This window comes from Sceloporus occidentalis, unplaced genomic scaffold, assembly GCF_023333645.1.
Source record: "Sceloporus occidentalis isolate IW3139 unplaced genomic scaffold, rSceOcc1.0.p SCAF_10, whole genome shotgun sequence".
NCBI lineage: Eukaryota > Metazoa > Chordata > Lepidosauria > Squamata > Phrynosomatidae > Sceloporus > Sceloporus occidentalis.
Window position 1 is genome coordinate 18344007 of NW_028316990.1, and position 288358 is coordinate 18632364.

General features: G+C 40.7%; 11 protein-coding genes and 4 long non-coding RNA genes across 32 annotated transcripts in view; 9 read left to right on the forward strand and 6 right to left on the reverse strand.

The window, feature by feature from the left end:
- Positions 1-12177: 12177 nt before the first annotated feature.
- Positions 12178-17065, forward strand: LOC149305994 (dynein light chain roadblock-type 2). Its single transcript, XM_089540368.1, has 4 exons — positions 12178-12282; positions 14299-14374; positions 15879-16046; positions 16670-17065. Exons 1-4 carry the CDS (start codon positions 12280-12282, stop codon positions 16711-16713), a joined length of 291 nt encoding a protein of 96 aa, XP_089396494.1. The 5' UTR covers positions 12178-12279; the 3' UTR covers positions 16714-17065.
- Positions 17066-80818: 63753 nt separating this feature from the next.
- On the forward strand, positions 80819-118833 carry CDYL2 (chromodomain Y like 2). The gene is made up of 7 exons (XM_089540002.1): positions 80819-80966; positions 101754-102348; positions 111629-111846; positions 112499-112671; positions 115225-115435; positions 115923-116066; positions 118247-118833. Exons 1-7 carry the CDS (start codon positions 80943-80945, stop codon positions 118403-118405), a joined length of 1524 nt encoding a protein of 507 aa, XP_089396128.1. The 5' UTR covers positions 80819-80942; the 3' UTR covers positions 118406-118833.
- LOC149305996 (uncharacterized) lies at positions 117733-128200 on the reverse strand. The gene is made up of 3 exons (XR_016282461.1): positions 128113-128200; positions 125712-125861; positions 117733-118378 (listed from the first exon to the last, which is right to left on the reverse strand). It is a non-coding gene; the product is annotated as an uncharacterized LOC149305996 (long non-coding RNA).
- A 1122-nt stretch (positions 128201-129322) lies between these two features.
- LOC149305997 (COX assembly mitochondrial protein 2 homolog) lies at positions 129323-147537 on the reverse strand. 8 transcript variants are annotated; one of them, XR_016282511.1, is made up of 7 exons: positions 147429-147537; positions 143793-143832; positions 142567-142610; positions 141418-141488; positions 135133-135204; positions 134082-134327; positions 129323-129394 (listed from the first exon to the last, which is right to left on the reverse strand). XR_016282511.1 is itself a non-coding variant. In XM_089540696.1 (6 exons), the coding sequence occupies exons 3-6, from the start codon at positions 142601-142603 to the stop codon at positions 134250-134252; spliced, it is 258 nt and encodes an 85-aa protein (XP_089396822.1). In that variant the 5' UTR covers positions 142604-142610; positions 143793-143832; positions 147429-147537; the 3' UTR covers positions 134050-134249. The 8 variants fall into 8 exon arrangements, 7 of the variants coding, with proteins under 7 accessions (XP_089396822.1, XP_089396823.1, XP_089396824.1 ...); XM_089540696.1 differs by lacking the exon at positions 129323-129394 and having other exon boundaries at positions 134050-134327; XM_089540697.1 differs by lacking the exon at positions 129323-129394 and having other exon boundaries at positions 134050-134327; positions 142567-142618.
- A 135-nt stretch (positions 147538-147672) lies between these two features.
- CENPN (centromere protein N) lies at positions 147673-158939 on the forward strand. Its single transcript, XM_089540355.1, has 11 exons — positions 147673-147805; positions 150521-150701; positions 152117-152162; positions 152425-152484; positions 153416-153492; positions 153789-153965; positions 154213-154314; positions 154972-155029; positions 155290-155402; positions 156967-157090; positions 158295-158939. The coding sequence occupies exons 1-11, from the start codon at positions 147753-147755 to the stop codon at positions 158408-158410; spliced, it is 1107 nt and encodes a 368-aa protein (XP_089396481.1). The 5' UTR covers positions 147673-147752; the 3' UTR covers positions 158411-158939.
- Positions 158940-161457: 2518 nt separating this feature from the next.
- On the forward strand, positions 161458-167501 carry ATMIN (ATM interactor). Its single transcript, XM_089476908.1, has 4 exons — positions 161458-161781; positions 162411-162536; positions 163363-163562; positions 164312-167501. Exons 1-4 carry the CDS (start codon positions 161479-161481, stop codon positions 166122-166124), a joined length of 2442 nt encoding a protein of 813 aa, XP_089333034.1. The 5' UTR covers positions 161458-161478; the 3' UTR covers positions 166125-167501.
- A 2023-nt stretch (positions 167502-169524) lies between these two features.
- LOC149306000 (uncharacterized protein C16orf46 homolog) lies at positions 169525-183745 on the reverse strand. Of its 6 annotated transcripts, none has more exons than XR_016271718.1 (3): positions 175655-177165; positions 172757-174249; positions 169525-170180 (listed from the first exon to the last, which is right to left on the reverse strand). XR_016271718.1 is itself a non-coding variant. In XM_089476916.1 (3 exons), exons 1-3 carry the CDS (start codon positions 175862-175864, stop codon positions 170107-170109), a joined length of 918 nt encoding a protein of 305 aa, XP_089333042.1. In that variant the 5' UTR covers positions 175865-177165; the 3' UTR covers positions 169525-170106. The 6 variants fall into 6 exon arrangements, 5 of the variants coding, with proteins under 5 accessions (XP_089333042.1, XP_089333041.1, XP_089333038.1 ...); XM_089476916.1 differs by having other exon boundaries at positions 173616-174249; XM_089476915.1 differs by lacking the exon at positions 169525-170180 and adding an exon at positions 183702-183745 and having other exon boundaries at positions 171993-174249; positions 175655-175900.
- Positions 179069-192716, forward strand: LOC149306001 (uncharacterized). The gene is made up of 3 exons (XR_016271721.1): positions 179069-179233; positions 179533-179678; positions 192608-192716. It is a non-coding gene; the product is annotated as an uncharacterized LOC149306001 (long non-coding RNA).
- On the forward strand, positions 182114-190885 carry LOC149306002 (protein phosphatase 1 regulatory subunit 3E-like). Its single transcript, XM_089476917.1, has one exon. It carries the CDS (start codon positions 182154-182156, stop codon positions 183177-183179), a length of 1026 nt encoding a protein of 341 aa, XP_089333043.1. The 5' UTR covers positions 182114-182153; the 3' UTR covers positions 183180-190885.
- Positions 192717-200529: 7813 nt separating the features above from the next.
- Positions 200530-207693, reverse strand: LOC149306003 (glycine cleavage system H protein, mitochondrial-like). The gene is made up of 5 exons (XM_089540816.1): positions 207279-207693; positions 203228-203307; positions 202269-202332; positions 201505-201636; positions 200530-201287 (listed from the first exon to the last, which is right to left on the reverse strand). Exons 1-5 carry the CDS (start codon positions 207691-207693, stop codon positions 201190-201192), a joined length of 789 nt encoding a protein of 262 aa, XP_089396942.1. The 3' UTR covers positions 200530-201189.
- Positions 207694-208016: 323 nt separating this feature from the next.
- On the forward strand, positions 208017-213085 carry LOC149306004 (uncharacterized). The gene is made up of 3 exons (XR_016271719.1): positions 208017-208384; positions 211405-211493; positions 213046-213085. It is a non-coding gene; the product is annotated as an uncharacterized LOC149306004 (long non-coding RNA).
- On the reverse strand, positions 208536-257548 carry LOC149306005 (polycystin-1-like protein 2). Of its 5 annotated transcripts, none has more exons than XM_089476905.1 (44): positions 257523-257548; positions 255953-256078; positions 244979-245143; positions 244471-244656; positions 243946-244056; positions 242808-242955; positions 241366-241595; positions 240190-240594; positions 239387-239485; positions 237940-237983; positions 237302-237419; positions 236939-237146; positions 236212-236332; positions 235271-235412; positions 234579-234779; positions 233306-233451; positions 232471-232665; positions 230559-230684; positions 230262-230444; positions 229987-230111; positions 228766-228892; positions 227836-227967; positions 227196-227421; positions 226908-227101; positions 226505-226735; positions 226044-226145; positions 225130-225308; positions 223587-223733; positions 222541-222740; positions 221145-221365; positions 220374-220590; positions 219260-219488; positions 217934-218165; positions 217549-217645; positions 216631-216771; positions 215503-215688; positions 214724-215051; positions 213579-213712; positions 213056-213183; positions 212665-212825; positions 212008-212218; positions 211345-211446; positions 209757-209888; positions 208536-209036 (listed from the first exon to the last, which is right to left on the reverse strand). In XM_089476905.1, exons 3-44 carry the CDS (start codon positions 245136-245138, stop codon positions 208911-208913), a joined length of 7131 nt encoding a protein of 2376 aa, XP_089333031.1. In that variant the 5' UTR covers positions 245139-245143; positions 255953-256078; positions 257523-257548; the 3' UTR covers positions 208536-208910. The 5 variants fall into 5 exon arrangements, with proteins under 5 accessions (XP_089333031.1, XP_089333030.1, XP_089333032.1 ...); XM_089476904.1 differs by lacking the exon at positions 257523-257548 and adding an exon at positions 256988-257254; XM_089476906.1 differs by lacking the exon at positions 257523-257548 and adding an exon at positions 256227-256268.
- Positions 256379-279368, forward strand: LOC149306006 (beta,beta-carotene 15,15'-dioxygenase-like). Of its 2 annotated transcripts, none has more exons than XM_089476910.1 (11): positions 256379-256585; positions 262145-262273; positions 264920-265049; positions 265928-266075; positions 266303-266450; positions 266782-267008; positions 267798-268055; positions 272185-272290; positions 272883-272977; positions 274176-274287; positions 277283-279367. In XM_089476910.1, the coding sequence occupies exons 2-11, from the start codon at positions 262162-262164 to the stop codon at positions 277477-277479; spliced, it is 1533 nt and encodes a 510-aa protein (XP_089333036.1). In that variant the 5' UTR covers positions 256379-256585; positions 262145-262161; the 3' UTR covers positions 277480-279367. The 2 variants fall into 2 exon arrangements, with proteins under 2 accessions (XP_089333036.1, XP_089333035.1); XM_089476909.1 differs by lacking the exon at positions 256379-256585 and adding an exon at positions 257075-257315 and having other exon boundaries at positions 277283-279368.
- Positions 279369-281288: 1920 nt separating this feature from the next.
- LOC149306007 (uncharacterized) lies at positions 281289-283213 on the reverse strand. Its single transcript, XR_016271720.1, has 3 exons — positions 283023-283213; positions 282546-282644; positions 281289-281919 (listed from the first exon to the last, which is right to left on the reverse strand). It is a non-coding gene; the product is annotated as an uncharacterized LOC149306007 (long non-coding RNA).
- Positions 283214-287367: 4154 nt separating this feature from the next.
- Positions 287368-288358, forward strand: part of LOC149306008 (gigaxonin) — a 29662-nt gene continuing 28671 nt past the window's right edge. The window contains exon 1 of the mRNA XM_089539868.1: positions 287368-287640. Coding sequence (XP_089395994.1) covers positions 287447-287640 — 194 coding nt within the window. The 5' untranslated portion in view covers positions 287368-287446. The remainder of the gene's footprint in view (positions 287641-288358) is intronic.

Here is a 288358-nt window from a genome sequence, read left to right on the forward strand (position 1 = left end):
ATTATTAGCTATGCAGTATGAGCGATATAACCAGACAACATCTAGAAGGACAGACGTTCTTAATTCTGACATATTGGGTGTTCAGGGAGGTCTCAAGCATGTTTTAAACAATATATGGTTTAAGATTCTAGATTCAATTCCTGCCATTCCTGATGAAAGAACCTTCTGCAACATGACTGGGAGTGCTGCAAAAGTTGAAGTAAAGGTTTGCATTGTCTTTGACTTTAGTGTTTTTTAACTTGGGCCATGGGAAATCACAAAGACCGTCATTTGTATTGCTATAAATAAATAAAAAAGGAGTGGGCTTTAGTCTGACAAATCATGGCACAAGGTCGTAAAGTCTTTCCAATTTGTTAAATAGGACCAATCAATAGCCAATGAGTTGTGTGCAATAGCAATGACACTCAGAAGGTCAGCGATCGATAATCAGGACAGATGCAAAGTTCCTTCTGCAAGAGGATAAGACACAAAGTACAGCGAGGAACATTATAGATGTAAACCACCGAGGAGAGATCTGCAGCCCAGAAAGACATATCTCTGAAAGAGAAGGAAGAGAAAGATATGTTCATGATGGGAGTTTAGGTAAATCATTTTCTTTTACACTTAATCCTAAATTGCAGTTCGGGGGAGAATGGGTATATCTACACTGACAGGAAAACCTAAGTAGCATGTATATTTTGGATTTTGTTATTTGCCATCAAGTGATTGTTGAATTATGGTGACCTTATGAGTCTTGCAGACTCAGAATCGCATTTTATTAATTGAATCAACCCACTGGTAGTATGGCCTATTTCTTTCCCAGCTTACCATGAATTAGTGTCTTTTCCAGTGAGTTGTGTCATTTCATGATATGTTCAAAGTGTGACAACCTGAATTTAGTCATCTTCACTTCTAGTGGGAATTCAGGTATGATTTGCTCAGAAACCCATTCATTTGTCTTTTTAGCAGTTCCTGGTATTCATAGTACTCTCCTCCAACATCACATTTCAAATGAGTAGATTCTCTTCCTCTCAGCTTTCCTCACTCTCCAGTTTTCACATCCATACATAGGAACTGGAAATAATATGTCATAGACTACCCTGACTTTCAGTGGGCTGTAAAGAAAGTGTTGCCTATATGTGAATTTTGGACACAGCTACCTTTATTTTCATTCTAAAATGGTTTTCTTAGCAGCTCACGTTTCAGATGCGTAGTTGCTCTGGCTTGGATAATACTATAGAGAGAAGCACACCTTCTCTATGTGCCGTTTCCCTTCTTGCCTCCACGGCTTAGACGTGATATATATATATATATATATATATATATATATATATATATATTTCCCCTTCTCCATTATTGTTTTATCAATACTCTCATAAAGAGGCCCAGCAATATCTATCCATTTTATGGCCTTGTTCTGCTTGTGCACCATCCCTACATCACGAATATGGTGATGGCATACAGATGTACCCATAACTACTGCAGCGTCCCAGAGGGCTTTGCATGGTTAGTTGGTTCAGAGAGCTTTTAAATATTACATGCATATTGCATGCATAGATGCAGGCATGCAGCCATAACAGACATCCTATTATGTTCCAGTTAGATGTGTTAGGATTTCATGAGAGACAACCCTGATATTTATTACCTGGCAGGAGTGGCTGCATTTGCATGCAACTCCTGTGTGTGATGAACCACTGAACTGGAGATGGCAGTTGTATCACTGCAGTACTTTCAGACATGGAGATGAATTAATCCATCCAAGATTTCCATTGGATTATTGTGGGAAGGAGAAAAAGATGGCTTCCTGTAGCAGCCAATCCTTGCTTTAGCAATATGGTCTTCCTGAACTCTGGTATTTTGTTCTTCCACCCTAACCTCTGGCTTGCATCCTTGCTCATCCCTCCTAGTTCATCCTTAACATGGTCTTTGATCCAAGCTTCTGCCTTGCTCCTCAGTCCTACTTACGTTGTTTGTCATGAGGTCGGAACTTCTGGTTTCCTTCTCAAACCAGTTTCTTGGCTTGACTCTCACTAATGCATCCCAACTTAATCTGGTTCCCAGCCCTAGCTATTGTTTGCAGAATGAGAGAGCAGAAATTTGCACAAAAGTGTGTATCACCTGTAATTATTGAGCAAACAGAGAACCTTGTCCCAAAAAAAGCCCGTCAATGAAATCAAGATACAAGCAATTCTGTTTTAAAAAGAATTACAACTAGTGTGGCATAACTTCTTTTCATGAAACCCATGTCTCTTGAAAATCACAGCAATTATTGTCTATATACTTTCAGAGTGGTTGTTTAATAATCCATTCTCTTAGTTTTCTTGGACACCTAATACATACAGTACCTATCTGACCACTTAGTAGTTGCTTTAAACAAAAAGATTGAAGATGAGGACTGTGCCCAAATTTAGTTTATATCAGTAGGAAGCATGAACCTTAGGAAGAGATGGAGGAGTATTGTGTTTGCATTTCAGTGCAAACCTACCTAATTTGTAATTCCCAAACTAAAACATGAACTGAGATGCAAACTGTTATCTGTTAGTATTCTCACTTAAGACTTGTGAAAGAAGAAGCTGGGGGAAACCAAAGCTGACAAACTTTTTCATCCCTAATCATAAACTCTTCTACTGACACCGAAGTCCAGGTGTCTGTACAAATGTTAAATGATGACAGATGGAAACCAAATTTCTGAGAAGATAGCTTTCCTTGTAGATTTGGCATTATGAGATACACCCCACAGAGGAGGGGATGACAAAAGTCTTACGATGCATAAGCTAAGGTCTGGTGAATAAATCAGATTTCCGAAGCATCATTACAAAGTACAAAGTTAGTTCACATTGACAACATTATAAAAAGTGGAGATTAAGGAAAGCAAACAGGAGGACAACCAAAACCATTCAGCCTTTTAAGGAGATATATGGGTTATTAATCAAAATTAGTGGTAGTATATTGGCCTCCGCTGCTCAAGTAAGAAACAGAGTATTTGAAAGAGAAGGAGGGAGGGGAAAAGATGTGCTTTAGAGTTGTAGAAAGGCAAGTGATAGAGATGGATGTAAATGATGCGCTTTAGAGTTGCTGCTTCAAAACAAAGGAGCGATCAAAGAAGCCTCACAGGACCAAAGACAACACAAACAAGCCAAGTTTACATTTTACAAAAAGCAAGGTGGAAATATATGACAAAGAATGCCATATTCAGCATAAGAGGTGAGTGGCATAAATCAGCACAAGAAAAGCAAATGGACACCTCGGATCTGTTGCTCCTCTCACCTGGACCGATGTAAATCAACAGTGCCGGCAATGAAATTGCAAGAGGCGAGAGCAGAATTCAACATGTAAGAGGATGCAAGATATGAAGCCAGCAGGACAAGCGATCCAAAGGAACGATGCTAAGGCGGGAGTGGTAGGCGTCTTGATGGTATAAATCACCTGTAAGTGTGAGAGTTGGTTCTTATTTCTTTCCCGAAGCAGAGCAACTCCTTCGAAAGGCTGCCAGAGTTCCCTATGGGTGCTTGGAGACTACTTTGATTTAGTGGCGGCAGCGAAGAAGGCTCGCAAGAGCCCACATGTTTTCTCGACGGCAACGTAGCATGTGCAAATTCGTTCATGCTGATTGTTGTTACAGATTCCCCAAAAAACTGGAAGCAACACTGTGGCATTTTCCAGTCTGCAGAGCCAAGCCTGAGCCAAGAGTCATGTAAGGGAAGCAGTCAATTTGTTGAAGGTGTAATAACAGTACCATATGTTCGTAGCAGCCTTGATCTCAATTCCAATTGACTTCCTAAGGGTTCTCTCCAAGCAGGCAACGTGTTACTATATTGTCTGATGAAATGGGCTCGAGGCCACAAAAGCTTAAGTCACAATAAATCTTTTAAATCTTTGGGACGCTGTAAGACAAAATGGTTCCTGGTGTAGAATACCAGCACATCTCCACCTCTGTAATTTCCTACTGCATATATATATATATATATATATATATATATATAAACAGTCTACTAGTTCCACACTCCCAGAAGAACTAGCATCCCAAAGTAGAGCAACAGTGGAAAGAAACAAGGAGCAAGCCAATTCCATTCATGGTTTGAAGATGTCCCTAGCTGAAGTTTTGCTACAACAGAGATATTCCCTGGATGAGCTCAAGACCAAAGATGACATTACAATGCAATGCCTTGTCCAACAATTGTACATGTCCCATTATTATACATGTAATGGCTCCTTGTAACATTAGCCTGATATCTGCTTCTGCACACCCGAAGAGAGCAGTTTCCAACAGCGAAGAGGATAGATGGGGATTTTCAAGCTGTTATATGCATATGTTATATACAGTTCTGTCCCTGAAACCAACACCAGAGTTTATCTCACAAGTTTATATCATAATGGGACAGGTCCGGGCAGAACACAGGTTGCATCTACACAGCAGAATTAATGCAGTTTGATACCACTTTAACTGCCATGGCTCAATGCTATGAAATTCTCAGACTTGCAGTTTTACAAAGTCTTTAGCCTTCACAAAACTGCAAATCCCAGGATTTTGTAGGATGGAGCCATGGCAGTTAAGGTAGTTTCAAACTGCATTATTTCTAGTGTGTAGACCCTTATGGCACAAACGTCTTTCTCTCAGTTAGTCTCAAAGGTGCTCCAAGATCCCTTTGCGTAATGATCCAGACTAACACAGCTATGTCTTTGAATTCTGCACTTTCTATGTTGTCCTGTCTTTTTTCTAAAAAGCTGCCCTTGATTTGGTCGTTGTATAAAAATTAAAATACAAGGATTGCAATAAAACCCATTTTGAAACCTTCTTTGATTTCTATTTATTCTGCAAGACGACATCAGGAAAGCGGCTGCTGGATTTTAATTTTTCAGTTTTTTTAAAAAATGGTTTTGCTTCTGTTGATGTTTGCCTTATTGTTTGCATTCAGCCAGCTGCGCTGCCATCTTTATTATGCCAAGATGAATTATTTTGATTATTGGCAATAGGCGCCTTTCTTATAAATCTAAGTTCTTCTTTCAGGAATCATTTCTGCTCCCACCTCATCTACATGAATGCAAATGCAAAACACTTTTTTCGCCAATAGCCTTCATGCCAGCAGGTGCTGCGGGAGACAAATAGCAGCAGAGAAACTCAATGACAATTTGATGTTCAAACCGTTATCCCCATTTGGGTAACTAACTATGCAGAATGCTTCTATTTGTGAAAATTCTCCCTTTTTTATGTCTGGAAATATCTCTTGGTGTCGGTGCAACTTGGCAGCATCCATTTTATTCTTTTAGGAGCAGGCACCAATCCTGGTGTAAAGGAGCTGTAGGGAGCAGTTAGGACTTAACACATGCCTTCATTGCATCCCAGTTGGACTGTTGTAATGGACTCTATATGGGAAACATATTCAGGAGGTAGATGTATTGGTCATATAGCAAAGTACAATAACTTTTTGCACTTTGTGGGGTTGTCACAAAGGATGGAGAGACCTCATTGTCCCATATACCCCATAAGTGTGTCCCTTCCTTCTACAGGAAGAGATACTCACAGCCCAGCTCCAACCCTTTCCTATGGGAATGCAGGGCTAGAGCAAATGTTCTTGCCCTCTGTAAAACCACAGAACAAAAAAGCTGGAAAGCACATATCCAAAATAGAAGCATGGTCAATGCGTTTACACCTTAGGATGAAATTGTTGTGGCATCTTCTGATCATATACGAGAACAAGAGAAGCAAGGATGAACATGCTTGCAAAGAATGAAACATCGGAGCGTTGGCTTCCGAAAGGGGGATTCAAACCGGAGTTAGCAGAGTGCTACCAGAGTACTTCTGCGATTTCCTCGCCATCTTCAGTAGTAAACTTAAACTAAATTACACAGATAGTTTTAATTAAAATTTGAATTGGCTGGGGGTTTGGCACCACTTTAAAGGCCACTTGAGACACTTGGGCTGCACTTACAAATGTAGTGTTGTAATTAGCGAGTTCTGCATTTATTATCATGGTAACTGCGCTTTAATGAATTTATTTAGTATTAAACAAAGCTAGTCGGAAGAGTCCTGAATGCAGGAGGCTGTTAACTTCCATTGTGTGTTTATTTGTTCCCTTAATTCTGTATCTCTCTTGATTTTAGCTTCTTCTATTGGAACTGGGCTATTATAAGAGTAACACACACCTATGAAGACTCCTATAACACACACTTATAGCTGGGTAACTAGAAGAGGGGTTAGATATCAAATTTTCGGTTAAAGAAACAATGCCTATCTTACAGGTATACCTGTAATCCCATGTCCCAAACTCCTCATGAGATTGGCTTAATAAAATACAGTATATGGAGCAGGAAAAAGAGACCTGGGATTACATGAGTGAAACCAAACCTCACAAGAATAAGGAAGAATAAGATTTGAGAATAAGGTCCTGATCAGAAGGAAACTGGTAAAGCGGGCAAAGATGCATGAAAAGCTGGTGTTGATGGATAGCCCCATGAATGCTTTCCAGAAGTCCCATCTCCCTTTAGCAGACAGCTGCTGCTGCTCTCTGCATCATGGATCATTGGGCTATTGACAATGCATCCAGGAATCCATTTGAAATTCTGTGGAGAACCTCATGAATCATGCTTCCAGCAAACAGAGTTTGGAGAGACGCACATTCTTATTTACATTTCTGTTACTTAGAAACCAAGATGCCAATGGCATTTTTATCTGTGGAGGTCTTTCGCCAGCTCAAAACCAGGCAAGCGGGGGCTTTCTTCTCTGCACCGTCTTGATTTCTCAAAAGACAGCACCCCAGATGGGTTCCTGGCTCCTCTTGGATGTGTAGTGAAGGTGTACGTTATTTATTAAGTTGCTTTTCTAGCCCAGCTCTCGGAGTGCCAGATCCATCAAAGGGATGCTATTCTGACATCACGTCCAGAGATTTCCACGTAGATTTAGCCCTGTCTGTTGTTTTCTTTGCAGTCCACAGGCTGCAAGAGGGATTGGACTGAATAATGCATTTGGTTAGCAAGCTGTCAGAGAGTCAGAGAAGGTAGCCAAAGCATTTAGAGGTTCACTAAGTTGCAATGGCATATGAAGGAGGAATTTAACCGGTGAGGCTGTTCTATATCATTACGGGACAGTTCCATCCAGAACTGTCCTGGGAAGTTGTATGTTGACTATGATAATAACCAGAACAACTTGAAGACGGGTTATCTGAAGGGCTGTTTTCCTATAAACCTGCCTGGGTCTGAAGATATAGCCATGTTAGTCTGTGGAATCAGTATGTAGAGAGATCTTGTAGCACCTTTGAGACTAACTGAAAGAAAGAAGTTGGCAGCATGAGCTTTCATAGATTTCAGTGTGTGTCTAATGTCTACAGTCTAATGCATCTGTGGAAGTAGACTGAAGTCTATGAAAGCTGGGGATACTGTAGACAGCCAAAAATACCAACAAATGGGTCCTAGAACAGGTCAAGTCAAGTACACTTATTGTCCCCAAAGAATAAAGAGGGACTGTGCCCTTTCTGCTTTACAGGTGAGCCGAGGCTATTAACAGTTTGCTCTTGATATATAACAAAGGGATTTCCATGGACTTGCATCTGCTCTTGGGAGGAAAACAAAATGGTCCATAAAGTCCCATTAGCGCATCACAGCAGAAACATCTTATTGCCTGAATCAGAATCATTAGCAAAGACTAGGATCCCCTCTGCCCTTGTCAGCACTCCAGATCCAGACGGTCTGCAGAGAAAACTGTGGGGAAGACATTCAAGGACAGGTGAAGAACATGCCCAAAGAAGCACCTCCTACGAGTAAATGATTCCTCAGTCTGCATTATTTACATATATCCTTTTTCTTTTCTTTTTTTAAATTGAAAGTGCAAGGGAAAGAAAGCAGAATGCAGTGCTCCATCAAGACATGAAAGATGCCTTGGCTTTTCCTCTTACCAAGTGAAACATGGATTCAAGTCACTCCTAAGTGTAACGTCTTTGTAACATTACAGTAGCACCATCTAGAGGAAAAGTAGCAGCTGTTCAGACCAATTTCTTCCACAATCCCTTCTGAAGACTAGAAAAACCCATGACTTGTTCCTTTCTCTGGTCATTTTTTTTTTTTTTTAAGCTTCCAGTTTTGTCCCATAATGTCCCGTAATGTTGAAGTCCAGCATGGAAAGAATCATATGGCATCTCCTTTCCATTAAACTCTTAAAAATGAGGACATGTTCAAGAAAAGAAAGACAGAAGGCAACCTTTATGCATGGCTAACATGGTTGAATATAAAGGATTCAAAGCTGGACTTTTAAGAGTGGTGCACACAAAGCCCTGGACCTACAGAGATGAATTTAACAATTTGGGGCTTTATTTCCCCTTTTTAAAAAGCCCTGAACTCTGTTTTTGCTAAATTTGAAGAAACATTTGAATTTCTATGTACTTATTTGTAAACAGACCTGTTTCTTGTTTTTGTTTTTTAAGTCTGTTATTTTCATAACTCTTAAAAAGACATTAAAAGGGATGCCAGGGGATCCCTGCAGAGGAAATTCCTTGATCAACTAAGGTGGGCTTTTCTAGACCCACCAAGAGCAGACCGCAAAATACAGTCAGCCATCCTTATCCATGGATTTTTTTAATCCACTGATTCAAGCATCCGCGGTTTGAAAATACTGAAAAATGTATAAATTCCAAATAGCAAACCTTGATTTTCCATTTTATATAAGGAACATCATTTTGCTATGCCATTGTATTTAATGGGACTTGAGCATCCACTGATTTTAGAATCCATTGGGGGATCCTGGAACCAAACCCCAGCGGATAACAAGGGCCCACTGTATTATGATGGAGACTTTGGAGATTATCGCACTGTGTTCTGAGAACGTTCCTATCATCACGTGATGAGAATGTTCCTGGAACAGATATTACTGCATTAGTAAACTAGAACGTGATCAGAACGTGATCAGAACTGCATTGTACCGCACAGCGAAACCGTTCTCAGAACGGTTTGCTGTATTACGTTTTGTGGGCTGTGTTCTGATGACGTCGCCACTCAGAGGTTGGACGGCTCGGGAGAGGCGCTGCTCCCAGGAAAGAGGAAAAAGGGAGGCTTGGCTTACTGAAATCCCTCACCTCCCTTCCCCATAGGAATCAATCCAAAAACGGAGGTTAAAAAAGAGCAGTGAGCCCTATGGGTCTTCATCTGAGGAGGCAGAGCTTGCTTGGCTATGGGGATGTCCTGCCATCTCTCCCTCTCCCCTCTTTCCCCATAGAAATCAATCCAAAAACGGAGTTTAAAATCTCTCCCAGATGCAGACCCAAAGGGCTTGCCTCTGCTCCTTTTAAACTCAGTTTTTGGATTGATTTCTATGGGGAAGGGAGGTGGGGGATTTCAGTAAGCCTAGGGACTCTGGCCGGGAGAGTGCTTCTCAGCCTCACTGAGAAGTCTTCCCTCCGAAGATTCTCTTGGGAGGAAAGGAAGGCAAGCATCCCCCCCTCCCAGCTTGTCTTCCCTCCGAAGGGAGTCCGAGGATTCTCTTGGGAGGGAAGGAAGGCAAGCCCCTATAAAACGCTGGGGCTTCATATGCTGGCATATGTTTGAAGAAAATAGGATAAAACTTATGTAACTTGATGGGCCAAGGGCAGAGTCCCCTCCTTGGCAGCCTGGGCTTTAAGGGAGCTCCACGGAGGTCCCTTCAAGCGGAGGGAAAGGGAGGGGACTGGACCAAGGGCAGAGCCCCGGCAGCCATTGCAGCTCTTTAAACCGGTTAGAAAAGAAGAGTCCTCTGCTGTCATCCCATTTCCTCCTGTGTGTGTGCATGTAATGTGTGCCTTCAGGTTGTGAGCTTCCCTCCCCGCTTTAACTCTTGTCTGGCTCTTTGCTATGGAATTCTGGGAGTTGTTTGCTTGCTTTTGTGTGGTGCTCCAAACAGAGGAGCTTTTGTGGGTTCCCTCCTGGAGGGAAGGAGGAGAAGGTCCTGTGCATCCCTGCCTCCTGCATTGAGACAGCACAGGAGCCCCACTGGACATGACACTAGAGGCCCCCACAGAAGCAGCCAGACCCTCTCCCTCTTGCTCTCTGCTCTGGCCCCCCTGTTTCCCTCTCTCTTTCTCTCTCTTTCCCTGCTTTCCTCTTCTCTCACTTGTCCCAACTTTCCTCCCTTCCCTCCCTCCTTCTTTCCCCCCTCACACACACACACACACACACACCTTCCCTCACTGCAGTCGCTCGCCTGCCTGCCTCCCTCCCTGCCTGTCATTCTTTCAGCCAATCAGGAGACGGAGGAATGAGAGAACGGATTTGAGAACAGATAAGAATATCGCACACACCTCTGTTGAAACGTTCTCATCACGTTTCAGCTCTCTGGGAACACATTCATATCTGTACCCTCCTGGAACACATTTGGAACACATTTAAGCGTTCTGAGAACCCAATTGGAACACATACGTGCGGTATACTCAAATGCGTTCCGTTCTCATCACGGGATGAGAACGTTCTCAGAACCCAGTGCGATAATCTCCTTTAAGTGTAAACAGGAAAAAATATTAGTAGATCTATGGTGAGCATACTTTAGGGGTCTGGAGAGTATCCTCAAATTCACTAACTACACAAAAGTTGATAAGAGATAAGCTTTTTTAAACAAATCTAAGCCTAGTCTTTCCACTCCAATAATTAAATTCACTTTTGTTTGCAAGCTGCAGGCAACATATGCTAGCAAATCTCTTGCAAATCGCATGCTCTCCACTATAGATTCCTCTACTGTCCATCTCTATGTTTATCACACTGGGCATTAAAGAGAGATTAAAGTGCATTTAAAGCATTCAACAAACAAAGCGAAAAGTGGCAAATAATTGTGCGAATGATCAAGTTATAATGGAAACGCATTGTTGCTGAAATCTGAAAAGTAAAAAGACGTGAGCTAATGCTTCTTTGCGACCGCTTTAATGGCGGGTTTTGTGCGACGTTGTGTGAAATCGTGAAATTTTTACAGGATATTCATGGGATAAACCTCCATTCTCCTTCGTGTGATAAACATCTACAAACACAAAAGAAGAGCCATAGCATTATGTGGAACAAAAAAAAAAGACTTATTTGTCTCCCTAACAATTGCAGGAAGCCCCTCTTGGGTCTCTTCGACATAAATCACAGATCTATCCAACATAAATATTCATCTCATTGATTTCTTTTTCCCTATCCTTCCTTTTTGGCAGAAGCCTGATCCACTGCGTACTTCCACATTAAACGCTGATGGCGAGCATTCAAAGCCAAGTACAGTTCAAAATGGGACTAATTTGATAAGTTCCAGAAATCAGATTTTGAGCCAGATTCATTTGTGGATTAAAAATTTGCCCAGAGGTGTTGCTGGCATCTCCGAGAGTCAGCATTTTACTCCATAATAAAGACATGTTTAGCAGTTGCTCGCTTGCGGTGGGTTTATCAAAACCAAAATGCGCAAAATACACGACACAAGCTTTCAAAGGTCCACTGGCTTCTTCGTCAAGCCTATTAAAAATCACACAGAAGAGGGGGCAAAAATTAAAATGTGATGATGTTATTCACAGGACTCTTCTCACAGAAAAAGGCTAAATGCCTCACAAAACTACAGTTCCCAGAGTTCCGTAGCCCTGAGCCAGGACAGTTAAAGCGGTCTCAAACTGGATTATTTCTGCAGTGTGTTTGGGACCTATGAAAAGAAACCAGAATTTATTTATTTATTTATTTATTTATTTGGATATCCTTCTCTGTCAGAGAGAGCTCTGGGGCCACAATAAACTACAACTCCCAGGATTCCCTAGCATTGAACCAGGGCAGTTAAAGCGGTCTCAAACTGGATTATTTCTCCAGTGTGTTTTCGACCTATGAAAATGTATTTATTTCTTTATTTCTGTGAATATCCTTCTCTGTCAGAGAACGCTCTGGCGCCACAATAAACTACATTTCCCAGGATTCCCTCGCATTGACCCAGGGCAGTTAAAGCGGTCTCAAACTGGATTATTTCTCCAGTGTGTGTTGGATTTATGACAAGAAACTAACATTGATGTATTCATTTATTTATTTGTATATCTTTCTCTGTCAGAGACAGCCCTGGGGCCACAATAAACTACATTTCCCAGGATTCCTTCGCATTGAGCCAGGGCACTCAAAGCAGTCTCAAAACTGGATTGTTTATCTGCAGTGTAACTGTGTTTTGGAGTGAAGGGCAAAGAAAGGGCGGAAGAGTAGCCCTCACAGAGACGTCACAGACGTCACTTCCGGGCGCTGCGCCAGCTTTTCCACCTTAGCCCCGCCCACCACTTCCGGGTTGGGCTCCATAGCAACCGAGGCCTAGTCAAGCGACGCGGTGGTTGAAGCCTTCTCTCGATTACGACGATGGTAAAAAAGGGGGGACGAAATGGGGGCTGTTTCTCTATATTGTGCCTTATTTCGTGGCTGTTGTTCCAAGCGGGAAATGGTTGCCTTGTTGTTGCTTTACGACTTAATGGGATTTTCTTGGCAAGGTTCGTTCAGAGATGGAGGGGAGGTTGCCATTGCTTTCCTCTGAGGCTGGAGAGTGTGGCTTCCCCACAAGGTCTTGGATTCGAACCCTGATCTCCTGAGTCTGTCTAGGGCAGAGGATTCCCAAACTTTAGTTCTCCAAATGTTTTGCACTTCAACTCCCAGAATTCCTGGCTGTTATGGGGGGAGGGGGCTTCTGGGAGTTGAAGTTCCAAAAGCCATGGAGGACTATATTATTATTAATTTATTATTAATATATTATTAATAAATAAATAAATAAATATATTATTTATATTGTCTAATTAACAATTTGTAAGCTGCTCTATGGCCTTTTGGCTGAAGAGCAGGGTATAAATTATTATTATTATTATTATTATTATTATTATATAATATGTATGCCATATATAATATTATATATTATTAATAAATGAATATAGTTGATATAATATATTACATTTTTATATATATTATTAATTAATAAATATGTATGCAATATATAATATTATATATTATTAATAAATAAATATTGTTGATATAATATATTATTTTATTAATAAATAAATATTGTTGATATAATATATTATTTTATTATATATATTATTAATTAATTAATATATTATGTATGCAATATATAATATTATATATTATTAATAAATAAATATTGTTGATATAATATATTATTTTATTATATATATTATTAATTAATATATTATGTATACAATATATTATTATATATTATTAATAAATAAATATTGTTGATATAATATATTATATTATTATATATATTATTAATTAATAAATATATTATGTATGCAATATATTATATATTATTAAATAAATATTGTTGATATAATATATTATATTATTATATATATTATTAATTAATTAATATATTATGTATGCAATATATTATTATATATTATTAATAAATAAATATTGTTGATATAATATATTATATTATTATATATTATTAATTAATTAATATATTATGTATGCAATATATTGTTATATATTATTAATAAATAAATATTGTTGATATAATATATTTATTAATAAATAAATATTATTTATATAATATATACTATTATTATACATTAATAATATATTATTGATATAATATATAATATTATATACAGTATGCTATTTATATATTATATAAAATTATGTATTATTAATAAATAAATAATATATTATTTATATTGTCTAATTAACAATTTGGTTTTTTATTTTTTATTAAAGTTTATTTCACATTACATAATACATCATCCATCATAAATATTGTCTAATTAACAATTTGTAAGCTGCTCTATGGCCTTTTGGCTGAAGAGCAGTATATAAATAAATTATTTTTTAATTTTTAATTTTATTATTTATTCTTTATTAATTTATTATTATTATTAGATAAATAATATGTATGCAATATATAATGTTATATATTATTAAGAAATAAATATTGTTGATATAATATATATTATATATATATATTAAGTATGCAATATATAATATATATTATTTATATAATATATATTATATATTATTAATTAATAAATAATATATAATTTATATAATATATTATATATTATTATATATTATTCATAAATAAATAGTATGTTATTTATATAGTGTATAATATTATGTATTGTTAATAAATAAATAATCTATTATGGTGCACTCCTTTTCCAGTCATTTCTACAGGTTCAGATGCTGCTGTGCAGCAAGACCCAAACCATTACTTTTCCCTTTGAAATGCTGCTTGCTGCTGTTCACTACCAGCTTCCACTTTCTATAGGGCTATAGAGCAAAGCCGGAAAGGAGATTGTTACAAATGTATGAGTTGTTCCATATAGGCTTGTGTTTGTGTGTGGTACTTCATTGATTATGTTTCTTTTACAGGCAGAGGTGGAGGAAACGCTAAAGAGGATTCAGTCGCATAAAGGAGTGATTGGAACTATTGTTGTGAATGCGGAAGGTAAATATTTAGCTTTTTAAGCTTCCAGAAAAGAATAAAAGGCATAGGGAAATATGTAGTATATGAACAAGGACTTGCTGTACACATTGATGTAAGTTGATCATAATTCCAAACAAGCATTTTCTGAAAATTGACATCTATAAAATTTGTGACTAAGATGATGAGGCATTTAGCTACATTAACTCATAGATAAAGCATCATAATCCTCTGACCATTGAACAGTGGATGGCCTTTTGGCTACAGAAAAAGCATATAGGAGCCAACAACACTGACCCTCAATTAAGTTCCTCATCCCATAAATATGGTTTAAAAGGACATCTTCATCTAGAAATACCAAAGATTTTTCTATTAATACCCCGTCCAATCAAAAAGGAGCAATAATTGAACATGCTGCTGTCATACGCCACACAGAAGCGTTATCTGCATTATATTACAGATGCAATTAGTTGAAGCATACCATTTCTTTCCAGAAAGGCATAATGGTCCCCAGTACACCCAAAGAATCATATTCTTATTTCTGGACTAAACATAGTTAGTCCTATCAAAAGTACTTAAAAAGGTAAAACAAATTCCTGAGGCAATTGTGCGATAGTGAGGTCTTGAGCTGAAATAGCTTGCAGTTGAGTTAATTTTAGCAAAGGATGTGGTCTGTTGCACATGGCAGGCTCCGATGTTTAAGCTGAAGGGCTGCCCAGAATGATGTTGTCCTTTACCCCTGCAGAGTTTCTGCTTTAAAGCAAAGTGACTTCTTGCTTCTAATTTTACAGTTTGAGCTCTAAAATGAGGATCAGTTTCTTTTAATCTGCAGAGGTTGCTAGTATGAACAGATTATTTTTAGGTCTGATTGTTCAGATATCTCTCATTCCTGTAACAAAAGGCTGAATGTATGAGTCCTCAGCCTTCAGGTGCTCAAATGCAACAGTCTAAAGATGTCTGTCCTTCTGAATTCAGTGGCAAAGTTCCCATTCACTTAACAAAAACAGGCCCTTCAGCCATTATGTTGTCGCTGTAATGAGCTGTAACGGCCAAGTGCTTGAGTCTCTTTCTCCTTTTAGGAGCTACTTTCCCAGTTGTCCAAAGTTTTAGAATTTGATGAGGCACAGGCTATGAAAAAGGATTCTCTTCCTTACCCCAATGATATGTTTTACCTGCTTTTGTTTAACTATCTGATGCAGGCATCTGTAGACTGAAAATCAAGTAGGATGGATAAATGCTAATCTCTCTGGGAAACTTGACTCAATGAATTTTTAATTTCATTTAGAGAATCTAGAACTGCTACCTTGTCAGTCTGTTTAAATTATACAGAAATGCATCAGGTTTAAGAAAGCTAAAATTGCAATCCCTACGTATAATATGCTGCAATACATCAAGTGGAAGTGTCCACACGCACAAGAAGATGGGTCATGCCCATTGTGCAGTCTTTATTTTTTTTTTCTTTTACGTACTTCAAAATCCTTAACACATAATTTTCATTTGATTTTGTACCAAACTACTTCATTTTCAGGCATCCCGATCAGAACAACTCTAGACAACTCCACTACAGTGCAGTATGCAGGCCTCCTTCATCAGCTCACAATGAAAGCAAAGAGTACAGTGAGAGACATCGATCCCCAGAATGACCTGACCTTTCTGAGAATTAGATCCAAGAAACATGAAATCATGGTTGCCCCAGGTAATAACACCCCACCCAAAAAACCAAAATCCTAGTGCTGCTTCTGTGGGTATGAAGATGGTTTTTGAGATCCCTTTCATTTTTTCAAAACTGCTGCAAAAACATATACTTGAAATTGTTTTAATTAACAAAGACACAAACACAAAATATGTACTCACCATTAGATCCTGCAGTTGCTTAGGTACAGAGGACTTTTGTCTGCCACATTGTGGATCAGGACAAAAGTATAGCTGAGTATTGTTCTTAGCTAGATGAAGATCCATTGGAAGGCAAATTCCAGTTTGGATGGAGTAGCCATTGGTTTCAAGCTGGATTTGCCCAATTAGCACAAATAGTGCCCAAGGAAATGAATATTTCCAAAATGAAATGCCCTCTTGTTGTCTTGGACTCCCATTTGCAGCAGTCTCAGCCAAGCTAGGCCTATAGTCTGGGATGATGGGTGTTATCCACATAATTTGGAGGATGCCACATTATATAACACAATAGTTGATTGCAAACATGAAAACTGATCATAAAGGATTTTCAAATGCAATTAGAGGGTACACTAGAAATAAGGAAAAATGGAAATTGAATTGGTTGTCAACATTTGTCACAACTTCCTTTGTTATTACTTTTTCTCACAGATAAGGAGTACCTTCTCATTGTGATCCAGAATCCATGTGAATAGACCAACCACATCAATTAACTGGAACAGCACTACAGTTATTAAAATGACTTTCGTTTGCTACAAAGATAAAAAGGTCACAACATTCCAGTAAGAAAATTGGCTAGTGGTAGGTAACTTGTCAGAACTCAGAGCCTTCGAAAGCGGCAACCTTTTCTGTGTGTGAAGTTAATGTACTTGCATCTGGATTAACAACAATATTTGTCTTAAGTTTGTAAAGGACAAATAAACTTAAATGTTTAACGCATGTGTTACTTTGATTGGAACATATGTGGTAATACTAAAGATTTATTTTGAAATGTCTAAGCACCCATCTAAGAATGCAACTGAAAATCTAATAAAAAGATAACTCTCAGAGCTATGAACTGCAATAAGTCAGCAATGCAGAATTAGTGATGTTTACAAGCTGAAGTTAAATAGGATTAAGTCCCTTTGATTTCATTGGGGTTGCTGCTTCAGATGGATCATTCTCACATTAATAAAGTGGTCTTCTTAGGACAGAATAGCATCCAAAGGCATGTTCTGATTAAAAGCAGTTTAGACAACTTTAAAAGAAAAATGCCTTGGGGGAAAATTATTAATATACCATAAGTATCCGGCGTAGAAACTTGCCCTGCATACTTTCCTCTCAACCACTAACCTTAACACTCTCTTTCCTCGAGAATTCCACTAACTCAAGAATTACATTCCTTTCTCTCAGCACCCACTTGAGCTTAGTTCACTCCCTCCACCTATTTTCCCCTTCTCACTAGCCTTTCCCTCCATCCCAATAGTCAGTCATCATTTCCCTCTTGCTTACCCCATTTTCCTATTATCAGGTAGAACGTCTTCTCCCCCTTACGGCTTTGAAGATAGGAGCCCTGCAGTTAGGTTAACACTTGACACCAGCATGTTGTTTTACATACTGTGTCTACAGCCCATGTGCAACTGCCTAGAAGACTACTGAAGAAATTAATATGCCAGGTCTGGCTCCAGCTTCTTGTCTGCCTAGGGAAGCCTGCCATTTCTTCCATGCTATGGAATTCTGGGAATTGTAGTGTGTTACGGCACCAGAACTCTCTGACAAAGAAAGCTAAATGTCTCACAAAATTGCAGTTCTGAAAGTTCAAACCACATTTTGGTTTCTAAACTGCATTTCATGCAACCCATGTTTCAGTGAGATGTCTGAATTGAATCTAATTGAGTTTTGTTCGGCATTTTGCCACAGCAAATACCAGTGTAGCACCAGCATTGCCCCATCAATAATACTTATCAAATGTAGCGTGAAGTAGCTGAAGACTAAAACCGAACCCAGTGTTGTACACTGCTCAGCACAACGGGGCCTACAGCAAACTAGACTATAACATTTTTGACATACCCACCGCTGATTACAGATGTTTACATGTTACTGTTTTACAATTTGCTCTTTATTTGTTCTGCTTCTGAGGATTTCTTTTGTGAATACCCTTCAGGGAAATGCATATTAATGTGTTTCACTTCATTAATAACTGTAATAGGTGGAGACTATTTTTTTTTTGGTAAGGACTCTTGGTAACAAGAGCTTGAATGTGTTAAACCACCAAGAAAGTGAATCAGCAAACGTGTCGCAATGCGAATGCCGGCTAATAAATAAAAGACTTGTGTTGCTGTTATATATAGAAAAGGACAAATATGAATCTCAAGTGGAGGGAATTGTTAATATTCTATCATACAGGAAATCTGAGTGAATAGCTGGGGATGCATTATTCATGAGATACAATCCTTGAACAATGATTCAGAGTTCCCATGACTACAGCATAATGCTAACTAATGCCTGGAGTCTGGGAACATGTCTGTAACCTCCTATGGGCTCTTGCAAGCCTTCTCATAACAGGAGAAGTGTACAAGTTTTGTCATTTCACAATACAAATGGAGCAAATAGCTTAACTCTATGGGAATCACAGACTCAGTATCTTCCTAAGTCAACATCTTCCTGATTGGCCCAAAAAGATGCAGCCAGACTGACTACATGGAACACACAACTCCTTTCTAGTAACAACTCCACTGGCTGTCAGTCTGTTTCCAGCCAGGCACAAATGAAACTTTAGTGCTATATGGCTTTATAAATCCTAAGAAGATCCTAAAGAGCAAAGATATACAACAGAGCATGAACGTTAGACTCGTACAGCCATTGCTTTCCCCATCACCATCTATGGATGCGCGACATGGTCAGTTAAGAAAGCGGATAAGAAGAAAATCAATTCATTTGATACATGGTGCAGGAGAACCATGGTAGGAAAATGGCATCCATGCAGATTTTTGATTCACAAAATACACTAGCTGATTCTATAGAAATCCTCATCTCTTCGTTTTTAGTTAAACGCATTCTTTCAAAATATAAAAAAATGAATCCTTTACTTCAGACCAGAAATTTTAAATAGAGTTCTCCTCCTGTGTTAGTGAATCATCTCACCGACTTAATAGCAGGGAAAGCTTTGATTTCTTTTTCCAATTGAAGAGTGTCATCACAGTGTCTTCCCAAGATGATAGCTCCATGCAATTTATGATGTAAATAGGCAAATTGTAGTAAGCAGCCTTCAAAAAACAGCTGTCAGAAAACACAACAACTACTCTATCTAATAAGGTTTTCGGAAGTTTGCTTTTCATTTTATTTACAATATTGGGAGAAGACGTGGAGGCTTTGTGTTTGGCTGACATTTCTTTCCTCCACTGGCAGGATCAGCAGTTGTTGCTCTATATCATAATATAAATGAGCTGCTGTTATATTTCCTTATGGCTGGTGTATCAAAGTATATGCAAAATTAGTCAGCCTTCCTTATCCATGGATTCAACCCTCCACGGTTTGAAAATACTAATAAATATAAATTCCAAAAAGCATACCTTGATTTTACCATTTGATAGAAAAGACACCATTTTACTGTGCCACTGTGTTTAATAGAACTTGAGCATCCAGAAATTTTGGTCCTGGAACCAAATCCCAGAGGATACTAAAGACCCACTGTATTAACTATTGTAAGCTTCTCGGGACAGCTGCTTTGTAAATGTACAACACAAAATTATAGTTTTTACTCCTGTCTCTTAATGGTTAAGCACACCTTTGGCTGGCTTTTGCTACAGGTAGTTTTTGCAAGGAGCTCCTTGGATTTCAATGAAGTTCTGCTGCTTGACTGCCTGCCCTTCATTTATTCCTTCCCCAATCCATTTTGCCTGCTGTCCTCCCCTTCGCGGCATCAAGATCTGCAAGTTTTATAGCATGCAAAGCAGGACGTAGTGACCTACCTCTGACTCAGTTACATAACCCTTGGAAAGCAGACTTAGTGTAAATTGACCCTAATCTGATGTTAAGTTGTGGCATATTGTTAGGCCAAAAATAGACGGCATTTCAACTTGCTCAGCACAATTTGATTTGTGTTTGGGGAAAGAATGGTGAATCCAAGTCTATTCAGGACTTCTTTTTAACTGATCATTATACCGTCTGGCTGGGCAAGGCTCTATACAATGCAGCACTTGGTTCCACAATCTGTTTTCTCATCACAGAAATTAAAGCAATTTAAATTGACTCACCCAAGAGCCTCCAACCATCTCGACGTTTTTAGGACCTAGGGACTGAGCTCCAATGGCTTATTTAAATTATAGGCCCCTAAATTAAGGGTGAATCAGATGAATCTGACCATTAGGAGTACATACTATACATCAGTGATCACTCAAACTTTGGTCCTCCAGGTGTTTTGGACTCCAGTTCCCAGAAGCCCCAGCCAGCTTGACCCACTGTCAAGGATTCTGGGCAAAACTGAGCAAGGAATATGTATATATCAAAGGTTTGCTCACTTGTCTTCATCCATTTATCTGCTCAGTTTCTTCTTGTATTCTGAACAGGTGAACCTAAATCAAGCATGTAGTTAACCTAAGCCCACCTTTTCTATATGTCCTTTTGGCTTCCATTCCTATGTAACCTGCCCAGCATTCTAGTCTTTCCTGGGATTCTAGAAATCCAGTTAGCTACCCATGTTTTTGTCTGTTGTGGAGTTGGTGGTCTACTTCCAAACCAGGTGTTTAGTGTTAAATTTTCATATTTTGTTTGTTCGCTTTTTATGGAATGTATATCATGAACCAACCAGTATCCTTCTATGCTTCCTCCATCCATCTCTCTTTCTTCTGCATACACTCCCAGGCTTGAAAAGAAAAAAGACGGACGTATTTTCAGCGCTGCACTACACTGACCTAGTATTCGTCTGCTGATGTATTTAAGAGCGGTTTCACAAATGTGTTTTCTTTGGCCTCCAACGGAAAGGTTTTTAGTCACTCTTCTGCTCTTGCAGTTTAAGTTTTGGATTTGGCCCGTTTACATTGGTTCTCTCGCATTTCTCCAAAAGTTATTTATCATTTTATGAAGTCATTATATTGCTATTAAGCTGTAGCTTTTATAATAGAGGTCACGTTTTCATTTGGAAGACCGCACTTAGCAGGTGGCTAGGAAATGAATAAATAAGTAAACGGAAGGCCTTGCTTCTCCTTGGCTCCTTTATTGTTCTGCATAGACTTTCTATAGAAAGATTGTAGCAGCTGCCCAGGACATACAGTCAGCCCTCCTTATCCACAGACTTTTTATCCTTAGATTTAAGCATCCATAGCTTGAAAACACTTATATATAAAAAGTATAAATTCCAAATAGCAAACTTTGATTTTCCATTTTATATAAAGGATACCATTTTGTTATGCCATTGTATTTAATGGGACCCGAGCATCCATGGATTTTGTTATCCGCTGTGAGTCTTGGAACCAAACCCCAGCAGATAACAAGGATCCACTGTATATTTTAAATGCAAGGGAAGCGGCATCCCAGATTTCTATCACCACAGTCTGTGGTTGCTTTATTCCTCCCACAATTGCCTCATTTTAATGAGGGTTCATTTTAGATTAATTTTAATACTCTGATTGTATTTGATGCTGTTTCGTGTTTTTTTAATTGGGGTTAGGGTTTCTTGTTAATTACGTTATTATGGTTTTTATGATTGTTACCCACCTCGATCCTTCAGGGAGAGGCGGGCTATAAATAAATTATTATTATTGTTGTTGTTGTTGTTGTTGTTGTTGTTATGAGGCAGGCTGGGGGACTTTGGGCTGGTTATCATGGTTTTTAAAACATAAATTGAGAAATAATTGAGAATGAGGATATTGGGGTCAACAGGGAGGGGGTTGGGAAGCATGGCGAGGAGCATATGTGGACTGTAAACCACATTTTCCACATGCCTATCCTATAGCGTATAGTTGGAAATGCCACTTTCTGAAGCTACTTTGTGCACTTCGGTGGAAACACTCCAGTAACTGAACCGATGCAACCCAACATCACATCTAGATGGGCCCTTACTCAATGGGGAGGATGGAGAAAAAGACAAAGAGAGAAGAAAGAGGAGTAACACTCCTCTCTGAATCATGGTGTTGTCTATATAACCTAATAAATAGAGAGTTGGCATCTCAACAACATGGCACAGTCTGCCAAAAAATGGCTGTATCGTTGTACAACTGTATTTGGCATGGTTTCCATTTCAGTTTGCTGACTGTGACCTTTTCTTGAATATATCCATTATTATTACAACCGCTAACGTATAATGATTTATAGACCGACATTAGAGTAGAATGGGCCTGGGTAGCTTCCAAAAGACCAATTTAATTCCTTTCTGTACTGTCTTCTCCATTTCCATCTGGATATCAGCAAAGCCCTCTTCAGGATCTGGGTGCGAGGGAAAAATTGCTAGGAAACTGATCTTCTTATCGCCATTATCTAAAAGAAGTACACACCGTGATAGTAAAGCATCAGTGATTAATGCAGGAGTAAGAAAAGACTCAAAGTAGTCAAACAGTACATTTTGGTTTTTAAATGGTACGGTCCCTGAAAGATGTGGATCCACCCCACTTACAGGCCCAGTAAAGACTGCCAGGTTTATCCAGTAATATGATCTATATAAAGCTAATGGGAGATTCAGAACTGGAGAAGTAATTTGACTACAGTTGAGGAAGAAATGGCATCAGGAAGACAGCTGCAGCTAATCTGTGATGGAAGAAACTGATTTCTAAAATTGCTCAAACATATCAGTAATGTTGCTGATGATTACCAGCCTGGAAATGTAAAAAGGATGCTTGCCATAATTCATCCTCTCTCTCTCTCTCTCTCTCTCTCTCTCATACACACACATACACACTTCCCAATTTAAGACTGAACTTTGCATGACTACAGAATCCAGATTGCATACCAATGTCAATAACTAACAGTGCAATCCTATGCATATCTATTTAGAAGTAAATCCACTGAGTTCTCTAGCTGAAAGCTGAAGCATTACACATATCTAAAAGCATGGGTTCAGAGGGAGGAGAGTGGTTAATAAAGGCAAAGTCTTTTTGCCATAATGAGCCTGCTATTACTGTCTCTTTACCGTAGTCACAAACATGGATTCGTCATATGCTTTGTGAGCCGAATAGATGCAATCCACCGTAAGACATATAAATCTTCCTTGAATAATATGATATTTTGTTATTATGAGGCAGCTGTGTTTTTATGACTCATTCTATCAGAAACAACACATTACTAGCAGTAAAGGGATTGCCAGCCGCACTCTTATTTTCGGTAGGATCCCACCTCGCTGCAGTTTCCTTGCTTGATCAGGAAATACTCTTTTCTACTTTAGGAACGCAAAGCATAGTCCTACCCCTGAGTCTGTAGTAGATCAAGTTTATGACAGCTTATGATGCTACAAGATCTCTCTCCTTGAGACTGTTGCTTATAAGGACTGCCACGATGAGGGCCTTCGCTTCAAAATTTGCCACTGCCTCAATGACAGCGATTAAAAAATAAGCTTTGGGGATTTACTTGGAGTGGTACTTAAAGAGTAAAGCTGATTCCTCACATTTAGTTAAAAAGCAGAGGACTTTTTGCTGGTCGTCTTTCACACTTAATGCCAAAAACATTAATGAAAACCTGTTGTGAAGAGGCTGGTGGGAAAGATCAAGAAACCAAGACGCAATGATATGGAGAGTCAGCATCACATCAAGTTGGCATGTGTTCACCAGACACTCAAAAGAAAGGAAAACAAACAGTGCCAAGAAACTATTGATCAACTGTCCAGATGATATTTGGGAAGAACGTATTTTTAATTAGAGTGGATTGTGAACCTTACCCTTTGGCAGATCAAGAGCTCTTATCAAACTATGAATTATCCTGGCAGTCCCCAAAAAATAGAAAAGCAGCCAATAACTCTAAGTTCAAAGAGTGCCAGGAATTGCCACCCACTCAAACTCAGATCATTTTGTTTCCTTACAGTTCGATGACCCATTCATCATCTGAGGCAAGAATCATTTGCAGGGCTCTTAGCTGTAAGAGAGGTCTCATGTTCAGTGTGCTAGGTGAAATGCGCATGGGAGTTTTCATGGCTTGGTGGGAATTTAAACCTGGATCTCCATTGCCCCAGTCTGATTATTATACCTCAAGGGCTCAGTGAGTTCCAAACAGAAATTAGAATAGACATGCCATCCATGTTCTTCCACACATCTTTTCCTCAAAGAGAAAAGTACAGTGTGCTCTTCCCATTCATCAGTATTTGGTCCAGGTCCCCCATAGAAAAAGCATTAATGCATGAGCCCCATCATAATCAATGGGGCAGTGACATGCATATGGCCATGTCAGCATGGCCATGTGCACAGTGGCATCACTAGGTTGGCATCATGCGGTGTGGTAACCCATGGTATCATCTCCCCATTGACCTCCCAAACGACACCATGTAGAATCACTTAGGTCAAAAACACACTGCAGAAATAACCCAGTTTGAGACCACTTTAACTGCCCTGGTTCAATGCTAGGAAATTCTGGGAAGTGTAGTTTAGTGAGACATTTAGCCTTCTCTGTCAGAGACAGCTCTGGTACCATAATAAACTCCAATTCCCACTGAGCCAGGGCAGTAAACCTCTGCAAGCAACACTGTTCCTGGCAAAGCCCTGCAGCATACTCAAATGCAATTGAACTACATCAGAAGAAACACTGACATGCGCTAACCAGTCTGTGGAAAACCCATTGCAATAGGAGGGGATGTGTGGGGTCGTCTTTTTCTTGGTTTATTTGCTATTTCCCTGTGCTGAGGATGCAATGATATTCTTGGTAACCAGCAAATTGCATCTGTGCAGTAAACCAATGTCCTACAGAGGAGCATCAAGGTCTTTCATTTTAACTCCCTAACCCTATTTATAACAGTAACAGACCATTAAATGGAATCAAAGGAGAAAACAGTTAAAAATCAATAACAGGAGGACAGGGAAAGAATACATTGTAAACGCTGCAGAATTAGAGAATTAAATAGTAGGATTCCTGGATGAATGGCATCCTAGAGGCCAATTTTTATAAGAGCTCGGACACTTAGGTGAATAATGAGAATATCCAGAAAGACTTAATAAACAACCATCTCCTACTGCCTTGGCACTTATGGCTTGTTATTTTTTTTCATATCGGTTTTATTTATGACTTGTCAGTTCTGCATACTCCTACACATAATTCTTCGTTCCAATTTCTAGTCCTTGCCTGCAAAATATTCTCTGGCTAACCTCTTAGCTTCTGGGCCCTATCCACTGTGCTTTTAATGCCCTTTCCAACCTGGTTCTCAGGAAGGAGTTATCCCCAAATAATCCTACAGATACACACACAGCTCTACTATTAGGCAAAACAAGGCAACTAACCAAAGCAGTAGATGCAGTAAGATATGGGAATTTCTGCTTAGGGGCTCTACATTTTCTGCTACTGATATATAGAGTTGCATTTGAGTAGGGATGGAGTCACATAGGCAGCATCACCAATGTGGGATGGACCAGCAGAGCCAATGTGATGTCAGCCTGGCTGGCCCATGCGCACAACAACACAATGTTGCACCAGATTCATCCTGGTACATGTGGTTACTATCATGGTCAATCTGGGACCAGTCCAGCGCATATTAAGTGAAATGACTTAATCTTGCTTTCAGGGCTAAAATACATGGAGATTTGTTTTATTATTTATTATTTATTATTTTATTGATAAATGCCATTTTGTTTTGTTTTGTTGTTTTAAAGAGTTTTAAATTTTAAATTTTAATAATGTAATTTTTTAAAATTGTTTGTATCGATTAATTGCTTTTTAAACTTGTATTTTGCATATTTAGAATGTTTCAACTTGGAATGTTTTATTATAAGCCGCCTTGAGTCCCTGTACTGGGATAAAGACAGGGTATAAATAAACATAATAATAATAATAATAATAATAATAATAATAATAATAATCCTCACCCTGCAATATTCCAAATAAAGTGTCTTTCCAGCACATGGGGAGATTGGAGGTCAAAATGGCACCAAAATATCTCCTTAGTGCCATTTGGATGTCAATTTCTCCCCCACATTATCTTTCCAGTTAATAGGATAAATAGTGATAATAGGATGCAGAATTTCATTTGGCTATTTTTCCTTGCGATTCAGTGCGGTGGACTGGTTAGAGCACTGGACTAGGACTCTGGATGACCAGGGTTCAAATCTTCACTCAGATATGGAAACACACTGAATGACACTGGGCACATCAGACGCTCTTAGCTGTAGAGGAAGACAATACTAAACCTCCTCTGAATAAATCCTGCCAAAAAACCCCTATAATAGGATCAGCCCGAGTCAGAATCATCTTGAAGTCCTAGGACAACAACATTTTTCCCTGCGCCTTCCCACTGTAGGGAGGAGAAGAGCATGCGCAAGATGTTTCTATTGAAAGATTAATCTTTAGTGTGAGTAAAGATGAGTGTTCTATCCCTCAAATGCTTCCTCCAGGTGTCAAAATCTATTTCCCAGCCAGATATCCGGCCAAGAAAAAACCCGGTGGGTAGTGGCCCCTTAGGCTCTGACCTGCAACATTTATAATCAGTCTACCTGCGGAGGCACTAATAGCTTCATTTTCATCCAACATCCTCACTAGAGAGGACCGGGAAACGCATCAGTCATAACAGAATCAAACATTCGTTTTGTTCATGCTGGAATGGAATGCAACATTCTGCTCAAACATCCATCATCAGGAAACTCCTGGCATTCTTCAGCGGGTTCAGCAGCCAGATTTGTTATTCAGTAGCTGTCTGATCCTACCCTGCGTAAGCCAGGCCCTTAGTTCATGGCTTGGAGTTGCGGGAAGGACCTGCTAAGCTCTCCGACAGACATTATTTGGAACTCCGCTTCCCAAGGGAGCCAGAAAGCCTGCTTGAATGCTGGGTGTGTCAGTGTGTGTATTCCTGTGTCTCTGTGTGTTTATAACTAACCATGGCCTCTTTTCTATTTTTAATCCAGCCTTCATTTTCTTTACCCACACTCCTGCTGAGAAATACAAATGCACGTTTTTGATACGCATAATATTTGGCACTGTCTGGATTGGAGGATGTGTGTGTGAAAGTTAGCCCCAAGATTGGTTTACTGTCATCATCTACAGAGTCATCTGCAATCCATCACAGATGTTTTGCTGGTATCGTCTTCCAGGGAAGCATGTCATAATCTGTAAGAATTTGGACACATCTCCTTCCCGTTGAGATCAATGGGACTTAAAGCTGAACTGCGCCATTATGGCTGAGTTCAGGCGCCATAGAAGTTTGTCAGAAAACCATAAATGTGTATGCCGCAATTCAGGATGCTTCTCACAATGTGCAGAAAGACACACAGAGTCAAGAAATTTCCAGAGCCTTATCAACATGTCTTCAGTATTCATCCAGCAATGCCTAAAGAGGAACCTTAACATCCGCCTTTTCTTTCGCAGTGGGCAAAATGTCAGCGCAGCTCCAGAATCATGCTTAAGTTTATGATTGCCTCATCTCTCAGCTTGCCAGCTCAGGTTTACAGTGTCAGCACAAGAACTGCCTTTGCCTGCCATGAGATTGGCCTAAAAGTAGGTCAGGGGATGACAAGCTGTTCTCTCAGTAGCCTACTGTTTCTCCCTCTGCTAGTCTAAATTTCTCCCATGGAAAATGAAAGTGTGCTAGATCCATCAATGGGGAGAGTATCCTCTGCAACAACGCTCTTCCACAACCTCCCCTCCATGCAAACACCTTGTGATCAAATGGGACTTACAAATATTTCAATAAACACATTGCAAAACTAGACAATTCTCTCAGACAGTATATGTCATATATGGTCAGCCCTCCAAAACCATGGATTTTTTTTTTATCCAAGCATCCTTAGCTTGAAAATATTTTAAATATGTATAAATTTCAAAAAGCAAACCTTAATTTTGCCACTTGATATAAGGGAGACCATTGTACTCTGCCATTGTATTTAATGGGACCTGAGCATGTTGGTGGATCCTGGAACCAAACCCCAGTGGATACCAAAGGCCCACTGTATAATGGCACAAATTTGTGTCATGTATTTGGTGCATTTTGGTTGGTCCAATAAAAGCATTACCATTTTGTGGACTTAGGATATGGAAGTATTAGGAATTAAAATTTCCTACTCTATATTACCTGATACCTGTCCCCAGCAGAATATTAAGAGCTTGTTGCCAAAATTTTGAACGCTACCAGTCTTATTGTACTTGACCTCCTGTGGAAGCTACCCTATGTTTGCCCCCATCTGTTTACAGTGTTCTTTGAAAAGACATTTCCTTTCATGATTTGTTTAGCATCTTAAACAAAAACCAAAGGAAAGCAGAAGACAAAAATCTGATGTGGGGATATGTATTTTTCTTTAGTATCAAAGAGCCATCTGCTAATTTGCAAAATGCAAACCAAGTTACTGGATGAACCCCTGCGGCGAAGGCAGGAGCAAACGGGAATTGTCTTACATCAAGGATTGCATTTTTGTTTGTTTGTCTGTTTTGGAATCCATTTTAAAAATTGGTAGTATTTATCTTTGATCTTCCTTCCTCCCTTCCACTCTTCTACTTCGTTGATTTATGTTAAATCCGACTCCTTTATTCTCAAGGGGCAAGAAACTCAACAATAGGGACACATTCTGACTCATCCATGCAGCATTTGCTGTGTCCTGTAAAAATCTTTAGTTGACCCTTCCTATTAATGATTTGTTAGCATTAATACTGTGGATGGGAATATTTGTAACACTTCAGGGTTAATGAATCGAGTCTGATAGCAGATAATCTCATTGGTTTATTTAATGACAAAGGTCCATGTGTGCTTTGGGTTTACATAGTCCAGGATTCCACCCTAAATATGCAACTAAACCAGCTTTAGATAGAATTCTTAGAAAAACATGAAATGGCATGAATTGAGCAACAATATCCCTGGATTGACCTCTCAGGATCAGATCCCCCCCCCCCAGTCCCCCAACCAATCCAAGGCCAAAGAGGTCAACATTCAAAGGAGAAGATCAAACCTTGGATTCGTCATCCCATCCGAACATTGAAAGATGTGGCAAGGTGGCAGATCAGAGGTAATTCATGGCTAGATTAAGACACACACTAGATGTGTAGAATCTGTTTTGCTCACCCTCCAACATTTCACAGGTAAAAACTGGAACACATGTGGCCAAGCAACATGAGAATGTGGTCAGGAGGAGAAAAGGTGCTCATGAAGAAGAACATCAAAACTAGGAGAGGCTGCAGGACTTTGCTTTTGCTTGAGCTTGCTGGAAAGGGCAAGACTCATCCCCTTCTGCTCCTCTTCTTTCCTCTCCTCTCCACTGAGTTAATGAAGTGCAAGGGTTTTACATTTTGAATTCAATTTGCAGCAATCAAACTAAGCTGAAGATGAAGAGGGAAAGCGGGAGGAAGAAAGAGAAACTGGAACATTTTAACACCGGAGTATTAATTCGGGCTGTCCCTTTAAAACTGAGATAGTTGGAAGGTATGGATTTGGACTGTGATGGATTGCTTGTTTGTGAAGCACTAGCGGTGCCCATGAAGCCAAAGGTTAGCATCTGTCCATTTAACACACTGAATCCATTTTTAATGCCTCTCCCTTTCTCTCTCCTTTAATCCTCCTGTCACATCGGCGACTGTTGTATTAGTTAGAAAATAAGCCAGTATTATTTCAGGCTACCTTGAGTTATATGTTTATCTCACCAAGCACCTGCCAAGAGTTATGTTTATGGCGGAGTTCGTACTGATCATAGTAAAAAAAAACAACACTAGACAAGGTTTATTTATCCTCACGAATTACATCCAGTCATATTAATGGGGTAATATAATTTCACCTTGCCTCCCATTCATTTCCCATTTCCCATTAAGCAAGAAGAGAAGTAAACATTTTTCAAAAACTGCTTCCTTTTTTGAAAAGATAATGCAAATGAAAATTTAATAGATGGCTAAACTTTTTCGGTTATTTAAAACAACCACCTAGGACTCCTTCACCATGAAAAACATTTGTAATTCACTATGATTTCTTTAATTGGATGGCAGGACTCATCCAATATAACTATCTCACTATATACTTATTATTGTTATTATTAAGCTTTATCTATATAGCACTGTAAATTTAACCAGTGCTATACATACAATCTTTTTAATTAGACAGTATACTTTGGATTTAATCTTCAAACTGGGCTATTTCTTTGCCCAGGGACCATATCCCAAATTGAGAAGTGTATCAAGACACATTCCAGCAGTGGCCAAAGCAAAATAATCAGAAGCTGATGCAACTCTTATCTAATGGGACCTTCTCCTATGAAACATCCAAACCACAGCTAAGTTCTAGATATGTCTACCTAAGAGTAAGCACTAGAGGAATCACTTTCTGGTGTGCAAAGTGCAACGCAATGCTATGATTTGCTAAACTATGATTACTCAAGTATGCAAGCCATAACACCACCACAGCTTCCTGCTTTCCAGACCACTTCCTCCAAACACTTTCCCAGGCTTGAATTTGTTGTTTGTCTCTTTTCTGTGATCACTCACTAGTCAAAGAACGAGGTCAGAGGAGATTATCACACAAAGGAGGCAAGCGTCCTTCTCCTATCATTAAACTGTGTTAATTGCGCAATCGGGGGGAAGATTATCACACCCGGCACACTTATCCCATTCTTCTCCAGTCCATAAACATTAATGGACCCGTCATTTGGTATTACCAGGAGTTTTTGTTATTACCAAATTAAGGGTCCATTACTGTTTACAGACGGGAGAAGAATGGGATAAGCATGTGGGGTGTGTGATAATCTTCCCCCCGATCACACAATTAATACGATTTAATGACAGGAGAAGGACACTTGCCTTCCATGTAATACTCTCCAGAGACTACTACTGACCACACCGTGTGCCTCCAAGGGCTTGTCTTCACTGGTTGGCAATAGACTGATGGATGGATGGATGGATGGATAGATAGATAGATAGATAGCTAGATAGATAGATAGATAGAGACAGACAGACAGACAGACAGACAGACAGACAGACAGACAGATCTAAATGAAGAACATCTGAGTAACATCTTACCTTACCTGCAGGTTCTCCTGGTGGTTTACAAATGTGGAAAAGTGAAGTAAGGAGATGAAGAATTCGAAATGTATGGGTAGCCATCCGATGGAAGCATGGATAGAAGAAACCTTGGTTTGTGGTTGCTCTGTTGGAACGAAAAGAAAAATGATGGTTTATTGTAAGGGACTTCCGACAGCCATTTGTTGCACTACTTAAATAAAATCTAGCAATAACTATTAAAATATCATACATATTTTCAGGGCTGGCCTAGGTATAGCGAGGCAATCACTTCAAATGAGAGATGAAGGTATGTGGCAACAAAATAGAGATGTAGATATGATTCTGTCCTCACTGTGGAAGAGTCTATAGTCCATTCAGATTTTTTATGCCAATGAAGAGGAATGTTCTTTCATTCCACACTTCAGCCGCCAAAAATGTCTTGGACTAGATCTGTACATTAAAAAAAAACCAACCACAATGTAGACATCAGACATTTAAAATGAGAACCATTCTCAGCCCCAAAGTCCTCTTTTTGTAGATACTAGAAGCACTGCATGGTGTGACATTATAAATATTTCATCATGTTGTAAGGAAGCAAAACGTAGTGAAAGCAAGTTAAATGCTTGCACACTTTGATGTTCAGACTTAATTAAACTTAGCGAGTACACTTTTAATTTTCGTTCTAGTTCCCCAGCCACAAAAAACCCACAGAATTAAGCACAAACACATACACACACATATAATAATTTAACATGGCAAACAGACTTTCTGAGAAATGAATCATAATAAGTTGAACTTTAATTGCTCTTAGAGACCATCAGCAAGATGTGAAAATTTAGCAATGTGACGAAGAACACTGCAAAGTACAAATGAGGTATAATTGAGATGGGAGAAAATATCATGGCTAAATGAGATGCTTTTTTGAGGAAAGTGCCATTTACATGCTGATCTGGAGGTTTGCATTTTGAAGGCAACCATCTGATTATAACCATGTTGTTTAATTTCCTCCATGTTCCCTCTGCAGAGCTAGGGAAAGTTACTTTTTTTGGACTACAAAACCATGAATTTCCCAACCAGCATGGAATCCAAAAAGGTAACTTTTGCATGGCCTGCCCCCCAGCAATGCTTTCATTTCCTATTTCTCTAAATACCTGGAGTCATTTCTGAGATATTTGTAATTGCAAGATACAAAATTCCATGCAAAGAGTCTTCAAGCTCCCTAGAGATTTGACTACCAAATTGAATGGTTTAATTAAAAGAAAGCCTTTGCAATCTCTTTTTGGTATATCCTATGTACAGCTCTACCAAGAAGATGGCAGTGCAGCAATAAAGAAAGAGGATCTGACTTAGTAGTAACTTAGTAGTAATTGCTCTTTGTTTTCCCAGGGCTCAGAACTAGTTGGGTTGTGAAGGCTTGGATGTGTGCATTGCTAGAAAATGAAGCATCTTTCTATATTTCAGAACTAGGGAATACGTTTAGAAATATTCACTATATCAGGTATGATTTCATTCTGTAAATATAACTTTCTGACGTAGTGACGTATACGAATGCTGTTCCCATCATCGAGTACAAATTGGTTGCATGAATCACTCCGATTTCTTTGCATGAATCACTCCAGTCCAGAGTCAATGGGTCACATGTGGCGCCTTGAGCATTACTGGGCTCTACCTCCCTAAAGTCCAAACGACTCTAGTTTAATAATTATGGATCCCAGTCCCTGAGCTATAAATAAATAAATATACCAAGCCAAAGCAAAAGGAAGGGTGAGGAGTTATGTTCGGGGCCTGTACGCATGGCTCAGGTTGCTAAGAAACAGATTTCTGTTTCAATACATGTCTGGAGCAGCTGTTGTGGTGCATCCTGAGAGAGACCCCTGTCAATTTCCCCAAATCACTGACCCAAATCCTTTCCCTGAAACCATCGTCCAAGGCAATATAACCACTTGCATGGATTCATGCTACTACACCAAGATGCATTTTTGGTCAATCCTACAGATTGTCCTCTTCTTTGCCTTCTCACACCTTATTACCTCTCTGCATTGCTCTCTCTTTCTCTCAGTCCTTTCCCTCTGGGTAGACATGGGGCCAAAGTAGTGTAGTGGTCTGACTTTGGACTATGACCCTGGAGACCAGGATTTGATTCCTTGCCCAGCCATTTTGTGCATCTGCCTTTATGACTCACAAGCAGACTACAAATCAGTATTAAAGAACAGTGATAAAGAATTAGGCAGTTAAATAAATGAGAAGGAGAGTGGATTATGTAAGGTTCTATCTAGATGATGCACCTGATCTGTATGTAGGACTGTTCCATCAACTTTGCACTACTATTATTAAAAGGTAGAATTCAAAGACATAGCCATATTAGTCTGTTGAATCAGTATGTAGAGATCTTGTAAACTGGCAGCATGAGCTTTTGTAGACTTCAGTCTACGTCTTCAGATGCAGATCAGATGCATTGAAACCAGTTAGTCTCAAAGGTGCTACAAGAGCTCTCTGATTATAAAGAGGGAATTGTATGTATCTATTATAATTACTGTTTTTATGCTGCTTTACTGTATCTCATACATTTTATGTATCTTATGATAAAACTGATTTATAAGCTGGTCTATGGCCGCAATAAATTATTGAATTGAATTGCCCAGCCATGGAAACTCACTGGGTCACCTTGGGTGAGTCACACATTCACAGCCCCAGAAAACCACATGATAGGGTTGCCTTAGGGTTGCAATACATTGAAAATTTCTTCAAGGCACACAACAGAGAAGGACTGGATCATGATGACAGTCTGATTCCTGAATCATCATACTGAAACAATACCTTTGAGTGTCACAAACCCCCATCTACCTTGCATCTGATGAACTAGGCTGAAGTCCATGGAAGTGTATGCCAGATTTGCTAAACTCTAAGAAGCCATAATATTCTTGGCTGGTTTTGCCACAGCAAGTTGCCATAGTTCCCCCTTCTTTGGAAATCCCTGGTTTTAAAACCCCCAGATCTTTTATTCCACATGGCCATTGCCTTCAGTCTTTTATAGAGCAGAGAAACTTGTACAGACACATCAGTTTAAAATATACTGGGTGCGTTACACCCTGGATACGTGGTTTGTATCCACTACATATTCTGTAGTAAAACTAGGTCAACAGTAGCTGTCAGTGTCAGACAGCATATAAACCAGAGAGTTTGGGGAATCGACTCAGTTCCAAAAGACTTCAAAGCCAACTCCAAAGATTCATCTGAGGACAAGTCTACGAACGCTCATGCTCCCAACGTCTTTCTTTCAGTTAGTCTCAAAGGTGCTACAAGGTTCCTTCGCATACTAAGAGACTTCACGGTTGAACTTGTGAGTCACCACAATTAAAAGAAGCATATTCGGATGGTAAGCAAAGTCCTCAGTAGATGAAATCCATCGGTGGTCATTGATACTACATATCAATGCTTAAGTGTTATCACTGGTAGTACTGATGACCATAGATGGACCATAGACCATAGGCAAAAGTCTTTGGGATAAAGCAATGCTTATCACAAAGGTCTAACAATGTGCAAAACAGAATGAGTCAGGAGTGAACAGCAACTAAAAATGTTGCCTCTCCTGACTTAACCTTTCCCTGAAGAAACGCCATTAGATCCCTTTGGAATGAAAAAATGGCACACTATCCCTTTGGCATCTGAAGTGGATTTACTGGGTTAAGTGGGAAAATATCTTCTACAGTAGATTCCCATCCTGTGCCTAATTCATGTTACTTCTCTGCAATACAAATTCATAGGTAAGTTTCTGTTCCTCTTCCAGAGAACACTGATGTACTGTATATATTCATGTATAAGTCTATAAATTTAGGTCAAAAAATTAACCCAAAAAATTTAAGTACTATATCTTAACTCTTATTTAAAAGAAAGATTCATCCTCTGGTGAAAAGCAAGAATATAATCTGTCCTGGAAGCACTGACCTCCTCTACTCTCTCATCCATCCATACTTAAGAGTAAGCACAAAGAGTTATGTCTGCTGGAATTTTGTAAGTTCTTTGGCATTGTTTTGCTTTGCTTCATTCTTTAGATCCTTTGCAATGTGCCTCTAAATTTTACCCTCGACATATCCACGCGTCATAGCAAAATCCATAATTTTGGCCCAAAAATTTGCCCTCAACTTATACATGAGGTCGGTTTATAGTCAAGTATATATGGTAGTTTTAAAGGTTATATCCCCTGTAAAAATCCTGGCAGTCCAACCAAGCTGTTTCAGATGTCTCTTGTATCATAATTGAGCCACTTTGTTGGTCATTTTTGCAGACATTATATAAAGTGAACAAATTCATCCCGTCCCAATGCTGTTTCCATTGACTCAGATGAGGTATAACATGATAGATGGTTTCTCCTCTTGAAAACATGGTATCTTTTTCCATCGGCTGCTATAACACTTCGGTGGGAAAGTCCTGCTGGGTTTCTCAGCCGCAAGGCTCCCCAAGGACAATGTGGAGGTGTTTAAAGTGCCAAAGAGAAACAGTTCAGACAGGGATTGTGAACCTGAAACAATACACCAAAGAGACCAGTGGAGCAGGAAGCTGGCAGAAAAAGTGAAAGACAAACTTCCCAAGGTAAAATAACAATAAGAAGAAAGGTCTCTTCCTTCCTATGATATAAATTGTCTTACAGCCACAAAGCCAGCAGGGTTGGACGGAACATATAGTAGAAATTCTAGGGGCCTCAATGAAGGATGTGATTAGTCTGAAATCCTGCATAACTCAAATCAAAGAAAAGAATTTTAAGAGTGCATTCAGGAACTGCAAGTTTTCCACTACAAAAAATTGAAGTCAGCTGAGTATATGGTTTCAAATTGGAGGAAACACACCCCCCAAGCAAAATTAAGATGTGAAACAAGCTCTATTGCAGCATAGCTTTCATTCATTTCAAGCAATGCATAAATTGCATTGCTGCGCAATCAAATTGAATTCAGAAAGCAAGCATGGGTTCAATCCATGCAGTATATAAACAGTGTGAAATGACACATAGTTCTCCAGCATGGTGGCTGAAACATCTGATCAAAGGCAAGTAACCACTTTCTAGAGAAGAAGCTAAGGGGAAGAAGAATCAAAACCAAGTATGCTTGCCAGTGCAAAGGCATAAGCCATCTCAGAGTGTTTTGCATTAAAACAGAAATGGCTCATAACAGCATATTGTCCCAGCTACTGTCAAGATGAGATAGAACAGGGATGTCTGATGGAATTATGTATATCCTCATCATCTCAGCCTACTGTTTAGAACGGTGGTTCCCAAATTTTAGTCCTCCCCCAAATGTTTTGAACTTCAGTGCCCCAAATTCCTGACTGTTGGCTAAGCTGGCTGGTGCTTCTGGGAATTGGAGTCCAAAGGACCCAGAGGACAAATGTTTGGGAACCACTGGTTTAGACTCCATGAGCATTGGCTCCTCTGCATCACTGTAAATGCCTCCTAGGCTTTGGCCCCCATCCATGTAGTATCAGAAGTGGATTCCCTGGGCCTTGATTCTTTGGTCTATTTGATGGTCCTTTTCCATCAGGAAAAAAAAAGGCAAAATCTTTTCCAGGCTGAACAAAGACACTCTATGCATGATCGCTTGGCTCACTATTACTTCAACAGAGTCTTGACAATAACAGGATTTCAGCCAACTCTCAACAGATTTTTTTTTTAAGAAGAAGCTCTGTTCAAGTTTGAGTTTAATGCATTATAAACTGGGGGATGGGGGTGGGAAACACATCGAATTGGCTCAGTTCCTAGACTTGAATATGCTGCTGCTGACTAGACTATCATTGATTATACTGTTTGGCTTCCATTCCATTTGGAGTGTCCATGGATACAATCCTGTATCCTTTGCCAGCACACCTCCTCTAAACCTGGCTTCTTTCCCACAGTAGAGCATAGTATTAGCATTGGTGTTGTTGTGCAAGACTTAGGCTACATCTGAACTGCAGAGATAATGGATTCTGGGATTCCATAGGATTCCATAGGATGGAGTCAGGGCAGTTAAAGTGGTGTCAATTTGCACTATTTCTGTTAGCATGCTTGATGCAGCTCGTGTTATATTTAAGGCTTCCATGTTTTCATATCTGGAGCCAAGCATGTTCTTAAGGAATCATGATGAACTTTGGGATGCCAAAAGACTTTCACATTGGAAGGACATACAGACCCAAAGATCCAGATAACATCCCTTAGGTGGGTCTTGATCCTTGTGTAAACCTCCTGTAAACCTCAAAGCTCCTTCCGCTCGCATCGGGAGCATGCGTCCTCTGCATATCATGCCTCCAAAACAGCTGGAAGCTGTTTTATTTGGCCCATCTTTTTTATGTCTATGACTTTGTCCTCCAAAGCAACCTGGAGCAGTCTACTGAAGCCTCTCCTAATCTTAATGCCAGTGATCCTACACTAAAACATAATGCCTGAACAGATGTTGCCAATTCCACAAGAATCAAAGGTCCACAGACTGCTGTCTCTTCCCATGGATGGAGCCATGGGTCATCTGTGACAGTGAGCATCCTGTTTTTCCAACATAGCCACCTGGCTTCTCACTTTTGGCTGTTCAATGCGGAGTGTCCTGTGATGTAGATGCTCCAGATGGCTAAATCGCTTTCATCTTCCCAATTGCTGTTGACAGATGCCTTGGCAGAAAAAGAGTCACTAATCCCACCAAAATCTGTATCCTGGTTTAAGTGCTTATAGCCTATTCGGTTCTTATAAAACATCTAAAAGATGCATAATTAAGATAGCGCCATTATACAGGAGGTTGTGGGTCTTGATCCTTGTGTAAACCTCCTGTAAAGGAGCACTTAAGATAGCAACTTAAGACGATGGGAAAGTTAGTGGAAAATAGTGACTGTAGCAATGACTCTTCTGAGAAGATGAATATAATTCCTTCCTTGAGGAATTGGCTGTTATTCAGTCAGTCGAAGCGTGCATTTCAAAATATTACTCATGCTACAAGAAACCATTTCCAGAGCTGAAATGTGTTCTTGAGGTTCTACATTTACATCATAGCATTGCTCATGGAATATATATCCCTTGTACATCTGTGTTTGCATGCACACATATAAACAAATGATCTCAGCTTTGACCAAATCAGTTGAAATGGAGACAGCAAACTGCTGTTCCTCTTTCCCAAAATATCAAATGTTGCAAAATTGCTCTTAGACTGACCTTATTAGATAAGATGTAAGCTTGGAGCAGAAGGTCAAATACACACTGGATCTATTATGTAGGGAAATAAGTAGTTTTACCATCACTTAGGATGCAATTGTGGAAAGCTGGAGTGGTATTGGTAGTGTCTTCATCCATGCTTAAAGACAAACTTGATTTTTGCATTGACAATGCACTACTTCATTGCCAATTCATTTATTAGGGCTAGACCTCAATGTGTGCATTGATAGGTAATAATCAAAACCAATTCATTTCCCAATTGTTAGAAATTGTCCAACAAAAAGGTTTAAATTAAATTTAGTTTAACTTATCTGAGTGACTTAAGTTGAATTCTAGTATTAATTTAATTCTGGGATGAAGTTATTAATCTACTGAATTAATTGAATGAGAGATTATGCTAAAAAGCCAACAAATTTTACACTTCCTAGCTGATTTTTAACAAATGCAAATAGGTGTAGAAATGTTTGTTTACTTTTGTTCATTACTAGAATGTGAGTTAGGTTAGGTAGTTCCACAGTTTAAAAATTTTGAACAAAATAGTAGCTAAGGTCACTTTTGAGGCTGATCTCCTTTGTATACAGGCAGTCCTTCTGTTTTCTCCACTGGACATTGCATAGAGACCTCTCTTCTGTCCCAGAAAACTGAATTTCAAAGCACTTGACCATTGGACTCTTGCTGAAGTCCATGCAGCAAAAAGTAAGCTAAAGAAAGGAGGAGGTTAAGGAAATTATATGATAAGGAAGGGGAAAGAAGTAAGAGAAGTATCACATCCAGCTTTTTATTTATATTATATTACAGTACCCAAATTTAGGAGAGCTTTGTCATTAGCTCGGCTTGATGTCCTTCCAACAGTAGAATTAGAAGGGAGATATAGAAAAATACCTTATGAATCTCGACTTTGTTCTTGCGATACTGGAGCTATAGAAACCATTGCTCATGTTCTTCTGTACTGTCAATTCTATAAGGACATTCATCACCAACTGATTACTTTTTATTTACGTTATTTGCTGGATAATCAGTACCCAAGTGATTTACTTAAGGTAGCAAAATTTTGTTACATACCATGTGTAAAATACGTCCCCAACTGGCTGATAGCGATTGATGATATTGGTGAAGTTTGATCGGATTTTGCCTTTTGCCCTTCTGACTACTGTTCCATTAATTGTACTGTTTTGATCATATTATTATCTCAGTATTTATATATTTTAATCATATTTTATACTGGTTAGCGACCAAATAAACTATTGATTGAAAGTAAGAGAAGTATTTATGGTAAGCTGGATGAGAAACGGGTTTTTCAAAAATGATGAAGCTATTTCCAAAATTATGATATTTGAGAGGGAGGGAGCCATCAAGAAGCCTGTCTCAGATACAGCTGTGATTGTTAAGATTGTTAAGTTTGGGCAGTGTAACATGGGTAGACACGGGCGCAGACTCTATATAGGTTATAAGATCTTTGTTGTAACACCACACCAAAAACAGGCGAATAGTTGGAGGAACAGTTTAGGACACTTAATGGGTCATGGCTACAAATCCACCAAATTGTCTCCTTCACAACCATCTCCCCAAATAAAAATATTAGCAATGCAATCCCTATGGGGCTATGAGGAAATATTAGTACCAGCGGTAAACTCCAGAAACTGCTAGGCCACTGAGCTCTATTTTTTTTATTTATTGACATATTGTACAGCAATGTAGTGGTTGCTAAATATGCATGCAGAAATGACAAGGAGGTGGAGATCAGTGAAGGTGTCTAGTGCACATTATGGTCTAAATCTCTTCTCAGATCTAATTCTTCTGCAGTCTGGGAGCATTCCTTCAGTGTCATCCAGAAATGAAACCGTCCTCCAGTTCATTTGAAACATTTTAATGAAACTCTGCCAATGCTGGAGAGGGTGAAAGGCTTCTAGTACCTATGTGCATTTCTGGTGCTCACAGACAGTCTCCCAGACCTTTTGGTCAACCGTTTTCTCTGAAATCAGTGCCTTCATTAACCGAACTTGAGACTTGAGGATCATCTATTGTCATTATTCTGTGATGACAAGAGACTCTTGCAATATAAAGACCTTATTGCCTTTTAATGTGCCGCAATTCATTTCGTACTGGGGACGAGTTGGAAATATTCCCATGAATTATCTTTAAATACGTAGAGACCCAGCCTATGGGGAACCAGGTGCTTTTGGAGAAGCTGAGTATTGAAAAATATAAGTACAATTGACAACTTTTTTTGGTACCTGGCTACATTTTATTGAATATATCGAAAATAAAATAGATCCTGAGGTCACACACAAACCTGTGGAATGCCATTCTTTCCATCATTTTAGTACAACAATATCCAAAATCCACAAAACAGTAATATTTCTATTTTTTTTTTCATTTTAATCTTTATTTATTTTCCATTAAAACATTTCATTACATCAAAACATTCATTTGCCATTTTATAGGCTTTCTTGACTTCTAAAATTTTACATCCTCATATTTGATTTTATCCCCAAAATATAAACAGACATGTAAACCGATAGAGCAGAATAAATCAAAACAGTCCTACATCCATATTTTACATTAAATATACTTTGAACATGCCTTTTTCTTCCTTCGTCCCTACACATCTGATCTTAACTCCCATTTATTATTTAGACACTTACTCATAGGTTCCCATTCCTTTTCCCAATAGTCTGTTGATCTTTTATTATCCCATATGGTTATTTTATCCAGTTCTTTTAATTCTAAAACCTTCCCTATCCATTCTTCTATTGTAGGTGTATATATTTTTGGATTTCCAGTACTTGGCCAATATAATTCTGGCAGCAGTTACTAAATACAGAATCATTCTCCAATGTATTCTCTCCAAAAACAGTGATACTTCTAGTAGGGCAACCAAAGTGCCGGAACAGAGAAGGCCCTTTCCAACACAGTTAAGATTTGAATCAGGGTCTTCCAGGTTAACAGCTCCTTGTCATACCCACCAAACTGCAATATCTGGCTTCTTTGCAACCAGTTGAGGTGCTTCCCATCTTTCATTACTGTTTCTTTAGTTCTTCCCATGTCTTTTTACTTGTCCCCATTATCCACTACCCACCTACATCTTTATCACTATAGGCAGAAGTGCATTTTTTTTAAAAAGGTTAATATTTTAAGATGCAATCCCTTTATAGTTCTTGCTCATTCCCATTCTCTGCCATCATTATTGCTCAGGATGTGCAAGAGTGCAGTGTGGCAAATTAACACTTGCACAACGATACTTTACAAGCCTCCTTCAATTGCCAAGGTATGGCTTCCTATAGCAGAGGCAGTGATCCAATATTCTGGAAAATGAAGAGTGAAATGGAGTTGAGAAATCCCTTCTGTAGCAGCAGTCAGGATTGCCAGACAAGTTGCTGAGTAAAATAAAGAGCTCGCATGTCTCTGGGGAGCTTACTACCAACTGGATGATACACGATTAAGTAAAATTGCTTCTCTTATTGATTGCTCGGGGCCAATTATTCTCCAGTGACAAAAGGAGATTTGTTATTGTATCTATTCTGTTGGCTTTCGTTGCTTTGATTGCTCCTGGCTGGGGATGCTCAAGGATTTTGTTCAGTCCCCATTTCAAAGTGAACCAATCTGATCTCAACCTGAACTAATACGCGGATTGGAATTCAGTTATCCTTTGGATGTTTCATTTCTCCAAATGTCATTTCGAGAGAGGGGAAGAGTGAAGGGCCAAAAAGGATGTGTTTTAAAAAGGCATATTTTAGACGAAAAATAAATACTTTAATAGAAAATGAGGCTGGAATCCTATTAGTCAGTTACAATATTCTACGTTCAACTTATAACCTTGTAACAGTCAGTTCACATTTACAATTGGGGTATCGTTGCCATAATCATAAATATGTGCAAAACCCAACTTAAAATCCAACCAACCATAATGAAGGATAGAGTTTTATGCTGCTGGTAAGCGGAGTACTGAAGGATGACATGTCCAGTCCCCTCCTACCCTCAAATGTTGATTTGACATCAGACACAATGGACCATTGCAAGATCCTCTCACAGCTCCTTAGACTCCCTCAGTGTAATGGGTTGGATTTTAGATGGGCATCAGGGCTCAGATCAGGAGAGAGATCGTATCCACAACATCCACAACATCATGGCCCTACATCTGATGCAAGACTTTAACCCAGTGATGACGAACCTATGGCACACGTGCCAGAGGTGGCACTCAGAGCCCTCTCTGTGGGCACATGTGCCGTCGCCCCAGCACAGAGTTTGCCAGAGTTTGTTACAAGAAAGCCAGAGGGACATGGCACTTTGCAATTAATAAGTGGGTTTTGGGTTGCAGTTTGGGCACTCAGCCTCTAAAAAGTTCACCATGACTGCTTTAGCCTATATTTATAAAGGTGCACTATTCTCAGGAATTACATCTAAACTATGTATGTGTAACGGGGGAGGGTGTTGCAGATTAATGCAAAAGCAAGCTAGAATGAACCTACCAAAAATACATGCAAAATCTTCTAAAATGACAATACAGTTGGCCCTCCATTCTCATGGAGGATCCATTCCAGACACACACACGCACACACCGCAAAAACCAGGTTCACACTTATTCAAGCCCCATAGGTTTGAATGGAGCACACTCCTGTGAGCACTGCACAGGTGTGGGCACCATTGCAATTAGTGGGGGTCGCCCCTCTGCACATATCCAAGAACGCAGATCTCAGATCTGTGCATTAGGAGGGGCAACTGTACATAGATCCAGCTAGCCTTACACTTGACATGAATTCTTTCTTTCTTCTTCTCCTTTTAAATACAATGGGCCCTTGGTACCCATTGTAGTTTGCTTCCAGGACCCCACCCCACCCCATAGATATCAACATCCATGAATGCCTATGTCCCATTAAATACAATGGCATAGTAAAATATTTAAAACATATGCCTTATATAAAATCAAAATCAAGGTTTGCTTTGGGGTGTGTGTGTGTGTGTGTGTGTGTGTGTGTGTGTGTGTGTGTGCTGGACACCTTAAGGTATCTTGGACTACAACTCCCATCACTCCAGGTAGTGGTCATATTGAATGACCATCCAATGCTTCTGGTGTAACCCGGGTTGGAAAAGGATAGTTTGGGTTAATGGAGGCAAAATGGCAGCTCTCCAGAATGGGAGTAAGGAGGCAAAGCATTGCAAGGGAAAATCCATTTCGTAGAGTAGGATCCCAAGAGTCTGCTTTAACTTTTGCAAATTCATGAATAAAACATAGGAAATGAGACCATGACTAAGAAAATTCTTGTTTAAATTATTCATTTATTCTTTAAAAAATAAACGCGAAGGCCCTAAATCTGTGACTCCTGCTGGATGCCCAGAGGAAGGCGAAAAACCTCCAGGATCTCTGGCCAATTTGTCCTGGAGGAAAATTCCTTCCCGACCCCAAAAGTGGCGGTCAGTGCAACCCTGGGCATGTCAGAAAGAGCCATATGCAAGCGGTTCACTAGCTAATGATGCTCTCGCCTTCTCCTTCAAAGGTTTTGGGTGGCGACAGCAGTCTGGCCTAGAAAAGGAACTGCAAAAGAATTCAGTTACTGAAATGCTTAATCTTGATCATCTGCAAGTCTTGGGAGGTTTCAAGACAGGTAGCAGCCATTGGACCTTATCACTCGAGCGACATCCTGTTCAGAAACGGGATTTAAACTAGATTTAATGAATTGGGGGGAAAAGCACCCACAAATGCGTGAAGTCTGTCACACGACATTCCTGCAAACCTGAAATAACACGAAAATAAACTGAAGGTAAAACGGAGAAAACAGCAGCTTTTTCCTTTCGGGAAGAAATTGAATTAATGACCTGGGTACAGTTTCAGCTAAAAATGGTGCAGTACTTTTAAGCATTTAGAACAATGAGCATTTAGGAAACTTTTCAAGTCACTTGACTTGGGTTCCTTACCTGTGTTTTCCAGGTGCATTTGGTCAAAGCTGGAATAAAATGCAATGTCAAAATAAAATCACATAAAAATACCTACCTCTCTTTCTTGAGAATCAGGGTCTATCAAGAACTGCATAGATAAAATACATTACCTGATTCATTCCAAACTTTTAAAGTCCCTTGACTTGGTTTCTTACCTGTGTTTTCCAGGTGCATTTGGACAAAGTTGGAAAAAAGAGCGCTGTAAACTAAAATAAAGTAAGATAAAAAATACCTACCTCTCTTTCTGGAGAATCAGGGTCTATCAAGAACTGCATAGATAAAATACATTACCTGATTCATTCCAAACTTTTAAAGTCCCTTGACTTGGTTTCTTACCTGTGTTTTCCAGGTGCATTTGGACAAAGTTGGAAAAAAGAGCGCTGTAAAATAAAATAAAGTAAGATAAAAAATACCTACCTCTCTTTCTGGAGAATCAGGGTCTATCAAGAACTGCATAGATAAAATACATTACCTGATTCATTCCAAACTTTTAAAGTCCCTTGACTTGGTTTCTTACCTGTGTTTTCCAGGTGCATTTGGACAAAGTTGGAAAAAAGAGCGCTGTAAAATAAAATAAAATAAGATAAAAAATACCTACCTCTCTTTCTTGAGAATCAGGGTCTATCAAGAACTGCATAGGTAAAATACATTACCTGATGAATTCCAAACTTTTCACGTCGCTTGACCTGGGTTTCTTACCTGTTCTTTCCAGGTGCATTTGGCCTAGAAAAGGAATTGCAAAAGAATTTAGTTACTGAAATGCTTAATCTTGATCATCTGCAAGAGTTGAGAGGTTTCAAGACAAGTAGCAGTAAATGGACCTTATCACACGAGCGAGATCCTGTTCAGAAATGGGATTTAAACTAGATTTAATGAATTGGGGAAAAAAGGACCCACAAATGCGTGAAGTCTGTCACACGACATTCCTGCAAACGTGAAAAACACGAAAAGCTGAAGGTAAAACTGAGAAAAACAGCAGCTTTTTCCTTTTGGGAAGAAATTGAATTAATGACCTGGGTACAGTTTCAGCTAAAAATGGTGCAGTACTTTTAAGCATTTAGAACAATGAGCATTTAGGAAACCTTTCCAGTCACTTGACTTGGTTCCTTACCTGTGTTTTCCAGGTGCATTTGGTCAAAGCTGGAATAAAATGCAATGTCAAAATAAAATCACATAAAAATACTTACCTCTCTTTCTTGAGAATCAGGGTCTATCAAGAACTGCATAGATAAAATACATTACCTGATTCATTCCAAACTTTTAAAGTCCCTTGACTTGGTTTCTTACCTGTGATTTCCAGGTGCATTTGGTCAAAGCTGGAATAAAATGCAATGTCAAAATAAAATCACATAAAAATACCTACCTCTCTTTCTTGAGAATCAGGGTCTATCAAGAACTGCATAGATAAAATACATTACCTGATTCATTATAAACTTTTAAAGTCACTTGACCTGGGTTCCTTACCTGTGTTTTCCAGGTGCATTTGGTCAAAGTTGGAAAAAAGTGCGCTGTAAAATAAAATAAATAAAAATATAAATCCTTACCTCTCTTACTTGAGAATCAGGGTCTATCATGTACTGCAAAGATAAAATACATTACCTGATGAATTCCAAACTTTTAAAGTCCCTTGACTTGGTTTCTTACCTGTGATTTCCAGGTGCATTTGGACAAAGTTGGAAAAAAGTGCGCTGTAAAATAAAATAAAATAAGATAAAAAATACCTACCTCTCTTTCTTGAGAATCAGGGTTTATCAAGAACTGCATAGGTAAAATACATTACCTGATGAATTCCAAACGTTTCAAGTCCCTTGACCTGGGTTTCTTACCTGTATTTTCCAGGTGCATTTGGACAAAAATGGAAAAAAGAGCGCTGTAAAATAAAATAAAATGAAATGAAAATACCTACCTCTCTTTCTTGAGAATCAGGGTCTATCAAGAACTGCATAGATAAAATACATTACCTGATTAATTGCAAACTTTTCACGCCCCTTGACTTGGTTTCTTACCTATGTTTTCCAGGTGCATTTTGGCAAATTTGAAAAAAAGTGCGCTGTAAAATAAAATAAAATAAGATAAAAAATACCTACCTCTCTTTCTTGAGAATCAGGGTCTATCAAGAACTGCATAGATAAAATACATTACCTGATTAATTCCAAACGTTTCAAGTCCCTTGACTTGGTTTCTTACCTATGTTTTCCAGGTGCATTTGGACAAAGTTGGAAAAAAGAGCGCTGTAAAGTAAAATAAAATAAGATAAAAAATACCTACCTCTCTTTCTTGAGAATCAGGGTCTATCAAGAACTGCATAGATAAAATACATTACCTGATTAATTGCAAACTGTTCACGCTCCTTGACCTGGGTTTCTTACCTGTTCTTTCCAGGTGCATTTGGCCTAGAAAAGGAATTGCAAAAGAATTTAGTTACTGAAATGCTTAATCTTGATCATCTGCAAGAGTTGGGAGGTTTCAAGACAAGTAGCAGTAAATGGACCTTATCACACGAGCGAGATCCTGTTCAGAAATGGGATTTAAACTAGATTTAATGAATTGGGGGGAAAAGCACCCACAAATGCGTGAAGTCTGTCACACGACATTCCTGCAAACCTGAAATAACACGAAAATAAACTGAAGGTAAAACGGAGAAAACAGCAGCTTTTTCCTTTCGGGAAGAAATTGAATTAATGACCTGGGTACAGTTTCAGCTAAAAATGGTGCAGTACTTTTAAGCATTTAGAACAATGAGCATTTAGGAAACCTTTCCAGTCACTTGACTTGGTTCCTTACCTGTGTTTTCCAGGTGCATTTGGTCAAAGCTGGAATAAAATGCAATGTCAAAATAAAATCACATAAAAATACCTACCTCTCTTTCTTGAGAATCAGGGTCTATCAAGAACTGCATAGATAAAATACATTACCTGATTCATTATAAACTTTTAAAGTCACTTGACCTGGGTTCCTTACCTGTGTTTTCCAGGTGCATTTGGTCAAAGTTGGAAAAAAGTGCGCTGTAAAATAAAATAAATAAAAATATAAATCCTTACCTCTCTTACTTGAGAATCAGGGTCTATCATGTACTGCAAAGATAAAATACATTACCTGATGAATTCCAAACTTTTAAAGTCCCTTGACTTGGTTTCTTACCTGTGATTTCCAGGTGCATTTGGACAAAGTTGGAAAAAAGTGCGCTGTAAAATAAAATAAAATAAGATAAAAAATACCTACCTCTCTTTCTTGAGAATCAGGGTCTATCAAGAACTGCATAGATAAAATACATTACCTGATTCATTCCAGACTTTTCACGTCGCTTGACTTGGGTTCCTTACCTGTGTTTTCCAGGTGCATTTGGTCAAGGCTGGAAAAAATGCATTGTCAATCATATTGCTGGTCATATTTGTCTGTATAAGTTCTACATGCTTGTTGTTATCCTCGTAAACATCTCAACAATGCCAACCTGTGACGATGTTCATTCTGCCTTATCCTTTCAGGCTGGCATTGTAATTGATTGACCTTGCCACCTTCCTACCTGAAGCAACTCTCAGAGATATTTATACCACCAAAACTATTAAATATCAGGCACTAAAACTATAGTTGTAACTACTCAGAAAGTAACTACAGAAGCCGCTTCTTCTTCATGCAGCATTTCTAGGTTTCTTTTTTTAAAATTATTTTTATTTATTTGTAATATTAAATTTTTAATCTTTATTGAAATATTTACAAATTTTAAAAAATGCACAATCTCTTCTTGTTTCAACATTTTAGATTGATATTCATACTTTTTCTCCCCCCTTCTTCTGTTTCTATACTGTATCGTTACTATTCTTATCAGCTACAATCTTAAATATTCCTCCGAATAAAGAAATACATGCCTTTATCTCACTATGCGGCTCCTCTTTTGAGTCATTACTAAGAGTGTGCAGAATCTTATCTTTTAAATCCTATGCTTACAAAACCTCTGGTGACAGTTTAATTTCCTTTTCGGGGTGCAAGGTATCTATAATTTTAAACTATACCTGTTTCATGTGTCGAGATGAAGGTGGCAATCTCACAGTCTCTTTCTTCCTTCATTATTGTAGGCCTTGTCAAGATATATTATATACAAATTATAGGATTTGGAAATTGTTTTCCTTTTCCTATCCATTAGGATCAGATCTAATTCCTTCTTGTTTTGTGCTATGCCATATTGTTTAATGTCTTTTTTATATCTCTCATCTAATTGAAAGTAGAAAAACCAATGGATGTCGTGCCCTTCTGCTATTAATTCTTCCTTTGTTCTGATCCTTGCCTTTCCCTTTTCTGTCTTTAGTATATCTCTATATCTTAGCCATTCTTTTCCTTCTTTTTCCTCCTTTTTCATCAGCGCCTCTTGGAGTGATATCCAATCTGGCATTTGTCTATATATTGTCCCTTTACATATATTCCATACCTTCCATAGGGCTCTCCTTACTATATGGTCTTTGAATTCTGCATTGAATTCCACCTTTCCAAACCAGAGGTGGGCATGCCAGCCATATCTCAAATTAAAACCTTCCAAATCTAACATCTGTTAATCATTTAGGTCTATCCAATTTTCTATCCAATTTAAGCAACACGCGTAATAATACAATCTCAGGTCTGGCATTTCTAGGTTTCTGACAAAGGCATTTTTGTCTCTTTCATTTTTATAAGCTGTGCTATTATCATGTTAATTTTATTCCTCATGTGTTTGGAGAAAATACTGAAACAAAGAGGTGCCTTCAAGCCATTTTCGACTTATGGCAACCCTAAAGTGAATTTAAAAGTGTTAGGAGGGGAGAAAAAAAGAAGAGGATACCTGGATATATTGCATCAGGTAAGGAAAAATGGATTATCATTTTGTCTTGCTAATGAAACTTAATGTTTGTATGTCCTGAAGAAGAGGGATATCTACCCTCATGAATTTCCTTCCAATACCATCTGAACTGGGAACAGCCATATCTCAACTAATATTATCATATACATTTTCCTCCTGTCTTATTCTTAGCATCTTTCCTGAAGAAGAAGCCAGTCAGACTTCAAAACAGGTATTCTGTGCATTTCAATTGCGACAATAAAGGTATCACTGCTTTGTGGGGTTTGGATATTATGGATTCTAACTGGCAGCGAAACCCAAACAAATCATGATCCAATGACATCTCATTAGTTTAGCACTAAGAGATACTGACTTGAATATCTTCCTTGGTAACAGAAGACAAAATACTTTACTTTCCTCATCCAAATGATTTTAACTTACATCTACCTTTGTTGTCCTACCCCAGGTCTTTTCTCCAAACACACGAGGAATAAAACTAAGTCCTTTGCCTTACTCTGAGTTTTGGGACCTCCCTAGGATCACTCCATTGGACCCCATAGCCAAGCAGGGCTTTAAATCCTGGTCTCCAGGGATGCAGTGCGATGCTCAAACCATTACACCATGCTGTCTCTAAACCCTATCCTTTACTCTTCCCTTTCCCATCTTAAACTCATTGGGGAACCAGGCTCTGCTTTCCTACATTCTCCCAGCAAGAGCTTAACTGATGAAATGTAACTGTAGCCAGAACCATAAGCGCATCACAATACAGAGTCATAGCAAGCATCACAGTTGCCATGCTATGACAACGGAAAGCAGGGGGGGGGGGTTCTAGGTGCATGTAATAAATGGAGACTTGCTGGTGGTTGCCAGCTTGGATCGATTTACAAGGGGATGGTCAAATTCATGCAAAATGTAACTGTCAATGGCTAGTAGTCATGTTGGCTGAGGACTACAGACACATCTCAATTAAGAAAGTCTCTGACAGTGAAGTGTTATACAAAGACTTTTTTCACTTGCCCAGTGCATGAGCCCCAGTATAACAGTACATAAGAAAAGGATTTAGGCGTCTTAGTAGACCACAGGCTAAAGATGAGCCAACAGTGTGATGCAGCAGCTAAAAACACCAATGCAATTCTAGGCTGCATAAATAGGAGTTTAATGTTTAGATCGAGGGAAGTCTTAGTGCCACTCTATTCTGCTTTGGTCAGACCTCACCTGGAATACTGTGTCCAGTTTTGGGCAAAGCAATTCAAAAAGGAACTTGATGAGATGGAGTGGGCAAAGGGTACTATTATTTGAAGTCAAAGGCTCATGGCCGGCATCCATGATGCTATGTGGCTCTTGTACCTTAAATGGTTGTGTAGAACAGGGAATTTCAGCCACTGTTGTGTTGTGCAACCAGGTAACAAGCAGTGCCTACAAACAAGCCAGGTTTGCTTCCTCCTCCTCCTCTCCATTTCCAAGCCTTCATCCTCCTGCCTCGTTCCCCACTGGGTGAGCTTGGGTGGGTCACACTCTCTCAGCCTCAGGGGAAGAGAAGGGCAAACCTCCTCTGAAGAAGTCTTGCCCCCCCCTCCACCCCCAAATTCCCATGCCAGGCTGCCCAGGCTGTCATTTAGGTCACAGATGATTGATGGGAGATTTTGAACCGGCGCTACTAGTGGGAACGACAACTGTGCCCCAAAAAGTGATTACATTGGGGTAAGGAAAAGATCTGGTGTCGTAATGGGAGCAAGGGACCTTTTGGAATCGATTTCCAACACGGAGCAAAGCCGAATCGGAAATCGCTTTAAAGTGCAAGCGGGAATGGGCCCCTAGATAATTAAACAGGCCAGAGGAATATTGGCTGAATGAGTAAGGGTAGTGGTTTGAGTGTCGGACTACAGCTCTGGAGACCAGGGTTCGAATGCCGGCTTGGCCATGTAAACCCACTGGGTGACCCTGAGCAAGTCACAGTCTCTCAGCCTCAGAGGATGGTGTTTCTATTTAGTCCACATCTAATCAGTTTGCTAATCAATATATCATGGGGGATTTTATTATCAAATGCTTTGCTGAGCTTCAGTGGCATGTCTGAGAAGAAGACATGGGAAGACAACATTTCTAGTTACAGTTTAGGGCCTCAGTGCAAATCAAAGAGCAGCCTTTCTCAACCTGGGCATAGGGATGCCATATCCCGGTGGCCCTCGGGACAAACCCGCTTTTGGGGCCCCCCTGCCTGCCCCGGTCCGGTTCCCCCCAACCCCAGCCTTTGTCCCGGCTTCGGGCCCCCACTCATGCGGCCATTGCTGTGGCCGCTAATGCAGTTGGCCGCCAACCCACCTCCTCCTCCTCCTCTTCTTGGTCAGTGCCGCCCTCCTGCTCCTGGGCAGCGCCGCCTTCCTCCTCCTCGCCAGCGCCGCTGCCGCATAAACATTTTAAAAATTCCTCAATTTTTTTGCATGTCCTCCATTTTTATAAAATGTGTCCTACATTTGAAAATGTTGCCCTACATTTGTCCTACATTTGTTCTGGTTTGGAGGTCCTGACTTATGGCAACCCTGTGTGTGTGTGTGTGTGTGTATGGGATATTTTCAAGCTATGGATGGTTGAATCCATTGATATGGTCAGAATTGTACCCAGATTGCTTGCACTAACAGATGGTTCAAACATACATATCCCTGTGCAGTGAGAGCAATCTGACTCTATAAAATGTAATTGTGTCTGAGCTGTTGATAGGAAGGTTGTCTTTGGGGGACAATAGATGTAGCATTATAAGAGTGACAAAGGTAGTTTCGAAACATTCTCAAAGCCCTACAAACAAATGCAGGATATTTTTCCACCTCTGCCGAAAAGGCCTTGCAAAACTGGTTCTGCAAGCTTTCAGAGCTGCTCACCTCAACTGGGGAAGAATTAGCTGTGGGAGTTTCTTATTGACTAGTGTCTGTGCTTTAATAACTCATCATTTTCCAACCCCCAAAGCAATTCCCATTTTTTAGAAATATGCTTGTATGTGCCATGCAAGGCAAGCAGTAAATAATTTAAAATAAAGAAATTGTTTTCTTTATTTCCCCCCATCACCTGCCACCCTTCCAGAGTTTTGGAGTTTTGCACTTTTGCATTGCAAGGGGTTAGACTAAATGGCCATGCAGTCCCTTCCAACTCTGATTCTATGATTTTATTATGCTCTCACCTGGAAATGGTATGCGCGCTAAACCTGAAATAGGCTCTAAAACTCAGCTATAACTCTTCTGATATAGACAAGAGACTATACTGCAAACTGTTGTGGGGCAGAGAAGGTGAGATGCAGGGCTTCTGGGAGGTATTTCACTGAAACTCAAAGGTTCACCAGCCAGAGCCAGGTGCAAAATGGTGTCTTGGTGGAGAATCCATTTGCCTCCTGCACCCAAATGTATTCCTGGATAGATTCCATTGGAGACAAGCAATATCCAGAGATTCCTCACCTCTTCTTTAACTCAAGATGCCTAAACCTTCTGAATTCAAAGCATGTGCTCCACCCCGATGTTCTGTCTCCCTCCTCCAAATGTGGCTAAGACCCTTTAAACATGCTTAGTCCAGCTTCCCGGAGTCCTCTGCTGACCCTTTAAGTCAATTCCATGTCCACATACTCTTCAAGACTTTTCAGCTTCGAGCATCTCTTCGGTTGCCCTATTATCCATTAAATGTTGTTTCTCAGTAAACAGCAATTGTGTTAATTATAGCAGAATGGAAAGGAGGAAATGGCAACACAGCACAGTTCAGACTGAGCAATACACTTGGCCTTCTGCACACTCAACACAGATAGAGAAGAGTCAGTCCCGGCACACAAAGCAGAGCAGCAGCGGGCAATCTGCCAGCAGCTAGCTTCAAATCCCATACTATTTCAGGTGTTCTACCAATAAGACCTGGGAATGGTGGCCATAAAGGGGACATGGCGCTCTTGAATTAGATTCCAACACAGCCATTCACACAAACGTAAGCAAATCTTACTCATAAGAGGAATAGGCCCCAATGAATTCAGTGGAACCTGAGCCTTGTCTAATGGATGATTTACTCCGGGTTTCCCCAAGGTTCAATGTGTCCTGCTTACACAACACAGCACTCCAACCCTGAATCGGATCTGGACTGTCTTCATGATGCCCGCATCTGATTCAGAGCTTCTTCCTCCTAACTAAACCACATTCAAGTAACTCACCATTAGCTGCAGGCTTTCTGTTTACCATACAGGTTAAACCATCCACAATCTTGTGGCTTTTTCATCAAGAGCCTCCGATATACATGGGCATGTTGCCTAATGCCATGTCCCAACTGGAGTAGATCCAAAGCTCATGAGTAGAGTAGAGTAGAGTAGAGTAGTCAACACTCATGTCAATCTACTTTAATGGGTCTCTAATTGGAATGACCAATGGGATTCAAGTCCTAGTGTTGCGTGACCTTCATATCATAGTTGGATCACTCTTCAGAAGCTACTTATTAGAAGGTCATAGCCAATCACTATCGCCCAGCCATTTTGTTTTTGCCTTCAAGTAAAGCAATAGAATTGGCTATTCATTGCAAGCCTGAAGTGGCCATACTATGGATACAGCTCTGGAGATAATAAGGCTTTATTATGAGTTAGAGATATTGATCATGGGATCTATTACTGTTCCATTTAGATAGGTCCAGATCACTGTAAAGATGCGATTATCCATTAAATACATTTTATTAGCAGGTTAGCGACAGATAGAGCTCCGAGTAAAATTAAACACTCTTCAATTATTTCTGATGTGAAGCTAAGGATTACAAGGGCCACTTCTGAGAGCAAGGCAATTCAACAGATATTAATTTTAAACCCTGAAACTGTTGTCTGTTCTGTGTTTGCCTTCAATTTACTTTTATTGTTTCCCACCTCAGCGAAAGACTATTACTATTATTATTATTATTATGCAAATAATCTCGGTTTCAAGATTTAATTATTCAGTGAAATGAAGAAGCCTTCCAAACAGTTTATCATTTTCTCCCTTGAACAACTCAAAAATGGAAAATAGAAAGAGGCTTGGTAATGTTTTCATAATCATCAGCAAGTCCGCAGATGTGACCTTTGCTTTTGACTACAGTCTTGTCAGCTCTGCTTAAAAGAGGTTCATCAGGTTTTACTGCTGATCAAGACCTCTAATCAAAACAGGAGATCTTTCACTCTAAAAGCTCCAACAGATTGTACCTGGTTGCTTGGAGAGTCAGAACTATCAAAGGATGTAACCTGGAGCAAGAATACATTTCTCATCTCATAGTGCAGTATTAATATGAATTAATTCAGCTGTCAGTAGTCTCCTTTCTTCCCAGTTCTATGTATTGCTTTGGAAAGATGAGCTGGTTATTAAGATGCTGGGCAGAAATCTCCAACATTACACATCAGTGCTCTGTATATAATAATCTGCAGCTGGTAATACTGTGCTGTAGTTTGGCCAAAAAAGTAACTAATAGGTTGCTCTGCACCATGTTTGAAATATCAGGCAAAGTGAGACAGCTGCCATGTCAACACCATCGTTGGCCAGAGACCTGCTTTGCAAAATGAGGACAGTAGACTAGCTTGACAAGTAGTGTGTTAGCTTAACCTAACACACATACTTGTCAATCTAGCCTGTGCCTGCTTCCCTTTTCCTCAGCTTCTAGGACTACATTGTACATCATAGATTGATGACGAATGGGATGGGATGGAATGGGGGAGCAAGGCATTGATGGGATAGCCCTGCTGGAGCCAGGCTTTTAGGTCATAGAATCATAGAATCATAGAATTGGAAAAGACCACAAGGGCCATCCAGTCCAACCCCATTCTGCCATGCAGGAACTCTCAATCAAAGCATCCCCAACAGATGGCCATCCAGCCTCTGCTTAAAGACCTCCAAGGAAGGAGACTCCATTATTCTCCAAGGAAGAAGTGTGTTCCACTGTTGAACAGACCTTACTTGTCAAGAAGTTCCTCCTTATGTTGAGGTGGAATCTCTTTTCCTGGAGCTTGCATCCATTGCTTGGGGTCCTAGTCTCCGGAGCAGCAGAAAACAAGTCAGCTCCCTCCTCAGTATGACATCCCTTTAAGTATTTAAACGGAGCTATTATATCACATCTTAACCTTCTCTTCTCCAGGCTAAACATCCCCAGCTTCCTAAGTCGTTCCTCATAGGACATGGTTTCCAGACCCTTCACCATTTTAGTCGCCCTCCTTTGGACACATGGCTCCAGTTTCTCCACATCCTTTTTGAATTGTGGTGCCCAGAACTGGACACAGTATTCTAGGTGGGGCCTGACCAAAGCAGAATAGAGGGCAGAATGTGATCTTTGCTGGGATTTCTGTCTCTCCTCTTCCAAGAGGATGATATGACTCATTTGCTCTCTCCAAACTCTCATTTAGCTAAAAGCTACTTTCTCATTCTAGGTTTGCTCAGCTCCATTTTATTCAAGGACTAGCCTGAGCTATTTTTGCCTCTTAATCACCTGCGTACCAAGAGTAGGGTTGCATAATCAATCTATGCGGACAGAGATTTGCTAGTTGACTGAACAAATGGGGAGAGTTCGGCATGGTTTATGGGTTGCAAGCCCAACTCAACAGCTGTCTTAAATTTCGGTATGTCTTATTTATTTATTTATTTATTTATTTATTTATTTATTTATTTATTTATTTTAAAAAGAAGATGAGTATAGAGAAAAAGAAATAACCATGCAGTGGGGTTTACCAAAAATGCAGAGGCCCTTTGAAAATAAAATGGGAAAACAAAGGAGAAAAACACGCACATGCCAGCGATTCTTTGGTTTTAACATTTCTTTTGGCAGTGAAATGCAAGTAATAATGTTACCATGATGGCTGTCAACCCTTGTGCATGGTGTTTGGTGTCATGCTCTTAGGTGTTTGTACATGTCCCTTTGTACACACTCCTGACCATCCTAAAGCTGAAATTGATCAGATTTTCAAGAGAAAATTTTAAAAGACAACATGAGACATTTTTCTTATTCTGAAAAAGTCCAAACTTTTTCTCTCCCATTTTATTTTTCTAGTGGCTATATGGCCAGTAGAGATGACCCCACTGACAGCAGCAGAAAGGGGAGAAGATGAGGAAAACAGACAAAAGAAGCACTACTGCCATACGAATGGTGGACCCAAGCCCAGAAGAACTGTTAGAGAAACTTTCCTTTCCTTTCTAGAGAAATGTATTGACCCGATCGCTCCAATTTCTCCATCCACAAAAAGGATGGAGAATTGCAAAGACTGATCAACAAGCAAATTCTAATAGATCCAACACCACATTATCATCATCATTATCATCGCTGCTGGGCAGATCATATCCAAAGGTCTATTTACATTACCCAAATGACTGCACTAAAATTCTACTTGGACTGTCATGGTTCTATCCTAGAGAGTCCTAGGATTTGCAGTTTAGGGAGGAATTTAGACATCTCAGCCAGAAACCTCTAATGCCTCACAAAGCCCAGGTTCCCACAGGATTCACCCATGGCGGTTCAAGCGGAACCATTAGCGCTATATTTGCGAAAGGGTCCGAGGTCTGAGAAAATTGTTCTCCAGGGTCCCAAGTACGACTTGGGCTTAGTGAAAGTTTTGGCTTTCTTCCCATCCCCGATTCAACAGCTGAGCCTTGTACCATATCGTGAAATGCTTTCATATAACTCCCTTTGGTTTCAAACGCAGAAGCTGCTGTCCAAGCAAAACAAGTCAGAACGGACGGTGTGATCACTTGGATCCCGTCCAACGTCTATAACGTTATCTGCTCCTAGCAATACCTTGTAGGAGCTTCAGAACGAAGGAAAATCAAAGCCACACTTGAAGTTTCTGAGTCAAATGCAAATGCATGCTCTTCAAATCCCTCGCTCTGATATTATCTACCCAAATTGCCTGGGGAACCGGGAAGATATCCAAAATGGTGTCCAAGTATATAACCTATCCAGGCAAAGAATGGATCCAAAAGAATCCCTATTTGTATTATGCGTCTTTGCACTTTCCTCTTCTGTTTCTTTCTTGTTCTGTGGGTTCACACCACCCTGAATTCTGTTCTTATTCAGTTTGGATGTTACTAAAAGAATTCCTAAAATGGACATAATTTTTTTTAATCTTTTCAATTCTTCTATTTATATTTGCTCAAACGCAGCCAAATGAAAGAAGAGAAAACAATCACAGATGCTGGCGAAACGTCAGGAAGAATCTCTTCTAAGACATGGCCATGTAGCCCCAAAACCCCACAAAAACTATGGATGCCAGCCATGAAAGCCTTCGACAGGACAGAACCGAAACAAAACAACTCACAATAAAACTTATAGAACATTAAACACATGAAAAAAGACTTTCAACTTATACTTACTAAAAGTATACAGCTCTAGATATCATTGCTACTTCTAACTTACACAATGATACTCTTTCCATCAAATCATTCACCGATTTCTAAATTCTAAAATCACTGCAAATACCATGTAAATATCAACCAAATTATACTTATGTTTACGAACAAAATATATTAAATACTATACATCTACCCAAATAACTACCATTAAACACCAGGAGTCTACTTCCATGTAAAAGTGCATAGGATTGTGTTCTTAATTTGCAAGGTGGCCAGCAAAGACAACACAGATATGTCTTTGGTGGCAAATTTAAATTAAGTTAAGCAGAAAGAGAGCAAGGATTATCAGAAAGAGAGTAAGGATATATTCTCTTCCTTTGTTGCATTAAACCCTCAAAGACCATTCCTTGGTTTCTTATGCGAAAAGTCCAAAAGCTGGAGCAGAGCGAGTTTAAGGAACTCAATAAGCAACACTGCAACATTTATGTTATTTCCCCCCCTTCCAAGAGGTCTCCATGTCCAAGTCTGAAACCTTCAATTAAATGAAATGCGCTAAACCCAGCAATTCAGGGGAGACATGAAATTGTATAGAACAAATCTAATCGCCCGGGAGAATTCATATAACTAATTATCCCTTGTTATTCTCAGCCCAGATTTGCTCTAAGAGGAAAATATTTATACAGAATGTTTATTTCAAGTTAGCGCTCTTCCTCTTAACAGTCTGGTTCTGCCAACATGAATTGGGCTGAGTCATAAAGGAAAATACAAGGCAGAGAAATATATATATATATATATATATATATATACACACACACACACACACACACACACACCCCTAATGTTAGAACAGTTCTGGAAAAGAAAAAAGACAAAATATGGGACAGGTGGGGAAATATTTTTATATGCGTCTTTCGCTCACATCCAAACGGCTTAGGTTGCAACACATTGACAGTTTAGACACCAATAGATTAAGAGCCTTATCGCATGAGAAAAGAAAGCAGAAACAGAGAGTCATGGCTTTCTCCATCCTTTACTGCATCATGTTCTAGTGCTTCACTTCTCTGGCTGGAAAAATCTGTAAGACAAAAAACACACTTTTACACCTGTCTCCTGTGGCAAGAGAACTGAAGCACTACAATGTCATAATGCACACAGGGAACACCGCTACTTTCCGGCTCCATTTCTGCTTTGTTTTCTCAGACAGTAAGGCTCATAGCTATAGATATAGATATATAGATGTCAGTCGACATATTAAAACCTGATCTGCCACCCAAACCATTAAACTAATACCATGCAACTAGTTCATCCAGCTAATTTCAAACCCCATGGTGCAATTGACTCACCTAGGCTGCTGCAAAAATAATGCAGTTTGACACCAATCTAACTTCCATGGCTCAATGCTATGGAATTTGGGGGTTTGTAATTTGTCGCGGCACCAAAGGTCTCTGACAGAGAAGGCTTAATAGCTCACAAAACTACAAATCCTAGAATTGCATAGCATTGAGCCATGGCAGTTAAAGCAGTGTCAAACCACATTAATTCTGCCATGCAGATTAGATCCTAGTCAACTCCTGCTGTCACTTACTAGTCAAGCAGAAAGCCTGGTTTTGCAAGCATTTCAAAGTATTTCCAGAGTCATTTGGAACAAGAAGCTTTGAATTGACTCCTCTTTCTTCTCCTGTCTGTGCTACTTTACCCGAATACGTTAATGAAAAGTTCATGGTTTACCAAGTTGATTTAAAGTTAAACATTATTCATGAATGGACGAAAATCACTTTACAATTAATTCAATTTCTTCCATAATTAATTAATTTTTTATCATAAATGAATTCAAATTAATACAATTTAAACGCATTAAAGTAAAATAATCTTTTCAAACAGTAATTAATTATTCGTGGGCTTGAGGAAATTTCACTCATTCTATTTTTCTTATTAGGAAAATGAATAGAGATCCGATTGGTGTTGACAGTGGCTTCATTTTGGTGCCAAGCTAAAACATAGCTTTTGATTAAAGCCTTTGGGGGTTTAATGTTTTTATCCAGTTCTTTGTAACCGTGCAGAGTTTGAACTATCTCAACTTACTTTAAAATTGTTAAATAGTTTAATATGATTTCATAATGTAACTTATCCTTCACTGTTTAACATAGACACATCTCTTCCGACAGGCTTTCCCTGACTGATCATCGCAGATATGAATTGCCCTATGTCTGCCCAAGATGTCTTACTCCAATTAGACTATTTTAATAGAATTAACTGTATTTAATATTGTTGTTCTGTGCTTTTCCAGCCATATGTTATCTGTTTTGAATTGTTTTTTTAACCTATAGAAAACAGGGTTTCAATGTGGAAGGTTCTGCATGTGATTCCATTAAGGCCAGGTCCTTCCCCAAATGTGTATATATCCAGGTCCAACAGTGTGAAACCATGCTTCTTGCAACTACACACGTTGCTGAGCTTTAAAATCAAAGTGCCTTCCCACTTTGAAACTCATAGCCATTGAATAAACATGCAATTGTTTTGTTCCATTCTGCATGATATAACCCAGGGAAACATCAAGTGTAGTCCACAATTTGTTTAACAGCTTGTTCTGTACCTTTATCTCCTCCAGTATCATGCTTTCTCTTCTCTTCCTTGTTCCCATTCTGTGTATATAAGCGAGAGAAGCAGTTTACCCAAAATTGTGATACTCCCCATGCCATGCTGAGCTCATTTTTTATGCTCCAATTCTCCTATATTTCCTCCTCTACATTATCTCTAAACATTTTTTTAAAATCATAAGACAGCCAAAATAAAGCTGCTTCGAGTCACAGTGGAGGTATGGTGTTTCAATGATGCATGCGTCCTAAGAGTCCAGAAGTCACACCAAAGCCACGCTCCAGCCCTAAGGACTGGAGCGTGGCTTTGGTGTGGCTCTGGACTCTTAGGACTCATGCATCATTGAAACACCATGCCTCCACTGTGACTCGAAGCAGCTTTATTTTGGCTGTCTATAACAAGCCATAGCAAGAGATCTCAAGACACATTAGTCATATTTGGACAATCATACTTTGACTTTTGGCCCCAAACGTCATCCCTTCATCATTTAATCGACCTAAAAAGGCTTCCATCGTGTATAACTGCCTTCCTCAAAATGGCATTGGAAGGATGAACTAGGTCCTTGCCAGGACCTTCAGTCTTGGAGATTCCCAGTCTATCCACAGAGGAGTGTGGAAGTACACTCCACACTGGAAGGCAGAACCTCAATTTTAGGTGTTACCCTGTGCATACAACCCACAATCCCCTAGAAATGCCTCTGGGCTAACTATGGGCCCAGAAACATTGGGCCTATACAGATTGGGAGAAAGGGGCGGACTGGACAGAGGCCCCCAATCATGGCAGCACCAACCAACCATGAAATGCGGCTCCTTTCTCCAATGCTGCCAAAGTGCCATAAGTGCCCTTGAGCGGCTCTGTGATGCCCCACGTGCGCCACACTGTTTGGATGCGGTTCACGAGCCACATCATCATCACGCGTGCCATGTAAAACGGTGGAACACCAAGATGGCGCCCGCGCCATGTGGCACCAACTATGATCTCCAGTATACTGTTAAGGAAGGCCCAGTATAGACCAGCACTTTGAACACACACAATAGACCTAAAAATCACAACATTGTAATCTGATCAACTATCGCCATCCACATCACTATCAAACAAAATCCCAATTTACATCATATCTCTTAACAGAGATCTTTTCTTCACCGAAAAGGAAGGCTTCGGTTTCAAATATATAATCATCTCTTTCCCAGCCGTGAAAAGCAGCGTCATGCGGGTTAGCAATTATTCTCTTGGGTTAAGTAAACTTGCCTTGATTAACGAAATTATCCAATCATTTGTCCATTCTTCTGTAGAGATACCTTGAGCAAGACAGAAACCAAGGCTATTTGTCTCCCGGTCCTGATGAAAAATGCTTCGGCCTCAAAGCAATGTTTCAAGACGGTGAGACACTTTAGGGCCAATGGGAGTCATAGCTGTCAACCTTAAAACTCAACTTGTTTCCTTTTCCAAAAAAGAGCCATCTGAATTTTTGTAACTTTTCTCTAATGCCCTGAAAAAGACACCTTTAATTTATATCACTGTCTTCTTAATATTCTACTAATAGTTCCCCTGTATCTCAGCGATGCTAATGATAATGATAACAACGGCTATGGTAATATCTTTGTTTCAAAGCTTTTGGACTCAAGGTACATTACGGAACCGAAACAGCTACAGAACAAAAAATGGCATCATTAAAATATATAGAAATTAAAATAGAATTAAATTATAAATATAATGAAAAACATGCCCATTTTTTTAAAAAAACTAATACAAGCACTACCTGACGTTATTAAAAGCCGTTTCTCTTGGGTACTTGGTATTTTAATATCTTAAAGCATCTTGTACCTTTGCCAAGAGAGAGAGAGAGAAAGGAAAAGTGTGGCATATACTAACAATTCACTGCTGCTTGTCACTGGAATGTAATTGTTAACCCATTTTCTTCTCCAAAGAAGCAACAAGTAATTTTTAGGCAATTTTCTTCCCGCTGGGAGAAAGTCTTTGAAAACTCTGAGTTTTTGAGGGCGAGTCACAATGCAGGACTTTGTGCAAAATGTACGCATGGTTCCTTTGCAGAGAAAACACACATTTCTGCATTGGAAGCAGGGTTTTCTTAATAGAAAATGATATTTCTGCAGTATTATATTCTGTGCAGGAATATCGTCTTCTCTGCAGAAAAACTGCTCCATGCACAAAATATGCCATTATCCATCCAAATTAACCATGTCAGAGACTGAGGCCCAAATAAGACTGAGACCATGTTGGTTCTGCTGGATCTCTCAATGGCTCTCAATATTATCAACCATGGTATCCTTCTGGGCCACTTTGCTGGGATGGGACTTGGAAGTACCTTTTGTACAGTGGCTCTGTTCCTTTCTGGATTGGAAAACCCAAAAGGTGAAGCTAAGGGACTCCTGTTCAACATCGTAATCTGCAATCCATACAAAGGTTGGAGGGATACACATTTCCACAGCAATTAATGTACAGCTGTCTCTATTATAATGTGAGCCATTTGGGATTTTCTTGGCAAGATTTGTTCGGAAGGAGTTTGTGGTTGCCTTCCTGTGAAGCTGAGAGAGCATGACTTGCCCAAAGACAAGGTTTCCATGGCTGAGTGGGGAATTGAATCCTCATTTCCTAGTCCTAGCACAACATTCAAACAACTACGCCATGCTGGCTCACATGCACACATGCGTCATCTTTTTGTGTGCACATGTGTTTGTCCATTATCAAGGCAACATACACACAGTGGACAGAGTATAACTCTTCAGGGTTGGGCTGAAACTGCCATCATGCCAACTGGTGGCAAGGGATGATGGGCGTTACTGTCCAACAATGTCTGGAGGACCAGCCTTTCTCCATCCATCCAATTGTCTTTGTCCAGCTAGAAAGGTCCATCGAGTCAATGGAACTTGCAGAAGTTTCCTGTATTTTGATTCCTGTCTCCTGTTCAGAGCTGCTTTTTTAAAAACACAAAATGCACTTAAATGTGAATCATCAAGCAGTCTCCAAAGTAAGAAGTGGAATTAGTCATAAACAAACACAATTGTACAGTTCAGAAAAGACAACTGCGGGGAACAGGAGAAGGAAGAGGCGGCAGTGCATGAAACAAAGCTATTTTCGTCACTAAAAACTATGCTAATGCATTAGAAAACGAAGCTAGTTTCAACTTCTAGCAAGCTAGCTTCAACATTTCTAACCAGCAGAGGGAGCATGAAAGAGTGTTAATCCTGAGATAACAAACAACAATATGCTTTTTAAAAACAACAACTAAAAAGGGTCCCTCTTCTTTGCTGAATAGAGGCACCTTGCTTCCTTCCACAGTTCAAAATTCTTAGGTACATCATATGCCATGTTGTGTTCGAATTAAATGCTTCTGTTTAGGTGAGACTGCAATATTATTGGTGTCTTGCACATATGTACATTCCCCCACAAAACCAGATGGATATTTTTGTCTGGTGCAGAACGGCTGCCTTCAATTTAAGAACATACCATTGTGCATTGCACGTAGATGTCCATGTACATTATGCATGGTTGCACATTGCAAACTAGATCTTAATGTGCATGCAGATTTGGTTGCATAGTTGGTGTCTCGATTCTGTTGGACAACATTACCATTCAGCACAGGGATCACAAAGCACAATGAATGCAGAAATGCATGGAGAGATTTATTATCTACAAATCCTATGTAGGATCTTAGCCAGTATATTGCTTTTGTATAACAACTTCTGTTGAGTTTTGGAAATATAGCCAAGTCTTAACAAATCACACTTTTAATGGCATGGCATCCAAAAGATTGGCATTCTTGGTCTATTCAAAGCATATGAACTTTAAGCCACTTCCAATATTTGCAGTCAGCAATCCCATATAATTGACTGATCAATAAATCTATGTATCAACTCCACCTACTGAGAGTGACATAACAAGTGAGGTGTGCGCATATGAGAGCATGAGTGTATACAAATCTATAATTAAAGATGACTGAATCCAAGAATTTATTTTCAGTACCAAGGATATACAGATGATAACATGTCCAATAAAAAACAACCACTATCTTAACACTTCTTTCTATCAACAATGTAACCATTAAATGATGGCCCCCCTGACCATCCTACTCCTACTTGCTTTTAACTATTTCATAATCATTTAATCATTTCAATTATGTACTAATTATAATATTACTACCAATACTAATATTTTAGTGTTTATATTTTTATTATTCTTATATTTGTATTGTATTTTTTTTACTGATGTAATCCTGCCTCGATCCACAGGAAGAGGCAGGAAATATAAATAAAATTTATTATTATTATTATTATTATTATTATTATTTGACTTATTATTTTGTTGGTGGTGGAGGGTTGGGGGCTGTTTATTGATCATCTTGTTGGGTTATGTATTGACTATTATCTTGTGTTATTAATTAATTATTATAGTTTATTTATATAGCGCTGCAGATTTATGTATTTTTATTTCCTTTTGTCGTAAACCACCTTGAACTTCAGGGAGAGGTGGGCTAAAATTATTATTATTATTATTATTATTATTATTATTATTATTTATAATGGTGGATCATTTCTGCCATTGTAAAATAAAAAGGGAGACACAGAAATCTTTGCCAATGTGCTGCAAACAGCCATGCTTCCTTAAATCTCATCTGACTTCAGAAGCTAATCAGGGATAGGCATGGTTACTATTAGGATGGGGAACCACCTGAGATCACTAGACAAACCTAGGTTAACACCTCTTCCTTAAATCCTCCAGAGACACTGCCATTCACACTTAATGATAATAGGTCCGATGGACTAATGGTCTGACATTGGTTTCTTATGTTGCTAACACCTAAAGATTTACTGGTAGATCAAGAATGCCTACCTCTGTTCTATATAACACGTTATGTTGTAATCGGATCCTGTTGTCCTTTGCTTTCATTGCTTCTCTTGCCAGTAAAGTCTTTAGAATGGCACAGGGCCTTTCTTGCCATCGACACAATCTTGTGCAACTTCGGTCAGCTGCGAAGCTTTTATTGCAAGCTATAAAAGACCTGTAAGTAGGCTCTGCAGAATTTCTAGGCGGTGGCATTGGCCAGTTTGGTTTTGTCTTAATGAAAACTTGATTTTTAATGTATGGGTTGGAAAGCCGGACAGAGCAGAAATCTAATAGGAAGAGAATCGACTCATTTGAAATGTGGTTCTGCACATACCGGGGACTGCTAAAAAGATACGGTCCTCAAGAAGGAGTATAAGGTAGAGATATAGTTGCTTTACTACTATATTACACTGGTCTGGGGTACACAAATCATAGAATCATAGAGTCGGAAAAGAACACAAGGGACAACCCCCTGCCGTGCAAGAACACACAGTCAAAGCGCTGTGTAAATCTACAGTGATGTGTAAATAAAGTTTATGTAGTGTGTTTTGGATCTATGTTAAACATCCCTGAATCATATAAAACACATGCAAGAGGCACATATGTTCCTCTCCAGAAATTCCAGGTCGCTACAAACACAGTCAGTGCATAACTCCAATTGTAACTGTTTCCTCTATGCAATCCTGATGTAGGATGTTGGCTTTTGTCTTCACTGAACCTAATATACAATGTCTATTTGTAATGCAGAGAGTTGCAGAAATGCTGTTGATATTCGCAGTGCAACCCAGGCTTGGTTCCATTGAAAAAAGATATGCTCCTTGGCGCACAATGAAAAAGACAGAAATGTATACTCATCCACCGCGCAACGCTTCAATTAAAACATAAAGTAAACACCAGCCTTAAATTGAAAGTGCTCTCTGGCTGAATTATCAACAGTTAAATAAAATAAACTTTAAAATATTGTAGCAATCTAGAGGACGTGAGATATATATTATAGGTCCATTAAGATGCCTTGCTGGTGGTATGTAAATAACTTTTCCAAAAGGGAAAAATCCCCCTTTTCAAAAATCTGTGTACATTTGGGCCCAACCAATTTGGCTCAACTTGGTGAAAATTTAATTAAAGAGATCAATAAATTGTGAGTGTTGTATGGTGCAAATTTAATTTAAAAAGTACATTGTAGTTATAATTTGACAGTCGGAAGCTTCTGTTTTATCCGGTGATGTTGCTTGAGAATAGTATTATCACTGTAGACACAATATTCTCTTATCAGTTTCAGAAAGTGTCATAAGACACTATGGAACTCCTTTCCATGGAAGGCTAGACTGGCCCCTTCCTTGCTTGCTTTTCAATGGCAAGCCAAGACATTTTTATTTATTAGTATTATTACATTTTCTACATTCATTTCATCTAAATACATATCTATGCTATTTCCTTCTTTCATCCTCATACTATATAATTTTTTCTTTCAAAAACACTACATTTTTGCTTTATCTATTAACGTATTTTTTTCCCTTAAGTGCACTATATAGTTCTTCAGCTGTTTCAGACTTAATTACTAATGGACTTTCATGATCTTCTATTAAGGAATATGATATAGCATCATTAAAGCTTTAGCTTCTTTTGTTTTATATCTGTGCCATTCTAACTGATTTTCAGGCATATCTTTATCTATAACATGCAAACAGTCTTGTACTTGTAGGGAGACTCTTAATCCCACATCTGAAAATTATCCCTATTTAACTTTGGGAATACAGATGAGCCATTACTGTTACTTACACTCTGTTGAACCTTTAAAGTAAACATACTAGCTTCAGGTGAGTTAGCTGAGGTTACCGACATTTTAAAATCACTCTGTATATGTAAACTCTCTTACCAATATAAGCTTATTATTACATTTTCTACATTCATGGTAAACCAACTGGTGGTTTCAGTTATGGGATTCATACATTTTAACTCAATCCTATGTTGGGTTACACACTGGACTTTATCACACCCGTATTTTGGCATGTTATGGGTACGGAAAGAGGACGCTCGTGTGCGCGTACGACCACCCCAAAACAGATTTTACCGCACAGCAAAGCGTCCCCCAAAAAGCCCTGTTCCGTTCCGTTGCGGCAATCCGTCCCAATTCGGTGCTGACGGGCACCATTTTGCCCGGTCGGAAGACTTCCGACCAGAACATTTCATGCGCCCCAGCACTGAACCGGGACAGATTGCCGCAACGGAATGGAACAAGGCCTTTGGAGGATGCTTTACCGTGCGGTAAAATCTGTTTTGGGGCGGTGACGCACGCGCACACATGAGCATCCTCTTTCCGTACCCGTAACGTGCCAAAAAACAGGTGCGATAAAGTTCACTGTGTCTAGTGAGGCTTACTCCCAGATAAACTTGTCTAGAAGTTACAATCTTTGCTGGAGATGGGAGTATTTGCATTCGTCCCGGGAAGCTTTGCATTTCTGATAATCGCATTGGCAAAGCTCCAGAAAAAAATTAAAAAGCATCTTTTTAAAAATAAAAAATCCCCATTGATGCTTTTACAGTAAATGAACTGCAAAGTGATGTCTTTCCTTTTCATCACGATAGTCAGCCAAGTTTCATGCGATCTTATTTTTCAGCTGCAAAATTACTTCCTGCAGTGACTTCAACGGCTCACGAAAACCTCGGCGGAGGAGCCAGCTCCGCAGGAAACAGCGCTTGCCCTGTTTCAACATTTTCTCATTCGCTTCCCTCTCCAGGCTTCTTTCCCCTTCCAGTTCCAAACTTGGGAAACTTTTATTTGACGTAGCGTATATTCCTAACGCGAAGAGTAACCTTTTCTTCCGTTCACATTTTCAAATCATCTTTCCGAAGAGAATTTTCATTGCATCTGATAAAGGTTTGCACAAGGGCTTTTCCAACGGCCGTGATAACAAATGGGAAAGTAAACAGGGAAAAGGAACCGAGCATCTTTTCGCTTCACTAATGTGGTTTAATGTCATGCAAAAATGAAATTTGGATTTTCCGGCTGAGAAAGGCTAGCTGTATACTTTGATTTCCTAAGAGTTGTATTAAATACAGGGGAGGAGATATTATTATTATTATTATTATTATTATTATTATTATTATTATATCCCACCTTTTCCCAAGGGAATCAAGGCAGGTTACAGAATGAAATACAATAAACATACAATATAAAATAAGATTCTCATTTTAAAGAGGAATCCCCTCCCACTCCATTCCCACAATCATAAAATAGCAAATAAAAGATACAATGGCCATATAAAATTAAAAGTTTACATTAAAATAAGAAGAACATTAAAATTAAAGGTGGTTTGAAAGGGAACATCTATCTTTTAGGGGGATTAATAGCATCAATGACAGCAGCGAGAGGCTATTCTGAGAAGGCCTGTCGGAAGAAATAGTGGCACGTGCTTCAACTCTATATAAAATCCTGCCTTTATTAGTTTGTTTTAATCAGATATTTTCACTTTGGTGGGTTTATAGGAAAACAAGTGCTCAATAACCTAGGAATAACCTAGTAAGTGACTGGAAAGATGCTTTGAAGAACGATAGATCACCTTGAACAACAAAAGTTATATTTAGGCTGGACTACCTTTGAAGGCTACCTGCTTCCTAAGCCAGTTCCCACATGGAGCTATGAGAGCATCAGTTTTATGGAAGTTTGGTCAACATGGCTTAAGTCCCTGTCTAATTATGGCAAGCAAGATCACAGCCTGGATTAGCCACCCTCCTCCTTCCGTCTTCTTTGAATTGAGCAAGAAGAGCTGACTGTTCAGGTTTTAGGGCTTTGGAGTAGAAGTCCAGTGGGTCTGAAATGCTCCCATCCCATTCAAGATGAGGATTGAAAAGGAAGGAGGCACGGCTTCAGATACATAGTGATGCAAAGAGTGGCAAGGCAAGGCAGCTGCAGATCTGGAGTGCCAGCAAAAGGCAATGAATTGTTAGCCTTTATCATTATATTACCAAAAACGGAGGGAGATCCTGATGGAATAATCTGCTTTCATGTCCCAAAATAATTCAGATCCAAACAAACTCAAATCACACCCTCTCAGCCTCAGAGGAAGAAACCTGCCAAGAAAATCCTATGATAGGTTTGCCTTGGGGCCGTCGCAATACAATAATAATAATAATAATAATAATAATAATAATAAATTTATTTATACCCCGCCTCTCCAATGAGAGAACATTACAATACAATGCCCCATAAACAATTAGTATGCAAAGGAATCTTTGAAAGCAACCCAAAGAGACCAGTTGGAAGCATGAGCTTTTGTAGACTTGGTCTACTTCCTCCGAACATCTTTGCGTCCTGACTTTCCAGACTAACACGGTTGTGCCTTTGAATACATTACAATAATAACTGTAGCACAGACAGTAACTAATTCCTAAAATCAATTATGTTATCAATTAGCTCGGAAATTTTCTTCCAGAAGAAGACAACTTAATTAAATTTAATTTTTTTTTAACTAAAACCATCTATAGTTGGAAATAAGTTATTCATTATTTACTTGTTGTTGCTATGTTATTAATTAAATGCAAGACAGTGATGAAGAGACAACAAATTTATTTATTATGATCAACTGGTCAAACATGACAACAAATATTAATTTTCCCAAATGTTTTCTTTTAATTCTGTTGTTACTTGCCATCAAGTCAGGTTCAGTTTACGGTGATCATCTAAATAAGAGATCTCTAAGAGATCACTATCTTATATCTACAGTCCAGACCTTTCTGACAGTCTGAATACCTCTCCAGTCTACAAATCCCAGGATTCCACAGGATGGAGTCATGACCGTTAAACTGGTATCAAACTGCTTTATTTCTGCATTGTGGAAGAGCTGCAAGTCATCAACAGTCCTGCTTAGGTCTTGCAAGCTCAGAGTTGTGGCTTCCTTCATTGAATCCTGGAGAAGAAAAAGTTAAGAGGCAATATTTAAAGAACAGGAATGCTGTAATCCAGTATTAGTATTTTATAGATTGTCTCTTTGTATTGGTATTATATTATTTTAATGATGTCATCCCGCTTCGATCCTTAGGAGAGGCGGGAAATACAAATAATAATTATTATTATTATTATTATTATTATTATTATTATTATTATTTGATAGCCCTGTTTAAATATTTGAAGGGGTGTCATATTGGGGATGGAGCAAGCTTGTTTTCTGCTGCTCCAGAGACAAAGACATGGAGCAATGGATTCAAACTACAGGTAAAGAGATTGCAGCCCAACATTAAGAAGACCTTCCCAATGGTAAGAGTAAAGTACACTCCCTTGGAGTGTGATGGGATCTCCTTCTTTGGGGGTTTTTAAACAGAGGCTGGATAGATGCACCCCATTTTGTTGGAGAATCCAAAAGATAAGCTTCCTTCGAGTCATACAAGCAACAAAGTCACAAATTGATCCTATCTCTCTCCTAACCTAAAAGGTTCATACAGTGCATTAAGGATGCTCCATTAGCCATCAAATGATTTTTTGTTGTTGTTGTTGCAATGCAAGCACCTAAAATACACCTTATTTATGAGGATCAAAAAAACATGAGACGCAAACCTTAAACAGCTAACAAATTGCTGTCTTTCTCCCTCCGGTGTGTGCAGCTCCTGCGGGAGTTTCTGATTCATTTGTAATGGAGGCCTGGGAATATGACAAACACAGGAAACCTGAGTCAAAATAAAAGCAGGGAGATGAGAAAGCAATAGTGACACACACACAGAGGCACAGATATATCTTTATCGGGATTTCACTGCAAAAAGTCAACTGTTGATCATTGATTTAATCGATAACAAGGAATTTATGTATATAATGTTATGAAACTATAAAAAAAAAATTCCTCTTCTACCTTTATCTTAATCTTATCCCATTTGTATTACTTTAAAGTAGATTTTTATTTAAGTAATCTCCAAAAATTTTCTTTTATAGACTTAGTTTAAATTCCAACCTCTTTTCTCTCCAAATACTCTCAGACATTTTCAATCATCTTGGTTGTTATTTACTGATTTATCTCTTACAATTGCTGTAAGAATATCCATATTCATTTTGCCATCTTGACCACACTCTGAAGTTGCTTGGCCACACATATATATGGCCAAGCACATGCATCCATTTGCATGCGCAAATCAATCAGTTACATCTTGACTGCACTTTGCAAGCATTTTGCAAGATATACCTTGGTGCCCTAGACAAGAAAGCAGTTTCTTGGCTGTCAAGTCATTCTCTTTATTTAGCTCCTTCTTGCACTGCATTTTCTGACAAATCAGCACAGATGGATGGAGACTTTCCATTGCTGTTGCCTCTATAAATCCCCCTCTGAAATCTAGTTCAGGTACTTCAGTTATTAATTTGTTTCTATCCTCTGTCCTAAGTATTATTGTTGATCTTTAAAGCCCTAAATGACCTAGGAACAGGTCATCCAAAGCAGTAATTCTCTATCTCTGGTCTTCAAGCTGTTGCTGGATTTCAGGTTCCCGAAGCGTGTCCAAGTGCATTATTCCTGCAGCGCAGATGCAACCGACATTTTGAGTACCTTGCGGGTTGATTCTTGCTAAACCCCATAAAAGCGTCCTAACAACACCTGATGGATCGTTGCACCTAACTTCTCATTTTAAAAATTGCACTTTCCCATTTCTAATCCATAAACCATAAATATTTGTAGCTCCCCGTTACAATACTTGGCAGGATTTCTTATGACATTCCTCCTGAGGATGCATGAAATGCTGAAATGAAAGCCACATGAATGGTGCACTTTCAGAATGAGAGTTGACTGCGAAGAGTGGATTACTCATTGAAAATTACCTTAAAATATAGGCAAGCCAATGTTTTCTTAGAGCCGTGAACTATAAACTTTTGTTGTTTATGGGAGGGCTGGAGAAAAGGAGGTTGTCTTGCATTGCTGGAACGCAAGATGGATGGATTATGCACAGCAAAACATAGCTGTTTGTTTTGCAAATGCTACAAAGCATTATTATTCGGGTCAAGTATTTGACTAGCATTCAGTAACCCAAGGGTGAGCTACCATAGCAAATGCCAAGGGGCAATTTTCTGGCTTTGGGAAACCTTACTTTCTAAATGTCTAAATGTTGATCCTCTGTCACCCCATTTCTTAAGATGCTTTTAAAATGTCACAGTTGGCCAGCATCCATAGTTTTTTTGTGGGTTTTTTGGGCTATGTGTCCATGTTCTAGAAGAGTTTATCCCTGATGTTTTGCTGGCAGGTGTGGCTGGCATCTTCAGAGAAGGTTCTCCGAAGATGCCAGTGAAATGTTAGGAATAACCTCTTCTAGAACATGGCCACATAGTCTGAAAAAACCCACAAAAAATACAGTCAAAACCATGTTTGGTTGCCCTTGACTGTGCATCAATTTCAATATTCAGTACTAGTCTTAGCTTCCTTTCCCATTGTTGTCAAATTTCACCGCATATGCCGCAACTCAAACCATTCGTTTCATGGCGGAAGGACGTGACTGACGTTTTGCCAGCTAGTTTCACTAGGGCTGCGCTTTTCATAAGGGTTCGTTTTCTCACTACCCAAATTAATAGATGACATTAATGTTAGAGGAGCTGTTAAGCCAAAGGAGATGCAAGCACATCTCACCCCAGAAAATGCAATGTAGTCATTATGTGACTTCCTGCGCTGCTATTGAGAATGCTCAGAAACCACAAGAGAAGTCAAAGACCTCCATGTTGACTAAACCAAAGTTGTTTCTGTTTCAACTGTGTATATGTACGTGGCACTGAACATTTTAAAACTGTATATACTTTTAAATGATAAACCATCCCCCATTTGCAAATCTGTTAATATAATATTCCTTTCTGCTTTGTTACAAATCTGCCATCAACACACCACTCTATTATTCCTGTAAGAAAGAAGGAAGGAAGGAGGTTTAAGCACACCTGTGTACCCCGCACTGTATTTTGGGGTCCTCATATTTTATATCTCATATCTGGAGATACCATGTTTTGGGGATATCAATGACCTTTTAGAAAGACTAGGTCACATTACTAGAAAAAAAAGGATTGTTGCCACGGTCTTTTCATCAAACCCTACTGCAACTCCTAAAACAGTGATGGCGAACCTATGGCACGCGTGCCAGAGGTGGCACTCAGAACCCTCTCTGTGGGCACATGTGCCATCACCCCAGCACAGAGTTTGTTACTAGAAAGCCAGAGGGACATGGCACTTTGCAATGAATAAGTGGGTTTTGGGTTGCAGTTTGGGCACTCGGCCTCTAAAAGGTTCACCGTCACTGTCCTAAAACATCACTATCCCCTTTCCATATTTCCATTTTGGTTAGCTCTGTGAATTGTTATCTTGTGTGTGGGATATTGCACCCTGCATATTTTTTCTAAATAAATACAATATTCTTAATTTACTCAAAACTTGGAGTCCTCCCAGTTAGTACTGGTATATATTGGTGCCCATGGTCCAAAGGTTACCCACACTTCTCACAAAGCTTATTCCCCCAACATTTGATGTATCACTGAAAGCTGTTGGGTATCTGTTCTTTGGGTAACAAGAAGGAGGGAAGCCAATATACCAACCAAATGAAAAGAAAGCTTGAGAACATGCAGACCAGAAAGGATGTTTGATTATGCAAGCAATGTTCAACATGGACCAGCACTTTTTGGATAATACTGATACCTGTCTACACTGTGGAAATGTGGTGCCGGAGAAGCATTCTGCAGATACTTGGATCCACTAAAAAGACTAATAAATGGGTCCTAGAGCAAATTAAGCCTGAACTGGAAGCCAAGGTGACTAAACTGAGACTGTCGTAGCTTTGCCATATTATGAGAAGACAGGACTCGCTGGAAAAAACAATAATGCTTGGTAAAGTGATAAAGTGAAGAGCAATGGGAAAATAGGAAGGTGGATGGATTCAATCAAGAAAGACATGGCCCTTAGTCTGCAAGACCTGAGCAGGTTTGTTGATCATAGAGTGACTTGGAGGTCTCTTATCCATGGGGTCACCATAAGCCAAGGACCTCTTGACTGCAGTTAACAACAAATAAATATTTTAATAAATAAATAAATAATAAAGGTAGGGGAAGAACTGAGCTATGGGTTCTTACTGCAACCATCTGGAGCATATCGGACTATAGGTCTGATCCTGAATCTGCGTGGAAAGTTAAATACCTTTGGCCAAAGTGATCCCCTCCAGAATAGCCCAGCAGTCTGTACTAGGAGCAAAGAAGGACCCATTTATTGACATGATTCCAGAATTTATAAGCTTGCACAGTGACGTTACAGATGACTAAAGATTCACATGTGCATTACAAGGTTTCTCGTGACTTCATCCAGCATATGGGTCTCCTAAGTGTTAATTTTTAACAATCAACAATCGAGCATTCAATTCACTTCCCCTTAGTCAGCCCATGTTACTCAAATGTTGCAAAAAGAGATATGTTTTATACTGAGAACTGCAGACTTCAGCAGTCTTGAGGCTGCAACTGAATCCTTGCCAGCAACACTGTTCAAGGTTGTTTACCAGCTCATAGGGCTCTGCAAGATGGCTTCTCTTGGGTTCATTAGTGGTTTCAGGTTTGGAAGCAACAAAAAGCAATGTGAAGTCGGAGGCTTTCATGGCCGGCATCCATAGTTTTTTGTGGGTTTTGCGGGCTATGTGGGGCCATAATAATAATAATAATAATAATAATTATTATTATTATTATTATTATTTGTATCCCGCCCCTCTGAGAACAATCAGGGTGACTAACAAAGTTAAAAATACATGTTCTAGAAGAGAATGCCAGCCACAGAAGATGCCAAAGCCACAGATGTTAGCGAAACGTCAGGAATAAACTCTTCTAGAACATGGCCACATAGCCTGCAAAACCCACAAAAAACTAAAGAAAAGCAATTTTGGGATTCTGGAGGAACTGATCTACCTTCTGCCAAACTCAGAGGTACCAGATCTACCAGGTGCCAGTCTACCTCTTGTCAAATTTAGGGGTACCCAATGTACCCCCTCAATCTCCACAATGTCCAAGGTGCTGAAGCTAGTTATTCTAGTAAGGAAATGTTTTAATGTTTTCCATTGCTGGTTAGTTTTTATCAATGAAGCCTTCTGGTTTCTGGTTTCAGTTTCATACCGTTTTAACTGTCATGGCTACGTCTTGTAGAATGCTAGGTTTAGTAGTTTTTGTTGTTGTTGATGTGGAGGAAGAGGCCAAGATTTTTGCCCCCTGGGATTTTGCAAGGCCTTTCCCGTCCATATTTCGGGCTCAGGAGATGCCTTTAAAAAAACAGGAAATGAAGCGGAAACAACATCTTACTTCCTGTTGCTAAAAAAAGGCCTCTTCTGCGTCTAAAACAGATGCACATACAACATGTCCAAACCCCCTTTCCTTTGAATGGCCTAAATTCTCTCAATGGAATTTACCTATGTGTTGCTTCAAAAATCAGTTCCATGAGTCTGGTGGCACACTGCAGACATAAAGCCATTTGTCACCACTTTAACTTCCATGGCTCAATGCTATGGAATCCTGGGATTTGGTATTTGTTGTGGCACCAGAGCTCTCTGGCAGGGGAGGCCAAATATGTCACAAAACTACAAATCCCATAGTGGTGAACCATGGCGATCTTCTGCGGAAAAATGGAGAGGGTTGTCAGATGAAAACAAAGGAAGAATTAAATCGAAAAGGCATTCCATGTCCCTGGTTTCTGCACTGGTAACTGATGGAAAAACATAAGAAAGATATTATACTAGAAGGTAAAGAGAAATTAAAACAGAATTAGACTCTTTGCTTCAAGCAGGAAGCATATGGATAATCGGAAAGATTTGCAATAGAATCTAGAAATGGAGTAAGAGACAGTGGAATATAATCTCATCAAGTGAGTGCAAAACTGTAGTCATGCAATATTACTAGAGCAATGGTTCAAAACCTGCAATGAAAACTTAAAATTCACCAAAAGCAAGGGCCCGAAAGAGAATTACTATAAAATGTTCTTTAGATAGTACTTAACACCAGTTAAACTTGCCAAGATCTATGAAAAATGCTCAAAATAAGTGCTGGAAATGCAGTGATGGCGATGGTACCTCTATTCATATGTGATGGCAATGAGCTAAAGTAAAGAAACTTTGGAGAAACGTTCATACAAAAATAACAGAGATGCTGAGGATTAACTTTCCATTAACGCCGGAAATATACTTATTAAATATGTTAGATGGATTAGGAAGTTGTTATAAATGGCTGAGCAGCTATGCCAGGAATTGGAGGAACAATGATGTGCCGACGTTAATAGTTATAAGATTATTAGATGTATCAGAAATGGATAAGTTCACATCCCTCCTCAGTGATAAAATACTGAAACAACATAGAGATGGATGGGAATGTGCTATGGGAAAGGAAATGGGGGAACCCAGCAGTATCACGTTTTAAAGAATAAAACTGTAGAGAGAATATTGTTACTGTTAGACTTAGTTATAATTAGATTAAGAAGCAAGATGGAAGGAAATAAGGAATACTCATAGGGATCCATGGCTATGACAGTTTATCAGACTGAAACAGAAAAGACGGGAAACGGGAATAAGAGGATAGTATAGGAATAGTTTTATAGGGATGAATAGAAGGACGAAGAACATTAAACAACAACATTAAAGGAGAAGGAAGTTACTAATAAATAATAATAAATAATAAAATATTTATTTATACCCCGCCTTTCCGCAGATCAAGGCGGCTTACAGTATTAGGTTAAGTTATTTCTGCTATCTGTATAATGTTATATCTTTTACTGTTTCTTTGTATTGTTTTGATTTCCTTTTTGTGGATTAGTACTGTATTTTAACAACATTCAGTTTTAAAAAAACACAAGGCTGACAACTTTAGGTCCCATTTTGGGAAGAAGGTAGGATTGAAATCAATCAATCAGTCAATCAATCAAATTAATAAGTGTGCCCCTTGGAATTAGATCATGTGGCCTTCATCCTCATTTTAAAAGCCCTATTTAAACAAAAATGTTCCCACCTGAATCTAAACCAATGCAGACAACTCTGGTTAGCAACACCTTTCCAAGATGTCAGGTAGAGACACTTTTTGGCTCGGCTTTCTAAGGCTCTGCAAATAGGTATCCAGGGAAGTGAACTTTGAGTCATGCAAGACACATACTTTATCATTGAACTGTCATTCTTCCCTATATTACTTTCACAACTTGGGTTTCTGCTGTTAGCTGTATCGCACATGGTTTTCCATCCTGAAATGACAAAATATGAAATAGGTTCTTCATGACATGCAAAGTCCTGAAATTAATCATGAAAAACTTTATTTTTTGGCAATGACTATAGGTGAAAAATTTGAAGAGAGGCTTCTCGTTGCTGTCTTTACTCATCCTTTGTTCAGAAGAAACAGCCGGGAAGTCATTACTATTGTTGCCCAAGTACACAGTTGCCTCATTCATCCTAATAGTAGGACTATCCTTGTTCTGACAGCATGTTGAAAGGGGCACCAGAAATTTCTACATCTGGATGGATGGATGGATGATATAAGATCACAAGGCAGAAAAGCTGCACATGGGGGACAGAGGTCACATTTTTGCTGTTGAAGTGTACATGGTTGAAGAGGAGCTTTGAAAGCTTGTGTAGCGGTTAACAAATTTGTGTTCTACCTAAATACCAAATGAAAATATTAGGTTTCCAGAATCCCATAGCGCTGAGCTGTTATTAACGTGGTCTCAAACTGGATTATTTCTGCTGTGCAGATGCACCCAGTGTGGCTTCTTCATTAGGCGAAGTTGTGAAAATCATATAGGAGAAAGTAAAAAATAAATGATGATGTTAGAGACCGAGGCCTACATTTTGTCAAGATTTTGTTATTCTTGATCTCCGTTAAGATGATATGGAGAATAGCCATGGAGGTAAATGCCACTTCTCTGTTCAAGAAAGTCCAAGTCCAAGAAATAGAACTGAAACTCCATTATTTCGCTCTATGGCCAACACAGCTATCACTGGATGGAGATAGATAGATAGATAGATAGATAGATAGATAGATAGATAGATAGATCTCAGCCCCTTGTGTTATGAATTTCAACTGTCCCTTCTTTCTGTGTTGAAAACCTGGCAACACTATTCAGTGGAAAAACAGCCTATCAAAATATTAATACAACATATTTACATAGAGAGGGAGAAGCGATCGTTCTGAAGTGGAATCACACAGTCTCCATTTTTGATGAGTTTTATAACAGTCATTGATACAACAGAAGCATGTCCTCCTTTGGGAAGGAAAAGTGGGAATGCCTCTTTTAAGAAAGCACTACCATCTGCTGTTTTATATTAGTATTTTTAGGGCTGGGTTAAAAAATAAATTGGGTTGGTTTATGTATTTATATTTATTCAAACAGTTCAAATGTGCACATTTCTTCGTGAATTTGATGAAAGGGGCTTTTCAAAAACCAGATGTAAGAGAAAGCGAAACTGTCAGATTCACCCTTCCAAGCTCAGCTCCTCCTAACAGTGTTGAAAAGTCTAGTGCATTTTTCAAACCTTTTTCTTACACTTTGATATTATTATTATTATGCTTTATGTATATAGCGCTGTAGATTTGCACAGCAATATACATACGATTAATAAAATAGATAAGAATAAACCTGCCCGTGGCGTACGATCTAAGAAATAATAGCATGATACATATAAATAATACATAACAATACAGGAAAGAGTTCAATAAAACAGGCAACAAATTAAAAGAGAAGATTGCTTTGGGACAGGGGAATGCTCAAAGGAAAAGAACATTTTGGAGACATTATTAGGGCTGAAGGGTGCGATATAAATACCATAAATTATTATTATTATTATTATTATTATTATTATCTTGGATTGTAGAGGTGCCCAAGGAATGTATATGAATGAAGATTTCATATGGCCATCTCTCTGACAACCACCAGCTTCCTATACTTCCATTAAAGGCCAAGGAAAGATGTTACTAAGTAAAGTCCCATCAAGTTTTGAGATCAGGAAGCATATGCAACCAAAGAAGTCAAATAGGCCAACAACGATCAGGTCAGAATGCACAGGGAAGCCATTGAAATCTATAAACACCTGAACAACTTCAACCGGAAACACAAAACCCTTAAAGTAAACAAAGTTTGGCTACCAGTCCTGAAAAACACCAAAATCAAGACCCAGCAAGTGCAAATGAAAACCAGCCAAGGTCAGTGGATCATGAATTAAATAGATACCCTGAGACCTTGCCATTCAACAAGAGAACAACATACAACTTAACATGGAAATCACTTCCATCATTCTATGAGGGAGCATCTTCCACTGTCAAACAGCTCTTACTATCAGGAAGTTCTTCCTATTGCTGAGGCGGAATCTCATTCCCCGCAGTTGGAACCCATTACTCCATGTCTCTGGAGCAGCAGAAAACAAGCTTGCTCCATCCTGTGCTGGGCGCCACGATTCAAAAAGGATGTTGAGAAGTGGAGCATGTCCAGAGGAGGGTGACCAAAATGGTGGAAGGTCTGGAAACCATGAAGCTTTATGAGGAGAGACTTAAGAAGATGGGTATGTTTAGCCTGGAGAAGGGATAGTTAAGAGGTGACATGATAACCCTGTTTAAATCTTTGAACATGTTGAACTTGTTTTCTGCTGCTCCAGAGAATAGGACCCAGAACAATGGATGCAAGCTACATGAGAAGAGATTCCACCTAAACATTAGGAAGAACTTCATGGCAGTAAGAGCTGTTTGACAGTGGAAGACATTCCCTTTAATGGAGTCTCCTTTGGAGGCCTTTAAACAGAGCCTGGATGGCTATCTGTTGGGGGTGCTTTGATTGTGTATTTCTGCATGGCAGGAGGTTGGACTGGATGGCCCTTGGGGTCTCCGACTATCATTCTGTGATTCTGTGAGAGCCCTCTTTAAATATCTGAAGGGATGCCATATCCATGGGAGCAAGCTTGTTTTCTGCTGCTCCAGAGATTAGGCCCCAGAGCAATGGATTCAAGGTAAAGGGAAAGAGATCCCACTACAACCTTAGGAAGAACTTCCTGACACTAAGAGCTGTTTGATAGTGGAACACATTCTCTTGGAGTCTCCATCTTTGGAGGTCTTTAACCAGAGGCTGGATGGGCATCTGTCAGGGGAGCTTTGATGGTGAGTTCCTGCATGGCAGAATGGGGTTGGCCTGGATGGCCCTTGGGGTCTCTTCCAACTCTATCATTCTCAGATTCCATGAGAGCCCTCTTTAAATCTCTGAAGGGACACCATATCAATTGGAGCAAGCTTGTTTTCTGCTGCTCCAGAGAACAGGCCCTGGAGCAATGGATGCAAGGTTCAGGGAAAGAGATTCCACCTCAACTTTAGGAAGAACTTCTTGACATTGAGAGCTTTTCCACAGTGGAACACACTCCCTCATAGTCAGTGAAGTCTCCTTCTTAGGAGGTCTTTAGATGGAGGCTGGGGGGGGGGGGCATCCACTCCAACCCTGTGCCATGCAGGAATGCCCAATTGCCGGGGTGTCAGAAGTCTTACAGCTGGGCATTCCTGCATGGCCATGGAATCCTAGAGTTGGAAGAGACCCCAAAAAGGGCCATCCAGTCCAAGCCCAATCTGCCATGCAGGAACTCACCATCAAAGCATCCCCAAGAGATGGCCCTCCAGCCTCTGTTTAAAGACCTCCAAAGAAGGAGGCCCAATGGGCCCTGCACTCCATCCTTCTGCCATGCAGGAATGCCCAATGGTTGGAGTGCCAAGAGTCCTGGGGTTGGAGTGGGTGGCCCTTGTGGGGAGGGGGGGTCCTTTCTTGCAAGCCTAGGGTCCTATGGTCCTAGGGATGCCCTCCACCAGTTTGTGTGTCCTTAGTGGGACTGGGCTTGCTGGGCTTACTGGGATATGGAGGGAGGGGTCAACCTTGCTTCTCGTTCCTTCCTCCTTTCCTCCCCCCCCCCAGTATGGTCTGCTTGGGGGGCGGAGGGTGGGAGGGTCCTAAAGCCAGACACACACCCCACAATTAAACACACCCCACAAACACAGAGAGAGAGAGAGAGAGAGACACACATCCCTCTGCTCCAGCCTCCCTCTCTCTCTCAATCTCTCTCTCGGATTCTGCGCACAGCGCCAGCCCCGGAGCCTGTCAGATTCTGCCCAGGCAGCAGCAGCAGCAGCAGCAGCAGCAGAGCAGCCCCTGGGCTCCTTCCCTCCCTTCCTTCCCTTAAGAGAGAGAGAGAGGAAAGGGGGGACCTGGCCCTGAGAGCGGAGGGCGCCCCGGAGGGAGCCCCAGCATGGCTTCAGGGGACCTCTACGAGGTAAGGAGCCGGGAAGAGAGACAGAGAGAGAAGGGCGCCTGGCCCTGGGCTCCCCGGGTCCTGGGAGAAGGGAGGAAGAAGGGGGCTCTCTCCATCCCCCCCTCCTCCTCCTCTTCCTCCCTCTTCCACCATCACCACTTCCTCCTTTTCCTCCTCCTCCTCCTCTTCTTCCTCCCTCCCTCCCTCTCTCTCTCTTCCTCTTTTCCCTCCTCCCCTTCCTCCCCTCTTCTTCCTCTTCCTCCTCTTCCTCTTCCACCACCTTCTTTTCCTCCCCTTCCCCCTCTTCCTCCTCTTCTTCCTCTTCCCCACCACCCCCTTTTCCTCCTCTCCTTCCTCCTTTTCCTCTTGCACTATCCCCTTCTCTGCCTCCCTCCTTTTTCCTCCTCTTCCTCCTCCTCCTCCACCTTCCCTTCTTCCTCCCTCTCTTCCCCTTCCACTCCCACCTTCTCTTCCTCCTCTCCTTCTCCTCCTGGCCTTCAGCCCCAGAGGCCTTTCGGGGGGGGGGCAAAAGGGGCAGAAAGAGGAGACTTGGGGGGGGGGTCCCTGGGGCAGAAAAGTCCAGGGAAAGTGGCCTCTGCTTGAGGAGGAGGAGGAGGTGCCTCCAGCCCTCCTCTTCCCTCCCTTCCCTGCTCCTCTTTTCCTTCTTCTTCCTCCTCCTCCTCTTCCTCTCTCCAGGGCTTTCTAGTCTTCCACCTGAGAAGGGGCTCCTGGGGGGACTTTAGAAGGGAAGGAGGGGTTTGGGGGGGTCTACAGGTGCATGCTGGGGGATTTCTGGTGGTGGGAGGAGTTTTGGTGCCCCCAGGTGCATCCTGGGAAATTGGTAGTGGGGGAGTTTTGGTACCCCCAGGTGCATCCTGGGAAATTTGTGGTGGTGGAAGGAGCTTTGGTGGCCCCAGGTGCATCCTGGGAAACTGGTAGTGGTGGGGGAGTTTTGATACCCCCCAGGTGCATCCTGGGAAATTTGTGGTGGTGAAAGGAGCTTTGGTGGCCCCAGGTGCATCCTGGGAAACTGGTAGTGCTGGGGAATTTGTGGTGATGGGAAGAGCTTTGGTTGCCCCTGATGCATGCTGGGAGGTTCCTTGTCCTCCTTGGGGGGGTTTCCTGTAATGGAAGGAGCTTAGATGGCAATAGATGAAAGGGAAAATTGTGCTGGCAGGAGGAGCTTTGGCGACCCCCCCCCAGATGCATCCTGGGGGTTTGTTGTGATGGGAGGAGCTTTGATGGCAGGGGATGCTGGGGGAGAGTTTGTTGTGGGGGGAGCAGTTTTGGTGAGCCCCAGACTGATGCTCTCATGGGAGAGAAGGGATGGTTGTTCAAGGATGGTTCTCCTGGATTGGACTAGTTCACTGGAGCTCAAAACACTAAAGAGATGTATAGCTTCGTTAAATGTGGAGCTATGCCACTGAAAGCATAGTTGTGCATGGGTTTGTTCACATTTTGCTTGCAGTGGCAGAAAAGTTGACCATCTTGCGCACCACTGGGTTGTTGTTGTTTGTTGTGTGCCTTCAAGTCATTTCCAAATTATGGTGGCCCTAAAGCGAACCTATCATGGGATTTTCTTGGCCAGATGACTTCATTTTTTATCTGCAAGGACTGTACTTCCAGTGTTGATCCAGTAGTATGAACGCTGCAGAATTAAAGCAGTTTGACACCACTTCAACTGGTGTCTTTGGATTTGTAATATGGCGGGAGACCAGGCGCAATACCTCACCAACCTACCATCCCAGGATTCCACAGGATGGTGCCGTGGCCGTTAAAGTGGGATCAAACTGCTTTAACTCTTCAGTGCAGATACCCCTTAGGTCTGCTTTTTTACCTGTAACTCACCTCTGAGAGTCAGTATAGGAATCAGCATAAGCATTTGCCGGAGTTGTGTGTTGCCAAACGGACACAGTCACGTCGTCTAATGTACCAGCATTTTATGAGGACGGCTACATTTTGCAACCAAGCCTTGCCTTCTCCACCAACTTAGTTTACTCAGTCCAGAGCCCATTGGGTTTACACATGTCTAAAGCATGGATTGATGAAGAGCGCATCAGTGGTATCTTGATAAGATAACTTGAGTCTCTTGTTGTTCTGGGCTTGGTATTACCAATTTCTTGGGGCAAGGAGAAGAGAGCCAATGGACTTTATCACAGGGGGAAAATTGGAAGGTTAAGTGAACGTCAATCTGGGGTCATCCATGGCGTTTCACGTAATTTCGCAAGAGGATATCAAACAGCATCAGAGGCAATCCAAAGGCAATCCGAATGCAATCACAAGTCATCCCAGGAATAGCTGCATTCGGAAATACGTCGAATTTATGAATCCTTTTCCACTGCAAATTTGCAGTCAATTCGCATTTGTGTTAGTATAAAATGCATCTCTGTATGTTAGTATGAAATGCATGTGATGTTGGAGCGTTGAACTAGAACACTAGGAGACCAGGATTCGAATCCAGCGCTCAGCATGGAAACCTACTAGGTGTAAATTACAACCTCTCAGCCTCAGAAGAAGGCAAAGGCAAATGCCCTCTGAACAAACATGGCCTAGAAATCCCCATGATAGGTTTTGGCCTTGGGTTGCCATAAATCAGAAATGACTTGGGGGGGAAATATTGGAATGAAATTCACCTAATAATGAGAAAAGATATTTTAAAATAAGGTTAAACAAAGATGCAAAAAGATATTTATTAAGTATAAATCAAGAGGATTTTATAGAAAACAAGTATGGTAGATTAATATTTTATATGACCATTGCTGCTAGAATGTCATATGCAACCAAATGGAAAGAAAAAGCAATACCGGATATAAATGTTTGGTTATGGAAAGGATACGATTTAATGGGAATTGATAAATTAACTCAAGATCTTAAAGAAAAGACCCCTCGAAAATTTCAGGAAGGACTGGAAACCTTTGATTGGTTATCTAGAAAACAAATGGGGACAAAGTTGGATTATAGGTCTGGATTGAACAATATTGGATTTTTAGCATGTAGTAAATAGTGCAATAACACCAAAATACTTATTATGGGAAGACTGGTAAATCTTTGTTCAATTGAAATTATGTGGTATAAGATAATAATATCTTACTGCTTTTGGGGAGCTATGTTTATTTTATTAACAAATATCAGATGGAAATGAAAAGAATGGAAGATCAGTGTGTCATGTTTAATGTATTTTATGTGTTTAATGCGCTTATATTTGTCCATGTATAAGTCTATTGTCAATGTGTATTTCTTAATTCAATAACAATGAATAGAAATGACTTGTAGGAACCCAACAGCAATCTTTAGTAAAGCCTTGGCAATATAAAGCCAATATTTTCTAGTCTTGCAAGAGATGGACTAAGATTCAGAGTGCTCCAGATGTTGGATTCACACATGGAGAGCCACAGGCCTTGCGTTTGAGGGCATTTTCGGAGATTACAAAGAAGTAGCAACAGATGCTCCATAATACAATGCCTTTCTAAATGTTGATTAGCAGAGAATCACCTAGAAAATTTCCTCTCTTCCGCAGTCATGTTCGCCATCCACATAATGATTTTTTTTTCAGCCAGTTTACAGGCTTGTTTGTAGCTAATTAATTGATTAATTAACAGGTTTGAGTTACTATCGAAGCCTTAATGGCATTTAATCCTAGCTGGAAGTTTGGGGCACATTTTTGTAGAGAACGCAAACAGCATTATTCATCTGTTTATGACAATATGCATCGATGGTATAGGAGTGTGCATGATGCTTTCAAGGTATTTCATGTTAGGAGCAATACCTACTAAATAAATGATAGTCTCTTGGAATAATAACTTCTTACAAAATAGCTAGTAATAGACAAGATGAGACAAATTCCATCTATTTCGATGGGTCTACTCTAGTTGGCAATACAACTGGATGTAGCCCTTTTTGTACATCTTTATAGTGTTAATATTTATTGATGTATCCTTGGAGAGCAAATAATGTTTTGAACACTTCTTGGTGCTATTCTTGGTTTCCCCAGAACCTCTCAAAGTGACATCAGTTGCTTTGATGTTTCTTCTGATCTGTAGCGATGCACCTTCAGCTTCACTTGAAACTTGTGGTTTTAACTGGCTTGTGTAGGGTTGTGTTTGTAGTTAGTCGCAGAATTCGCTGCGTCAAACTTGTCTCTTCTGCAACAACACTATTGCAACAACTTTCTGCTTAGGAATTGCTTTGGCCTGCAATAGTTCACTAGTTGGTTGGTTAGTTGCTTGCTTGCTTGGTTTGTTCATAAAATGTGTCATGTGCAAATATTAATAATGATGTTTATTGACATGCATTTTTGTGAACTGCATTGAAAGAGTTTTGGGTCTGAAAAGATTGCCTGAATGAATGAATGAATGAATGAATGAATGATTGTTGGGAATGTCCACATTATTTCACTATCTAAAGACATTCCAATTGTGTTTTTAATTGCTTTAACTTTGCCTCTTGTTTAATTGTGTTGGAATATTTGAACTTGTTTTCTCTTAATGGCATTTTTTGCTCAGTTTTACGGAGAGCCATCTTGGCGATGTTTGGATATAAATTAAGTGATAGTCTGTAATAGAACTAGAAAAGAGTGGCACAGTTACTTCCCTCGATTTGGATACTATTTTCCTATTAATGTAGCCTAGAATCACTTTGGCTTGTTGAGCTGCAACAGCGCACTGTTGGTTCATGTTCAGCTTATGGCCTGCTAAGACTCTTACATTCCTTTCAACTGTCATCCATCCTATCTCTGTGCATTTCAGTTTTTCAGCCTAAATATAGTACCTTACGTTTACCCCTGTTGAAATTTATTTTGTTAGTTTTGGCCCAACTCTTCAATCTGTTCAGGTCATTTTGGATCCTAATCCCGTCCCATGGCTATTTCTCCTAATGTGGTGTCATTGGCAAATTTGATAAGTGTGCCCTTTATTCCATCATCCAAGTCATTGATAAAGATGTTGAATAACACTGGGCCCAGGACAGAACCCCACTGGACACCCCACTGGTCACTTCTCTCCTGGACCAAGAAGAGCCATTGGTTAGCATTCCTTGGGTTCAGTTGGTCAACCAATTACAAATCCATCTAACAGTAGCATTGTCTAGCCTGCCTTTTATGGCTTGTTTGCAAGAATATCATGGAGGACCTAGTCAAAGGCCTTACTGAAATCAAGGTATGTTACATCCACAGCATTCCCTTCATCCACCAAGCTTGTAACTCTTTCAAAGAGACAGATAAGATTAGTCTGGCATGACTTGCTTTTTGCATCATTGTGTATCATTGCACAAAGCAGGTATTCTCAGGATGTCTTGCTAATAGAACTTTTCACACAGGCCTTCCTACATTAATGTCCCTCCAATGCCAACAGCCACATTTTGGCAAAATGCAGGCTTGTGACACATCATAATTATTTTTCTCCTGTATGATTTTTGACATCTTTACCTGGTGAAGAAGCCAGTGGAGCTTCGTAAACATGCAACATGTATTCTTGGCATTTTGATTGGCCCAATAAAGGTAGCGCTTATTTGTGGATTTTGGATGTTACTATCCTTTGCCATTGTAAAGTTACAACTCATAGCCTCTGATACAGGCCGGTGTCTAGAGTAAAGCATGCATCCTTCATGGAGCTTTCTAACATTAACAATCCAAAGTTATCAGGCTTTGATATGATTTACATCTTTCAATAAAATACCAATATTTTTACTGTCTATTATTCCTATTAAATTAAATTAAATCTGAAGATATGTAGACTATATATAATCAAACATCCATATTACCTACAGTATATTACATCCATGAACCTATATTAATTGGGGGTTGAACCTATATTAATTGTTTCTGGATGGTATTTCTTGCACTGTGCAATAAAGTGATTAAAAAGAAGCAACTGATACTGGATACTAATATAACAATGAACCAACGGTTAATAAACTGTTAAAAGATTAAATGTTTTAATTCAAGCAGACATTGTTGTCCCAGTAATAAGATTGGAAAATACTAATAGCTGGACTATTTAAACTATATATAGTGTATAAGAATAATTAATTTTTAAAAAACAGAAGTGCTTTTTGAAGTCCTTTGGTTTAAGCCAAGGTTTAACCTGGTTTAACCAACCCGGTTTAAACCAACCAACCCTGCATTTTCCCTTTAATGGGTGTTCTTACATTTAAGTAGGGAGAGGCGGGCTAATTATTATTATTATTATTATCATTGTCATCATTAAGTAATATGAAGAGTGGAACACATTTGCATTCATTGGCTTGAGGTGGGTGAAAACAGCTCTTTGACTTGTTGGCAAGCATAACTGAAGTATACAGTGCAATAATAATAGTAATAATAATAATAATATACCTTCTGGACTGTTGTGTAACATCTGGCCATCACCTGTAGGTTGCGTGTGAGACTAAGTATTTATCCACAGGTTCAGGTTACTAAACCATAGACTATACATAGTAAAGAAAAAGAACCTTTGACATTGAGAGTCAAAAGAGTTTTTGTAAACTGTGCCAATGTTCAATTTTGATTCATTAACTCATAAGCCAAGCAGATGACCATATATATATATATATATATATATGCATTTGCATTTGCATTTGCATTTGCATTGTGAAACATTTATATGCACACAAGCAACTTGGCTTTTGCAGAAAACGTGACATTTTTGCACAGAAACCGTTGCATTCGATGTATAATGCAATTTCCTGTGCTAAGATGTTTTTGCTTAAAGACAAATTGTTGTTGTTGTTTTCCAATGACCTTTTTCTCCAGACAAAAAAAACATCTCCAATTTTGGGGGGAAATGAAAAATACCAAAAGGCAGAGAGAGAGAGAGAGAGAGAGAGAGAGAGAGAGAAGAAAAACGCTAAGCATTGGGAAAGTATTCTCATTCTTGCGTGGAAGATTGAAAAGTGACGTTTTTCATTCCCAAACGAATGCGTGGCAAGATGACATCTATGATAATGGCTTAAAATAACGGTGGAGCAATAACATTTACCTTCCCCGTCACTAAAAATGGAAATTGGGAAGCAATAATGTCTAACCTTCCATTCAGTAGACATGGCAAACGTTGAGTGACTTTGATTTTCAACACATGCAAATACCATCTTGGTGGATGATCTAGCCAAAATCATTCTCATTCATTTCATTAGTGGAAACAAATTAAACATATGTTTATCTTTCCCAATGAAGTCAGTAGGAGTTAGTAGTAATGTTGTTGACTGGATTGTGCCTTATATTTTTCTACCTCTATAGAATAAGTTGTAAGATGTTTGTCATTTAGCCTACAAAATAACCTGCTTGGAGAACTGGGAATTTAGTCTATGTTTTCATCCACTAGGAATCCAATCATAAACCATTTAAAACAATTTTTTAAAAATTAGTATAAAATCTAAATAAGAAAAAGGATTGGACTGGATGGCCCTTGAGGTCTCTATGATTCTGTGATTCAAAAATTGGAGCAAGGAACATCAGTGATCTTAGATTTGTGGATGATAGCATACTAAATCATTGAAGAAAATGCAAAGGCAGATTTACAGTGAAACCTCAATAAAACAAAAAAATAATGACCACAGACGATCTATATAATTTTAAAGAAGACAACAAAGCCTCTGAAACAGTTTAAAGAGTTTCCATATCTTGGCTCAGCCATTAAACAGAGCAGGGACTACAGTCAAGATATCAGAAGAAGACTTGGACTTGGAAGGGAAGCTATGAAGAAACTAGACTAGTTCTACAAATATCGCGGACTGCTAAAAAAGACCAACAAATGGGTCCTAGAGCAAATCAGGTCTGAATGCTTCCTAGAAGCCAAGATGACTAAACTGAGGTTGTCTTACTTTGGTCAGATTATGAGAAGACATGAGTCCCTAGAAAAGACAGTGCTTGGTAAGATAGAAGGCATTAGGAAAAGAGGAAGGCTGCATTGCAGATCAATAGACTACATCAAGGAAGCCACAACCCTGAGTTTGCAAGACCTCCATGCATTGCTAAAGCAGCAAGATCTTTTGACCATTGACTAATGGATGGTGAATGTTCATCTTTCCAGACTTGGAGTATAAGTCTTTTGGCAACAATGAAAGCATGCAGGATCCAACAACATAGATCCTTGGTAAAAGTTTCACATCCCGGGAATGTAATTTGAAATAATATGTACATCTCAAAATACCAAAATACAAAATTAATAAATTGGAACATAATCAACCAAAATGGAATGAGTTATCTGCATTACTCCTCTAACATTTTGTTGAAGTAGGCTAGATTCTTTCTCAAAAGATGTGACAGTGTCCAATACACCCCAGATATTAAGCAAGACGATGGCAGCGCTATATGAATAAAGCATAATAATAATAATAATAATAATAATAATAGGTAGCAGGATCATCTTCTAGCATTTGATGTATTCAGATATGTACCTAAAATTATCAGCTCTTCGCCTATGACAAATAAAACCTACCAGGGCTGGATTAATTAATGTTGTTATTACATTTTGAAGCCTATTAATTGCTACTGCAGACAGCATTTTAATATCAGCACTTAATAAGAGCTTGGTCTATTATTTGCACACCTAGCGTCATCTTTTCCTGGCTTAGAAATAACAGAAATAAAGGCTTCGTGAAACTATATTGGAAGAGGAACTGATCTTTCCGCTAGTCATGCATACATGTAAAATGCATGTGGAAAAGATGATCAAAAGGCCGTATACTATCTTTGATCAGGAATACATGGTGCTCATGCTCATGATGAGTATGTTTAATATCTTCTGATAGTTTGGACGGTAGCTTATGTTCCTCTGCTCTGGGGTGAAATGAGATGAATAACTGTGCTGTGAACCACAGGAAAGATACCAAGCCAGTAAATTCCCACCCAGAATATTTTCCTTTTACTATAAATTTCAATCAGAAAGCTCCCTATTTTTGGTATTTGCTTTTCATGGAATCATGGAGTTGGAAGAGACCCTAAGTCCAACTCCCTATCATTCAGGAATATACAACCAAGGCACTCCTGACAGATGTCCATCCAGCCTCTGCTTAAAAACCTCTGAAGAAGGAGACTCCACCAGACTCCAAGGCAGCATCTTCCACTGTTGAACAGGTCTTATAACCAGCAAAAAGTTCTTCCAAAAGTTGAGGTGGAACCTCTTTTCCTGTAGTTTGAATCCATCGCTCCATGTTCTAGTGGAGAACCATAGTGGAGAACCATGTCGTAAACCACAGGACGATGAAAGACCTCAAGCCAGTGAAAGATATCAAGCCATGTGTATTCAGCATTTTCAGTCTGTGGACCTTAGGACTGGAGCATGGCTTTGGTGCAGCTCCCGTCCTCTTAGGACTCATGCATCATTTAAACAGCATACCTCCAAAGTGATCCAAAGCAGCTTTATTTTGGCCTGTCCGTTCAGGCCCAATATGTTTGACTTCAGAATACACATATGGAACATGTTGCACAAAGGCTCTTTTTATGTCCTTTTTCTAGTTTTCTAGTATCTTTGGGGGGGGGCAGCATGTCCATCATTGACTTGTTAAACTCCACCATGGCACTATCTATCTGTGTTGGTGGATTTGCATGGTCCTTTGAGACAAAAGACTATGGTAATAGCAGTAGTGCTGCTGGTAGGATCTCACATGTCTGACAGCCAGGCTTCTCCAAAGGAGCCAAATTAAATGTGCCAAACAACTACTGGGCAGCAGCAGTAGTGAGAAATGACATTGGTGCAGGATCTGAGACAATGGCAGTAGCACCATAGCTAACGTTTGTGAGTACTGCTCAGAAGGAGGCTATGCCACTCTGGCTCTCACATTTTCAAACCACAACTCCATAAGCTGCCTGAAACTTCTGGGAGTTACAATCCCTCAAAAGTAATTTTACTAAATGGTGGTTTTAACTACCATCCTACTAGAGTGAACAGCCCCCTGGACTAGGGATGTTATAAACATTTTCTGAAGCTAATTAGTTGTGGGTCTGATTAATGCCCCGTTGAGTGACTTGAATACTGTGAGCCCATGTACGCAACGCAAAGCGCAAAGCATCCTAAAAGGCAGAACAAGTCACAAGTGTAGTAAATAAATGAATGGTGTGAGGGCTGTCCATATCTCTAAAGGGGGCTAACCTGCTTAGGTCCGTTTCACTTTACAATCCTGGTAACTGTTAAGTATGTTGTCACAGAGTCCTTCCTGATTTTAATGACAAACAGAATGAGTAATGTGTGCATCAGTAGTACATTTCAGCACTGCTTATTGACACTCATTAGAGCTCTGGCTGTTGACTTGGGATATCTTTGTTGCCTTCCCCTTATTGTTCTGCCTTAGCATGTTAAGTATAATGAACAGCTCAACCTTAAAAGCTCTTCATCAACAAAAGCCCTATTAAAGTTAAATGGGGCCTCTGTGAATAGAGGAGCGTGAGGATCTAACTGCCAGGCGTAAAAAGGAAATCAGGTTTTCACGGAGACATCTTGCTGGGAAATCAAAGTTAGGGCCAGGGGCTCGGGTTGAATGCGTAACCTTTCATCCTGATGCACGCAAAGCCAGCGGGAAGAGTTTAGTTTTGCAGTCCCAGTTTCTAGTCCTAAAAAGGGATGTTCCATGTTTTGAATGGGAGAATGGGTTTGTATTTACTCACAGTTTGGAAGGTTCTGGTGAGGCATCAGTGTATTCTGTACATTATCAATTCCCCCATTTAAGGCCCAGAAAATGTTGGACGCATCTGTTTTGCTTGCTGCCATTCTACTTCGTGTGCAGTCAGCCCTCCATCTCCACTGATTCTTTATCCATGGATTCAACCATCCACGGCTTGAAAATATTTACAAAATATACAAATTCCAAAAATCAAACCTTGATTTTGTTATTTTATATAAGGGAAACCATTTCAATATGCCATTGTATCTAATGGGGTTTTGGATGCATCTGTTTTGCTTGCTGCCATTCTACTTCGTGTTCAATCAGCCCTCCATCTCCACTGATTCTTTATCCATGGATTCAACCATCTACGGCTTGGAGGTGTTTAAAAATATATATTAATTCCAAAAATCAAACCTTGATTTTGCTATTTTATATAAGCTACACCATTTCAATATGCCATCGTATTTAATGGGACTTGAGCATCCACAGATTTTGGTATCCACAGGGGAAGGGGGACACATCTTTATATCCAAAACAGCAGTTCTAGTACTTGACATTGCTGCTATTAAATATGAAGAAGCTAGACACAACATCTCTTTGTTGTGACAATGTTTATGATCTCCCAGCTGATTGGAAGTCTAGGTCCATTTATTTCATTCTTAATTTCTTCCTTCCCTCCAATAAACCCATGGTTGCTTAGGTTATTTTTCTTTTCCACATTTTCACGTAACAGCGACCCTGTGTGAAACAGGTTGTGTTGATAGAGCAATTGGCCTAAAGTCATCCAAAACAAAAAACCGGAACAAGTATTTAAATGTGGTTGTTTCCAGTGCTAATCTACAGTTGTCTTGGACAGCAGAAATGAGGAGGAATATAATCAATCAAGAAATACCTGAAGATATGCAGTTGGTTGCAGAATGCCAGTTTTTGGCAAAAGGGTAGCGTCGCACAACCCCCAAGTCACTACTAGTGTCATATACTACACAAACATGATGTAATAAGTTGGCCATATTCAATTTCTCTCTTCCTGATGAATTTTATTGGTATCTCTAATGGTGTTGGTACTTCTGTTTGGAAACCACATTCTGCACCCATTCATAGTTATTATGATGTGCGTGAAGTCATAAATACCAAATGATGACTTCAGTATAGTTTGTGGTGTGCTATGAATATATAATGAGTTGGCGCTCAGCTATGCCCTGTTTCAAACCATTGTAAAATTCAAATGTAATCGAAATCAGCCTTTTCTTTCTCTTTTTCTTTTAGTCAAAGGAATGATTGTGATAACAAACGGCAGTGGGGGGCTGGAAACACACTTTTGTCAATTCATTTGCCTTTTAACAATGCAGCTCTATTCTTGGCTCCATGTAGTTCCCTCTCTTCCTGCCCAATGTATTGGGAGATGAAAATATTCCATATCTCTTTTAGGATCTCAGAACCTTATTAGTGTCAACCTTTCTAAAAATGAATTGAAGTGCACTGAAAGCATCAGAACTTACAGTAATATGTTGCCATGTCAATACATAAAAAGCGTTTATGGAACAATGAAAATGTAAGTTGTTCATATCTACATTGGTTTTGCATGAATTAAATAAGATCCTGCTTAACCTTCCCAGAAGAAGAAAGAAGTGAATTTGGAACAGAATTGTGATAAGTGGTTATTATTTTAATTATTATTATTTATTGGGTTTTTCTTATTTATTGGATCCCAGGAGGGGACCAAAGGAAGCTTACAGAAATTGAGAACAATATTAAATTAAAATCTTGTTTTACAAAAGTTAGCTAAGAATTGAATGGTGATATTATTTAAAACATGGCTAAGACACATATAAAACATAATTACTAATAAGAGATTGATGCTTTAAATGCTTACTAGTAAGAGATTTTTTTAAAATAAAATATAGTACAGCATTTTACACACATTACTGCTATTGCAACGTCATTTAAAACTCAAAGGCCGTGGCTTGTATTATACAAGCCTTGCCCGGTACATTGGTGTGGTTTCCTCTTTTGCTGGTCTCCTTAGTGTCCTGGGATGGGGACATGTTACAGAATGTACTGCTATAGTATAATGTTCAGGCAGCTCAGTTCATTGTGTCCAAGAGTGGAAAGTGATTGCAAGCGCTGGCTAGTCCAGTCCTCTGCCATGCAGGAAGAACAACTAAAGCTGTCCCAAGAGATAGTCATCCAAGTGATGTTTAAATACCTCCAAAACTTGGGGGCTCCACAGACAGGCCGCCCATCTTTGCCCTGCGCCTGTGCTGCAGCATCCGCATGCTGCAGCACAGACGCACCACCAAAAAGAAGCTGCTTAGAGTGGCTACTTTTTTGCAGTGTCGCAAACAAGAAGGGAGCACCGCCATGATGCCACTTCCTATTTGCAGCATCTGGACGCTGCGTGGCAGCAGCGTCAACATAGCACCCCTCGTGTGGACCAGAGGCAGTCATGATGGCGGCGTCCATATAGACTAGGGTTCCGGAGCATGTGTTTGCAGCGCACTCCAGAACCCTAGAATCAGCGCCGCCACACCGCTTCCCGCCCATCAATATCGGGCCTTGGAGACCTATATTAGATCCATTCCCTCTTTCTTGTCTTTCCATTCCCCACCCGAAGGATCAACCAGTACTCCAGGTGATCTCGGGTCCTAACTGAGCTGTTTCTGTGTGTCCCCACCTCACACCCAAATCTTTTCCTCCCCTCAAAATACTACATACTACAAATCTTGATTTTATTGCTTACTTATGCAGGAGTGGTTCAGTTTGGGCTACATAAGATCTAGCACAATAACTGAGCGATATATAAATAATGGCCAGCATTGTATACCGTTCACTTAAGTATACATAACTAGATTTACTCTGTTGAGGAGACCCTTCTCTCTGTCCTATCACTCTCATAAGTCTAGAAATTTAGGTCAAAAAATTGACCCAAAAAACCTGAGTCGACTTATCCTTGGGCCAATGTAAATACTGTTCTTTAACTCTTATTTGAAAGAATGAACCATCCCCTGGTGAAAAGCAAGAGTATAATCTGTCCTGGAAGCACTAACCTCCTCTATACTCTCATCCATCCAGACTTAAAAAGTGAACACAAAGAGTTATGTCTGCTGGATTTTTGTAAGTTCTTTGACATTGTTTTGCTTTGCTTCATCCTTTAGATCCTTTACTATATGCCCCTAAATTTTACCCTCGACTTATCCATGGGTCATAGCAAAATCCATCATTCTTGCTCTCGACTTATATATGAGGTCGACTTATAGTCAAGTATGTTAAAATGTTTATTTTATTTCTTGTTAGCTGCCTTAAATCCCAAACTAGATAAAAGGCAGGATATAATAAATAATAATAATAATAATAATAATAATAATAATAATAATAATATAAGGTAGAGTTTGGGCACATATATTAGGCTGCAGCTGCTAGAATAAGAAATGGTTTCCAGTTTGTATGCATAAGCAGTTTTAATGGTTCTCTTTTGTGGCATGACTTTACTTCTTTCTGTTCTGTATTCACCCCCAGCCCTGTGCCACTTTCTTTTTGATGAAAAATGACTTGCTGATATGGGATCGTAAATTCCCTGCATAATTGCAGCGTCATCTAATCGCAGAGCATTCTTTGTCCCTGCGAAGGGGAACTTGTATTTCACTTCTGACCTTGCAGCAATGGCTTTATGTTCTGGATCCCATGAGCATTTAAATTTGCAAAACTCTGTGACCTTGTGTTTTGTCTCATTGCGTTGTTCAGGAACCCAAGAGTAAATATAAGGGGACGTTGGATAATAATATTGTGGAGCAGATTACTCATTTAGGCACGTGGGTATTAAATTCCATGTGTTATCGTCTTGGGTGGGTCATCAGAACGTGGCTCTAAATTTGACAACTCCTTAGTGTTGCTGGTAGTGATTGTAGAGGAACAGTTCTTTGGGAGTTGAGTCTTTTGGGAATCAGGCTTGGTTTCATTTGGTCTCTTTGGTGTACAGCAGTGCTTCTCAAAGCAGTGGTCCCTGGGCCAGTACCAGTTCATAAGTCACTGGCTATTGCTCCGTGGCAAGTTTTCAGGAAAGAAACAATTGTACCCAGCAAGCACAAATGTATTGCTGGCCCTGGACACATTGGAAAACAATACAGTCATCCCTCCTAACTCTGAGATCCACGACTTTGGTTATGCGCGGAGGGGCGACCTCCATTACTTCTAATGGTGCGTGCGCCTGGACCACGCGCCCAGGGGCACGCCCTATTCAAGCCTATGAGGTTTGAATACACGCAAGCTTCCATTTTTGCAGAGGGGGTCCAGAATGGTAGAGGGAAGCAGAAAGAGAGGAAAACAACACACCAGATGGATAGAGTCAATCATAGAGGTCACAGGCATGGATTTGCAGGAACTAAGCAGAGCAGTGGGAAATATTTTCCCCCTCTTAACTCAGTTTCTGTGTTGGTGAGCACATAGATTTGGATCTTTTTAAAGACTGGAGTGATGCAAGTCATTTGTGGCCCCACTGGCTGCCAAATTGTTTACCTATGTTCCCAGGTTCCAAGTGATTCCCCTGGAAGAGGCGAGAAGAAAGAAATCAAGTACATATCAGTGATACCTTAAATAAAATCTTAACCTTCTAAACCTTAGTGGCTTCCTTTCAACAAGGACTCAAAAAAGCTTTGCAAGCTTAAGCCTCATTAATAAATTAAGTCTCCGCATTCCCACAAGGTGAGCACAGAGTAAATAAGGAAGAATTTCAGAATATTAATTGTCCCAAAATTGTTCAGTATGTGCACTTTCTTTAAAATGAATATTCATAGTGGAAGACAGGTGTGTCGCCTTTTCAGTAGGGATGCTCGAAGAATGTGGTGGGTCCAAACAAGAAAGCAGACCCATGATACATATCTCCTGAAGAAAATGTGGAACCATTAAGTGCAACTCTATGGGCTGATTCCACACTGCAGAAATAATCTAGTTTGACACCACTTTACCTATCATGGCTCAGTGCTATGGAATTCTGGGAACTGTAGTTTGTTGTGGCACCAAAGCTCTCTTACAGAGAAGGCTAAATGTCTCACAAAACAATTCTCAGAATTCATAGCACTGAACTAGGGCCATTAAAGTGGTGTCAAACTGGATTAATTCTGCACTGCAGATGCAGTGATGGTCAACATCCACCAGAAGGTGTCCACAGAATTGTTCTGGAAGACTTACAAATGCCTAGAGAAGTGTTCTGTCTAGAAATCTCTAAGTCCTCCAATGCAACATCTGTCAAAGGTTGGCCATAGAAGTGGTGTGAAAATGCATTATTTCTGCAATGTAGATGCAGCCTGAAAAGGGCTTTGGATGTTTTTTTCTGATCACAGGTAGGCTATAAAAGGGTAGCAGGACAGAACTCAGATACTAAATCATAGTTCCTTCATTCCTCCAAATTCACTGCACTGAGCAGGGAAATCTGAAAGGTTGCTGAATCCATGTTTGCTTGAGGTGTGAGTTGGACGCTCCACATGGTTGCATTTGATGAAGTTGGCTGCAGTCCACATAAGGGTATGTCAGATAAAACCTAGTGGCCTTTAAAGTGTCCAGAAAACTCTTTGTTGTTGACAACTGAATGGGGAACTTGCAGTCTACTTACATTCAGGTCAGCACATGCTGTTCAACATGATAACGTTGGGACTGAGGTGCCAGGTTACAGGGACATGTGCGTTTGTTTGTTAGATTTATATCTTACTTTCTCCTGGAGCTGATACAAGGCACCTTCCAACCATTTTTTTAGTAACCCAACTACCCATCAAAATACAATAAATCATACAAATTAAGCAGGTCATCCTATTAAAACTCAAATTGAATTAAAATAATGTTTACAGACAGGCCAAAATAAAGCTGCTTCGGGTCACTTTGGAGGTATACTGCTTAAATGCCACATGCATCTTAAGAGGCCAGAAGCTGTGCCAAAGCTGCACTCCAGTACTTAGGACTGGAGCATGGCTTTGGCGCAGCTTCCAGCATCTTTTGACGCATGTATCATTTAAACAACATACCTCCAAAGTGACCCGAAGCAGCTTTATTTTGGCCTGTCTGTTCAGGCCCATAGAGTTGGAAGAGACTTCAAGGGTCATGCAATCCAGCTCTGTGCCTTCAGAGGGAGCAATCCATGCCAGCGACTGTAGCACCAGGTGGCACAACAGGATGTTGCCCAGTGTTGCGCCAAAGCACTCCAAATTTTCCTGGATGGTCTAGGGCAAAAGTTTAGTTATTCTAAACTGGTTTAAGGCGGGGGGGGGGGGGGGTTGGCCCAAATTCAATGCAGAAGTGGGCTTCTCTTGTGAAGACAGTCCGTACCAGAATCGGAGCACCAGAATCAAGGCAGGGTCATGTCTGTTCAGGATCATCTCCCAACCAATTAATTGAATGTGTGAAGAGATTTAACTGACCTTCCCTAGTGACTGAACTTCATCTGTATGGTCAAGAACCAATGTGGTCAAGTATATTGTAAGAGTTCCACATGTGAAATTACACTATGGCTCCCTGGTAACCATCCCCAAGACTGGCTGTTGCATTGTGATAGCTCACACCAGATGCAACACACATCCATCCCATTGCTGGCGGAGGGGTCTCAGACAAATATCTGTTCCTTTGAGTAGAGTAAAGCCAAAATTCCAGAAGAAGTGGTCATGTTACCCCAACCATCCGTTGGGATTCCCTTGCACTTTTCACACTTTTCCTCTGTGTGACGTATATCTGATCTCTAAGGACTTTTTCCATGTAGAAAAGATACTTGTGCTAGTTTCTTAAGAATCAACATATATGTCCATTAGCCTTGGAGGCAGGAATAATGGCATACAATGATACCATCCTACAATGTAAGAAAGTATGCTTTAAAAGTATTTGCCAGTTCAATGAAGTGAATTTTTGCAACAACAACAAAAACTGTTCTTTGGAATCTTATATCTAATGCTACTTTCCCTTCTTCTTTTTTCTTTCCTCCTCCTGAGCATGTGTGTACAACAGATACAGTCAGCACATAATACAGTCTTTGAGGCAGAGGAAGAATGTTTTCCATTAAAAATGGCTTTCTTTCAGATACTTGGTTGAGTGTTTAGTAGAGATGGCCGCTAGGTTGAATGACAATGTACTCTTATTTTAGACATTTGCTCTGAATACTGTAGGGTTTCTGCAGTACCTCTTTGCCATGTATTGCCTAGAGAGATTCCACTGCAGACTTTCTAAGATTAGATTCTGTCATACTCTGACAGTGGAATCGGATGTTCTACTAAAAAATAAGAAATTAAAAATAGGGCATCTGTAATAAGAATTGTAATCAACATACAATAATGGTCTGACTATTGTCTGTACATGAGACTCACTCCGGTGACATCTATTCAGATGACAACATTCTTAGTGGATGATGGCAATATCCTCTGTGTTGGCGCCATGTGGTGTTAAAATTTTTAGTCTATAAATCCAAAAGTTCACTCTGTTGTCCAAAATGTTCATGAAGGAGATGGCACCCAACATGAGGGAGAGTATCTTCTCAGTGGTGGCATCTCATTTGTGTTGTCCCCAGGGAGGCCTTCCAACGCCAACGACTTTTCTGTTTTCTTCCATCTTTGCTGATGGTATTTACATCAGCTTTAAAGAAGAGAGGGTAAGTGTAGTTTCTTTGATATGCAACTAATTCTTTGATGCGTAACTAATAAGTGTGAGATTTTCTTGGGAAAGAATGCTCTTCCTCTGAATTTGTAGACAAGTAAAAGTGAGAAAACGTCTGGTTACATTGTCTTACTGTGCCACTCTGCTAATTTAAGTCGGGTTTTCCTTAGCGGAGGAATGGCACACTGTTGAAAAGGTTAGCAGTTGTTAACAGTTCATCTACAATCCTCAGAGTCTGGTGTTAGTTTGTCAGCCACTGTCTGGCTTAGATTTCAAGCTGTTGTCATAACATTATCAATATACAATGTTTTGGCATGATAGCACAGGTGGAAAATTCATGCCATGTTTTGCAGGTTGGGATAAGCCATGCTAGCAGACAGTTTGTTAGTGACATACACAGGCGTGCGTCCAACATGAGTATGTCTTTTGTTGTTGTTGTTGTTGCATTGTTGTTTTCTTCCTCCCAACAACCAAAGCATGACACACACAGCCTGATTCACTGTTTAGTCATTGCAGCTTTCTCCACCGCCATTCTGTGACTGGTAACATCATCCTTTGAGATCTTCGGAGGACCCTGGCAGATTGCAGTGAATAATGTCATAGGTCTGTTTCTGGCAATAGGGCACAACCAGACATTAAAAACCATACAGTCATACTTCCAATCCCATAGTGTTGGGGGGGGGGGGGTGTTGGGGCTATGTGGCCATGTTCTGAAAGAGTTTCCAGAACATGGCCACATAGCCCGAAAAACCCACAAAAAACTATGGATGCCGGCCATGAAAGCCTTTGACTTCACATTCTCCAATTCCCTTCTTGCTCTCCACTAGCAACTGAATGCCTGAGTTGGTGAGTTGGTGTGGCATACTTCCCTCTGCAGAACCTTTACACTACAATCAACCCTCTGTATCCACAGATTTTTTTTATCCATAGATTCAAGCATCCAAAGCGTGCAAGTACAGTCGCCCCTCCATTTTCATGGGGGAACTGTTCCAGACACACTCACCCCCGCGAAAATGGGAAATCACCAATATTCAAGTCCCATTGGCTTGAATGGCGGTGCGCACCCCATTTTGTCCCCCTCCATTTGCTGCTGGCGAACAGGCGTGGGACGCGGACTCCAAGTTCGCGAAAATGGAGGGGCGACTGTATTTTAAAAATATATAAATTTCAAAAAGCAAACCATGATTTTGCCATAGTTTAACTATGTTAGCGTACATTTTAAATTTATTATGTTGATAGTGTGGGTTTTGTTCTTTGCATTTTTCTATATATATTTATATATATATATTTTCTAATGCTTTAGACATTAGGTTTATGTTTTGTATTCTGGCTTATGCTTACTGTAATGTTTTTGTTGTAATCCACTTTGATTCCATGGGAAAAGGCGGAATAGAAATAAAGAATTATTATTATTATTATTATTATTATTATTATTATATAACAGATACCATCCTGGAACCAAACTACAGCGGATACTGTATACTTTGCCATACAGATCTCTGACACTGTCTGGTTGGCATAGAAGAGTGGTCAAGCCATGTTTTTTTACTGAAATGTGCACTTTGAATTAAAAGCATGAATATTGTTATAGGTGTGCAGTGACGAAACCTATCATTCATCATGATAGGGATTCCTTTGGGGACGACTCCCATCTATTCCTGCTTTGAAATGAACAAGCTTTTTTCTAATTATTCTTTCTCAACAAATATTCTCCAAATCAATGTTCCCAGCGATGCTTTTAAAGCCCCGGTAGAATTAGATGGCACATTTACTTTGAGCGTGTGTAAGCAAGAAGCAGCATGAACGTTCACAAAGTAACATGAAAATCGGTAACGTCTTTTAAAATAAATGGAAGTGTGAGTGATTTGGGAGAAAACGGTGTTAAATAATGCAAGGCCGTGCCTCCGAAAAATCATTTTCAAATATTACAGTGCCTTGCAGAAGCATTCATCTCCCTTTTGATTTTTTCCACATTTTTGGTGTGTTACAAGCTGGGATTGAAATTGGTTGAACTGGCTTTCTTACCGCTTGATATATGCAAGATTCTCAACATGATGAAGATGCAAAATAAAAAAATAAGTTTTGTTTTCCTCTTGGGAATATTGGGTTGAATCCAGAGTTAGTATGTTGAATGTAGGCCATGGAAACTCACTGGGTGAGCTTGGGTAAGTCACACGCATTGAGCCTCAGAAGAAGGCAAAGGTAATCCCTCTGTGAACAAGTCTTGCCAAGAAAACGCCATTTGACCATTAGTCAGAAATGTCTTGAAGGCACACAACAATAGCAAAAACAAGGTCTTATTAATTTCAGTAGAAAATAGGTCTGGATTCATCTCATGGTGTTTTTACATGTGCAAATTAATGCAATTTAATAAATCACTTTATCCATTGAAAGGCATATAAGTGCCTTAAGGTTTCTTTAACTGAACTGTGTGTTCCTGTTACTGAGAGTGCAAAGCTATCCCCATTTACTTAGAATTAAGTATCATTGAATTCAGTAGAACTAACTCCTAGGGAAGTGTGCCTAGGATTACAACCTAAATTATTGTTACTTTTAGCAGCTAATGGTTTATTTGGTTTCCCCCTTTAGGTTGAAAGAATCGTAGACAAAAGGAAGAACAAAAAAGGTAAATGGGAATATCTTATACGGTGGAAAGGTTATGGAAGCAATGAAGACACGTGGGAACCGGAGCATCACCTATTGCACTGTGAAGAGTTTATCGATGAATTCAATGGACTGCACGTCACAAGAGAAAAACGGGCGAAGCATGGGAAACAAGCCGGCACACCAAAATTTTTACGAGAAAACCGGGGGTCCTCCCTGGATAAAATATCGCACAGACCCTCCGACTCTGGGAAAAGCAAGGGGTTGTCCCATAAAAGGAAGCGCATGGCCCCAACATTTCAAAAGCCAAAAAAGGGCTATGCGGCCAAACCAGCATCTTCAGGTGACAGAGCGGCTAAAACGGTATCTTACCGGACTACTCCCAGTGGCTTACAGATTATGCCGTTGAAAAAGCCACACAACGGCCTGCAGAATGGAGACACCAATTTTGAGAAGGATACTAGTCATTTTGGAAATGGCTCCCAGAAGCCAAATGTGGATTTAAATGAACATGAAGGGGAACCTGATTTGCCTGGAGTATTGGATGTTAACAATGAGCCGCCCGTCATGAATGGGATTGGTATGTCATTTTTATTTGCTTGCTTGCTTCTTTGTTTTAAAGTTGGACAAAATGGAGGGGGGATGTTTCAACCATATAATTCTGTTATAATATTCATTTACTGTCTCCAATGTTGGCAGGAAATTGCATATGTTAATACAGTACATCACTTCAGCACATTCCTCTACTTGACTACTTTGAAGTACGTCCTTCTGATTTCAGTTCATCATATTCCCTGGGAGGATTGTACACCTAAATATTCCAGGACCGTGTCACATCACTCCAGTCATATGGTCCATATGGATCTCTTTCCTGTATCAAATGAGAATATTTCTACACTGTTATGTGCCACTTTACCACAAAGCTCATAATCACGGATAGGCAATTTGATGTCCTCCAGATGTTTTGGGCTGCGGCTGCTACAAGCACAGCCAACATAGCTACTGGTTGAACATTATTATGAGAGTTGCAGTCCAAGACATCTGGAGAATATCAGAGTTAACACTCCAAGAGATCGCACCAGACTGTTTTTCCCCAGTCCTCTAACTGGTTTTGCTTTGTTTTAAAAAAATCATTTATCCATAGCTATGCTCAAAGGAGTAAACAAGATAGTGGTATGATATAATAGGACGCATTGATGCACCATTGCTTGTGGCATCTTCATGTCCACCTTCTCTACCATCACCAAGGCTTATATCTAGCCATGCCCAAAAGCTTAATTGAGCATTGTACTCAACGCTTGGTGTTCGTTCATGATAAAATCCATTTTGTTGTGGAAGGGCAAGTATACGAAGATGTCATTTTTTTACCAATGCTGTATGTTGCAATTACGTTCTATTGATATCCTTCAGCTTTCTACTGGATGTACAGGTGACAAGGAGTATTCATAGCTCCACAATCCCATTGATCCCCTCCCTAGGCCAAGCAATCCCACTATCTTCATGGTCTCCTTATATGGAAGTCTGTTCCAGCTTCCAAATATTTTTGCTGATCTTTTCTCGATCCTTTCTCTTTCCATTATATCCTTGCAGAGATTACGGGCTCAAGACTGAGCACACTGTTCCAGGAGAGGATGCTGTAGTAATATCTTTACTTCAGCTGTAAGGTCTTTCACATCCTATTACACACTAGTCTTTTTTTAACTCTTGTAGCACTCACTCAGAAGTAGTTTTGAAACGTTCGCACAAACTCTCACCCTCCTCCTGTTACAGTTTTATTTCAAATTATGATGTTTTTTTCCATTTATGCATCACAGCTGCCTTGTCTGAATCCTTTTTAAGACTCTGAGAAGCCCAGGGGCTGTGTATGGTTGGCTTTACACAGCCTTCATGCTCACTAGACTATTTCTCACCTTGGTTGGAACATACTTCTTGTCAAGCTGGGTTTTATTTTATTTTTAATGGTTCATAGTTTTAATTGGTTTTAATTTTTTGGTACCTTAATCTTTTGGATTTTGTGGATTTTAACTACAGTATGTGCTTTTTTATCTGTTTTAAGATGCCTTAATTCCCATTGAGATGATTATTTTAGATGATGGTGGTGGTGGTGGTGGTGGTGGTGGTGATGATGATGATGATATCTGCCATACCTAATAGAATATAGTAACAAAAATAGTGTTGGAATGAAGTGGAAGTGGAGAAGATGCTGCCAGCTTCCATGTCATGGAGGTGATGAAACCAAATTTCAGTGTGAACTCTGAAAAATCTATCAAAGGGGCTGAACCCTATCTCCAAAAAATGGCTTGTCACCTTTGATGGTCACTTTACAACCTGGAGCAACAATCTCTTTTCCCCCAGCAACACCAATATGATAGCATACCCCATCATCCCACATTAACGCACACATGTCCAAGCATGTCAGTGAAGCATGGCAGGAGCAGGACCATGCCTGGATGGACATATGTGCGTTAATGCGGGATGTGAAAAGATTGTGTATCAGTCGCAGCCTTGGATAATGAGCAGATTGTGTATTAGTTGTTGTGACCTGGGAAGTATGAGCTCCAAATTACCAAGGTCATTTTTGTGCAAAGCTGTAACTTGGTACAAGGCGAAAATAGGAGAGAGAGGACCTGGGAAGACGTATGTTTTGAATTGCTGACAAATGGGATGGATGCTTGGGTTATGGGTGAATTCTTTAAACTCTAAATATACTGAGTAACTGGGGGGGAACTCTTCACTCCTGACAACAACTATGTACTGTGATCAACAGTGCTTACTAAATAAAGCTTTCTTGAATCTGCTGAAGGCTTGTGTTCCTGGAGTGGAGTTAGCCTGTATGTTACAAAAGCTTATACTATAATAGTAATGATTGCCAACGTTTAGCATCAAAAGGATCCTTGGAGAGGGCTGGAACTACACCCAGTTCCAAAACAAGACAAATGCAGATAGCAGCTCTGCTTTCCTGTTCCATGGAACTGCACTGTGTTTTGCAACTCAGGAAGCTGTTGTACTGTGAAGACAGGCATAGAATTGAGCTGTGCATTTATATGTCCACAAGCGATTACACTGAGGGAACTTGATAAGATTTACATCTTTACTTTGGCTCCGCTCCAAGACCTTTGGCTCCGCTTCTTCAAGGGTGGCCTTAAGATCCTTCCCAAAATTGAAATTCTGCCTATGGGCAGAAAAAGGTTATCCACTTGTGCAAACAGTACTAGCCAACTAATCTATGCAGACTAGAGCTAGAAATGCTAATTCATATTGCAACCTACTTCTCCCAGTATTTTGTTATCAGCCTGCAAGTGTGAGAGGTTTTCTGGGTGTCTCCCAGCTCATGTTGGTCAAAATACTTGATAACGTCCAAAACATCTGTTGAGGTTTCTTCAACTTGCAACAGCATTTGTTCTACATCCATTAGTGTTTGCTGTCCTCTGATACCCCATCTTCGTCTGATCCTTTCCTAATACTGCAATTAAAGATATAAAGATGTATCTTTAATTGCAGTATTCAAGTCCATACTTCTAGATGCCTTCAGAAACACTGGAAATACGAACATATTTGCATTCTCTCCTACAATTTTTTGAAGCATATTATTTTTCAAGAGATCTGTAGAAGCATGAATCTCCCAGATCTGTCTCAGTCCTTATTGCTAGAGAAAATTAGGGATACGTAGCATTCAATGATGGTACTGTAGGATAGAGATAGCTCCCTGATTCAGGTCTTCCTCCTTGAATGAATGGCAGGCTGCAGCGAAAACAATGAGGTTCCCCAGCCTGGTGCTTTCTAGTTATTTTGGACTACCTCTCCCAAAATTCCTTGTAGTCGGCTATGATGATGATGATGATGATGATGATGATGATGATAATAGTAATAATAATAATAATTTCTTTATATTCTACCTTTTCCCTGGGGAATCAAAGCGGATTACATGACGGCTAGGATTTTGATAGGTCTTGCCATCTATGGCCAGGAAAGGCTATTAGTAACTCAGTAACTCCGCTGCAGATGATCAGACATCAGGGTGGGTTGTATTTTGCTACTTTTTGGGATTTAGGAAAATACTTTTATCAGGATTTATGATATATGAACTTTACTTATTCTGTTCTGTGAAGATATATAAAGAAGTGCTGACTAGGAAATCGAACCCTGTTCCTCAGAGTTGTAGTCCACTGTTGAAACCACTGTGCCACAGTTGGTCTCACAATACATATCATACATTGGAGTAAATATTCAAATTAAACACATTAGTTATATACTTTTCACCATCCTTGTTTTCGGTTTTGTTGAGTATAGTGAGTGGTGAACTGGGGGCTTCCTTTTTGGCGCCACAAGTGAGTCATTTTTCCCCCTTCTTCTTAATGTTTTTAACCATTTTATGCCTTTATGTTTAACGTTCATGTTCAGTCAGGGCTGCTTCTGCCAAGCTGTTGCAACTCAGCAGGAGTCAAAGGTGACAACAAGCCTATTGCAATATATTCTCAGCTTGCTCCAAATTACTTTCTCTGCACCTGAGACAGGCGCTGTCCAAATCCAACCCTGTGTAACCCGATCAGCCTCATCATATCACTGCTGTTGGTCATTTCGTGAACTTCATACAGTGTCTGCTGCTGTTAAGCTACAGAGATTACACTTTTGGTGCGCGAAACAGTAAAGCGCATGCTGCATACTTTCCCATTATGCGCAGTGGCATCTTTATCTTCTCCTTTTTCGCTCCTGGTAAATGCGGCAATGGATGTGGAAAAGCTATTGGTTGGATTGCCGCCCTCCTGTAATGCCTGCTTTGCTTTCCTTTGCTTTCTTGGCTCAGAGGGCTGCTGTGAGGTTAACACACTCTTTTGTCACCTCTTCAACTCGCTCGCTAGGTGCGCGCTTTGAACAAATGAGGAAACAACAAATAATGATGATAACTTGATTGATGAGTGTGGTTCTGTTGTGTTAGATTTCCCTGAAGGATTAATCCCCTGCCCTCTTTCCTTACCATCTGTACCTTCAACAGCTGTTGCTTATTTCTCAATATCATGTATTTTTCTCAGTATTTTGCCTTTATCCGTTACTTATTCACTGGTACGTGGCATATTTTAATTTGTTTTCAGAATCCTCCTGATTCCACTGTAGTTGAGACAAACTGAACTTCCTTAAACCTAATTCCTTACTTAGGAAAGGTGCAAAAGAGTAGAGAAGCAGCATCCATTGTAATTCCAAATGGTACTTATTAGAGCTGCTCATCACTTGCTTAAAGGTGTCTTTGGGTTCATCTACACCGTATAAATAATGCAGTTTGACACTACTTTCACTGCCATGGCTCCATGCTACAAAATCCTAGGATTCATCCATTTGTGAGACGCCAGTACTCTTTGGCAGAGAAGGCTAAAGACCTTGTAATCCTTCATATCCCAGGATTCCATAGGATGGAGCTACAACATTTAAAGTGATGTCAAACTGCATTATTTTTACAGTCCAGGTGCACCCAAAGATACAGTATTCGACACAGACAACACATCTATACAACACATTCAAAGCGGTACAATATCACTTTACTGTGATGACTCCATCCTGCAGTATTCTGGGGTGCCCCCACTTTAACAACAACTATAGAACTCAAGCAAGAAATCCTAGCAAGAAACTACAAATCCCAGGAATCCATAGGATGGAGCCATGACTATTAAAAAGTGATGCTAAGCCACCGTAATTGTGTTGTGTAAGTGTAAGTCAAATAAATGGTTCTATCAACTTGATTAACCAAGTAAATTGCCAAATGAAAGAGGGAATTTAAAATTTGGGATAATAAATGTTTTTCATGATTGCATTACAAAGCCAGACCAGCGTAAACAAGGCAATCCCTGCTCTCTCTCAAATAAGAAGCGATTGCCTCCTTGGCTATTTTTCTTCCAACCGTGGGCTTCCCCCAGGAGTGTTGATATCTTGCTGTTATTGCTTCACAGCTCCATTTTGTGTATAATTGTGTTGCACTCACCACCTGAGTTCACAATTAAAGGTAAAAAATTAACCAAAGGTGTATCCAGTGTATTCTGAGAACGCAAAGAATATTCCCGGAAGGAATTCTTTTAACTGACACACTGGAATTAAAAGACCCTTTGCCCCCTGAGGAAACCGCTCTCAACACACACATTCAAACACTTTTCAAACAATAATAAATGGCTGCTGGGCTGAGATTTTGCTTCTCAGTGTTTTTGGCTGCCAGGTGGTCCCCTCTTCTTCATGCACTCTTTATATCTGCTGAGATGATGGCTTCCATCGCAGCTTGTACTTCACAATTGTGGCCGTTTATACATGGAATCCTCCACGTTTTTGCAAAATCCTCATGTGAAAAGGCAGGTCTGTCCCTGTTTCCTCCATGCACAAGTAGACCTGTGCATACTTACACTTGCATGTGCAACTGTGCATGCACCTGCAAGGACTCTTCTCATGAATTTACTCCTTGAGTAAATAAAGGCAAGGAGGTTAAAGCATTTGTTGCCTGTGCCACTTAATCCACTTGAACTCTTCGCATTCATCACTCTTTTAGTGAAGAGAAGGCAATTATTAGCTCCCAAATGCCTCTGACACATGTTTTGTTTGTCCACTGCAAGAGAGAACACTACTTACTAGGTAAGACCTGCACAAGTTGGAGTTGCGAAGGTTATTTTCCTTACACAACTGCCATGCGGGGAGTTGGGAAAAGTAACTAAAATAACTTAATAAAATAGGATGATAAATAAAATAAAATAAAAACTATAAGTAAATAAAACTAAATAAGGCAATAAAACTAAATCTGTTTGCAGATGATCTAGTAATTAGTATGCCAACTCAGTCGAGAACCTGGAGGCAATCTTTAAGATCTTTAATTCATTTCTTTAAAACAAGCCTCTGGTCTAGAAATTAACAAAGCAAAGTCTAATCTATTCTGCTTCAATATATCAGACAAACATCAAAATCATATCTCAGAATTTGTTTTCAATACAATCTAAACATAAAACACTTATATGTTTATGTGGATGGGAAGAGGATAATGAAATCTCATTAAGAATGTAAGATGTGCTTTTATAAACTGAAGAACCAATTTAAGAAGGTTTGGAGTAAGATTGACAATCGCCGTCCACAACCATTACTTCGCAAACCCTCTTTAGTAGACCACATTAAATTTGTTGTATATTTGACTGATGAAAAAAATAATTAAAGAAAGCAATATAAATAAATAAAATGATCCTCTTTTATTATATATCAAATATATATAATGTGAATGGATAGTTAAAATAACATATTAATCCACGGTCATAACAGAAAAGGTGGTAGGTAGAATAAATATGAATGATTTGGATCCAGGTATATACATACCAAATGTGGGTTCATTGAAATCAATGAAATTTAGCCATGAATGACTGAAGTCCTATTGATTTCAGAAGGTATGGCCAACTCTGGATCCAACCATTATGTGCAGACTATAATGTCTATAGAGACTTTAATGTGCAATAGGAGTTGCTTTCCAATCTCATATTATATTGAAATTGTCCTTCCAAGAACCTCAAAAGCAAATAATCCAGATTTTCACTGATGTTAACTAAAAGACTTCTGTTCCCTTTGGTTATTCCCAGGGAGACTAATTTACCTTAAATTCTCATGGCAGTCCACCAGCATTTTAACTAAGCAAAGATGAATCCAATTTACAAAATTCAAATCCAGGTCCCAGTTGTACCTCTTTTGATTCCAGTTGAAAGTATGCTAGGAAATCTGGACCTGAGAAGCAACATCACTCATAGCAATTCAGATATTTAAGCAGCAACGCTGAAGTCTGGATTTATTTAGCGTCACTGCAGAAAGTACACTAAAGTACACTTGGGATGAAAGGTCTGACAAAGCAGAAAGTACTTTCTGATCATGGAGGCTGGTCAACGCTGAGTGGTAAAGCACTTGCTTTATACACCGACATTCCCAAGTTCAGTCTTTGTCAAGGTGAAGGAAATAATTGCATAAGGAAAGATATTTAAAACCGTAGAGCTGCTGCAGATGAGCATGGACTGGGGTGCGCAACAATCTGCCCAAAGCCACATGTGCACCCTTGTACTATATGTTTTAAAAAGAATTGTACATTTCAAATGTACAACTTTGAAATTTGTACATTTCAAATTTAAAACAAATATGTACATTGGGGGGATGCTTTTCTTGATGGAAAATTGCATGCATTCAAGACAGGTTCTTCTAATATATATTTTTAAAGCACTAGAAAATGCCCATCGATTTCCAAACTAGATGGGAAGGTCACCCAATGGGTTTCCTCAAGTGGGGAATTGAACCTTGGGCCTGTTACAGACAGCCAAAATAAAGCTGCTTCGAGTCACAGTGGAGGTATGGTGTTTCAATGATGCACGCGTCCTAAGAGTCCAGAAGTCGCACCAAAGCCACGCTCCAGTCCTTAGGGCTGGAGCATGGCTTTGGTGCAACTTCTGGATTCTTAGGACGCATGCATCATTGAAACACCATACCTCCACTGTGACTCGAAGCAGCTTTATTTTGGCTGTCTGTAACAGGCCTTGAACTCTCAAAATCCTAGTCCAACACTTACAACACTAGCATCCTGGCTCCTTTTTAATGTGTAAAGAAGCTACTCTTTTTGTTTTGGGGGGTTGATGTTGGGGGCTTTGTGGGATCAGTGGAGGTTCAAGGGCCACACTGTATCCTACCCCTCAAGACCCGATTCCCAGCCCAGTGTCAATAAATACAGCAGTGACCGAAGAGGTGTCAATAACGCAGGCAAGTTTAAGGAGGGTTCCTTCAAGTGAGACTAGTGAGGCAATAAGCCTGCTATTATTTTTCAACTCTGCAATGTTGGAGGGGATGTTGGCTGGTATTCACAGCTTGGTTTCTTCTGCATAATTGCATGTTAAAAGCATAACCGATTGTGGTTTTAGTTCTATTTTCTGTTTTCGTCATGTCGTGAGCAGCCTTGGGTGCTAGTATGGAGAGGGAGATGTGATTAAAAAGTGGAATGAATGGATAAATAAAAAGCAAACAGGTAATGCTAGCGATCTCAAGTGGCTTTTTAAAAAAATAAATGAAATACAAATAGGGAAAATGAGATTAAAGGAAGGAGGGGAGTACAGTCCAAATGAAGCAGATGAAGAGGAAACTCCTGTATATGCCTCCTTAGAAGTCTGTCTCATTGAGTTCAGTGACCCTTTCTCCCAAGTAAGTAGGTATAGCACTACAAACTGATTGCAAAAGGGATTTTGTAACAGACTAATACAGCTATGCCTCTGAATAAAATGCTACTGGTTTCATTGGGAGTTTTTTCAGAAAATCGTTATCTCTCAGACTAAAATCAGAAGGATACAGCAAAAGGCACCCACAATTTTTGGGTGCAACTATTGGGAAGGCTGTTTCTCTTGTTTTTGTCAAAGCTTATAATGGGCTCTTGGTATCTCCTGGCATTTGGTTCCAGGACCCAGTGTGGATATCAAAATATATGGATGCTCAAATGTCATTAAACACAATGGCATAATAAAATGGTGTCCCTTTTGATAAAATCAAGGTCTGCCTTTTGGAATATATTCAAGCCACGTATGATTGAATCCATGAATAAGGAATCTGTGGATACAGAGGGCAGACTGTTTTTGTTTATTACACTGATGGCCCATTTCTCATCCAATAAACTCAAGAAATCAAACCCTGTGATTCCCTAACTTTGGTCCTCAGGTATTTTGGACTGCAGTTCCCAAAAGCCCCAGCCAAAACATCTTTAAGACCAAGGTCTGGGTACCACTTCAACCACTACCCACTTATAATGGTTCTCGTTTCATGAAAGACACTAGTGTTTTTATTTTCTTCCTCACATGTTTAGAGATAATGATATCTGTTCCTTTCCCAAGGTTCCTCCCTGTCAAATGGAAGCCTGAATCTTCATCACACTGTGAAAAGGAAGCTGGAAGGGGAAAAGGATTATGTTTTTGATAAGAGACTCAGGTACAGCGTGCGTCAAAATGAGAGCAACTGTCGGTTCAGAGACATTGTTGTACGCAAAGAAGATGGATTCACGCACATCCTCCTCTCCAGTCAGACCTCAGATAACAATGCACTGACTCCAGAGGTATGCAGGTGAACATCAAACCAAAGAGGGAAAAGTCTGAGAAATAGGAGAAGAATGATAGCCAGAAGGTTAAAGTCAGTCGTAAACCGTGTTTCCCACTCCACCAGTGAAAGTATTCCATTGAAATGGTATCTCTAAATGTACAAAGGGATCTTGTAGTATTTTTTGAGACTAAATGAGAAAAAAAAGTTTGCAGTAAAATCTTTCATAGGCTCTGTTCTACTTCATCAGTGCTAATGTTTATAGCAATTTTTAATGGAACACTAGAATCAAAGTTGGGAATTAGTTTGTGTTTCCAAAGGCTAGGCTTGCAGTTGCACTGTGGAATTAATGCCATTTGATACTATTTTAACTGCTATGGCTCAATGCTATGTAACGCTGGGATAAGAAAAATCGACAAAATGCATAGGGTTGCCATAAGTCGACAGGCCACTTGAAGGCACATGTACACACACATATTTGAAAGTGGGCAGTTTTAAGTAGAACATCAAGGATGCAGAGGGCCAAAGCTTTTTGAACAGGGGTACAGAAATTATTTCGGTTAAATTGTTGTCGCTAAAAACCATGTGGCTATCCTTTGGTCATTTTTATAGGCTGCCAAGCGACTTGGTTATCCATGCCCACGAAGTGCCTTGTTTTTGCTTGTCCGTAGATCATGAAGGAGGTCCGGAGAGCACTCTGCAACGCATCTGCCGATGACAGTAAACTTCTGCTTCTCAGTGCAGTGGGCAGCGTCTTCTGCAGTGGCTTAGATTACTCCTATTTAATCGGCAGGTTATCCAGTGACAGACGAAAGGAGAGCGCAAGGATTGCAGAAGCTATAAGGTGGTGACTTAATCACTTGAGAATGTGCAGAGGGCAATTATTGGGTTTATGTAATTTTAGGGCGGTTGTTTTCAGGGGAGGTTGGTTGGGTATGTATCAACATGGATCTGAAGGGGAATGGGCCTTGTATAATGTGCTGGATTTTCTCCATTTTCCTGTTGGTTGGTTTTTCTTTTTGATGGTTTACCATCAAACTATCGAAAAGAAAAACGCACCAACATGTATTCAGTTACTTTTAATTAAAAGTTTAATTATTTTTTATACTTTGTTTAATGGTGGTCTTATCTCAGCAGGAGGGAGAAGAGAAGGGGCAGAGTGTGGCCCATCACAACAGGCTCATTTGGCATCTTCCTTTTTCCAGGCTTTTCTAAACGCAGTACATACATTCAGGGTTTCTCTACTTAGATTAGTAGTTTTGCGAGTTCTTCTTCATTAATAATTTTTGCCCTCTTGGGCAACTGGGACATTGTCTATACCATGATCACAACCTGCTGAAGACCCATCAGAGCCAGGTCAACCCCTTGTCTGCTTTTGTTACCATATGCCAAGTTATTCCCTATGGTACAATAACTCAACTTTTCAAAGTTGGGCATGTCAGCAGCAGAAGTGGGTTTGAGCCACGAGGCCAGTAAGAAGCCAGTTTTGCTAATTTTGTCTCAATTATCTGATGTTTTAAACTATGTTTGATTTAAATGTTGTAAGCTGCTTTGAGTTCCAAACTGGAGGATAAGAAAACATATAAATCAATATCATCATCATCTCGTTCCATAGACAGTTGTACTGGAGACAAGCATGGATTGCTGCAATGTCCAGGACATAGTCAGGGGCAGCAGTTGCTATATCAGTGGATAATAGGAAGAGCAACTGCAGAGTCCACTGCCTTTTTTGAGTGGACACTGGGTATTGTAGTGTTGGTGGCAAGCATGGAAGGTTGCAATAGTTTTCATGCACGCAGTTGCAGTATGGAATCATTCAGTGGGTGAAGAGCACAGTATGCTCCCAAAATGGACACAGAAAGTTTCAGTATTCTCTGGGAATGTGAATGGGTGCAATGTTCAGCATTCTTTCTGGGATAGCAATTGCTCAGTAAGTGGATGATGGGAGGAGCAGTCACACACACAGTTCAGAGCCTCCTGATTGTATGCCCAGTGTACAATCGGTTGCTCAATCAGTGGATAATTGGAGTGGGGTTTGAAAGGGCACTTCAAGAGCTTCATCAAAATGACAGGGCATTTTGATGCTGCAACAGAGCTGGAGTGAAAATAATGAGTTGGGCGAGCTAATGAGATACTGCAGAAGTAAAATAAAGGAAAGGGGAGCTGAAAATGAAAGGAACATGGAGGACCAGAAAATGTGGCTGAACGTGGGCAACTATTGATGGATAGAAGGAGGGCAGAGAAGACTATGGGGGAAAAGACACATGTCATTTGAGTGGGCAGGCATAAATAGAAGCGTTGCAGGAAAACACACCGCACAAAGGAAGTGAAAGCAGCTAGATATTGAAAGCCCTGCTTCTTAAAGTAATTGCAAAAGTTGCTGTTTGTGGAATTGTTACTAGTTGTTGATTGAGTTGTGTGAATAGAAATGTAAAATTATGAGTTGACCAGCACATAATTTTGGACAAATGCTGCAACATTTGAGCCAGCATTAAGCATTGGACTATGACACTCGGAGACCAGGGTTCAAATCCCTACTCGGCCATAGAAACCCACCTTAGGCAAGTCATACTCTCTCAGCCTCAGAAGAAGACAAAAGGCAAAACATCCTCTGAACAAATCTTGCCAAGACAACCCTGTAATAAAGTAAGAAATTACTTGAAGGTACACAACAACAATTTTAGCATGTTTACATTAATCCACTCACTAGCATCTCCTCTCCAGGAGTTCAGGTAGTTTTTCCAGCCCTACCTGAAGATGGAGGGCCAGCGTAGTATAGTGGTTTGAGCATTGGACTTCAATTCTGATGACCAGGGTTCAGTTCCCCACTCAACCATGGAAACCCACTGGTGACCTTGGGCAAGTCACACACTCTCAGCCGAGAAAACCCTGTGGTAGGTTTGCTGTAAGTCAGAAATGACTTGAAGACACAGAACAACAACAACAACCTGAAGATGCTGGGTATTAAAACTCAGACTTTCTATGGAAGATATCGCATGCCAAATCTGCATCAGGATAGATGCGGGTTGTAACTGTCACCAATGGATCTTATGACATTGCCCTGTGCTTGGGCAGTAGGCAACCTGTATGCGATCCGGGCTTCTCCCACAGCTTTCCATGAATGGGATTTTCCTATTCTTGAAAAACTGCCAGAGAAGCCCAGGTTGGATATGGACTTGGCTGGGCATAGGGCAGTGCAATATGATCCATCGGTGACGGTTACAAGTCGCGTCTATTCCGGCATAGATTTGGCATGAGATAATCTCATATGTGCAAAGCAAGTGTGCTGAGCTTTGGGCTCCCCCCAAACAAATGTAAGATAAACCTTTCAATTTCTAATAGGATCTTTGGTATTTTAGAATGTGATTTGTAACTGTCTTCTTCTCTTCTATTTTAGGGATTTTGTAAAAGCGTTCATTCAGTTTAAGAAGCCAATTGTGGTTGCAATCAATGGTCCTGCCCTAGGCTTGGGAGCTTCTATATTACCCCTCTGCGATATTGTTTGGGCAAGTGAAAAGGCCTGGTTTCAGACCCCTTATGCAACGATTCGGCTTACTCCAGCTGGCTGTTCATCTTACACCTTTCCACAGATACTGGGTGTCGCTTTGGTAAGACAGCTTCCTGCATGTTTGCTTTTGCCCTGATCCAGATAAATAAGTTGGATCCATAGGTGTCCTTTTTACATTGACAAGAGCTAGTTCTGCTCCAGAAGCACTGTTTCTGTCTTATTAGAAGAGCATCACACCACAAAAGGAAAATGAAATCCAGATATGTTGTTGTCTTTATGCAAGCTTTTGCTCAGCCATTTGTGCAAAGCTCTTCATGTTTGTGGTTTAAACCAAGGGGCAGGGCAACTTTTAAAGGCCCAGGGGTCACCTAAATTCCCTGCTAGACATGGGGGGGCATTCCCACATAACACGCTTCTAACAGATAACAGGCAGATCAGTTTTAGAAACCTTGTAAGCATCAGGGGCAATTGTTAACAACTGTGCAGTACAGACAGAGTCTGTGCCTGCAAATATTATGCAAAGTGATGTCCTCTTTTACTATCTGCTTTAAGCATCCATTTAATTAAAAGATATTTGATCCTTGCAGGCAAATGAAATGCTGTTTTGTGGAAGGAAGCTCACCGCACAAGAAGCCTGCAGCAGAGGACTTGTCTCTCAAGTTTTTTGGCCCACGACATTTGGGCAAGAAGTGATGCTGAGGGTAAAAGAAATGGCATCCTGCAGTGCAGTGGTAAGAAATGTGGAAATGGCTGTGTAGAGAAGAGGTAGAAATTGTGCAGAACCCATGTGGGCTGTGAAGGATTCTTGGGCTACCCCATCTTTTTAAAAAATGGATGAGAAAATGGACAATCATGCCAGTGGCATAGCAGTGCCAAGGCTAACAGAGGCAAAACCTTGGGTCCTTTTAACTAGAAGAATCAGTAGCTGCCCCCTGCCCTCCTGCGATAGTGAGATCAGAGATGATGTGCTACTAATAAGCTAATAATCTAAACATTATGGGGTTGGGATCATAAAATCATAGAGTTGGAAGAGACCACAAGGACCATACAGTCCAACCCCCTGCCATGCAAGAACTCACAACCAAAGCACTCCCAACATATGGCTATCCAGCCTCTGTTTAAAGACCTCCAAAGAAGGACTTTGAGGGAATGTGGTCTACTGCCCAACAGCTCTTACTGTCAGGGATTCTTCCTAATGTTGAGGTGTCACTACATAGCCACGATAAGAACAAGGTAGGTTCCCTGGGCAGGAGGTCATTGCCCAAGGGAAATAGTGAAAACTTGCTTCCTAAATGACCACTAAAGGACATACACAGAAGAAAATTGACATTATGCCTGTACATGTCACTAACAGGACTCCAGCTTGACTAACTGAATAAGTCTGCAGTTCTGAAATAATAGTTCCTGCAAGCGTGAGCTGAGTTTCCACACTGGCCATCTAAGATGCTCTTTCCGCCTTTTGTATTAAAGACTGTAGCTCTGCTACACCTCTCTGGGAAAGAGAGAGCAGCCTTCTCCTTTCTCTGCAAAAGCTCCAGACACAGCAAGGCACCAAGGAGTTTTAATTAAATGAATTGCAGATTATATCTCTTCCAAGACACTTGGGCAAGAGACACACAAAAGAAACGCTCACTGAAAAGGCATTGTAACTCCCTCGGATTGTGCTGATAAGCATGTATATTGATCTGACAGTGCTCCAGGCCTGATCCTGCATTCCTCAATCCCTATCATTATCTCCCAGATTCTCATTTCATCCTCTGTTTTTATAAGATGCTACAGTGTGGCTGTGTAAGTCAGAAAGCCTTTAAAATGAAAAGGTGATTAGGGGGATATTTTTAAGTGAAGCTAAGAATACTCCCCCGTGGTGTTTTTTTAAAGCATTATATCCTGTTTTTTGAATGCAGTAATAATTGCAAATGACTCCCAGTGGTTTAAAAACATCAAAGAAAATAAAACATGATTTTTTAAAACAAGATATCAATAAAAATATTGCTTTGGGACATGTTTGGATTGAAGTTCCCATACTCCCCAGCCAGCATGGTCAGTAGTCTCTCTGACTGGGGAGGCTTCTGGAAAGTATAATTTGGAAGGAGCCATGTAAAAATTAGAATTAGAAGCAACAAAACAGCCCCCCCCTTATTTACAGGGGATACGTCCCAAAAAACCCCCAATGGGTGCCTGAAACTGTAATGTTTGTGGACAGTGATTGTCCACGAGTAACTGAAATCATGGAGAGCAAATCTGTAAATAAAGGGGAACTACATTGTATTTTCAGACCACCGGAGTGCCACAAACTTGGGAGGTGATTGTTATTGTTGTTGTTGTTTGTTTATTTATATAGCACCATCCAGGTACATGGCATTTACAGTTCAAAAATAAAACATTACTATTCCAATAGTATGAAACACTAAAATACCATAGCACAGAGGAAGGCAAGGTGGTGTCCTGCAGATGTCTTTCGACTGCAGCCCAAATAATCCCTGACCATTAGCCAAGCTTCCTGGAGCAGATGGGATTTGTAGTCAAGAACATAGATAGAGTGCCAGGTTGCCTTCCCCTGAATTAACTTGCTGTGGATGCGAGGACCTTATTTTTTTTAATACTGAACCCTACAGCCTTGTGGAGAGAAGCATTTTCAGGTTGTATATCAACAATAGGCAGGGTTGGAGGTACCCGCAAATCCACTGGTTTTCTTTCTTTCTCCTCCCTCTTCCATTTTAGCCAGCAGAAAGGTCATTCTTGCCATTGATCTGACCTATCCCTTGCAGAGGGCTTCTGAAATTAAACCAGATTTCCCATTTCAGAACTAATGTTTGTTGGAACAGTTTGGGGTCACACTGCTCTTTTCTTCTATCGCTGTGCATATGGTGCAGTGACAACACGGGTTTATAATTTCCTCGTTTTCCTTTAGGTGCTCGAAGAATCTAAATGCCTAGTTCGGAGTTTCCTAAAATCCGGCCTTGAAGACGTGAACGAGAAAGAATGTCAGATGTTAAAACAGCTCTGGAGTTCTTCGAAAGGATTGGATTCGTTATTCAGCTATCTGCAAGACAAAATTTACGAAGTCTGACATCGTGGTTTCGCAACTTGAAAGAGAAACGGAATTATTATTATTACTATTTTTCAGAGGGAAAAAAAGATTTCAGGCTTCAGAGAGGCCTTGAAAAAAATGATAATATGAAAGTCCAACCCATATCCTAGGACTCCTTCTGAGGAATTTGTGACGGCGCGTCTAACATACCTATGGTTGTGTCAGTTTCCTTGTGAGTTAAGACATTCAGTGACTTTTCCCAGCAAGACTGGTTCTTGTTCAATGGAGGAAGCAATGGATATGTTATCCACAGCCTTTGCTGGGAGCACCATTTCAACACAATGATGGCTCAAGAAAACCTTACATTCCACATGCTGGAAAAGCACTAACGTTGCCCCTTGCAACTGCAAATCTCAGTTTCTTTGTAACCTGTTTTATTTTTAATGAAGTGATTTTCTTTTGGCAAACTATAAGCAACTCGTCTTTGCATCGACCCAAACGGCTCAGTTTCAAAACCGACCTACTTTTGTTTCGTTCAAAACATGAATGAATGAATAAATGAATGAATGGGCAGGGTGGAATCTAATTTATATGTATGATGTATTATAATAATAATGATGATGACAATAATAATAATTTTGCAACAACAAAAAAATCTTACTCAGAATTCTTGTTGGTTTCCCCCCCCCCTTTTCCGGTTGAATTTATTTAATTAATTTATTTGCGTGTGCATGTTTACGTCTCCGTGTGTTTTACGTGTGTGTGTGTGTGTGTCACACCAACACGCACATTCAACTCTTGGTATCATTGAAATACTATTATACTTGTTATTATTAACATAATTATTGTAATATTTCCCAGGATGAGACCTGTGTTGCACAAGTGTACAAGCTCTTTGGTTGACTTTAAACGAATGGGTGAGAAAAGGATGATAATGGAGGAAACGGATGAACTGCTGTGGGGCGTTAAGAAGTGGCAGCTACATCCAAACCTGTACCCAAAGGTACTGAACATAGACACCTTTGCTTAATGTTCCTTCAGGAGAATCCATGGGATGCCATAGCTCTGAGCATTGCACAAGTCATCTTCCTCCCCCTAACAACTTGAGGCCTATGAGTACGATGTGCCAATCCCTTTCTTTGTTTTAAAGGGGGGGAAAGCAAATTTACTTACTGTTTTTCTTACTAGTTGGACATTAATAACAGGGTGAAAGGTGCCTAAATCGGGGTACCGACAAAGGTTTAACCATTCCTTTGTGCTGCAAAGCTTAGAGCCTAACCCTCATGAGGCTCCCAAGTCTTTGTTGGTGGTATATAACTTTCTATATAGAAGTCAATAAGAAGTTGCCAAACCATAACATAGACAAGGAATGGCTTTCATGCTTTTCTCATTCTCCAGCACAAACTGGCCTCTTCAGCAGAAAGTTGTGGCAAGACCAAGCTTTCCCTTAGAACAAACTAATGTTTGTTTGCTCTTAGAATGTGGACCTAATGTTTTTTGGAAACATTGAATTGATTTTTTTTCCTCCTCCATGCTGCATTGCTTTAATGCCTTATTGTGTGGATGAAGCCCCCAGGAAAATAATAGAAGGATAGTCTTCTTCAAATTGAGAACTTGACATTCAAGGTGCATTGAAACAGGAGGTTTTGCATCCATGGGGTGTTCCAAATGGCTTGTTTAGTGGATCACCATTTTACTGACTACTGCAATTAAACACTAGTTTGTTTCAAATGGCAAAAGGAAAGTGATTCTTGACAAAATACTGGGAACAAAGGACGAACATTATCTCCTGCTTAAATCAGTTTCATGGACTAGAGAGAGAGTGACTTCCATAAGTGTCCTAAACATTCTCCTCTTCTTCTTGTTGCTGTCCTTTCATTGTCTATTTCATGTTAAGTAGAAAACCGTTTGCATTTAAATCCATCTTTTTTCACATTTCAGAGCTTCCAAAGGTGACTGTTGCATTTTTGCATTTTGTTCTAGTTCTTGCTTTATATTTGGCGGAGCTCCGCTGTCTATTAGAATGTTTCTCTGTGCAAATGAATGCACAATCCGGCATCTAGTTAAGATTTGCTTAAACAATTTTGGCAAGCAATATGCAAAGTGGATTGCAGAGAGATTCCTATCTCTGTGTCGTTCTGCAAGTTCTTCAATCATGATGAAAAAGGCCTGATGCCTCTCTTAGTCTCTGCTAAAAATACATATATGGTGCATTAGAGCACCACAGTCATGCGCCGTTCACTACTGTAGGCCAGTTCAACATCTTTAGTCAGTGTGTGAAACTGAAGTCGCATTCATCAATATGCATTGATAGGAAAATGCATCTAACATGGCATTAAGGAAGAGTGATGCAAAACATATGGTAGATCATCTTTTAAATTAGTCGTTCGTTTCTCGGAACAAGTGATACAGCACCAAATAATGTATCAGGTGCATGAATAAAGTGGCAGAATGAATTATCTTGACAGATATTCTTGTAATTAGAACAAAGGATTTCTATAATACACTTGATTTTTCCCCCCACCATTAATAGTTTCTTCAACAGTGTTTTCTAAATACTCCGATTGTCACATTTTCCTGGCAAATGAATGGCTAAAACACATGGAATATTCTTTCTTCACTTTAAAAAAATGAACTCTAAACTTTTAAAATGTTTTTTTAATAACCATATAGTTAATCTAATTTCAGTTTCATTTTGTAAAAGGACTGTAATTATCTTTTTTAAAAATGCTTCTCATCTAGGTTTATCTTTCTGTCATCACCGGGTATTCAGCTCTATAGATGTATTGTATATACTAAATCAAATATCTTTATTGAATATTCACAGTATTTAATAATAATAATAATAATAATAATAATAATAATAATAATTACAGATTTGTTGTTAAGTACGTTATATGATTTCATGTAAATGGTTTTGTACAAATCTTTAAAGACGACTGCGGGTTTCTTTGCATTTGTAGATATGGAAAAGTCAGCAATTCATTTCTGTGCATTGGTCTTGCATGTATATTTTTGCTGTACATAAAAAGCGTGGCTTAGCTGGGTACCCTTCTGTTTCAACGGATAAGCTTTCAGACTTTAATACAGTATATATTTTCAAAAATATAAACTTTTTATATCTCCGTGGTAGATTAGGGTAAGCGTTTTAGGCAATCTTTTCCCCAAAAAATGGCTAACCATTTCTTTTAATCTCTATCACTCAGAGGCTGGTGCCAGTTGTTTTCCACTTAGAAGCCTATTCTCTCTCTTACCCTTAATAGATATACGCAGGCAGGGTTTTTTTTGTTTTGTATAGTTTGGATGGCTTTTCAGTCCAGCCTTGAGAAAAAGGAGAGTTAAAGCTATAAATCTGTATAAATTTACTGCATTTGTGAATAAGCCTTACCACTAGGTTGAATCAAAACATTGTCAACTGCATCATAGCAATGGGTCTAACTAGATGTGATGGCAGCGGATCATGTTTTTGAATAGGAAGGAAACCAGTTGCGGGTCTTATCTGTCCCATAAAGGCTTCCACCTGAAGGGCTGGAACCCAAAACTTCAAGCAGGAACTTCATGGCATAAAAGAGTATGGGCATACCTCCAAACATCATGCAACTCACAAAAATGTGTACAGAGGTATATGGCCACTCATCCCATTCTAGTTCCCCATTCTTTGATTTAGAACATGTGTCCGAATTGTGTGGCCAATGGGTCACCTGCAGCTTTTCAGTGTGCCCTCGGACCCTCTGCAATTTTATCCCCCCTTCCAAAAAAATACCCCTCTGATCCCCCAAAATGGAGATCTCCATAGGGCATCCTTTTCCATTGTAAGATTACTTGGAGAGATGCCCTATTTTTCAGACCCAAATAAGCTCCCTTTTCCCCCCCGAATCATGACTTTCCAGTCACTTTCAGTCTTGAAACGAAAGGCATGTACAATCAGGCTGCGTCCACAGAAATAGTCCTGGTTGGCACCACTTTAATAATAATAATAATAATAATAATATTTATATCCCGCCTCTCCCTTTTTGAGGATGGAGGCGGGTAACAGCAAAGTTCAAGTATAAATTATATAACCAGTCATAAAAACATTCCCTTCATCTCCTCAACCCTCCTATCCTCCCACCTTCACACATAAATCATAACAATAAAACCATACGATAAAAAATAACATTATTTAGAACAATTAAAACTGGAGTGGCATTGGGGGTGGCTGGTTTGGACAGACAAATAGTTCTGTTTTGTTAGGAGTTCAGTCTGGAAAAGAGATCCGTCTTTATCACCTTTTTATAGGCATCAAGAGATGTAATAAGGTGGATCTCTTTTGGCAACTGCAATGGCTCGATGCTATGGTGCCACAACAAACGACAATTCCCATAATGCCATAACATTGAACCATGGATATTAAAAGTGGTGCCAAACTGGATTATTTCTCCAGTGTAGATGCAGCCAATGTGGGGATCCAAGTGGGTTTTAAATGATGGGTGGCCATTCTATGGATATCAACCGCAGTGAGACCAACCTCACATTGAACCCATTCCTCACTGATGTTTTTCTGCACTATGCCAAGCTGCTTTTGCCGTCACCAAAACTAGATATTAAATCAAGATGAAGAAATGGTATTAAAGAGATATAAAGCATTTGGCCCAACCCTGTATTCTAAGAAACCGGTTGGGTTGCCATCACTTCTCATTAGACCCTAAGAAACCACTCACCCGCCCTTGCACCCATCCCCTGGTAGCTGCGTTCAGACAGTTGGCACGTTTCGAATGCAAGGCCTTAATTTTGTTTCCTTGTGAAATGGATAATACGGGTTGTTTCTTTCAAACAACATAGGTAGGTTTGTTGATATGGTACGAAACCATATGTAGCGTCCACCCGGTCATGCGAATCTATCTCAGGCTGTTTTGCGGGTGGTTGTATCTATCAAAGTCCAATCTGGCTGTCGCCAACTCTTTAAGAGACACTAAAGAAGTTTACATAAGAGACTTAGCAGACAATCTTAATCGTAGTGCATTTAAGTACTCTGTATCCTGGATGTGTTATCTCTGTCTACCCAATTAACTGTATGTTTTTAAGCCATACTGAATATCTGTAACTAATACATGGGAAAGTCGTCCACTAACTCATTGAGCCGGTCAACAAGATTTTGGCTTTGAAGGATATATATATATATATATATATATATATATGGGATGTATCTTCCATTAAAAGCAAAATAAGGACCAAAGAGTACCATTTTCCCAACCCAGCATCGGTTGGAAAATGAACCAGTTTCATCTGTACAGCAAAAAAACAGATGTTGACTCCTTTTCAGCATTCATTTTGCATCGCATCTTATTCATTTCAGGGAACGCGAAAACAAGAGAGCAAGATAGCCAGATATAGGGTCTATCTGCTAACAATGTTGGGAAATGAAAGAGAGGAAACGTTAGAATGTCTATTGGTAAGGCTTATTACCAAACCTTAAGAGATAAAGCGAACAACCAAAAGGTGGGGGGGGGGGGGTCAGCAAAAGTGAACGAAATAGCAAAATTTGTCCGCGAAGACGTATTTGATTTCTAATTCGAATCTTGCACAGATGAGTTAAAATGTAGACATTTTCCAATTAGGCCCGTTAATTATTTTGTTGTCTGGATGTCATAGAATAAGATGAAAACAGTTTTCCAATATTTGTGATGATGGTGAGTGCACAGTATAACGAATACGAAGGTATGGGGCACCCCAATAACCCCAATAACCAGTGTTGTAAATAATACTTTGAGGATTAGTTGCGTGCCGAGGGACATGTATCTCTTGATATATCGAATATTTGACTGTCTAGATCAAATTGTACACAATATATTTGTCAATGGTCCTGTAAACTAGTGTATGAACACATTTTTCTGGGTGCCTTAGAAGTTGTATTTTTCATGTGTGTTAATATGCAGTATTTATACATTGTGAGAGGCTGCTTTGAATAAAAACATTGGAACTACGTCTGGCGGCTTTTATATGTTACGCTAAAAAAGAGCCATGGCAAATTTTCGTCACGGAGTGGCAAAGTATAATTTTAGGAAAGCGAACAGCATTAGGAGATCAATAAGAATATAGATATAACAAATGTTTAAAAGATATAGGCTGCCATCCTATTAAACAATCATGATATTCTCAGCTTGGCTAGGACCCTGTAAGTGTTTGGTACTCATTTATGATTGTGATACCACCCAGTCATGAAAATGCCCCCAAAATCCACCTTAAAATCCAGGGAACTGTATGAAGAGACGAAAAGCACAAGAAAATGCAAAATTCAATCATGCACAGGTTGAATATATATATGTGTGTGTGCGTGCGCCAAGGGTTTTATAGACTTTTGAAAGGTAGATGTGCCAATGTTAGACAGTGGGCCCACTGGGGTTTGGTGCCAGGAACTACCATGGATACTAAAATCTGTGGATGCTCAAGTCCCATTATATGCAATGCAATAGTAAAGTAGTGCCCCTCAAATTATATATATATATATATATAATTCAACCTGTGCATGGTTGAATCCGCGGATGCAGAATCTGTGGATATGGAGAGCCGACTGTATTATACCTCATAATGTTTACTTGACCAAGAGGCTATGGTCAGATTTCAGCATCTAAAAATACACAGTCCGCTGCATTTTAGGATTCTGCACATCTGAGTGAATCTACCACATCTGGCCTAGTCTTTCTTGACATTCTTAAGTCCTTTCACATCATCAAAGAAGTCGGGTGCCAAACTATCCACCATTTTAAGTATCTGCTTCCAGTAATTTCACGGAAACTGTTGGAACTCTATGGTGTTCTTCTAGGATCCAGGTTCTCTCTGGAAAAGTGCTGTTAGGTAGCTTTACTCATCTACTATGGGAAAGCTATGGAATATATTTTTAGATTTTTAAATAGTAATATTTCTATAAAGAACGGGGGATCGTAATCTATATCTGAGCTGTCATGTATGTAAGCTGTAGAGAAACATGTGAGTGCAGATCTCACCAAACGCAAATGGATTTCCAAGGAAATCCACGTAGCACCAGGCAATGAAATGAGAAACAAGCGATGAAATGGAAAATGAGCAACAACAGTTTGTTCTTTCTTCTGGCAGCTGGGAAAGTCAAGCAATCCCATCTGTGAAAGACTAAATATGAATTAAAAATTCTTCATTTCTTCTGTCCTCCTCAATTTAACAAATTTCCACCAAAGGAAAAAATGACTAACCAAAACCGATTATGGAATTTAAAGGTTGGAAAAGGACTTAGGGCAAGTGTTTCATATTTCCTGCAATTATTATATATTTTACATCAACAGGCTGATATAGTAATATTGTACCTGTATGTGTTGCTTACTTGTAGACTTACTTGTTCTAAAGGAAAGATTGTGGAAAGCTGTCCAAATCGACTTTGGTATGATAGATGGTGTTATTCTCCTGTTATCCTCCATCCCAAAAGGGTCAAAAATATTTTAAATCGTTGATTCCTTTGCATACATTTGTCATTCAACAGCAGGGTCTAAAATTTAAAATGAAAATGCTGTTAAACATTTATGTGCTATCATAAGGAAGTGTTTCATTTTACCGTCATGCAGTCCAGCTGCGGGGGAAAAGATGAGAAAGTAATAATGTGAGACACATTCTGTGCTGGGATAAGTGCGATAAGAATGAAATAACTCAATCTGACCAGTTTCATTCCCGCTGCATCACTCCATGCAATACTTACTAACACCATTTGCAGACACCTATGGCTTTAAAAAAAAATAGCCCCCAAAACTTGTTTGGAAAACATTTTTTAAATAAATAAAATTTATTTTTATTTTTAAATAAATAAAATTTAATTCAACACCTGTGCAAACTATCTTGGGCCATCCCTGAGCTTAGACTACCAACAAAGGTCTGTTCTTCAGTAAACCCAGATAGAGGCTATATCAGATAGAGACCCAGATAGAGACTAGATGCTCTTGTTATCTCCCAGTCCATTTTATTTCACCTCATTTTCTTCATAAACTGTTGGGATCCGTGTCTTGCTCTGATATGAAAGCATTTAGCAAATGCATTTTATCCACCGCCACCAAGATTCATTTAACCAGGAGAGAAAGATCGCTTTAGAAGTGTGCCTGCTGGGCATCAGGTCAGATGATATCAGTGGATTAAGGGGTTAGTTTTGCTTCCTCTAATTCGTCTCGAACGAAGATTGTGGTCTCTTGGCCCATGGAGCGAGCGACGGTTTCATCCCCAGCCCTTCTTCCCAGTTTAATATGAATAACTGTATTCTCCATTTTGCAGGCTAACATAATATCCTGAGAAGGAGATAAGAGGCAACTCCAGGAAATTGGGAAAGAAATGCAACCTAAGATAAGCTGCAGAAATGTAGGGAATGAATTGTTAATAGCATTAATTGATATTTGGCAAATTCTGCCCTGCTCCCCTCCTCCCGCCATTGAAAATACATCTTAAATATATGGCACTCAAGGATATTTGAAATATTTAACCTAGACATGGAAGAGTTTAATCTCCATTAAATATACATTCTATCTGAAATGAGCAAGAAAATCTAAAGGGATTGCTGACCCTTACTAGTTCTAGGCCTCATAGGATATTAAGAGTGTTGTGATAGATATTATAAAGCAACTGAAATATTTTAATGCTTTAAAAGCACTTGGAAAAGTGTGACTACAGAGGGTTAAGTGAGACTGTCCTCACCAAATCAGAAGAGTTTGAGAAATACATAATGAAATGAGAGTAGGTCTCTAACAACCAAAACCAAAAGGGATCAAGTTCTTCCATACTGCTTGCATAAATGTCTAAGGAGCATGCCATGAAAAAACAAATCTGTCCCCTGATTAATATAATCAAGATATAAGAACAAACCACCTGAGTTTTTGTCCTCCCCAATCCAGTTGTCAATTTGCAATTGTGCAAATAAAATAATCGATCTGTTGTGTTTTCCAGATGTGATGGATTGCAAACTTCATCAGCCACAGAAAACAAGGGTTTTCGGTAACTAAAGCCAAAGCATCTGGACTGATGCTCAGTTTTAATCTAATATTGTATAGTGTTTTACAGTTTGTCTCTTCGTGAACTTGCTTCAAGTGGTATAACCTGGCCTCATTTATCCAAAGCATATTTAGAGTCAACCTCTATTTGCAATCGCAACTGAACACAGCGGGGCACTGATAGCACATCAATGACGCAAAATGGAGATTTTACTTTGAAAATGGGACACCCAATGTCTTTAGTGCCTTTCCTAGGGAGTGAATTAACATGATGATCAAAAGTTATGCAAACCCTTCCCAGACACCGCTGGAATTAAAACACAAATAAAGCAAATATTTAGCCCATCTGTCCATGTTTAATTCTTCCTTCCTGGATCCTCAGCTAGGAGTATAACTACACTACGCATAGCAGTTTGATGCCACTATAACTGTCATGGCCCCATCCTATGAAATCCGTGGATTTGTAGTTTAGTAATCAGAATTCTCTACAAAACAACAACTCCTAGGATACCATAGGATGGAGATGTGACACCTAAAGTACTGCCAAACTGCTGTACAAATTCTAGCTGTCAAATTTCTACATGCCTATATATATATATATATATATATTGCTATATATAGTGCCACAAGCTTGACTGATCAGGGGAATGTTGTGGATATAATATGTCTTGATTTCATGGTGTCTTTTGATAGGCTCCCCATTCTGTTTTTGCAAACAAGCTTGTAAAACATGGACTAGAAGTGTGGCTGTTAGATGGATTTGTAACTGACCGAATGACCAAACTCAGAGAATGCACACCAATGGTCCCTCCTCATACTGGACAGAAGTTATTAGAAGGATGCCATCCTGAGCCTTGTGTTCTTCAACATCTTCGCAAAATCGATGCTGGAAGACAGAGCATGCTTATCAAATTTGCAGATGACACCAAATTAGGAGGGTTTGCTAAGATCCCAGAGGAGAGGATCGGAATTCAGAATGACTTTAGCAGATTGGAAAGGTAACACAAAGGTAACCAGTTGACTTTCAACAGGGAGAAATATACAGACTGGTTTAGGCTGCGAAAAAGGCATGTATCGATATAGGATGGGTGATACCTGGTTTGAAACCATTGTGTGTGAAAAGGATCTAGAGGTCTTAGTAAAACACAAGCTAAACATAAACCAACAGTGTGATCTGATGTCCAAAAAAGCCAATGCAATTCTAGGTTGCATCAATATCGGCATGGTGCCCAAACTGAGAGAAGCCATATTACCAATCTATTCTGCTTTGGCCCGTTTGTTTGTTGCTAGTTGTGCGCTATTGGCATCTGGCCGGCTGCTGCCCGAAACTAAAACCTGGGCAAGAGAATTCAAAGATATAGCCATATTAGTCTGTAGAATCAGTACTTAGAGAAATCTTGTAGCATGTTTGAGACTAATTGAAAGAAAGAAATTGGCAGCATGATCTTTCGTAGACTTCAGTCTCAGCCGGATTGCACTCTCCAATGGAACATCCCATCCATTTCCCATCAATAGCAGTTTGCACATTTGGAGACAAGAAACAGAAACAACTCCAGAGCTGCCTATTATTATTATTATTATTATTATTATTATTATTATTAATATTAATATTAATATTAATATTAATATTATTTTCCCATATCCTTGGAGAATTGAGTCCCAGTGTACAGTTTCAGGGAACAATAGTCTCAAAGCAATGCTCTAATTGAGGACAGATTGGGTTTTCTCTAGGGTACGGTCTCTTGCGAGTGTCTTTGCTGTTTATCTGTAGTCAGCTAAACACAAAGACATGCTCTCCTCCTCCCCATTTTGAGCTTTATTTGGCGCTGGAGCCCAGGAGACAACAAGTCTATTCCCAATATGGGGTTTTCCCCTTCTTGCCCTGAAATCACATAGTGTTAAAAGAGAATGGGGGAGAGATTGAAAAACAGATGTTCATTAGTGAAGTGAATGCTATTACCTTATTAGGTTTATATCATACCTTTCCTCCATGGAGCTGGAGAGGGGCTTTGTGGTTTTTCTGCACACTGTCCATTTTATGACGACAAAAACCCTGTAAGAGACAGTCCTGTCAACAAAGAGGGATAGGTCTTTGCATAGGTACAGGGCGCATGATACATGTGAATAGGACCTTGGCAAAGAAGAAGGCAAACACTATTTTTGCCGGCATTAATAGAATCATTGCTTCCAAGTCAAGGGAAGTAACAGTCCCACTATATTCTGCACTAGTTAGGACTACAAACTACAAATTCCAGGATCGCATAGAATGGAGCCATGACCATTAAAGCATTAATTCTGCAATGTGGCAGCAGCCCAACTGGACAAATGTTCATTGCATCAAAAGAAGGCTGCACTTTGCTAGCCTTACCACCATAACACCATCTTTCTTCTTCACATCCAGCTTCCCCAAACAATCGCACTGGTCTGAGATTTCCTTTGCCAAAAATCTGAGCCGCTCCACTGCTGTAAACATCCCTTCAAACTAAAGGACAGGTCAGAACCCCATCTCCAAATGTACACTCTTCCCTGTACCGTTTGGTTTATAGAGTTTGCTGTGGCTTGACATCCCACACATACACACACATTTGTTTCTATGATAGGAACTGTATTTTTGTGCTTTCAGTTTCTTATAAATAAGACCCACTTTTCTGTCTGGGGCGGAAAGGGAGTCCCAGGAAGTAGCTTTCAAAAGACACAAACGCCAAGAAGAGTAACTAACCACTGAAACACATTAGCAAGAACAGGAGTAAACACAAAAAGATCAAAGCTAAAAGTCAACAAGTGCAACATCTCTTAAGCCGAATGTTTGTGTAAAGAAAAATTAATTGCATTTTAAAAGGGCCATCAGGAAGAGTAACTGTAATCTCCCTTGTAACTGTGTCTTTCTCTTCCCTCCCTTGAGTTAAACACAACACATCCTTATCTATCTGGTTAAAGCAGAGCATTGCTCACCATTAGCTATGCTGGCTAATAGGGCTGATGGGAGTTGCAGTCTGACAATACTGGGAAGGCCACTTTTTGCCACATCCTTGATATACAGTGATCATTTTGGTTTGATGAAGATCCTGTATGCATCCTTTGCATACTTTAGGGCTGATGGTACAGTGTTGAGCTGCAGATCCTCTTATCCCAGTCCAACATTTCAGAGACGAAAACTGGAACACATGTGCCCAAGCAACATCAGAGTGTGGTCAAGACGGCAACATTTGTTAATGAAGAAGAATACACAATCTAAGAGAGGCTGAAGCAGTTTGCTTTTGCTTAAGCTTGCTGGGAAGAGCAAGATCCTGCCTTCCCTTCTTTTCCTTGTTGAGTTAATTCAATGCAAACTGCTTTTGCACTTTGAACTTTTTTTGCAGCAACTTAAGGAAGCTGAGAGCAAAAGGGGAAAGGAGGAGGAGGAAGAGGAGGAGAGAGAAACAGGGATGTGACATCAAGGGCTTTGTAAATTGTAAAGTGTTTTTAACACATAAAGTACACATAAAGATGGTTTGTTGTTGTTGTTTTTAAATCTGGTTTGATTTAAATTGGATGGGGAAAATAGTCTTTCCTGGCCCTATTTGGAAAAGCCAGGGGTTGAACCAGAAAGCATGTGCTCTGCCATCAAACTACAGATCCTCCCAAGCTCTCCAATATATTTTGAATCAAAGTACATTGGACATCTTGGGAGGCTCTTTAGTTTTATGGCTGTTCATGTTTAGACAAGAAATGCATTTAGATTCCATAGGGAGAACCATAGGAAAGCGAGACTGAACGAATATTTGCAGTGCACCGCTTCATCCCATCGCTCAACTGGACAAGGCTACGCCAAGCTGAATCCTACACATGTAGCTCACATAAAAAGAGTATTATGTAGCAGGCCTATAAATACTCATTTTATTTTTAATTCATAACTCTGCCAGCTACTGGCGGCGGGCCCAGAAATGGCAAACTCAACATCGGGCCTCTTCACAACAATGCGAAACGCACCAAGCCAGCCCCGTTGCTTCTGTGTAAACAGATACAACATGCAAAAGAAAACAAACTCTTCTGTGCTTTGATAAATTTGCTTCCAAAGGCTAATTGAAAATAGCCAGGCGGGAATCAATAGGTTATAGTCTTCTCAACTGCACTACTCAAATGGTTTGTCCATTCATTTCTAGAAGTAGTAGCTGCTAACAGAGCCAGCATGATGTAGTGGTTTGAGTGTTGGACTAGTAGGACTCTAGGAAAGAAGGGTTCAAATCCTCAGCCATGGAAACGCACTGGGTGACCTCTACATTCCTCTTAGACTTAGAGGATGGTGATGGCAAATCTCTGAATAAATCTGCCCAAGAAAACCCCAGGATATGGTTGCCAGTGCAATATACTGGTTTGGACTAGGACACTGGAAGACCAAATCCCTGCTCAGCAGTGGAAACCCACTGGATAATGTTAAGTCAAAGGCTTTCACGGCCAGCATCCATAGTTTTTTGTGGGGTTTTCGGGCTATGAAGCCGTTCTAGAAGAGTTTATTCCTGACGTTTCGCTAGCATCTGTGTCTGGCATCCTCTCATTAGGCAGAGCTTGGTAGACCCCTACCTCTGATATTGGTGCAGGTATAGATGGCAAACACAGTCTCTGGCTCTTCATTTCCATAAAATAACTGGGATGTGCCCTTGGTTTGTCTTGCATCACCATAAAATGTAGTCTACCACCCTGCAATGTAGATATTATTCTGTGTCCAGGGTTTAAAAATTAGGATTAGTTGGTGTTCCAGGTGATTCTTATGCATGTAATGGGAGACAAGGCACCATCTTGACTTCACCTCAAGGTCTCAAAGTATCTTGAGTTGGCTCTGGTCTCAAGCCATTTAGTGCTGCTGGCTTCATGAGCAGCCAAACCTCAGCTTTATAGATTGTTGCACTAATCCAATACAGCTGGTCTTACGTGCCATATATAACTATTTGCCTCTTACAGTGCTCCATTACAAGATGTTTCATTTTATTGTTGTGCATTTCCATCGCAGATACAGCCGTAAGCTGCAGCATCTCCCAATCGTAGCCTCACATGGCAGTATAGCACGCCATAAATGTCAATGGCTTGATTTAACATGATTATCCGGGGAGTGTGATATTACATTCACCATAACGTAGCATAGTTCATGTATACAGCATCTTTATGGTGGAGGTTTTACTAGCAGTGATGTAAGAATCAGGAGCGAGAATTGGAAAGGCGGTAAAATAGTTACTTAAGCTTAACTCCAAAAAGGAATGGGAAATGCAAGTAGTGACCCAAAACATGAAGTGTGAGAAATTCGAGATTAAATGATAGCCAATAAATGAAATTCAAAAATTAGGTTTCTTTGGAAGAAAGAACATAGGAGGTTTAAATGGTGCTTTGTAAGACTTAATTCATAAACAGAAAGAGATGAATCAGAAGGGAAGTATGCAGGAGTGATGGGAAGGCAATGTTAGATGGGAACTAACAATTAAGCATCGTTTTAGGGTAGGATTTTTAGAATTCTAAGACAGATAGATCTAGTGCCTCCCCAAACTACAAACCTCAGGACTCCATAGTATGCTTTCCACAAATACTATGGAGAAGGCCCTTGTGGTGCATTGCTTCCATTGATGGGACATAGAGGAGGGCACCTCCAGCAGATCACAGTCCTCAGACAGGCCTACATTTTCACATATGAACCTGCCTATGTTTTCAGATGTTCTGGGGAGCTCCTTCCCTCTGTTCCCACCATGTACATGTAGTAAAAATATGGGAAAGGGCCTTCTCCCAGGCTCTGCAACACCTCTCCTCTAGAGGTTGGATTGGCCACTCCATGCTGTCTCCCACAGGCAGCAGAAGATTTTTGTTTGTAAAGTTTTGGCAGACCTTTGAAGATTAACTGCCCAGGAGGACTGGGCCGTGCATAATGTGCTGGATTTTCTATCTGCTGTTTTCTTTTTTAATGGATATGTTTTAACTGTTTTTAATTTTATTGGTACTTTAATTATAGCCGGCATTCTGCTCAGCATTTATGAAGTCATAAACTGGGCTTATGAGGTCGTAAACACTGGAATTCACGTTAGTCGTTGGCACCACTGCAACAACCAACAGTGCCCCCAATAGCCCCCTTTAGAAGCCAGGTAACATAGGGGTTTCTGAGGTGCTGGAAAGCAGGTGGTGAGTGAACCACATCTGTCTCTCTCCTAGTAGTGAAGAGGTTTAAGAGAAGCAGTTGCGACAGGACTCCTGTGGCTGCCTATCTCAAAACATCTCACTATTTGGAGAGGGGTGGACACCTCTTTGCTCCCCACATCACTGCTCCCCAGGCTTCAGAAATCCTTATGTTGAAGGCATGGCTTCTAAAGGATGCTTTTAAGGGCCACATTAACAGCTACAACAGAGCATCATCATAGCTACTTCTCCTAATGCAAGATCTCAGCCTGTATTTTAAACTTTGGTATGAAGTATACTATTCAGCTATTTTTAAAAAACTTCTGTAAACTGCTATGAGTCGAAGACTAGGAACAGGGCAGGTTATAAATAAAAACAACAACATAAGAAAAAGAACTCCTTCAAAAATAGAACTCCTCCTGGCCTTTGGTTTTATACAACACAACTCTTATGTTCTCAGTGCCACAACAGTGGCGATCTTCTGATGGAAGGTCAGAGGCTAATTTTCTGCCCTGAGGACCACACAAATTGGACAAAACGAAAACAAAAAAACCAAAACAACAGCTATAAATTAAGTTCTGGTTTTGAAAAATGTATTTTTAAATTACGTTTAAAATGCTGAACAGTGCAGTAAGCCTATTGACTTCCCGTCCACATATGTCTTTCGTTGCAAATGCTTTGGATCCCATCATTTTCTTTATTAACTTGTCCAGAGGCAGCCGCATACTTCTTTAGCTTTCCTGAATGAGGTACAATCAGTCCAGTCAACCGTTCTTCTACAGTTCTGGACTATTCTGCAGTTTCTCTCTCAACTTTTCTGCATGCGCTTGGCTCTTGGCTCTGTTTTCTTGATACTGGAAGGAAAACAATGTGATAAATTAATAATAGATAAGTCTTGTTGATATATCTCAAAATTCAGCATGGGCATATTACTGATGAAGGGAATAGACAGAGTCTTTTAAGTACACATGAAATAATGGGCTATTTCAAAAGCATCATTTCCTTTCCTAAGACTCTGAGTAAATACCATCTCTACAATTTTAAATCATGCGGACTAGCCAACCATTTAACTAGAAAAAAGCCCATGGTGGAAAAGCGACATGGCCACTTATATGTGCACTCAAACAGAGTGACAGAGGATTATTAAAACACACAAAGTAATAATAAACATATAGACAGAGAAGGTGGAATCCATGCCAAGAGATGAGTGTATGACACTGCATGGTCACACAACCTTATCCTTTAAACCACGGCTAATGGATTTCAGTTTATCCCTGCATAAACTGAAAGTGACGTCAGAACAAGGAGCACAATTATGTATTCCTTGGCATAACGTTTGTCTCCATCATTGTTTGGCTTTTACAGTTTCACAAGCATAAATAAAACATTTCAGTCCTGGACGCAATACAGTCTTCAGGACAAGAATGGGGAGATTTTATCTATTTCCAATGAAATCTGAGACCAGCCTTCACTGATCCAGAGTGCTATAGATGTGCAACACTCATTATGACTAGCCAGGTGGGGATGATGAGATTTGTTGTCCAACGCATGGGAGGTTGGCAAATTGAGGAAAGCTGATCTAGAATCAGGGACAGAAATATATTTGGACACAAGACTTGTGAATGCTTCGGCTGCCTCACCTGATAGTCAGCTGCTTACCTCTTTCTTTAAGCAGTGTCTCATTTCTCTGTCGAGGTCATTGCAACGGCCAAAAAATCTCAAGACGGTGTGCTGGAAGGAAGAAATATGGCTTCTGATAAGATTAAAATTGCAGGTGATATTACAAAAGAAAATCAGTTTTGATCCAGATTTTTTTTTTTTTTTGCTAGATGGCCTATTTAATTCTAAAAGGAGTGTCAAGAAAGAAATTGGCAGACTTTGGTGGCATATGATAATGGCAGCGAGAATTCTTTCGGCTAAACATTGGAGAACTTCTAAAAGGAATGGACAGAAAAAACAGATTAGCAGAAATGGATAAGGTGACTTACATATTTGAGGAGGAAACTAATAGCAAATTTATTAGGGACTGCAAAAGATTTCAGGTGTATTTGCAACCAAGATTTCATAATTTAACAGCTTCTGAACTTGTAGATTAATTGTTTTGTTATTATCTGTTCATGGATGGGAAAAGAGTAAATGGAAAATGCGTTTTCTAAAATGCTGCCTTGAGTCCCTATATCACTGCTTTGAGTCCCTATATTGGGAGAAAGGCAAGATATAAGAAAACAACAACAACAACAACAACAAAGAAGAAAAAGAAAAAATGGTTAAACTTAATTATAAAATTTATTCTCTTTTTATGTTTCATTCTAAGAAAGTTTTATCAAAATAGGATACTTTCAGTTGACACCTGAACATTTGCAAAGCATCCAGGAACCTGATGTATTTTTGTATATTTGTATGTGGAACATGTATTGCTTTGTTTTTTCTTATATATTATGTGTAAAATAACTAATAAAATTTTTGATTAAAAAAGGAATAAATAACTAAAACTAGTTCCATACCTATTTTTAAAAATCTTTTGAAAACTGGGGGGGGGGGGGGGGCACCACATAACCCCCAACCTTCAAAAAGTCTGCTTTCCAGTGCTTCTTTACTCATTCTCTTATAGCAAAAAGATTTCCCGTAGCCTTTCCTTTTCTTAATATATAGCAAGCAAAGAAGACTGAAATCATTACAAAATGAGCTGCCAGCATTAAATCATCACAAAGCTATAGAACATACTCTTATTGATTACATAATGTTGACAGCGTATCTGTGTGCACATAAATAGAGCTTTTGTTTCCAGCAGTCAATAACAGATAATAAACTTTTAGCGTTCTTTCCTCTGCCTTTTCATCTTACTCTCTCATCTATTTTTGACAGCTTGCCTATCCACCACATCGAGTTTAGCGATCACTCCTTGGCTGGTGAGACTTTTGAGCAATACCAATTTGTTCCCATTATTTTTGCATTGTTCAACCCATCCACCGTCAAGACATGACAACTGCCAGTTAGAGTTTCCAAGTCAGGCCCATCATAAGGTAGTTCCTGATAATATTATTAAGCATCACATAGTAAGTATCAGTCACAGTTACTCAGAATATGCCATTCAAATGATAAAACAAACAAGAACATACAGACTTTTCAATGCTCTCACCCTGAGATTCTCCCCACTTGTCCTGAGGATCTAGTCCCTGAGATCTGGGAACCTTAGGAGACGATTGGGGGCAAAGACCATAATTTGGATATCTCAAGCACTCAACACTGTGGTAGGAAAAATGGTATAGAAGCCATCATGAATTGTTCTTAATTTCCTTTACCACTTTCTCTCCAAATATCTGGTGGAGAGGAGATCCACAGCTATTGAAATCACACCACTTTTAGATTGAAATTAATTCCAGTAGCAAAATCTGGCTCCCTTTTCTTCAAAGTCATCTGCCGAACTTGGAACAGATTTCAAGCTGTGTCCCAAAATCTACTAAAAGAGAAGCCAAGGGAAGACATTTGATCCAGGACAAACCAACCATTTGGTTGGCAACATATGAATAGCAAGCAGTATTCATCTGAGAGGAAGTCCAGTAGCTTTTTAGTCACATAAGAAGCTGAGTCAGTTTTGCCAGGTACAGATAAGCAGCACACAAAAAATAGCACTTGGGACCTGCAAGCAGGAGGAAGAAATGGAAGCTTATTCACTACCAGACAAGTTGTTCTAGAGAATTCCTTAATGGAGGTATCTACAGCACCATAGTGCTCAGAACAGCACACTTAGCCCAGGAATCAGAACCAGACAAATACTCTGTAAGCCCAGCGGGAAATCTGGTTTCTTCAACACTACCGCATGCTGATCTAGCTGCAGTAAGAGGGTGTTTCAATGCAGTGAGGTTGCAATAAATATTGCATTGCTTTTTAAATGATTCCACAAGACACATGCGGGCCTTTGGGAATGTGTAATGCAGAAATGGGCAACTTAAAGTTGTTGGAGGGGAACATCGGCACACACACTTTAATCCAGCTGAGTCAAACCCCCCACTGCTGATGACGATTTTGTAACATTGGCCACAAAGAAACCAAATGTATGCTTTCTGTGCCCCCAGCATTTTTTGTTTTAAAGGAAAAACAATGTGTTCCTTCTGCAATATTGCTGCTACAGACAGTGTGGCAATAGGGAGTAAAACCAGAGAAAAGAGGAGCACACAGGTTGCATATTGCCTACCCCAGTCTAAAGAATAGCCCTAAATCTCCGTCTTGGTTAAGGCAAAAATTAATTACTGAGTTCAGGCAATGTTCCTGTTGTTCATACTTCCTAAGAGAAGCCATGAAGAGCTAGAAGATTCTTTGCCACCACCTCCAACACTGGACTCTCTTATCTAATGTCAGCCTACCAAGATGGGCTTCTCTAAGGGTTCGATTAGTAGGGCTCATGTTGATCTGCACCAATACAGTTGGCCCTCCATATCCACAGATTCTGCATCCACGGATTCAACCATCCATGGCTTGAAAATCTCCTCCATCCCAAAAAGTCTAAAAAGCAAAATTTGATTTTGCCAGTTTATATAAGGGACACCATTTTATCATACGATTGAATATAATGAGACTTGAGCATCCATGGGTTTTGGTATCCATGGGGAGCCCTGGAATCAAATTCCAGCAAATGCCAAGGGCCTACTGTATATTTTCCATCACTTACTCTCACCAAAATGCCTCTACACCTAATTCTCAATAACGTGGTCAGGATTCAATGGTGTACTTTGGTATCTAGCGGAGTGGAATTACAACCATGCTCTGTGTCCGCTGCTCCGGTTCTTTGTGCTCCCCAAAACCTTCTTCCAGTGGGTTTTCCATTTCTCTGGAGCAAGTTTTTATGGTGGCACAGGGAGAAGGATGGAGAGGTGGTCATCAATCATCAATTTCAGCAAAAGTAGTGGGCCCTTGTGAAAGTACATCATGATTCTTTTCAATACAGAATTCTATTCTGAACAGAATTCTGTTCTATTCCAAACAGCAATCCATTGCAGATAGAAGGTGTTTACTGTTCTTCAGTCAAGGATATAAAATATATGAATGATAGACAGACATAGATATATGGGTTAGAAGAGAAAATGGGACAACTTGAATTTGAAATACTGTATTTCACAAAAGTCTTCTCTTCTCCTCTTCCCTCTGATTTTTTCGCTCAGCCCATCTCTCACCACAGACAAGCAGTTTAATATTTACTGCAGTAAATCAGAAAAGCCTTCAGGGGCCTAGACATCAGTTCAGCACAAGATGAACAACAGGTCAAATTCTTAGTTAATAGCATCAAATTTATATGCTTGTTCCTGCCACATTTCTAGCCTTGTCTTGCCATAATTCCAATACTTTTAAAACAAAGTTTCTGAAGATCTAACGCAAAATCGTCAAGCTATCGTGAACGTTTTCTAAGGCTGCACCTCCACTGTAGAAATAATGCAGTTCGACACCACTTTAACTGCCATTGCTCAATGCTACAAAATTCTGGTGTTTGTTGTTTTGTGAGCTATTTAGCCTCCCCTGTCAGAGAGCTCTGGTGCCACAACAAACTACAAAACCCAGCATACCACAGGACTGAGCCATGGCAGTTAAACTGGTGCCAACCTGGATTATTTTTGCAGTGCAGATGCATCCTAAGTCACAAAAGAAAGTTTGCTTGTAAACTGTGGTTAGAAAGGAAAGCAATTTATTCTAGGGGTCTAGACTATAAACAGAAACATCCTTTCCTTCTACCAAAACCCCTTTCGAAATAATTGACTCTTGCTTGGAAACGATTCTACACCTGTAAGTGGTAATTTTAATACATCAGATACATCATTATACCAAGAATAAGGCTTTTCCCCCCATTTCCTTTCTTTCAACAAAGGCTGTGCTTCCATTTCTTGTTCTTTATAGCAATCAAATATGCTTTTCAAGTAGGACTGATGCTTGCTAATATGCCACATCTTGCTATTATATAATTAGGGGTAATGTTTCTCCTACCCTCCTGAAAGATGAAAGGATTGTAGCTCTTCATGAATATTAATTCAAAGAAGGTCTCCCTTGCAACCAGGAACAAGAAGACAGAGCGGCTACTACTGCAGATGAATTCCACCACGCAAAAGACAGCAGCTCTTAATTAACCAATAAGTATAAATAGGTGGCAGGAACAGGCTTCTCGTTGCTCAAAGGAAACAACGGCAACCAACAAGGCATACAATCCCAGACAACGCCATTGCTATAAGATATGCAAGCTCAGTGGACTGAAGAACTGTGATCATAGCAAGACAGCAACCTGGGCTTGGACAGGCAGAAATACTAGTCACTCCCACATCACTTTGGCACCTAGTGATAAGATCATGAGAGCCAAGACATGTATTTTATGTAATTTTGTAAACCACCTTAATCTTTTGGAAAGGCGGCATATAAATAAAATTTATTATTATTATTATTATTATTATTATTATTATTATTATTATTATGGCATATTCTGGGCAACAACGACAACAATGATGTTTATTTCTCATCTACCTAGTTTTAAAAAACTGGTACTTGAGATTGTCTCTTTCCTCTTTTCCCGCTCTGTTGCTCTTTTCTCTGTCTTAACACTTAGTCCATAAAGGCTGCAGCAAGGATTGCCATGTTACTCATCTCTGCACTGCAATTACTACCGTTTCAGTGCTTTGATAAAAGACGAACATTGGATCATGCGTTTAACATACTGTCTAGCCTGGCCACTGTAACAACCTACTATCTAGTGTCTTAGCAATTGACTGGCTGCTGAAAAGGACCATTTTTACAAACTGGTGCTGTACATTTTAACTCTTGTATTTCTCAATTGCTGGTTAATTTGGTAGCTTATTAAAACACTATTAGATTAAAAAGGAATTTAAAAACCCATCAATAAAAGGTTCAGTACTGTTCCATTAAAAAACCCTATTCTCAGCAGCCAATTTGTTTAGCTGCATTTTTAACATTATAACTTGGTCTGTTGTTATCTGTACCTGTTTGTAAACCTCTTGAGAGTCTCAGTATTGGGGGGAAAGATAGAACAGACACCAAGACATACAGACAAACATTCCTAAAAATCATTTGATTTTCTTTCCTTCTAGCTATTTGGAAGCAAACATGTTGGAAAAGTTGCCAGAATCTGATATTACTGGCAATCTATGTTTACTTGCTTTCTAGTCTAAACCTCCCCAAAATCAATATGCAGGAAAGACTTGCACAGACAGTGCAGCCCAGTATCTTTGCCTTTTGAAAAGCTTTTAACGTTCCTGTTTCTAAAAAGCAAATGGGTACCTAGTTCAAGACAAAAACATCTCGATATATGTGACAGAAAAGATAGGGAAATGAAGCCTTCATCTGTGAAAACAGAACAGGAACGGTCTAACCTTTGTAACTTGTTCGACTTCCCAAAGGCATCAGCAAAAACATTCTGTGTGCTGTTCAAGTGTGAGATAGAAAGAAAGCAAAGCAGCTCTTTAGGAAGAACTTAGCTATTTCATGGTCTTATACTTGAAGTCAACTCTTTTGAAATGTGATGCTGGAGAAATGTGGCTACCACAGACTAAAAGATGAATGAATGCATCTAAGAGCAAATGACCTGAATACTCTCTAGAAGCTAAAATGACTAAACTGAGACTGTCATCCTTGGACATATAACACAATGTGACTCACTAGAAAAGACAATAATGCTTGGTGAAGTGGCAGACAGTAGAAAAAGAGGGAGGTGCACTGCAGGTGGATTGATTCAATCAAGGAAGCCATGGTCCAGAATTTGCAAGACCTGAGTTGATGGCGCAGTTGTCTTGAAGGTTTCCCATTCATCGGTTTGGCATAAGTCAAAGTTAACTTGACAGAAAACTACTATTACTACCTGGGGGTTGTCTTATACAATTGCAGAAACATGAGGATAAATATGTTATCTCAAGGGACACTTCAGTGTTCGGACTTTTTAATCAGAACTCTTACCTCTTTGTGGCACTCCCTGAGTAGACGGATGACAACGTTGCATTCTTCACTATGCAGATGAGGAGACAAATCTGGGTGCATCGTGAGTTAAGGAGAGCTCATGGACAAAATCAGAAGTCTTCTTCCTGTCAATATTTGGATATACTTTGTATCATCCACTTGAGATTCCTCTTGAGACGTCTTTTTGTGAAAGATAGCACTATCAGAAGCAGAGCCTGGAAGTAAAGCACTATTAGATTTAGTTTCCATTCTACAGTGGATTAGACTGTCCATCAATCAGAAAGTCCCAGCAATTCAGACAGCTGTTACTGTTTATTACTGTCTCATTTTGTTCACGGTGCCATTGTTAAAGCAGGAGCAACCTAGTGACTTCCAAGTGTTGTAAAATATTACAACACTCATCAGCCTCGGTCACCATGGCCAATATCCAGAGTTTATGGAACTTGCAGTCCCTAAAATTTAGAGAATAATAATAGGTTACCTATCCCAGATTATATGATGAACTGGGACAAGAAAAAGAGAGGCTCAAATTCTCATTCAGACACACAACTCACTGACAGAAGTTACTATCCCTCAACCCAATGTATCACAGCGGTAGCTGTGAGAAGAATGTACAGACCATATATACCACCTTGACCTCCACAATGGAGAGGCAATATATAAATACAGGCTGCAATTGTTAATAATGAACAATGGTTTAAAAGTGTAAATCTCAGAAATTGCAGAACTATTCACATTTCCTGCTAATCCTTAAGATCTCAGGAACTTGCAATACAGTACAGACAGGACCTGGATAGTGCATTTTATTTCCTATTAATTAATGTTACCCCTTAGGGAAACAGGCACTTGACACACTGTACCAATAGTATAAAACTATTAAAGAGCAAGTAGGTTAGATATATGTTGTATATACTAGTAAAATAAGGTGATTCATTCCCTGTACTGTTTCCGAAGCAAATACAGCCAGAGGACTGATGATGAAGGGCTTACACCGTTCTTTCAGGTGACATCTAGAAATCTAGATGTCCCATAACTATACATGCAGAGCCTGATTTGTAAATACAGTATGCCTTTTATGCATAAAATAAAATTAAAATAACCAATATGGAAATAAGATCACTCTTAGAAAGAAATGGCCGGAAAGGATACTAGCTCCACTCCAAGACATATAGTCATCTGTATTCATGTCTCATCTAATTTTCTCCAAAGAACCACAGAATTAAAAAACAAAAAGCAGACTTTAATAGTGAGTTATGAAACATGTAAGTTAGACAGTGACTAGACTTCAGCTATGAGCCAATAGTGACAACTTCAAGTCAGCATAATTCATTTAAATGCTGCGATTAGATACTTTCTGCAGTAATCGGTCACAGACTATACTGTGAAAGAAACTGACCTCTCCTCCCATGGCCAAATAAAATGTAGACTTTGCCTAGGAAACACATGGTCAAATCCATGAGCAGTCATGGTCCTCAAAGGATGAGGGTGGGCTAATCAATGGCCTTATACAAACAGGCCAAAATAAAGCTGCTTTGAGTCTCTTTGGAGGTATGCTGTTTAAATGATGCATGTGTCCTAAGAGTCCAGAAGCCGCACCAAAGCCACGCTCCAGTCCTAAGGACTGGAGTGCAGCTTTGGTGAAGCTTCCAGACTCTTAGGACGCATGCATCATTGAAACATCATACCTTCAAAGTGATCTGAAGCAGCTTTATTTTGGCCTGTCTGTATAGGGCCAATGTTTCCCCAATAACCTACTTCAGTGAGCCACTGAGAGAAGAGACAACGGAAGTAGCAGAACCAGTAAATAATTCTATACACTAATATTGAACTTTTACAGTTGGCTCTCCATATTCAGGGATTCTGCATCCAAAGATTCAACTATCAGTGGCTTGAAAATGGTTTTTTTTTTAATCTAAATAACAAACCTTGATTTTGCCATTTTATATAAGGGACACCATTTTGCTAGACCAGTATATAGCATCCATGTATATATATGAACATCCATGGATTTTGGTATCCATGAGGGCCGGTGTCCTGGAACCAAACTGCAGCAGACACCAAGGGTACCACAATTTTTGTTGCAAGCCTCACTTTTATTGCACTTTCTTTATTTACTCTCATTTCCCGCTATGCACTCTACGTTCTGACACAGGGAAAAACTGCTAAAGAGAGTAAACACACACCACAAAGAATAGGCACACTATGTTATGAAAAGCCAATTTTGATCAAGCTTGAAGCCATCAGTGAAAGAGCCAATCTGCAGCCAATAGTTCATAGGAGTCTTTGTGTTTCGGGGACTCGAGCTCAGAACAATCAAATAAATCAGAAAACTCTGGAAGGTTGCAGCTTTCAGAGAGACCAAAATTATTACTTACCTGGGAAAGCTGACATCTATGCCTGCAGTTATCTGAAGCACTAGGAAAAACATGAAGAGCTATTTTTAATGGAATGCAGTTTTGTCTGTTTATCTACTCATGCTTTTTTCTCAGTACCCAAAAAATCTAATGGCAGTTATTATTCAGAGCCCACAAAACCGGAATGAGGAAAATTAAGGAGTTGATCAAACTTAAAAGCATCTTTGAAGTTCCAAAAAACACATCAATAGCAATGCTGGTAGTAGTAAAGCTTTGAAGATAATCTAGTGTTTCAACTGTGTGTCTTAAAAGGAACCTTTTAAACCACTATTTGCTTGTAAACACAATGCAATAACTGGAACATATCTGCAAATCAAAATTAACCAAATAACTGTAAGACGTGGATCGTCAAGATTACGTTCCAATCTGATTATGATATTGTTCCAGGTTTTAACCTAACAACTCATTCAGCTATATCAGAATACGTAAAAACAGGTGCAAATACCTTCTTACTCAGGCAGGCCTTTGGTTTAATTAAAATCTATATAACATCTGTGGTGGGAATGGGTTTTCTATCTTTTAATATTATGATCTGTGTTTTTATATTGTCTTAATGTACTGTTTGTAACTGAACCGCTATTTAATTCTTTTTCAGCTTTTGCATAAATAATGTTATAACTGAACTCTGTTTTAAAATGCTACAGGTCACCTTGGATCCTGCATAGGGAAAAAGGCAAGATATAAATCAAGTCAAAGCAATAAACAAAAGATGGAAAATGCAGTTTATAAGTTACATATATGTCCTGCCTTTGTTCCAATGAGTTCAAGGTGGATTACATGGATCACTTGTTCCCTAATGTATCCTCATAAGAACCCTGTGAGGTAGGCCAGGCTGAGAGAGGAAATGACAGGTCCAAGGTTATCCAGTGAGTTTCATGGCTCAGTAAAGCCTGGGTCTCTGAGGTTTCGCTCTCTGAACAGAACATCTGGGAGGAGTGTGCAGTTATTGATCCACTGTCTGCTGGGAATCCCCCTCACCCTGGCTGGTTTTCATTTGCATTTGCTGGGTCTTGATTTTGGTGTTTTTCAGGACTGGTAGCCAAACTTTGTTCACTTTCAGGGTTTCTTCCTTCATGTTGAAGTTGTCCAGGTGTTTGTGGGTTTCAATGTCTTCCCTGTTCATTCTGACCTGATAGTTGTTGGCATGGTCCAAGATTTCAATGTTTTCAAACAGCATTTTATGCCCAGGATGGTTTATAACATGTTCTTCTGCTACTGATTTTTTCAACTGACCCAGTCTGCAGTGTCTCTCATGTTCATTGATTCGTGTTTGAACGCTGGGTTTGGTGGCCCCTACGTAGACTTGTCCATAGCTGCACTGTATGTGGTAAACTCCTGTGGCCACAAGAGGGTCTTCTCCTGTCCTTCACTGAGCGCAGCTGAATTTTCTTGGTCGATTTGTAGTCCATTTGGAGGTTGTGCTTCCTCACCAGTTTCCCTATTCTGTCTGTGGCTCCTGTGATGTATGGTAAAAACACCTTTGTCTTCACTCCTGTGGGGTCTTTCTGGGTCTGGCAGCCCTTCTGATGTCTGAGCTGGAGTAACCATTAGCTTCTAGAGCCCAGTCTAGGTGCTTCAGTTCATCTTCAATTTACATTTATATTAGCGTTTTTAGCTTTTATGCTGTAATGCCTTACTTTTCTCTTGAACGTAGAATCATAGAGTTGGAAGAGACCGCAAGGGCCATCTAATCCAACCCCATTCTGCCATGCAGGAACTCTCAGTCAAAGCATCCCCATTGACAGAAGGCCATCCAGCCTCTGCTTAAAGCCCTCCAAGCAGGGAGACTCCTAGACTTTTGCAGTGCCTTGTCCTCCCCTGCGGTTAAGACATCTGGCCACCTTGCCTTAGGGTCTTCTCCATATGGTAGAAACGAAGGCACACGACAACGACAACAACAACAACAACAACAATGCAAAGAACTAGAAGTCATTCTATAAATGGCCACTAGGTGGGTGCAGTGGACCAGAAAAGCAGCATGACTATTAAGATCCTTTTCCCAATAACTATACAATATTGATGCAAGCTGGATTGCATTTGAATCCTGCCAAGTTCCCCCAGGATCTGTTTTATGCGTCCGTTCACCTCCGTTCCCTGTAGTTGTCAGTTCTTAGGACGCTTCCATGCTGCAAAGTTAATGTTCATTTAGGTCCCAACAAGAATGTCAGTCGGTTCCAAGCAGTACAATATATATATATCTGCCCACACAAAGCAGTAAGCCAGCGGTTCTCAACCTGTGGGTCACGACCCCGAACGACCCTTTCACAGGGGTCACCTAAGACCATCGGAAAACATGTATTTTATATTATTATATTAATAATTTTATGGTGGGGGGTGACCACAACATGAGGAACTGTATTAAAAGGTTGTGGCATTAGGATGGGTTGAGCACCACTGTAGAAAGCGCTTCGTCTGGATTTAAGCCTCCTGAGGAAGCTTCATAAGCAATGAGTGTTTTGTTACTGGCTTCCATGTCATAGCTCCCTGGTTTTATAGAGTTGGAAGCCATGCAGAAATACACAATCAAAGCACTTCCGATAGAAGGCCATCCAGCCTCTGTTTAAAAGCCTCCAAAGGAGGAGACTCCATCACACTTTGAGGCAGCGTCTTCCACCGTCGAAGAGCTCTTACTGTCAGGAAGTTCTTCCTAATGTTGAGTGGAATCCCTTTTCCTCAAGTTTGAACCCATTACTATGGGTCCTACTCTCCGGAAGATCAGAAAAGAAGCCGTTTGGGTAGAATCTCTTTTCCTGTAGCATGGATCCCTTGCTCTGTGCCTTAGCCTTCGGAGCGGCAGAAAACAAGCTGGCTCCATCTTCAATAGGGCACCCTTTCAGGTACTTAAAATGGCTCTCCTGTCACCTCCTCTTCTTCATGCCAGACATACCCAGCTCTCTTCAGCTGCCTCTCATAAGCTCTGGTTTCCAGACCTTTTTACTATTTGGGTCGCCCTCCTATAATGATTAATGTTTAATATGAATATTAATATTTAATATTAATGTTTAAAAGATTGAACGTACAGTGCTGTGTAAATTTACAGTGCTTTATAAATAAAGGTTAATAATAATAATAATAATAATAATATGATATATATATACACACACACACACACATATAATATGGTTATAATTGTGTAAGTATTACTGATGGCTGGTTATGAAAAGCACTAGATACTATAGACTCTACAATATAGCATAATTTTAATAGTATAATTGTATTAATATACATAATGTTAACTTTATATATTTATAATACATATATAGTATGATTTTATATATATATATATATATATATATATATATATACTGTATTATATATTAGTATATAATATACACACACACACAAATGTAAATATATATATACACACACACACACACACACATGGGTGTGTGTGTGTGTGTGTGTGTGTGTATATATATATATATATATATATGTAACCGCACTATCTTATATATTATATATATACACACACATGTGTAGGTGTATATATATATATGTGTGTGATATATGTGTGTGTGTGTGTGTGTATTTTGCCTCCCTTTCCCTCTTCTTCTTAAACACAGCAACAACCTTCCCTCGACTCCTTGAAACACTTACCTAAGTTCTGCAAAAGTGTTGCCCTCACACCTCTGTAAGAAAAGAAGCTAAAAACACAGAGAAAGGGCATCACCCGGAAGTAGACTTCACTTGACCCGGAAGTGGTTCTGCTCGAAAGACTCCGCCGGCGCCTCTTCCTCCTTTGAAAGCAAAGAAGGTTTTTCCGGGGGGGGGGGTTTAAGAGCCAGCTCTGCGCATGCGCTCAGCGTCCGCTCAGGGCGACGGCGATTGGCTGGCTGTTTGAGAGCGCGGGCGCTGATTGGCCAGTTCGAAAGTGAGGGTAAGGAGGGTTGTTCCGAGCGGCGGAGGAGGAGGAAGGCGAAGATGGTGAAGAGGCGGCAAAGGAAGGATTCCTGTCAGAAGGGCCCTCCGTCGAAGTGAGTCAGGGGCGGAGGGAGGTCCGTTCCTTGTTTCCCTCGGTTCCTGGCAGGAGGAGGCTTCAAATAAGGGTTTAAAACGTTAATACAGTGTGTAAACATTACTAGATACTATCATAATATACTCTAATACTTGTCAATATATATATATATATATATATATGCATATATATACACACACACACACACACACACATTATATTATATGTTATACATACACACACATATATATATATATACACGTGTGTGTATATATGAAAGTGTGTATATATAACTACTATATGTGTATATATACACGTGTGTGTATATGTATATATATATATATACATACGGTATGTGTATTTATATGTAATACAAACATATATGTATATATAATATACATTGTGTGTATATAGATACACACACAGAGTGTATAATATATTACACACACACACATTTATTTATTTGTTTATTTATTTATGTATTTATATCCCGCTCTTTTCCCAGGACTGGGACTCAGAGCGGCTTCACAGCAATTAAAAAGCAAGCAAACAAACAAAAAGTACAATTAAATCATTTTTAAAATGAATAGATAACTGGCATGCATTAAACAGAATGATTAAACCAGTCCAACATTCCTGCCTGTTCTTATAGTGATTCCCTAAATGCCTGTTTGAACAGGTTGGTCTTCGCCTGCCGACGGAAAGCCATCAAGGAGGGAGCCGTTCTTCTCTCCCTGGAGATCAGGGAGTCCCAGAGTCTAGGGGCAGCCGCCGGGAAGGCTCTCTCTCGTCTCCCCACCAAACGTGTTTGTGAAGGTGTTGGGATGGAGAGAAGGGCTTCTCCAGAGGATCTCATACCAGGAGAAACGGTCTGCCAAATAATGTGGACCTGAGCCATGTAGGGCTTTGTAGGATATAACCAGTACCTTGAATTGTGCCCAGGAACGAACTGGCAGCCAATGAAGCTGTTTCAACAGGGGAGTTGTATGGGCTCTGTAATCAGCGCCTGTTAACAGCCTGGCAGCAGCTCTTTGAACCAGTTGAATTTTCCGAACACTTTTCAAAGGCAGTCCTATGTAGAGCCCATTACAGTAGTCCAAACGGGATGTAACCAAGGCATGTACCACCGTGGCCAGATCTGGCTTCTCAAGGAACGGGCGCACTTGGCGCACAAGTTTTAAATGTGCGAAAGCACTCCTGGTCACAGCAGAGACCTGGGCCTCCAAGTTCAAAGCTGAGTCCAAGATTACCCCCAAACTGCGAACCTGTGTCTTCAGGGGGAGTGTGACCCCATCTAACACAGGCTGCACCCCTATTCCCGGATCTGCCTTCTGACTGACCAGGAGCACTTCTGTCTTGTCTGGATTAAGTTTCAACTTGTTTGCCCTCATCCAGTCCATTACTGAAGACAGGCACTGGCTTAGAACCAGGACAGCCTCCTTGGATTGAGGTGGGAAGGAGTCGTAGAGTTGAGTGTCATCTGCATATTGATGACACCGCACCCCAAAACTCCAGACAACCTCTTCCAGAGGTTTCATGTATATGTTAAACAGCATAGGAGACAACACAGAACCTTGAGGGACCCCACAGGTCAATGGCCAAGGGGTCGAACAGGAGTCCCCCAGTACCACCTTCTGAGTTCGCCCCTCCAGGAAGGAACAGAGCCACTGTAGAACAGTACCTCCAAGCCCCATCCCAGAGAGGCGGTCTAGAAGGATACCATGATCGATGGTATCAAAAGCTGTTGTGAGGTCCAGAAGAACCAACAGGGACACACTCCCTCTGTCCAGTTCCCTGCGTAGGTCATCCACCAAGGCGATCAAGGCTGTCTCTGTTCCATAACCAGGTCTGAAACCAGATTGAAATGGATCTAGATAATCCGTTTCATCCAGAAACCCCTGGAGTTGGGAAGCCGCCACATGTTCCAGAACCTTGCCCAGAAATGGTAGGTTAGACACTGGCCGATAGTTATTTATTATTGTGGGATCTAATGATGACTTTTTAACAGAGGCCTCACAACAGCCTCCTTTAGGCAGGATGGAATTCTGCCTTGTTGTAGGGAGGCATTGATTACCTCTTTTACCCTCTCAGTCAGTCCCCCTATGGCCTGTTTAATAAGCCAAGAATGTGTATATATGTGTGTGTCTGTGTATACACACACACACACACACATATATATGTACAGTATGTGTGTATATATAATTTAAGTATATATGTGTATGTGACATGCATATATAATCATGCTATATGTGTGATATATATATATATATATATATATACACACACACATATATGTGTGTGTACAGTACATGTGTATATATAATATACATATATATGTATATTTAATATGCATATAATCATACTATAAATATATATACACACACAGTGTGTTATATATTATATACACACATGTGTGTGTATATGTGTGTGTGTGTGTATACATATCTATAGTATGTGTGCGCATATATATAGCATACATATATATGTAGATATGATATACATATATAATCCTGCTGTATATGTATGTATGTATGTATGTATGTGTATATATGAATTCATTGACAAGCATGAATCCCAGCTCAGCCATAGAAACCCACTTGCCATTTATCTTGAATTTCCGCCCAATTGATGCTTAACATTGAATTAACCCTTTTGGCCGCAGCAGCAGCATGAGATCAAAAGCCCCACCAAATGCGCTTCTTTGAAGGACCTAATCCCTGTTTTGTTTTTTAAGGGTCTTTGTTATGGACGAAACGATTGCCGAATACATTCGGAGGACGGTGTTGCGGATCCCGCATTCGGAAATGGTAAAAATGCTGACTGCTTGGAGGTTTCTGTCTGACTCCCAGCTTCAGTCCTTGAACGTTAATCAGATAAAGGAAAACATCTCCCAAGAAGTCGTCCAACTTTGCGAGGTGAGAATAACACTTAGGAAGGATATTTTGGTGCAATCTGTTTAGAAACAGCATGTATAAAAAAGACCTTAATATGGCATAGATGCGCGTTTTACGTCTAGATAAACGTATGCTGACTAAGAAACAATCTTTATCAGTGCCCTACATTTTAAGAATGCAATGTTTTAATATGATTTAATAGTAACCCTGCTTCTTTACATTAAACTGGAATCAAATTTACTTTAACCTTACTCCCACTATGAAGTTTCCTACAATTTTTCATGTAATAACATCGATAAATGTAGAATGACACTAATTGGCCTGATCAGTTCTTTTCGATAATAGTAATAATAATAAATATTATTATTATTATTTATATATATAGCCTTTCGAAACGATCAGGGTGGTTTACAAAATTACACAAACTAATACATAAACAGTTTACATAGGAAATTGCAGGGGAATAGCCATCAATTGTAGGAGAGTTGGGGAAGGAGTGTAATCGTTTTGGGATAGGATATCCCATGCCATGTTAATTCCAACGTCACTTCTTTGTATAATACGCTTATATTAGACAGCTCCAGTTGTTGGACCGCAAGTCTCACCGGACCTAGACAGCATAGCTAATGGTTACTCCCATATATATATATATACTCATGTATAAGTCTAGGAATTTTAGTCAAAAAATTGACCCGAAAAACCTAAGTCAATTTATCCATGAGTCAAATGTAAATATTATACTTTAACTCTTATTTAAAAGGGAACCATCCCTTGGTGAAAGGCAAGAGAGTGCAATCTGTCCTAGAAGCACCAACCTTCCTCTCCTCTCTCTTCCATCCAGCCTTTAATGTCAGCTAAAACAGTCATGCCTGCCATAATTTTGTAGGTTCTTTGGCATCGCTTTCCTTTGCATCATCATTTAAATCCTTTGTTACAAGCCCCTAAGTTTTACCCTCGGCTTATATAAGGGTCATATAAAAATCCATAATTTTGCCCCCAAAACCTGCTCTCGGCTTATACATGAGGTCTAGCAGTTGAGTATATACTGGGAGTTTCAATTGAACAATAATTGGAGTCCTCCGTTTTATAAATTTCCTATCTGAATGAAGGAACAACATTGTTTTTAACATGAATGAATATGGCCTGATACAGACAGACCAAAATAAAGCTGCTTCAAGTCACTTTGCAAGTATGCTGTTTAAATGATACATGCGTCCTAAGAGTCCAGAAGCCGCACCAAAGCCACGCTCAACTCCTAAGGACTGGAGTGCAGCTTTGGTGCAGCTTCCAGACTCTTAGGACGCATGTATCATTGAAACACCATACCTCCAAAATGACTCGAAGCAGCTTTATTTTGACCTGTCTGTATAGGGCCTATATTTGGTGTAAAAAACAGTGCAGTGTAATGGTTCTTACGACTTCATATTCTCTTGAAGGAAAACTGTGCAACTATCAAGCATGCAGCGGATCTTGACATAATTTGTAAGTAAAGTGCTGGTATGTAGATGTATACTATTTGGTTGTTATAAAGAGAACCCTTTTTTACTTTGTTTTGGGTAAACCTGTTACATCCTCAGAACTTCCTTTTGATTTTATTTCTATTTGTCTTGTTAGGTTCACTTTTTAGCTAATACAAGGTTGTGGGTTATTTCCGTTTCCCCTTAAAAGTAATGGTATAGTCTAGATTTGGCTAACAAATACTCTGTTTTTTCCCCGATGATACTTACAAAACGTATTTCCTCAGACAACTACACCTATAGGGACAAAAAGCTCTGGATTGTGTACCAGATGACTAGAGAAGAAGGTGAGTTACAGCTCTCTAAATACTTAAGTAATTGCAGCAATACTTTATACATACTTTCATGTATTTTCTCAGGTTATTGTAGCAGAAATGTGTCCTCTGCTGTTGCCCTAACATGCTTCAAAAATACAGTTTTTAGCTGCGGTAATAGGACTTTTGTAGAAGGTGCCTAGACATTAGGAGCTAAAACATCTAATTCATATCTTAACCTCCAGGCAAATTTGATATTAGACAAACAAAATAAGAGGGAGCATTTATTTGTGTAGATTTTATACTTCTAAATACAGTTTTCTCTGTATTTAGGTATGCTCTGCCTTTCGTGGACTTGCTGAAAAACCCCTAAATCTCAAACTGTTTTTCTTTGCAGATATTTGACTGTTTTTTGCAGAATTCAAATTACTGATCGTGCTAATTTTTGACATAAGACAAATCATGAATGGGAAAAGAATTAGGTGTTTTAATTTGATTCTGTGCATTAATGAAGCTTATAGGTTAAGTAATATACCCTTCTTTCTCATAGCAAAAGGGAATAATTTAAACTCCAGAGGGGATAGCCATGTTTGTTTTGTGGCACCTTAAAGATGAATTAACATCTTTATTAGGGTATACCTTTCATAGACTGTTAGATTTCACTTCATCAGAAACCTTTTCGTAATATGCGTTCATCTTTAAGGTGTTGCAAGATTCTGGTTTGGATCCATGCTTAGCTATGCTTAGAAGGAATTAATAAGACTTAAGTCATGACTAACTGTTCCCATTGATTTCATTAGATGTTTTCAAAACACGACTAAGAGTTTATCCAACTTTCTTTGTTTATTAAATCTGAAAGCAGATATATAGAACATTAATGCAAGATTTGTGTACTAACCGCAATAAGCTGCACATGTTATTTGCTGGATTTGACTCGTTTTAATAGATTTCACTTTATTGGCAGGTGATGAAAATTGCTTTTTCGACTTGGCAAACTTCAAAAAGAAATTTAAAGAAAACCTTCGGTCACCTTTAAAAAATGTAAGACCAGTGAAACTGTACATAGTTTTCTAAAATGAAGATATTTTATTTAACTATCCCACCATATTAAAATAATGGATTCTAAAGCAGTTTAGAATTACGGGGAAGAAATTTGTACTTTTTGTTTCATTTTGGTATACACAGTAAAGTACTTTGCAATGTGTTTGTTCTCTTATAACAATGCACTTATAAAAACTAATGGCTCTTCTACAACCTTTTAACTACGATGTGCTCACTGTGTTATATGTCTAATTTTGTCACCAACATGGCAATACTGATCTTTATCTTTTAATCAGGTAACTATCACCTTTAAAGAATATGAAGACAATGCAATATGGATTCGAATTGCATGGGGAACACAGTATACAAAACCAAATCAGTACAAGCCAACCTATGTTGTTTACCAGTCCCAGACCCCTTATGTCTTCATATCCAATTCTATATATAAGAGATTCATACCTGTGCTTTGTCAGGTAAATGTCCTTGGCTTTCTGAAGATTTATGTTCTGTAATCCTTGAGATACATTCTGAGCTTTGATTTAGTAGAATTGAATAGATGACAATGGCAGCTCCTATTTTGTCCATTCTGCTGTGAGTTATATTACCTGAGAATTTACATGTGTGCAATTATTAAATTATAATCCAAAAAGAAAAATAATGCATTGGAAGAACAACAGTCTTTTAACAACACTTAAAAATTACTTCTGTTTTCATCTGAAGGCGCTGATGGTTGCTGCTAGTTACAGTGATATCCACGAAATGGAGCTCCGAAGCCGTTGCTTAGACTCCCTTAAAGATATTGTGCTTAAGCGCTGTAGCCAGGTGAGATGCTTCATGACTATCCTAAGTCAAATCTTGGGGTTTTTGTTTTAGGCCTGGCTCTATAAACATCTCAGCAGGTGGGGAAATGGCTTCTTCCAAGAGACCATGTCATAGTACTACAGAGCTGGACAGTTTTTTTAATGAGGTAAACAACACTAGATAGATTTCCAAACTTCAGGTGTTCTGGAGACATTTCTCACCATTTAGTAATAAGACAAATAGTAAATTCAGTTGTTACAACTCTATGTTGCTATTACTTCCAAAGGTAGCAGTGCAGCAGCTGAGACCATTCATTTCCCACTTCTAAATAGCAATTCAGGCTTTATTCCTGAATGTGGAATTCCAGTGCCCATAAGGAATACAAAGCCACACATGCCAGCCCTGCTTGCTCCGTCCCTTACCTGTGAGCATAGTCTGAAGAGGATTTCTATGTACATGCACCTGAACTCACATAGAAGATACCCTGAGTTTTGGAACCCTGTTTTATCAATATGGAAAATGGAGACTTGACAGCTGCCAGGCAGTGGGAAATTTTGGGGTGGTATTGAAGGGCCACAGAATAGCCCTCTGTTTTGAATCTTGAATGCTTGTTTCCAGTGATACTCATTACTGAGGAAAATACACTAATGTAATGTTCTGTTCCCTCTGCTTCCCCAGAGCTTTCAGACTCATCACCTGCGACCTCTACAAGAAAAAAACAGCACTCTGGAAAATGGTATCTATACTGCCTTGCTATAGATGTTTTTTAATCAAAATATATTTTTTTAATATTAAGATTCTGGGTCATCACCCAAGATCAGTTGCCCACAGTCGTTGTTCAACCATTTCTGTCATGATGTATCCCCTGCATGCATGCACAGTAAGAAATTCAACTGGTGCAGGAGCATGCTTTTAACAACACCAGTCTTTCACTCCTGAATGTTACTTTGACAGCTATGATTTACTTGATTGCTTATAGGATTCTCTCTTTTCCAGTGGATCCGAGGATAATTCGGGAAGATAAACATGAAAAGGAAAGAATTCAAAGAATTAATCGAGAAGCCTTTGGTGATGGTCCTCAGCCAAAATTAGAATATGCACAATACAAGGTAAAAAAGATAGCTCTTATGCATTTACACATACTTAATTCAAAATTTATTTTTTGACAGTGGAGCAAACTCCCTCGGAGTGTAGTGGAGTCTCCTTCCTTAGAGGTCTTCAAACAGAGGCTGGATGACCATCTGTCGGGGATGCTTTGATTGTGATTTCCTGCATGGCAGGGGGTTGGACTGGATGGCCCTTGTAGTCTCTTCCAACTCTATGATTCTTTATGACCTTCTAGAGCTGCAGTGTGACTTCTTTCCATGTGCCTTGCCTCTGAATCACTGCAAGATTCCATTAGTTCCTGCACTTCTAGTATTCAGCTGTTCTCCAGATCTTTCAGTATTTCCATTCTAGCTGTCATCAGCCCACTATTCCCTCCAAATACCAGAATGCAACCTTCTCTAGATTGAAGAGGAGTGTGTGTAATTTATAATGGTATATTCCATCAACGTGTGGCATTATTAAGATGCCATCCAAAGCCCTGGTCATAGTACTTCTTCACTTGATTTTATTAAGGCAGGTATTCCAGTCATGCGATAAGATTTTCTCATTGCTAATGCAGAGCTTTCCCCTAGATATGGAATGGTGAAATACCATGCACGTTTCAAACACTGAATCATGATATCGGAATGTAAACTATTTGTCCCATCTTAGTAGATAAATCACCAACTGTCATGTTCTGAAGTTTAAAGTAATGCCTTTACTTTTACGGCTGCTATCGCTGTAGCCAGAACTGATAATGAACAGGTAAATTATAAGATTAATTTAGTTTCAACACAAACAGCAATCAGAATTGCTACAGGAGCTATATGGAGGTTTATTTTCTTCATGAACAAGATGCTGTGTTAATATTAGTTACCTGTTCACCACAAGGAGGCACCCTTTGCTTTCTTTGCCCATTTATAGTACCTATTATCTTTAATATGGCTTTAGTAATGAAGTTTGGGAAGTTTGAATAAAGTATTTATGGCCTATAAGATGAGTGAGCTCAAAATACAAGTCTTATATATTAATCAAAATAATAATGTGGTGATTTATTTTTCTTTTGAATACCACATATTCCTTACTACTTGTTCAAAAATTAGGCTTCAGAAGAAAAATAGGTTCCAGTTTCCTTTTCACCCCCCAACACCATCTCAACACATAAAATCTAGCCAAAATGGTAGGCAGAGAAAAATACACAGAAGGTGAGGTAAATGTTGTGATTACATCTTTTGCCATATGCCAATATAGGGTTATGGTCTTCACAGCCTAATCCTATCAGATAGATTACTAAATGTAAATTCTCATATAAATTACAAATCAGTAAGAGACCAGATATTTCAGAAAGGAATTCTAAGTTGTGATAAAAAATGTAAAAAGCATTATTTGTCTAAATATTTGAAGCAAAAAGGCAGGTGGAAAAACTATTGAATTCTTAAAGCAGAGAGTTAGTGGGGAAGCAAAGTATCATAAGTTAAAATGTGTTGGTCTAAAATAAGGGGGGAAACTATGACTTTCAACTGTCAACAGTTTGCTTTTTTAAGTAGGAAGAGCTCTTTTACACCTCTTTATTGTTTTGGCTTACAGCTTGAGACAACATTCAGAAATGAACAAGAAAATTGCTTCTTGAATAACAAAGAACCATTTAGATGTATGGTGAAGTTTTCCAGTCCTCATCTTTTAGAAGCACTACAGTCCCTAGCACCTGCTGGTAAGTCTTCCAGTAGTAACAAAGGCCAAGAGCAGTCACATAAGTAGTTCCTATGTAGTAGAACAGGCAAACTTTGGGGGCCTTTGAGCCCATTTGGTTTGTGAGAGAATGTTGTGGGCATCATAATCAGGTAACTGTAAGTGGTTGTTGGTGACAAAAAGCATTGCAGTTGAGTATGGACAATCACAATATATTAAAATCACACCTAGATCATACCTCCTCTAAGCTAAAAACACAACCGGTGACTGCCTTCACTACTGACAAACACATTGTTACTGTGCACACTTTGATTCATTAGTTGGCAAATACACGTGAAACTTGAACTAAGCAATAATGGTTCTGCTTTGCCATTTCATTCCTCACTAGACCAAGATGCTCATAAAAGATTACTTGGACTTATTCCTTGGTCTTGGAAAAATTACTTGGGCTAATTCAAATTTTAATTTCAACTATTGAAATAAGTGAGACTACCAATTCTCATTCTCTTCAATGGATCTTCTTTAATTGGGAGTAAAATTGGATTTGCCCTTTAACTCCTTCACTGTTAAGTCCTTTGATTGATTTCCATTCAGGCCCCATAGCTACCCACTATCACATAAATGCCTGTTCCTTGACTCTCAGTAAGTGAGCAACAGAAATGATTCAAGGAAGAATTCCTGTAAAGCATTTTGCTGTTCAGAGTGAAGAAAAGGTGAATAGTCTTTTGCCTAGGAGAAAACAACAGAAGAATATATAGGGGCAGGGGGAGATTTGGGGACAGTGCTAGAGAGACAGACGTTAAATCTTTAGGTTTTCAAGCAACAGTGTTGCTTTGCAGGATATCATGAAAAGCCTTTCTGTAGGCAGTCTGGATAAGTTACTAATATTACAGAGTGAGCCAAATACTAATGTTGACTTCCATGGATTAATGGCTAACCACTGATTGTAGAACTTCACCTATGGAAATGAAACCATGTGCCAATCAATATCCAAAAGATTATAGAACACCACAGAGTCCAAAATAAAATAGAAATGTCAATACTAGCAGAACAGCTGTGTTAAACATGTTTGTTCTTTGACACTTAAAAAACAAGTATTGCCAAATTCTTACTTTGTCTTTAAAATATGTCAAAATTGTTTACAGGGCTATAAAAAAATAAGATTTGTGTATAGACAATTGGTCCTAACTGTGTGGTTCGTGTTGTTTTGTCTCATCTCCTTCTAGGGTTGGCAGATGCTCCACTATCTCCATTACTTACCTGCATTAAACAAAAAGCCAGGAACTATTTTAAAATCAGAGAGAGAAAAGGTGCACATTCAAAGAGCTTTTCTGGTCAGTGACATTATAAAAAGTAGTCAAAGGAACAAATAACAGTTTCCCTTGGTTGATATTAGTTGGTCTATATGTCCTGCACTGTCTCTAGTGAAATCTTTCAACACTTGCTACTTACATAATAACAGAAGACAGTCCTCTGTGGCAGGCCATATGGTCAAGCTTCCTGAAATAGAGCAAATCCCTGAAGTTAGTCATTGTTGTATTTACCTTTAGGGTGCTTGCATGTTTATGTAAAAGGCAGTCTCAACTAATGTAAATCCTCGTTTTTAATACAGGATTAAAACTTTACTAAATACGGCACAATGTTCAGTTGATTTTAAACCTTTTAATGAATTGCTGTGTAAACCAGTATTCAATACATGTATGGTAGTACTTAGGCCCACTGATGATTAAATAAAGCTGATAACTGTTGTGTCCAGGTTTTTTTTCAAATGATTAAATAATAAAGCAATTACGTTTTATGGGCACTTTTCACTAACAACGCGCTTATTGGGGTAACGGGTAAACTGGCCTGTTACAGACTGCCAAAATAAAGCTGGTTCAGGTCTCTTTGGAGGTATGCTGTTTAAATGATGCATGCATCCTAAGAATCCGGAAGCTGCACCAAAGCTGCACTCCAGTGCTTAGGAATGGAGTGTGGCTTTGGGGCGACCTCCGGACTCTTAGGACCCATGCATCATTTAAATAGCATACCTCCAAAGAGACCCAAAGCAGCTTTATTTTGGCAGTCTGTAACAGACCTCTGTCTTGACTGTCCATAACCATTGGCTTGTTTAAAGCTTTTAAACCCCAAAGTTAAGTCAACAGTTATATATTTATCTGAATCTGAAAAAGCTCTTTGAGGACAAAAGTACATACCCAGCTCTCCAACATGCTGGACATGGAGGAAGGAAAGCTCATTTTTCAATTCAATCCTTCTTTTTATAGCCAGTTAATCTTTTTAATTAACATGGGACTGTTTTAGATTTTTCTCCTGTTTTTATATATTGTCCTAAAGTAAGCTTTAAACTTCATTAGGCTTTTACTTCATATGAAATTCAATGGTGTGTCAACTCACACCGAAAGACCAGAATGCTAAAAACTGGTAAGGTTTTGAACTCTCTGTGTGTGTTGCTTAGATTTTAATGGAAAAGTGTGCATTTTAACTATTTATTGTATTGTACGTACTTTGAAACCTGTGGCAGCAAAACACCGTGACCTTTCTGGCCATTGCATTGTATTCATGACTTCGTTGCTCAGTTTAATAGTGTATATGTTGCAAAAAAATAGTCTGTTCTGTGTATCTTCTCATCTGTAAATATAAATAAAAAGGTTTTTATTGTTTATAAAGGTTAGGTTCCAATGTATTATTACTGCGTTTCATCTTGAAATAATCCGGGGAGCGTGTGGGAAATGAGATGAACTTGAACTGTTAAAACAGGTATGCAAATATAATTGGTTTTATTAATGAAATCTAGGGATTTCAGTCTCACGATGAGTCTTTAGTAACAGAGAGGTATAGCCTCTTCCAAAGAAACAGACCAAAGAGGAAAGGAGGAGGAGATACCAGCATCTGTCAAGGATATTGTGTGCCTCTGTGAGGAGATCCTTGATCCACAAACCATGAACAACAGGAGGAGAGTATTTGGGTGAATTAAAACGGAGGGAAGCAACAGTCTTATATGCAAAAGATATCATACACAGAGCATGCTTCGACTCAGAAGCAGAAGGAGAGAAGGCTGGAGGATGCAACATTAACAACCTAAGATTTGCAGATGACACACAATTTACTACTAGCGGAAACAAACAAAGACCTGGAGCAATTGCTAAAGAATGTTGCGGTGGAAAAGTGCTAAGGTAGGATTAATGCTGAACATCATGATGATGATAATGACTATGGAAGACCTACAAGAATTCATTCTGGACAATGAGAAAACTGAAAGGTTTCCCATAGGTTGGATCAAACATCGGTCAGAACAGAAACCGGTCGTGAAACCAGAAGACCAGGAATGGGAAGGGCAGCCATGAAAAAGCTGGACAAAATCTTAAAGGAGTAAAGATAGACATCCGAACACTAAGGTTTGAATGGTCCTAGATAGAACAGACCAGATGTCCTCCTTTTCCAGGACACACTCTACATTTTGGCCTCCCGAAGCGCCCTCCGTTTTGCACATAACTGGGAAGCATGTCTTTACATTTAGAGGAGTGTTTTTGTAGCTTTATATTTGGCCGCGTCCTTTTCCTGGAGGTCCTCCGTTTTGCACTGCCTTGTGTCCTCCGCTCTGGTCACTCTCACGCTCACACTACAGAAACAATCCAGTTTGAGACCACTTTAATTGTCCTTGGCTCAGTGCTAGGGAATTCTGGGGACTGTAGTTTTCTGTGAGACATTTAAACCTCTGTCAGAGAGCTCTGGTGCCACAATAAACTACAATTCCCAGGATTCCCTGGCACTGAGCCCAGGGCAGCTAAAGTGGTCTCAAGCTGGATTGTTTCTGCAGTGTGTGGCTGCATCCAGAGGAGAAATATCCCGGTTTGGCTGTGCTTTAACTCTTTTCTGGCCCAAGGCTATGGAATTCTGGGAGTTGGAGTTTTTGTGGGCCTGGAGCAGAGCTATTATATATGTGTGTGTGTCATTACTTATATAATATTTATTTATATAAATTATATATATATATATATATACTGTATAACATATATTTATATAAATAATTTATATAATATAAATATAAAACATATTATATTTATATAATTATGTTTATATTTATACAAATTATTAATTTATATATATATATATAACTTCTATATTTATTTATATAAATTATTTATCATATATATATATATATATATATATATATATATATAAATTTATTCTGGGCTATGATTTCTGCAGCGTGGCTGGAGCCTGGTCACGTGGTCAAAGCCCATGGGTGGGCGTGGCCTACGGCCCTCTACGTCACGTGGCCCGCATGAATATGAACAGCTGAACGCGCTTTCATTAAATAGCCCTGAGGGAGCTGTCACTCTCGCGGCCGGCTTCCGGTCTTTGTCCCGCCCACCGGAAGCGCCGGTGTGAAAAGGGGCCGGTGACAAAATGGCGGTGGCGGCTGCTGCCGCTTCAGCGTCACTTCTTCCTTGTTCTTCGCGAGGAGGAGGAGGAGGAGGGTCCCGGCGAGGGCTGGGGAGGCCGCCCCGAAATGTCGCCGGGGCTCCTTCCTCCTCCTCCGGGGAGGGCCCTCCTGGCAGCCCCTCGTTGGAGCTGGTGCGTCCCTCGGTGTCGGAGCTCTCCCGCGCCGTGCGGAGCAACATCCTCTGCACGGTCCATGGCTGCGGGAAGGTGCTGCCCAACCCTCCCGCCCTCGCCATGCACCTCAGCAAGGCGCACCGCCTCCGGCAGGTAAAGGGAGCAGGGCGCATGCGCAGAGGCCCCTGCCATCAAGGGAGGCTCCCAATCAAAGCGCACGCAACACACACACAAGAGGGGCGCCATAGGGACACTTGGGGGAGTACTTGCCCATAGGGAACCCCTAGGAAAACCTATATGTTTCCTTGTGGGCAAGTATTCCCCAATGTTTTCCCCACTATGGGCAAAGCTTCCCCTGTGTTTCCCTATGGGACAGGTACGGACTTAGGTTTCTCTAGGGGCAAGGATTCCCTATGGGACACTATTCCCATACTGGGCAAATACTCCCCTATGTTTCCCTATAGGCACGTATTCCCCTATGTATCCCTATGGGCAACTGTGCCCCTATGTTTCCCTATGGGCAAGAATCATGGGAACTGTAGTTTATTGTTGCCCTGGCACTGTTTCTGGCAGAGGATGCTGAATGACTCACGCAAAACTACAGTTCCCAGGATTCCCAGCATTGTGAAGCAGGGCAGTTAAAGCGGCCTCAAACTGGATCATTCCTGCAGTGCGTTTTGGACCGATGTGACGGAATATATATATATATATATATAAAATCTTCCATTTGTTTTTAAATTCCACACATTTGCCTCTTTTAAATCAATATCTATTTATTTCAGGATGGAGACATCAGTCCTGCAATAAGGAAGGACTTGAAGACGCCACAGAAGTCCTACTGCTGCCCCATCGAAGGGTGCCCTAGAGGTCCAGAAAGGCCCTTCTCACAGTTCTCTCTCGTCCGACAGGTATCTATCTTAGCTATACTGCTGCCGTTTTTCAGTCGCATCGTTTCCGTACAAAGTCTTTACCTTAACATCCTTAACAGATGCCAGTTGGATACAGTTTACTAGAGAGGTAGGTTGGTAAACAGCCGTTCCGTGGGACTGAAGAGTGCGGAGTAACGTTATGAATGTTTTGTATGCCAATGTTTTTTATTAGAAGAGAGTACTTGTTAAAGGAGTTGAGTCATTGGTCTCTGTTGCTTAGTCACTATGATCCAAATTAGCAAAGACGTGCTTCTTTATCTAGAAATGAAAGCGAGAAGTAGAGGAGGAGTTGTGTTCTGGGTTGCTGAGCCATTGCTTCAGATATTGCTTTGACTCATCACTGTGTGAAAGGAGCTCTTTTCACTATAAGTACATAACTACGTTAGGCTTTATAATGGCCTTCTTTGGCTACTGGGAATATGAGTTACTAACTTAGTTGAGACGAAGGAGAAAAAGTGACAGATATGAATCTGGGGCAGTGACTGATAAGGTTCTCTCCCATGTTCCCACCAGATATATCTGTGAGGAACAGAAAGAAGGGCTTCCTTCAGACTTGATAGCTTTAAATCACAAACATGGCTCCATTCTGCCCCTTAAGGAACATGCATTATCCAAGTGTTAACACATTTGATTTGAATGTAAAAGACTTTGGATTCAATCCTTGGCAACTCCAGGTAGCGCTGTCTAAACCACTGAAGACCTAGCAAGCTGCTGACAGTCGGTATAGAGAATATTGAGCTAGATAGACTAATGGTATAAATCATTTTCTTATCTTCCCGTAACTGATTTGTTCTGTGTGTTTCAGCATTTCATGAAAATGCATGCTGAGAAGAAGCATAAATGTGACAAATGCAGCAATTCCTATGGCACCGTGTGGGATCTAAAGCGACATGTTGAGGACTGTGGCAAGACTTTCCAATGTACCTGTGGGTGCCCCTATGCCAGCAGGACAGCGCTGTTGTCTCACATTTATAGGACGCAGCATGAGATCCCTCTTGAACACCGGTAAGGAAATAGTCTTATTTGTTATGCGCTTCCTTTATATGCACATACCCATCTTTAGGGCAGGAATTGAATTAGAACATCTTCATGTGATGATCGCTGACCCTGGTAGCTTTTCTTATCATCATCATCATCATCATCATTATTATTATTATTCATCTATTATCACACATGCTGCCATAAGCATGTTTTCAACCTAGCAATTCAGGGTGTTGTATGCTGTAAACCTTTTCATTAGGGGAGGAAATGTAACAACTGCTCATGAAGTCATTCATAAGAAGTTTAACATAATAGAGTATTAAAGGCTCTGGTACTGCAGTACAAAATAGGTTTTTTTCAGTCAGCATTGTTGTCCACTAAATTAAAATTGCTGTAGGATTACATATTGTACTTAATAGTTGAATAATCTAAGCCTGTTTTGTCTGTAATGGACACCTCATTTCTTTGCCTAGCAATGAACGCAAGCATTTAATTAATTATCTATTTAATCCTTTTTCTAAATGTGTTTTCAAACCAGACAATTCTTGTTATTTTAGTGGGATTTTGTGTTAGGAATGATAAGAACAGCAGGCTGGGAAGGAGCTTTTCAGTAGAAAGGTTATTTACCCAGTTCTGCTCACCAATCTGAGGCTGGGATAAAATGTTTGTTCCTTTCATTATCAGTTCTGACCTTAACTTTGGAAGATATTTGGGGAAGGGGGAAACTATGCTACTGCTGACCACCATTTTAAAGAACTTATTCATGTTTACAGGGATCCACCTAGTAAGAAAAGGAAATTAGAAACCGCAATATCCAATAAGCTGCTGGGAGAAAAAGTAAGAGAAGTCTCTGCCAGTATCCAGACTGTGCAGACTAACTCTAAAGACTTGGAGACATCTGAGATCAAACCAGCAGCTTCATCTGAGGACTCCAGCCATTCCTTTACTGCTAAGCAGACACAAACACCAAAGTTGCTTCTGCCAAAGCCAAAAGTGGCATTGGTTAAACTTCCTGTAATGCAGCTTACTCACTTGCCTATCTTTGTATCGGCACCAGACTCTTCCGTCAAACCTGTTGTAGTTGCTGTCGATGACAAAGGCTCTGTGATGAGTACTGTTCACTTAATGCCTCTGCCAGTAGGAATAATGATGCCTACGTTGGAGGCTGAAACACTTGAGTTTAAAAGCACTCTGCCCCTGTCAAAAACCAAAAACGCTGGCAGTATTGAGCCGGTCAGCACAGGTGTCCAGGTCAATTTGGGTAAAGTTACATCAAATAATACAATTCAAGATCTGGAGGCCATGTGCTACAAGAATGACATTTGTTCCACAAATGTACAGACTGATTTGTCTTACATTTCACAGAACTTTGTGCCCTCTGGGGCCTGGGCTGCAGATTCCTCTGTGTCCTCTTGTTCTCAGACAGACCTGACATTCAGTTCACAGGTTTTGCTGCCAATTAGTGTACAGACGCAGACCCTCTTACCCAGTTCAAAGCTGACTTCCTCCATAGCTGCTCAAACAGATCCCCGAGCCCAGGCTTGTTTTCAGTCCTATGGAATTTCTCGGGAGACTCAGACTAACAGGTCACAAAAGAGTATTGATGGGAGAGAACAAATGGACCAGTCTGTAATGTGCAATGACATTTTTGACAGTGTTAGTTCATCATTCAATGATTCAAACGCCGTGGCACTTCCAGGCAACAACCTGATTCCTGCAGGCCTGGGTCAAAGTTTGCTACAAAGAGAGAACTGCAGATCTTTGGATCAGGACACAAAGTGTGAACCAATTATCAACTTCAGTGCACAAAATAATATTCTCCCGCAGCAAGTTATGACAGACAATCAGACCCAGACAATGGAGTTATTGAATGATCTTGAAACTATTTTTTCAAGTAATACAGCAGGGCAGTCGCTGGATAACCGTACTCTGTTGGCAGACACCAACTCAAATGCTGTCGCTCCCCTGCCTCCTGGCTCTACACAGAATGCAGGAATAGATTTCGACATAGAGGATTTCTTCACCGCCTCCAATATACAAACACAGACAGAAGAGACCAAACTCGATAACTTGAACTCTGAGCCCGTCTTGGAATCGCTAGATATTGAAACTCAGACAGATTTATTTTCAGATAATGCCACGCAGTCCTATAACTGCAGAGGTAACCCCAACTTCTTAGGTTTGGAGATGTTCGACACACAGACCCAGACGGACTTAAATTTCTTCTTAGACAGTCCCTATCTTCCGTTGGGGAGCATCTTGAAGCAGTCCGCCTTCTCTGTGAGCACAGATTCATCTGATACAGAAACGCAGACAGAAATGCAGTTTTCTGAGAGGAATGCCTCTAACCAAATGGCAGAATGTAAAGTGGAGCTGAGTAGTGCTGAAACGCAGACCATGGATAGCTGCTTTGAAACTTTAGGCAGCTTATTTCTAACCAGCAATGAGACTCAGACAGCGATGGATGACTTTCTTTTAGCTGACCTGGCCTGGAATACAATGGAGTCACAGTTCAGTTCAGTAGAAACACAGACTTGTGCAGAATTGTGCTCTTTATTTCAAAGTCCTGACAAAGCGAGCCATTGAGTGCTTACCTTGAACTCTATCTTCTCTGAGATTAAGTTATGTGCGGGTAGGAGAAACTGACACTGGAGTTAGCTCTGCTGAGTGTAACTGACTGTATACAGTTGGTTTACAAACCTTGTCTTATTATGAGGTATTTGAACTGTTGTGCGTACATTACTAATATGAATCGTGTGTGCATTTTTCCACTTGTTACCTTATTATTGTACATTTGAACACTTCACAACTGATGAGTAAGCTGGTGCCTGCCTCTGCTCCTTACTCATAGCCTTTATTCATATGTGTGTTCTCTGAATCTGACACTACGGTTGCAAACTTTTAGTCACTATTTGTGAGTAATTGCAAAGAATTTCTGAGTAAATAGTCACAGGATTGAATGTATATTATTTATTGGACCAAAACTAGTTTTCTTTAAATTTTTACTTATTCTCCAAATCCTAAATGTATTACCCATTTTTTGTTTTCTTTATTATTTTTTTACTTTATTTATTCTCTTTATTTTGAGGTCCTATCTATAAGGTGGTTATATCTTTATCGTGCCCAATGATACCTAAGAATCCATATTTCAGCAGGCTGACTTGATCTAAGTTGACAGTTTTGCATGAACATTTCCAGCAAACCTGGAGCAACATGTCAGGTGCTGCATTGAGCAAGGTGTTTTAAGAATCCTACCAAAGTATGTAAACCAGGTTTTATTTTGTTTCGTTCTGACTTCCGGTGCTTGAAATAGCAGACGTCATGCTAGTCTTAGGAGGCAATTCTTAAGTCACTGTGCTTAACAAAGATCCCATAAAAATCATTGTCTCTAGCCTGGTAAGAAATTTGATTTCTAATAACCTTGCCAGTTGTCATGTTCTTCTAAGAGCTTGGTATACCTTACTTAGTCCAACCCATTTTCAATCAGAATTGTTACTTCAAAGATATTGGCTTTAACCATACCTCTGTACTGTCCAAGATTGCTTTGTTTTAACCAGTTCCCTTTGAAGTGAATTGAACTAAGTTGTTTCTTCTTTACCTTTAGGAAGCCTCCTTTCAAAACCCTTTTGTCCAAAAAATAATTTTGGAAGTGTAGCTGTAAGGCAAACCATAAAAAGCTTCTTCAGAACACAATCGCTAGGTAGGTCACCTATCGACAAATAAAGTATTAAGGCTCTGTAGCATTTTACAAGGTGAAAGAACAATTATCAACAGCCCATGCTGAGCAACTGAAGACACGTATACATAAGATGTTTGCACAACTGCATCAATAGAACTGCAATTAATATCAACTTAAAAGCAAATGAGCTTTTGCCGTGCATTAAATTGTTCAAAGGCTCACATGTATGTCATGCAAGCCATGTATGTCACTAAAATTAATGAGTAAATAAATGCCTGTTTTGACCTACCAGTGTTCCTGCCTTTTGTTTTACACTACATGTAATTGTTGTTTACACAGTATGCCAATGTTCAGTTGTGTCTTGTTTGTTGTCCTCAAAAAGGAATAGTGGAGTATGGAAAGAGAGTTACACCATGAAAAATCTGCATGTATAGTAGTTCCAACAGTTTTTTAAAATGGAGTTAACAGTTCACCAAAGACACTCATCCTGCCATTAGGCAGTGAGGCAGCTGCTTCAGGGGGCAGGTACTGGGAAGTACGATGGGACAGTAGCAGCTGTTCCCATTGCTTCTAATCTCTTGTCCTTTCCTCTCTGAGAAAAAGGAACTTCATGTGCCACCAGACTTGAATATTGTCCTCTTACCCACTGCTGCTTAAATCTGATATCTGGAACCAGCAGAGTTTTCCCACAATGTGCCAGGGACTGGTGCCATGCTGATGGCCATTGACCACAACTACTTCTTTTGTTTCCTGGGAACATGCCACAGACTGGCAGCCAGTAGCTTGCAGACCAACACAGGTCCATGGACTTGAGCAGCATACCTCTAATCCCTTTGGTTCACACAGCAAAATGGCCTGGGTTGGCCCTAAAGTAGCCTTAGTGCGGGAATGAAGAACACAACAGCCCTCCAGATGATGTTGGAAACCAACTCTCATTAGATATTGCCACTGGCTTTAGTGGTTGGGGGACAGCACAGTTGCACATCTCTGCTTTAATGTGAAAGCCTGTGTCTGGCAAGGGATGTTACTTAGATCAGCAGGGGTTGGACATTTGGTACTGTTTGGATGTTTTGGATTACAGTTCCTATCATTCCTGGCCATTAGCCATGCTGACTGAGATTTATGGGAGTCATAGTCTAAAACATCTTGGAGGCCACCAGGTTGCCTGCGTGTGCTTTAATGGCATGTACCACACATAATTCTTTACTTACTACCAATATTACATTCCACCTGTTACTCTATTGTTTCAGGAACTGCAAAATGGTTTGTATTGAGGTGGTGGGCTGCCATCCTTTTACTTATTAACTTGATTTCATTACTTGATTCTGATCCTATTAATGTGCTGCGGAGTCAAACTTTGCAACATAATAAAGCAGCAAATGTCCCTATTCCTCCCCGTACTTGCTAACTGTGTAAACATTACAGTATTTATTATAGCAATCCCACCTCCCAAAAATTTAATTCCACTCTTCTATCGGATACAGAATTATCGCCAATTATTCTGCAGATGCACAAGCATCTGAATGGCTATGTTCCATGATCTAATCTTGGGTTTACTCTTACTTGTATCCTTTAAGATACGCATCAGACAGAATAAATTTGTTCTTGAAGCTATTAGGTGTGACTGTAATGACTTAACCGTAGTACCAAAACTAACTATGGGAGCCCTACTTTCCAGAAATGTCCCCACCATTGAAAAATTAGTCAGTAGCGACTTTGTTAATTAGAAACCATGGCATTGTTGACCTGCTACACAAAGTCATTTCAAGTTTCGTTTATCGCATTTGTGTCTTGCAAAGTACAGACGGGGTAAGAGGACATTTCCTCTGATGGCAGTTGCTCTCTAGGGTTTCCTAAACAAAGGGGAGCTTTGCAAGAGAAATAGGAACAAGATGCCTCTAAAATTGAGCTGAAAATTTGGAAATGGAGACCCATTCGTGACACTTTGCATTGTGTATTATGTTCACAATTACAGTGACACGCTAGAACCAAAGCTGCCTCGAGAATTAAGCGTGCCTTTCAACTCTTACTATTTGTTCTCTCTGCTTATTCAACTAAAACCTGACCTCACAGATCCCATTGATTAAAGCTCACTGCCTTATTAGCGATGCTGTTGTTGTTGCTGAGACAATGCTGCCCTGTTTTACCAGAGCATTGAGGATGTTCAATTACCGGTGTTCAATTCCCTTTGCAAATAGACTAGCAGTGAGAATCAGACAAATTTGAGAACCAGACAAAATAACTGAGCATCATGGACAAATCAAAGGGTGGTACATTATTATAGTATTGAATTTTTTTCATTGCATTATTCATACCCATTTTTTCCTACTCTTCTGCTTTACTTTTCTAGTTGCATGGCTCTGGGATACCATTTCAGCTGTAGTGCTGTCTTCTTTTTCCGTTCTTTTGACTGCCTTTGCTCCAGTGTTTGAAGGGGGCTCCAGATGGCAGTTGATCGCACCGCGTTCGTCTGGTCTAAAGACCAACAATGCATTTAAGGTTATGCAGCTGAAGCTGTTGGGAGGATTACCATGGATTACTTTTGGCAAGCTGATCTTATTATACCTCAAGACTTCTGGTCCTGTCCGTGGTTGTGAGTATTTAATTTCATATTCCTTTATGGGCAAGGTCCTCTTTTCACCTAGAAAGGTGTGAATAGAATCTAATTTTCCTCTCATCCTTTCTCCTTCAGCGTAAGTTGTGATTTTGGGGACACGGTTGTACGCCTTGAGGCTGGAGACTTCGATCTCTCGCTTGCGTGAAATGGGTTCCTTTTTAGTAAGTTTGCGGTCAGTTTTGCGTTGATTCCTTCGCAGTCGGTTTACCCAGGCCAGGTTTTTCTTAAGAGTAGATGTCATTTTCCGGTGGGATATGTTTGAGACAGTTTTGTCAATGCTTGGTTTCTTGGGTGTTTTTTGGATCTTGCAGCACGCGAAAGGAGTTGCTCTCCCCCAGCTCCGTTCCTGGAGGACGGAAAAACAAGGTGCCTTTGAGTTAATACTGAGAAACTAGGAGATATACAAAAAGAAATGTGACTCTTTCGTTTCATAATTTAAAAAAATTAACAGAATGAATCTGTCCAAAACTAGCGTTGCATTTTGGCCAAACTCTTCTTAGGCTATTTTTCACCCCACAAAAGAGAACCTTTAATTTAAAAATGAATAATTTCCCATTACACTTCAGTGTTAATTGGTTATAACTTGTTAGTGTTTACTTTCGGATGTCAAAAAATTGAGAAAGTTCAAAAATCCTATAAATAGGATTTTTCAAAAGCCTTAGGTCAACACTAATATATAATGGAACAGCTGGCCAAATGGCAAACTACAAACTGATTCTGAATCTGAAGCTCCATCAGTGTTGAAATTAATTTTGTATTTGGCGTGGGAGGCTACTCTTCCAAGAAAGCAAGCTTTGCATTTATAGAATTAGTTTTCATGATTATTTAGCTCCTAGTCAGTGGTTTATATTTTCTATAATGTATAGAAAAGTCATTCCCATTGAATGGAGGAGTCTCTTTCCTTGGAGGTCTTCAAACAGAGGCTTGTTCTTAGAACCTTGACTGTGTATTCCCGCATGGCAGGAGGTTGGACTGGAGGGTCCTTGGGGTCTCTTCCAACTCTGAGATACTAAAGCAAACTCTGTATCATTTACATCTCAATGAAATGAGCTACTTATTAAGGAATAATACAGCACAATTTATCTGTCCTATTCTTAGTGGGACAGAGTCTGCATGCACAGCGAGGATGTTATCAGACAAGGGAAATTGGAAGTATAATCCAATGGCAATCCGAACGCAATCATGGGGTTTAACGTTATTGCGTGATAGACTACCACACGCAATTTCGGACAATGGGAAGTCAGTCCGAGCACAGTCATGGGGTTTCACGTTATAATTAAAATAGAAAACCCTCTAGCTGAATTCCAGGTGGGAAAGATGGGTGTGTATGCGCATGCACCTTTGCAGGTATGTATATATTGGAGCGTTTGCAAATGTTTTCTCATTGACAAATGACCACTGACATATTATCATGGAATCATCGAGTTGGAAGAGACCGCAAGGGCCATCCAGTCCAACCCCGTTCTGCCATGCAGGAATTCTCAATCAAAGCATCCCTGACAGATGGCCATCCAAACTCTCTTTAAAGACCTCCAAGGAAGGAGACTCCATGACAAATAGAAGAACTAAGCGACAACAAGCAACCCTGTTAAAGGGAGTTCTGTTTTCAAAGTTAGTTAGTAATATAGCCATAACATCGACACAGACACATAGCTCTGACACTGGCAGCGAAGACTAAATATTTTGCAAAACTACAACTCCCAGAATTCTGCAGCATTGAACCATGGAAGGTAAAGCGGTGTCAAACATTATTTCTGCAGTGTAGCTTCATCCCAAGTGAACACAAACATATAATGGCTAAATTACTACTTAGTAAATGTTTGTAGCCACCTCAGTGTATCTTCCTAACCGTTGCTTCCTCTGTGGATTATGTTAAAGGAGGAGCTCACTCCATTTAATTGTTGCTCAACCACATAGCGCTTTAAGTCCCAAACTTACAGAAACACATACGGTTTCTTAAAAATCTTGCACATTGCCTAATATCTGGCTTAAATTTTATCTTCTGAAACTTCATTTAAGAATACAGATTTCTGTAGCATTTCGTTTTGTTTCTTTATTAAAATATTGATATTTCGCACAAAATTTTAGGCTTACAAGTAAAACAGTTTATACAATTGACATAAACAAAGGCTTACAAGTAAAACAATTGGACTTCTGAACATGGCCACATAGCCCGAAAAACTCACAAAAAAACTATGGTTGCCGGCCATGAAAGCCTTCGATTTTACAAGGATAATTATGGCAGGCGTTGACAGGAAAATCTCTGGGCAGAAACACTGAGGAACATGCTGTCACTGTGCATACAGAAAAGCATTTTATTGAAACTATCTGGGCTATAAAAGAATGAGTTACCTAGTGTGAAATGGAAGGAAAAGTCCTAGCTAACATACATAGGTGAAAAATTAAACACAAAAGAAATATGCAACCGAGTGTTAGCACTTATCTTATTTATATTTGCAAACATTAAAAACGAGCTTGAGAAATAAACTTGTCACGGTATCTGACAGGGTCTAAGCCCCACACAAATATTAGAGAGCACTGGGGAATAATACAGTCATGTTCACCCACATCACTGTAGTAGAGAATGTGCAGGATGTATTCAGTGAAGTACTTTGGCCAGCGCTACAACCTGCGAACCGGGAAGCTGGATACAAAGCACAATCCATACAGTATAGCCTACTAGGCATTATCATTCTTGGCATGCAGCAAAAACAGGAGCTTGGGGGTGTCTTGGCCATGGTGACTTTTAAATCTTGCAGGCCCAACTTAGGCAAGGCCCAAGTCCTTATCCATCAAACAGACTTAAGGCATGTCTATGCATGCATTCTCAGTCCAGTCCAGTAGCACAACTATGCCAGGAAGAGACAAATTACACAGTTCTATACATGAGGACCAATGCCAACCACACAATCTTGCACTTACATATTGTGGGAACTGGAAGCAATGAGTACCATGTCCAATGTCCTAAACAAAAGCTGGGTGGGAAAGCTGTTAGAGGCATGAAAACTTTACTAAACTGAGGCCCTCCCCATGGTACTGTATTTTAAAGCTTAGCATCTATGGGCTCAGCAAAATATATTCAAGGATCTACTAAAACCTTTAAGAGGAAATGAATTTTGCAATGAAATGAATAATATCTAAGTCTGTTTTTTTTTTTAAGTAAATGAATAAATATCCAGTTTGCTTTAGAATGATCCTCAAATGTTTTTCTCATGCGCACTGTTCAGAACAAATCCATATTAACAACACAAAATGAAACTATAACTTATATCAAGTCAGGTCAGCCTAGAAGGCGATGCTGTTATTGCAATACAGCTGACCGTTAAGGAAGGGAATAGTCCAGAAACCAGTGGGATCTCCTGGGGTTTTGACACATGTCTTTGTTTCATTCCAGTGTGACTCCTGCTTCTGATAAAAGGGTGTCGAATCTCACTGGCTTTGCTGAACTGCAGTCCTTTCGTATGTAGAAAATGCATACTGTTTGGGTGACTGTTTCTTCTCATTGCAATTGAGTTAGACATGGTTGCAACTTTTCTATCTGGTAAAAGGGCACAGTGCCAGTAGCACTGATCCAAATGTCTTGAGATGAATGAAGTCTTGGAACGTCTTGGGAAAAGAGTGGCTATCTCATGCATTTTTATTTGTTCCTTCACCGCATTATACATTGCATCTATCCCCATTTCACACCTCTGCTCTTTTGCTTTAAAAACCTGAGGGCAGGAAACTGTCTCTGAAACAGCATGCAATGCTTTTTCACCTGTCTGGGATAAAATGGTCTTACTTTTCTTTGTTGAAGGATCCAAGCTGTTTTTGGGAGCTGCATCCTTCAGAGGAGGCAGTACTAGTGACGACTTCGCAGCAGGAGCCTCAGAGCCAACCAGGCTACACACAGAAGGCTCACTACTCTTTCTGTCTTTGTATTTCAGGACTTCGATATTTTTTAGCTTTTCTGGGGACAGGATATTATATTCTTTTATTGGCACTGCTTTCTTTTCTATGTGGCACACTGGGTTTTCCTTCGTTAGGAAAAACTTCCTTTCACTTAGCGAAGATGGAACGTCCTTAAAGATGGTTTTTGTCTTCTCTTCTTGGGATGTCTGAAAAGAATGAACCTTGCCATAATGGCTTTCTTTCTTAGGCTCGTCTACTGCAGAAGAAGCGTTCGTGGTTGTATTTGAAGAAAGCAGAGTCTGTTGTTTTCCTGAAATGCTATCTGTGGCAGCATATGTGCTTAGTTTGAAATTAGATTTCAATTGATCTGTAGTTTTGGGATCTTGCTCCAAACCTTTGTCAATAACTTGCATCAGCTCTGAGCAGTATAGGCACCCATTGGAAGACTCATTTGTCCTTGCTTTTCTGGCTCTCTGTTGTAACTGAAGATAAGCAAATGGAGGTGTTTTGTTCCAGCCTTCAACCTGAGGCAAACAAAATATCAAAATACTGATGTTAGGCAAAGCATGTGTGTAGATAGAAAGAGAGAATAAATCAGTTGTGCATGCCATCTGATGCCTAAACTTTAGCCTCAAACGCCTGATGTGACCAAATGGTTGATCATTTTGTCACTGCAGTTTAAGATTGCGAGATAGTTTATATTTCTTTGTATTTATTTTAAATATCTTTAGACCATCCATCAGAATGTATTCTAAACAAACAAACAAACAAAACATACCTACAATATAATAAAATAAAGCACAAATCCTTAAGATTAAGAAGAATCAAAAGAAAATTTAATAGAATAGGATACACTTATTAAAAAGGTAAACATAACTTAAAGTTGTTATCTGAACATCAGTATGCATTCACGGTGGACACATTCCCAGACTTACCAGATAATACAAAACCTATTAAAATGAATGACTTGCAGCCCGATGTCTGGCAGAAGCATACATTAGAATCGCATTGGAGAACCTAAAAAAATGCTTACAGAGGATCTGTTTCTTCAGACAAAAAGCAAATGAAACTGCACATACGGGGGTCATACTGTACTGAAAATGTCCCTAAGATGATAGTCAACTGCCCTTCTTCCCAGGACGCTCCCATGCCAGTGGCAGAAAGCCTGTTATGAAGGTTGTACAAGCCACAAAGTAAAGCTGTTATTTATTCCCACGCGTCATTGTTTTCTTTTGTCTGCATTTGATATTGATGTCATGACAGTAAAACCACAAGTTATTTTTAATTTGCTTTAATTATTTATAAGCTACGTTAAAGACAAGCTCTCCAAGAAAGCGTACTGTAAGGACAATGGAATAAAACCACACGATAAGTACATAATAAAACAGCAAAATAAAGCAAACACACACACACAACTAATGCTATCTAAGGTCTGCTGAAACAACTATTTATGGTCTATTTAAAACCTTGAAGGGACAAAACAAAGTTCCCAAGGAAGGGTATCTCAAGATAAGAAAAAGGGTAAATGTGTGTACATAATAAACCATGATTTCTTAAATGCTCCCAGTTCTGAAGACACCAAGAAGTAAAGGATGAGTATACAGGCATAATAAACCATAGAATTCAAAGATATAGCTGTGTTAGTCTGTAAAATCAGTATGTAGAGAGATCTTGTAGCTCCTCACTGAAAGAAGTTGGCAGCATGAGCTTTCGTAGACTTAAGTCTACTCCTCCAAAAGCATCTGAGGAAGTGGGCTTAAGTCTATGAAACGTCAGGCTGCCAACTTCTTTCTTTCAGTTAATCTCAAAGGTGCTACAAGATCTCTTTGCACAATAATAAACCATAGTTTATTAAGCTGAGGTCATTAAAAAGAAACCACAGAAATCGTTAATGACTTAAATAAATATTTTCACGCTTCAGTCACTCACAGCATTCTCCCATCCTGTCCTATTAGCACAGTCGAAGGACCGTTCCTCTTCGTCATCGACGCTATTGCTGATGTTCAACAGAACGTCAATTGCGTTTCTCTCCCGCCTCTCATTCAGATAAGTGCAGCACAGTTCTGTTTCCCCACTTTTTGTATTTGCGCTGGCTCTTTCGGCATCAATTTTGTTTGGTTTCTTATCAGAGGAAGCCATTGCTGTTGCTGATTCCGCAGGTTATACGCCTTCTGCCTGCAAGAAGATGGTTTTTAACATGACACACAGTCAGGCAATGGATTTTACATCAGCACAAAGAAGTTAAAACACACACACACAGACACATAATAGTTATAGTCGTGTCTTTCATTGACCAGGTTTCTCAAAATGGTAAAGTTTAGTTTACACCAAGTAACTTGTCCATTTTATTCTGCTTTATGAAGAGTCTAAATTATCCATAGCATCCCATTAGTCCCGAAACTGGTCTACATGCTCAATACTATCCTATTAAGAACAGCCTATCGTTGTAGCCTTTTTAATTTCATATTGTCTACATCATTTAGTGGTGTCCCTTAACAGCAAGTTGCCACATCACAATTGTGGCATTCACAACAATCAAGGGGATAAAAGGATGCATTTTCCTCTGTCTTTCAAGTCATACGAATGGGAAAAGTGCTGCCGGTATTATGTTGGTCTTCTATGAATACAAATATCTGGACACAGAAGGTATTGGGAAATAATTTGAAATGAGCCAAAAAGACCTATTAATTCTATAGTGGTGCCATCCCTATTCTTTCCTTATAACCCTTTAAAAGAGGGGAGATGTGTCTTTTTAAAGGGCGAAATGCCCGTAGCATAAGGCACCTGTTTTCAACTCAGAAGTGGTGTTTCACAGTAGTTACAAAATTTGGAAAGGGTACAATACTCTCTCCATATTTGCAGCTTTGGCTTTTGCAGCTTGGATTATTCAGGGATTTTATTAATATGTTCTCTCTAGCAATATCTAGGTCCTTCAGTGAAACTCTTATGGTCCACTTCAACCAAACGTTGCACTGAAGGACCAAGGGATTGATTCCTAGAGAGGACACTCCACTAGGCATTTGTAGTTCCTCCAGCGCAACTCTATGGTCAATGTCTGGCAAATGCTGACCGCAAGAGGACCTAGAGATTCCTAGAGAGGTGTTTTCTCAGATAAAAACTTAGTGTTTTTGCTATTTGCGGTTTTTCCACTTTCACGGGGGTCCTGTGCCCCTAACCCCAGCGAATGTGGAGGGATGAGTGTATTTGTCTTCACCTCCATCCAAACTCTTTGCTCTCAGCACTAAGCCACCACTCCTCCTTTCTGAAATTCAACACAAGCTCTTTGATATTTAGGAAGCTGCCATAACTGGCTAGGGCCCTAAATACCTCAAAAGGCACCAGATCCCATCTGATCTTGGAAGCTAAGCAGGGTCAGCCTTGGTTAGCACTGAGACGGGAGACCACCAACAGATCCCAAGTTCTGGAGGCCTTGTTTCAGAGGAAAGAACTGGCAAAACCACTACCCCCCCCACCCCACCCCACCCCAGTATTCCTCACCTAAGAAAACCCTATGAAATTCATGGGACCTACTAAAACAAATGACAGCCCTTGCCCATAAGGAAACCATTCTTGTCCATAGAGAATCATGTATGGATTCCTTTGTTTGATGTTGAGAATGTTTTAGAAACCCAGCTTCTATATTCTTTATGGGCAGCTATTCTCCTGTTGTTATTATTATGGGCAAGTATTCTATTATTCTCTGTGGGCAACCTTTCTACAATGATTCTCTATAAGCAACTATTCTATTATTCTCTATAGGCAGGTATTTCCCAGTGATTCCTTATGGGCAACTACTCTCCTATTATTTTCTATAGGGAAGTATTCTATTATTCTCTATGGGCAACTATTCTCCAATGATTCCCTATCAGCAACGTCTCTCCTATTATTCCCTATGGGCAAGTAGTCTATTATTCTCTATTACGGTCAAGCATTCCCCTATGTTTCCCTATGGGCAAGTATTCCCTAATGATTCCCTATGGTCAACTTCTCTCCTATTATTCTCTATAGGGAAATATTCTATTATTCTCTATAGGCAGGTACTCCCTATGTTTCCCTATGAACAGGCTTTCCCCAATGATTCCCTATGGGCAAATAATCCCTAATGATTCCCTATGGGCAACTGTTCTCCAATGCTTCTTTGTGGGCCACTACTCTCCTATTATTCCCTATGGGCAACTATTCCCCAATGGTTCCCTATGGAAAAGGGCTGTCATTTGTTTTGGTCCATCCCTAAATCCATGGGGAAGCCTTTCTCCCAGCAGCACAGAACCCAAAGGCGGCTCACATCCAACTAAAACACTAAAGCTGGGCTACAATTCCCAAGGAGATCCCCTAAAATACCAATGGTTCTCAACCTTTGAGCCTACAGACTTTTGGACTTCAATTCCCAGAAGCCTCAGCCAGTGTGATCCTTGTTCAGGGATTCTGGGAGTTGAAGTCTCCCAAAACAAAAACCCATTTAGAGGCCCCAAAAGGTTGAGAACCCCTCAAAAAACCAACCCAGGAGAGGCTCTCCACAATAAAGGACACCCCCCAGAATGCCATAGCAGTTAAAGCGGTATGAAAGCGGGTTAACTGCTGCGGTGCAGACTCCAAAAACACCCTCCTTCACCTGCTGCCAGTCCCTCTTGTGAAGGAGGGGGAGGAGCCTCCCTCTGCCCACCTGCCTGTGACGTCACTGCATACGCCACCACGCTCCTCCTTCTTCGCCCCGCCCACTTTCAAAGCCGCTGAGGCGTTGCCATGGGAGACGGGAGGGGCACAACGTTACATTGAGGCCTAGCGAAGCCTGCCTAGAGTTTGGGAAAGACTAGAGACTCCCCTCAGAAAGAGCCATTGTTCAGTCAAAACACAAAACACCTCAGTTTAAAACTCCCAATATTGGGGGAAAGGAGGGATATAAGAACATATAATAATTAATAATAATAATAGCATTGTTATTATTATTATTGTGTTTATGTTTATTTATACCCCACCTTCCTCCCACTACAGGGACTCAAGGCGGCTTACAAATCCAAAACAGTCCCAAATTAAAACACTATAAGACATGCAACAACAATTTGACTATTCTAACAATTAAAAGCATGACATTATTAAAAAATTTAAAGTTTCAAAACCTCCAAAGAAGGAGGCTCCACCACACTCTTTGTCCAACAGCCCTTACTCTCAGGAGGTTCCTCCTAATATTTAGGTGGAATCTCTTTCCCTGTAGTTTGCATCCATTGTTCTGCATCCTTTTCTCTAGAGCAGCAGAAAACAAGCTTGCTTCGTCCATCCCTCAATATAGCATCCCTTCAAATATTTAAACAGCTATCATGGCACTATTACTTCCCTTGATCTAGACACTATACTTCTATCGATGCAGCCTAGAATCGCATTGGCCTTTTTAGCTGCCGCATCACACTGTTGACTCATGTTCAACTTGTGGTCTACTAGGATTCCTAGATCCCTTTCATATATCATCATAGCTTTAAAAGAGTTGCAAAATTGTTCCGGAGAATGCAGAAAGTAGGTTGGTTATGTTACATGTTTTACCCATCTCTGCTAGGCATAACACAGTGTCTTTGAGATTAAAAACAAGAATCGCATATCCATAAGAATTACTATAGCAACTTGTTCCAACACAATAAATCACACTTTATTAAACAATACTAAGAAATCTGCCTAGTATTCCAACCTAAAGTTCCTAGTTTACTTAAATAATTTTCCTATTGAAGATGTTTAGCCGTACTAAAAAGTGTTAATATATGGGTATCTACCAAGAGCAGATTGTAATAAACTGTAATTGCAATGTTGTGTTGTAATAGGTTTCCAGGACTGGACTCTTACACACTCTTTCCAGTACATCTGTTCCTACAAATGGGGCTTTGTATCCGCAAGGATATTATATATGTGTGATGGAAGATGGTGACAGATCTTCAGGTTTTCCAAACACCTTCTTACCTATAAACAGGTATGTCCTGCAAGGAGGTCAGTTCAGTGAGTATTAACATATGTTATGTTTACACAATGTGCATGATTTGTAACAAAATAATGAAGCATAAAGATGGAGTTAAACCATTTAAAACTCTTTTACTGCTACATTTTTGCTTATGTTTTGCATAAATTACTTCAATTCAGATCCCAAATTCAATGCTTGATGTCCCCAACTGGAGACTCTTCTGTCTGAATCCCCTGCAGTGCCAATCAATATTGATAATATTGGATTCAATGGCACAAGTCAGTATAAAACCACTGAGCACTAAAGTCAGAATGGTCCAAGCCATTGTATTCCCATCACTATATAAGAAAGTGGATAAGAAGAAAATCGATTCATTTGAGATCTGGGGCTGGAGAAGAGTGCTGAGGGTCCCATAGACAGCCAAAAAGACAGACAAATGGGCCCTTGAACAGATCAAGCCTGGAAGCCAAGATGATCAATCCTGTCTTACTTTGGACACATCGTGAGAAGGCGCAACTCATTAGAAAAGGCAATGATGCTAGGAAAGGTGCAAGGCAATAGAAAGAGGGGAAGACTTCATGCCAGATGGAGAGACTCAATAAGAGAGACCATGGGCCTGAATCTAAAGGATCTAAGCAGAGCAATGGAGGTCAAGGGGGTCTTGGAGATGTTTCATCCACAGGTTTGCCATGAGTTGTGGCCGACTTGAGGGCAGTTACACATGCACAGACCCACAATATGTAGAGAGATCTTGTAGCACCTTTGAGACTCACTGAAAGACGTTGGCAGCATGAGCTTTCCTAGACTTCAGTCTACTTCCCCAGGTGCATTATGTAGACTTAAGTCTACGAAAGCTCATGCTGCCAACTTCTTTCTTTGAGTCTCAAAGGTGCTGTGAGGTCTCTCTACATACTGGTTCCATGCTGCCAACTTCTTTGAGTCTCAAAGGTGCTGTGAGGTCTCTCTACATACTGGTTCCATGCTGCCAACTTCTTTCTTTCAGTGAGTCTCAAAGGTGTTGCAAGATCTCTACATACTGTTTCCACCGACTAACACAGCTGTGTCTTTGAATTCTTGGTTAGATTTGAATTTAGTTTGAATCTAAAATGAATTTGTACTCAGAAACGAGACAGACTACTAGTGAAGCTGACCTTATCCATTCAAATTGAGTTTTTATCCACATGTAAAGGTGCCCAGGTTCACCTACTCAAGCGATTGTGTGAAACCATCCAGGTTGCAATATATTCAGCAAAGGAGAACAGAATATGCGCACGGATCTTGTGGCACCTTTGAGACCAACTGATGGAAAGAGGTTGGTAGCAGGAACCTTTGGAGACTGGAGCCTACTTCCTCAGAGGCGTTTTATTTATCTGTCTCACTTCTATGCCGCCTTTCTCCCCCCAAAAAGGGACCCAAGGCGGCTGACAAAACACTTGCCTGTTTAGAGGCATGTAAAGAATATGACAGCCGAACGCACTGGATCCCTTAATCCTCCTTATTAGAAATGAATGGCGATGGCTCTCTTTTTCAATGGAGGAGAAAGAGGAAGGAACCATAAAGGAACCAACCAGGTTCGGGTTTGCTTGGTGTTTCCCATCCCAGCCCATACCTTTCGTTCTGGACCGATTCTGCCGCTTGGAAAAGGCACTACAAATGGGATTAAGGACGGGTTTCCTGCCTTTCAAGGGCCACTGCCAGATCCAGGGGCCTCTCCAGCCGGGGGCCCCCTGAGCTTTCCTCCAAGTAGGAAGGAATCACTTTGAAGGCAAAACCCTCTTAGGAAGCAGAGCAAAAGGAGGAGGAGGAGGAGGAGGAGGAGGAGCCTTTGTTGGAGGCATCTGCAGGGAATCCCTACTACAGCCTTTGGATCAAGTAGTTCTTAGGGAGGAGGAGGAGGAGGGCAGAGGATGGACTTGGACTGAAGCATCCCAAATCAGGAGCAAGCCAGCAAGAAGGAGGAGGAGGAGGAGGAAAAAGGATGGATTGAAGCATCCCAAATCAGGAGCAAGCGAGAGAAGGAGGAGGGAGAGCAGCATTGCAGCTCAGGAAGGAACCAGGAGGAAGGAGGAGGAGGAGGAGAAGGGAGGGAAGCCTCCTGACTCAGGAAGCCAGAGGGGAAGAGGAAGGCAGAAGAGAAGAGGCTGGAGAGAGGCATTCCAGATCAGGAGGAAGACGAAAGAGGCAAAGAGGAGGAGGGGCTGAAGCATCCTGAACCAGAAGCAAGAGAGGAAGAGGAGCATCGCAGAGCAGGAGGAGGAGGCAGGAGGAGGAGGCGTCGTCTCTGGCTGCCTGACTCTTCTTCCGCGACGTCAGTAGCTCCCTCCTGGCTCCGTCGTGACTCCGGATTCCGCAGCATCGCCGAGCGGAGCAGCCTGAGCCTCTTTGGCGGAGGAGTCCCGGGGCGATGATGAAGATGATGCTGATGCTGATGCTGGGAAGCGGAGGAGGAGGAGGCTGTGGGTGCTGAGGCAGGGAGGAGGAGGAGGGATGGATCAGCCGGGCTCCCTGCACGCCCCGGGGCCCTCTCCGTCTGGGCGTCTGTTCCTGGCCCGTCCCTTCAGCTGCAGGGCCTGCCTCTACGGAGGGCGCCTGGGCGGCGGAGGCTGCAAGGGCGGCTGCAGCCCGGAGCCCGAGGCCCTGCTCTTCCCCGGAGACGACGACGACGAGGACGGAGAGGAGGCCGAGGGGGTCCCTTCGGTGCCAGCCTGCCCTCCGGCCCCGCGCTCGCCTTCCCCTCCGACGCCGCCCTGCTCCCCTCCGTCGGCTCCTTGCAGCCGGGGCCGAGAGGCCAGCCTTCCTCCGGTGCCCCCGAGCCCCACGCTCCGCCGTCGGGCCAAGTCCCTTCCTCTTCCCGGGGAGCGGGGCCTGCGTCCGGCGGTGCAGCGGCAGCATCCTGGGCCCCAGAGGAAGACGGTGCGCTTCGCCGACTGTTTGGGGCTGGAGCTGACCGCCGTCCGGCACTTCTGCCGAAGCGAGGAGCAGGAGCCCCCGAGGCCCTCCCTGTCCGCCCAGGAGCTGCTGCTGAAGACGCGGAAGCCTCCGGCGCTGGGCGACCTGGAGCCGCTGCCCTTCGGGCCCTCGGCGCTGCTGCTGGAGCCGCTCTTCCCTCCGTCTCCGGGCTCCAGCGCCGGCTTCCTGGAGCGTCTGCGGGCGCAGAAGGTGGCGCTGGAGTGGGTGCGGGCCGAGGCCGGGGCTCTGCGGGGCGCCGTCCGCGTCCTCAACCTGGCCTTCCAGAAGGAGGTCTCGGTCCGCTACAGCCTGGACCGATGGGCCAGCGCCCTCGAGCTCCCCGCCAGCTTCCAGCCCCACAGCCTGGGGCCCGAGACAGACCGCTTCGCCTTCCGGCTGCCCATCTCCGCCGCCGGGGCCCCGACCCAGACCCTCGACTTCGCCCTCCGCTACCGCCTCCCGGGCGCCGAGTTCTGGGACAACAACCGCGGGGACAACTACCGGCTCCGCGCCAGGACCAGGGCCAGCGCCCCCGAGGCCAACGCCTGGATCCACTTCATCTGAGACGGAGCCCTCCTCCTCCTTCGCCTCAGCCCAGGAGAGGAGACTGCCTTTGGGGAAGAAGGGAAAGAAGAAGAGCCCAAGGAGAAGGAGAAGGAGAAGGGGGATGGGATCGCTCCTCTTGCGCCTTTTCCCTCATGACCAAGGGATGGGGAATAAGGCCCTTCTGGAAACGACCTTCTCACCCTTTGGGGGCAAGGGCTCTCCCTCCTGTTCTGCCCATTGGGCACCCCTGCCCTCCCTCACTTTTATGACCAGGGCATCAGGAAAGCAGGCAGCCCAGACTCCTCCCGATGCACCGGGGAGAAGGGGGCTATGGCTTTCAGCCTCTGGGGACAACCCTTCAGTCATGGCTTTCACTCTTTGGGATCTCTCCTGTTCTACCCATTGGGCTCCCTTGCCTTTCCCGACCTTTCTTTTCCCTCATGACCAAGGGATGGGGAAAACAAGACACCCCCCCCCCCAACACTCCTCCCAATGTTATCTACACAGCACTTGCACTAGAAAGGGAGCAATAGTGTTCACCTGTCTTCTCTGTTGTGGCCATTGGCTTCCCCCCTGATCCCCCATTAGGACCAGGAGATGTGGAAAGCAAGCACCCTCAGCCCCTTCCAGTGCTCTCTGCTGCATAGGGTTTGCATTGGAAATGCTGGGATGGTTTTCACCCTCCATGGATGGCACTCTTCTGGGGCCTCCAAAAGTCGCCTTCCTCCTTTGACTTGCCTTTCCCTTCACCTGGAGCATGCCTTGGTTGCTCTTTTGCTCTTTTTCATTCTGTAACTCAATGCAGATATATAGATAGAGATAGATAGATAGATATACTGTCTATATAGTCTTTATTTGTACCCTGCTTTTAACCCCAGCATTAGGACTCCAGGCAGCAAAGTCCTGAGCATATTCAGTCACTGGATCCCTAATAATAAACAGGTGGGTTTCCTGCTTTCCTCTCAGTCCCTTGACAAAGATCGCCTGCAGGCAGCAACTGCATAAGTAGCCATAAGCTGGAACAGTGCGCTGCTTCTCCTGGATCCTCATCCCTTGCATTTTGCACAAAAATGCAACCTTTCCCCCAGGTCAAAATGAGGCGCAACCAGCTACATCTTTGCAGCTGTAGCTGGCTGTGCGCATTCCTGATTGGCCGAAAGCGCATGACGTCACTAAGCCACCCATTCCCTCCTCTCCCTCCTCCGTCATGAATGCGCACTGAATTAAATAAATGTGCACAGAGCACCTTCTTTGAAATGGTAGGCAGCCTGGTCTGGCTGGAGTTTAGTGGAAAGAGCAAAACAGGCCACACTGAACCAGGTTTTGATCCCAAAAGCATTGCAAAGGTTGGGGAAGCAGGGGCAAGTCAAGGAGGTTTGCATGTCTAATGGTTCTGGGTAGAGAAATGGGTTTGGGGTTCCCTGTATGGAGTGACTTGAGGTTGTTGTTCCTATAAGAAGAAACCGCATTGGAATTCATTGCCTGTAGTCTGTTCTCTTCTGTTGCGGGTTCTGCATTTCTGTGCCCAAAAAACGTGTCAGCGAGGTTTCTCTCCAGAGATCAGAGAAGACCTGACTTGCTCCATTCCTTCATCTTTCTCTCCCTCAAACTGGCCAAAAAAGACCTCCTCCTCTCCTGTTTTCACGGGTATCTTTTCCTCTGCCTTTCTTCACTTTGCCGCCTCTGAGTCCTGAGATGTTCGTTCCTTATTTGTACGCCAGAAGACGATATTTTCCAAATGGTGTGTTTCCAGGTTAAATACAGACGGTTTATATTTTATATTTCGAGAACTCGTAGAAAGTGGGGGGGGGTGGAGAAGCTGTTTGGAGTTTCCTTCAGGGAAGTGACATGCGGGGAAAATGTGTGGTAATAACACGCAAAGCCTGCAGCTTCCTACATTGTGGGCTTCCTCCTTTTTGCACTCACTTGTGATGGAACAAGTGTTTGTTGCTGGATAAGAAAGGCAGGAAGGTTGACCATGCTTTGACCAAGTGAAAAATGTGCACTTTTAGGGATATAACTAGGCTTTTGAAGCAAGACCGGAAGAGTATGTCCGACTCCTATATGGTCATCATACTAGATTTTAAGTGGCCAGGACTAGTGGAAAGGGGTGCAAACATGAAGTTTTTAGCTGCTTAGCCCTCACAGGGTTGTACTAGCCCTGGATGGCAAAGCAAGGGGCTTTTTCCGTATGCAACAATGCGACATCCAAGTGAAGATCTTAGCCTTAGACTAAGGGTTTGTTCATCAATTCCAAACGACGTTGGGCATTTTAGAGGAGATGGCACAGAAGAATTCCCCACTGGATTGTGCTTTGGACCTTTTCTTTTTAAAGTACCTCCTGAAAATGATACCAAGAGTTTTGCAAACCGTTTCCCTTCACTGGTTTCGGCACATCTGCTGTAACTGTTCAGTTCCCCGAGGGAAGGGTTAGACTTCTTCTGGCTTTCTACCCAGGTCTCCATAACTTACGAACTAAACACAGCCATGTTTCGTGGCACAAAAGCCACGCAGAAGTCCACCTGGTCTTTCCAGGCTTTTTTATAATGCAAGCTATATAGGCCCCATACAGACAGGACAAAATAAAGCTGCTTCGGGTCACTTTGGAGGTATGCTGTTTAAATGATGCACGCGCCCTAAGAATCCGGAAGCTGTGCCAAAGCTGTGCTCCAGTCCTTAGGACTGGATTATGGCTTCCAGCCTCTTAGGACACATGCATCATTTAAACAGCATATCTCCAAAGTGACCCAAAACAGCTTTATTTTGGCCTGTCTGTACGGGGCCTAAAATACAAGGCCACATTTAGGAAGCTTGCATTAAGTCATGCGGGAGGGCTGTTTGGCCTTTCTAATATTTTGACCTACAACTCCCATTAGCCCTATGGGGTGTGTGTATGTGTATGTGTATTGTAGAAGTCATAGTCCTAAACATGGAGTGGATTCTAAGTGCCCAAGAGCCATCCCAAAAATGCAAAAATGCATTCCTAAAAGCCTCAAATATTGTGTTTTTCCATTTAAATGTTACCTCCCATAGCTTGTTTTAGGCCAGGAATGGCCTTCTTTCAAGAAAAAGGAAGTGGCCAGACCATCATTTTTAGCTTCTTTTAAAAAAGCTATTTCAGGCCTCTGAGACTTCCGTGACGTTTTTCAAAAGGCTGTTTTAGGCCTGAAATATTGGCAGACTTGACAACCCGAGTTTATGCTGTAATTATAAACAGGCTTTTAACGTTGCATATATAGTGTGCAGTTCCCTAATGTTCCTCCTAGGACCAAGATGTGCTTTTGTTTTATGCAGAAAGAGAGGATGCTTATTTTAATACACTGGGTTTTTCCCCCAAAAAATAATATTTATAATAATATTTTCATTTGTTTGAGGGGTGAGAGATATATATTCTTGTAGCTACGGTGTTGGGTTATTTTTGTCAGAAAACCCCGACGCATGCTTGCTTGTCGGATATATCATAAAGAATTATAGGATTGCATTAGTTTTGCAGTAACCAGTTATTTATCATCTATGCTGCTATATGAAAGCCCCTGTTCTTTGCACTAGAGTAGCCACTTTGGAGTTTTGTGACGGTGCCTTTTGTGGCAGCTTCGCCAGAAGAAATGAAGCCAGTGGAGTAGTTGTAAGTTGCATCCACACTGCAGAAATAATCCGGTTTGACACCACTTTAACTGCCATGGCTCCATGCTATGGAATCTTGGACATTGTAGTTTGTCGTAGCCCCAGAGCAGAGCTCTGCGTATCTTGAAATGTACTTATGGATATCACTAGCTATAGTCTGTATGCCATAATAAGTGTTTTGGGGATGTTTCACCAGGCATCAGTCCAGTTTTGATAGACTGGTCTTTTTACTTGCAGACTGGGAGAAGAGACAAAAGAGCTACCTCCCAGTGTACATGATTGTTGAGAGTGAATATTGTATCTGTGACATGAGCTAATATTTATATATACAGCATTTTGTTGAAATAGTTTTATTTTAGTATTGCTAAGGAACCTAAATACTGACCAGAAAGATGCACTTTTCCAAGTGGAGCATAGGTGCGTGGCTATTAGCGCGGTCTGTATATAGTCGAAACCCTTCGCAGAGGTTATTGACTGGCACTGCAATGGCTAGAAATGAATTACTCTTGCCAGCAAGCTGCGCTTTTGTATATATTGAGGACTTTCTAAGGAGCTGGGCCTGGACTGAATTTTGCGATTTCAGTGGGCACAGTGAACCAAATGTCTCCGGTACCGTCACAAAACAAAGATGCTATATATTGCCAAGATAAAGTCTTTAAAAATACATGTATATTTTTCTGCCGGGTTCGCATGAGTCTTATTAAATGCAATATATATTTTTAAAGAAACTAAATCTGCTGCATCATATCATTATCTTGCACACAGACCAGCACCGCCGTCATCCTTTCCTAACAGCGTTAAAATAACCTTTCCCCGAAGCAATATTTTAGAGTAGTAATTGTAAATCTAAATGGTAAGGAAAAATGCTGGACTTCTTTAAAAGTATATTGGTGAAAATAGAGTAGTGCCAGGCAAGTTTCCATTTGTGATATATCAGTGCTGGATGTATTGAATGCTGGATGTGTTGCAAGGCACACCATTTGGGGCAAATGCGGCAACCAAAATGCCCAGCTTGGACTCTAAGGACAATTGGGAGAGTTTGAAATATCATATCTGATCCATGCATACCGTTCCTTCGCACTAGTGAACAAATAATCCAGGAAGATGTACATTAATTATGCAGTCCATCCTCCATACGCATGAATTCCACCAACCTTGGATTGACTTTTGTCATTTTATACAAGGGACGCCATTTTACTCTGCCATTGCATGCAATGGGACTTGACTATCCACAGATTTTGGTATCTATATGTGGAGCAAGGGAAGCTGAAACCAAACCTCAGTGGATTTGGATTTTGTCCAAACCAGAAAACTATGGTTAATGGTTTTGAAACAAGCCAGGACATTAAACCATGGCTTGTTTCAAAGCTTCATAGTGTTATCTTGGATTGTCTGTTCACTAGTGCAAAGGATGAGCTATGTCCTCATGCAAAAGACTTGTCCATATCTTGGCTGATCAAGCCAAGATACAATTCAACAAACACAGTTCAACACAACCCCAGAATCATTTGTGATCTATATGGGGTTTCAGAGGAGAAAACTGGGGAGTCCTTCATAAAAGAATGCATTTTCTAAAGGTGGAATGTTTGCAAGATGCACCGGATTAGAAGACATCCTTTTTTCACATTAGCTTTTTATTCCTCTTGTCTTCATAACGAAAGCCGCTTACTTGCCAGTGGAAACAAAGAAAAAGGTAGCTATATGAAATGTGCCATGTTTTATTAAAAAATGTGCAATATGTTGTCTCTTTCCATTGGTCAGTATAGACAAATCTGTAGTAAAACTCCCCAACAAGTAGCGTAGCACTCAGGTATAACCGCTTTAACTGCTCCTTTTTAAAACTACAATGTGCCGTCGTTGCATTAGTATTGCTCTGAAATGCCAATGGCCCCCACAACCTTCCAATAATAATTATGCCATTTAATCCAGTTTTGATGTGCGGTTGGCAGGCTGTGGAAAAGGGATTGGAAATGGGTACATCATTTGCACCCACACACTGTTTGTTGAAAGCATAACCAGCTCAGTTGCTCTTTGCATATAAACTACTAAATGAACAAATGTGTGTTCATGCATAACACTGTTCTTTTATCTGCTAGCTGAAGCATGGGATGATGAAGCTTGCAGGCAAAAGTCTGTTAGACCTATATCCTTCTCAAAAAGATGTTAATCTGTAGTAAATTCAGATTGTTTAGGTGCCTTCCAAGGATAAATGACTGCTACGTCAGATATGTTCCTTAAATGGTTTCCCTTAATTCTAAAGAATATGTGGGATCCGTTCATATCGTAAAAATAGAAAGTGGACTAACCGTTTGCTAACTGTGTTCTCCCTGCTGTCAGAAAAATGTCCGTGGGACATTGAGCCAATGCTTTCAAAAAGCCTAATGGGGTTTTCAACCTTAGTTTATACTGCTGTGAACAGATGCTGTGAGAAAAAAGTGTCTTTGTGCATTTCTATAAACCCACATTTATACTGAGTCTAGAACAGAATAAAGTTGTCTATTGATCCTAGTATATATTTGTGCAACTCTTATGCAAACGTGATTCTGTACATGCCACACATATTATATATGTAACCGAATTCTAGTTTTTTATGGGGTTGGTTTTGCACAGTGTTGATCTTCGGATCCGAATGTGTGTTGCTCTTATGCTGCATTGGAATTACTAGGTGGTTTTTAATCTCTCTTGCACCTTGCGTTCACATGAAAAGGAATCTTCTCTGAAGAACATTGCTTCTACATTTTGTTAAGATTGATATGCACGGATCTTTAGCAAAACTTGAATAAACCTGTGTTATACATGTGTCTTGTGTACACGCTGTGTGTTGTGTGAAAGGCTGACCCTTGAGTCTTCTTGTCACATAGCCAACATAGCTGTTGTGTTGGCACTGATCCTGTTCTTATGAGTAATTCAAAAATACTTTTTAACATTAGGTTAGCTTTCTGTAGACAGTTCAGTTCACAAAACCATAAAAATAAATATGGTCATGTCATTGACTCAGAACTAGCATGCAAAACAAATAAACGTATTTAGAGTGAAATATGTGTATATATACACTAGCAATTCCAAAGAGCATTCATAATCCTGTCTTTATTAAAAAATAATAATGTGTGCAACACTGGAATGCTTGGATTTGGTTTCTATTTAAAAACAGCCCCAAATCCCTCCCGGATCCAAGAAGGAAAACTCACATTTTCCAGTGACTTTTCTATGCAATGATCTCTCCTCCCCTTGTGTTTTCTTACTTTTGAGTAAAATTACATAAGTATTGTTGGATTCCAGCTCCCATCAGGTGCACTGAGCATGGCCAAGGGCCAGGGAGAATGGGTTTTGTAGTCCGTCACCGTCTGGAGAGCCATCGGTTGCTCACTCCAATTCTTTTAAGCGTATGCTTCAATGACTTCTGGCTTATGTTGGGACACCTTCTCCATTCTAAAGGCCCATTGATACCATAACTTTACCATAACAAACCAGGGCAAGATCTTTGCTTCACAATGCAAAATGCATTGCTTTGCTGGGGGATTTTGGGTGCTGTAATACATCTAGAGATCCTGACTGGGGAAATAAGATTTAAACTACACTTTATTTCTCCTATTGATACATAGCATTGTCCTACAGGTTCCATTCAGTTCAATGGGACTGGCTCAGGAAAGCTTCCTAAAGATTATGCCCAAATATACTCCCTCTTGGAAGATAATATTTTTTTAAGGAACAAGTACCTGTTACGGTGTCAGTTTTTTGTGATTTATTTCCATTCAGACTTACTTTATTCAAAATCAACTCTTTAAGTGATGTCCAGAGTCTGTCACATTTCTATTTCAGATTGGTTTGTAGGTTTTTGTCTTATTTATTTATTCGCTTATGTAAAACGTTATATCGTTTTGTATTAATGCCTTCTACTCTTTTTGAAGCCAGTGAGTATAAATGTAAAATGTATCTTGCCTTACAATAACATTGCATACCTTGTCTACCTAAAGCGTTATCCGGTCACTGGTTGTACTGCTGTGATGAGGAATATAGTTATAAATATGTAATAACTAACTGTCATTAAAACTGAACGGTGCAAAATGGACTGTGATGATGAGAAACAATAAATGTTCTGTATCCACTCTTGAAAGTTAAATCTGCATATATATACTTTCACTGAGATAGCCAAAGTCTGGCCAGAAAATTTATCTGTTTATCGCCTTCTGATGAATCCAGATGATCACCGTCCAGATGATGCTGGACTACAGCTCTCAGCAATCTTCATTGTTGGCTGTTCTGGCATGTGCTGATGGACCTTGCAGTCCAACATCTGGAAAGCATCATGATCCCCGATGACAACTTGAAGTATGCTTTGTATTAAGGATATCTTGGAATCCATAGCCAAGAGACATTTTGGTATAGTGGTTTGAGTGCTAGACTAGGACGCTGGGAGTTTTTTTTTTTGTGTGTGTGTGCCTTCAAGTAATTTCCGACTATTGAGTCATAGTCTTATGCTCAAATCAGTGTGCCACACTGACTTTCAGGAGGCCAGGGTTCAAATCCCACTCAGCCATGGAAACCCACTGGGTAATGTTGAGCAAGTCACACTCAGCCCTAGAGGGCAGTGGTAAACCCCTCTGGTCAAGAAAACCCTTGTTGCGATACGTTAGTGTGGACTTGAAAGCCCTTCACTAAATATCCTGAGCATCATTTCAGCTGTTCCCCATGTAGACACAAACCACGACATAACATACTCCCTTCAGTTTTACAGCTGTGTGCCAATTTAGTTTTGTCAATTTCATCCACTGACTAAACCAAGATGGACAATGAAGGGGTCTCCAGATGTTATTAGACTTTAAGTCTTATCAGCGCCAGCTATCATACCCTGCAACTAGGGTTTATGGGTATTGTTGAAAACATCAGGAGAGCACCAGGTTAGGGAAGAGTGGCATTTAATTTCTCCAACAGGATCGGAATTATGTCCTTACCTCTTATCGCAAGACCTCCGCGGACAAAGGGCGAGGGAAGCAAAGATGGCGACGGCCACGACGGATGGGGACAAGAAAGGGCGACTCCCCTGAGCCAGCCCATCGCGTCCCGCTCCTCCCATTCCAGCTAACCCAATTTCTGAGGCTGATCGTTCCTATTTAAATAACCCGGTTCCTATCCCGAATCATGGAAAAATTGTAGGTTCGACCCTTCTATTTTTTTAACCCGGGTTATACGCCTTTAACATGGATTAAATAAAAATCTGATTTACGATTTGGATTTTAGTGGGAACGCTTGCGGGTTGCTCTAGAACTGTTCTAGAGTTAATTCGGTTTCTAATAGGAACACTGTACCTTGGATTCGATTTGTAACACGGAGTATAAGCCAGTGGGAACACCCCCGGTGTGTGCCATCTGGATACTATCCAACTAACAGCAATCCACAAGTATTGCCCCCATGGATCTTCCCTTCAACCCCTTTCCCTTCTAGCATCATGAGACAACAGAAACTTAGAAGTCTTATACCTGCTATATATGTATTTTCTTGGTAACATTTTGTCCCTTTTCTTTGGAGGTCCTAAACTGTATTTCCAAATGCTGTAGTTAAGTTTTAAGTTACTGCAACACTCAAAATTTTGGGGACCGGAGGAAATTTTCATAGGATAGGGCAGAATTCTTATTTGGGAAGGGCAATGTCTCCTCCTTTTTTGCCGTCTCCCCTCAGCTGTACCTCTGTATCTGACAGAAATGTTTGTGAAACCGAGTCCACTTTTTCAGATGCATCAGATTTTGCTGAAACAATCCCCTGCTTCTTAAATGAAGCTGCTAAGAAACAGCCAGATGAAGCATTCTTCCTTTCTACCTCCCCAGGTGTAAATGCTGCTGCCGTCATAAGAAGCAATAAAAGCAAAACAATGGGCGCCGAGGCTTAACTTGCAACCCAAATGGCTTATAAAATTCCTGACTCATTGTCTGCAGTAATAAAGTAGGTACACATTAAGGTACTTTGCTTGTATGGCATCTCCCCTTTTGCTTCCTTGTTCTCCTAGTGCTATATAACTGTTTTGCTGTCTGCATTCTTTCTGATGTTCACATATGTTCCTCATACCAAATTGCCTTTTACCATGTCGTTTGGTGCCCTGTTTTCTAGCCAAGCGTCATGCTGTTGCTTGTAAAACTGAACAGCAGCTGCGTGTTTATCTGTTGCCGTAACTAGGTTATGCTGACATTATAAGATGCAGAACCTAGGGCAGGTTAAAGCTTTGTTTTAAAATGTCTCCCTCCTCATTCCTCTCCACCTTCAAGATGAATACATGCTGAGATTTCTGATTAGTTTTGTCCAGACGTTCTCCCCCTGCTGTCCAGCCCCAAATCCATCCACCAAGAAATAGCAGTTGCCATTGCATTTTGCCAAAAGCAAAAGCTGAGATGACATTGCAAGGATCTGTTCATCAGCCAGGAGCGTTTCCTTTAAAATGGTCAGCGAGAACAACCACCTTTCTTAGGATGCAGCTATATCCAGCATGGTGTATTGGGAGACCCAGGTTCGAATCTTCACTTGGCCATGGAAACCTGCCAGGCGACCTTGGGCAAGTCAAGCTTTCTCAGACCTAGAGGAAGGCAATGGTTAACTTCATCTGAACAAAACGTGCCAAGAATGCACCGTAATACGGTTGCCATAAGTCATAACTCAAAGGCACAGAACAACAACTGCTATAATTTTGTAGTGTGGACACAGCCCAGAAAAGACCAGCTGCAGCGTTGGTTTCTGATGCAGGTGGGCTGCTCTTTCGTCACGCCGTGTGCCACAGAAGCTACAAGATGTTTAGGTGGCACCATCGCCAATCCTTCATCTTTAAAAGTCTGCACAGTAGTTGTGTTTCGTATAAATCCTCAGAGATGCAGAATAATGCCTCCTGTCTCTCTCACTGTCAGCCCACATTTCTCCTGCAGCTGTTCAGCGCGCCAGTGGAGCGTATGCCCTGCCACTGGGAGAACTGCAGTGTCAAGCTGGGAACTTGGCAGCATTATAAAACCAATGTAGTTTCTTGCTGTTGCATAACCACATCTTGGACATTTGCAGTCCAGGGACTATCCAGAAGCCACAGTCCGCTCCCCTGAGATCTCACAAAGGGAAGCTTTGAGACTCACAAAACCCATACAAGCCGAGAAGGTTTTGTTGTGGCCGGGTAATTTTGCCTTCTCTGGAATAGAAGAGCAAAGCTCCTTTCTAGCAGCTGTCGACACCCACGCAGAGGCATCATCTGCATTTGCGTTACTTGGGCTGGGATGTTTTATGGTAGCAATTTCTTCTCGGTAAACTCCTTCCTGAGAAGAAACATTGATATCTGTGCATTTTGGAAGGTGAGTGTGAGATTGCAGACAATGAAGAAGCCAGGACCCAAATCCTAGCAAGACTGAAGAATGCAAAAACGGAGGGTGTATTCAATATATTGCCATATATAATTACAATTATATATGATTAACCGATTACTCACTCTTTGCCCATCCCCAGTTTTATACTCATGGGCTGGCAGTGGCAACTACATGAGAGAGTAGATCTCGAATATCATGAATATTATAGTTAACCAGTTTATTATTGCATTTTTGTTTTACTGCTAGAGGGGTGAGTTTCTGTGATTTTCATGTACTAAAATAATTGATCTGGCTCTGAGCACTTTTGCACATTGACTTATGCATTTTGAAGGCCAAAAGTGTCATTTGCCGCTCTGTCTCAGGCTGCAAATGCTCTTGGGTTGACTTTGGTCAAGAGAGACAGGTTCTGCCCTGCTTCAGCCACTGTTTTATCTCATTTTAGTAGCATTTTGCACGTGACCAGAAGTAGCGTTAAATAGTTCACAGGGATGTCATTTTGATAAGCCCAAAATAGAAAGCACAGTTTCTGCTGGCTTTCAGCGAGAGGCGAACAAATTGGCTTGAATCCTGTTGATGACATACTCAGGTGTAAGGTTAAATCATGGCTGGCATCCTGTCAGGCAGTAATGATGTAGTAAACTAGGCTTATGACCCCATAAATATTTCAGTCACAAAGTGGGATAAATCAGGAGGGTTCCTATGAAATAAGGGCAGCTGTAGGGTTCGGAGTTGCTTCTATTACAAGGTTTTGGATGTTTCGTTACTGTTGGAAGCAGCTTTGACTTCAGCTTTGTTATTGGAAAAGAGACATTTAAATCATAAATTATGTCAAATTGAATATCAAATACAGGTTCCAAAACACCCTGCAGAAATAATCCAGTTTCAGATGGCTTTGTTTGCCCTGGCTGTGCTAGGGAATCCTAGAATTGTAGTTCTCTGACAGAGAAGGCTCAATATCTCACAGAACTACGGTTCCCAGATTTCCCTAGCATTGGGCCAGGGCAGTTCAGGTGGTCTCAAACTGGATTGTTTCTATAGTGTGTTTTGGACCTAAGTCACACTAAACTAAACATTAAATGTTATTAAATGGAATTCAAGATCAAACTCCTAACATGTTTTTTGGTTTTGGTTGCTTTTTCTGAAGAGCACACTGTGGCCTCAGTCCAACATCCTTTCAATCCACAGGTTGTTTATCCATTTTCAAGCACCCACGGCTTGAAAATATTTATATACACACATACACACACACACACACACACACACACACACACACACTCCAAAAAGCAAACTTTGATTTTGTCATTTTACATAAGGGGCACCATCTTACTATCCACTGTATTTGATGGGACTTGAACATACATAGATTTTGGTATCCATGGGGGTCCTGGAGCCAAAGCCTAGCAGATACCAAGGGCCCACTATATTCCCATGCCAAATTATCCTACATCGAACCAGATATCCTCCTCCTTGCCATGCAGATATGTCAGAATTCTGTTAAAGACATCCACACAGGGAGTCAAAAAGTGATAAGATTCTGGCAAGTCAGAAAGCAATAAGAATGCTCTCTACTCTGTACAGATTTTCTTTTCGATTGGAAATGCAGACTTGGGGGAACAACCATCACATCAGAGCTAGAAATTAGGGCAGCAGGAGTGCAGGGGAGAGTTGTTTGACTATGACTGTGTTTGTCGTCTTCATTTCTGGTGACAAAACGCACTCAGAAACCATCCCACAGCTGCCAAAAGATGTTAGGCATTACTAGAGTACAACGGCTGGGTTTTATATTTAGTGTTCTCCTGTTTTGATATTAGTCAGAGAAGGACGAGTAATTTATACAGCCATGTATGGGAAAATAGTCACCCCAGGACAATTTTAGTTCGGGCATATATTACAACAGAAGGGGAGGTTGATTGATTTGGTGACCTGCCTTTCTTTCAAAGTTGGGACTAAACATGGTTTTGGAAAAGTAAGGCTTTGAGACAGCACCCAGGTTTCCAGGTAATAATCAAACGATGCTTCCAGAACTGTAAGAAGGTGGCCAGGGCCAGCTCTGAAGTTTGATGGAAACCTGGGTGGAGTGAGCTTCACTAGGCTCCCTTTTTGGTTCTTGGATATGTCCAAGGAGAGGACTGCTATGAGCAGTGCCATGTGGCCGAATCTTGCCCAGGGTGACCAGTGAACAGAGAAGAAGACCAACTAATCTTGTTGGCAAGATTTATGCAGAGGTTTGCTTCCATTGCCTTCCTTTGAGAGGAAGTGACTTGCCCAAGTGGGTTTCTAGAGCTGAGCAGGATTTGAACCCTGGTCTCCCAGAGTCCTAATCCAACCCCCCAACCTCAGCATCTCAGGATTGGCAGAAGGCAACATCTCCAGGGCCTGGATGACTAAGGGCCCACAAACAACACATTGCATCACTGCTTCCCCACTATGCAAGAAGCCAGTTCACTCATTCCCTGACTTTTCCCATGGAAACCTGCCATTCATTTATATAATCATAAAATGATAGAGTTGGAAGAGACCACAAGGGCCATCCAGTCCAACCCTCTGCCAATCTAAATCAAAGCATCCCCGACAGATGCCCAGCCAGCCTCTGTTTAAAGACCTCCAAGGAGGGAGACTCCACCACTCTCCGAGGAAGGAGTGTGTTCCACTGTCGAACAGCCTCTACTGTCAGAAAACAAGAGATCTTTTTCCACTTCAAACGCTTTGCAGAGCCTGTGAGTCGTCTCATCCTCTCCCAGTGATGCACACTGTCAGGCTAGTCTTTATGTCCTTTGCATGTCAGTTTCGATTACTCCACTGTCGGGACGAAAATCCGAGACTACGGTAAATCTGTCTCTCCCAGGATGAAAAGTGAAAGAGAATCCTTTATCCTCTGTCCATCAGCTGAGCCAGAGGCACCGGAGGCCAGATTTGTCACTCCTCCTGTGATAAAGACAGTGAGAGAGGTGTGCAACCCTTCCAAGGCTTACGTCGACAAAGCTGCTGCAGTAATTGGCTTGCCATTAATTTTGACACAAGGCGGTTGACACTCCCAATGACCTGGTGAACAAATGGAGAGTTAAAGGGCATGGTCCACCCAGTAACCTCTGCTCATTTCAAGTGGGATTTTCACCTCAACCCCCAGCTCCTTTTGCTGACCTCTTTTCCCTCCGGTGGGGTGCTGAGCATCTGGACTGGAAATAGCTTTGTATTTGAATTTTATTTTTTAATTTTTTTAACCTGGAAGGCACAGATACAGATACATAGCCATACTGACTGTTTCTGAATGCTTTCCCTGGGAAGCCACTTGGAAATAATGGTTTTGTCAGCTGTCTGCTATTTTCCCAGCAGGCTACACCAAGTGTTTTGCAGCCAACCGATTGAAAAATTAGTGTTATCGAAGTGAATGAAGAATGGGCACCGACATCACAGATATGGGAAAAGATATTAGTTACCTAAGCAAGATTGTTTAATAGACAATAAGAAACAAGTGGAAATGGCAAACAGTATTTTGGATTATGTTTGAACATACAAATGTGTGATATGTAGTAACGTATAATGTGATAATAACTGTAAATAAGAATGTAAAATAAAGCAACAAAAAAAAAAAAGAAAGAAAAATTAGTGTTATCGAAGGGTAGTCTCTCCCCAAAGCAAGTGCTTGGTTCTTCCTTCAGAATGACTTCATATTGAAAAGCTGCTCTAAGAGCCTTTAGGGCTGAAGGGAGAGGTATAAATACCGTAAATGAATAAATAAATAAAATATTGGAAACATAGCACATCATCAGAGAGGGATTTGGGCTGGGGAGAAGATCGGAGGAAGAAATTCTTACATTGTTCACCTGGACACCTTATGGCCTTTCCGTTGTTGTTGTTTTAATTGTAATCTGTCCCTATTAGCTTTGCTGCCTAGGGCTGCCAGGAGATGCCGTCCAACTCCTTTTGCTTTAGGCACATTGGGATCACAGATAACATTTTCTTCTTTAGCATTCACATCATAGAATATCTGTTACCAGACAATTCTGGAATGCGCCTTATCCCAGAGGCGGAGATGGTACTGTGTGGTATTACACATACAAATGTGGCCCTCCACATTTGTGGCTTTGACTTTTGTGGAGGTGATTATTCACAAATTTGACTGATACATTGTCCCTAGGGATCTCTAGGTCCTCCAGCATGACTGTGGTTAACTTCCACCAAAACTTTTGCTAGAGATGTCTAGAGAGATCACTCCTCTAGGTATTTGTAGGTCCTCCAGCGCAATTCTGTGGTCAACTTCCAACAGATGTTGACCACAGAGTTGCCCTAGAGATTCCTAGAGACCTGTCCTCTCGGGTAAAATAGTGGGGTTTTTTATTTGCAGTTTCCCCACTTTCACAGGGGTCCTGCACCTCTAACCCTAGTAAATGTGGTGGATCCACTGTATTGGTTTTTCATTGCTGTTAGCCACCCTGAGTGACATACACGCACCACAGGGGCAATATAATCACAATGGATCAATATTCCTTCCAGTACAAGAAGCAGGAGGCCTCTGAGTATAAGCTGCCTGGAGAGCGTAAGTGGGATTTCATACCCTCCAACAGATGAAAACTGGGACACATGTTGCCATGCAACATCAGAGTATGGCCAAGAAGGAAAAGTTGTTCATGAAGAACACATAAGTTTGGAGACCTGCACCAGTTTGCTTTTACTGGAAAAAGCAAGACTCCACCTTCGCCTTTTCCTTCTGCTGAGTGCAAACTCCTTTTTTAAAACACTTTGACTCACTTTGCAGGAACTGAAGTAAGCCAAGGACAAGTGGGAGGAAGGCAGTGAAACTGGGACATTTTAAAGGCAGCTGGGAAAGTGAGATGGCAGAAGACTACTCTGGAATGTCCATGCCAGACTGGGATAGTTGGAGGATATGGGTTGTTACCCCTATATCCTGCTGCTGGGCTTCTCAGAGACGACAAACTACCCATTGTGTTAGCAAAATGCTGGACCAGAAGGACCATTGGTGTGATGTGGTTCTTCTTACATTCTGATGGGTTTTTACTATCGACAAAACAGTTCAAATGCATGCGCATCCAGAGGTACATTACTTGGACTGCCAATCCCATTAGTCCTAACTAGCCAATAGAGATGAATGAGCTGTGCTGCTGTCCAGCATCCAGAGTAGCACATATCCTCTATCTCTGTATTATCTTTTATTTCTTTAAAGAGTGTAGAAAGAGAGAAAGACTGTACAATAGATGAATCAGAGAGATCACAGGCCTGAATATATAAGACCTAAGCAGAACAGTGGAGGACAAGGGTCTTGGAGATGCCTAATCCACAGAGTTGCCATGAATCTAGGCCGACCCAAAGGCAGTTAACAGCAACAAGCAAATATCAATAAAATAAAATGGAAAGCTCCTGGCTTCTGTAAACTTCTGAACAAGGTAAGATTAATAGGCTATCTGATTCAAAAATCAATTCAAAAAGCTTGTCCCAACTCACCAGTCAGCAGGCTTTTAAATATCTATATTATTTTTCCTATCCAAGTGCTTATGAAATTGCACTCTGTAAGCCTCTGTTTTAATTTTTGTTTCTGTCCTCTTGTAAAATGATGCCACCTGCAATACTTGTGCCTCATCAAAAACCAAAGGCTTCATCCTCCAGAAACATTCTTCCCATATGCAAATTTAATCAAGCAACTGTTGATTACAGCTGATGATTAATTAAAATGGATTTCAGTAGGTTGCAGCTTTGAATGTTACTATAGCCTAGGACATACACACAGGGGTTGACAAAATGTAGCTCTCTAGATGTTGTTGGGACAGTAACACTCATCAGCCTAGGCCAGCACAACTATTGGAAATGGATGATGGGAGTTGCTCCAGAAGGGATATAGCATCTCTCATTTGTGCTGGCTAACTTTGATGGGGATTGCAGTCCCAACAACAGCTGCTGGGCCACGTTTTGCCCTTTCTCAATTTAAAGAAAACAAATTATCACAACCATTTACAGCTGAAACAATGTGGACACTGCAATCTGGTAAATGCATTTATCACACCAGCACTTGTGTCTTTTCCAAATGAAAACTGATCTTGGATATTCACTAAAGGGAAGGTCATTTTCTGCAAAAATCTTATTTTTTGTTGTGGGATGTATGCTTTAGAACATCTAAATTTCTTGCAGCTGTGTAAAGCAAGGCTTAAAGGCTGTACGTAAAACTACCCAACTTCTGACAGACTATGGGAAGAATTTTAATTGTGCAACTATTTGCTTGTTGAGTTTTAACTGCATATAATGATCAATTGCTAAATTAAAATAAACCTGCTCGCTTGGATCCTGCACATTCCTCAACTGTACAAGGAGTAGGGAGACAACCTTCATCCTTTAAATATTAATCCAATGGAGTGGCTACTGCACAACACAAAAAAGGAAAAGCAAACACCATCAGTAAAGTCAGGATTTTTTATTAACTTCTTTTATCTGTTCCGCTGCAAAGCAGGAAACCTTATCTATCAAATGTGGACCCACATTATAGATTCACTACAAAACGTGAGATTTGGCCCTGTTCTAATCATCAGGAACTTTCACTAATTCCTCTAATTCTCAAAGCATTAAATACATCTTTAATATTAAAACTTGATTGAAAGGAGACTGACGTACCTGTGAGAGCACAAAACATGGCAGAGGGGTGGCTGGAGAGAAGTGAATGCTGCAAAGATGAAAGCACAATCTGTGCTATGGAATTAAGGCTGTTAATAGGTCTTCGGCCCAGTTTACAAACACAGGTTATTCTGCCCCACAGAGAAGTATGAATGTCAAACAGTGACATTATATTATTACATTTATTAGGCTTTTTAAAAAGTGACTCCCAAACCCCATATACAAGATACTGGCTAGTTAAAGGTGCTTCCTCACAAAAAAGGGGGGAATTATGACATTGTTTCTGATTCACAGTCATAAGCGGGCAGAAATCAACCCATTTGGAAGAAAAGGCAGTCCAGTTTCCTTCAAAATCTCCTTGACAAGCTGGCCAGAATGGGACTTTCCGTCCACCACTAATTTAGGACAATCTACACTGAAGAAAAGAGGCTTGTACTGGTTTCCACTTAGCTTTCCAGTCACTCCTCAATGGATTTTATATATCGCTCATATGCCTCTTCACTCATGAGTTCATCAAGTTCTGAAGGGTTATCCACAGTCATCTTGATAAGCCAACCTATGAGCAAGACAAAGGCATTTTTCATAATGGAGCTCCAGTAAAGGCTACCTCTTAACACAGCCATTTCTATTTATACGGCAAGTAAAAGCTTCCAGTGAAAATCAGCAAGACTTCACTGACCAAAGTTGAGAAGGAAGACACTTAAGACTCTGTTATAAAATTTTTAAAAATCATGTTTCATTTTAAAAAAAATAATTTATTAGTAGCTTCTTACCATCTTGGTAACAGGATTTGTTGACAAGTCCTGGATTATCAGCAAGGGCACTGTTAATTTCTGTTACTTCTCCTGTGAGCGGGGAGTAGAGTTCACTAGCTGCCTTCACGCTTTCCAAAGCACCAAATTCATCTAAAGGACAGAATTGGAGAGAAGAAAGCAACTGACTTATACAACTAAAGATGTGACATTGGAAGTCAAAAACTGCCTTAAAACCACTTAGAAAAATTAAGAAGTTCTAGTGTTGGGAGTTTTTGGCTAAAGTAGCCTACTCAATGCAATCCAATGCCCCACTCAACGGACAACCACCCAACTTTGGCTTAGCTACTCCTTCTTGTAGTAAAAGGAGCCAAACAGAAATGCTTGGGCAGAATCCTTGCTTGGGAATGATGGAACTAAATTAAGTGAATTAAATCCAAGCTCCGCTTCAATTCATCACAGAAAAGATGGGGCGAAGGGTGTGAAAGAACATGGCTAGATCCCAAGAATCGCACAATTAGCTCTCCTGATTTAAGCCCCATGACAAGCTTTCAGAAGTAATAGTCTTTCAGAAGTTGTTTGTGCCACAACTTGGCATGGATGAGGGTGAACTCTGCTATTTATTATTTAAAAGGAAACAAACAATCTGGCAAGAGTTGTGAAAAAACACAAATACAGTAGCTTTGGGTATTTTGGTTCAAGAATGGTATGTGTTTTCTGGCAATGCTTTATGGTATTAACCACCAAAAATTAAAGTCAGTTAATGAAAGGAGGAAAGTGCTTACCCTGTTTGTTCAACTTTGTTCCAATTTCTGGAAGACTACAGTAAACAACATCTCCTAAGGCTTCCTGAAATGAAAATTCAGGCATCAGCGACAGAGGATATAAATGGAAAAGCTATCAAAAGGTTAGCCTCTAGCACAGGAATTTAAGCAAAGGAGCAAATAGGCCACATTCCCAACCCTCCCATCACTGAATGCAAGCTACTGGAGCATAATTCCTTTTGCATTTCCCAAGAACCACTTTAAATACCAGAGGTTGCATTCCCTCATTTGTTTTTCAATAATCCATCTACTGGCATGCTCCAAGCCACATCATAAAGAAGCCTTAGATCCGCTTGAGTTCTCCTGCATAGCATGGTCAGGAATGGGGGAGTAATAAACAAAGACCAAAGCAGCTGGGAAGTCTCTCAGCCACATCAGCTTGGCAGTCCCTCACAGTCCCATCCAGCCAACCCTATCTACATAAACTGTGTGCGTCTGTGTGTGTACCAGGCCCCTTTCCTGTGTTAAGTTGGTTTAATTGTACACTGGCCCGAGATCTTCACGTAAATCATGCTTGATTCCTCTTGAAAGCAAGTGCACCAAAACGAATCAGAAAGGTCCCAAGCACAGAGCACCAACTAGAGTCCTGGGAATTGTGCAGCTCAGCATACAACCCATTATAAATGCTTCCATTACAAAGCATTATCCACGATGAAAGAAACAGAAAGTCACAAAAGTGTTGAGCCAAGAGATTCCCACTGAGGCCTAAGTGTACTTGTATAAAAGCCAAACCAGTGAGAGGTGGGGGCAGGAAAAGGATTGCTAAAGCAGCCAGCTATGTTCCCCAGACATGCCTTCAGTTCAAAGTCCACAATTTGGCTCTGTATGCAAAAGATGCAATCAGAACAATAAAGGAAGCAAAGATCAAGGCCAACACCAGGTTGATAAATATCACTGGACAACAAGAAGGGGGACGTTACCTGTGCAAAGTTGCTGATCCCTACGGTTCCAATACTGTTTTCAACTGATATCCATTCATGCTTGTCTGTGAATCGACGGGCTAAACAAAAGCACACACAAAAAAGGAGCAGTTAGTGGACTTATTCCAGCAGGTGCACAAGTTTGATGAGAAAATGCAGAAGAAAAGGTTTAGACATTCACAAGACCTGTGCAAGAGACATCCCCACTGAGTTTTTCCTCTAAAGCAGCATGTACTTTCTTGTATAGCTGGAATGACTTAATATTTTTGACACATATAGCCACACATAAAATACTTCAACAAAATCCTTACTAAGCTTACTCTTTAGAAATTAGGAGAGCTAAAATCAAAACTTTATACTTAGTAAATGTATTTGTGTGCAATAAACTTATATTGGGGGAAAGGAAGGAGAACTTCACAGAAAATAGTCTTTCTCAGGCAAATATTCCAAGACGATTCAAGTTTTTCAGCTACAAGATTGCTAAAGAATGAAGGCATGGTTCACCAAAAAGACTGTCTGAAAACTTCTGCAAACCATGAGATTTTTTTCTAAGTAAGATAATAATCTCCTCTTTTTTCTCAGTTGCCTCATTTCAGTTCCAGTCATGCCAGCGCTCACATCTTGGTGTTTAATATTCTTAATGCTTCTGCGTTTGGATGGGACATTTTAGTCTCCGAGGATCACATTTTGTTGCGGAACTGCAGAACTAAACCTAAAATCCTAAAAATTCCCAACAAATGTATTACCTTTTGAAATTTGGGTCCCGTTGTGTCCCAGCCGACATAATTTACCGGAACAGAAAATGCCCCATGCCATTTTACAAAAGCCACAATGCCAAGAGCTTTTCTGATTTCTTAGTGGGTTTCGGAAATGATAGACAACCCAAAAATTAACATCCCAGCCTTAAACTTCAATACGGTGGAATTCCCATGAGGTGAAACTGCTAGGGACCAAAACACACTACAGAAATAATCCAGTTTGAAACCACTTGAATTTCCCTGGTTGAACGACAGCAGCTGGAGAGGATGAGCCAAACAATTTTGGAGCTTTGAAGTCCTGCTTCTGGGATTTCCAGAGGCAACCAGTTGGCAGCTGTGCCAATGAGCAAAGTCTTTGGTGTAATTCAGGATGACCCCATTCATGTTTTAACCTAAGAAATCAGAAGTAGAAAGTCTTTGATCCTGGCATCCAAGAACATTTGGGGACAAGGCATCTGGACGGAGACTGCATTGCAGCAACTAAATTACAATGCTACTAAATGGCAATGAACTACTTGACTGTGTTTTCTCCCTGCCACAGAATAAACACTTTTCCGAATAAACACATGCAGGATCGTGCTGCAAAATTAAGAGGCAAAATCTGTCAGGTTGTCTTTAGTTTTTTAGCAGTCAAAAAGTCTTATTCAATTGATGACAGAATGTAATAAGTAACCCCTGTTAGAACGGCATGAAAGACTGACCTTTTATCTCAGAAACAAATGTGTATTTAGCTATCTAGATGCAGATGAACACCCCATGAAGAAACTCTTCCAGGAATTATCCATGTACCTAGCACCATTCATATGCCCCATCTGAACTATTAAGATACAATTCAAAATTGGATGCAACTGATGGTTTTCATCTCTAAATACAACAAGAACAGAAATAACACCACGGAATAAAACATTTGGGGGAAGAGGGTCCTATGATTTCAAACACAATGGCTGCGAGTGCATAGTGTCAGAACAAACCTACAGAAGCCTAAAGGTCATGTTCTCCATCTTTCCGCCTCTAAGCTGCAAGCAAAAGAGGGAGTACAAGAACCCATTGATTTAGTTTCAGTATGTCAGTTGTCTGTTTACTCTTTGAGTTGTGAGTTTACACTGACAACTCTTCAATTGTCAGTTTACACTTTCAGCTGCTGGCCACCAGAACTCAAGCAACATAGGAGCTTGTGGAAATTAACCTTTACTTGTTGCCCAATGCCTTGGTACTAGAAAATATCCTGCCAGTATTCGAAATGCCTTTCTACAGACCTTAAAGGTGATGTATGCAAAATGCTGCAAGAAAGAAGGGATTGCATGATCTTAAAATGAAGCCAGGTGGTTTTAGCCTAGAGCCTTTCTTCCTCACACATCAGAGAAAATAGGAATCCATCAAGTGGGTAATTCTGAACTCATAGGAAGTGCTTCTGCAGCTTCAGGTGACCTGAGAAGGTCTTGATCTATTTATCTTCTGAACTTATACTGTAATCCACTTTTCTTCTGGGATAGGACCTAGAGAAGCTTACAATGATTTAAAACAAGATTCCTATGGAAGAATTCCATAGCCTGGGGTATCTCTGCCCCATGTCCATACCAAAAACACCAGGAAAGGTAGCAATCTATCACTTCTTCAGTTCAGACTTGTGCAAAGTGAGATACAACACTGTGACCAGAAGGTGATTTAGAAAAATCAAGGCCCAATCCAGATCACTGGGACATTTGTGAATGTTGCCACAATCCAGTTGCCCAGACCAGCTGGTTGTCATTATATTGACATATTACACTACTATAAGGCTTGGTGTGCACCGTTACATCTCACGCCTTGAGGACGCTGTACCAAATTTGATGGGAAACTGTGGGTTACTGACCACAGCCAGTTAATAACATGCAGGTATTTTGGATATGCAGTTGGTACTTCCTTTTGGCACCCCACAGAAAAGCCTATATAGTTCCAAAGCAGATAATCTGCTTGGATCAAAGAGGCTAGAAACAGGATTAGGATTTCCAGTTCCTAGTAAACAGGACTCTGGCAACTACAATATACCCAGCTAATATTGTGTGATGGAAGGCCATCCCAGTAGTTTACATGCAAGTGGGATGGACACATAGTCCAAACATAGTTCAACCATTCAAAATTGCATGGAGCATGCCGAGGTTTCCATCCTGACTCACACTTGCACATACTATTGTTGCTTCGTAAATTATCTTCATCTCAACCCTGTCCTTATCGTTCACCCTAGAACTGATCCAGAGCCAATACAGTTAGAGCGCTGGACTTGAAGTGAGAAGATTGGGTTTCAAATCTTCACTTGACCAGAGTTTGCTGACTTTCGCTATCTCTCCGTCTAAGGACGGGATTGTTGTGAGTTAAAATGGGGAGAAGGAGCATGTACTCTCTCTTTTGAGCTCTTTGGAAGTCCCATTATATACAATGGCAAAGCAGTGGAGGACGGGGGCCTTGGAGACGCCTCATCCACAGGGTCGCCATGAGTCAAGAGTGACCACAACAACAACGCACACCATTTTACTATGCCACTGTATATAATGCAACTTGAGCGTCCATGGATTTTGGTATCCATGGCGGTTCTTGCAACCAAAGCCCAGCAGATACTAAGGGCCCTTTGTAACTACTCCAACAAAGTTTCCCCCTTTGGAACCTAAGTGTTAAAGACATTACACTCTTGGTTTGTAGATTTAAGCATGCTTTAGGGGATTAGACCAAAGGGAGACTGCGAAGGCCCTGAAATGAACCCGAAATCCATAGGGTACCAGGCAGTGCCTTTCCACTTCCTGCAGAAATCCTTCCTTTTTGCACTTTCAGACGCCTTGAGTCCCTGTACAGGATATGAATAAACATTATTATTATTATTATTATTATTATTATTATTATATTGTTCTTTCCCCTTCCAATGAACCAGCTGAAAGAAAGGGTCCCAACAGCTGGAGGCAAGGCAGAAGCCGCACAGATTCCCCATGAGCCTCCTGGCAATCCTGAAAAGGCAGACCAAGAGCAGGAAGACAAGGAAGATGGTGTCAAACCAGGACATAAACTACTAAGCCTCAGAAGCTCCCAAAGACACACTTGGCAGAACTAACCCAGTTTGGGACCGCTTTAGCTGCCCTGAGCTCAATGCCAGGGGATCCTGGGAAGTGTAGTTTCGTGATGCCTTGAGCCTCCGCTGTCTGGTGCCACAATAAACTCCAATTCCCAGAGTTCCCTGGGGCAGTTAAAGCGGTGCCAAACCGGGCTCTCTCTCTCTCCAGTGCGGACACAGCCATGACTCCCTTTCCTGCTCCTGCTCCACTCACCGGCCTCCATCCACCGGGGGCTGGTGCTCAGCCTCCGGGCGCCGAGGAGGGCCCCCAAAGCCAGGGCCGAGGAAGGGCAGCCCTGCGGCCTAGTGGGCCCCGAGGCCCTCCGCAGCAGCCCCAGCCGCCCCAGCAGCCCCGCTCCTCCTCGCCAAGGAGCCATCGCCCGACGCTCCGACCGAGGAAGCCGAGCAGCAGCAGCAGCAGCAGCAGCAGCAGCAGGAGGAGGAGGCGGGCCTAGGGCCTTCCTTCCCTGAGTGCCAAGGAGGCCTGGCCTAGAAGCAGAAGCAGCAGCAGCAGCAGCTCTTCCTGAGGGAGGAGGAGGCCCTTTATTTGTTCCCTCGGAAAAGGAGCAGGAGAGGCCTTCCTTCTTTCTCTGAGGAGGAGGAGGAAAAGAGGGACGCAGAAGCACCATACCTCCCCATCATAGGGAAACAATAGGACTCTTGGCCCATAGGGATATTTGCCCCATAGGGAAACATTGGGGATGCTTGCCCACACTGAAAACCAGAGAATCATTGGGGGATGCATTGGGGAATCATTGGGAAAGTGTCCCCCAAGTATTCTCCTAGTATTCCCTATGGGCCACTATTCCCCAATGGTTCTCTATGGGCAAGTATTTCCCAATGATTCCCTATGGACAACTGTTCTCCTATTATCCCCAATGGGCCACTATTCTCCAATGATTCCCTATGGGACAGTATTCCCCAGTAATTCTCTATGGGACAGTATTCCCCAATGATTCTCTATGGCGACCCCAAGGTTGGTGGATCTTGGGAATGTGGTTAAAACTCAGAGCTTGGATTATTATATTTGGGGGAACACTACAACTATGACATGCTGCTCTAGTATGAGTTAGCTTTATATGGGTGTTGCCTGAGATCTTATAGTTCTGCAGCATAGTATAACTAACAGCCAGCAGTTACGTTCTGTTTTGTGTCATGCAGTTCCTCTACTGAGTACCAATGCAGTGCAACGTATATGGATAAATGGTCAACGGACTCACCTGGCACCTGGCCACAGCAATACACAATGGAAAAGTTAATGCACAAATGCACATACAATGGTCCCACATGTGAAACTCCACTTCTGCAGCCATAAACCAGGTAAGAGCATTGCACGTTGTCAACAAAAACTGCACCACGTATCCAGCGCAACTTAATGCCTGCGTGTGTTGCTAACAAGATGCCAGTCGATGTCTTATAATCCCATTTATTACTATTAAACCTAATAGCATACATACTGATTCATCCTTTATTTAATCTCCAAATAAAGCATACCGTAACAATACATTATTTCACTGGACTGGTATTAATTTTATAATTTTAAATAATTTAGCCATATGACACACTGGATACTTTATTATATTGTTTGTTACATCACACTGTGGACAAAATGCACAATAAAGCAGTAGGCAGAGTCAAACAGGCAATGCAATTCTGTTACACTTATTCCCATATCTTTCAATACAGGATTAAGGCTACGGTTTTAACATACAATGATTTAGAGATCATGGTCTTGGAAGTCTTTCCGTACTTAAAAAGAGCTGCAGCATTTCACAAAGACAAAAATCACAATGTTTAAAGGCAGCTGTAAACTGGAGTGATAAGCATGGCATCCATCTAGCTGTCTTTAGTTTCCTGCAGGTTCTTCCAGTGGTTTATCGCAATCTGGTTTCTGATCATTTTTGCATCTAATGCCAAGGAAACTGGAAATTTTCTTCAACATTAAGTCAACTATCTCTTCCTCTTCTGAAGCCTTAAAAACCACAAACACATGTACATTTGTGAATATGTATACAACTATGGATTGCTGTAGATATCCATAATCCAGACATTATGGGGATTCAATCCCTGATCTCCCGGTGTCCTACTGCTTGTTTACTCAGTATCAAACCCAGCTGTGATAAATGGAATTTACTCTCTCAAGTAAAGGACTGCAACTAGTACTATGCATACTTTCATGGGAGTAAGACATACTGAAATCGGTAGGATTTACCTTTGAGTAGACATAGGACTGTGCAGTCAGGCAGCTACTTGGAAACAACAAAACAGAGCTGGCCAAGAAATCTCCCATGATAAGTTCATTTGCCTTCCAACATTTTACAGATGGCAATGGTTATTATTAATGAGGAAAAGCACAAACTAGGAGAGGTTGCAGCAGTTTCCTTTTGCCTGAACCTACTGGGAAGGGCAAGATTTTGCCTCTTCTCCCTGCTGAGCTAATTGAATACAAATTGCTTTTGCATTTTGAACTCAATTTGCAGCAAGCTGAGGACAAAGAAGCAAAGTGGGAGGAGAAGACAGACACTGGGATATATTTAAAGCAGCTAAATTAATGAGAACTATTCCTTTCCAAACTGGGATAGCTGGAGTTGGAAATGATTTGAAGGCATACAACAGCAACAGCAAACAGTACATGACCTCACAGACTGGAAGCCCAGATACTAGAATTCACAAAACACATCTATGAGCAAACCTGGTAATGTTTCTGCTCCTCACTGAAAGCGACAAGGATCACAGAGATAAAGAGGTTCAGCACCACAAACGTCATGAAAATGATGCAGGAGCCAATTAAGAAGGAGCCCAAAATAGGATTGTAGTCCAAGACCTGAAATATATCCATAAAATAGCAATCAGGTATTTTGTTATCCTACAAAGAGGAGAGAAAATTATCTGTGGAATATTAAAAAAACTTAAAGGAACCAGTGTCTTCCAGAAGTACTTCCTGGATACACCTTGGCTTAGTGCTGAACAAGATGCTTACGTTTTAATAAATACATGATATAATGGTATTATTTATTCATACTATAGCTTAAGTAAAGAAGAATATGCTTTCAGGGCACATTACCATCAACAAAATAGAAGAGTAAAACAACATGTTAATATCAATAAAAAGAAAATGTTTATACAACAGTAAGTGCAATGCTATGCTTATTGTCATGTTCATCCTGGTAGGATGAAGGACAGGGGTCCTTTCAGAAACAGCCTTATGGCACTTCTGTTTCAAGAAACTGAGCACAACCTTCAACTTTTCCAATTGGATTATTCTTCTGTCCTCCCGCTTCTTCAGCTACTTTTAAAATGTCCCAGTTTCCCATGCCACTGTTCAGAGCTATAGAGGCAGCTAAAGGCACAAAGGCTAGTAATGGAGAAGGAGCAGAGATGGAGGAGAAAAAAGAAAACCTTTGGACGCTGGGGGTGGTAGTACTGGAAGAGCAAAGTTTATGGAAGTAGTATCAGGTTAGGAGAGTGGGAAGATAAGGAGGGAGGGCAAGGGCACTTAACAGTTCTGAAGGAAAGGGCAGGGAATTTAGACTGGATCCAGAAGGAGATGGGAAGTTGGTACCAGTTGGTACCCAAATCAGTAATAATCTGAAGTGCAATGCATTAAATGTGAGTTTGCTGGACCCTTCAGTAAGGAGTTGCTGAGACTAGCCCTAGGGAATATAGTACTTCTACACTGTAGAAATAATGCAGTTTGACACCCCTTTAAGTGCTGTAGCTCCATCCTATGTGGTTTTGCGGTTTTGCAAGGTCTTTAGTCTTCTTTGCCAAAGAGTGCTGGTGCCTCACCAAGCTACAAATCCCATCAATGGAGCCATGGTAGTTAAAGTGGGGTTAAAGTGCATTATTTCTACAGCGTAGATGTACCCAGAGCCTCCCAGTTTTGAAAAAGCATCATTGGCAGCTGGTCCGTTTTTAAGTACTATTCAACTGCAGCTTCCTTTGATAAGCCTTATAAAAAGCTTGGGATCCGGCTGTGGCATCTCAGTTCCCTTTGGAGGCCTGCCTGGCACCGACATTGTTGTTTTTCAGGCACCAAATTAAAACATGCTTGCTTACAAAAGCTTTTGGGTCCTAACTGATTATATACGAATGGTTTTAAAACATTTTAAACTATTTTAACTTTTAATCTGTCTTTTAAGTAAGTCAGTAAATTGACCTGACTTCATCTGTCTCTGTGGACTCCCTTTCTGAGGATTCATAGGGAAAAGCTCCCCATTTAGTCCAGTCTTATTACCCTACGTTTCAGTTGACTCGGTATCTGAAGGCAGATTATGTACCTCTTCATAATTGAAGATTCCTAGTTGAAGGCTAACCATTGTCTCTGCTGAATCAAACAGGGTCTTGTAAGAGTTTAGCTTCCAACCATAGATCAAGTTTGTCTGCAAATTCAAAAGAAGGAGAAGAGGAAGAGAGAACTTGCATTTAGGTGAGTAACATTCATTGCTATTTTTCTACTTGCCCACAAGGTGCCTTGGCATGGTGTGACATTTCTAAACCACTTCAGAGACCATGGGAGTACTTTTCAATTAATTAAGGTTGGAGACCGGCTATATCTATGTGTTAAACAGAGCTCACAGCAGGCTGCTGAGCAAGGAAATGAGTTCAACTTTGAGGCATAATTACTGTTGTAGTCAACAGCTTTATCTTCTCATTCCTGGTTGGAAACCTTCACGTCTGTACCGTCTCTGGATGTGGTCTCTCTAAACAAAGATATTATCTATGGATTTTCTACCAGGAAGCTCTGATTTTTTTAAGGGTTTTTTGGGACCATGTGGCCATGTTCTAGAAGAGTTTATTCCTGACGTTTCGCCAGCATCTGTGGCTGGCATCTTCAGAGCATGGTGGCATCTTCCATGCCAGCATTCTCTAAAAATGGGCATACATTTATAGATGGGGACAGCAACTCTGCTGGCAATGTATAAAGCAGAAGACCTACTCACAGCTATGGAGTAGGCAAGGAACATGATGATAATCACGGTTGCGAATCCGGATATGTCTCCCCAGGCCCTCCTCAGGGTGGAGGTGATCATGTTCAGCTTGGGGTTCAGCCGCAGAAGATGCCAGAGTTTCACGGTGGAGAGAAGCACCAAGAAGGCGATCAAGTAGCCCAGAACTGCATCAACAGTCGCCGTCTGATTGAAACTTGCAAACCTAAGGGGATGCAAGAAGCATCATGAGACAGTGGTGCCAAAATGGCAGTCTCCCTCAACCCAGTGTCCTCCAGATGTTTTAGACTACAACAACCATTCTCCCCACTGATTGCACACTAACTGGCTGGGGATGATGGGGGTTATAGTCAGAGCATCAGGAGGATGCCATGTTAAAGAAGGCTGACAGGCTAAGGGCAAAGGTGCCTTGGGTTTAGATCCCCATTCAGGAATCTATTAAGCAGACTGATCAACTTGACTGTATTGATGGTGTCTCAGTGGAACAATCCCAAAGGAAAAAGACCTCAAAGGAGCAAGACATTTTTCAGCACTAAGAGTCTTTCTGCTTCATTAAGAAACAATAATAGGATACAGTAAACTGGAGGGAGAGGTGTGCTAAGCCAAGATGAAAGTATACCCTGGTATTATTTAAGATTGTTAAATCCTTACTCGTCCTTATGCTCCTGATAGTAACTGATGTCTCGTGAGCCCAAGATTGTCCGTCTTACAAACACCGACAGGGCACTCCAGCTGATTGTGATGATGGCCAATTCCAGCAGGTTCCACTTGCTGCGGAAGTAATTCCATTTCAGGGCCTTCATGAGCTTTCCCTGTTGGAACAAAGTGTTCATTTCCTTCCAAACCATGCATAATGTGAGCAGAGGAGGAGGACATATTGTGTTGCTACATTGCAACCGCATTGAGAACACTAGCCAAGTGTGACTTCAGAACTGATGACTGGTAGTCAGGAAAATGAGAAATGCTGCAGGAAGGGGGATAGGCTTGCCAACTTGTGTTGTGGCGTTTAGAAGAGCTGCTTTGTGCTTTCAGATGGTCTTACCTGTCCCACCATGTAGTAGATGACAAAGAGGAAATAAATGACTTCTGCTGCTACTACGAAGATATGCAGGCCATCTGTGTATGGATAAAGCCGGACGCTCTGCAGCTCGGCTCGTGTAAAGAAAGCCCCTGTGAAAGCAAAAACAGAGATCAGTGTCTGATCAGGGCATCTTCTGCATTATTGAAAGCAGGCCTGTGTGAATTCCAAGATAAAACATAAAATAAAATATCCAGACAATCCAAATTCTGTAAGAAGAGAAAACAGTTCTAAAAAAATAAATAAAAGCCAGTATACATTCTGCAAGCTGCCTAAATTAGCAATATTTATTTTGAATGTTGTGGCTTTTAATTAAAACAAAAAGGAGATGTAGCTTCTCCAGGTTGCCTTTACTATGTGCATGAGAAGAGGGAATATTAGCAGAGTCTCAATTGAGGAGACATGGCAGAGGAGGCAGTCTCCCAGAGTAATGTAGGGCCTGCTATCCTCTTGTCTAAAAACACTGGAGCTGAGATCGAACTCTCACCTAAAGCACTGGTTTCAAACATGAGGCTTGCGATGCAAAACAGGTTCACATTGGCATTATAGACGGTGAACTCGACAAACACAGCTCTTGTAAAGGTATCCAGCCAGATGTTGTCAAAGAGGTACTGAAGAATTCTGCCAAAGAATAAACACAGACATACAAAAACTGGTGACAGATTGATTGGATGATTCTGTGTACAGAGTCATCTAATGCATTTTTAAAATCTTTTTAGTGTTTTAAATTGATAAATGAATTGTTTTAAAATAGATTTTATATTTCTGCTTTTATTGAAGTATCTGTATAGTTTATAATCTGTATTGTTTTTAAATACGTTGATAAGCGCCTTGAGTCCCATTATGGGGGGGGGGGGAAAGGGGATGTAAATGATTAAAATAAATAACAATAATACTCAAAGACATAGCCATGTTAGTCTGGAAAATCAGTATGCAAAGGGATCTTTTAGTACCTTTGAGACTAACTGGAAGAAAGAAGTTAGTAGACATGAGCCCACTTGCTCCTAAAACATCCATCTGAGGAAGTAGGCTCCAGGTTATGAAAGCTCATGCTACCAACTTCTTTCTTTCAGTTATTCTCAAAGGTGCAACAAGATCCCTTTGTACAATAATACTGTAGTCCTGACTAAACTGAAGTTGCCATACTTTGGACATATCATGAGATGATGTGACTAATTGGAAAAAGCAATAATCCTTGCTCAAAGGGAAGGCAGTAGGAAAAGACAGAGACCACGCTACAGGTGGATTGATTCAAACAACGAAGCCATTGTTTTTTACTTGGTTTCAATTGGATTAATAACTTAATTACATATTTTAATTTCGTATGGGGCAAAGTTTTAGCTACGTCGAGTCCCAGACTGGGGAAAATATGGGTTATATACACACACACACACACACACACACACACACACACACACATACACACAGTGGGTCCTTGTTAACCGCTGGGGTTTGGTTCTAAGATCCCCTGTGGATAACAAAATCTGTGGATGCTCAAGTCCCATTAAATATAATGGCACAAAATGGTGTGTCCCATATATAAAATGGAAAACCAAGGTTTGCTATTTGGAATTTATACTTCTTTGGAATGTTTTCAAGGCGTGTATGCTCAAATCCGTGGATAAAAAATACCTGGAGGCATTCTGGGAATCTGTCCCCAGGTGAACCACGTATCCTCCGCCTCGATAGACAGCCAATTTGCCCCAGATTGGGTGCCCTCTTAGTTCAGACTGGCTTTGGTACTGCCATACAGAACTGAGCTCTGAGGAGTTATCAAGGGAAGAGATGTTCCAGTTCGCGCCATAATCCGTCGTATCTTCTGTGTCAAAAGAATAAGGAGCACGGCATTCCCCAACAGTCAGATGCAGTTGAGGGGATATGGGGCATGTGCTGCTTTTCACCCGAACTTGCCGAATCCGTGCACTTCCCACAAGCTTGGAATTGCCATCTGTGATAAAACCTTGTTGGGATTTAAGAAACAAGACATGTTCAAAACGACAGGCCAATCTGTGATCATTTGCAGAGTTGTCAAGGCCAATTTGTCCTTCATCAGGATAGGAAAAAGTGTTAGCGTTCCTCTTTTAAAAATTAATTTTCTGATTGTTACTAATTATTCATGGAAAATCAGCAATTTTACTCATAACCAGCACATTGCATTAATTTATTTTAAAAAAATATAGAAGATAAGTTTTTTTAAAATTACTTAACATATTAAAAATAGTCCCAAATGTCTCCAGAACCGACCAAACACCAAATTACTTGCTAGACCAAAAACCTAAGTATATGAATTGTTACTGTGCAAATTATTTCATATTAACATCATTAGACCTTCATCATCCTTAAAATTTGTAACTTCCAAGCTCGAGTTTAAATGTGAAGATGTCCTGCCCAAACAAGAAGTATCTTCATACCTTGATATGGGCCATATAAATTTTTGATCAAAGTGGTTCTGGCCCATTTGAAGAAATCCTGATAACTTAAGACTTCTTCGAATCCATCTGTGAAGCTGTTTTCAATGTGTTTGTTGAGATAATAAGAATTGGGATCTCGCTGTCCATAGGCAACCAAAAGCAACATCCACAAGAAGCCCAAGTAGGCTGGAGAAAGGAGAACAAACATGAAACAATCAGGTTTCCAAGCCAAATCCAACATGTTGAATCAGCACATATCACGAGGATATGATGATCCACCACTACTATACCTTTGTAGACAGAATAGACAATTGTTTTCTTGAACATCATGTATAGTAGGTTATGAGAAGCTGTGATTACCTCAAGGTGACTACATGAGCTTTATGGGGAAGCTGGGATATATATGATTTTGATATATAATGTGTGTTGAGGACATCGGGTGAATGTCAACATAGAGCGTATGCAATGATTGCGAGTCTGAGAGAAGTCTGTCATTGTGGTTGATTATACATTAATGCATTGTATAATATTCATACAGGTTGAATCTCCCTGATCTGGAATTTCAAAATCCAAAAATACTCCAAAAACCAAAAGTTTTTTCATGGGTGGCTGAAATAGTGAAGTGAATGGGGTATGTGTATGTATACACATACACACACACATATACTGTGTGACTCTAGGTTGGGAGGAGTGACCTAGAGTTACACAGTACTGTATGTATGTATGTGTATATATATATATATATGTGTATGTATATGTATCCCACTCATTTCCATGCCAGCATTCTCTGAAGATGCCAGCCACAGATGCCAGTGAAACATCAGAAATAAACTCTTCTAGAACATTGCCACATAGCCTGAAATACCCACAAACAACTACGGATGCCGGACATGAAAGCCTTTGACTTCACATGTCAAATTAACTATTTGTAAGCCTTGTTTGGCTAAAGTGAGAGCTATAAACGCTCTCAATAAATAAAATAAACACATCATAATAATTTCTTAAACTGCATTATGAGTCTTGAAAAGGACTGCAGCCTGGAAAGCTGGGTGTACAAATTTAGGCCTCATTTTTAAAGCTCCTTCTCTTTCCCTGGTCGTTTCGGGACACAAACAGAAAAGAAAGTACCCAAGATTTCTCTAATGAGAGCAAACGCTTTCTGTTCCTTGATGCGATTACTCTTCATTTTCTCAATATCGGTAGCAGGAGGAGGCTGGTACATGATGCTTCCGCTGTCTCTCCGTGCCCCAAAGATAGGATTTGAGTCACCTGTGCAGGAAAAGGAGGCAGGAGCTTATTGGTAAATGGGAGTTTATCAATATATTTGGGGCCTGTAGTTCAAATAAAACAGGCCAGCGTGCTATTTATGTCAGGCAGGGACATCCATAATACAAAATACGGCAGTAACAACAATCCCATGGAGACTGAGACCTCTGTCACCAACCACAAATTGATTTTAATTCCTTTTATTGATTACCCTGTTGCTATCCTGTGCTAACCCATTTATTTGCTATGTTTAATCTCAATTTAAATTTTGCAAGTAACCTGCCTTGCTTCTCATTGAAAAAGGAAGACACGCTATACAGCTTAAAATTATAAAATTTAAAACCTCAGCAGAGATATCAAAAAATTACAAAAGCAAAATGACAGAGACTTACCTAGTACTCAAAATTATGGACAAAAAAAGGAAAGGGAGCAAAGGATAACTGGAGTGCCGAAAGGGCTACAGATGCTAAGCAACACAAATGATAGCTATCAAAGAGGACAGGAGGAGAGAAAAATGTCTGGCTTAAAGTGAGCTAAAAATAGGATCTTGACACAAGGGAGAAAAGGCCTAAGTGGACTGAAAAGCTTTGCTTACAGGGTATGAGACTTCCACTTTTCAGAGGCGATAAGGAAATCTGGCAGGCGTTCAGTGTTGCTTGGCTATTTCACCCTTTTTCAGTGATACCGATGCAGTGAGAGGCAATTTCACAAGGGATGTTCTAAGAGCGGTGGCCAAACTGCATTATTTCTACAGTACAAATGTACCCTCTTAATAATTACCTGCAGTAGACAATGGCCCATCAATAGAGGTGTTCTCCTCATCTTCCTGCTCCACTTTTTTAAGCACCAAAGCAAAAAAAGCAGCAAATCCTAGAACCTGGAAAACATCAGAAAGATACATTTGGCACTGGATTCAGTCTAAAATAAGCGATCCTGTTATCCCGCATACTTTCCAACTCTCATGATTTGGCAGGGACAGTCCTGGGTAATTCTCTGCTGTCCCACTTTTTCAGCTGGTTTTAAAATGTCCCGGTTTGCCATCCTGACCACCCACATGTTGCTCGGCCACATGTCCTGATTTTCATTTTTAAATTAAATTCCTAGACTTATACATGAATGCACACACACACATACTGATAGATTGTATGATGGAAAGGAGCCCTACCTTTAATGGCTGTGTAATGAAAAGGCTTTCAAAGAAGGAGATAGCCATGGAGATCAGCCACTTGATGGAGTTGTCCTTGCCATAATGCAGCCCATACAGCATGGTAAAGAATCCAGATACGCCGCTGGTGACTGCCACCAGGAGCCAGCCAATGTAGACAAACCACCAGGGCAAGCCTTTGGATGTGAGCTCTTTCTTACCGTCTTCTGGAAGGCTGGGAGTAGGTGAGCCCCTGGCGAATCAAGAAAGATGCTACATGATATATGCAAGAACTCCAGGCAGTGTATGATGAAAATCCAAAGCAAGAAAGGGTCTGAACAGACAGGCTAAAAATAAAGCTGCTTCAGCTCACTGTGGAGGTATGCTATTTAAATGACACATACATCTTAAGAGGCCAAAAGCTGTGCCAAAGATGCCCTCCAGTCCTTAGGACTGGAGCATGACTTTAGAGTGGCTTCTGGCCTCTTAAGACGCATGTATCATTTAAACAGCATACCTCCAAAGCAACCCGAAGCAGCTTTATCTTGGCCTGTCTGTTCAGGCCCAAAAATACACCTAAACTTGGAAAGGTGTTGAATGAGGAAGAGAAGGAGAGCGATAACCATCATCCTTCACCCGAGACTGTGACTTTCCCTGTAATCTTAGGCAAAATTAAACTTCTGCAGCCTCTCCTACCCTCCAACTGTCCTGATTTGGCATCTGACTATCCTCTGCCATTCTACTTTTTCGGCTGCTTTGAAAATGTTTGTTTTCTCCCAGTTTCTCTCTCTTTATCCCCAGCTTACTTCAGTTGCTACAAACTGAGTCCAAAGTGCAAGAGTAGCTTGTACTCAAGTTCGTGGGGGATACCCTTCCCAGCAAGCTCAAGCAAAAGCAAACTGCTGCAACTTTTCCTAGCTTGTGTGTTCTTCCACATTAATAACTTTACCATCTTGACCACGCTCTGATGTTGCTTGGCCATACATGTCCTGGTTTTCATCTGCAAAATGTTAGAATGTCTGTGTATCTGAGGCAGATACATACCTAAAAGCACCAGATCCCATCTGATCTTGGAAGCTAAGCAGGCTCAGCTTCAGCTAGGACTTGGATGGTAGATCACCAAGAAATCCTAGGCACTGTAGGCTATTATTTCAGAAGAAGGAACTGGCAAAACCACCTCTGGATATTCCCTGCCTAAGAAAAACCTATGGAACTTATGGGGTTGCCGTAACTCAAGAGGTGACTTGAAGGCATACGCACATACACTGAAAGAGGGTTGTACTTTGTCAGAAGGTTATGAGAGCAAATGGCCTCCAAAGGGGCCTTCCCAGAATATCGTTCTTTTACCTCTCACTGACGGATGCTGCAGAGGACAGCTGGCTTTCCAGGAAGCCCTTCATGTGCCGCACCTGCCTCACAGCCTGAGAGTAGCTTTGGGGGCTATGGAATTTATGTGGCCCCAACAGCTCCAACTCCATCTCCACATGTTGCAACTGCTTGTAAAGGCAACGGTTGTAGTCACGATGCTTCAGTCTTCCCCTGATTCCTTTCTCTGGAGTTGGGGTCCTTGTCTTCTCTGCAGGGGAGGAAAAAATAATAAAATAAATTATATTTACCTGGAAACAGCAAAACATTTGAAAAATGTATTGAGTGGTGACCCTATACATATACACTAAAAGTGTGTTGCATTTTATCATGGTTGTGAGGGCAAGTAGCCTCAAATGAGGCCTTTGGAATCTCTCTCTTCCCCTTAGGCTTAGGCAAAATAAACTGCTGCAGCATCTCCTAGGGACTTCTGAATAGTTTGCCTCAAAATGGTCCTAATACTGGACTTCATATTGAAAATGTTCAGGGGGTGCCAACTGAAGCCAAAATGGCAGCACTAACAATAAAGAGATACAAGCATACTTGCCAGGGGATAAGTATGGGGGAAAGATGTGGGTGTTGCCCCCCCCCCCAAATGAATTCTGAATTCAGGTGTGTTTTAGGGGCTTATCACATTTATTATTAAATCAGCTTACCTCTATCCAGTTTAAGGGTTAATTCAGGTGGCACCCTGATATCACACACCCTGATAACACACACTTTACAGCTGAAATTGTTGGCTGAATACATCCCAGTGCCATTCCTGCTTACAGAGCCACTTCTCTGGCCTCCTACCTAAAAGCAGGGTCATCTCTGTCAACAGCATAAGACCTTTACCTCCATTATACCCACTCCTCTCCTAATACAGTTTTTCCAAAATGTAGATTTTGCACAACAAATGACTGAGTGATTATTGTGCCAAACGCACTGCAGGGCATGCTGTGAATTGCCCCAGAGAGAGAAAGAGAGATAAATCATCATGCACCAAGAAATGTGCGCCTGTCTCCTGAGAGACCAGTCTCTGCCCTTGGATGCAGCGATCACCTTCACTTACCAGAATCCAACCGTATCCGAAAATTGCCAGCTTGTAACTTACCTTGTAAATCCACCAACCCGAGGGTGATGATAATTGGATCATCTTTCTTCTTGCTCTCATCGTAAAATTCCTGTCCAATCCTATTCTGCTGGCAGATGATATCCTCAACCAAAGCTAAAAGCTTATTGATATCGGTTGATTTACCAAAATCAGGCTCAGGAGAAGGCAAGGGTGCCTTGAGGGTTTTGAACAGGGAACTGGCAATTCGCCGAATATCCTAGACATTTGGAAGGTGGGGAGGGGAAGAGATTTGCTCAGATTATGAAAATACCATCTGCGTTCATTCATGCCAGGTTTAACAACCTTAATCAAAAGATTAAAACTGAATGAAAGTGTTTTCCCCCTTTAAAGTGACAGAGTAACAAAGTGTACCACTGCACCATCCTGAACTAAGCAATCTCATCTGATTTCACTAACTATGCTGGATCAGACTTGGTTAATACTTGGACGGGAGACTACCAAGAAACCCACACAACCTGAGAGAGCTACTTATTGCCATGGCATTTAAAGTGGAACAATAGCACTGTAACTGTGTAGTGTGAATGGCCCCATGACACATTATTTTGACCATGTAGATTATTTTGACCAAAGTGGACCATGCACTGTCCACTTCGATTGACTGAGGGTCTCAAAGCAGAGGTCTCTCATCACCTCCTCCCTGAGCTTTCCAACAGATTCTAACAGTGAGAAGATAACTAGAAATGTTCTCTTAGGTAAGGGCATATGCGTTACTGCCAACATAAAGCAGCTCTGGCTGTTCGCACCACATACCTTGATCACAGCCTCAGGAGAGAGCGACACACTTTGGGTAACCTGCTGGGGAGTAGCAGGCAGGTCAGGGGACACCCGCCCACTTTTCCCTGGCTTCTTCTCTTTCTTAGACCGAGGCCGAATGTTCCTGAAGATCTGCACGATGAGCAAGTTGATGGGGAACATCAGGAGGGAGCTCTCAAAGCCGATCATCACTTCTTGCCATGTGAACTCTATTTTTCCTGGTGAGGTCAGTTGAAGAGTTACTTACAGTCCCATTGTACCAATACACAACTAGGCTACATCTAGCCTGCATGTAAACCCCCCAGTAACTATGGTCTTTTGTGGGGTTTTCAGGCTATGTGGCCATGTTCTAGAGGAATTTATTCCTGACTTTTCACCTGCATCTGTGGCTGGCATCTTCTGAGAAATGATGCCAGCCACAGATGCAGGTGAAACGTCAGGAAGAAACTCTTCTAGAACATGGCCACATAGCCCGGAAAACCCACAAAAACTATGGATGCCAGTCATGAAAGCCTTGGACCCCCAGTAACTGTCTAACTTCCAGCACCCTGTTGCTGCTGAATTTACCCTGATAGCAAAAGGGCTATCTTTCCTTTTAAACAAGGTGCATGCTCCCAATATGGCTTGTTTGCATTGGAACCATGCTCCCCAAAGCCTCCTTATATCCAGAGGTTAGCCATCCATGTGCTAACCGAACAGTGTAGCTCAAACCCTTTAAGAGTGGCTTCCACTGACATTCATCAAGAATTAGCAACAAATATTTGAAGAACAAAGAAAACAAATCCACACTATTCAACACACATCATTCAAATTCTCTCATATGAACATAGACGGAGACCCTCAACTGACCCATCATCTGTCCAGGATTTCAGGCAGGTGTTTTTCCTGCCCTACCTGGAAATGGCAGGGATTGAATCTGCGATCTTCTTCATGCAAAGCAGGTGCTTTACTACTGAGCTATGGCCCCTTTGCAAAGATCTTCTAAATCCTTATAAGAGTCCTGCAAAGCAGGCTAGTGTTTTTATCTCAGATTTCCAAAACGTCAGGAAGAGCAAATGTTAGACATTGGAAAATGCCGCCTTGGAGAGTAGTAGAGTCTCCTTCTTTGGAGGTTTCTAAACAGAGGCCGGATGACCATCTGCTGGGAGTGTTTTGATGGTGTATTGTTGCATAGCAGAATGGGGTTAGACTGGATTGCCCTTGTGGTCTCCTCCAGCTCTATGAATGGATGCTACTGATAAAATAACTCCTTTAAGGACAATTGGTAATGAAAACAACTCCAAAGAAAGAAAAGTCCATCAGGCATACAACTCATTCTCACTTGCCAGATTTCCTTATTCAATGAATCATTGCAGTACCATGGCTTCTCAATGTGAGGTTAGTTTGTAGTTACCTAAATCCATTTTCTGGTCCGCTGGATCCTTGGGCACCCCCCAGAACATGATACTGGTCAACATGGTGCACAAAAGCAGCGAGAAACAGCAGGAGACCCTCTGGGCGCGGGTGAAGGAGCTGCGTGGACAGCGATTGAAAATAGAGTACCAGATATGTCCGTCACGGAAACCTTTGGAGGTCTTCATAAAGAACAGATTGCTGGGGAGAGGCAAACAAGATCAAATGGGATCACAAATACCTACGCTCTGCAGCAACAGTTAGCACCAGCCATTGCCCATACCCTAGAAATCTACTCACTGTCATTTTACCAGGATGCAACAGAAGCAGATAAGATAGAAATCTGGCCCATTTCTGCAGCCCTACTGGAAGAATACTCACATTTCCCCCCTCTTCCCTCCTTAGTTTGGGATGGAGAAAAGCTGGCTGCAGTGAACGTTTACAACTGAGAACAAAACTCAGCTATAGGCATACCTCCACCATATGGCTGGGCAACTTTGCAGACTGATCTTTTTGAACTACAAGTCCCATCAGCCCAAGCTAGTCAGGATAACCACTACTGATAAAGGATGGTAGACGTTGCAGACCAAACTAAAATAAAATCTGGAGGTTCACAAACTGCCAGCCTCTGTCCTAGCATTTGGTTGAAAGGATCTGCATGGTTCTTGGAGGCTGTTCAAACGAGAGCCGGACAGAGAGCAAGGGACAGAAGGTTTTAAATGGACATTTTTCAAGCTAACATCATTTAATATAAAGCAAATTCCACCCACAATATGCACAGGTTATTGAGAAGCATACCTGTGGAAGCCTGTTTGAAATGAATGGGATTTGTGCTTGAACTGAAGGCTTAGGTGGGGAAAAAGTGGCAATGCACCAATGGCAAAGGGAAAGCCTCCCAGGCACACATAAATGATCAGCAGACCAGGTGAAATGCTACCCTGATACCCTCCAACTCTCCCATTTTGGCACTTTCCCCCGAAACCACTTTTCTCAGAACTTTTCTGATGGAGAAAAACGATTCGGTGCTGCTGCCACTGTTTGTTGTACCTGAATTGCTTCATATCCTGCTCAGTAGCAACAGGGAACACTTTATCCAGGACACAGTCTCCGACATCAATGGCTAACCAAGAGTTACAGAGGAAATACCACTTCTGATCAGTGGCAACATCATGAACCAGAACACGGTTCACATACCTATGAAGGAATCACAGGAGGAAGGTTTAAGGAAGACGGAAAAACAGGGCCACCATCAGCTTTTTTGAGAAGCTGGCTCCCTTGGGGCTTTGGGTTTGCTCAGCTGTCATCTGACAACCAGTCCACTAGCCTGAAGAAACTCCTTGTGCCTGGGTTTACTGGTTTTCTTGTCCTCTTCTCCTTACCCTTTTGTGTGGTGTTGTTTTTGAGATTGTACACCTGTGGGATGGAACTGTCTTTTCACAAAATTGTACATGGATGCCTGGCCTATCCAGCTGTATATCACTGTATAGCTACTAGAAAGAGAGACAGGAAGAAAGAAAGAAAGAAAGAAAGAAAGAAAGAAAGAAAGAAAGATAGATAGATAGATATAGAACAGGAGAAAAATATATTGTGTACATTGTACACTGCCATAAATCCTATGCTGGATGAAAGGCAGAAGCAATTTTTTAAAATATGAATGAAAGAAAGAAAAGACAGAGAGGAAGGAAGGAAGGAAGGAAGGAAGGAAGGAAGGAAGGAAGGAAGGATACAACAGGACGACCACATGATTCCCTTCTCTCAGTCTGATAGAAAGCGGCTTCTTATGCTCCTGGTAGCTAGAAAAGAGAAATATGTTGATGCCCTTCAACATCTTTCTCTACCTCACACATTTCACTCTGAAGAGTAAAATGCCTGAGGGTTACATGCGCTGTGTGAATTCTTCCCGTGACTATGAAAGAAAGGATCAAGCATTTGTTCTGAGAGGTAATATGCCAATGATAGTTGAGAAAGAATATGCATGTATTTTCTGGGAGGTCCTACATACAATATACACCAAAGTAAAGCAATCAAATGGCATAGTGTTGTGGCCTGTGAGAAAGAGGGGCAATTCAGTCCTGGGTTCTAATTTCACAGTTCCTGATTGAATCTTTGCCCTTGAACTCGCTAAGGGATGTCAGACAAAACATTCCCTTCCAACTTTAATCTACCACTATTGCCTCCTGCAATAGGAAAATATGTACCTTATGGGGTTGATTTAAGACAGTAGGTGGTCCAGGAACCACTTTTATCCCAAAGAACCCTTTGGGGGCTGCATGGATTGCCAAAATAATACTAATAATAATAATAATAATAATAATAATAGCTTTGAATACTGGGAAGTTCTGCTTTCTGTCTTTCCAAAGCTGCATCCTCCAGTTGGCACACAGGACATGTGCCACCATCCCCAGCCTATGTTGTGAGTGATGAGAGTCATAGTGTATGTGAAGGTGCCAATGTGGGAGAGACTTTTCTATATTACAAAATATTGGTCCTAGAAAATTCCTCTAAACCTCAGGGGTGTTTAAAAGAGGGAAAACCTTTGCAAAGGCAGTTTGAAAGGGTTTTCACCTTCATTGCTTCATCTCTTGCCTACCAGGATGGGCTTTCCCCCAAATTGTCATGCCACAGTCTGATGCTCTGCAGTTCTCCAAGAGGAAAGAGTGTGCAGAGGAGAAAGACATCCGCTCCTCCTCGCTCAAAAACGGGTGTTTCTGGATCCACAAGGTGATGTGGTTCACTCTCTCCTTCCTGGCCATACAAGGTGAGAGTCACCTGAAACAGGACAAACATGCAGTGTTTAGGATTGTTTCTGTAGCTGCATATATTTCCATGGACAGCCTTCATACATGCGCATAGCCAAATTCTGAACTGTTTGGTTCAAGCAGATTACCATAAACAAGTAACTTGTCCCCTTGGCCTTTTCAAGAAAGAAGAAACAGCCCCACTATCATTTTCTGATTCAAAGGATGAACCTTTGGCAGAGCCTTATTGATGATAGTTGTATAGCACCACTGATGTACATAGTGCTTTACAAAGGAATAAAGCACTTATAACTGCTTCAGTATAAAACACTGAAATACAGTACTAGAAGCAATACTAAAATACAATGCTAAAAATGTAATAGTGAAATACAACGGTAAACTACAATGCAAAAAAGAAAAGCTACACACGCAGATGCAAAATACAGAATAAAACAGATAATCAATTACAGTAAATATACAGGGCATTAATCTGAAATTCCAAAAGTTTTAGAAAACAAAAAAAGTGTTCAATTTGGATTTAAAAACAGCAAGGGAAGGAGCTTCAAATCAAGTGATGATGCATTTGGTCAGTGACAGCTTATGTATGTATGAAATTGGAAACCCAAATCATGGGGAAGAGAGTCTTATTTTTCATTTTCATCAGTGCAAGTAGAACAAAAATCACTCACACACAAACACATACATACTCTAGAGCTAACTATAACCCTTTCAGTATATACAATGACATTCTGGACCTCTGCGCTACCTTGGAGGTTGTAGCTGCTCCCCGGCGATGTCCAGTATAAACAGTCACCAGGTAGCGATACTGAGCAAAAGGGTCATTGTCTTCCAACACAGTTATCTTCACCTGGAAAAGAAAGCATCACAGAAGCAGAAAATAAATGGTAACGAGGGGGGATTATTTGTTTCCTGGTAAAAAAAGTTATATGCTTAGTTTTTAAGGCTATACAGAACTCTTCCCCAGTTAGAAGCAGAAAGGGGAAAAGAAATTATATCTTCTCATTGTATACCAGCTCCCTAAGTCAGTTTATTTTAACCCAGTAAATACTCTTCAGCAGAGATATTTAGTTCTATCTATGACACATCTGACCCTTCCACATTCTTCAGTCTAGAACCATGATAACAATCCATCCATTGAGGCCCTTGCAAACTGGAAGAGGACTATTTGTACTGAAGAAGTGCAGGTGAATTTCAGGTATGGCTTACTTTGGCGTCATCTTGGCTGTCTTTTCTTCTAGCCCAGATCAGAACCAGCAGATATAAAAGGAAGATGCAACCCACAGTTGTCACCACAACAGGGTTGTCCACAAAGGTAGCAAATAACTCCACCGTTTTGCTGACGTCTATGGTGTTTGGCATCACAAAGAAAGAGCTCCCAAAGAATGTCAAATGGTTGCATAGACACTGGGTGCTATCAGGGGTTGTTTTGGGGCCAACCTGCAAGCCAAGGAATACGTGTCATTACAACCTTGCACCCATCCAAACTGCACAAAAGTCAATGTGCTGTTGGTGAAACGAAATGAAACAAGAGATATTGAATCTGGCAGGAAAACGTCTGAGTCCAGCCCTATAGAGCAACACAATCATGCCTTGGCTTCTTTCTACTCACATAGCATCCATAGTTATTCCAGCTCCCATGGTGCTCATCCCAAAATACACACTGGGATATGAAGCAACTGACTGAAATGTTTACATTGCTGGCAACAACTGCCTCCACTTCTGTTTCTGGCCTTGCTATGAAATAATACATTCCTTCTCCAAAAACAAGGTCTTCTGGGTGAAGGATCCAGGAATATACTTCACCTGGAAGAGATAAAGGTTACCTTACAGGGTTATATGACTGTTCTAGCTAGTGAACATGCTACAAAGCTACCAACACTGATTTCTTTAATTTTACCTGTAGCGTTTCTGTTGTGAGGAAGATGTACCATCAATTCATAGTCTGTTTCATTGGGATGATAACCATATCCCAAATACAGAGTAAGTGGAATGTTTTGGTCCAGCTCCAAATGGATCACGAGAGATGCATTTGCTGAGGTCACATTAACCTGGAGAGCACTGAAGTCTTGCAAACTCAACACACTTTTGTAGTCTTGTATTGTTGAACTCCTTGGCAGAATTATCTGTGATTAAAGTTTACAGTTTGAGTTCTGAGAATGCATCCAGGCTGCAAGAACCTCTAAATTTCAGTGACCAGAAGAGACAACACTGTGATTGATCCCTGGCTCACTTGTTCCCTGCCATTGGAAAGATAAACAGCACAAGGGGAGAGCTGGGGCTGAGCTTTGTGAAAGGTATATTCAGAGAATGCTGACATGAAAGAGAACTGGGTATATAGCTATACAGTGTAACCCTGGGTAGATGCCAGCCACAGATGCTGGCAAAATGTCAGGAATAAACTCTTCTAGAACATGGCCACATAGCCTGAAAAACCCACAAAAAAACTATGAATGCCGACCACGAAAGCCTTCCACTTCACATTAAAAAACTCTAATGTTCCACAGCTCTGTCAAAAAGAAGCATGTCAAGAAAATCACCTCCATGTCTTCCATAAGATTATGGACTGGAATGACTGTCCCATCAAGGCTGGTGAGGGTGAGGCCTCCCACGGCGCTGTGGATCTCAAAACTGTCGCTTGAGGAAAAGGGATTCACAGAGAAGCTCACCATCTACAAGAAGAGATCATCAGAGTGATTTGTTCAGAGCCAAGAACCCAATCGTACCCGACGCTTGTTGTCAGGTGAGATAGTGAAAGCAACTCACCTTGCATTCTGACCGGTTCAGGAAACCTATGTATGGATTTTATCACACTGGGGCTAATTTCAGCATTAAAGAGAGATTAAAGCACATTTAAAGCATCCCGCAAATAAAGCAAAAATGGCAAGTAATTGCACGGATGATTATCACACGCAACTGCACAAATAAAGTGATATCACAAATGCATTGTCGCTGAAATACTGAAAAAGATGTGTGTTAATGCTTCTTTGCAACCACTTTAATGGTGGGTTTTATGTGGCGTTGTGTGAAATCGTTTCATGTAATTACGCGATTTTTCCAGGATATTCACGGGATAAACTCCCGGTCTCCTTTGTGTGGAAAACTCCTATGATTGACAATGTTTTGGGATGAATTTGGTACGCACGATCAAAGGCCAAGATTTAACACGATACAACCCATATCAGTCTTTTCCAATGTGTGGGGCTATATCTCCCATCATCCCCAGGCAACAAGGCCCACACATCGGAAGACCACCATCTCCCTATGTTGGGAAAAAGGTGGGATATCAGAAAACAAAAATACTACTAATAATATTGGATGGGTTACAATGAACAGGGGTGGCTGGATTAGCTTAGCCATCACTGTTACACCAATGTTGTTATTATGTTTTAAGCAATCATCTTAACAAGAAAAGAAGACAATAAATTACTAAAAAAAAATCAAATCACAATGAAAAATGATGTACTTGCCCTGATGTCCACTGTCTCGTCGCTTTCTTCCAAGACACGAAGGGAAGAGGCAGAGGGCAAAGTGAAGCTAGCCGAACTGGAGCCAGAGACGCTAATGGATGCGCTGTCTATGTTGTCCGTCTGCAACCTTTCCAAAGAAGGATCAGGGGGTCAAAAATCAGAAAAGACAAAGACACACAGGAGATGAAAAGGAGAAGACAATTTCCCTTGGAAACAGAGTGATGCATGTCTTGCATCCAAGTTAAATTATCTCTATCAACTGAAGGTTTATATGAACAATTGTGGAAACCGTGTTTCAGGGTTGGTTTGTTTTTATTCTCTCCTTTGAATTGTGCAATGCCATCCATTGACCTTAACATCTGATCAAGATTTTAATCCTAGCCATCTGCATTGCCAGTGCCCAAATCCTAGGTCCCCCACATGGGTACTTTGAGACTCAACCGCAAGTATTGAGCAAAGAAGTACAAATGCTGCATGGTATATCTGCTTAATCTGTATAATCGGTGTGTAAAAGACTTCAGCTGTGTCTACACAGAGGAAAAGAACCATTCCTACCCTGTTCCTGCCCTGTCCTGTTTAGATGAAGCACAGGGCCCAACTCATGCTCCAGGGTGAATCTTTGGAGTAAAAAGAGTCTTCTTTGGCTGCGGACCAGGCTGGAAACACTAGAGAATCCTGTGCACTGTGTGCTGATGAGGAGACGGGAGGAGCACTGGCCACTGACCTCTTTGTGCCTAGAACTTCCATCTCCCTGCCACAGTACTTTCATTTTCAAATTCGCATGATTCCAGTACCATTCCTTTTGCAGACATGCAAACAGTTTGCACAAGTGTACATTAGTACAACAATACCACCAGTACAATGCACAGATGCTCAATAGGATGGCTGTGGTTTGGGGAGTTTGTGGCCAGAGCTGCCAGTATCAGCTTGTTGTGGGTACCAGTTATGTGGACAGCTGGTCCTCCCCACAGATCCAGAAAACCTGATAACAAGCTGGATTCTCCCACTAGTGCAGACATGGCCTTCATCTCATGTGACCTCATCTCATGTGTAGCATGATTCCAATCTTCCTAGCTCATTAACCATGGATGGCACTCCTATCAGAAAATCCAAGGGACGTCTTGTTCTTGCTTTGCTGACTGGGAAGTCTGAATGCTGATTTCATACATTTTCTCCCAGAGAGAGACAAAAAGCATTCAAAAAAGAAGAAGGGCTGCTTACCTGTTGATATACATCACTGCAGAAGGAGCTGTGAGCACCATGGGTTCATCATCTGGCAGCTTCCCAATCAGGAGAGCGCTTTGGAGGTTTCCAACAGCAGTTAAAACTTGCTGTGACACCAAACTCTAGTGTAAGAAAAATAAAGAACATTCTTTGTCATTTTCTGATGGATGTACTGAGTAGTTATGTTCATCCTTTGCTTGGAACTGGTGAATCCAAGCCTTTTTCAGACCTCAGATTTGTGGTTTCTTCGTTATCATATAAAAAGTAATCACCTGTGAACTCTCTGGGGCAGAAGTGTCCTCTGTCCTGTTCTGACCTCCAGCCTCCAGGACGTTGCTCACTGCTGCAAAAAGGTAGCTGGCCGCCTCCTTGCGCTGTAGATCATCTTGACCATCTTCACTATTCACAATCAGCAAAGACTCACTGACACTCTTCAATGTATGACCAGCTTCCACCTGGACAGGGGGAAAGAGTTTGTGAGTAAACATACTCTCTTTCTTGAATTTAGTTTATGAACTTTATACTCTTAGCTACAGGTGAGAGGAAAGGCACCCCACTTAGACACTCACCTGTGCTAAGGAAGACAGTTCTTCGCTCCTGTAAGTGACTTCTTTCAGCACTTCCGACATCTTAAGTGCTGTCTGCATCGATGTCACGTTAACAGTGGACAAGGTGGTCAGCATGAGCTCTCTCAGCTAGGGATGGTAAATTAAAGAGAAAATTAAAGTATTGGAAGGGACTTAGAGGTCATCTAATCTGGCTACTGGCCAGTGCAGGAACCTTGCAACAACAGCACAAATGACAGATGGGTGGACAAGCAAGAACATGTCAAAGGAAGGGTGATCAAAATGATTAAAGGTCCAGAAACCTTATGAAGAAAGACAGAAGGAAAACGGTGTGTTTGGTTTGGGGAAGAGAAAGCCGAGAGGTGACATGATAACCATCTGTAAATATCTGAAGAAACATCACGTAGAAGACAGAGAGAGCTTGTTCGCTGCTGCTCCAGAGATAGCATGAACCAGTTGGTTCAAATTACAAGATAAAGGAATTCCACCTAACCATTAGGAAGAGTGTCTTTATAGTAAGAGCTGTTTGGCTGTGGAATAGACTGTCTCGGAAGTTGGGGGGCTCTCCTTCTTTGGAAGTCTTCAAATAGAGGCTGGATGGCCATCTCTCAGGACTGTTTTTACTTGCAAGGCAAGGAGGTGGACTAGGTGGTCTTTGCAGTCCTTTTCCATTCTATGATTTTATATTCAGCTCCAATCTCTCCTGCAATTTCTAACCGCTGGATGTAGTCATGCCCTTTGGAGCAACAGAAAACAAATCTACAATGTCTTTCTGCATGATCAATAGCCTTTTGGATATTTGAAGACTAATGCTTAGCCTTCTGTTTAATCATCTTTTCTCCACTGTTCCTTGTAAGACTTAGTTTCCAGTCCCCATATCTTACTGATCACCTTTGAACTGCCACATTTTGACTCCAATTCCCTGAAGCACCAGCCAGGCAAGAAATTATGCAAGTTGTGGCCTGAAACATCTAGACATGCACATGGCACCTCTTTACAATGAATTACTAGTAAGATGTAGGGTACATCTACACTGTAGAAATAATGCAGTTTGGCATCACTTTAAGTGCCATAGCTCCATCCTATGGAATCCTCGGATTTGTAGTTTCACAAGATCTTTAGCCTTCTCTGCCAAAGGGTGCTCATGCCCCTCAAAACTACAAATCCCAGGATTCTGTAGGATAGAGCCATGGCAGTTAAAGCAGTGCCAAACTGCATTATCTCTACAGTGCTGATGCATCCGTAATCCTCTACAGCGTAAGCACCAGCTTCTCCTTGTCTTTCGAAAGATTAATTATTAATGCCAATTACATAATACTGTATGCTTCCCCAGCTTTTTTCTATGCAGACACCTAGAGGCATTTTGGAAATGCCAATTAGGATTTGCAAAACTATTTGTGACATAGGCTTCATGCCAAAACAACTGCTTGAAGAACTGGGGAATGAGGCCTGGGATTTCTTGCTTTTTAGCCAATGAGCCATGAATAGGATGGTTTGAATTTCATTCTTCCAGTTTGGATTACTGCAGCAAATCCCTGGATTCCATAGCATGGAGCTACAGCACTTGAAATGGAGTCAAACTGCATTATTTCTACAGTGTAGATGCTCCCCAAGAATGACTGTGAAGCTCAGGGGGAAGAGCCAAATTGCTGCTGTTTTGCTCCCCATCATCCTTGCTACCTGAGCCAGTTGAATATAAATATTGCTTATATGCGTTAAGCTTTTAGATAAAACATTAATTCAGGGATGGTGAATGTATGGTCCTTTAGATATTGTTAGACTGAAACTGTCAGCATCCCACACCATTGGCTATGTTAGCCAAGGCTGATGGACACTGCAGAACCTCAACATTTGGAAAGTTGCTCTTTTCCCATTCTTGCATTATTGGTTCCACAGAACAGAGTACAGAAATTACCTCCTTCCTTGTATCTGTCCTCAAGGATGTATTAACATGCTCTTCCTTCATCTCTTGATTGAGAACGGAAGACACTGACTTGTACAGCTGGAACAGGGACATGCTGTTGTTCTCTCCTTTTAGGATGGTGTTTGATTTTTCCAAAATAATGGTCTGCAAGGTCTGGTTTCCACCACTTATTTCCTCAGGGCAAACCTCATAAAAGATGAGAGGAAAGTTATCTGACCACAGAGCATCCAGAACTATTTATTCCATTATCACCAAAGACATCCTTTAAAAAAACACAACTGATGGGCAAAGCGGATGTGACATTAATTGCATCTTTACCCTCTGCATGGTGAAAATAAACATTTTAAAATAAAACACAGGGTACACTTCCTCAGCTTCCCTAAGAGAAAGGGTTTACAAATCGAGACTCCCTTATATAGGATTTCAATATCGGAAATATTCCAAGATACAAAAGTGTCCACATGGCTGGCATGCAGAGAAATCCTATGCTCCAATTTTTTTTTTTTGGGGGGGGGGGTTCCTTTTTTTAAAAACTCCAGTGATGATCCAAGAGATTGTTATAAAAAGCACCCCCCAAAAATAAGAATGAAGTGAGCAGATGCAAAGGCAATAACAGCTGGCAAAATCCAAGGAGCCATACGGTGATAATTCACACTTCTTTAGAGCCTGATGTATGGTTAAACCTAGACTTCAGTTAGATTTCAAAGAGGTAAATTCTGCACAATGTTCTAAAGAGGTCTAAGAAGGGCATCCTGCACCTTTCCCAGATTGCAAATCTTAGGCGCAGGTAGCAAAATGCTGGTAAAGTAAGCAATATCACACCTACCCTGACTGTAGAATTTGTATGAACTGTGTCACCATAATTGTTGGTTACAGATACATGGATTTGCAAGAGAAAGTCATTGTCCCTTTCTCCAAGCGGAAGATAAACTGAAGGGAGAACAGAATCTTGTCCACAGTGTAGAAGAGAATCTGAAAGGGGCAAATCAGATGGGGAATGAACCTCATGGCAGGATAGAAAACAGATCTCTCCATGTCGAACAAGCAAACAAACTGTCAAAAATGTGAACAGGAATTGATTTGTGTGGCCTAAAGAGGCTTGGATTACAATGGTGAGATATACAATTAAAAAAATAGTTTGTTGTTTCTATTATATCCCACATGTACAGCAATACTTCATTTGCATGGTCTCATGGGGATTCTGGGAGGTGTCACCCAAAAAAGGCAGCATTTCTCATCTTCAATTACCCACCAGCCGCCACCAATAGATCTCACCAAGAAAGCCTTAAAAGAGAGTCACTGTAAATCGGATTCTACTTGAAGGCAGATAACAACAACAACATGGGTAGAGGTGTGTGTGCTTCTCATCCATGAATATGCTCAACAGCGTGGCCAGTATGAATTGTAATTGTTGCTGTTGTTGTTGTTATGTGCCTTCAACTCAACTCTGACTTATGGCAACCTTTTCCTAGGTTTTTCTTGGCAAGATTTATTCAGAGGGGGTTTGCTATTGTCTTCTTCTAAGGACTTTATCACACAAAGGAAAAACCGTGTAATTAAGTGAAACGATTTCACATGACGTTGGACAAAACCCGCCATTAAAGTGGTCACAAAGAAGCATTAACGTGCATCTTTTTACTTTAAGGATTTCAGAGATAATGCATATCTGATATAACTTTATTTGAGCAATTGCATGTGATAAGCATTTGTGCAACTGCTTGCCATTTTCGGTTTATTTGTGGGATGCTTTAAATGTAGTTTTTTGTGGGTTTTTCAGACTGTGTTGCCATGTTCTAGAAGAGTTTATTCCTGATGTTTCACCAGCATCTGTGGCTGGCATCTTCAGAGACATAGCCCTAAAAACCCACAAAAAACTATGGATGGCGGCCATGGAAGCCTTCGACTTCACGTGCTTTAAATGTGCTTTAATCTCTCTTTAATGCCAAAATTAGCCCCAGTGTGATAAACTTGTAAATCTGTGGAAGTGTGATTCAAACCCTGATCTCCCAGAGCACACAAACCACTACAACATACAGACTCTCTATACAGATAGTAGGGCGATAAAATGCTGTAAGTAACAAATAATCTGTGACTCTTACGTGGCTCCAGGTAGAAGCAGTATGTGAGTGAGGCGCTGTCAGTTGGAGGGCACTGATCCTCCAGGCAAGAAGAGTAGCAGGAGATGGAAAAACTTGTGAGCACTGATCCTTGGCTAGGAGATATTGCACACACTGGGGCTCTTGGAAGAGGCATAGTGCTGACAATGAAGGTTTCTTCGCCATATTTGTGCTCATTAATTGCTGGAAAGTTTAGAAACAAAACAGGTCAAGGTTGGTTTGTAATGGTTTGTGTCATGCCAAAGACGAGCATTTGGTTTTCAAAGAATGGAATGAGAGGATGTGGGTGCAATGATAATTGGTAAAACCTAGCAAAACCCAAAGAGCTATAGTATGAGAATTCACACTTCTAGAGATGAATTTGATGAGGAAGAGCCCGTAACTGCATGCAAACAGCAAGGCTGTACTGTCCAATATGAACTTGGCTGAGAAAGAATGCAGTCCAGTAATTCCAGCATAATTATACTGTTGTAATTTGATGCTACACAACCAGTGAACAGGATTCAGTTTTTGCGTTTCAGTTGCCACAAGCCTATTTGTTGTTATTGCAAGAAAAGATTCTCATCACTATGTCCACAGCGTACAGTATTAAAACCATCAATTTAAAGCAAATGACCATTAAAGCAGCAAATAAAAATCCTTAAAACGGATGATCCAAATCCCAGTTCTCTCACCTGTCACTTTAATTCTAAAGGCTTCTCCTTGGGTTTGCAAGAAAGAGCTGTTCAGCACCAGCGTTGTTGTGTTGCTCTGAAGCAAAGTGAGGGAGCTCTGAGGGAAACCAGTCAAACTACAACTTGGTGGGAGCAAACTGGGCTGAAGGGGGGATCAACCACAGGAGAAACAAAGATGGATAAAGAGTCGGTTTTCAGTAGGCTTTCCACTGTGTTTTCCAAACAAGCAGTGTTCTAGACACAGCTAGGCATTTCATCTAGTCTTCAAATGGTTGCATTAATATTTCACCTCATTTTTGCAAAAAGGAATATAATTAGCTTTTATTAAAATTGTCTCTCTCTGTCTCTTACGTCTTTCTCTATTCTGTGGCACTTAGGGCCTAAGCAGACAGGCCAAAATAAAGCTGCTTCGAGTCACTTAGGAGGTATGCTGTTTAAATGATGCATGCATCCAAAGAGGCTGGAAGTCGCACCAAGCCGTGCTCCAGTCTTATGAACTGGAATGCAGCTTTGGTGCAGCTTCTGGCCTCTTAAGATGCATGTGTCATTTAAGCAGCATACTTCCAAAGTGACCCGAAGCAGATTTATTTTGGCCTGTTTGTTCGGATCCTTACTCCATAGTCCTTTCCAATCTGGAAATTCCAGCGCAGCACATCTGGAGGGCACCAGTTTGGGGGAAGGCAGCTGTACAGTAAGTATTTTTGGGGTGGGGTGTTGGTGAAGATTTAGCCCTTTAAAATGCAGGCATTTTCTTTCTGCAAAATAAACTTGTGTTGTCTGAAGGTGCCAGCCACAGATGCTGGCAAAAAGTCAGGAATAAACTTCCAGAATACGGCCACATAGCCCGAAAACCCCCCACAAAAAACCTATAAACCTGTGATTATTCGTTTTGCACACTGATTAACAATTCATTCCAAAACACAAGTTCGAGGAGGGCTCACCTTTCTGTGGAATGTATGGTCCAAATACCATTTGTAGAGTGTGGCCTTTGAGTCTGTCTCTGTTGAGACGCTGAGTGTAACATCTTCAGTGACATTCACTGGTTTGCAGTTCACCTCACAACTAAGAGAAATGCATTTAAGATATTAAAAAGAAATCAAGAAATGAGCATATACTACAATGAGCATTATAAAAGTCTCCTGCTCATTTTCTTGCCTAAGGGGCTCTTCAGATCTGCCATTAAGGCCAACCTGGGGGCAGAGTTGGGGTGTCACATCCACATGATGCATGCCTCGACACCACCCCCTAGGGCATCCTGACACCATGCGCCACTTCAAACGGTACACAGCATCACAGTACTCCTCCAGCTCTGCGTCTGCACAATGCAGCACCACAGCCATATAATCGCAGCGCCACAGCCAATGCGCCCTTTCCAGGGTGCCGTCCCTTAGGAGCTGTGTGTTCAGTGCCTTAGCGTCCTCAAAAGATCTCCATCTGACACGGGCTGCAGAAATAACACACTTTAACTGTTGTGGCTCATTCCTATGGAATTCTGGAAATTGTGATTTTGTGAGACGTCTAGTGCCACAACAAACCACAGTTCCCAGAATTGCATAGCACTAAGCCATGGCAGTTAAAGTGGCACCAACCTGGATTATTACTGGAGTGCAGATGCAGCCACAGACAGAATTACAGAGCTGGGGAAAGTAATACAAGTGGAGCACGCACCTGATTTGTGGGCTCAGGTCTCGTTTTGCTGTGATATAGAGGCATTGCTCATCCTGCTTCTCATCCTTTTCTGGGTTTTTGACTATCACTTTCACAGTCACGGCTGAGCTGGGAGGAGGAAGGCAGGCAGGAGGAATCCAGGTCTCCCTTTGGTCCGTCTGGATGGACTGTTTTTGCATGCATTCAGCCCACTCAGGCCAGCAGTAACCTGCAAAGGCATGCACAACCCATTCATTCCCTTTTCTAAAACAAGGTGGTTCTTTCCTCTTCAGATCCAAACCAAACATACCCTCCAGCTGTCCTGATTTGGTAGGGCACAGCGCAGGGGGTAAAATGTCACAAAAACACCCACAATCCACATACCACAAGACCAAGTGTAGACAGAGTTGTTGCTGTCCTCAGGCCAACCAAGAGTAACAGTAGTGAAGGGTCCAATGTGGCGGCTGGGTTTAATGTATATCTTATTTTTTCCTTTGTCTTCCTAATGCAGAAGAAAAGTCAGTGATCAGAGCTATGGCATCCATGTGCAAGCAAGGGTCTCTTCTCGTGAACAAGAGATTTTTCAAAAACTTCATCTATTTAAGAGAAATTTTCTTTGTTTGCATCTACTGACAAATCTTTACTAGTTTTATCTTCTTGGGATGCAGTATAAGTCTCATATTACAGAAGGAGGATTTAGCCTAGAAGGCATGGAAATTTCAAAGTCACTCTAAAGACTTAATGGGTAAGCAGAAATTTCAACTCATTTGTTTCGGTGGTGCAATTTTACTGTTTTGTTTTATTATTTTATTTATGATCTGATGGTAACCTTACTGAAGCATAGCTTAAACAACTTTTGCATAAATAAATACAGTAAACAAATCAAAGGTTTTAACCACTATATCATGTTTTTAAGAAAAAGAAAAGCAGCTAGCTAAATAGCTGTGAAATATTTCCAAAGGGAATTTCTCAGTATTTGTTCCCTTTTACCACTGTCTACCCAAAGCCTCTTCAATACTCACAACTCGTCTTTTTATATTTGATTTCTCTTCGTCCTCAAGAAGATCTGTTTAATGTAAAGGAAACAACTTTAAGTAGTGTAAATACAATGATGAATTGTCCTGTATAAATCACTAGTAACCATCTTCAAAACACCTTAGTTTCCCACCACTCCTTTGTATTCTCTCCTTCCCTCTGCATTTTCTTCTCTCCCCTCTCTTTCTTTTTCCTTGCTCTTTCTCTCCTTCCATTCCCATGCTGTTTTAGCCATTCCTCCTTCTCACTGGTCCCTTACCAGGCAACACTCAACTATAGATTTTTGTGGGTTTTTCAGGCTATGTGGCCACGTGCTAGAAGAGTTTATTCCTGACGTTTCGCCAGCATCTGTGGCTGGCATCTGCAGAGAATGGTGAAAATCTATGGATGCCGGCCATGGAAGTCTTCGACTTCACAACACTCAACTCTTTGAAGACCTTGGGAGACTTGCAAAGGAATGCACTACACACAGCTGCCCATAGGCCCTCTTGAGAAATTAATATCACAGACCTGCTTGCAGCTACACCTCCTATATCTATGCATGCATCTACACTGTAGAAATAATGCAGTTTGACACTACTTTAACTGCCAGGGCTCCATCCTACAGAATCCTGGGATTTGTAGCTTTGTGAAGCACCGGAAGTCTTTGGCAGACAAGGCTAAAGGCCTTGTAAAAAATTACAAATCCTAGCATTCCATAAGATAGAGCTACAGCGCTCAAAGTGCATTATTTCTACAGTGTAGGTGTAACCTCAGAAAGGTTAGGGAAACCTTCCATCTAGTGACTGAACATGGTATTTCTGGCTACATGTAGATTTAAAACTACTGAAATTAGTTAAGCTGTTTTAAAATCCAAATGACCAAGAGGTACACAGCCTTAGGATCCCTGTAGTGTCAATGCCAAGTTGCAAGTGTTTAGATTTCACGAACTTGGAACTATTGATGAGACTCACACTACTGTGTAATATGGCTTGTGACAGTTACTATAAAGCAAAAGTAGAAGATTGGTTTGAAGGACACATTACATCACATACTCAAACATATTCTCTTTCATTACTATAAATGGGATTTCAATCTGGAATCAATTAAAACTGAAGGGGAAGAAGAGATAAGTGGGGACACAATTGTTCTCTAGGAATCTGCTACCTTCTGCCAGAATACATGTTTCCATTATGCACCACCATGTTTTATGTTCATAGATAAAACAATAACATAAAAGGCACAAGAAATCTCTAATGCTGTCCCATTCTTGGCCAGTCAATGCATGAATGCTACTGCTCTTTGCCCACTTTTCAGGACACTGAGGGCACATAGCAGCATGCATAAATTGTGGCGGAGGTTGAAGGAAAGTTGAACTAAAAATTCTTTTTGCTTTATTGACCAATCTTATTTTATGCAATCGTTGCGGAGCATTAAACAAGGACTTGTCATTACCTTCTTTATGAGAACTGTTAGATGACACCGTGACTGTTCCTACATCAAGGCTCATGTTGGAGAAGGCATTCATGGCAAGCACTTTGACCAGAAAAGTACCTATAAAGGAACATATTGCAAACCGTCAATCAAGATCACAGGGTTTTGTTGCTGTTGTTTTTAAATGAGTGTGCCAACTCAAGATCACAGGAGTTGGCAGATTAGCAGGTGGAGGTTGGTAGGTTTGGGGAAAGATCAAGCAGGAAAAGGTGTAGCTCCTAACCAGTCAATGTATATTGTGTGCATCTGGTTCAGAATGTATATCTTGTAGTCTTTCATTAACTATCATTAAACAGGTTCTTATGCACTTAAGTGGCACAGCAACTGCAAAAGATATGCAAACTTTATCCCATTTGAAAGGGTCAAGAAGCAGAGGGGCTTGGGTCCTGAATACAACAGCTCGCTCCCTTGCTTCTGGACTCTCATACAAGACTTTGAAATTCACATCCAGGACTTGTTCTTTGACTTTTATAATATCTATGCTAATTTAGGTACAATTTAAGCAAGGTACACAAAGGAAATAATAAATTGTTAGGAATTATTTCTTGTTGCCGTCTGTGTTTGCAGGGAGTTCAAATGCTAATGCAGCCTCAGATGGAAAGGTCCACCGTTTCCATCTCATTTCAATGAACCCTGCCTAACTATTAGTGAATAGTGAATTACACTTGCAATTTTATATGGGAGTACCTTCCATCTCATTTCAATGAACCCTGCCTAACTGTTAGTGAATAGTGAATTACACTTGCACTTTTATATGGGAGTACCTTCAGCCTCCAGTGGGATTCTGTAGGTTTCAGCTGCTCCTTCGGGACAGTCCCTCCAGTGCGAAAAGGTTTCATTTGATCCCGTCACTTCAAACCTCAATTTTTGGGGAGCACCATGACGAACAGAGACTTTTATTTCCAGATCTTCTCCTAACTCCACAGAGTGGGAGGTTAATTCAGCTTGAAGACCAGAGATGGGCTCGACTAAATGAACCATGAGGATTTCTGTAACCTCCGATTCGGTGGTGTTGCTGGATGCAACAACTTCAAGGCGATGTATCCCAGGACCTATCAGCTGCTGAGATGTGCCATCCAGGGTCAGATTATGAGGAACGATTCCTGCCTTTGCATGGGACTCCATCACAGTCTTGTTGTTGCTTAGGACAGTATAAGTCACTCCAGTGCCTGTAAAGGAAAAATTTAACAAGATATAATTCTTATAATTCTTGCACATGAATTATAAACTATACTTTATTCCCCAATCCTCATATAGGACCAGCATATGCTTTAGTGCAAAGGTGGGCAATGGTGGCAGTTTTGAGACCCAAATTTCTGCCACGGAGACGTGCCAAGAGCCACACAGATTGTGATCTGGAAGTGATGTGTTTCCATGGCTAAGCAGGGTTTTCAATCCTATTCTCCAGAATCATAGTCCATGGCTCAAAGAACTCCATCAATTCAAATATGAAACATCATATTTCCCTGGCTTTTAACCCTATTTTCTTCCAGAGTGCTTACAGCACTTTTTCTTTCCTAAATCCTTAGAAGGATCCTTGATTTTTTCCTTAAAAGCTTAATAAGCTGAATTTCAACTGAAATAGATCCATTGAAGTAATGGGAAATATCAAAGTGTTAACATATATCAGTTTCCCATTGAGTCTGTAGGTCTGCACTGTTTTCAGATTTAATAACTATTATTATTATTATTATTATTATTATTATTATTATTCCACCTTTCCAACAGATCAAAGTGGTTACGGATCAAAGCGGTTCAATTCTTTTCAGGATGTTTTTAAAGTTCTTGTACAAAATGGTTATAAAAACTATTTACACCTGGTACACTATAAGTCTCTCCTATGCTCTGTGGTGAATACGTGGTTCAAACTCCCATAAAAATGTGAAAATAATAATAATACTAATAATAGTAATAGTAATGTTAATGATAATAAATCTGACCTCCATTAAGTTCCACTTGAATCCACAATGTCTCCTGATAGAGAGTCCTGCAGTGAGAGCTGTTTCCTACTTCATACTTGCTGAAACACCCGGTAATAGTCAGCGCATCCATTTTATCTTGGACAGTTAGCAGTTTTTGAGCCGTTACGTGCCATTCACTGGTTGTGCATTCCACAAAGACGGTGAATTCTCCAGGAGAGTCATAGCGATGGCTCACATTGCTCAACAAGCTTCAGAAACACAATGGGACATGTTAAAACAAATCAAACAAGCAGCATCTGTGGGGAGATTTGCAATGTGTGCAATGCTTCTGTTCAAACTACCACCAAGCCATGGCCTCTTTCAGGATACTCTGTTCCTGAAATATGTAGTTTTGCGAGGCATCAACACTCTTTGACAGAGAAGGTTAAAGAAATTGTACAACTATAAATGCCAGGATCCCACAGGATGGTGCTATAACACTTAAAGCAGTGTCAGTTCACACTATTCTTAAAGTGTAGATGCACTCTAGGATTAGTAATTTTTGCAGTTTTCGCCCCACACTGTGAGAGAAAGCAAATACTTTTGCATAGTTTTCACCTGGTATTCACACATTCCCAAAGAGATTCAGGAAATCATTCTCAGCAGCAAAACACATGGCTGTGTGTGTGTGTGTGTGTGTGTGTGTGTGTGTGTGTGTGTGTGTGTTTGGCAAGAAAATTGTGGGAGATTTGTATGAAACACACACTTTTGTATATAAAACATTGTTTCCAGGTAGCGATGTGCAAAATGTTGTGCATGTTGAAAACAGCAACATCAGACGCATACCAAAAAACCAAGTGGCTTTTTGGAAACTACGGGGGAGTAACAGAAAAATGTGAGGTTTGTGCAATAATCAGACCATTTCAAGGAGAGAGGGAAAAACCTTTCCAGAAACCAACATTGTTTTCTATATAAAATGTGAGTTTTTATAACAGAAAAATGTTTTTTGCCCAAAACCCTATGTGAGTTTCTAGATACACTGTGTGGGGTTCGCACAAAATCTTATAATTATGGTCCAAAAAGCCACATGTGTTTCTGCAACAAACAATTTCCCAAAACACTTTGGAATGTGCAGATATAGGGTGAAAACCTGTCATTGTGTTATTCTTTCCAACCAAGTTTCCAGAGTTTCAGGAAACCTGTTTTTTAGCCAAGAGACAAATAGCAGTAAATATGCTTTCTATCCCTGCCTCACTTTGCCTTATGGTAGAGCTGGCCTTGGTACAAAACAAGGTGATGCAACCTACTGATGATGAAAGCATACTCCTAGAAACTTCATAGCACACAGTGGAGTATTACCAAACTACTACTTTGTTTACAGTATCCTTGATGACTTGGAAGCCGTTCTTTAAAGCAAATTGCAAAACTAGAACAAGAACCTAAGCACCTTGTTGTCTCAACCTCGGAAATGTTTGGCTTACCTTGGTGGGTAGTATGGATCGATTGTGTTTCCGTCTCCAGTGCTAATGATACAGGAAAGGTTGCCAGAGTAAGGAGAAAGCAGCCACTTCAAGGAGATGGTGACATTTTCCAAGACAAAGCTTTCTCCTGTTACAGCCAGTCGCAAACCTGTAAAACAACACCCAAAATAGTACCAGCTTTGCGTGTGTGAGAGAATGTGCCTTCAAGTTGTTTGATGACTGTATCTATATAAATACTTGTGGAATATAGAATGTGTACAATAAAAATTAAATAGAGGTCAGGGCAGGTCTAAACAGGGGTTGTATTTGCGTTTGTGGCTCTAGTGTCAATGGGGTGGTGAAACCATTATGGGTTTTACTCTGAATTTTGACCGCTACTCTCAGAATAGAGTACTTTGGATAGCTTCCTTTGGAGTTTGGACTAAAACTTGGAGTGGATTCCAATTCAAAGTCTGGAAAATTCAAAGTCTGGGACAATCATGAACTGATAATCCTTGTGATCTGATTTAAGAAAGACTGGGCATTTTCAAATGCTTGAGGAACATAAGAGGACATCGTTCAAATCAAGGGCAAAGGGCCCTAGTTAAGCAATTTTTGTTTTGCTAGGGAGAAGCTAGAACAGATTATTCATACATGTCACATTTTAGTACATAGAGTAAAGAAAACATCCTTTTTTTGCTGACCATGAGGGTTAGGCAGGGGTCACTGAAACCACTAGTAATGTGACGATTTAGCATTACTAAGGCAAAAGTCACACAAAATGGTTTTGAGAGACACTAGACTCTGGCAGAAAAAGCTAAAGACCTTGTAAAACTACACATCCCAAGATTCCATTTAAGAGCCACAGCATTTAAAGTGGGGTCAAACTGCATTATTTCTACTGTGTAGATGCACCCTTTATAAATTCCACAAATTTACCCTTAGCTTGGCCCCTACAAGGGCTAGGGACCCACTTTTTAAAAAATAACAAAATGAAAGCTTGGAACCCAATCCGGATCATGCTCCAAACAAACACCATGTGGCATTCCTAGGATCCAAGTTAAATCTGGCAAAACTATGAGTATGGCAACACTAATGAAAAATCCTTCCCAATGTATGGCTTGATATTGTCATGGGGGTGAAAAGTGCTACGGCTTACCTTCCATGCAATGGTACTGAACAGACAGGTAGCTTCCCAAAGTAGGACAAGGGTCTCCGAAGAAAGTCCCATCAGCGGCTACTTGGCACGCTTGGAGCCCATGGCACTGCCCTGCAAGGATAGATATTAGACCGTTTCACTTTGCTATCTGAATGATTAGGGTGCAGAACGTTAAGTTTCCAAATATCTTGACATTTAAAGCTGAATAGCAGGCCATTTCATGCCACCGCCAAAGCATTGAGGATGTGATCTCTTATTGCATGATTGCTCTGAAATAGGTTCCCTGAAATGGAAGTTTTCAAACACAGGTAGGACCAGAAAAGATCCCCCTCTTCAGAAAATTATGGGCCATAATAGCTAGAGAGAGCCCCTTCTTCCATGCTCTAACTGTCATTGCTATAACTTCTAAGGGAGAGAAAAGTTTATGTTAGATAAAATGTATAACACCTTAAGGTGCCACAAGACCCTTTGTTGCTTTTTCTGCTACAGACTAGCATGGCTACTTTGCCCCTGTAAAACTCTTACCTGCAACCTCATCCTTTACACTGACCCAACTACATTCTTCTTCGACATCAAACTCCAGGCCAGTCTCTGTTACACAATAGTGAGGGGTTTTTCGGCCGAAGAAGCTGTCTCCGATTTGGATTACTTCTCCAGATCCACACTGCATCGTGGCATTGAAATTGTCACAGGCAATGCTCTGGTTAGATTCTAAATAATAAAGAATAATGTGTGTTATGTCATGGAGGAGTGCAATATCCCACTAAAATATCTTTTTTTAGATTCATTTTCTATTAATTGTGAATACAAACAGCCTAATTTACAAACAAAATGAAACACAACCAAAGATAAAGAAGCAGAAAGAAGAAAAAGAGAAGAAGAAATAATTTAAAGGGGGGGGGGAGAGAAAACTATGACTATCTTCCATTGTATCAGTAGTTAATAATAATAATAATAATAATAATAATATATAATAAAACAAGGAGGACATATATATATACAGATAGATGGGTGTGGGCTTAGGGTCTCTCACCAAACTCGCAAATGAAGTCAAACTCCTGGCTGCAGTTCTCTGTTATGCCCCATTCATAGCCAGAGTTCTTCAGGATATAGCCACAGGAAGATGTGAGGACTGAAGGTGGGTCTTGGTGCCAGTTGCTGTAAGTGATATTTGAGGTATCCAACCAAATCATGGACCCTGAAAGAAATTTGCACTGTGAGCACATACACGCCAACAAATGCTTATTCTGGTATCCCACTAAGATCTCATTAGGAAGGGCAGCTCTACCATTTGGAAGACTGAAGCAGTTGCTTCAGGGAGTGGATGCTGGGAGATGATAGCAAGATGCTGGAGAAGAGACCTGTGTGCCAAACAAGCTAGCCTTGTGCCTCCAGCTAGTTTGCTACTTTCCAGATGTGGCGGAAGATGCCACCCCATCCCTGGTGTAGTTTCAGCATTGAACAACCCTTTCACCTTTCCTACATGCTATGGAACTGTTCCAAAGTAAGATCATCAATGCATATTGTAGTGTACTTTGGTAAAGTTGACTAATGAACACCATAACTCTTTCATGCATTCAACCCTGATGTCTACGCACTTCGTTCTGGCCATCTCCTACATTTGCCTGCAGTGTTAGAAAGTGGACCTTTCCAGTGAGGTAGACTTGAGTCAATTGACTCGGACTCAAGTCGCTACAGTCAACTTAGACTTGACCCGGCAATAAATGATGCACAGACTTGATTCAACTTGTGACTTGAAATTTAAACAACCATTATTTTTCTTACCTTCAGTAGTTTCATTGGCAGAAGAGCTGTAGGTTATTCCAATCCACCATTCTTTGTCCTCGGAGATGTGCTCCTGTAAGAACATCTGGGTTTCCTCATTCTCAATGAAGACCAGGTGTCCCCCTCCTCTCTCACACCAGCTTTGAGCACTTGGGAAAGTGCGCTGGAGCCTGACAAACTCATAGCAGGACCAATTGAAAGCTACTTGATACTTGGAACAAGGAATCCCTTCTGCAAAGGATATATCCTCGGTAACCAAACCGGGAACAAGAAATGCAAGAATGATGATGAGACACTGCATGCTCATTTTGACGGCTCACTGAGTCTCGCAGAGAGACTGATGCAGACCACCACCAAATCGGGACTCTTTCTGAGCCCTTTCTGCAGCGATATGAGAGCTGTCTTGTTACCTCTTCCACCTAAAGCCAGTTTTAGCCTGCAAATACATTGCTTGCAATAAACAATGGTTATTGCATCTGTGAATGTGCAGGAAAATGTCATGAAGCTAAAGATGCACCAGCGGATATGAGAAAGCCTATTGTGCACCTGCCCAGCAACAAATCAAGATGATGTCCACAGTGGGATGTAATTTGTAGCCTTTCATGCGAACCGAGAAGGTTCTTTTGATATCTACATTGGTTGGCCATGTGGCAGCCGGAGATAAAAGAGCCGGTGAAAGAAGCCATTGTAAATGTTGTGGCCAGGCATTCAGCTGCAAAATAAGCATTGAGAAACTCAGACTGCTGGGTCACCATAACAATCACCCAGAACATCATCATCCACAGTGAAGCAATAGGATGGTACATTGGTGGATAGGATAGCATCCTTCAACACACCAGAAGGCAATGGGTTAATTTAGCACACTTATCTGTCCTCCAACACCAGCCAGCAACTAAGACTGAGAATGGAAATCTTGAAGTTGTGCATCCACCATTAGCTTCTAGCCACAGACTCAGCAGCTGCAAACATTGTATGGTTACAATTTTCCCCTCTAAATTGAGACATCCTGTGTAATTCAGTAATTCCTTACTTTGCATCTGTACATATAAATTCACATATGCAATTTTATGCACAGCAAGACCCTCCTTTGTCTTCTTTTGGGGTGATATGTATGTGGTTCCCCTAGCAATAAATGACCCTGAAAGGTCATTCAGACGAACCCACATTTCTCACAGCAACACAAAAATCTGTGTCGCCCCTTGGCTCAGGGAATACAGACCTCGGTGAAAGGACTGTCTCATGCCTTCCCCTTCCAGCAAGCCAGCTCAAGAGGGCATTAGAGGACGAAGGCACTGTAGGGTAAAGCATTATATTATAAGTCACATCTCAGTACACAGGCAGGCTTTGTTTAGATTGTGAACTCTGGGTAGGATGTGTGTGGTTTTTCTTTCTTTCTCTTATTACACTCCTTTATCCCAAAGTGTGGTAGAAGGCACACTTTGCGTGCATAAATTATGCTGGTAGTTACCAGTGTCACACGTAGCAAAAATAGGAAAAGATCCCTATCTGAGACTTTGGCAAGCTGCTGCCAGTCAAGGAAAACAATATTGCACTGTCTGATTCAGTACTATATATGATATTTCAAGCCTGTAATCTCCTGGATGCCAAAATGATCAAATTGAGGCTGTTGTACTTTGGCCACATCATGAGAAGACTCACTAGAAAAGACAATAATGCTAAGAAAGATAGAAGGCAGTGGAAAGAGAGGAAGGCCACATGTCAGATAGCTAGATTCAATTAGGTTAAGGGCCTGAATCTACAAGACCTGAGTAGAGTAGTGGAAGACAAGCAGTTTTGGGAGATGTCTCATACACGGGGTCACCGTGAATTGGGGTCGATTTGAGGGTACTAACAACAACAACAAAGCAACAACTATCCTTTTGCAAACCTATGCCCACCCAAATGTTCTCTATGTTCTCTACCTTCAGATCTTGGTGCAAAATTGCATCTAGCAAAGAGATTTGCTTGATTCCTTTGAGCCTCTTTCACAATATACATTCCTCCACATTGTATAAGCTTAGTCAGCTGCTTGTGCTAGTCCCGTCACAAGGCTATAGAGGTCTTGTGTGACCAATTTATCTTAATTGGCAATGACTGATATTAATCCTTCCACTGATAAGCTATCTTGACTGGGTACAAAAATCAACCTGGGCTTCAAGTTTTCACACTCGGAGCAAGGCAAGGTTCATGGGATTGAAGCTCACTGCAAGGTGTTTTTAGGACAACAAATGTTCTGTCTCTTCTGTGGGAAAGGAACAAGGACAGGTGCGCATGATCCCCCCAGAATATGGATGTTACAATTGTGTGAGACCAGGCTTTGGATATGTAAATAGGGCTGAGCATGAACATGCTCAAAGCCCTTCTGCTGGCATCTTATGGTGCATAGACGCCAGCAGAAGGGCATTGAGCATGTTCATGCTCAGCCCTATTCAAACCCTATTTCGGGCCCAGGCCAGCATATTGTGCCGGTCTGTATTGGCCCTAAATTGTAATTCCTTTGGCTATATACAATAAAGATTAATTGTTGAATGACTGACTTGCATTTGTCTGAAATTCTAAAGAAAACCTATATATGGAGCATTGTGCACAGACTGGGATGAGCCTCGCTACAAGACAAGGATCCTCACTGAACAAGCTCCAGATTCACGTTGAGCTATTAAAAACACTTTTATTGCAATGAGAGATCATGTTCCCCAAGGCAATATCTAGCAAAGACGATGATTAGATCGTGCATCTCTTGGCACAACGCGATAGCCATCCATCAATATAATTTTAGTGCAAGATGTTCTCTGCTCCAAACTGATCTGTTTGCTGTTATATTATCGGGCATCTAAGATACAGCCTGGGCAAAGTAATTTCTGCGCCAGGTTGTTAATGCTACCATTTACAGGCCCTGCTTTTACCACCGAGCGATTGTGAAATTTTGATAAGTGTACTTCAGTCTTTAATGTAGAAAAAGACATAATGGGTTCAAAGGTAATTGGGTAATTGCAGTCTTGCAGTTTATTATATTTGGAGTTGAAATAAACAACTGACATCTGCATCAAAATGTTGTGAAGGAAATACTCATTCTGGGTTCCAGCGTAGATGCTTTGTCTTTCTAATATCACCCTAATTAAAATAATATCTCTTAATATCAGGAAGGTCTCCCTAACATTTAAGTGGAATCTTTTTTCCTGTAATTTTAATCCACTGCACTAGGTCCCTAATCTCTGGAGCAGCAAAAAACAAACTTGTTCCATCCTCAATATGACATCCTTTCAGATATTTAAACATGACTATCGTGTCACCTCTTAGCTTTCTCTTTTCCAGGTGAAACATAGCCAGATCCCTAAGCCACTCCATAAAGGACATGGTTTCCAGACCTTGCACCATTTTTGGCTACCCACTCCATCTCATCAAGTCCTTTTTGAATTGCTTTGCCCAAAACTGGACACAGTATTCCAGGTGAGGTCTGACCAAAGCAGAATAGAGTGGCACTATGACTTCCCTCGATCTAAACATTAAACTCCTATTTATGCAGCCTAGAATTGCATTGGCTTTTTTAGCTGCTGCATCACACTGTTGGCTCATCTTTAGCCTGTGGTCTACTAAGACGCCTAAATCCTTATGTACTGTTATACTGGGGCTCATGCACTGGGCAAGTGAAAAAAGACTTTGTATAACACTTCACTGTCAGAGACTTTCTTAATTGAGATGTGTCTGTAGTCCACAGCCAACATGACTACTAGCCATTGACAGTTACATTTTGCATGAATTTGTCCATCCACTTTTAAATCGATCCAAGCTGGCAACCACCAGCATGTCTCCATTTATTACATGCACCTAGAAACCCCCCTCCCTTGCTTTCCATTGTCATAGCATGGCAACTGTGATGCTTGCTATGACTCTGTATTGTGATGCGCTTATAGTTCTGGCTACAGTTGCATTTCATCAGTTAAGCTCTTGCTGGGAGAATGTAGGAAAGCAGAGCCTGGTTCCCCAATGAGTTTAAGATGGGAAAGGGAAGAGTAAAGGATAGGGTTTAGAGACAGCATGGTGTAATGGTTTGAGCATCGCACTGCATCCCTGGAGACCAGGATTCAAAGCCCTGCTTGGCTATGGGGTTCAATGGAGTGATCCGGGGGAGGTCCCAAAACTCAGAGTAAGGCAAAGGACTTAGTTTTATTCCTCGTGTGTTTGGAGAAAAGACCTGGGGTAGGACAACAAAGGCAGATGTAAGTTAAAATCATTTGGATGAGGAAAGTAAAGTATTTTGTCTTCTGTTACCAAGGAAGATATTCAAGTCAGTATCTCTTAGTGCTAAACTAATGAGATGGCATTGGATCATGATTTGTTTGGGTTTCGCTGCCAGTTAGAATCCATAATATCCAAACCCCACAAAGCAGTGATACCTTTATTGTCGCAATTGAAATGCACAGAATACCTGTTTTGAAGTCTGACTGGCTTCTTCTTCAGGAAAGATGCTAAGAATAAGACAGGAGGAAAATGTATATGATAATATTAGTTGAGATATGGCTGTTCCCAGTTCAGATGGTATTGGAAGGAAATTCATGAGGGTAGATATCCCTCTTCTTCAGGACATACAAACATTAAGTTTCATTAGCAAGACAAAATGATAATCCATTTTTCCTTACCTGATGCAATATATCCAGGTATCCTCTTTTTTTTCTCCCCTCCTAACACTTTTAAATTCACTTTAGGGTTGCCATAAGTCGAAAATGGCTTGAAGGCACCTCTTTGTTTCAGTATTTTCTCCAAACACATGAGGAATAAAATTAACATGATAATAGCATAGCTTATAAAAATGAAAGAGACAAAAATGTCTTTGTCAGAAACCTAGAAATGCCAGACCTGAGATTGTATTATTACGCGTGTTGCTTAAATTGGATAGAAAATTGGATAGACCTAAATGATTAACAGATGTTAGATTTGGAAGGTTTTAATTTGAGATATGGCTGGCATGCCCACCTCTGGTTTGGAAAGGTGGAATTCAATGCAGAATTCAAAGACCATATAGTAAGGAGAGCCCTATGGAAGGTATGGAATATATGTAAAGGGACAATATATAGACAAATGCCAGATTGGATATCACTCCAAGAGGCGCTGATGAAAAAGGAGGAAAAAGAAGGAAAAGAATGGCTAAGATATAGAGATATACTAAAGACAGAAAAGGGAAAGGCAAGGATCAGAACAAAGGAAGAATTAATAGCAGAAGGGCACGACATCCATTGGTTTTTCTACTTTCAATTACATGAGAGATATAAAAAAGACATTAAACAATATGGCATAGCACAAAACAAGAAGGAATTAGATCTGATCCTAATGGATAGGAAAGGGAAAACAATTTCAAAATCCTATAATTTGTATATAATATATCTTGACAAGGCCTACAATAATGATGGAAGAAAGAGACTGTGAGATTGCCACCTTCATCTCGACACATGAAACAGGTATAGTTTAAAATTATAGATACCTTGCACCCCGAAAAGGAAATTAAACTGTCACCAGAGGTTTTGTAAGCATAGGATTTAAGAGATAAGATTCTGCACACTCTTAGTAATGACTCAAAAGAGGAGCCGCATAGTGAGATAAAGGCATGTATTTCTTTATTCGGGGGACTATTTAAGATTGTAGCTGATAAGAATAGTAACGATACTGTATAGGTATTTTTTATCTTATCTTATTTTATTTTACAGTGTACATTTTTACAGCTTTGTCCAAATGCACCTGGAAAACACAGGTAAGAAACCCAGATCAAGCGACGTGAAAAGTTTGGAATTGATCAGGTAATGTATTTTATCTATGCAGTTCTTGATAGACCCTGATTCTCAAGAAAGAGAGGTAGGTATTTTTTATCTTATTTTATTTTACTTTACAGCGCTCTTTTTTCCAACTTTGTCCAAATGCACCTGGAAAACATAGGTAAGAAACCAAGTCAAGGGACTTGAAACGTTTGGAATTAATCAGGTAATGTATTTTATCTATGCAGTTCTTGATAGACCCTGATTCTCAAGAAAGAGAGGTAGGTATTTTTTATCTTATTTTATTTTATTTTACAGCGCACTTTTTTTCAAATTTGCCAAAATGCACCTGGAAAACATAGGTAAGAAACCAAGTCAAGGGGCGTGAAAAGTTTGCAATTAATCAGGTAATGTATTTTATTTGTGCAGTTCTTGATAGACCCTGATTCTCAAGAAAGAGAGGTAGGTATTTTTATTTTTATTTATTTTATTTTACAGCGCACTTTTTTCCAACTTTGACCAAATGCACCTGGAAAACACAGGTAAGGAACCCAAGTCAAGGGACTTTAAAAGTATGGAATGAATCAGGTAATGTATTTTATCTATGCAGTTCTTGATAGACCCTGATTCTCAAGAAGGAGAGGTAGGTATTTTTTATCTTATTTTATTTTATTTTACAGCGCTCTTTTTTCCAACTTTGACCAAATGCACCTGGAAAACACAGGTAAGAAACTAAGTCAAGGGACTTTAAAAGTTTGGAATGAATCAGGTAATGTATTTTATCTATGCAGTTCTTGATAGACCCTGATTCTCAAGAAAGAGAGGTAGGTATTTTTATTTATTTTATTTTACAGCGCACTTTTTTCCAGCTTTGTCCAAATGCACCTGGAAATCACAGGTAAGAAACCAAGTCAAGGGACGTGAAAAGTTTGGGATTATTCAGGTAATGTATTTTATCTTTGCAGTACATGATAGACCCTGATTCTCAAGAAAGAGAGGTAAGGATTTATATTTTTATTTATTTTATTTTACAGCGCACTTTTTTCCAACTTTGACCAAATGCACCTGGAAAACACAGGTAAGGAACCCAGGTCAAGTGACTTTGAAAGTTTGGAATGAATCAGGTAATGTATTTTATCTATGCAGTTCTTGATAGACCCTGATTCTCAAGAAAGAGAGGTAAGTATTTTCATGTGATTTTATTTTGACATTGCATTTTATTCCAGCTTTGGCCAAATGCACCTGGAAATCACAGGTAAGGAACCCAAGTCAAGTGACTTGAAAAGTTTCCTAAATGCTCATTGTTCTAAATGCTTAAAAGTACTTTACCATTTTTAGCTGAAACTGTAGCCAGGTCATTAATTCAATTTCTTCCCAAAAGGAAAAAGCTGCTGTTTTCTCCGTTTTACCTTCAGCTTATTTTCATGTTATTTCAGGTTTGCAGGAATGTCGTGTGACAGACTTCACGCATTTGTGGGTGCTTTTCCCCCCAATTCATTAAATCTAGTTTAAATCCCATTTCTGAACAGGATCTCACTTGTGTGATAAGGTCCATTTACTGCTACTTGTCTTAAACCTCCCAACACTTGCAGATGATCAAGATTAAGCATTTCAGTAACTAAATTCTTTTGCAATTCCTTTTCTAGGCCAAATGCACCTGGAAAGAACAGGTAAGAAACCCAGATCAAGCGACGTGAAAAATTTGGAATTGATCAGGTAATGTATTTTATCTATGCAGTTCTTGATAGACCCTGATTCTCAAGAAAGAGAGGTAGGTATTTTTTATCTTATTTTATTTTATTTTATTTTACAGCGCTCTTTTTTCCAACTTTGTCCAAATGCACCTGGAAAACACAGGTAAGGAACCAAGTCAAGGGACTTTAAAAGTTTGGAATTCATCAGGTAATGTATTTTACCCATGCAGTTCTTGATAGACCCTGATTCTCAAGAAAGAGAGGTAGGTATTTTTTATCTTATTTTATTTTACTTTACAGCGCACTTTTTTCCAACTTTGACCAAATGCACCTGGAAAACACAGGTAAGAAACCAAGTCAAGGGACTTTAAAGTTTGGAATGAATCAGGTAATGTATTTTATCTATGCAGTTCTTGATAGACCCTGATTCTCAAGAAAGAGAGGTAGGTATTTTTTATCTTATTTTATTTTATTTTACAGCGCTCTTTTTTTCCAACTTTGACCAAAAGCACCTGGAAAACACAGGTAAGAAACCAAGTCAAGAGACGTGAAAAGTTTGGAATTAACCAGGTAATGTATTTTATCTTTGCAGTACATCATTGATCCTAATTCTCAAGAAAGAGAGGTAAGGATTTATATTTTTATTTATTTTATTTTACAGCGCTCTTTTTTCCAGCTTTGTCCAAATGCACCTGGAAATCACAGGTAAGGAACCAAGTCAAGTGACTTGAAAAGTTTCCTAAATGCTCATTGTTCTAAATGCTTAAAAGTACTGCACCATTTTTAGCTGAAACTGTAGCCAGGTCATTAATTCAATTTCTTCCCGAAAGGAAAAAGCTGCTGTTTTTCTCCGTTTTACCTTCAGCTTATTTTTGTGTTATTTCACGTTTGCAGGAATGTCGTGTGACAGACTTCACACATTTGTGGGTGCTTTTCCCCCCAATTCATTAAATCTAGTTTAAATCCCGTTTCTGAACAGGATGTCGCTCGTGTGATAAGGTCCAATGGCTGCTACCTGTCTTGAAACCTCCCAACTCTTGCAGATGATCAAGATTAAGCATTTCAGTAACTAAATTCTTTTGCAGTTCCTTTTCTAGGCCAGACTGCTGTCGCCACCCAAAACCTTTGAAGGAGAAGGCGAGAGCATCATTAGCTAGTGAACCGCTTGCGTATGGCTCTTTCTGACATGCCCAGGGTTGCACTGACCGCCACTTTTGGGGTCGGGAAGGAATTTTCCTCCAGGACAAATTGGCCAGAGATCCTGGAGGTTTTTCGCCTTCCTCTGGGCATCCAGCAGGAGTCACAGATTTAGGGCCTTCGCGTTTATTTTTTAAAGAATAAATGAATAATTTTAACAAGAATTTTCTTAGTCATGGTCTCATTTCCTATGTTTTATTCATGAATTTGCAAAAGTTAAAGCAGACTCTTGGGATCCTACTCTACGAAATGGATTTTCCCTTGCAATGCTTTGCCTCCTAACTCCCATTCTAGAGAGCTGCCATTTTGCCCCCATTAACCCAAACTACCCTTTTCCAACCCGGGTTACACCAGAAGCCTTGGATGGTCATTCAGTATGACCACTACCTGGAGTGATGGGAGTTGTAGTCCAATTTACCTGAAGGAGCCCAGGTTGAGAAAGGCTGCCCTTTGATTTGCACTGAGGCTCTAAACTGTAACTAGAAATGTTGTCTTCCCATTTGAGGCTCAGACATGCCACTGAAGTGCAGCAAAGCATTTGATAAAGTCTCCCATGATATTTTGATTAGCAAACTGATTAGATGTGAACTAAATAGAAACACCATCCTCTGAGGCTGAGAGACTGTGACTTGCCCAGGGTCACCCAGTGGGTTTACATGGCCAAGCCGGCATTCGAACCCTGGTCTCCAGAGCTGTAGTCCGACACTCAAACCACTACATCAAGAGGCATTAATCACTTCCCTTACCCATTTGGCCAATACTATTCTGGCCTGTTATCTAGGGGCCCATTCCCACTTGCACTTTAAAGCGATTTCCGATTTGGCTTTGCTCCGTGTTGGAAATCGATTCCAAAAGGTCCCTTGCTCCCATTACGACACCAGATCTTTTCCTTACCCCAATGTAATCGCTTTTTGGGGGCACGGTTGTCATTCCCACTAGTAACACCACTTCAAAATACCCTGCCAACCATCTGTAACATAAGCGACAGCCTGGGCAGCCTGTCATGGGAATTTGGGGAAGGGGGGCAAGATTTCTTCAGAGGAGGTTTGCCCTTCTCTTCCCTGGAGGCTGAGAGAGTGTGACCCACCCAAGCTCACCCAGTGGGGAATGAGGAGGGTGAAGGCTTGGAAATGGGGAGGACGCCAGGGATGGCGCAGGCAGACCAGGGACAGAGGATGCCGGAAACAGAGGAGGCAGGCCAGGAACGGACGACAACGAGGACGGAGGAGGCAGGCCAGGGACGGAGGACGCCGGGGACGGAAGATGTGTCTGAAAACGATCCCGCTTTTGATATTCCCAGAATTTAGATCCAGTTTCTGCACAGGATTTGGGCACTTAGCCTCCCGTGTGTGATAAACCCCTATGTCTGAGCAAATCTGAGCGATTTTATGGTGGACAAATTCTTTGCAGTGAGCTGTTGAGTGGCTCACCTTCTCCTCTGGACCAGATCCCCCAAAATGCCTGAAACCACTCAGCTGAACCGTTCTGTGCAGCTGCAATAGCTTTAGCCACAAGATACAAGGTTAACAACATGAACAATAACAACAACAACAAGCAGGAAATAAATAATAAATGGAATATACACACCAAACTTGGCTTGTTTGTAGGCATTGCTTGTTACCTGGTTGCATGCCAAACAACAGTGGCTGAAAATCCCTTTTCTACACAACCATTGAAGGTACAGGAGCCCTCTCCAGTTTTCATTCCGACAGCCTTAAAACACAAACAAGCAAAGATATTAGATGTGGTGTGAGTAGGCCAGGGGCAAAAGGTGCTTTTATACCTATAGTATAGCCCATGGCAAACAATTTCATTCCAGTTAGCCATCCAGAGTGCTAGAACTTTCCAGTACTTGGCCTACCTATATTTCAGAACAAAACCTTTCCAAATGATGAACACAATTATTTATTCTCTGAAGATGCCAGCCACAGATGCTGGCGAAACATCAGCTCTTCTAGAACATGGCCAGATAGCCCCCAAACCCACAAAAAAACATGGATGCCGGCCATGAAAACCTTTGACTTCAAATAATAGCACCCTTTGCCTAAGTCCAGGTGCATCTCATTCTCCAAAGCCAGCCGAGTTATTTCGCCACAGAAAAGGCCATAAGCACTATTCTCCATCTCTGGCGGTGAAAATACAACTGAAACAACAATTTCCTGCCCTTTCTGTCACACCCAGAATCCCCTGTCTAAGATGGCTGCCTTGTTCGGCCAAATGGTAAGGCAGGCCCTGCTGCTCTGTTTACCCCCAAAGTCAACGCCAGGCAATTCAGTATTAATAAATAACCTAAACAGCCGGTATCGCTGTTACTATTTTGTTTGATAAGGCTAGGAAGCAGCCTTGATCTTTATAAATCCAGATACAGGAGGCAAAGTACAAGATATAGGAGGAATAGCTACTGAAATAATTCCCTCTTCCACACCATCATTAAAGGTATAGGAGCCCTCCCCAGTTTTCATTCTGGCAACCCCAGCTGCAGTGGATGCTGGGTCATGAAATTCTGCCCTGGGCCATGAAATTTAGTGGATGCTGGGCAATGAAATTAATCTACAGGGGATGCTGGGCCGTGAAATTCAGCCCTGGGCCATGAAATTTAGTGGATGCTGGGCCATGTCTCACCAAACTACAGTCCCCATTTATAGCACTGAGCCAGGCAGGGCAGTTAAAGCGGTCTGAAAGCGGGTTATTATTCCTGCAGTGTCTGTTTGTGTTGGAAAACCCCTTCAGGGTTAATTCCCTGCAGGCAGGCCTTGAGGAGGAAACCGCCCCTGTAGGCGGTCCTGGCCCTGCCTCCCTCCCTTTGGGAACTATAAATCCCTGAACCCTGGGTCCCTCTCCTTTCTTCCCTGCCTCCTCAAAATGGCCAGCTGCCCCTCGGAGGCCATGGAGGCCATTTTTGGGAGGAATAAGGAGGAGAACCCGGAGCCCCTCAGGGCAGAAGTCAGAGGTAAGAACAAAGAGGGTTTCCCCCTTTTGTCTTTGGGGGAAGAGACTGGCTGCTTTGTCAGCTGCATCTGCACTGCAGGAATAACCCACTTTGAGACCGCTTTAACTGCCCTGGCTCAAGGCTGTGCCACCCTGGGATTTGTCTCTTGTTTGTGGCAACAGAGCTCCCAGACAGAGGAGGCTTCAGTGCCTCCCAAAAACTACACACCCCAAACTCAGATGTTTGTAGGAACTATAACTACTGATGCTAGGATGATGTAGGAACTACTAGGACTGCAAGTCCCAGGATGCTGTATGATTGTAGGAACGGTGACTACAAGTCCCAGGGTTCTGTGGGATGCAGGAACTAGGACTACAGATCCCAGGATTCTGTATGATTGTAGGAATGGTGACTACAAATCCCAGGATGCTGGGCCATGGCAGTGAAAGCAGCCTCAAACTGGATTATTTCTTCAGTGTGCATGCCTTCGCTTGATCTGCCATTTGGGCTGATTCCAGAGGCTGGGTTGCCATCTGTCAGGGATGGTTTGACGGAGAGTTCCTGCATGGCAGAATGGGGTTGGGCTGGATGGCTTTCTTGGGGTCTCTTCTGACTCTTAGCAATCAGTGATCTCTTTCTATTAGTCTGTGACCCCCTTCCTCCAACTCAGGGCCTTATCAAATGTTGTAGGAACTATAACTCCCATCATACCTGGCCGCTCCCCTGGAGCTGATGGGAGTGAAGTTCCAGGTTCAGGAAAGTGCATCTGGACATGTGTGTGTTTATGCCTTCTGGTGACCCATGGATTTCAGGGTTTGTCTTAGGCACCTGATATCCCTCGGCGGTCTCCCAACCAAGTCCTAACCAGGGATGACCCTGCTTAGCTTCCAAGATCCAAAGTTGACAAGCTGGAGCCATGTGTCCAAAGGAGGGCAACTGAAATGGTGAAGGGTCTGGAAACCATGCCTTTTGAGCAGAGACTTAGGGATCTGGTTATGTTTAGCCTGGAGAAGAGAAGGAGAAGGGGTGACATGATAACCCTGTTCAAATATTTGAAGGGATGTCACATTGATGATGGAGCAAGTTTGTTTTCTGCTGCTCCAGAGAATAGGATCCAGAGCAATGGATGCAAACTGCAGGGAAAGAGATTCCACCTCAACATTAGGAGGAGCTTCTTGATAGTAAGAGCTGTTTGACAGTGGAAGATGCTCCCTTTGAGTCTATGGAGTCTCCTCCTTTGGATGTCTTTAAACAGAGGCTGGATGGCCATCTCTTGGGGGATGCTTTTATTGTGAATTACACATATGCCACACTAAAATCATCCAACATAAAATTAGATATACACCAACTGAACATTCATATAGTTTAGAACTAACTGGGTAGGCTTGCTGAAAGAGAGAGGTCTTTAATACTATCTTTAAATTCAGATACCATGCTTAGCTGTCAAATCTCTCCTTGAACAGCTGGTCATGCCACAGTTTTAGATTAAGATGTCCTCTGGGTGACAAACGCCAGTCTAGTTCTCTGTATAAAGTTTGTGGCTCTAAATGTGGCATGCCGATATGGAGGGCATTTTTTAATCATAGTTCTTGTGATGCGCCTTCAAGTACACTCTGACTTATGGAGACCTTGCCATAGGGTTTTCTTGGCAGGATTTGTATGGAGGAGGTTTGTCATTGCTTTCCTCTGAAGATGAGAGAGTGTGACTTGCCCAGGGTCACCCAGCGGGGTTCTTTCACTTAATGGAGATTGAAATCTTGGGTCCAAATTGGATTATTTCTGCAGTGTCTTTTGGACGTTCGTCGTCCGATTTTAATCTGGTCCCTTAGTCCAATGCTCAGACCACTACGCTAAACTACTAGCTCTCTCTTTTCTCATAACTGCTCTGCATATATGGCTTTAAAAAAACCCACCTGGAACATTTTCAACACAAAGGGATAACAGCATCTGACCCTCTTTTTTGTCGCACACATCCACACAGATTTAGAGCCCCTTCACCATTGATCACAGTCATGTTATGCAAATATATATTGGATAAACCCCCATCAAATCCAGGTAAGTATGTTGGATAAATGTCTTTCGTAAGACATTCATACTGGATTAGGTTGAGAGTCATTTTGTAATGAAATATGTAAGAGGGTAGCTAGATTTGGGTTAAATATTAGGACAAACGTTTGTCTGGGTCTAAGACTAGTTAGGTAATTGCAAAATTTGCTTCTGGTTATAAAAGGAATTAGGAGGGGAATGGTTATAATCCACACAAGTAAGTATACCAGAGGTAAAAAATTGTCTGTGTTCTGTGCAAAGAATGTAATTTCGTCTGAAGTTTTGCAGTTGACATCTCTGAATCTGTCACATTGAACTCTGTAAACTGTTTAGTGCAAAGTCAAAAGTAGCTAATGTGACATTTGAAAGTATGTTTGCAGCATAATGGGGATTTCCCAATGTTTTAGAGGTAACTGCTTTGTATAAATGTGTGATCTTTCTTGACCTCTCTGTCTGAGCCAATAGTCCCTGGCAAAGTGAGAGTTTCTTGCATTTCAGGTTTTTTAATACAATTTTTAAAATTCCAACCACAACAAAAAACAATAGGAAGCAAAGGAGGATGAAGAAACGAAGCAAAAGATAACTGGAGGTTCAGCAAACAAGCACAGATATAGGTTTTTTTGTGGGTTTTTCGGACGATGTGGCCATGTTCTAGAAGAGTTAGTTCCTGACGTTTCGCCAGCAACTGTAGCTGGCATCTTCAGAGAATGCTGGCCTGGAAGACAGTGGGATACACACACACACACACACACACACACACACACAGTGTGTGACCCTGGGTTGGGAGGAGTGATTTCCCAGGGTTACACAGTATGTGTGACTATCTATATCTCTATCTATCTATTGACACAAACCCCACTCTCTTCCATGCCAGCATTCTCTGACGATGCCAGCCACAGATGCTGGCGAAACGTCAGGAACAAACTCTTCTAGAACATGGCTACATAGCCCTTATACCCATAAAAAACTGTGACTGCCAGTCATGAAAGCCTTCGACTTCACAAGCATAGATATATGCTTGTGTCTCACGGAGGCAGGCACACACTTTCTATGTACCAGGAAACAGCAAAGGTGGCCAAGTTGCACTCTAGTTTCCATGAGTTAAAACAGCAACAATAACAACCCCACTGTTGATTTCAGCGATTAAAAAAAACCCCAAACTAATATTTTCTTCTTCTAAAGCTCTCTCATTGCAAAAAAAATACTGTACACAGGGAGAGGGGGACTGGAAAGGACATTTTGCCACTTTTGGGAAGATTGGACAATTTAATGTACAAGATGGTTGTTACCCCCCTCCTACATTTGCGGGCACTGAGGTGCATAAATACTCTAAAAATGAAATAAAAATAAATGCATAAATAAAAAGTTTGAGATGTTGGGTATGGCGAGAGTGCAGCCTTCCCAGGTATCTTGGAAGGTGCCTTGAAAAGTTGTCCATCCCTGCTTTAGAGGAAACCACAGAATGAGAGACCTTGTCAGAGCAAATTACAAATACTGTAATGACTGAGTGAGATTCAACAAAAGAATAGCTCCAGGAAAATCTATTCTACTTATTCCCACCACCAGCACCAGCAAGAGTGGCCAAACTCTCAAGAGGTTGCTGTTGGAGTAAAAAACATCTCTAAAGCTCCCTTAGCTAATTTCAACAGCCGTTCGATCCTGACTTTTCTTTTGACCTTCCTTTATGACCAAAGGCTTGGAAATATTGCAGTTGTAAATTCTCCTTTGCTGGATGGGTTCATTAAGTTGCGTAACTGTATCGCCGGTTGAGTTGAGCTGGGATTTTTGTAAAACTAACTGCTTCTGTGAAAAGACGTTGAATGAGGCCCTATTTCTAGGAAGGCCTGTCCCCTCCTGGAATTATAGATGGGTTTCGGTTCACAATAAGGGAGACTTAACAATAACATATAACCTATAACATGCAACGTATAACAACTAGAACCAACAGCACACCATTTTTGAATGATTTTCTTTTCGAGATAGTACTCTCACCCTGAGATTCCTCCCTTTGTCTTGAAACCCAGAGAAGAGAAACCAGACCCTGAAATCTGAGGACTCTTAACAGTCGTACGTTCAAGACACCTATGGTTAATCTTAAAGATTAGATATTGCTGCATGTTGTCTTTCAAATATACTGGGGGCCTTTCACATTATGCACCTTTAGCTCTGCGTTCTCGCTTTAAATGCCATGGGAGCTTCCTATGGAATCCTAGGATTTGCAGTTTAGGGAGGAGCATTTGCGATTCTCATCCGAAGAGCATTAATGCAATTCTAAATTTAATTCTGCAGTATATCTAAAGTGACTAGACTGGATGGAAATGGTGATACAAGAAGTTAAAGGGTGCTATGAAGCACAGCATTAGATGTACTACTGCCGAAAGTGTTTTGGATCAGCTGCATGGGTTGCCAATGCATTGCATTTCCAAGCTCAGCGTAAAAAGCCAAAGATCACATTTAAAGCTTCAAATGGCTGGAGAACAGGGGCCATTTCATGCTACCATGGTTGGCTGTTTTAAACCTTGGTTTATAATACATATATCACAGACAACAAATGACTTAAAAAAAACACCCCAACCACAGCTGATTTTTTAAACTGGTTAGGATTTGTTTCTGAATGGCATTTCTTGCACTGTAAAATAAAGTGATTAAAAAGAAGCAACTGACGTTGTGTACTGGCCTAACAATGAACAAGTGCCAAGAAACTGTTAAAGTTAAAATGTTTTAATTCAAACAGTCGTCGTTCTGGAATTCACTAAAGTTAAAGTAAATATCCCCCTGAATCCCTTGCTGTTTTCTTTTTCTAGGGGAGATTCCAAGCTGGATGGAAGGGATTCTCCTCCGCAATGGTCCAGGCATGCACACAATTGGCGAAAGCAAATACAATCACTGGTTCGACGGCATGGCTCTCTTGCACAGTTTTACAATAAAAAACGGTAGGATCACGTCGGTTGTTATTGAATAGTGTTTGCAGTACTGGCGTCAGACTCTGGAGGAAGAGAGACCTCACCATTCATCACAGACTGGTGCATCTTGGTTTTTGTATATAGGGCCTGTCATAATGAAATATGGAGGCTTGTAAGAGTATGTAATGCATTTTTCTAATTATGTGTGTCACAGTGGTGCCAAGGAGGATAAATCTGAACCGTGTCGCCTAAATAGAAGCATTATTCTCGGAGAGGGTGACATGCCTCGAATTGCCACAGGATGGAGACACACAAAAGGAGACAAAGCAGCAAAGCATCTAACCTTAGTTAGAAATGGGCAAGGTTTTTGATTTGGTAACGTTAAAATGTGGATGGATTTAAAACTGGCAAAGCAAAACTCTCCAGGATTGTCAAGGATTCGTTTTCGGTATTTTTTTGACCAAAACGTATCAACTTTTGCAAAATCCAGACAGGGAGGAAAGCATAACTGCTTGATCTGCCCATCCCTAATTTGTGGCAATTGGAAAAATGAAAAATTCATTATGGCATAAAATGGTGAACGGAAAAAGGGAATGGTTTTTGCCATGGTGTCGTGTGTATATTTTTCTCCAAAAGTATTGGGCTGCTCACTTTCAAAAACTAAACATTAAAACAGAAGGTAAGGATGGACTACTGAATTCACTCCATCTCAGTTTCACATGTGACTGATAGAAAGTCCATTCCATTCCTTTTCTTGGGATTGAAAAAAAGAAATGCCCATGCTATTCAGAGGCTTCCTTTTCATTCCAGGTTGTAGATGCTTTTGAGTGGCTATAAAATATTCTTGAAAGAGCTGTGATTAAGAATTTGATGGCTGTTAACTGTCATTGGATCTTGGTTTCAGAGTTTCTGTCTTTCCATTTCCCAACCATTTGTCTTGTTAATTTGAATGACCTAGCATCTTAATCATGCCTTTGCCTTTCTTGTATATCTGAATAACAATCTCTTTTTTGCATATGAGTCTGTGTGTGTTTTAGGTAGTGAAACTCTCCCCCTTCCTCACATAGTTCCCCCCAACTGTCAGTTTTCCCCCACAACTCTTATGTGTTCACATGCAATTTGGCATTCATCTCTTCTGCCAAGCGGCACATTTGTTTTATTTACAAAGCCAGATCAGATCACGAAATGCCATAGCGAGGTGGAGGTACTAAACCACTAGACAATCTCGTACTTCAACTCTGAATCCTATGGATCGTCTTAAGGCAGTTTGTTCTTCCAGATGTTTGGGACTTCATCCCCCAGAATTCCTGACTTTTGGCCAAGTTAGCTCAGGCTTCTGAGAGTTGAAATCCAAAACACCTGGAGGACCAAAGTTTGGAAATTACTGTTTTGATGGATCTGGTATGACGCTTCCAAAACTAGGGGGACTGCCATCCTGGATGGATGTTTTGGTTTCTTTTCTTAGGTCCAAAACACACTGCAGAAGTAACCCAGTTTGAGACTGCTGGCCCCGGGTAGTGTTCATTTGCTTGTGTTTTTCAGGACTGGTAGCCAAACTTTGTTTACTTTCAGAGTTTCTTCTTTCCTGTTGAAGTTGTCCAGGTGTTTGTGGATTTCAGTGGCCTCCCTGTGCATTCGCTTCCTCCCAACCAAGGGTCACACAAGTATATATACCTCACATACTCCCATGCCACCATTCTCTGAAGATACCAGCCACAGATGATGGAGAAACGTCAGGAATAAATTCGACCAGAACGAGGCCACATAGCCTGGGAAACGCACAGGCTATGGACACCAGCCAGGAAATCCTTCGACTTCACAAATGTTTAATAAATTTGTAGTAAATTTGCTTAGAAGCCAAATTTACCATTAATTCTACCACTCAGTTTGGGTGATGATTAAGGTTAGGCTGGCATAGCTGTTGGTACTTCCCAGCAGTGGAAAGCTATATTAAAGTCCCAAGGAAAGAGTCTCTTTTAGCCAGCCAAGAAGTAAGTGCAGCCTCCTTCTCAGCATCACAGCCTGGCATTCTTCAGGATTTTAGTTTGAAAAGCGTGAACGCCAAAGTAGGTCATTGTGGCATGGAAAGCTTGTGAAACTCACTTCAGTCTATTCATTGCAATGACCTCAGAATAAAGTGACCTGAGATTACCCTGGGACAAATGGCAATGTTTGGGAAAGGTGCTTTCTTAGAAGGGCTAAAAAACCCAGAACCCCCTACCAGCATGGCCAGTAGTCATGCTGGATAGGGATTCTGGGAGTTAAAATCCCCAAAATGATAGGTCCTGAGTTTTGGCCCATAGCCCAAGAGGTTTATTTCCCTCTGGATTTTCAGTCATTCCGTGTCTGAACTTTGACACAATTTATAAAACATGGATTATTATTCACAGGCCTCCTTCATCTATTCAATAGCCATCTAGGGATTTTCTACACATATTTCTCTTCGGACAGTTTGTATATTTCTCGCAGAGCTAGCCCTTTTTGAAAACAGGATTCTTTGCTGCAAGCTATCCAGCAAAACTGGGACACTTTAAAAGGAGCTGGAAAAGTAGGGTGACAGGATTAATCCGGACTGTCCCTGCCAAATCGCGACGGTTGGTGTGTATTAATTCAGTACAATTTATCTTTGCTGATAACATGGGTGGCTATCAAGTGGCTGTTTGCTTTTGTTACCAGGTGAAGTTTTCTATCGAAGCAAATACCTCCGTAGTGACACCTATAATTGTAATATTGAAGCAAACAGAATTGTGGTATCAGAATTTGGAACGATGGCTTATCCGGATCCGTGTAAAAACATCTTTGCCAAGTAAGTAACTACTTCCGCCAATAAATTTATATTTGCTATTTCCCTATTTTGCCATGATTCTCTGAGTGCCTTTTGTTATATGATATGCTTTCTCAATAGTAGTGTTAATTTCAGTTTAGTTCATCTTACATTTCAGTGCTGATAACCCAGATCTACGTTTCCTGAAGTTAACTAGCCAGAGCCTTTTTAGTCTCAAAATTTAAAACAAAAAACTAAATTGTGTTGCAATTTAAATAAATTATTATTATTATTACTACTACTACTACTAGCAAGCACCATTCATTTAAATGAATATAAATGTTCATATGTACTAGAGTGCAATATTATTAATGCACAATATTATTAGTACAAATAAAGTACTAATGGAAGAACTAATGATGGATTTAGTCCATTAGTATTCATCTGTATCCGTGTTTTGCTTGCTTTCCTACATTCGTTGTTCATTATGAGTAGCAAAATGTAATTTTGGAAGAGTAGCCTTGGAAATGTAACCTTGCAAGCTTCCCATAATGTTGAAACATTCTTACAAATCTCTGATAAGAAAATATACCAACACAGACATATCTTATCTGCCAAATAAGCTCAGTTTGAATGTAGTGTCTCATCACTTGAAGATTGTAACCTGGCTGAATGTGTGAATGATGTGCCATATAGTAAATACTATAAGTGTTCTTGTCGTTTCAAATGCAGCCTGCACTTATTGACACATTCAGCTGCAAGTTATCCAGTGTTGCGCCACTGAGTAATGTACATGTATGTGTGAATTGACTCCGGCTGAACTGTTTATTTTGTTTTATTTTATTTTTATTTGTGCTTCAAACTGTACCCTGGAAGGAAAGGTTATCCCTCAGGTGCAATTGTCTTTCTTCAAATCGCAGGGCATTCTGCTATCTATCCCACACGATACCTGAGTTCACCGACAACTGCCTCATCAACATCATGAGAAATGGTGAGGATTTCTATGCTACAAGTGAGGTCAATTTCATTAGGAAGATCAATCCACGGACCCTGGAAACACTGGAAAAGGTAAGCATTGGTGTCCGGTGTTTATAAATCAGCCTCCCATATGGAAGAGGCAAGTCTCCGGATGCTATGAAATGATGTTTTATTACTAAAATTTTGTGACTTCCTTCAGGAGGCTCTAAAAATTAAGTCGCTCATAAATATGCAAACATATATATATATCATAAAGTGCATAAATGTTCAAAGAGTTAATTTGCAATCATCCTGTCTTCTGTGCCATCGTATGGTAGGTTGACTATGCGAAGTACGTAGCCATCAATCTGGCAACGGCCCATCCCCATTATGACACTGCTGGAAATGTTCTTAACATGGGGACCTCCATTGTGGATAAGGGGAAAACGAAATACGTGATCTTCAAGATCCCTGCTTCAGTACCAGGTAAGGAGCACAAGTTACCTGGAATCCCTAAACTCTGTTGGAATGCATTCTAGAGCAAGTGGCAGAATTTGTAAACACATATAATATACATGTTGATATTCTTTTTAGTGCTGACTAGACTAGACACATTGGGGCGATACAGACGGGTGCCTCCATGGCACCTGTTTTTGCCCCGTGCGAACCTCACAGTGTGGCACCAAAGCGCACCTACACGGGGGATCTTGGAACCAAACCCCAGCATATAACAAGGGTCCACTATAATTTGATACAAATGTTTTAATAATTTTGTCCATGTGATGTGTTCCCCCCCCTTTTTTTTTTTTAAATGTAGTATGTGAAAAGAAGAAGAAAAAGTCCTGCCTGAAACATCTAGAGGTCATGTGCACCATCCCCTCCCGCTCTCTCTTGCATCCCAGCTATTACCACAGCTTTGGCCTTTCAGAAAACTACATCATTTTTGTAGAGCAACCATTCAAACTGGATATACTCAAGATGGCAACAGCCTATATCAGAGGGGTGAACTGGGCCTCTTGCCTCGTCTTCCATAAAGATGACAAGGTAAATATACCTTGTTCTTTTTTTTTGTGGAGCAATGCCATAGTGAATTTTTGCAACTGCCTATTAGACATCTGTGGCTCTCTTACTGCATACACCATTACATATGTATTATCTGTTATTAGCATGACCATTTCCTTTTGAATGCTTCACTGGCAAATGACATTGCATTATATTCAGATGCAGTTAGCTCAGATGGTTAGGCTCCAGTAAGTCATTTCCCAATAGCTTTTCTTGGGAATAGTGACGTGGTAGGCATCCTAGATCCCTGCAGGTATTGCTGGACTATAATTCCCATCATCCTTCACCATCTTCCATATCGTGTTGCATTATATCTGCAACACGGAGCAGGTGCTTTTGAATGTTGTGCTGTTGGAATTTTTCAGTTTGGCTATTTTCCTCTTTACATTTCTATCCTGGTGTATGCAGTAAGAGAGCTACGTCACTGACATGATACACAAGCATGCTAGTGAATTGTGGTGATGCATAATGGGATATTGCGCAAGATGTCCCGTTGCAGTGTGTCCCTGGATGCAAAATGTGTCCCGATGCGCAATGGGACGTATTGAGCAATCGCCATGCTACTGGCTCTGCTTGCACAATGGTCCCAGAGACATAGCTACATCTTTGCTCTTCACTGTGAAAACGAGCATTGTGCAACATTGCAATTCACATGTACATATTTGTAAATCAGTTGATATTTCTGTTGTTTGTCTACAGGCATAGACCAGTATAGCCAGCAGTTTTATGACACCAACATTCTTGACCAAGAGTCATTTTGCCATTTTACAGACCTGGATCCACCTCATTGACAGGAAGACCAAAAAAGTCACGTCTACCAAGTTTTACACAGATGCCATGGTCCTCTTTCACCACGTGAATGCCTACGAGGAAGATGACCATGTGGTTTTTGATGTCATCTCCTACACCGACAATAGCCTTTACCAGATGTTCTATTTGAAGAACCTGGGCAGTAACTTTGAGAACAACGTGAAACTCACCGCCATACCGACCTGCAAGAGGTTTGTGCTTCCTCTGCAATGTGACAAGGTAACTCTAAAATGAGTCCTCTGGTATGGTCCTGAGCAGAGGTAGTAGTTGTGCAGGTACTTACTGTCTCAGCGGTGCTTGGGGATTTGGAAAGCATTTTCGTTTTTGACTGAGGGCTAGTCTTTATGTAAGTGCATTACGTGAATTGCTTCAGATTTTCACATAAGGCACATCAACATGTCATTGCCTTTACTCTTCTGTGCAAATTTGCATCTATTCACCCTCCTTCTGCCAAAAATGTGTAGCTATGTGAGTCAATGCAAAGTGGACAAATGGCTGCATTTTTGATAATGTGCATCCTCATGGATGCTTGTGGATACTATGTTAAGAAATGGAAATCCTTTTTCAGTGGAGTTTATGGAGCTTTTTTGGGACCCAGTACAAAAAGCTCAAATTTCTCTGAACTGACTGTGGCTGAATCACAGTCTATTTGATCAGAATAAGGAGTCTTTTAATTGTGTAGGAAGCCCTTAAGCTGAGGCTCTTGTACTTTGGACATTTGGAGGTTATGTGACTCATTCAAAAAGTACAATGATGCCGGAAGTGGAAGGCAGTGGAAAAAGAGGAATAGTATATTACAGTTGGATTGATGATTCAGTCAGGGAAGCCAATGGTCTGAGTTTGCAAGATCTGAGCAGAACAGTTTATGACCAGTACTTTTGGAAGTCTCCCATTCATAGGGTCTCTATAAGCCAAAGTTATCTTGATGGCAAATAATAACACCACCACCAACATAGATCAGCATGATTATTGTGTTTTGGACCTCAGGCAGAGCTGCAGCTGAGAAATGGTAGTTTGCCTAAGGCAGTGGTTCCCAACCTGTAGGTCGGGACCCCTTTGGGGGTTGAATTACCCTTTCATGGGGGTCACCTAAGGCCATTGGAAAACACCTATTTAATTACAGTTATGAAGTAGCAATGAAAATAATTTCATGAGTTTGGGTCACCACAACATGAGGAACTGTATTAAAGGGTCGCGACATTAGGAAGGTTGGGAACCACTGGCCTAAGGCCTTCTTGTAAACTTGTTGCTGAAGTGGGATTTGAATGTTTCCAATTTGCAGACCTAGTCACCACTTCTCATGCAGGGTGCGTGTTGTTCCCTTTTCCTCCCAACAAGGAAGTGATATGTGTGTCTGACATTTATTGCCTTAGAAGCAGCTCCCAAATGGCATGTTTTACATCATTGTTTTGTAGGAAGAACTGATTCTGCCCATCAACCTGTCGGACAAGTTTCAGCCTGCTGCATGGCTGAGACATTGTTCCTTGCTGTGCCTTTGAAACAGGGCTACGGCGAAGCTATGAAAACAAAGCCTGATTGTATCACTTGCTTCCCTTCTCCTCCTCACATTTTCATCCTTCCAGTCTTGCAGTCTATCTCACAAGGCTCTCCTCCCGCTACAATAGTGATGTTTGCAAAAACACTATTCATTCGGAATTGCCATCTTTCCTTTTGCACCTTTCTAGATTGCAGTACTACTTTAATCTAAAAGCTTATTACACACAGCATTTGTGATTGCCCACTTTCTCCAAGACACTATCCTTGACCCTTTTCCTGCTTTTCTACTTTGGTTTCAGTAAGGCTTTTGACAAGTTCCCCAATGATATTCTTGCAAAAAAGATAGTAAGATGTGGACTAGACAATGTGACTGTTAGGTGGATTTGTAATTGGTTGACTAACTGAACCCAAAGGGTATTCAGCAATGGCGCCTCTTTTTCCCAGAGAGAAGTTATTAGCAGGGTGCTGTAGGGTTATGTCCTGCTATTCAATGTCACTGTCAATGACTTATGAAATTTGGAGATGACACTGAATTAGGAAGGGTAGCTAATACCCAAGATGAGAGGATCAGAATTCAAAATGATCTTAACAAATTAGAAAGCTGGGCCAAAACTAACAAAATGAATTTCAACAGGGAGAAATGTAAGATACCAAACTTGGGCAATAAAAAAGAAATGTAGATATATAGGTTGGGCAGCACCTGGCTTGAAGGCCATCCATGCGAAAGGGATCTAGGAGTCTCAGTGGACCATAGGCTGAACATAAGTTAGCAATGTAATGCGGCAGCTGAAAAAGCCAATGCAACTCTAGGCTGCATCAATAGGAGTATAGTGTCTAGATCGAGGGATGTAATAGTGCCACTCTATTTTGCTTTTGTCAGACCTCACCTGGAATATGTGTCCAGTTCTGGGCACCACAATTCAAGGAGCATGTCCAGAGGAGGGTGAACAAAAGCGTGTCCCTGTTGGTGCTCTTGGACATCTCAGCGGCTTTCGATACCATAGACCATGGTATCCTTCTGGGACGCCTGGCAGAGTTGGGAATCGGGGGCACTGTGCTCCAGTGGTTCCGGTCCTACCTCTCCGGGAGGTCCCAGATGGTGCAGCTGGGAGACGTGTGCTCCGACGAGAGGGCCCTTAAAACTGGGGTCCCTCAAGGAGCCATTCTGTCTCCCATGCTATTTAACATTTACATGAAACCGCTGGGAGAGATCATCCGGAGACATGGGGCGCGGGGTTATCAGTACGCTGATGACACCCAAATAATCTTCTCTATGTCTCCGACTGATGCAGTGACTGAGGATGGCGTCTCTCCTCTCGTGGCCTGTCTGGAGTCAGTAATGGGCTGGATGAGGGAAAACCGACTCAAGCTGAATCCAGAGAAAACGGAGGTACTCGTGATAGGTTCCCCTGGTCCAGGAATGGCGGTGGTTCCACCTGTCCTGAACGGGGTCACGCTCCCTGTGAAGGACTCCGTGCGCAGTCTGGGGGTGCTTCTTGACTCGTCGCTTCACCTGACTGCACAGGTGAATGCGACGGTCAAGAGCACCTGCTATCAGCTTCGGCTTCTTCGCCAGCTGCGCCCATACCTGGCGCAGAGTGACCTTGAAACTGTGGTACATGCCCTGGTAACCTCGAGATTGGATTTCTGCAATGGACTCTACATGGGACAGCCCTTGTACCTAACCCGGAAGCTTCAATTGGTGCAGAACATGGCCGCAAGGCTGGTCACTGGCACGTCCAGGGCCAGCCATATAACACCGGTTTTAAAGAACCTCCATTGGCTGCCCATTCGCTTCCGGGCGCAATACAAGGTGCTGGTAATGACCTATAAAGTCCTAAATGGCTTGGGCCCAGGTTACCTGAAGGACCGCCTCTCCCCATACATTCCGCCTCGCACCCTCAGAACATCTGGGCAGCAACTCCTTAGGGTTCCCGGGGCGAGGTTATCCTCCACTTCCAGGAGGTCCTTCTCCATCGCCGCCCCGGCCCTTTGGAACACGCTGCCCATAGAGCTCCGCTCAGTCACCTCCCTGGCCCAATTTAAACGGGAGTTGAAGACTCACCTGTTTAACATCGCATTCCCCGATTAGTCCTCATAGGTCCCCCCGCCATAAAGGCCGCACAGGCAATGGTTGGCTAACCCGGGGGCATTTGTTGCTGTTTTTTCTTTTGTATTGTTTTGTAATTTTAATATTGTATATTGGAATTTTTTATGTAATTTTAACTGTTGTGAACCGCCCTGATCATACGGAAGGGCGGTATACAAATAAAACATTTATTTATTATTTATTATTTATTAAAATGGTGAATGGTCTGGAAACCATGTGCTACAAGCGGCTTAGAGAGCTGGGTATGTTTAGCCTGGGAAAGAGAAGCTTAAGAGATGTTTAAATATTGGAGTGTCATATTGAGTATGGAGCTTGTTTTCTGCTGCTCCAGAGACTTGGACACAGAGCAGTGGATTCAACTTACAGGAAAAGAGATTGCATCTCAACATTAGGAAAAACTTCCTATTGGTAAGAGCTGTTCAACAGTGGAACAGACTCTCTTGGAGGGTGGTGGAGTCTCCTTCTTTGGAGGTTTTTAAATGGTAGCTGGATGGCCATCTGTCAGCGGTGCTTTGATTCTGTGTTCCTGCATGGCGGGGACTGGACTGGATGGCCCTTGGGATCTCTTCCAACTCTATGATTCATCATTGTCATCATCATATCAAGGTCACTTCACATACCAGCTTAATTCAGAACACCATTCACCATGTCCTGCTGTGAAACAAACAATGTTAAATGTTGATTTGGCACTGAAAATATCTTTGCAGTGCTGCTCATTTCTTCAGTTTGTCTGTGTTTCAGGACACAGAAGTGGGCTCCAATTTAGTCCGACTCCCATCAACCACTGCAACGGCTGTGAAGGAAAGAGATGGTAGCATCTATTGCCAGCCTGAGATACTATGCGAAGGTGAGAGACCATTATAGGAGGTGGGAATTTCCCCCCCCCCCTTAAACATCATAATCTTAGTTTACAGAGCAGCAAATATAAGAGTGCTTGCAGATCTACCCCATGTCTATAAGGAGGGAGAGAGAAATGTGTTTAGTGTGTATGGTGCATCTGACGAAGTAGACCAAGGCTGCGTCCACACTGCAGAAGCACACCAGTTTGACACCACTTTAACTGCCATGGCTTTAGGTCAGAGGGATTATACAATAGACATTCCTGTTTGTCTATTGTATCCCTACATGGTCCTTTATCAGACATCTTGAAGTCCCTTTTAAAATTATTTAGTGATGGTTTCAACAATATCAGTAAAGCCAAAAGAGAAATTGGAATGTTGTGTTTAAAATACCTCTGTAGTGGCTTGAAGTGATACATTTTGTTTGAATTTTTATGCTTTTAAAAAATAAAATTATTTTTTTCCTTTTGATAATTTATAATTAAAAGGAAAGAGGCCTCTTATTTGAACTGTGGATATCTCTTGAAACAGGCCTACATCAGTGGCGAACCTTTTTTGCCCTTGTTATTTATGAGCATGAATCTTTTATTTGACCTGCAGGAATAGAACTGCCTCGGATCAACTATGACTTCAATGGCAAAAAGTACAGATATATCTTTGCTGCAGAGGTTAAATGGAGTCCAGTTCCCACACAGGTAAACTATTTCTTCCTAAGTTTACTTCCTTGTGCTGATTTACACCGTTGCAAGAGCTGAATTTAAGATTAAATAAGCTAAACTCCATTTAAACATAATGTCACCTTTATTATGACCTACAAACTTTCCAAAAGATTTTCTGAAACATTTGGATACTTCTGTAAATTTGAAATGGATTTTATTTAAACCTTTCAGGGGTGAAAGGTTTAAATAACACCCATTTAAAATTTATCAGGGGTGATTGAAACACACAAACACAGGTACAATGTGAAGTCGAAGGCTAGAGTAAACCCATGGAGTCAGTGGTAATTTTGTAAGTCAACATGCATGTAAGTTTCATTGATTCAGTCAGTTTACTCTAGCTGGGACTAACAACTGGATTCACATTGAACACATTTGAAGGACATCGTATGTGGAAACACTGCTCTAGTCCATGACCTCTTTTCTTTCTCTTAATAAAAAATGATGCAACACAACCCAAGAACAATTGGTGCTTCATGCTTTACATAATTCATAGGTGCAACAACATCCAGCTTCTGAATTAAATTCATTTAACATTAATGCTTTGTTGACCACTAATTAAGGGCCAGGCTTCACCATGACATAAGGTCAAGATGGCAGACAGGGCAAAAACATTGCTTGAGGAAAACTATGCAAAATGTGGGTATCATGGAGATGGTGCTAGGAAAGGTAGAGCCAAATGGCAGTATGTCTGAGATGGGCCACTGGAAGAGAGCTCATTGCATCTGTAGAAATGATGCAGTTTGACACCACTTTAACTGTCACGACTACATCCTTTACAGCGCTTCATAAATAAAGGTTAATAATAATAATAATAATAATAATCCTCCAAAATCCTGGGATCTGTCATTTTGTGTGGCACCGGCACTCTTTGGCAGAGAAGGCTGAAGACCTTGTAAAACTAAAAACCCCAGGATTTCATAAGATGGAGCTATAGCAGTTAAAGTAGTGTCAAAATGCATTAATTCTACACTATAGATGCACCCATTGTCTCACTGGTCCTAGCCATGAGGGTCCTGTGGGTACCACTATTTCACCATCACTCTGAAGCAGACTGTTAGGATAGGTCTTTTTGTATTCAATTTCATTTCAGAAGATTTTTTTAAACAAGCAAAACAAATTCTAACAGGAACATCAAGTGGTTTGTATCTCTCCTTCCCTTTCTTTATTTATCTAGGTAGTTAAATTTGACGTTCTGACGAAGGAAAGACTTCACTGGGAGGAAGAACATTGTTGGCCAGCTGAACCAATCTTTGTTCCTAGCCCAAATGCCAAAGAAGAAGATGATGGTAGGAGACATGACAGCCCTGTACTTGGAGAGTGAATATTTAGGCCCAAATTCAGAAAAAGCTACATTCCCTTTAAATCCTATTAAAATGAATGTGATTTCGTGAGCTGCCAGTCAAACATGCATTTAATATCATAAATGGAAAATTCTGTAGTGTTCTGAGAAGCCTGTTTCTACCAAGGATGGAAACAGGCAGCAGTTTTGAAGGGAGGGGCAGAATAATAGAAGCATTATTGTTATTGTAATAGAAGCATTGTTGATGGTGATGTGCAATCTAATCTATTTTTCTTACAGCGAACTCTGATCAACAGGTTTGGAAGGCTTCTGAAGGGGTACAGGAATCCTGAAAAAGACTGTGAATAGAAAATCAAAGGGTATGGATGGTGATGGAGGAGGAGGACAAGTGTCACTAATATATCAACCAAATGTTTCTAACATGTGTCCTCCACCCAAAACCTTTAGATTTTCTATTCACAGGTTTTTCAGGCTATACCAGTCCCTATCTGCCTTGTCCTGCCTTCCTCCATGTAGGTCTTGAGTTGTATTTTACTCCTGGATATGCTTCGCTCAAAGTCAGGGCCAGCTCTGCTGTTGATCAGAATGATGCAGCCTACTTAGGCAGCTGATTTGGAGCGTCATAAAAGGGCAGCAAATAGCTATTATTTCACACATTCATTTATTTTTTAACTCTACAATTACCTGGGACAACCACTTGTGAGACTTATTGTCTGCGTCAGGTGCCAAAATCACTTGGACAGCCTTGGGTATTCTAGAGGTTGGTGAACACCATTTCTTGGTCCATTCTTAGGTTAGTCGTGATCAAGATTAATCGACCGGAATACCACTGCAGTGACACATCAGAAGCAAAATAATGTAAATGCACAAACAGCCATGCCTTTCATGTTTTAGCTCAAATCCAATTCCAATAACATGCCCGAAATCAAAAACATTTTTACTGGCAAATTGCAAGCCTCTGGATTGACTGATTAATATTTTACAGATATTTACAGTACAAGCTTTTGTGTATTTCTTCATAGGAAAGTCTCATTTCATTCAAGGGATTTAACTGGAAGTTGGAAAAAATCAATGGCCATTCTGCCTGGAGATTCTGGAAGTGCTAGTCCAAAAAATAACTTTTCCAAGCCTTGGAAAGTGAGCACAGAGCTGTATTGTATGTTGACAAAATTATGGATATAAACCTGGGCCTATATAGGACATATTTAGGCCCTGGCTCCTTGTTCCAGATGGTCCAGAACATCTCTGTTGATAATCTGGAGTACATTCCTGTTTAAGTGAGCACACACCCTTCAGATACATGTCACTCCTGGTATTGCTGACTTCACATTACTTCAAAGAGTTGACAGTCACCCACTCATTTTGACACATCACTTTCTTTTAACAATCAACCCTCTTGCATTTATTTACCAGATTTGTGTCCTGCCCTTTTGCAAGCAGCGTTGGGTGGAGTTTGTGGGTTTCTCCCATTTTGTCTTTGCATTAATAGCTCTTGTGATATAATATTGGTGATCTGTAATGTTTCCAGGAATCACCACAATCATCATCATTGTCGTTGTTATTGTTATAATTATTTTATATATACAGGTATTTATTATATTTCTATCTATCCTGCCTTTTTCTCATTTAGGACTCAAAGTGGTTTACAACAAAAAAAAGGACATGTCATTTAAAAAAAAATCACAAAAGTTAAAAAGAGATTAAATGATCAAAAGAATGAAAACCTATACCATTAAACATTCTCATGCGTGCATACATGCTGACCAGCAGAACAATTCGCAAGATCTAGTACATTGTTTAGGAGAGACAGGCCTTACAAAATCAATCTCCAAATAACCTGTCTGTAGTCCAAAACACACTGCAGAAATAACTCAGTTTGAGACTGCTTTAATGGCCCTGACTCAGTGTTAGGGAATCTTGGGAACTGTAGTATGTTGTGTCACCAGAGCTCTTTGACAGAGAAGGCTAAATGTCTCACAAAACTACAGCTTCTAGGATTCCCTAGCATTGAGCCAGGACAGTTAAAGCAGACTCAAACTGGATTATTTCTGCAGTGTGTTTTGGACCTTTGTCTAGATGACCGCAAGGGAGGCAGAATGCTGGGCAAAACAGACCTTTGACCTGATCCAACACTGCTGCTGTCTTTGTATCCTTAAGCAGAGTGATCTCCTTGTGGCCTTCCAACTGTTTTTGGTCTGCAGTTTGCATCATTCATAGCTATTGTAACTAAGCTTGAGGAGACTTGCAGTCCAAGGGTGGACCAGTTACATAATGCTATCTCTTCCCCAGTTTTTGATAACTATTGTTAAATGAACTTTGACTTACGTTGACCCTATGAACAGAGACCTCCACATCACACTGATATCACTATCCCTGCTCAAGTCTTGCAAGCTTAGAGTAGAGGCGGCTTCCTTGGTTGAATCATTAATAATAATAATTTTATTTCTTATGTGTTTCTCCCCAAGGCTTCAGGCAAGGTACGATCGATCCACCTGCAATGCAGTCTTCCTCTTTCCCTACTGCCTTCTAGCTTACCAAGCATTATTACATTTTCTAGTGTGTCATGTCTTCTCATGTCCAAAATACAGCAGGATTATTTTAGTCATTTTGGCTTCTAGGGAGAGTTCAGACTTGATTTGTCCTAGGATCTATTTATTTGTCTTTTTTTAGCAGTCTACAGTATCTGCAGAACTACCACATTTCAAATGAGTTGATTCTCTTCCCATCAGCTTTCTTCCCTATCCAGTTTTCACAAACATACATATAGATCAGAAATACAATGGCACGATGTAGTAGTCAATTATATATTTACACCCGAGGATCCTGTCTTGTCCCTTCATAGCACTGTATGGGAAAGTGATCAATACAATGGGCACCCCAAGAACTAAGCATAAAACAACATATACACCCCATCGCCTTCTGCAAGGAGCTTTACAATAATAGAAAAATCTGTTTTGATGTCTCCTGCGTTGCACCTTTAGGTATCATCCTCTCAACCATCGTGACATCGGATCCGAAGAAGCTACCTTTCCTGCTGATACTGGATGCCAAAACATTCAAAGAAATCGCCCGAGCCACAGTCAACGTTGAACTCCACCTGGACTTACATGGCTGCTTCATACCTCAGAAGGATTTGAAAACAGAGCATGAGGGAGAGTTGGACAAAGAACTAGAGTAAAGTGCAGTTCTTTCTTACACAGCAAACAGCATGAATAAGACCTGCTGTAAACTACTGAAAAGTCTATCGATACTCCCATCTTCCACGGATGTGGCTGTGTGTTGACCTGCGCTGGCCAGTTCTTGGCACTGTGCTGGCACAGTGATCTGTATATGTGACAACGTAGCACTTATTGTTTCGTACTGTGAAATGTAGAGCCGATCCAGTCCATGGCCCGCCTGCACAAGTAAAGAGAATGCTGCAGAGATGCCTCTTCTCCTTACCCTCTGGAACCTGTGGAAAACTTAGTTATATTCCAGATATGCTTCAATACCAGTTGCATAGTGATACCTTTTGAAGTGCAGCTGTCATTTTAACCCACTGACTCTAAGTCTGGCCTCTGGTGCAACAGAGTGCAAATCTGTGCCAACTCCTACATATCCAGATATTCAGAAGGCAATTACCACCTCTTTTTCCTTAGTCTGTTTTCTGAGTGCACTTTTAAAAATACATAGCACTTGAAACTGGATACAATAAAAATGAGAGAGGAAGGAGGATATTTCCGCTTAGAAACACAGAGGAGAGATTGTGCGACTAAACTTGCCTTTACACTCAGAACTCATTGCTTATAGAAGACTAGCAGTTCAGTTTAGGTCTCACTGCATTTGGATATGCTTTTTTAATTAGTGCTTCCCCATGCCCTTCCATAGTGAAGCAATTCCTGATGCATGGTATGTCACTACTGGGCCATAAACGTGGCATCTCCAACTTTTGTGTTGAAATCAGCAGTGAATATTTTATGACATGGAACTGAACAGATTATGGCTCTGATTAAAATGATCTTAAGAGGACAAAATGATCTTAAAGAGGAATATAGTTCAGAAGTTGACAGCCCTATATCTTACATTGTGGGGAAGTGATCCCACTCTGGTGCCTTGTATTGTCTGTTGAACCAAAATTACTTCTTCAGGTTCCTCACAGTTAATAATATGTAACAGTTTTCTAGGCCATGGAAACCCACTGGGTGACCTTGGGCAAGTCACACTCTCTCAGCCTCAAAGAGGGCTGCAATGGCAAACCCCCTCTGAAAAATAGAAATCCCATGATTTCTTTAGGGTTGCTGTAAGTCAGAAATGGCTCGAAGGCACAAAACAACAACAAATAGGAATCTGAACAGAAGCTTGCGGCAAGGTTTTACCTTCTCCAAGGGAAGCCTGGGTTGTGCTTAAGCAGGCAGTATAACACTACATCGCTTTGTGTGGCAATGAAGACAGCCCAGTCCACAGTATTGCCACTTCATATGCTGGCTTGTTTGAACTAATTGCAAAACAACCCTGAGCTAACCAAAAAATTCACTAGAGAGTATCTTTTGAAAGTGAAGCCTCACTACTATGAAACAAATGGCGATTTGCATACAACTGAGGCCAGTATATTATTCTTTTTTCTCTTGTGGTGCCAAGGTCTGTAGCTGGAGCATATTTGTGGTAGGACTTGCAAGGTATTTGTCTCTTTGCAATGAACCTGTGCCTGTTAGCTGCTTGAGCAAGCATGTTTACAATGCCATGCGCAACATGACTCACGCTTGCCTACTTTTTATATAATCACTTCTTCCAGGCCGCACATAAACCATAATGGGGCGAGGGGGGGTTCTTTAGTCTGCTTTTGTCAGAATTGTAATTGCTTTAGGAATTGCTGTCAGCTGATCTGGGTGCTTCATTTCCTCAATTCAGTGACCAAAGCGAAACGCCAAATGAAGGTGCTAAAAGATTTTTTCACCAGATGTTTAGGTACAGCTTCTGCTGCGGAAGTGAATCTTTTGGGGGGGCTTGTTAAAAAATGTGTTCTTTTTCCTATGCGGAAGAACGACTCTGCTTCATTTCAAACTCCATGTGGTTTTACATAATTTAAAATTATATTTTATGCAAAACAAGCCTTTCTTTCTTTCTTATTCATTCGGCTGTGCTTGGTTTTGTTCTGCTGGGACATCTAATACAAGTTCAGTGTGTGTACCTTCTCATAGGTAGTGCTTTGTCCTTTCGTCAGAAACAAGACGGCTTATCTGTTTGTGCTTGTACGTTTTGGTTTCACCGGCTGCCTATTTAAGGGAAATTAACCTAGTTAACTTTAAGCTTCGCATCCAGAGAACCTGGCAATTGTCAGTAACAAAAGCAATTTGACATGCTGCAGACATAGAGAATGCAATCATCGCTGGTATTCCCTGAGGTCTATCAAGCAAAATGTTTTAATCACATTAAGATAACTTTAGCTGAGCACACTATTCTGAACCCTGCAGTGAGTGAAAGATACAATTTGGGCTTCAGCCTAAAATATGTATGATTTAAAAAAATGTATCTGATGGACCAGTTGAAAACACAATCTAGTTATGTTGTTGTGTCATGAATACGTAAGATGTGCCATCGTATTTCCATTTAGAAGCTGCTGATTCTCCCACGTGTCAGTCCAAATGTTCTTCTAAAGTCCCATGGCTGGCCCTACTAAGGGTCACAGCAAACCCTATGGCTCAGATAATAGATAGGGAGGGCTAGCAGATCCATTTTGCTGAAAGGGCCAACTGGATAATCCAGGGTTTTGTAACTGGTATTAAGGATGTAACCTTCAACTATATTATCCTTGCTTGTGAGGATAATTTACATCGTTTTCTCCCCACTTTGGAAGAAAGTAAGTGTTCCTGCGGTTTTTGCCCAGACTTTACTCATCCCAAAGTGTTTCTGGAAATGATTCTGCACAGAAATTGAGGAGGAGGGGGTGTTTCAGAAAAACATGTTTCTGTGCAAAATAATGGTTTCTTAGAAACACACTTAGGGTTTTGTACACAAAAGTGTACTCCTGGAGACAGTGTTTTTGGCCCCAAAATCAAGAAATCCACATTTCTTTTCTACCACCATTTTTGCACACGCGCACACACACACACACAAAATCATATATTTCTGGAAACTGTTTCTTTCACGTATACAAAAATACACTTTCCATAAATACATGCCTGGTCATTTTCTTTAATGTGTTACTTTTTTAGTTTCTTTTTAGAAAAAAAAAACATTGACATTAAAATTTACACGTTTTGTTAACAGTTAAGTCAACAGTTAACAGGTTACTTTAGAGGGGGACTTTTGTATTAAGTCATACAATGAGATTGTTTTTAAAAGGGCAGCTTTCCAAGTTCCAGTCTCTCTGATGTTATCTGCAAAGAACCTTCCCAAGTATTTTGTCTGAGAGAGAATATTTGGATGTGAAACTGGGTTGTCTGAGCTCCTAGGTTAACATCACACAGACTCTCATAGTCAAATCAGACCATACATTTAACACGTTTTTAAAGGTCATCCTTAATATGATAAAAGACATCTAGTTGTCATAGTATAAATGCCATTACCCGTGTATTTTTGCATTTAGCAGGCTTTGTTTTGCCACTGGAAGATAAAGATGGGTTTGATTTGCATATCAATGCATATCTGATTTATTATATACACATTCTCCTTAATGCTTAGCCTGGCCTTCATCGGGATGAGCTTAGGAGCTACAAACATTCATGCCAAAATCGGTTAAGTTTTTCCCCCTCACATCCCTTTGTAGGAAACAGGAAGTCTGCACCATTTAGCAGCATTTTCTTCTCATCTCCCTTTCTAGGCATGGGATTTCACATCAGTGTGTATTTATCACGCCACAGTTTAAGTCAACCTGTACAACTGGGTTATCCAGTTCTTTTCATAAAAACACATTTGGTCTGGAGTAGCATGTGGTGCTGCAATTGGGAAACAAGGATGCTTCTGATGGTATTTTATTCTAAACTGGGTGGACCATCTTACAAAGAGAAATCAAATCTAATTGTACCTTGACAAGAAACTTGACATAATGCAAGGAGATTGCAGTCACATTGCCACAGCATTAGCCTATCTGATGGTGGCTTTGCTTTGAGGGTTCAGCTCCACCTAGAACTGATCACTGTCTTTTGGTCTGAAGAATGGTTCAAAGCAGGGTAGGCATGAAGTTCACCATAAAGCGTATGGATGCATTGCTTTATTTTAACTCCAGAAGACATGGCATGCTTTGCTACAAGAACATCAGGAGAGGCAATTGAAAACCAGGCTATGTTAAATACAAAGTACTGTCTTTCTTTCTTTTAGGTTGTTAGGACCTTCAGTAGAGGATTAATGCCTTTTTAAAAACAGCCAAGTGTTGCTTTAAAAATAAATTTGATTGTACCCAAGGAATATGCAGAAACCATTTTAGTGAGGTAATAACATCCTCTTCTGGAATTTTTTCTGTCTGACCAATTTGATTCGGATCAATTTTGGAGCGTTGGTTTTGGCATCATCCCTGAAGTAAGTGTCCAGCTCTGTGACTTCAAGGCAGCAGGATCAAACTCTCCGTTCCGGACGCAATTAGGATTGTTGAAATCAATACAACCACTTAAGGAGTTGCAACATGTTCCAATATCCTGAAAGACTTCAAATGCAAAGTGTTTTACTCCAATAAACACACTAACTTGTGGGCAGACAATATTAAAGGTGATACCATGTGTTTGCGGAACAGGACTAAGCTAGCCAATTTTCCTGGCTGGATGAGCTGCTTAACCTCAAATCTATTCCACTGTAAATGACATCAGATGGTAAAACTAGGATGCATGATCCTGCCATTAATTTGCATAAATCAGGAAAAAATGTGATTGATTCTCCCTTTGACCCAAATATTGGCCTCCTCTCAATTGTGAGTAACTTCACACATGATGTTTTTCCTATATAGACATCATCTCTGTGCCAAAACCAAGAACCACCTCCACTAATTGTCCCTTATAAAGTGTGATGCAAATATATCTTGTGGACATTGTGGCTTCCTGGCCTCCATACTTGCAAAGGAAGACTCGTGATGCACTTCACAAGACAGAGAACACACCTTTTCCCCAACAGATAAATTAGAACTGAGGAAGGATTATGGATAATGAGAAACAGGCTTTTGCCACTGAAATAGCTACCTGTGTCTTCAATCACACGTATATATAAACACACATCTATACAATTGGGGGAGATACTGAGGTGAAAGTGTCGGGAGGCCTAGACAATGGGTATATTTACCTGTTCCATAGCCAAGTACATAGCAGATGCTTCTCTTGCTGGCTGTACACAAGAACTTGAAAATTCACAGATGGCAATGACTGCCTTAACTCCAACAATCTGTAATCACAAAAGGGCGGTCACCTCAGTCTTGTTGAAAGCAAGATGAATTTGGGAATCAACAATCAAGCCAAAAATGTGAGACTAAAGACTAAGCTGTTTCTAGGAACGTTTTATGTTCTGCATAGTATGGTACAGCGTTGCAAAAACAGACTTCAAAGCAGAGGGCAGTGAAGAATAACTGATTAAACTGAAAGAAAAACAAGCACGGAGAAGAGACAAGGAAACTGGGAAGAAAAAGCCAAGGGAAACTAGCTAAAAACTGGATATACGAGGCTGTGCAAACCAGATTATATTCCTAGCAGTACTATATTTAGAAGAGGTGCTCCCTCAAGCAATGAAAGATGTCAGTTTATCACAGCGCATGCTTTTACTCACCTACACATCTTGCATTTTGCATGCTTTGTTTTGTGGTTGATCATTGGAAGGTAAAGACAGGACTAATTTGCAGACACAAATCTCAAATGAAACCCCAATGTTGACGGTGAAAAATATTAATTGTAGGGAATAAGTGTTCTCCTTAATGCTTCTCTCTTCTTTCTGGGCATTTTTCTTCTACTAGAAGGAAACAGAACACCAAATGTTATGGAGATTTGGGCATGGTTTTCTGTTTATCCTAACATTTTCTTGCATTTTGGTCTTCATGTACAAAGTGGATTAGCATCAATAAAACCACCGATACTTCTCATTTGGCTTTTAAAAACCTTTTTTATATATATAATAGAGGACAAGCAGAAGGGCAAAAGAGGAATTGGAGAATGTGAAAGAATGACTGAGCAAAGGAGAGTGCTTTCACCTCAGAGGGGAAAAAAATATTGTGCATTTGCCTTGAGCTAATCACAAAATTTTATAGAGACCAGACAACATTATGCATCTGAAACCATGCTGTCTTTTCTCATGGGTTACCTTTCTTTAAGGCTTCAGTGCTTTAACATTGTAGTATAGTGCGACTATATCTCTGGATGTAGATTTATAGCACTTTGATGCCACTTTAACTGTATGGTTCCATCATATAGAGTCCTGGGATTTGTAGTTTTATGAGGCGCTGAAAACCCTCTGCTATGGCGCGCTAGAGAAGTAGCTCTAGAAAAGTTTAAGTGCCTCAGCAAATGACAAATCCTCGAATTCCAAAGAACAGTGCCATGGGAATTAAGAGTTGATGTAGGAATGGAATATGAAGGATAAGTATGTAGTTGAAGTGTATGTTGAGAAAGAGAAGTAGACAAAGGTATGGGAGAAGGTAGTTATAGATGAAAGGAAAATGAAAGCGGGGAAAGAGAGAAGGATGGGATTGGAAGAACAAAAAGGAGATGTTAAAGGGAGGGATAGATTGAGAAGAAGAAGGAGAGGAGTAGTATAAGAAGGATAAAGTGAACATCGGCCTGTTACAGACTGCCAAAATAAAGCTGCTTCAGGTCTCTTTGGAGGTATGCTGTTTAAATGATGCATGGGTCCTAAGAGTCCGGAGGTCGCTCCAAAGCCACACTCCATTCCTAAGCACCGGAGTGCAGCTTTGGTGCAGCTTCCGGATTCTTGGGATGCATGCATCATTTAAACAGCATACCTCCAAAGAGACCCAAAGCAGCTTTATTTTGGCAGTCTGTAACAGGCCATTATATCTTTTCTGGAATAAGAAAAACAAGTGGGACTTGGATATTCCTTTTCTTTCCAACAACAACTTGCCTTCCATTTTTCATCACCCGGATTTTGTTCTTCCAGAGGTTCTCCATAACATCACCCGCTTTCCTTATTGACCTACATAGGCTATTTGAGGAAGCCAAGTCATTGTTGACAAGCTGAAAAGAAAACCAGAAGCACAATTTTCTGATCCTACACACCAGTAATTATGAACAGGTGACAGGAGGAAGAAAACAATGGACCTGTCTCGAAATAAATGAGGCAAGGTCACTCAATTACAGGCTTTCACATTATATATATACACACACACACACACACACACACACACACACACACACACATCTATCATGGAAAGCACAACTCCCTTGGTTATGAAATTCCCTCTGCAGCAGTAATGATAGGTGACATACATGAGTCTTCTCATAGGGATCCTTGCAGTTCCAGGCAAATGGCAGGCAGGCCACGGGGATTTGGTTCGTTGTGCTTCTCTTTCATGCCTTCACGCTGACGGGAAAAGTGTACTAAACAAACAAACAACACAAGACACAACAAAAAAACAATGAGAATTCATCGTATTAGTTTTCTGTGTGGACCTGCATACATGTCCCACTCCAGTTTTTGAAGCGATCTGGAGGTTTCCAAAGCTTCTCTACTATGTCTAGGCAGATACAAATACACTTTACTGTATTTGTATATGTATTAATGTTTTTATTTTTTGGTTTAATCTCTTTTTAGGACTCGATTGTGTTTTTATGTTAGGGGGGATTTTGGAATTTTTAATGCATTTCTCTTTTAATTGTATGTTACTGAACTGCTGTAATCTGCTTGGATTCCCTGAGATTAAGCGGTATATAAATAATAATAATAATAATAATAATAATAATAATTATTATTATTATTATTTTGTTGGGCCTAATAAATAAAAGTGTTCCTCGGCTTCAGGTTTTTGTTTTTCAGAAGAGCAGCCCTGAGAAAAAAGCCAGCCTGAAATAACCTTCGAATCTTGCAATGAGTTATGTTATCTTCTTGCAACACAACCCACAAAGAATCTTGTGGTAGAAACCATGGCAAAAGCTCTCTGGATCCATGCTTTCTTTGCCAAATACACAACATCGTCTAAAAGCCAGTGTGATGCAGTGATTTCAGTACTGGGCTATGGGAGACCAAAGCTCGAATCCTAAGGCATGGAAAACAACTGGATGGCTTTGGGCAAGTCACACTCTCTCAGCCACAGAGGACAGCAAACCTTCTCTGCATCCGCACTGGAGAAATAATCCAGTTTGAGACCGCTTTAACTGCCCTGGCTCAATGCAAGGGACTCCTAGGATCTGTAGTATTGTGAGACATTTAGCTTTCTCTATCAGAGAACTCTGGTGCCACAATGTACTACAGTTCCCAGGATTCCCTAAGTGTCTCTTTCAAAGCGGTTTCAAACCGGATTATCTGTGCAGTGTGTTTTGGACCTTGGCTCTTCCAAAACTGCCTCTGACTGAGGGTCAGTATTGGGGACGTACTAAAACAAATGACAATACTTGCCCATAGGGAAACATTAGAAAATATGTGCCCATAGGGAAGCATTGGGGAATACATGCCCATAAAGATAAATGGGGAAATACTTGCCCATAGGGAAGCCTAGGAGAATGTGCGTCCATGGGGGATCCATGGGGGAACACTTGGCCATAGTGAAACGTTGGGATGATAACTTGGCCTTAGGGAAATATAGGGGGAAACCCTGCCCATGGGAAACCTAGGAGAATACGTGCTCATAGAGAATCACTGGAGAATACTTGCCCCTAGAGAATCATAGGTCAATCAATATGAGTCACCTATGTTTCTCTATGGGAAAGTATTCTGTAATGATTCTCCAGGGGCAAATATTGTTCTATGTTTTTCTATTGTAAAGTATTCCCCAATGATTCTCTATGGGATGGAAAGGTATTCTGCAATGAATCTCTATGAGGGAAATATCCCCAATGATTGACTATGGGGCCAATATCCCCCATGCTTCCCTATGGGGCTAATATTCCCCATGGTTCCCTATGGGGCCAATATCCCCCATGATTCCCTATGGGGCCAATATCCCCCATGCTTCCCTATGGGGCTAATATCCCCATGGCTCCCTATGGGGCCAATATCCCCCATGATTCCCTATGGGGCTAATATTCCCCATGCTTCCTTATGGGACTAATATCCCCCATGATTCCCTATGGGGCTAATATTCCCCATGGCTCCCTATGGGGCTAATATTCCCCATGGCTCCCTATGGGGCCAATATCCCCCATGTTTTCCTATGGGGCTAATATCCCCATGGCTCCCTATGGGGCCAATATCCCCCATGCTTCCCAATAATAATAATAATAATAATAATAATGTTTATTTATATACCGCTTTTCCAAATTAGATCAAAGCGGTGTACAACAGGAAGTACAATACAATATCCAAAGTCAAAATAAAACATAACAGGCCTCTCTCCCCCTCAAGATGGAGCCAATATCTCCATGATTCCCTATGGGGCCAATATCCCCCATGCTTCTCTATGGGACTAATATCCCCCATGATTCCCTATGGGGCCAATATCCCCCATGATTCCCTATGGGGCCAATATCCCCCATGATTCCCTATGGGGCCAATATCCCCCATGATTCCCTATGGGGCCAATATCCCCCATGATTCCCTATGGGGCCAATGTCCCCATGATTCCCTATGGGGCCAATATCCCCCATGCTTCCCTATGGGACTAATATCCCCCATGCTTCCTTATGGGGCCAATATCCCCCATGATTCCTTATGGGGCCAATATCCCCCATGATTCCCTATGGGGCCAATATCCCCCATGGCTCCCCATGGGGCCAATATCCTGTCATGATTCCCTCTAATGTTGTGGTGATTGTGTATTTGTGTGCCACTTTCTGAGGCCCCAGAGCCCTCCCTTCTGCTACTCCTAGCCAGGCCCAGCCCCTCCCCTCCCCTCCCCTCCGTCGCGGGCTGATGACGTCAAAGGGCCTGCGCCGCGCCGGGGGCGTGGAAGTATGGTGTCGGTCTGCCGGCGTCTGAGGCGAGGCCTCAGTCTGAGAGCGAGAGCGAGAGCGAGGACGCGCTGAGGTAAAAGGAAGGCCCCGCTTGGGCTCTGAGGGCCGGAGGAGAAGGCGCCTTTCGCGGCCGCCATGTCGACGACGCCGACGCCGACGCCTGGCTCCCCGTGGAGCGCCGTGTCGGACCCCCAGCACCCTTCGCGGCTCCTGCGGGCCCTGAGCTCCTTCCGAGAAGAAGGGCGCTTCTGCGACGCTCATCTGGTCCTCGAAGGGCACGAAATCCCCGTCCAGACCAACATCCTCGCCGCAGCCAGCCCTTACATCAGGTACAGCAACGCCTGGCCTCACGATCGCTAGCCTTATTCCTAGCATCGTCTCAGTCATGTCAGTATTATCATCATCATCATCATCATCCCATTGTAGTTAGTATTATCTCAGGTTTATTATTATGCCTTTATTATTATCTCATTATTACTATCTTAATATCATTATTTTCTCATTATTATTATTATTATCAGCTATTATTATCTCATTATTACTATCTTGATATTATTATCTCATTATTATTATTATTACCTTATTATTATCTCATTATTACTATCTTAATATTATTATTATCTCATTTATATTGTTAACTCGTTATTATCACTATTATCTTATTATTATCTCATTTAATTGTTATTATCTTATTAATCTTAACTTAGTATTATCATCTCATTATTGTCACCTTATTATTATTATTAACTCATGGCTATTACTATCTTATTATCTCATCATTATTGTTATTATCTTACTATCATGTCATTATTATTACTATCTTATTATTATTATTATTAAATTATTAATGAATATTAATTAATTAATTCATTGTATTTGTTTATATTTCCCCCCAAAACTGGGACTACGCAGCTTCGACTTTTGCAGCTTCCACGATTCACGGATTCAATAAACGCATTCCTCTCTAGGAATATCTAGGTCCTCCAGCGCAACTCTATGGTCCACTTGAACCCAAAGCCACACGGAAGGAGCTAGAGATTGATTCCT

Excerpts from the sequence above, each read along its gene's own strand:
- LOC149305994 (XM_089540368.1), top strand. Across the intron at positions 14,375-15,878 it reads TATTGTTGTGAATGCGGAAG|GCATCCCGATCAGAACAACT; the intron begins GTAAATATTTAG and ends CTTCATTTTCAG. Across the intron at positions 16,047-16,669 it reads TGAAATCATGGTTGCCCCAG|ATAAGGAGTACCTTCTCATT; the intron begins GTAATAACACCC and ends TTTTTCTCACAG.
- CDYL2 (XM_089540002.1), top strand. The coding sequence starts at position 80,943 with ATGGCTTCAGGGGACCTCTACGAG. Across the intron at positions 115,436-115,922 it reads AGATACTGGGTGTCGCTTTG|GCAAATGAAATGCTGTTTTG; the intron begins GTAAGACAGCTT and ends TGATCCTTGCAG. Across the intron at positions 116,067-118,246 it reads TGGCATCCTGCAGTGCAGTG|GTGCTCGAAGAATCTAAATG; the intron begins GTAAGAAATGTG and ends GTTTTCCTTTAG.
- LOC149305997 (XM_089540696.1), bottom strand. The coding sequence starts at position 142,603 with ATGAATACAGATGACTATATGTCTTGGAGTGGAGCTA. Across the intron at positions 141,489-142,566 it reads TATGTCTTGGAGTGGAGCTA|ATTTGTCTCCTCATCTGCAT; the intron begins GTATCCTTTCCG and ends CGATGCACCCAG. Across the intron at positions 135,205-141,417 it reads TCAGGGAGTGCCACAAAGAG|CACACCGTCTTGAGATTTTT; the intron begins GTAAGAGTTCTG and ends TCTTCCTTCCAG.
- CENPN (XM_089540355.1), top strand. The coding sequence starts at position 147,753 with ATGGTGAAGAGGCGGCAAAGGAAGGATTCCTGTCAGAAGGGCCCTCCG. Across the intron at positions 147,806-150,520 it reads CAGAAGGGCCCTCCGTCGAA|GGTCTTTGTTATGGACGAAA; the intron begins GTGAGTCAGGGG and ends TTGTTTTTTAAG. Across the intron at positions 153,966-154,212 it reads TCATACCTGTGCTTTGTCAG|GCGCTGATGGTTGCTGCTAG; the intron begins GTAAATGTCCTT and ends TTTCATCTGAAG.
- ATMIN (XM_089476908.1), top strand. The coding sequence starts at position 161,479 with ATGGCGGTGGCGGCTGCTGCCGCTTCAGCGTCACTTCTTCCTTGTTCT. Across the intron at positions 162,537-163,362 it reads AGTTCTCTCTCGTCCGACAG|CATTTCATGAAAATGCATGC; the intron begins GTATCTATCTTA and ends TGTGTGTTTCAG. Across the intron at positions 163,563-164,311 it reads GAGATCCCTCTTGAACACCG|GGATCCACCTAGTAAGAAAA; the intron begins GTAAGGAAATAG and ends TCATGTTTACAG.
- LOC149306000 (XM_089476915.1), bottom strand. The coding sequence starts at position 175,864 with ATGGCTTCCTCTGATAAGAAACCAAACAAAATTGATGCCGAAAGAGCC. Across the intron at positions 174,250-175,654 it reads GGACAGGATGGGAGAATGCT|GTTGAAGGCTGGAACAAAAC; the intron begins GTGAGTGACTGA and ends TGTTTGCCTCAG.
- LOC149306002 (XM_089476917.1), top strand. The coding sequence starts at position 182,154 with ATGGATCAGCCGGGCTCCCTGCACGCCCCGGGGCCCTCTCCGTCTGGG.
- LOC149306003 (XM_089540816.1), bottom strand. The coding sequence starts at position 207,693 with ATGGTGCTTCTGCGTCCCTCTTTTCCTCCTCCTCCTCAGAGAAAGAAG. Across the intron at positions 203,308-207,278 it reads CCCCCGGTGGATGGAGGCCG|CCCGTCGATTCACAGACAAG; the intron begins GTGAGTGGAGCA and ends GCTTTTGTTTAG. Across the intron at positions 201,288-201,504 it reads CAAATCCTGTTACCAAGATG|GTTGGCTTATCAAGATGACT; the intron begins GTAAGAAGCTAC and ends TCTTGCTCATAG.
- LOC149306005 (XM_089476902.1), bottom strand. The coding sequence starts at position 245,171 with ATGTGCTCACAGTGCAAATTTCTTTCAGGGTCCATGATTTGGTTGGAT. Across the intron at positions 241,596-242,807 it reads GATCCATACTACCCACCAAG|CTTGTTGAGCAATGTGAGCC; the intron begins GTAAGCCAAACA and ends GTGTTTCTGAAG. Across the intron at positions 219,489-220,373 it reads CGGGTTGGTGGATTTACAAG|AGAAGACAAGGACCCCAACT; the intron begins GTAAGTTACAAG and ends CCTCCCCTGCAG.
- LOC149306006 (XM_089476909.1), top strand. The coding sequence starts at position 257,228 with ATGGCCAGCTGCCCCTCGGAGGCCATGGAGGCCATTTTTGGGAGGAAT. Across the intron at positions 272,291-272,882 it reads GCCTGAGATACTATGCGAAG|GAATAGAACTGCCTCGGATC; the intron begins GTGAGAGACCAT and ends TTTGACCTGCAG. Across the intron at positions 272,978-274,175 it reads GGAGTCCAGTTCCCACACAG|GTAGTTAAATTTGACGTTCT; the intron begins GTAAACTATTTC and ends TTATTTATCTAG.